The following is a 288358-nucleotide window of genomic DNA, read 5'->3' on the forward strand; positions in this document are numbered from 1 at the left end:
TGATGCCACTTTGCCACTTAACTCTAAATACTTCAGTGTAAATTTCTCAAAAGCAAGGACCTTTTCATATATAATCACTGTATAGTTATCAAAGTAAAAAAAATCACATTGACACAATAGTGTTATTTAATCTATAGACTTTATTCAAATGTCCCAATCAATCCTTTCCTTTATAAAAGCCAAAGAGAATTCTAGATCATATATTCCATTCAGTTGTCATGTCTCTCTAGTTTCTTTAATCTGGATGAATTCCTGGCTTTTTTGTCTTTCATGCCACTGATATATTTAAAGAGTGAAAAATAGGTATTTTATAGAATGTCCCTCAGTTTGGGTTTGTTTCTGTTTCTCTATGGTTAAAGTGTATGCATTTTGGCAGCAATACCACAGGCATCATATCAGCTTGTACATGACATTGATGTGCCTCATCACTAGTGATAACTCTGATCATTTGATTAAAGTGGTGCCCGCCAGTTTTCTCTATTGTAAAGTTACTGTTTTCCCCTTTGTAATTAATACTTATTTTGTGAAGAAATTTTTCAAGATTATATAAATATCTTGTTAGTTATCAACCTTGCATCCACTAGTTTTAATATTCATTGATGACACTGCCTTAATTTTACTCTGTTGGTTGCCAAATGGTGGTTTTATAATTTTGTCATTCATTCTACATTTATTAATTGACCTTCTACCTAATGGAAGAACTGTCCCTTCTCCCTTATTTATTTATGTATTTATATCAGTATAGACTCAAATTATTATTTTATTCAATGAGTTACAGTCTATGACTATCATTATTTATTTTTATTTTTATATTGTCCTGTATTTGACCCTAGGAACCCCTTCAGGTTGACTCCTGTATGTTTGACATGTTCTCATCTTTCTTTAAGCACTTCTTTACTTTCTTGCACAAACGGATGATCTGGGCTCATCTTGTACTTTCCATGGAGTCAGCCACTTCTCTGAGTCCTAGTTCTGTATAGTAGAGAATGGTTTAAAAATTTATTTTTTATTTTGTTTTTAATTTTTAAATTTATTTTTGAGAGAGGGAGAGACTGAGCATGAGTATGGGAGGGGCACAGAGAGAGAGGGAGACACAGAATCCAAAGCAGGCTCCTGGCTCTAAGCTGTCAGCACAGAGCCTGACATGGGGCTCAAACTCACAAACTGTGAGATCATGACCTGAGCTGAAGTTGGACACTTAACTGACTGAGCCACCTGACAAGAAATTCTATGCAGAAATGGCAAGAGAAGCTTTAGAAGGAGAGGTTAGCACAGAAACGTTAGGTAACTTGGATGCAGCAATCACTAAAAGGTCTCTGGTGATTACTTTGTTTTAAAATATACAGTTTATTCACGGCAAAGGAATCAATCAGCAAAACTAAAAGGCAACGGACAGAATGGGAGAAGACATTTGCAAGTGACATATCAGATAAAGGGTTAGTGTCCAAAACCTATTAAGAACTTATCAAACTCAACACTCAAAAAACAAATAATCCAGTGAAGAAATGGGCAAAAGACATGAATAGATACTTCTCCAAGGAAGACATCCAGATGGCCAACTGACACATGAAATGATGCTCAATATCACTCTTCATCAGGGAAATACAAATCAAAACCACAATGAGATACCACCTCACACCTATCAGAATGCCTAACATTAACAACTCAGGCAACAACAGATGTTGGCAAGGATGTGGAGAGAGAGGATCTCTTTTGCATTGTTGGTGGGAATGCAAGCTGGTGCAACCACTCTGGGAAACAGTATGGAGGTTCCTCAAAAAACTAAAAATAGAACTACCGTATGACCCAGCAATTGCACTTCTAGGCATTTATCCACGGGATACAGGTGAGCTGTTTTGAAGGGACACATGCACCCCCATGTTTATAGCAGCACTATCAACAATAGCCAAAGTATGGAAAGAGCCCAAATGTCCCTTGATGGATGAATGGATAAAGAAAATGTGGTATATATATATATACAATGGAGTATTACTCGACAGTCAAAAGAATGAAATCTTGCCAATTTGCAACAATGTGGATGGACTGGAGGGTATTATGCTAAGTAAAATTAGTCAGTCAGAGAAAGACAAAAATCATATGACTTCACTCATATGAGGACTTTAAGAGACAAAACAGATGAACATAAGGGAAGGGAAACAAAACTAATATAAAAACAGGGAGGGGGACAAACAGAAGAGACTCATAAATATGGAGAACAAACTGAGGGTTACTGGAAGGGTTGTGGGGGGGGGATGGGCTAAATGGGTAAGGGGCACTAAGGAATCTACTCCTGAAATCATTGTTGCACTATATGCTAACTAATTTGGATGTAAATTTAAAAAAATAAAAAATAAAATTAAAAAAATATACAGTTTATTCATTAAAAATTTTTTTTAATGTTTTTATTTTATTTTTGAGAGAGATAGACAGAGTGTGAGCAGGGGAGGGGCAGAGAGACTGGGAGACACAGAATCCGAAGCAGGCTCCAGGCTCTGAGCCGTTGGCACAGAGCCTGAGACTGGGCTTGAACCTCTTGGACTGTGAGATCATGACCTGAGTCGAAGTCAACCAACTGAGCTACCCAGGCACCCCTACAGTTCATTCATTTTTAATCACACAATAGTTATAAAAATAAAATCAGGACATAAAGGCTATGGTAAAATTCTCTTTGATCCCAATTTTAGATGTTTAGCTCCCTTTTCAGAAGTATCCTATACTTTATGCTCATTATGTATCCAAGTATCCTCCCAGGCCTATGAAAATACTTCTACATGTTCTGTTACTTAAAAAAAAAATGTGATATTTGTATAAGAGTTTGTATTCACATAAGTGGAATCATGCTGAGAGTGTCATTCATTCTCCTCCCATCTGTGCTGGGTACTGGGTATTCTTCTAAGTCCTGGGGATGCAGCAATGCACAGAATAAAGTCCCTATTCTCCCAGAGCTTGCATCATCCTGCGATTTGCTCTTTAAAGTTAATATCATGTTTTGAGATGTATCCATAATGACACATGCAGATTTGGTTCACTTCTTTTAATTGTTTTATGTTATTATATTATATGAATATACTATACTATGTGATATATCATTCCTTTACCGCTGGACATTCAGAACTATATCAATTAGGATGTTTTTACTGCAAGTAACAAAACATACTGATGTAAAATTAAGGACGCTTAGTATTTCACATTACAGAAAGTCCAGAAGTTGAATGCTTTCCAGGTATATATGATCAGAGCTCTCACCCTGTTATTTTCTAATTTTTCCTCTTCTAAGCTGTGTATTAGTTATCTGTTGTTATATAACAAATTACCCCAAAACTTGGTGGCTCAAATAATTAATATAATTTTTGTGGGTCAGGAATTTGAGTATAGCTTAGCCAGGTGGTGCCTTTGACTTAAGGTCTCTTATGAGGTTGTACTTAAGCTGTCACCTTGTGGGGCTGGGGTATTGATAGTAGTGGAATTCTCTCCCACACATGGGTCTCTCCACATGACTGTCTCATGACATGGCATTTGGAGTCCCCCAAAGTGAGCAAATGCAAAGGGTGAGAATGCCCAGGAAGGAAACCTAGTCTTTCTATAACCTAGTCTTGGAAATGACATCCCATTACTTCTGCCTTATTACATATTTTTTAAAAGTGAGTTAGTAAGTATAGCCCACCCTTAAGAGAGTGAATGCTAGAAAGCAGGATGATTGAGGGCCATTTTGGAGGCTGCCTATCAATGGCTGGTCTGAAGTAAGATGCTCCAAACGGAACTTTCTGGCCCTGCACTGAAATCTTTTCTGATCTCCCCCTTCCCAGTTCCATTCAATCAACATGTATTGAGTGTTTGCTTTTGGCCAGGCTCTTTGCTACTTGCTGGGGTTATACAGATCATGTCTTCAGAAAGCTCACAAGTCTCATAAAAGAGATAAATACGTTCAGCAGATAACTCCAGTATACTATGGGTGATTAAATGTCCCAGCAGCTGAGGAAGCAAGCAGGGGAACTATACTGGGATGGTCTCAGGTCTCCTTAACTGGTGTGTGCACTCTCATTCAAGATATTAGCAAGAAGCAGGGATTGGCCAGGGCTGCCCTTGGGCATCCCATAGCAGGGTGCTCAGGGCATTCCTTTTTCCTTGGGTGTCCCTGCTTCTGGCAGTAACTACCTTGGTTCCATCCCAGGTTGGCAATTCCCTGTCAGTTGTCTGGTCTTCTGGGTCTCCTAAGGTCATCTGGAAGTGGTGGATGAATTAGGGCAGCCAAAAGTTGTGTCTTTTTGGCCAATCTTCTATATCTATTAACTCCTTCTGCCTTGTCCCTGTTATTATAGATCTTGAAGGCCTCTTCCACCAAGGTTGACAGTGGAGTCTGAGGGATGGCCTCTAACTTTTGTAATTTTTCTCCTAATGTCTAGAGTAGATTGGGTAATAAAATGCATGGAAAGCAATGCCCTTCCCTCTGCAGGTCTGTGTTAGTATAGTGTACAGTCTTCACAGAAGACAATGAGATCTAATTGGGTGACAAATTTGACTGGCTCAGTGACAGAGAAGCCCATACACCTCTTCTCCCCACAGACAGGACAGAGAGGGTAGAAGTACCAAGAAGTGGTTTTTTTTTTTTTTTTTTTAAGTTTATTTATTCATGTAGAGAGAGAGAGAGGTAGTGTGGGGCAGAGAAAGAGGGGGAGACAGAGAATTCCTAGCAGGCTCTTTATCATCAGCACAGAGCCTGATGCAGGGCTTGACCCATAAACTGTGAGATCATGACCTGAGCAGAAACCAAGAGTCATAACACAATTTGATTTATGGGGCATCTGGGTGGCTCATTCGGTTAAGCGTCCAACTTTGTCTCAGGTCATGATCTCACAGTTTGTGAGTTCGAGCCCTGTGTGGGGCTCTGCACTGACAGCTCAGAGCCTGGAGCCTGCTTCAGATTCTGTGTCTCCCTCTTTCTGTCTCTCTGCCTCTCATGCTTGCTCTCTCTCTCTCTCCCTATCTCTCTCTCAAAAATAAACAAAATTAAAAAAAAAATTTTTTAAAACAATTTGATTTAATGTTTTATTTATTTTTGAGACAGAGAGAGACAAAGCATGAGCAGGGGAGGGTCAGAGAGAGAGGGAGACACAGAATCCGAAGCAGGCTCCAGGCTCTGAGCTGTCAGCACAGAGCCCAATGCGGGGCTCGAACCCACGAACTGCGAGATCATGACCTGAGCTGAAGTCAGACGCTTAACTGATTGAGCCACGCAGGCACCCCAAAAAACACTTTGATTTAAACACAAACGTAGGCCACATTAGGCCTGTGTGGTTACCAGTTTGCAATCTCTGGATTTAATATCAGACAGAAGAAAGAAGAAAGAAACCCCTCTACTGCATACCTATTGCCTGCCAGGGTGGGCACATGGGATTTTTGCCTCTCCTGCTTTTTTTTTTTTGGTTAAGGGGCTTAACCAGTTGAGCCACCAGGCTACACCTGAGAACTCTCAAGAAATTTTAAAGAGGGTAAAAGACAAGGAGTCTCCAGGTCGAAAATGGGCAGTGGGCAGAGAAGAGGGAGCTAGAAGAAGCAAAAGGGGAAAGCGAGAAGAAAAGAAAGAAGCCAAGCAAGGGCCAGTGGAGGGAGGCACTCTGTCCATTGCCCATTGGGGTGATCAGACCAGGGGAATCAGCTGTTTCACTGCATCCCTTATGGGTGTCTATTCAGACAACTTGAAACCAGGGAATAAAAGGAGAAAGGAGAGAGAAAAAAAGAGAAAGTTTCCTGTGGCTATCAGACTTCCAGCTATTATATGGTGTGAGGCTAATTCCTCCACCACTCTCACTTGTCCCTGCTCAGGGACAGACTGTTTGACCAAGGTCTACTTGGTATAAAGTGAGCCTCTCCCACCTCTGCTGGTTAGGTAACAACCAAACAGAGCATGTTCTCAGCCTGTAGGCTGAGAAAAGTTAAGCTGTAGCTATCTTGTGGCCATGCCCATTAGTTGAGTATAAGGAAGGGGAAGAGTGTGGAAAAGGAGAGGGAGATTAAAGAGGAGGGAAGGAAATTGGAAAGGAAGGGCAAAGGGTAAAGCATTGCCTGAATGAAGTAGTGGGAACCCTGGGATGCTGGAGGCTGACTTACCTAGCACTGTGACAGTGAAGCAAAGGTTCAGGCAGCTTCTAGTCAGCTATGAAGGGGTTTTGTCCAGCCACCCTCCCCGTGGGTCCCAGACACTCTCCTACAGAGGACAGAAGACCTTCTGGGGTCCTGGTGGAGTTGCCAAAAAAGTATGATACCAACATCTAAGGAGGCTTAGCTGGGAAAAGGGTGATGTTTAAGTATGTAGAGGTGGGGATTTCTGATACCTGTGCACTTAAAGGTCATGCTTCTTCATGCCTTGCATGCCTAATTAGCATGTAAAATCTCTACCCTTGGGTGGGATTTTTAGTATTATAATGAGGGGAAAAGTCGGTGAAAGGTCAGTGTTGGTGGCCATCCTGGCACAGACTGGTTTTATCCAGTCTTCACCAGTGTTCATAGTTGAGTTCTTCCTTTCCGTAAACATCTTGTTTCCACATTTCTGCAAGATATACTACTCAGGAGACATGGAGTTTCAGCTTTTCTTTTTATGTAGAAAGCTAAGGAATGCTGGATTTTGCATTTAGGATTGAAGGGAGCTGAGTTTAGTTCTTGCTGTCTCATTTCTCCAGAGATTTTACTCTCCTTATTCCTAAGGAGAAGGGGCTGAAGATCTCATCTTCTGAAACTTCTTCCTGCCGAGTGGGGGCTGTTGTCCTTAATCTGGACGTGTAAAAAACCTCTCCCTATTCTGACTATTTATAGGGACTCAGGTTTTCTATGGTCTTCTACCATTTGGATGGGCTGGATTCCCTGGGCCACCATCAACTTGACCTGAAACTGCTGGAGTCTAGAAGATACAAACTTTACTAACAGGTTAAACAGGTGCCAAAAATAAGTAGCAGCAAGATGGCCATTAATGGTCCTAGAAAAGGTAAGAACCAAGAGAGACCGAAGAAGGCAATTTTGATTGTTGACCATATATAGTTAGGGTCTGTCCCTTGGATGTACTGATGTAGCCAGGATGCCTGCTTATAGATGTTTCTTATATTTGCTTCAATATTCACATAGTTATTTACATAGGTTATGTTAATAATGGCAGACCCCTTCTTGTTTGGCCAGGAGATGATCTAAGGCTAAACTGTTATTCAGAAAAGCATTTGCTAGAGAAACCAAGGATTCTTGAAGGTCCTACGATTTTTCTCCTCTATTTGTAGACAACCCTTCCAAGGTCAAAGTGTGATTTCTTCAAGTCACTTCATGGTAAGTGAAGCCTTCCCAAGGGTATACCAGCTCTATAGTGGCTCCAGTTCCCACGAGGATTAGATCAATAGCATACCTTGGCATTTATGTTGTAGCAGGTATATAGTTATTCCACCTGGAGTTATGCTGTCTATGGCACATTCTCCCTGGTGGTATATGTTAGAAACACATGGGTAGGCTACCACCAGTTGCAGCTTATATGTACCGTCTGAGGGAGTTTTGGAAGTTGGGGGTGGCTGAATTCCACATTTAAAAAAATGGGAACCTGGTAGTATACATGCTTTGTTGGGAATGCTAGAATTAAATTGCTTCTAGAGTTAATTTTTGGGGAGTTTATTTGAATTATTACAGTTGGGGGATAAGAGTTTACCTCTTGGAAGGGTATTATCTTTTAATTTTACTTTATTGAAAGGTCAGAGATCACTGGTTGTTTGGTATAGTGACATTATAGACGATAGTTTGGCATCTCTGGGCCATGCACGATGTAGACTGGACTGGAACTTGACAAGTTAAGTTTACCATAGGAGTTATATAGATACATGGGTAAGTTCCATTTTCTATTATGCAAACTTTGAGGGTTGAATAGCTTACCCTGGTGAAAGAAAAAGGAGAAGTTGAAAGATTGCCCATCAGGAAAAATGAGTGTGAACTGTGGACTGGTCTGTGGGTGCCTATAACAGATCAAGCAGTTATAAAGATTATTTCCTGAAGCTATGAGTCTAGAGGTATTAACAAGGGAATTTTCTTGCCGTTGACCCTTGATCAGATTAGCTGGGAAGATGACTAGAGTCAACAGGAGGAACATTTTTGAAAAAAATTTGAAATTGTATTGAAATCCAAGTTAGTTAACATATAGTGTAATAATGATTTCAGGGGTAGAATTTAGTGATTCATCAATTATACGTAACACCCAGTTGTCATCCCAACAAGTGCTTTCTTAAAATGCCCATCACCTATTTAGCCCATCCCCCCAACCCAACACCCCTCAGCAACCTTCAGTTTGTTCTCTGTATTTAAGAGTCTCTTATGGTTTGCCTCCCTGTTTTTATCTTGTTTTTCCTTCTCTTTCAGGAGGAACATTTTGGTAATGGAGGCTCTCCTTTTAGACTCAAAGGGACAGAGAAAGTGCTTCTCTGGTGGGGTGGGAGTCGGGTTGAGCAAAGCTGTAGAGGGCAAGCAGAATTATGGCCACAAAGATTGTAAATAGGAATCCATGCCACCACATTATTTATGTGCTATAAATTCATTTTCTTGAATAGATATTTAAAGTCTTCTAAAGGCTCAAAGGAGTAGCATGATTCTAGGTCTTCTGGATAGGCCTGTGGATATTCAGGAGAAAGGAATTTCAATCTGGAAAGATGTACCCAATTAGGGACTCCTTGTAAGTTGACTGCAGTTAGAGTGGCCAGGATTGCTCTGTAGGGACCCTTCCATTTAGGCAACAGTTGGTTCTCTGGGCAGTTTCCTTTCCAAGTTCTAAGAAGGACCTGATCTCGTGGGTTAACTTGTAGAGGGGTTGCCCTCTCTGCCTCATTCTTGGTGGGGGCTGGCAGTATTTTGTTTGCAAAGTCTGTGATTGTTTTATGTACTTGACCTAAATTAATAATATATTGTAAGCTCTGGCTCACGTCTCTAACAGCAGTTGTCTAATCTGAGATTCATGAGTCTCCTGAAATGAAACAGAGCAGGGACTAAACTCAGGTCCCTTCAATCCTCACGACAAAATCCAGCATTCCTTGGCTGTCTCCATAAAAAGAAAAGCTGAAATTCTATGCCTACTGAGTAGTATAACTTGCAGAAATGTGGAAAAAAGATGTTTACAGAAAGGAGAGAGGCAACTATGAAGACTGGGAAGACTGGATAAAACCAGTCTGTGCTAAGATGGACACCAACACAGACTTTCATGGGCTTTTCACACTTATAATACTAAAAATCCCACGGAAGGATGCAGATTTTACAAGCTAATTAGATATTCAAGGCTTGAAGGATCATGGCCTTTAAGTACCCACGTGTCAAGAATTCCATCCCCCTCCCCCATGCTTAACCATTACCCTTTACCCGACTAAGCCTCTTGAAAGCTCTCCCTGACCTCTCTTTGGGGAGCTACCTGAAGATTCTTTCCTTTGTGTTGTCTTCCTTGTGCTGTAGCATAAGCCCCAATAAAGCCTTGTCTGTAACTCCTATTTGACCTGTTGTCAATTTCTATTTAGTGAACCCAAGGGCTCTTTTCAGCATCAGGGTTAGAGAAGGCAAAGGAAGAAATTGTTGAGTGAGGTTTTGGAGGATCAGTTGGAGGTGTGACTTGGGAGGATAAGAAAAGGACATTTCAGAATTAGATGTTACAGAAAATGTTAAGAATAATGTAACTAGTTCCATTACCCAACTGTTAACATTTTGTTATATTTATTTTTAGGTTTCTTCTTTTTAAAAAAAAGAAATCATGACAAATCTATCTGAAGTCCTGTTTATCCCCCTCTCCAATCCATCCCGACTTCCACCCCCTCCTCCTGCCCTTATATTATTAGGGTGCTTATCTGCATATCCATCTAGTTCATTTTCTATAACTTACACACATATGTTTCCCATAATCACTATATACTGTGATTCTGTGTACAGTAAAACCTTGGTTTGCAAGCATAAATTGTTAAGGAAACATGCTTATAATCCAAAGCACTTATATATCAAAGTGAATTTTCCCATAAGAAATAATGGAAACTCAAATGGTTTGTTCCACAACTGGAAATATTCACAGAAAAATGATTACACTACTACAATATGGTACAAAATAATAAAGAAAATACAAAAGACAAATAAATCAACCTGCACTTACTTTTTGAAAACCTTGGCTGGTGTGAGGGAGATAAGAGAGAGGAGAGTTATTGTATAGGATGACTTTCACTATCACTAACGGAATCACTTCTATCTATTGGCTCAATTGAATCTTTTTCTTTTCATGCAACTTTAACAAGGAACCTATCCAATGACACTTGCTTTTGCCTCCTTTTGAGTATTTCGTAGAAATGTAAACTTGCACTGTTGTTAAACAGGTTCATTGCTTGCACTGCTACAGCTTTATTCAGGTGGTGATTTTCTACAAAATTTTGCATTGTTTCCCACTCTTTACACATCTCCCTAATCTCATTTAAAGTGAGGGATTCTTCGGCCTTTTCCTCCTCCTCTGGGGGTAAGATGCAGGCGTAGAGTTATAAAATCTTGCAATTTTGGCTATTAGCATACCTTGTTTCTACCTCTCAATGATTTACTTCTTAACTTCCACCACAATCATCTCCTTCTTCCTACCGCCTTTCTTTTCAACCTTGTTCTGCCTGGGGGCCATTGTATATGCTTGCAAGGATGTTGACTACTCTTGTCATATACTGTATTTAATGTAACTGGCAATAAGGCAGCAGAGGAAGGAGTCTATATCTGCAGGCAGCCTGACCTAGAATGAAGCAAAGCATTCCTAAACTTACCCTTGCATGAAAAAGCAAAGGACTGTCTACAGGTGCTTTGAAGTGACAAAAAATACACTAGTGTCAGTTGTGGGCACTTTCCAACATTTTGAAAAATCACTAATTTCTACCAAACACCAAGGCCTTAGACAGAACATCTGAGCATGGGAGATGATCACCCACAATATCAAAGAGAGAAAGAGAGAAAAGAACCATTGGCTCAGCTGTGATCACATGACATTTAGCATCATGTACAACTTGTATTGGAAGACATTGCTAAATTTATTAGAAATGTTTGTTTAGCAGAACACTTGCAGAGCAAGTTACTCCCAGTTTAAGGTTTCACTGTATTTTAAATCCATTTCACAGTGCACATATTTGTTGGTATGTTGCTATTTATAACTCTTATGAGCTATTAAATGTTGATAGTATAGGACTCACTTATTAGTTTTATTTGTTGTCAGTATTTTATTGTAGGAACATATCACGTTTTATTCCTCTGTTTTATTGCACATTTCTGTTTACATTTTTCACAAGGAAGCAGGCTTGAAGATGGATTTGTCTTCTTGTTCACACCTGTAGGAGTTTCTTTCTGTATTTTTCTAGACATGAGGTTGCTGGGTCATAAAACATACATTTTAAATTTCACCAAAGTGGCTGTTCTAATTTTATACCTCCACGTTACCTAAGAGTTTCTGTTTCTCAGTTTCCCTCCTTTTCTCAAAACCATCAGATTGTAACATTTACTATCAGGTGATAGTTTTCAAGTGGTCATATGAACAGAAAATTTCAATATAATTCTACATGAAAAGAAAGGGCCAGAGGAGGCTTGGTGTGGCAGAAAAGACTTTGAAGGGGTTCAGTGCAGTGTTTCGAGCGCCTGTTACCCTTTGGTTTCCCTCAACGTGTAAAAAAAATGACACAACGAAAGAGAACACTGCAAAACGCCGGGAGGGCAATCTGTGTTCCAAGCTCAAATCCGACTCATTCTTGGCGAGCCCCAGCCCTCGTGCAGTGGTACGACCTGGCAGCGGCTTCCCCCCGCGGTGCGGATTGGTTCCGTCCCCAGACGCCGGCGCCTGCGCTCCCACCAGCCCAAGACTCCTCCCCTCCTCCCCGCGGTGCCTCAGCTTTGCGCGCGCGCCGGCCCCGCGCTCCTGAAGCGCTGCGGACGCTCGCGACCCGCAGCGCCCCGGGGGAGGGGCTCGGCTGAGGGCCGACGGCCGGTCGGTGAGTACCTGCCGCCTCCACACACCTCCAGCCCGCCGTCTTCTCTCTTCCTCCTTTCTCTTACGGGGGCCGCGGCCCGCTCTTCACCCGAGGGGGCGCCGCTGACGCTGGGTAGGGCCCTCTTGGTGCAGGGACTGATCTCTCCGGACGCCGAGGTGGCCCCTCAGGCTGTTGGGTGGGCGTCTCTGGACGCCGGGGTGGGAACACAGGATGCGGGCGGGCGCCTCCCGACGCGAGAGTGGGGCCCTTTGGTACACCAGGGTGGGCCGTAGGGACTTCGCTGGGCGCCTCCTGACGCGGTGGTGGCCTTCCTCCCTCAGGTGCCAGGCCTGACCCCCCCCCGCCGCCGCTCCCCCCTGTCCCCCCCGCTCCCCCTCCCCCCCGCGCCGGGGGGTGCGGCCTTTATCTTCCTGGGCGCTCCTTCGTTATTTCTCGTGCGACGATGGGCACTTGACCCCGCCCGTCCCTCGAAAGCGTCTTCCTCACGCTGAACTCCCCGGGAGGCAGCTCAGTGTTCGCCGTGTCCCCCCCACGGGGCCCCACAGCCCGGACCTCTACCGGAGCTAGGGCCACCGGGCCCCTCCGCTGCCCCCCCCCCCCCCCCCCTTCGGGCCAGGCTACAGTTCAGTTGCGGAGTGATTAGTTGTTTGCTCAGAAAAAAATCTGTTCCTTGGAAATCTTTATTGTTTGCCACTTTCCCCTCTAACGGAACTGATGTTTCTTTCTGTATGATGACAGTGTTTCAAGCTTGTTACACGTACACATTTATAGATCATCTTAACGACACTTATATGAAATAGGTACTATTCTAAGTTTACAGATGAGGTAACCTGTCTGATAAGTGGTAGGGCTGTTTTGAATCCAGTCAGCCTAATGTTCTTGTATTTAGTCACTGTATCATACTGAGATATAAGTAATGTCCAGGAAAAAGTGAAAGTTTTATGCTTCTGTATTTTTTTTCTGTCGGGAGCTAGTGCTTTGTAGATGAATCAAAGAATGTGTTTTTGGAATCAGGCATATCGAGCTGCAGTTCACAACATATCCATTTACCAACCTAGGAACTTGCCAATTGTTTGATTTTGAGTAAGTTTACAAACATTAAAATACTGATAAAAATCGTTAAAATAATGATTAGTGATAAATAGTGTAAAATAGTGAATCCTACCACATATAGTTATTGGGAAGATAACCTTTATAATGTGTGTGAGGTACCAAGAATAGTGTCCCAGGACTCCATAAATAACTATAATTATCACTCAAAATGTGTTTGGAGTTTGTTGTTACACACTTATCCTGAGGCCGAGAATAAAGAATAAGTGTGTGTGTGTGTGTGTGTTTGTAAAGGTATTTACCTTTTTTAAAAAAATGTTTTATTTCTTTTTGAGAGAGTGAGACAGTGTATGTCTGTGGGGGAGGGGCAGAGAGCGAGGGAGACAGAAGATCGAAATTGGGCTCTGCCCCACCTCACAAATTGTGATATCATGACCTGAGCCAAAATTGGAGGCTGGGCAGAGACAACCAGTGGCCCCCATTTACCTTTTTTTTTTTTTTAAAACAAGGAAACAATCTGTGAAATCAGGTGATAAAGAGGTTGGTACCACATTTCTTGAATAGTGACTTAATAACTTATAGTCAGTCATTCATAAAGAGTTGTTAAGGTCCCTGTGTCTTTAAGCTTTCAAAGCAGGTTTGGTAGGTAGAATGTCAAGATTTAAAATTATATTTTCAGTGATTGTTCTTCAGATAGATAAAGATGATAGATGTGCTTAAAGAAAATGACAAATAGTATCCCAAATTGGAGATTTTCAAGGATAGTACCAAAAAAAGCTACGTGAGAAATAATAATAATAAAAAAAACCACGTCTCATTATTGCATCACCTTTACTGCTTGTACATTCTTTTAGAGACATTTTGTTCCTGTCATAATTAAGATGAGGCTTTTGGCCTCTAGGCTCTATTTTTCCTTCACAGTTAGTGGTAATTCATTCTATAGCCTCAGTTCAAATAATTGAAGATAAGCCATTATTTTAGTGAGTTCTTTATTTTGAAGGGTAGCAACTTAAATAAATAGTAACTGAGCTATATGTTGGCCTGTGTGTTTATATTGGCCAAACAGTGGGGCACCTGGGTGGCTAAGTTGGTTGGGCATCCAACTTCAGCACAGGTCATGATCTCGAGGTTCACAAGTTAGAACCCGGAGTCCAGCTCTGTGCTGACAGCTCAGAGCCTGGAGCCTGCTTCAGATTCTTTGTCTCCCTCTTTCTCTCTCTCTGCTCCTCCCCTGCTCACGCTCTGTCTCTCTCAGAAATAAACATTAAAAAAATTAAATTGGCCAACCAATGCCTTGTTTTTACTCTTAGAGTTACTGTGGAGCAAAGTGGCTACATCTCATGAAGCACTGAATTTTGGAGTCTGTATCTGTGGGGTGCCTTTACTTAATGCTTCTTACCTATCTCTTATCTGCTTAATTCTTTGAAAACCCACTTTGAGACTACAGGTGGTTCTGTGCTACAGAAAAGGGTTTTTATTTACTCATCTTTAAGAAATACATATATTTGGTGGTATAGCTATTCTTCATGTCAGATTTGAGCAATTTTGTTTAAATAACTCTAGGGTACAGAAAACATTTAATAAGATGAAAGCTATTCCATAGAAGATGTTTTCCTGGGGCACCGTGATTCCTTGAGAATTCTCTCAAACTAATTCTGACATCCAGGTTTTACCTATGCTATTCAACCTGTAATAATTTTATCCTTTTATGCCTTTTTGTAGTATTTAATAATTTAAATATATACATTAAGCTGTTCATTCAGCACATATTTATGTGTGCATACCATATATTAGGTAGCAGTTTTAGTTAGAAGAGGTGTAAAGATTAAGTTATAGAGTATTGGAGTCAGGTGACAGAATTGCAAGTGCCTGCTTTGTAACTTTGGACAAGTTACTTTTCTGTACTTATGCTTCCTAGTAATAATTATATATACTTCTTAGGTTTTTATGAAGATTAGTTAATTAAGAATATTTTTGGACCATCAGGGCACGTAGGTGGCTCAGTTGGTTAAGCATCTGACTCGATTTTAGCTTAGGTCATCATCTCAGGGTTGTGAGATTGAGCCCCACGTTGGGCTCCGTGCTGGGTGTGGAGCTGGCTTCAAATTCTCTCCCTCCCTCCCTCCCTCCCTCTCTCTCTCTGCCCCTCCCCCCTCTAAAAAATAAATAAATTTAAAAAGTTAAAAATATCTATCTTGGGACCCTTGAATTGCCGTGTGAATTTTAGGATCAGCTTGTTGATTTACACACACACACACACACACACACACACAATGAACCAGGATTTTATTAGGTATTGTATTGAATTGATATGTTAGTTTAAAGAGTATTGCCATCTTTGGGGCTCCTGGGTGGCTCAGTCAGTTAAGTGTCCGACTTGGGCTCGGGTCATGATGTCACGGTCTGTAAGTTCGAGCTCTGCATTGGGCTCTGTGCTGTCAGTTCAGAGCTTGAGCTTGTTTCAGATTCTGTGTCTCCCTCTCTCTCTGCCCCTCCCCCACTCTCTCTCAAAATATGAATAAACATTAAAAAAATAAAAAATAAAATATTAAAGAGTGTTACCATATGAAATCTTTTGATCTTTGAGCGTGGGATGTTTTTCATTTTTTAGATCTCTCATTTCTTTAAAAAATGATTTGTAGCTTTCAGAGTGTAAGTTTTGCATGTCTTCTGTTAGGTAAAGTTAGTCCTTATGATGCTATTGTAAATGGAATTGTTTTCTCAACTTTATTTTCACATTGCTCATTTTGAATGTATAGAAATAGTTTTATTTATTGATTTTGTATTCTGCAGCCTTGCCAAACTTGTGTATTCTGATGGTTTTCTTTTTTAAAAAAATTTTTAACGTTTATTTTTGAGAGAAAGAGAGCATGAGTGGGAGAGGGAGACACAGAATCTGAAGCAGACTCCAGGCTCTGAGCTGTTAGCACAGAGCCTGATGTGGGGCTTGAATTCAGGAACAGTGAAACCATGACCTGAGCTGAAGTTGGATGCTTAGCCAACTGAGCCACCCAGTCACCCCTCTAATAGGGTTTGGTTTTGTTTTGTTTTGTTTTGTTTTGTTTTGTTTTTAGTGGATTCCTTAGAATTTTCTATATACAATATCATTGCATCTGAAAATATAGTTTTACTTCTTTCTTTCCAATCTATATGCTTTTTATTTATTTCTTTCTCTCTTTTTGCCTAATTGCTTTGGCTAGGACCTCCAGTATAATGTTGAATAAAAGTGCTGAGAGTGGACATCCTTGTTTTGTACCTGTTCTAAGGGGAAAGCTTTTAGTCTTTCACCATTAAGTATGATATGTATTTTTAATTAAAAATTTTTAATGTTTATTTGTATTTGAGAGAGGGAGAGAGAGAGAGAGAGACAGTGTGTGAGCAGGGGAGGGGCAGAGAGAAGGATGGAGACACAGAATCTGAAGCAGGCTCCAGGCTCTGAGCTGTCAGCACAGATCCCACCTCGGGGCTTGAACCCACGAACCGTGAGATCATGACCTGAGCCAAAGTCAGACACTTAACTGACTGAGCCACCCAGGTGCCCCACTTTTGACACTCTAAATATAATTTGTCTTGATGTGGATTCCTTTGGGTTCATCTTTTTTAGAACTCTCTGGGCTTCCTGGATCTGGATGTCTGTTTTCTTTCTCAGATTAGGGAAATTTTTATCCATTATTTCTTCAAATAATTTTCCTTCTTGTTTCTCTCGCTCTTCTGGGACCCTTGTAATGTGAATGTCAGTCTGCCTGGTTTTGTCCTTTCCATAAGTTCTTTAATGTGTCTTCACTCTATTCATCTTTTTTCTTGTGCTGCTCTAATTGAATGAGTTCCATTGGTCTGTCTTCAAGTGCAGTGATCTTTTCTTTTTCATATAGTCTGATGTTGAACCCCTCTATTGTATTTTTCAGTTATATTATTGCATTCTTCAGTAATGTGATTTCTGTTTGGTACTCTCTTTTATTTTCTTTTAATTAAAATTCTCATTATGTTTATTCATTCTCCTGAGTGTAGTGCGTAATTTTTGTGACTGTTATTTTGAACTCCTTTGTCAGGTAAATGACTTATCTCTCTTTTGTTAAGGCGTTTTTCTGAATTTTATCTAATTCTTTTTGTTTGGAACATCTTCCTCTGGTTTTGTTTTGTATTTTGCTTTTTGTTTGTTTTTGTATTTTCTTTGACTCCATGTTGATTCTGTGCACTAGATAAAATAGCAAGTTTTGAAAGAATGGCCTTATGTAGGAAATGAATCTTATTTTTCAACTTTGCCATAGCTTTTAGTTGTCTTTCAAACCTTTGTGATTATCCAAGCAGCCTAGTATATTTTTAGTGGTTCCTGGCACTTGAAGGTATGCCAAGAACTGCCAATGTCCCAAAGGGGAGGAACTCAGTCATCACCTAGGTTGAGGCTGTTTGGAAGCCAGACTCTCAGGCTGCAGCATTTAAAGTATGCAAATATATAAAGTCCTGCAGGACTGTCAGTGTAAGTAAGTCCTGGTGGCCCCCAGAAGCAGGTGATCTGGAAGTATCCCCTGGGAAGCAGCTGTAAAAATTGGAGTATCAGACAAGGGCACAAACTCCTTTCTGGGAGATACTGGCAAGCTTGAATGAGGCAGAGGGAGATGCAAAGATGGTGCCTACTGGCCTCTGCCTTTGAATATTTCAGTAGTCACCCACGTGTATGTTAAATTAGATGCCTGCGCCTCAGGCTGATGTTTTAAGATAAACAAGTCTCTCTCACAGAAAGTCTTGGTGCTTTTCAGTTGGCTGCCTTTGTGTTGAGCCCTGGGGTGGGTGAGTTGGTATGTGTCAGCTTTTTGAGAACTGCTTTTCAATTCATTTTGGTTTTGGGAGTCTTAATGGATGCAAGCTTGTTGGCTTTCAGAGCTAGATGTTTAGGGGGCTTATCTCTCAGTTGCAGGTCTGAAAAGTTGTGATGCCAGATATGCGATTCAAACTGATCTCTGCTCAGGGAGAAGCTCCTGGGTTGACTCCCCCCGCCCCCACTGTGGGTTGTTGTGCCTAGGGTGGGGATTATGATGAGATTTCTCTTAACTTTGCTTTGATGTGGTTTCCCTCTCATTTGTCTTATGCGAATGGGTTGCTCTGCCAGGTTTTAAGTTTATTTCAAAATAATTTGTTCCATATATATTTGTAGACTTGGTGTGTCTATAGGAGGAGGTTAAATCAAGATTTTTACTATGTCATCTTGAACTGGACCCTCCTTTCAAAATATTTTTAAGTTTTCATTTGTAAGTCTTGCCTTATTTTGTTACATTTATTCTTAAGAATTTCATTATTTTTGATGTTATTAGAAATGGAATTTTTAAAATTCAGTTTTTGGATTTTTATTGCTAGTGGATAACACTACAATTGATTTTTGTATGTTGACTGTATGCTGCAGTCTTTTCTGAACTTCTTTATTGGTTATAATAGTTTTTCAGTGGAGTCCTTAATTTTTTTGTTTTTTTAAATACAAGACCATGTCATCTGCAGATAGTGATAGTTTTACTTCTTCCTTTCCAATTTGGATGTCTTTTTTTTTTTAATGTTTATTTATTTATTTTTGAGAGAGAATGGGCAAGCAAGGGAAGGACAGAGAGCGAGGGAGACAGAATCCCAAGTAGGCTCTGTGCTGTCAGCACAGAGCCTGATATGGGGCTCAAACTCATGAACCATGAGATCATGACCTGAGCTGAAACCAAAAGTTGGACACTTAAGTGACTGAGCCACCCAGGCGCCCCAGTTTGGATATCTTTTATTTCTTCTTGCGTAGATGACCTGCCTTGAACCTCCAGGATAATGTTCATTAGAAATGATGAAAGCAGACATCCTTGTCTTGTTCCTGTCTTAAGGAGAAAGCATTCAGTCTTTTATGTTTAAGTGTCATATTAACTATGGGTTGGTTTTTTGGTTTTTGTTTTTGTTTTTTGGAGATGTTCTTTATCAAGTGGAGGCATTGCTGTTGAAAAATAGTTCCTTTAAATTATAATACATAGTCAAGAGAACCAACTAAGTTCATGTTTAAATAACTGGGATAAATTATTATATTATTTTTATTGAAATGTCCCTACAGAGATGAGATATGTACATATATAGTTTTTTAATAGAAAAATTGGAATTTTAATGAGTAGTGGAAGTATTCAGAAGTTATTTTACTTCTTTTAGATGGGAACCTTTTTCTTTTATATGATTAAATTACAGATAGCATCTGGAAAAATTAAACTTTGAGTAAATTACTTACCCTGTGTTTCAGACAAGGATGCCACGGAGAAAGAAAAGGGTTAAAGAAGCCACTGAAGCACAGAACTTGGAGAAGAAAGATGCAGAAACTGCCAGTTCTGTCAATCTGAAGAGGAAACGTAGGTTTGAAGATGCATTCATTGTGATATCTGATAGTGATGGAGAGGTTAGTATTCTGAATAGTGGGGCTTTAGCTCTCAAACTAGGCCTTCTCCATGGCTTGTTTTGTGACTATACCTTAATGCCAGTTTGCTGGAATGTGCAGTTTTTTACTCAGCTTCATTTTGATTTGTAAATGTAATTAAGAATTATGTAAAAGAAAGTAATACTGTTTGGCTGAGACTGGATCATAGTTACTCATTTTTGTAATATATTGACCCAAGATGGTATTTTTTAAACTATTAGAAGAGACTAAGGCAAATGTAAAAATTTTTATGTGTTTGGAAAGTGGGAGAAAGAGAATGTAAATGCTGTAAAGTCTCTAAGTGTGATAGCAATGAATCACCTGTAGCTATTTAAATTACAGTTAATTAAAATTAAATAAAAAAATCCCTTTCTCTGTTATACTGGCATATTTCAAGTGATCAAAGTCACATGAGTCTAGTGTCTGCTGTATTAGATGACACAGTTATAGTGTCATCTTTGTGGTAAACTTTAAAAATTTGTTTATTTATTTACTTATTTATTTAGAAGGAGAGGGAGAGAGAGCACACATATGCAGGGAAGGGCCAGAGAGAGGGAGAGAGAATCCCAAGCAGTCTATGCACTATAGCATAGAGCCCTACATGGGGCTTGAACTCATGAACTGTGAGATCATGACCTGAGCTGAAATCAAGAGTCAGACACTTAACTGACTGAGTCACCTGGTGCCCCTCATTGTGGAAAACTTTACTGGACAGTGTTGCTTTTGGACAGTGCTGCTTTAGATCTTAACATCTCTTCTTTGTTCCTTCTTTCCATTTGTTTATTAGAGATTTCCGTTGGTCTTTAGGTTACATAGAGGAAGGCAGTGAATTAAGTCATTGTTTTTTCTTCCAAGTTTACTTCTCTTTTTTCTTTATCTTCTAGCTCATTTGATGGTAGAACCCCTCATTTGCCTTGTTATTAAAACTCAGAATTGTATTTAACTCATTCCTCTTTCTCATATTTTATACCTAATCATTCACCACATTCTTTAGTTTTTACCTCTTAAATGACACTCAATCTATTCTTTCTCTTTCATTTCCATTTCTTTCCTTGATCATCTGTTATTTGAGTTCTTGTTATTGAGATCATGTTGTTATTTGAGCTCTTGAGTCTGTTAAGACTCTGAACTTGATTGTCTATCTTTGGTTTTTCTCTACACTTCACTTAGTTTACTTCAACTTTTTTTTTTTAATGGTTATTTATTTTTGAGAGAGAAAGACAGAGCATGAGCAGGGGAGGGGCAGAGAGAAAGGGGGACACAGAAACCAAAGCAGGCTCCAGGCTCTGAGTTGTCAGCAGAGAGCCTGATATGGAGCTCGAACCCACAAACTCTGAGATCATGACCCAAGCTGAAGTCGGGTACTTAACCGACTGAGCCACCCAGGTGCCCCTACTCCAACTTTCTTTTAAGAATTCCGATTTTAGATTGTTGTATTCACTTACTTAAAAAATCTTTGATTCTCTAGTCCCTACAAGATCAGTTTAGAATTTTAATATAGTATACTTCATTACAACCGTCACAGTTTGTTCTCATTTGTATTCTTATCAGTAGTGCATTAGTTGCCTTGTTCCTTTTGAAGGGTGTGACCACATTTTTTATTTTTCCCAATTTCATAATGAAAAAGTTGTGTATTTTTTAATAGTTAGGAAAATTGAACATGTTTTCACATCTCTGTTGGGTATTTGTTTATTTTTTTGAATTTCCTTATAGTCTAGTTTTTAATTAGGATTTTGGCTAAATAGTTTTTAAAAAGGTATGAAAGAAAAAAAATAAAAAAATAAAAAGGTATGAAAGTATAAAGAAGAAAACAAGGGGTGCCTGGGTGGCTCAGTCGGTTAAGCATCTGACTCTTGATTTTGGCTCAGGTTGTGATCTCATGGTTCATGAGTTTGAGCCCTATGTTGGGTTCTGTGCTGACAGTGCAGAACCTGCTTAGGATTCTCTTTCTCTCCCTTTCTCTCTGCCCCTCCCCTGCTCGTGTTCTCTTTCTCTGTCAAAAGAAATAAATACAATTAAAAAAAAAAAAAGGAGAAAATAAAAGAATCCATCAATTCTACCAGTTGAATAACTTGGTAGAATAATAATAATAACCAATTCTACCAGTTGAATAACTTGGTTAATAATAATATTAACAAAAATAACTATACACATACACACACACAGATATGTTAAAACATTTTATACATACATGTTAAAACAGATAAAAACAGTTCAAAACTATTTGAAAACAGAATAGTATGGAAAGCTATATAGTGAAGATGTACACCTCAGTCAGTGTACATTTAAATAAAAGTAATAATTTTTTCTCTATTCTTCCAGAAAAGTTTTTTTTATGAATATGCTATAAATAAAATCTTTTACAGGAAAGGAATCATGCTACATAGGCTGTTTTGTTTTTTAATTTAATATTTATTGCAGATCTTTTTATAACAACAGGTACAGATCTAACTCATTAATTTTTTTTTAAGTTGTCAAATATGCCGCACAGGAGAGTCCATAAAATGCAAATCATAATTTATTTATTTATTTTTTTTCTTAAATCCCCATCACCTATTTCACCCATTCTCCCCCCACCTCCCCTCTGATAACCATCAGTTTGTTCTCTGTAGTTAAGAGTCTGTTCTTGGTTTGTTTCTGTCTCTTTTTCCTTTGCTCATTTGTTTTGTTTCTTAAACCACATGAGTGAAATCATAAGGTATTTGTCTTTCTTGGACTTATTTCACTTAGCTCCATCCAAGTCATTGCAAATGGCAAGGTTTCATTCTTTTTTATGGCTAAATAATATTCCTTGCAAATGGCAAGGTTTCATTCTTTTTTATGCCTAAATAATATTCCATTATCAGTATGTATACATATATATACATACATATATGCCACATCTTCTTTATCCATTTATCTGTTGATGAACACTTGGGCTGATTCCATATCTTGGCTATTGTAAATAATGCTGCTATAAACATAGGGGTGCAGGTATCTCTTTGAATTAGTGTTTTTGTATTTTTTGGGTAGATATCCAGTAGTACAATTACTGGATTATAGGGTAGTTCTATTTTTAAATTTTTGAGGAAATTGCATACTGTTTTCTGCAGCATCTGCACCAGTTTGTATTCCCACCAACAGTGCATAGAGGGTTCCTTTTTTTCCATATCCTTGTCAATGCTTATTTCTTGTGTTTTTGATTTTAGCTATTCTGATAGGTGTGAGGTGATATCTCATTGTAGTTTTGATTTGTATTTCCCTGATGATAAGTGATACTTAGTATCTTTTCATGTGTCTGTTGGCCCTCTGGATGTCTTCTTGGAGAAGTGTCTGTTCATGTGTTCTGTCCATTTTTTTTTTTATTTGATTTTTTTTGGGGGGGGTATTGAGTTGTATCAGTTCTTTATATTTTTAGATACTAATCCTTTATCTGATATGTCATTTGCAAATATCTTCTCCCATTCTGTAGGTTGCCTTTTAGTTTTGTTGTTTCCTCTGCTATGCAGAAACTTTTTATTTTGATGGAGTCCCAATAGTTTATTTTTGCTTTTATTTCCCTTGCCTCAGGAGGCATATCTAGAATACTGGTGCTATGGCCAGTGTGAGAGAAATTACTGCCTGTGGTCTCTTCCATGATTTTTATGGTATCAAGTTTCATCTTTAGGTCTTTAATCCATCTTGAATTTATTTTTGTGTGTGCTGTAAGAAAGTGGTCCACTTTCATTCTTTTGCATGTAGCTGACAAGTTTTTCCAGCACCATTTGTTGAAGAGACTTTTTCCCATTGAATATTCTTTTCTGCTTTGTTGAAGATTAATTGCTCATATATTTATGGGTTTATTTCTGGGTTTTCTGTTCTGTTCCATTGATCTATATGACTATTTTTGTGCCAGTACCATACTGTTTTGATTACTATAGCTATGTAATATAACTTGAAGTCTAGAATTGTGATACTTCTTTTTTTGTTTTCTTTTTAATCCAAGTTAGTTAACATATGGTGTAATAATGATTTCAGGAGTAGAATTTAGTGATTCATCACTTACATACAGTACTCAGTGCTCATCCCAACAAGTGCCCTCCTTGATGCTCATCACCCACATAACCCATCTCCTCACCCACCTCCCCTCCAGCAACCCTCAGTTTGTTCTCTGTATTTAGAGTCTCTTATGGTTTGCCTTCCTCTCTATTTTATCTTATTTTCCTTTCCTTTCCCCTCTGTTCATCTGTTGTGTTTCTTAAATTCCACATGTGAGTGAAATCATATGATATTTATCTTCTTTTGCGTGACTCATTTCACTTAGCATAATACACACTTAATTCCATCCATGTGGTTGCAAATGGCAAGATTTCATTCTTTTTGATCACCGAGTAATATTCCATTGTGTGTGTGTGTGTGTGTGTGTGTGTGTGTGTGTGTGTGTGTATACACCACATACTTTTTTCTTAAATTTTTTTTTTTGCGGTTTATTCATTTTTGAGAGACAGAGCATGAGTCGGGGATGGGGAGAGTGAGAAGGAGACACAGAATCTGAAGCAGGCTCCAGGCTCTGAGCTGTTAGCACAGAGCCCAACATGTGGCTTGAACTCAAAAACTGTGAGACCATGACCTGAGCTGAGTCCCATGCTTAACCTACTGAGCCACCCGGGTGCCCCATACCACATCCTCTTATCCATTCGTCAGTCGATGGACATTTGGGCTCTTTCCATAATTTGGCTATTGTTGATAGTGCTGCTATAAACATTGGTGTGCATGTGCTCTTTTGAGTCAGCATTTTTATATCGTTTGGATAAATACTTAGTAGTGCATTCGCTGGGTTATAGGGTAATTCTATTTTTAACTTTTTGAGGAACCTCCATAGTGTTTTCCAGCGTAGCTGTACCAGTTTGCATTCCCACCAGCAGTGCAAAAGGGTTCCTCTTTCTCCACATCCTCGCCAACATCTGTTGCCTGAGTTGTTGATTTCAGCCATTCTGACAAGTGTGAGGTGGTATCTCATTGTGGTTTTGATTTGTATTTCCCTGATGATGAGTGATGTTGAGCATCTTTTGATGTGTCTTTGAGCCACCTGGATGTCTTCTTTGGAATAGTGTCTGTTTATGTCTTTTGCCTACTTCTTCACTGGATTATTTCTTTTTTGGGTGTTGAGTTTGATAAGTTCTTTATAGATTTTGAATTTTTTTTTTTCAAGATTGCTTTGGCTATTCGGGGTCTTTTGTGGTTGCATACAAATTTTAGGATTGTTCTAGTTCTGTGAAAAATGCTCTTGGTATTTTGATGGGGATTGCATTAAACATGTAGATTGCTTTGGGTAGTAGAGCCATTTTAACAATATTTGTTCTTCTAACCCATGAGCATGGAATGTCTTTGCATTTTTTGTGTTGTCTTTAATTTCTTTCATCAGTGTTTTATGGTTTTCAGAGTATAGCTCTTTCACCTCTTTGATTAAGTTTATTTCTAGATGTTTTATTGTTTTGGTGCACTTGTGAATGAGTTGTTTTCTTAATTTCACTTTCTCCTGCTTCATTATTAGTGTATGGGAATGCAACAGATTTCTATACATTGATTTTGTATCTTGTGACTTTACTGAATTCATTTATCCGTTCTAGTTGTTTTTTGATGGAGTCTTAAGTGTTTTCAATATGTAGTATCGTGTTTTTTGCAAATAGTGAAAATTTTGATTCTTCCTTACTGATTTAGGTACCTTTTATTTCTTTTTGTTCTCTGATTGCTGTGGCTAGCACTTTCAGTATTATGTTGAATAAAAGTTGTGAGAGTGGACATCTTTGTCTTGTTCCTGACTTTAGGGGAAAAGCTCTCAGTGTTTCTGCATTGAGAATAATGTTAGCTGTGGGATTTTCAGATAAGCCCTTTATTATGTTGAGATGTGTTCCCTCTAGACCTACTTTGTTGAGGGTTTTCATCATGAGTGGATGTTGTACTTCGTCAAATGCTTTTTCTGTATCTATAGAAATAATCATACGGTTTTTACATTTACATAAAATACAAAATCATACTTTAAAAAAATAATTCGGATATCTGTATTCACTACCTTAGAAGCCCTCTTGACTTAGTGTGACCCTCATCAGTTGCATCCCTTTCCACCCATCTAGAGGTAAGCACTGTATTTGTTTTACATTTCCATGATTTTCTGTACAGTTCTACCACATATATGTGTATTTCATTTTTTCACCCCCCATTTATGTGTATTTCAAAACAGTACATATATACTAAAAAGCAGTCTTAATGGTTACATGCTTTAACCAACATTTTTCAGTAATCATTTCTCCAAAAATTTGAAGTTTTACCTTAAAAAATTTTTGAGAGAGAGAGAGAGAGAGTGCATGTTGGGGAGGGGTGGAGAGAGACAGAGACACAGAATCCGAAGCAGGCTCCAGGCTCTGAGCTGTCAGCACAGAGCCCCTTGTGGGGCTTGAACTAATGAGCCATGAGATCATGCATGACCCAAGCCGAAGTTGGATGCTTAAGTGATGAGCCCCTGAGCCCCTGTAGTTTTACCTTTATTGTAAACTAAAATCTTGTCAATAAATGGACTTGTTTATGGATTTTCTATTTTGTTCCATTAGTCCATTACAGACTTTTGAAATAGTTGTTGTGTTGATTATCTTGGGTTTTACAGGTAGGCACTTATACCTGCTAATAATGGATCATTTTCTCTTTTCCTTTCTAGTATTTATACCTTTTTTTGTTGTTTGTTTCGTTACATTGATTATAGCTTCTAGAATAATGTTGATTGATTTCAGTGATAGAGTACATCTTTGTCTTGACTTGAATTGTAGAAGTATTCAGATATTTTGTTTCATATTTCTATTTTTTATTATGTTACAGAAATATTAATTGCTTATTTAATATTAGTGTTTTTAGGAATGGGTATTTAATCAAATGCTGCTTCATTTTTTAACAAGATGATGGTATAGTTTTTCTCCTTTAATCAGTTAGTTTTATATAGTACATTAATATTATTTTCTAATTTTGGCACATCTTGCAATCTGGAGTAAATCTTACTTGGTCACTATATATTACGCTAACATAATACTGTATTTGCTTTCTTAATATGTTAGGATTTTTGCATCTGTATTCCTAGTGGCATTGGTTTTTGTATAATTGTCCTTTTTTTGTACCTTCTGAATTAGATTTTAGTATCCAAGTTTAAGCTATCACACTTTTTCACCTTCTGTTGTCCTGCCACAGTTTATATAGTAAAGGAATCATCTTTTTTTTTTTAAAGTTTATTTTTAAGAGAGAGAGAATGTGACGGTATGAGCATGGGAGGGGCAGAGAGAGAGGGAGACAGATCTTTTACCTGTTTTTGAATTGGGTTGGTTGTTTTCTCACTGTTGAGTTTTGAAAGTTCTTTATATACTCTAGCTAAAAGTCCTTTATTAGGTACTTGCTTTTCAAATATTTTCTCAAAGTTCATGGCTTGTCTTTTCATTCTCTTATCAATATTTTGAATGCTAGAAGTTATTTTAATGACATCTGTTTGCCAATTTGTTTTTTATGGATTGTGCTTTTGGTGGCATATCTAAGAAATTGCTTAACCCAACAAACTTCAAGCTGTATTACAAAGCTGTAATCATCAAGACAGTATGGTACTGGCACAAAAACAGACACATAGATCAATGGAACAGAATAGAGAACCCGCGAACGTATGGCCAACTAATCTTTGACAAAGCAGGAAAGAATATCTGATGGAATAAAGACAGTCTCTTCAGGAAATGGTGTTGGGAAAACTGGACAGCGACATGCAGAAGAATGAACCTAGACCACTTTCTTACATCATACATAAAAATAAACTCAAAATGGATGAAAGACCACAATGTAAGACAGGAAGCCATTGAAAAAATCCTAGAGTAGAAAACAGGTAACAACTTCTGTGACCTCAGCTGCAGCAACTTCTTACTTGATGGTCTCCAGAGGCAAGGGGAATGAAAAATGAACTATTGGGACCTTATCAAAATAAAAAGCTTCTGCACAGCAAAGGAAACAATCAACAAAACTAAAAAGCAAATGATGGTTGGGAGAAGATATTTGCCAATGACATATTAGATAAAGAGTTAGTATCCAAAATCTATAAAGAATTTATCAAATGCAACACCCAAAAACAAATAATCCAGTGAAGAAATGGGCAGAAGACATGAGTAGACACTTTTCCAAAGAAGGCATCCAGATGGCCAACTGACACATGCAAAAATGCTTAACATCACTCAACATCAGAGAAATACAAACCAAACCACAATGAGATACCACCTCACACCAGTAAGAATGGCTAACATTAACAACTCAGGCAACAACAGATGTTGGCGAGGATGCAGAGAAAGAGGATCTCTTTTACACTGTTGGTGAGAATGCAAACTGGTGCAGCCACTCTGGAAGACAGTATGGAGGTTCCTCAAAAAGTTAAAAATAGAATTACCCTATGACCCAGCAATTGCACTACTAGTTATTTATCCAAGGGATACAGGTATGTATGCTGTTTCGAAGGGACACATGCATCCCCATGTTTATAGCACCACTACCAACAATAGCCAAAGTATGGAAAGAGCCCAAATGTCCATCAATGGATGAATGGATAAAGAAGATGTGGTATATATAGATAATGGAATATTACCTGGCAATTAAAAAGAATGAAATCTTGCCATTTGGAACTATGTGGATGGAACTAGAGAGTATTATGCTAAGCGAAATTAGAGAAAGACAAAAATCATATGATTTCACTTATATGTGGAATTTAAGATACAAAACAGATGAACATAAGGGAAGAGAAACAAAAATAATATATAAACAGGGAGGGGGACAAAACAGAAAAGACTCATAAATATGGAGAACAAACAGGGTTACTGGAGGGGTTATGGGAAGGGGGATAGGCTAAATGGGTAAGGGACATTAAGGAATCTACTCTTGAAATCATTGTTGCACTATATGCTAACTAACTTGGATGTAAATTTAAAAAATTTAAAAAAAAAACTTACAGTGCCAAGGGGGGGAAAAATAAAAGAAATTGCTTAACCCAAGTTCACAAGGATTGTCTCTTGTGATTTATTTTAGAAATATTATGTTAGGTGCTACATTTAGATCTATGATCTATTTTGAGTTAATTTTTATATAGTGTAGTATAGCTCCATGTTCATTTTTTTGCACATCATACCCAATTTTTTTTTTTAACATTTATTCATTTTTGAGAGCGAGAGAGACAGCATGAGTGGGGGAGGGGCAGAGAGAGAGGGACACACAGAATCAGTGGTAGGCTCCAGGCTCTGAGCTGTTGGCTCAGAGCCTGACACGGGGCTCAAACTCACGGACTGCGAGATGAGACCTGAGCTGAAGTCAGACGCTCAACCGACTGAGCCACCCAGGCGCCCCAACATCATACCCAATTTTTTGAGCACTGTAGGTTGGAAAGGCTTTTCTTTCTTCACTGTACCATTGCACCTGTGTTAAAAATCAGTCATGTTTATTTATGTGAATTTAATTCTAGACTTTATTCCACTGATCTTTTTGTCTGTCTTAACTCAGTTTATAATGCTGCTTTGATTATTATAGTGTTTGTTTATTTATTTATTTATTTATTTTAGAAAGCACACAAACAGGGGAGAGGGACAGAGGGGGAAAGAGAAAGAATCTTAAGTAGACTCCACACTCAACGTGGAGCCTGATGTGGGGCTCGATCCCATGACCCTGGGATCATGAGCTGAGCCCATATCAAGAGTCAGATGCTCAGCCAAGTGACCCAGCCAGGTCCCCTCCCCTTTTTAAGTTTGTTTGTTTTCTTTTGAGACAGAGAGTATGAGTGGGGGAGGGGCAGAGGGAGAGAGAGAATCTTAAGCAGGCTCCATGCCCAGCACAGAGCCTGACATAGGGCTTGATCTCATGACTGTGAGATCATGACTTGAGCCCAAAGGTGAGACGTTTAACCGAGTGAGCTACCCGGTACCCCTGATTACTATAGGTCAGTCTTCTTTGATCTTTGCTAGAGGTTTTTGTCAGTCTTCTTTGATCTTTGTTAGAGGTTTTTGGCTATTCTAGTTCCTTTGTATTTCTACATGAATTTTGATATCAGTTTGCCAGTTCTACAGAAATTTTGTTAGTTATTTAATTGGAATGATGTTGAATTTATAGATCGATTTGAGAGAGAATTAATATCTTAATATGGAGACTTCTGGCCAATGAGTACGGTATATTTTTCTATTTCTTTAAGGTTGTCTCTAACATCTCATGGCAATATTTTGTAGTTTTCAACATACAGATCTTTCACATCTTTTGTCAGATTTAACCCTAGGTATTTGATGTTTTTTGATGCTTTTGTAAATGGAATTCTTTTAACATTTCAGGTTTTTTTTTTTTTTGGTAGAATATGCATAGAAATGATTTTTGTATTTTTTCTTGTATTTTGCAACCTTGGAAACTTATTCTAGTATATTTTTATAGATTCCATCAAATTTTCTACATGGCCATGTTTATTTATTAATGTTTATTAATAAAGACTGTTTTGCTTTTTTCTTTGCAATCTGGATTCCTTATATTTCTTTCTGTTGTTTGATTTCCCAGACTGGAACCTCTCGTATAATGTTGAATAGAAAATGCCAAGAATAGACCTCTTGGTCTTGTTCTTGATCTTAGGAGGAATGCATGTAGTCTTCCATTATTATGATGTTAACTGTAGGTTTTCCATAGACACCTTTTATCGGGTTCTCGGTTTTTTTAAAAAAAAAGTTTATTTTTTTAGTAATCTCTGTATCCAATGTGGGGCTCAAACTCACAACCTTGAGATTAAGAGTCACATGTTCTTCCAACTGAGATGGTCACATGCCCCGAAGAAGTTCTCTTTTGTTTCTAGTTTACTAGTTGAGAGTTTTGATCAGGAATGAATATTAGATTTTGTGAAATGCTTTTTCTGTATGGATTGAGATGAACTTATAATAATCCTTTTTAAATTCGTTTTAATATTGTGAATCACATTGATCTTTGAATGTTAAAGAAATTCAGCATTCTTGGGACAAACTCCAATTGCTCATGATGTATTATCCTTTCATAATGTTGGATTTGATTTGATAAAATTTTAATTGGGATTTTTGCACCTCTGTTTATGAGGGTTATTAGTTTGTAGTTTTCTCGTAATATCTGTGTTTGGTTTTGATGTTGGGTGATTTGGGCTTTATTGAATGAGTTGGAAAATATATCATCTTCAGTTTTCTGCGATAGTTTCAGTAGAATTGGTATTATTTCTAACTTAAGTGTTTGATAGAATTTACCAGTAAAGTCATCGGGGCTTGAAGTTTTGTTTGTGGGAAGTATTTTAAATACAATTTTGATTTCATTATTACATATAAGGCTATTCAGGTTAAGTCTTTATTTTTTTAAGTTAATCTTGTTTTTTTAATTTTATTTTTTATTTTTTTAAATTTGCATCCAAATTGGTTAGTATATAGAGCAACAATGATTTCAGGAGTAGATTCCTTAGTGCCCCTTACCCATTTAGCCCATCCCCCCTCCCACAACCCCTCCAGTAACCCTCAGTTTGTTCTCCATATTTATGAGTCTCTTCTGTTTTGTCCCCCTCCCTGTTTTTATATTATTTTTGTTTCGCTTCCCTTATGTTCATCTGTTTTGTCTCTTAAAGTCCTCATGAGTGAAGTCATACGATTTTTGTCCTTCTCTAATTTCACTAAGCGTAATACCCTCCAGTTCCATCCACGTAGTTGCAGATGGCAAGATTTCATTCTTTTTGATTACCGAGTAATACTCCATTGTATATACCACATCTTCTTTATCCATTCATCCATTGATGGACATTTGGGGTCTTTCCATACTTTGGCTATTGTTGATAGTGCTGCTATAAACATGGGGGTGCATGTGTCCCTTCAAAACAGAACACCTGTATCCCTTGGATAAATGTCTAGTAGTGCAATTGCTGGGTCGTAGGGTAGTTCTATTTTTGGTTTTTTGAGGAACCTCCATACCATTTTCCAGAATGGCTGTACCAGCTTGCATTCCCATTAAGTTAACTCTTTCTTGAGTGAGCTTTGATTGTGTCTTTCAGGGAATTTGTCCATTCCAACTACATTGCTAATGTAAAGTTGTTTTTAATATTAACTTTACCCTTTTTAAAATCTGTAGATGTATAATGATAACACCTCTCTGGTTTCTGATATAATTTCTTTAATCCTAATCAGTCCAGTTTTATTGCTTTCTGTTCATTGATTTTTCTGCATTGTTTGTCTGTTTTCTCTTTCATTGATCTCTTTTTTTCTAATTTTTTTTAACGTTTATTTATTGAGAGACAGACATAGCACGTGAGCAGGGGAGGGGTAGAGAGAGGGGGAGACACAGAATCTGAAGTAGGCTCCAGGCTTTGAGCTGTTAGCACAGAGCCCAACGCGGAGCTCGAACTCACGAACCGTGAGATCATGTCCTGAGCTGAAGTCAGTTGCCTAACCAACTGAACCACCCAGGCGCCCCTCTTTCATTGATTTCTACTTTGGTATTTTTATTTTTTTGAAAAAAAATTTTTAAATGTTTATTTATTTTTGAGAGAGAGAAAAGGAGGGGCAGAGAGAAAGGGAGACACAGAATCTGAAGCAGGATCCAGGCTCTGAACTATCAGCACAGAGCCCGACACAGGGCTGGTACCCATGAACTGTGAGATCATGACCTGAGCCAAAGTCAGATGCTTAACCGACTGAGCTACCCAGATAGCCCTGGTTTTTATTATTTCCTTTCTTCTGCTTACTTCAATTCCTTCTGTTTTGTTTTTTGTTTTTATTTTAGTGCACGAGTAGAGGAGAATAGCAGAGGGAGAGACAGAGAATTTTTTTTTTTTTAAGTTTATTATTTATAGTTTGAAAGAGAGAGTGAATGATCAGGGCTGAGGCAGAGAGGGAGGTAGGGAGAGAGCATTCTGAAGCGGGCTCCCCACTGTCAGCATGGAGATGGACTCAGGGCTTGAACTCATGAATCGTGAGATCATGAACTGAGTCAGAATCAGGAGTCAGATGCTTAACTGATGGAGCTACCCAGGCACTCTTAGAGAATCTTAAGCAGGCTCCATGCTCAGTGTGGAGTCCATTGTGGGGCTTAATCACCCACAACCCTGGGATCATAACCTGAGCTGAAATCAAGAGTTGGTTGCTCAATTGACTGAGCCATCCAGGTGCCCCTAATTTTATTTTCTTAATGTGGAAGGAAGTTAAGGTCATTGATTGGAGACATTTATTTTTTTTGAGAATGAGAGAGCAAGTGGGGGAGGGGGAGAGCAGGAGGGAGAGAGAGAATCTTAAGCATGCTCCATGCCCAGCACCCCAGCACGGAGCCAGACATGGAGCTAGATCTCACTGGGGCTAGATCTTAGTCCTGAGATCATGAGTCTGTGTTGAAATCAAGAGTCAGATGCTTAACTGACTGAGCCACCCTGATGTCCCGACATTTATTCTTTTTGATATTGGTGTTTAATGCTATAATTTCCCATTAAAGCATGCTGCAGATTCTTACATGTTGTGTTTTCATTTTTATTCAATTCAAAATACTTTATAATTTCCCTTTGTGTTTTTGGTTTTTTTGTTGTTGTTGTTGTTTTAGATTTATGGGTTATTTAGAAGTGTGTTATTTATTTTCTAAATACTTGGGAGTGTTTCTAGAGATTTTTTGTTACTGATTTTTTTTTTTAAGTTTTTATTTTGAGAGACATAGAGAACATGAGTGGGGGGAGGGGCAGAGAGAGAGGGAGAAAGAGAATCCCAAACAGGCTCCATGCCGTTAGCGTGGCGTCCCATGTGGGGTTCAGTCTCATGAACTGTGAGATCATGACCTGAGCTGAAATCAAGAGTTGGACACTTAACTGAGCCACCTAGGTGCCCCTTGTTACTGATTTCTAATTTAATTCCTTTGGCTGTATGTACTTTATATGAGTTGAATCTTTTACAAATTGATTGAACTTTGTTTTGTGGCCCAGAAAATCATTTATCTTGGTAAATATTTCATGTGTACTTGAGAAGAATGTGTTTTTTGTGTTTTTTTCCCTATAATTATCAATATAATCAAGTTGGTTGATATTGTTGTCAAATCTATATCCTTATTTATTTTCTGCAAATATTACAACTATTTTGACAGAGATACTAAATAAAGGCTGTGTGTGTAATTGTGGATTTGTCTGTCTCTTCTCAGTATTGTCAGTTTTTGTTTCATATATTTTGAAGTTTTATTATTATGTATGTAAACTTAAGAATTTTATCTCTTCTTGATAATTGATCCCTTTATCATTATGAGATTATCTTTTTTATCGCTGGTGATATCCTTTGTTCTGACATCCACTTATTATGACATATATATAACTATCCAGTCTTCTCTTTTTTTTTTTTATTGATAGGAAAATTCTTTAATCAAAACAAGCTTATATATTAATATTTATGGCTTAATTAGAATAAATCTGTCCAAATTAAAATTGTATTAAGGACCAAATACAGAATGACTCGTTTGTGTTATGTAATAGAATTCCCTCAAAACAATGGGTCCTATTTCCTTTTTAAGATCTATGAAAAGCAAAACATCCAATTTTTGAAATAATTTAATTTTTCATCTACAGATGAATATAATTAACCATGAGGTTAAAACATAATATATGTCACATGCGAATACTATTTTTTGGTGAAACTTACAAATCGTAGACCTAAAATTGTAACTATCTTGTCTTAATTTCCCCCATTTACTTAGTTTTCAAACATGAGAAGTGTCTTTGAGCTATTGAAAATTACTCAATGAACTAATATTCAAAACAATATTTTTGGTATGCTGTCCTTTAGCTATATACCCATAAATGTTGTATGTTAACATTGGGTTTAATATAGAGACTGTCAAAGTGCCAGTACTTTTTACTTTTTCTGCTGCTTTGAAGAAATGAATGTGTATATTCTTTGCAATCCTGTCTCATAAATGATACAGAAATGAGAATAAAGTTTCCTTTTAATATAGCCATGTTTTCCAATAGTGAATTTTTTTCAAAATTTTTTTTTAGTTTTTTTAATGTTTATTTTTGAGAGACAGAGAGAGAACAGGGGAGGGACAGAGAGAAGGGAGATACAGAATAGGAAGCTTGCTCCAGGCTCTGAGCTGTCAGCACAGAGCCCAATGCACAGGGCCCAAACCCATGAATTGTGAGATAATGACCTGAGCCGAAGTTGGACGCTTAACCAACTGAGCCACCCAGGCATCCCTCAACTTTTTAAAATGTTTTTATTTATTTTTGAGAGAGAGAGAGAGAGAGAGAGACAGACAGAGTGTCATTGAGGGAGGGACAGAGAGAGAGGGAGACACAGAATCTGAAGCAGGCTCCAGGCTCTGAGCTGTCAGCACAGAGCCTGATGTGGGGCTTGAACCTGCTAACTGCGAGATCATGACCTTTGCCAAAGACCAAAAGCTTAACCGACTGAGCCACTCAGGTGACCTTCAAATAGGTTACTTTTTTAATGTGGTATTTACTTAAATTTAGTATATAAGCATCAGAGATTGATTTTTTTCTCCCTGAATAAGAAAATACAACTTCTATGACTTCCTTAATGAGTTTGACTTAAAAAGAAAACTTAGGAAGTTGAGATTATTACTTAAAAACAAACCTGTTTTAAATTTTATCTACTAGTGCTTATTAGGGGTATTAGATGGTTCATTTCAAGAGGGTTAATAACCCTAAACCAGACTTATTCCTGTATATAATCCATTTTGTTTTGTTCAGGACAGTCCTGTGATTTTACTGAATTCCCAGGCACAAAACTAAATTATCTTCAAGTTTTGTACTTTGTACAATTGTCACTTCAACTTTAGTTAAGTATCTGGTTCTGTTACAGAAAGGCATAAAGACATTGTTACAGAGAAGCAGAATAATGTAACACCATGTAGACTGGGAGATTAAAATGGACTTTTGATAAAAGAGAATCAGTACTTAGGTAGATGTAGCATTTATTTTTAACTTTATTTATTTTGAGAGCAAGCGAACAGGGGAGAGGCAGAGAGTGGGAGAGAGAGAATCCCAAGCAGGCTCCACACTGTCAGCATGGAGCCAGACGTGGGGCTTGAACTCACGAACTGTGTGATCATGACTTGAGCCGAAATCCAGAGTTGGATGCTTAATCGACTGAGCCACTCAGGCGCCCCTTAGATGTAACATATTTTATCTATCATAAATTTCTTTGCCTTTTACAAAACTCATGAGTGAAAGGACAGTCTGTAAATCCAAGATTTAAAAAAACTGCACAAAACCCACGATATTTGGGGAAAAGGTTTATACAAAGTTTTTCAAGTGGAAGTTTTTTCTGTCAATTATGCAATAACATATACACTAATTGAATATATGTCACAACCATAATTCTAAATTTATCATTTTCTAAATGGAATTTCCTCATATTTGCTGTAGGATAAGCTTTTACTATTACACAAGTACAGTGAACAATGTTTAGTTACTTTTAAGCAAAGTAAAGCAGTTTTCTTTCTCAAAGTGAGTTTTAAACATCAAAATAGGCCTATAAAATTTTAAAACTTTTCAGCAGTCTCAGTATTTCAAATGAAAACCATTATAAACTTCTCAAATGATCTTTATGTTATAAATCTGTCAACCTAGTTACCTAGTGTAAAATTCTTCAGAGATTTTTCTGTGTCTTTGCTGGATGGCTTTTTGTTAGTGTCGGCCTCATGTTTGTGTTTGCTTTCTTTGTTGTTACATTCATTATGTTGGGGCCATTAAGCTTGCTTTTGACTTGTCTTCCATGCTGTTTTTCCCCATCCTATTATTTTAAATCTGTTTGAATCTTTACATGTAAAGTACATTTCTTATAGTTAGCATGTATAGCTGAGTCTTGCTTTATTATCCAGTCTGACCATCACTGCCTTTAATTTTGTTGTATAGACCATTCACATTTTATGTGATTATTGGTAAGGTTAGATTTGGATCTATCATCTTGCTGTTTGTTTTCAGTTTGTTCCATCTGTTCTTTGTGTCCTTTTTTGACTTTCTGGGTTTTCTTCTGTATTAATCAAGTCTTTTTTATGATCTCATCTTCCTTTTTTGACTTACTGGTTATAACTCTTATTATTTTAATGGTTTATTCAGGGATTTTAGTATGTCTATTTTGCCTATCATAATGTAACCTCATGATGTTATACCACCTCATGTATAATGTAAGCATTTTATGATAGTTTACTCTTATTACTTTGCCCTGAACTTTATGTTATTGTTGTCATGTGTTTTTCTTGTACATATATTATAAGCCCCATAGTACATTGTTATTATTTTGCTTAAACAATCAGTTTTTGAAGCTAAGGAGAAACAATCATATTTATCAGTGGTTTCCATTTTTGGTGCTCTTCAGTCCTTTGTATAACTTTATATCTGGTGTCATGGTATCATGGTTTTCAGTGTGATTGGGCTGCCATAGCAAAATATTATAGATTAAGTGGTTTAAAGAACATAAATTTATTTCCTCACAGTTTTGGAGACTGGAAGTCTAAAATCAAGGTGCCAACAGGGTCATTGTCTGGTGAGGACCCTCTCCTTGGGTTGTAGATGGCTACCTTATCACTGTGTACTTATATGGCTTTTCCTCCCTGATGCACTGGTTGAAAGAGAGTAAGTTCTCTGGTGTCTCATTCTATAAGATACTGTCTAAATATCAATACATTGGGGATTAGGACTTCATTGTATGAATTTTGGATGGGTGTAGGGGGAGATGTGATGACACAGTCTAGTCCATTGCAGTGTTCCTGCTGCCTCTAGGGCTTTACTATTTCTTGTGAGTAGGTCAGATGGCTGAAGTTACTGCTTCTCTTTGTACTTTCTCAAGTACTGGCTGTTTCTTCTTTGTTTCACGACAGTACTACTGAGCCGGAGGTGGGGTAAGTACCCTCTTACTTGTTTCCAGACTTACTAGAAAAACCTAGTTTGAAACACAAACCATTGTGGTAGGCCTGCTACCCCACCCGTGAAGTAGTCATCTCCTATCCTCCGGGTCACCTGCCCCTCACCAACCATCCCACTTCATGACCATTCATTGACAATTTTAACAGCTACTTATTAGACTGAAGCATATGAAGTTGCAGTTTTTGTAGGTTCAACCTAAGGTATGATCTGTCCAGTATGCTGGCCTCTCAGTTCCCTGACCTTTTGGCCATCAACTCCCATGGATCATACCATGTCAGCCTTTCTCAGGTGGGGTTCGGAGAGAGAAGTAAGCCTAATGCCCAAGACATCCACTGTATGTAATGAATTAACCTCTGTCTTTTGCATCTAGAATGGTTTCAGTTATGTACCACCCTTGGGAGAAATAAGGAAACAGCCAGTTCATTTTCTGTGTTCTCTGGTTCCTCAACCCTGGTTGAACCTGTCATTAATAATTGTGCCACTTCCAAGATCTTGTTTTCAGATCTCCCATTCTTTGGTGGTCACCACCACCTATCTTTTCCAACTCACTCCCTCTAATACCCTAACTGCAATAATCCTTCAGCCACACTGGGACGTCTAATTCCAGACTGTCACCTTTTCATTGTCCCATTACCCTGTCATGTCCTCACTTCTCATTAATTTAGATTTCATTGTTATCATATTAACAATTCCCTTGAATATTCTCTCAACTCACTTCTAATTTCTGTTGTACTCCCTGGCAAAACCCAATTTTGGTTAAATCCAACCCTCCATCTATTTATTTGTGTCCCTACGTAAGCAGCACAACAATGCTGACTGGGTTCACATTATATTTAAGGCCATAAACCTCAAGTGGCCCCTCAGTACTGCCTAGCAATCCACATGTTTCCACAGCCTGTTTATTCCTCTACTATCCCAGAGACTCTGTTGCTTCTCCTCTGCTGTCCTCAAACCTCCAATATCTATCCTGACTCGACTGTCACCATTCTTCTTTGTTTTGATACAACAACTTTGTCTCATAAATATGATTCACACGTTATATAATTCACTAACTTAAAGTGTAATCCAGTGGTTTTTAATATATTCATAGTTGTGCGCTATAACCACTATCAATTTTGTAGCATTTTCAGTAACTGAAAAAGAAACCTGTTCCCATTAGCAGTCACTCTCCATTTCCCTGCCAACATCCAGCCTTAGGCAACCACTCATCTACTTCTGTCTCTATGGGTTTGCCCATTCTGGGCATGCCATATAAATGGAATCATACCATATTTGGTCTTTTGTGACTGGGTTCTGTCACTTAACATATGTTTTAAAGTTCATCCATGTCATAGCATGTGTCAGTACTTCATTCCTTTTTTTTTTTTTTTTAATAGCAGCTACACCATTTTATACTTATATCAACAATATACTAGGATTCTAATTTCTCCACATCCTTGGCAACACTTGTTATTTTCTGTGTTTTTTAAAAAAATAATTATTATAGGGATGCCTGGCTGGTTCAGTTGGAAAAGTTGTGCAACTCTTGATCTCGGGGCTGTGAGTTCAAGCCCCATGTTGTGTGTAGAGATTACTTAAAAATAAAATCTTTACAGGAAATTATTATAACCACCTTACTGAGTGTATAGTGGTTATCACATTGTGGTTTTGATTTGCATTTCCTAATGTCTAATGATCTAGATCATCTTTTTATATGCTTCTTGGCCATATCTAAGAAATATCTAAGTTCTTTGCCCATTTATTAGTTGCAATTGTTTGTTGTTGAATGGTGTTAATTTTTATATTGTGCCTATTAAATCCTTATATATATGATTTGCAGATATTTTCTTCCATTCTCTGAGTTGTCTTTTTCACTTCGTTGATGGTGTTCTTTGATGCAGAAAAGCTGTAAATTTTGATGAAGTCCAGTTTATTTCTTTTGCTTTGTTGTTTGTACTTTTGATGTTATATCTAAAATTTTTTTGGCAAATAGAGTCATGATAGTCTTTAAATGTTTATAGTTTTTGCTCTTTGATCCATTTTGAGCTAATTTTTGTATATGGTACAAGGTAGACATATGTGTATGTGTGCATGCATGTCTTGTGTAGTTTAAAATACATATAAAACTTAGCATTTTAACCATTTTAGGTGTACAGTTCAGTGGCATTAAATATATTCACATTGTTGGTTAGTTGTAGGAGTTTTTATATACTGTGGATATTAACTCCTTTTCAGATACCTGGTTTGTAAATATTTTCTCAGACTCTGCAAGTTGCTTTTTTACTCTGTTAATAGTACCTTGATGCCCAGTAGTTTTTAAGTTTTGCTATAATTAAGTTTGTCTGTTTTTTCTTTTGTTGCTTGTGCTTTTGGTGTCATATCCAGGTTATCATTACCAAATCAAGTGTTATGAAGCTCTCCCCACTATTCTTCTAAGAGTTTTAATATTGTAGCTTTTACATTTAGGTCTTTTGTCCACTTTGTGTTAGCTTTTGTATATCATGTGAGATAGGGATCCAGCTTTGAATATGTAGATTGCTTTGGGTACTATTGACATTTTAACAGTATTTGTTCTTCCAATCCATGAACATGGAATATTTTTCCATTTTTTGTGAGTCTTCTGCAATGCCTTTCATAAGCTTTCTGTAGTTTTCAGTGTATAGATTTTTCACCTCTTTGGTTAAATTTATTCCTATGTATTTTATGATTTTTGGTGCAATTGTAAATGGCATTGATTCCTTTATTTCTCTTTCTGCTGCTTCATTATTGGTGTATAGAAATGCAACTGATTTCTGTACATTGATTTTATGACTTGCAGCTGAATTCAAAATAACACCAGCATTCTTTACAGAGCTAGAACAAACAATTCTAAAATTTGTATGGAATCAGAAAAGACCCCGAGTAGCCAAAATAATATTGAAAAAGAAAACTAAACCTGGAGGCATCACAATCCTGGACTTAAAGCTGTATTATAAAGCTATAAACATCAAGACAGTATGGTACTGGCACAAAAACAGACATATAGATCAATGGAACAGAATAGAGAACCTGGAAATGGACCCACAAACATATGACCAACTAATCTTTGACAAAGCAGGAAAGAATATCCAATGGAAAAAAGTCTCTTCAGCAAAAGGTGTTAGGAAAACTGGACAGCAACACGTAGAAGAATGAACCTGGACCACTTTCTTACACCATATACAAAAATAAACTCAAAATGGATGAAAGATTTAAATGTAAGACAGGAAGCCATCAAAACCCTTGAGGAGAAAGCAGGCAAAAACTTCTTTGACTTCAGCTGCAGTAACTTACTCAGCACATCTCTGGAGGCAATGGAAACAAAAGCAAAAATGAACTACTGGGACCTCATCAAAATAAAAAGCTTCTGCACAGCGGAGGAAACAATCAACAAAACTAAAAGGCAACCAACCAAATGGGAGAAGGTACTTGCAAATGACATATCTGATAAAGGGTTAGTATCCAAAATCTATAAAGAACTTCTCAAACTTAATGCCCAAAAAACAAATAATCCAGCAAAGAAATGGGCAAAAGACATGAATAGACACTTTCCCGAAGAAGACATCCAGATGGCTAACAGACATGTGAAAAAATGCTCAACATCACTCATCATCAGGGAAATACAAATCAAAACCGCAATGAGATACCACCTCACACCAATCAGAATGGCTAACATTAACAACTCAGGCAACAACAGATGTTGGCAGGGATGCGGAGAAAGAGGATCTCTTTTACGCTGTTGGTGAGATTGCAAACTGGTGCAGCCACTCTGAAAAACAGTTTGGAGGTTCCTCAAAAAGTTAAAAATAGAAATACCCTGTGTACTACTAAATTGTAGTAGTAATTGTAATTGTAGATAAATTGTACTACTAGGTATTTATCTAAAGGGCACAGGAGTGCTGTTTCATAGGGGCACATGCACCCCAATGTTTATAGCAGCACTGTCTGCACTAGCTAAAGTGTAGAAAGTGCCCAAATGTCTATTGACAGATGAATGGATAAAGAAGATATATATAATGGAATGTTACTTGGCAATCAAAAAGAATGAAATCTTGCCATTTGCAGCAATATGAACTAGAGTGTATTATGCTAAGCAAAATAAGTCAGAGAAAGATAAATATATGATTTCACTCACATGTGGAATTTAAGAAACAAAACAGATGAACATAGGTTAAGGGAAGCAAAAATAAGATAAAAACAGGAGACAAACCATAAGAGACTCTTAAATACGGAGAACAAACTGAGGGTTGTTGGCAGGGTGTTGGGTGAGGGGATGGGCTAAATGGGTGATGGGCATTAAGGAGGGCACTTGTTGGGATGAGCACTGGGTGTTATATGTAAGTGATGAATCACTAAATTCTATTCCTGAAACCATTATTACACTATGTTAACTAACTTGGGTTAAAAAAAAAAAAAAAAGCAGGTAATCACACACACATACACTCACCGAAAGAAAGAAAAAAGAAGATAGGGGTCCAGCTTTCTTCATTTGCATATGGGTATCCAGTTTTCCTAACACCATATGTTGGTGTTTTAACTTTTAACCTATGTTTTTATATTTTGATTGCGTTTCTGTTTTTTTTTTAAGCTTTATTTATTTATTTTTGAGAGAGAGAGAGGGAGAGAATCCTTCACACAGGGTTCAAAATCTCACCAACCCTGAGATCATGACCTGAGCCACAATCAAGAGTTGGATGCTTAAACAACTGAGTCACCCATGTCCTTTGATTGGGTTTCTTGTACAGTACAGTTTGGTCTTTGTATTTTTATATAAACTGACATTGTTTTTAAAAGTGTTGTTTTAGAACCATTAATATTTAATAAAGTTATTGAGGTACTTTAAAATTTACCATCTTTCGGGGCACCTGGGTGGCTCAGTTGGATGAGCGTCCGACTTCGGCTCAGGTCATGATCTCGCGGTCTGTGCGTTCGAGCCCCGTGTCGGGCTCTGTGCTGACAGCTCAGAGCCTGGAGCCTGCTTCGGATTCTGTGTCTCCCTCTCTCTCTGCCTCTCCCCCACTCATGCTCTGTCTCTCTGTCAAAAATAAACATTAAAAAAATTTTTAAAAATTTACTGTCTTTCAGATTTTTTTGCATTGATTTTGAGTTTTCTCCCCATCCTTCTTTGTTTAATTTTTGCATATGTAGAATGTTTGCCCTGTTGGACACATCAAATCTGCAGAGAAAGGTATACTTAAATTACACTGCTCTCTATCCTGTACTCACCTATTCCATATCCCTTTCCCTGTTGATAATCAGTTTTATTACTTGGTAATTCTTGTTGATGTTGCTTTAAAGAAAATTAACCCACACGTTTTCTTAATATTAGTTTTTTATATGTGAAATGTAGTATACATATTTGCATTTTGATTTTTTCTCTGAGCAATATATCCTGCAGGTTATTTTTTTCATTCTCTTACTTTGTTACATTTCTTCAATGAGCATCTTTAAATTATACTTGAATCTGTTTACCTTTGGAGACGTAGTAATTCAGTTTTCTTTTTTTGAGATGGTTTTGTCTGTCTTCAGTTTCTTTCCTGAGTTTTACCAACTTTGATTTCATTTGGTTTTTATTTTTGTCTGGTTACGGTTTGTGTTTTTAGATTCTGATTCTGCTTTTCTTTTCTTTTTTTTCCTTTTCTTTTCTTTTTTCTTTTCTTTTCTTTCTTGATACAGAGCACAAGCAGGGGAGAGGGGTAGAGGGAGAAGAGAATCTTAAGCAGGCTCCATGCTTATTGCAGAGCCTAATGCAGGGCTTGATGCCATGACTGTGAAATCATGACCTGAGCCAAAATCAAGAGTCGGATGCTTAACTATGCCACCCAGGTGCCCCAGATTCTGTTTTTCTTAATTTCTGGATGCTTCTTTGTAATCTATTGGGACATCATATTTTCTTTTCTATGGTGGTGTTTAGTAGGGGGGATAATAATGTTCATAAGCTGAAATGGGTTTTTTTGCATTTTCTTTTTGGTTTACATTTGCTTAGTTTGGAATTTCTTTTTTTACTTCTGTCATTTACTGGGCAGATGTCCTACTTTAAAAGTTCCCCTTTATATCTTTAGTGAAGTGTAGTTTCTTTTATGGAATATACTGTTAATATTAGTGAATTGTTAGGGTGGGGAAGATAGATTGACATGTCCTTTTTTTTTCCTTTTTTCTTCAGGAGTCTTCCTTTTTGTTTCTCCTTCCTTTGTTTTCTTTCAATGACTCAGAGGGCAGCAGTTCTTCCCAGTTTATCTCCCTCCCTTCCAGTAACACTGCATCCCTGTAGTTGCCACTTTTGGTTCTTCTCACCTTTAAGCACTTTATTGTAGCTAATTATGTGAAGTACCATATCTTGGACCTTTGCTTAGTGTTTGGCCATAGTGTTAGACTTTCTAATCAGGGTAATGTTTTCTGTGCTTTAAGTTCTTTAGTTTCTTTTTCATGGAGTCTCTTAAGTGTCTCCTTCCTCTATTTTGTGCACCCACAGGATTGCAGCAGCAATGGATGTTCTGTTGGAATTTATTTTTTATTTATTGCTTGCTGCTTATATGATGTTTGTGGTTTGTTCTGAAGACACTGGTCATAGTTGGCGTTTTTTTCTTGCCTTTGTGGTCTTGTGGTTTTTCTGGAGGATTTGTGGAGAAATTCAGATTTAGATGATTTCCATTGTTTTAAAATTTTTTCATTTTCAGCCATTCTGGATCACTTTATTATAGTTCTGTCTTTGTATGTAATCTTGAATTGCGTTTTATTAGATTATCTTATATTCTCTATATCTATTTTATATTCTTTGCTGTTTTGGCTCTTTGTTTTGGCATATTTTTTGGCATTTAGGGAAGTTTTTTTTGTTTGTTTTAGACATTAAGTGTCTTTAAAATTTTTTTTCTTCAAGTTTATTCATTTTTAGAGAGAAAGAGAGCACAAGCAGGGGAGAGGCAGAGAGAGAATCCCAAGCAGGCTCCACGTTGCCAGCACTGAGCCTGATGCGAGACTCGTTCTTCCGAACCGTGAAATCATAACCTGAGCTGAAATGCAGAATCAAATGCTCAACCGACTGAGCCACCTAGATGCCCTTTTCTTCTTTTTTTTCTTAAATGTTTATTTATTTATTTTGAGAGAGAATGTGTGCATGTGCGCATGTAAGCAGGGAAGGGGCAGAGAGAGAGAATTCCAAGCAGGCTCCGCTTTGTCAGCACAGGGCCTGTCATGGGGCTCAGTCTCTTGACCTGTGAGATCATGACCTGAACCAAGTCAGAAGCTTAACTGACTAAGCCACTCAGGCACCTCTGAATTTATAAAAAAAAATTTTGGGGGGCTTGTGCTCACCCAGTGTGGGGTTTGTACTCACCTGAAGCAGGACTTGAGCGCACCTGAAGTGGGCTTGAGCTCACCTGAATTCAGCAGGGCTCGAGCTTATGTGATGTGGGACTCAAATTCATGAACCGTGAGATCATGATCTGAGCCGACGTCAGAAGCTTAATGACTGAGCCACCCAGGTGCCCAAGATGCTCTGATTATCTTACTTCACCATCAGTTGTGGGTACAAAACCAAACTTAGTATGTGAAGGATCATATTGCTGACTAAAACTAGAATGAAAGTTTTGCCCTTTGTCTCCTCACAATCACTTTATTTTACTGCTACCGCTGCATTCAAAAAGATTTGGGTTTTTTGATGACAGAAGTCAGGGAAGCTTGTTTTTAAATCTAATTAAGATTAAAAATAATTAATCAATAAGATTATTGATTGTATGGGAGATGCTCAGTTGGTTGAGCGTCTGACTCTTGATTTTGGCTCAGGTCATGATCCCAGGGTTGTGGGATCGAGCCCTGTGTCAGGCTCTGTGCTGAGCGTGGAGTCTGCTTAAGATTCTGTCTCCCTCTGCCCCTTTTCCCCCTCCTGCATTCATGTTCTCTCTCTTTTTCTAATAAAAAAGAATAATATATTTTGAACATAATGTGAGCTTTATTTCTTTCATTTAATCATATTAAAGTATAATTAAAACAGGCTTGATTAAAACTTAAAGTGATAATGTTATTAATGTTTGCATTTTCTCACATATTTATAATACTTTGGATTTTACTGAATAAATTTAACATACCACATATAACATGGTCCTTCTGCAAATGGAAGTCCACTCATCATGTGCTTGGATATTTTGGCAGTGTCAGATTGCTGTAAGTTTCTAAGTGCATATTTTCATTTTCTATGCTTATTTTGTTAGAGCAGTAACAAGGAGTGTGCTTATCTGTAGATCATGTTTTCAGTAGCATTGATTCAGGTTTTACAGTGACAGAATATTCTACTCTCAGCATTATTGTGCACACATCTTTGTGCTTGTGTGTGAGTGTATCTGTAGTATAAATTCCTAGAAGTATATTGGTGGACAAAGAGTTTGTACATTTATGATTTCAGAGGTTATTGCCAATTTACCTTCTAACCATATTCCACCCATTTTATCCCATCTAGCATAAGAGTACCTGTTTCCCCACATAAAGTGATTTATAACACATTTTCTTTTACTATTAATATAGGTTTAAAAAAGTATGTAATTATTTTGATTTAGATGTTCAAAGTGAGGTCGAGCATCTTTTCATATACTTACGAGCCCCTTGTGTATTTTTCCTTATGAGATATATTATGTGTTTTGCTAAAGGCAGAGGTTATTTTTTATTTATTTTTTATCTTTAAATTTACATCCAAGTTAGTAGGCATATAGTACAACAGTGATTTCAGGAGTAGATTTCTTAATGCTCCTTACCCACTTAGCCTATCACCCCTCCCACAACCCCTCCAGCAACCCTCTGTTTGTTCTCTATGTTTAAAAGTAAGGGAGGAGGGGCTCCTGGGTGGCTCAGTTGGTTAGGAGTCCGATTTCAGCTCAGGTCATGATCTCAGTTTGTGGGTTCAAGTTCTGCATCGGGCTCTGTGCTGACAGCTCAGAGCCTGGAGCCTGCTTCAGATTCTGTGTCTCCCTCTCTCTCCGCCCCTCTTCCACTCAAAAATAAACAAAAAAATTTTTTTAAAAAGTAAGGGAGGAGGTTAAATTTTGGTCTTTTTATTGATTGTAAGAGCTCTTTATATATAAAGATAATTAGTACTTTTCCTAATAATTATGTAACATAGTTTTCCCCAGCTCTATTGCTTTTTTTTTTTTTTTTCTAAGTTTATCTGTTTATTTTGAGAGACAGAGTGTGTGAGTAGACGGGAGGGTCAGAGAGAGGAGGAGAGAGAAAGAGAATCCTAAGCAAGCTTTGCACTGCCAGTCGGGAGCCTGACTGGGGGCTCGAAGCCACAAACTGAAATTATGACATGAGTTCAAACCAAGAGTTTCACTTAACCAACTGAGCCACCCAGGTGCTCTGCTCTGTTGGTTTTTAGGTACTAATTTAAAATAAATGAGTACACACTGACTTTAATCATACTCATTTTTAAATCTGAATCAAGCTTTCCCTGTACTTTAGTGCATGTTTAATGGTGTTATGCAGATATTTACATGAGTGTCCATTTGACACATGATAGTGTCAATATATTATGTCTTTCAGTTTTTATGATTTTTGTTTCAGATTTACATGTTTTCTTTTTTGTACCATAAGGGATCTATTTCTGATGTTTCTGTGAACATTTACAATAGCCACTGATTCTGCAGAGGTTCATTGGCCTCTATTAGTTGTAGAAGATGTGGAAAGAGTACTACTTGTAATCATAGCCATTCTGATGATATTTCTTATTTTGCAACAGGAACCAAAGGAAGAGAATGGATTGCAGAAAATGAAGACAAAACAGTCAAATAGAACAAAGTGTTTGGCTAAAAGAAAAATTGCACGTATGTTTTCATTTTTGTGTTGAGAATACTTTGAAAATTGCAGCATAGAATTGATACTAGTTTCTTCATTAGGAAGAGGTTTGTCAGATTAAGGATGTATGTGCCTATTTATTCTGGATTCTTTTGAAATTTTTAGGATTCACTGTTTCCTATAGCTTACACAGTTGACTTATGCGTAGAGGGTTCAAATTAAAAATGTGAACTTCAGAGTTAGGCATACTTGGATTTGAATCCTTGTTTCAGCCCTTAGTATATAGTCTTTAGGCAAATTAGTACTTTCAGACTACCTCTGTTTTCTTTCTTTTTTTTTTCTACCTGTTTTTTCTTACCAATAAAATACAGATATAACAGTGGCTCAAATAATGGTACCTATTATAATGGTACTGTTTTTATCATGTTAAACAAAATTCAACCAAGTAAATTTGAAGATCTGATTGGCTTATTAAATGATTCATGAATCAGGCAACATTCCATCTGGTAAGTAGAGGGATGCTCTGAGGAGCTGTTTGAAATGGAAGCTTTTTATAGAAAGGAGGGTGGGGCAAGAAAATTAATAGCAAAAAAAAAAAAAAAGGATTGTTTCCGGCAAGATCACTTTCTCTTACTGGGAAGGACAGGGGTCTTATTAGGTAGATTATGTCATTTTCCTTTGGGGGATGGAGAGAGTTTATGTGATAGATTATCTCATTGGTACTTAATCAGAATATTCCTGATTTACAGGTTAAGACTTACATTAATGGGGGAAGTTGAAACTACAGTTAGATTAGATATTAAGCCCCAGTTTGGTGACTTGGCCTGGCACAAGTGATGGCATTTTGGGCCCGTGGGCTTTCTTGTTAACATTCATTAAAATTATAAGGGAGAAATTCTCCTGTGTCTCCTCTACTCTTAACACTTCGCTGTGGTCATCACACGTGTTGGGGGTTTTCTCCCACACCAAACAATTCTCTAGTTCTCAGTCAGACCCTGTCTGGTATCCCAGTTTAACCAATTCTGACACTGCCTGCCTGGAGATAGTGTCAGATCCCACAGGTCTGCCTTCACTTTTGATGGCAACTGCAAGTCCATGTCGTTACCTGTGCATATGCCTGACTGGCTATAAAGTGGTTCATTTGACCCCCTCCTAGGGTTTGATTAATTTGCTAGAATGGCTCACAGTACTCAGCGAAACTGTTTACCTACTAGATGACTGGTTTATTATAAGGGATGTAGTGCAGGAACAGGTAGATGGCAGAGGTGTATAGGGCAAGATATGAGGGAAGGGCTGCAGAGCTTGCACGTCCTTCCCAGGTGTGTCACCTTTCCAGTATCTTCATTAACCTAGAAGCTCTCCAGACCCTGTAGTTTACAGATTTTTATGGAAGCTTCATTATGCAGGCACGAGTGATTAAATAATTGGCCTTTGCTGATTGGTTCAGCCTCCAGCCAGCCCCTCTCCCTTCCCTCAAGGCTAGGGGACAGGGATGAAAGTTTCAGCGCTCTAATCCCCTGGTTGGTTCCTGCATCCTGAGAGGCTTTCCCAAAGTAAATACATTAACATAAACTCAGGTATGGTTGAAAGGGATTGTTATGAATAACAGAAGATGCGTTTATTGTTCTTTTCACTCAGGAAATTCCAAGGGTTTTAGGAGCGCTGTGCCAGGGAACAAAGGTCAAACATATATTTATTAGTGTAGGTCACAGTATCAAAAAAATTTTTTCGTTGTAGATTTTGCTTTGTGAAGTTACTTCATTATTATTTTTGGCATTTTAATGTGATGTGAAGTGTTCATTTCAGTGAATTTTTCAAAAGATATGAAAACTAGTTGAAATTATTACAAAGGTTGATTGAAAATAAACAAGGCTTTATTTTACTGTTAATTTGAATTTCAGTGATTTAAGGTAGAATTCTTAGCCTTGTAAAATTGACCACACACAGTTCATTGTTGTGAAATCATTCCATTATGTCTAGAGGTAGCTTGTCACTAGGTTAGATCTGTTGAATGTACCCAAGTTATTTTCAGTATTGAAAATTGATAATAGTTATTTTTTGGGATGTGATCATCTTTATCAATTGATAGTTAAATTTATGTCATGATTGGTGGACTGTTGATAGTTGCCTGTTTGGTTATTCTGGATCTTTACAATCAAATTGGGTTTTATTTTTTTTATTTGGTTGTGTTATGCTTTTTTATCTGGTCTGACAATCCTTTTTATCTTTTTAATGTATTTTGACAACTTTTGTCTTTTAGTTGTCTTTTTTTTTTTTTTTTAAATGTTTATTTATTTTTGAGAGAGAGAGTGAGACAGAGCATGAGCAGGGGAGGGCCAGAGAGAGAGGGAAACAGAGAATCGGAAGCAGGCTCCAGGCTTGGAGCTGTCAGCACAGAGCTGAACGTGGGACTCGAACCATGAACCATGAGATCATGACCTGAGCCAAAGTTGGACGCTTAACTGACTGAGCCACCCAGGCGCCCCCTGTTTTTTAATTGTCTTTCACATTTACATTTAATGTAATTATTGATGTTACTGAATTAAAGTCTGTCATTTGAGAGCCATTTGTTCCAGCTGTTCTTTGTCTTTTTTCTTTTTCTTTGTTTTTGTGAAAAAAAATTTTTTGATGTCTATTTTTGAGAGAGAGAGTGACAGAGCATGAGCAGGGGAGGGGCAGAGACACACACACACACACACACACACACACACACACACACACACACACAGAATCTGACGCAGGCTCTAGGCTCTGAGTTGTCAGCACAGAGCCCAGTGTAGGGTTTGAATTCAGGAACTGTGAGATTATAACCTGAGCTGAAGTCAGATGCTTAACTGAACTTTTTCTGTCCTTTTTTTTTTTTTTTTTTTTTTGTATTTGGTTCCATTTTATTTCTACTACTGGTTTTTTTTATATCTCTTTTAAAAAAATATTTAGTGGTTGAGGCACTTGGGTGGCTCAGTTGGTTGAGCGTCTCACTCTTGATTTCTGCTTGCGTAGTGATCCTAGGGTTGTGGGAACGAGCTCCACATTGGGCTTTGTGCTGGCATGGAGCTTGCTTGAGACTTTCTCTTTCTCGCTTTCTCTTTCTCTGCCCCTCTGCTCCTCTCCCCTGCTTGCACTCTCTCTCTCAAAAAAAATTTAGTGGTTGAGCTAGAGTCTATAGTACATACATTTAATTACAGTCACCTTCAAATAATGTTATGTTGTTTCATGTGTAGTGTGGACTACAGTACATTCCCAGTTTCTGTCTACCCTACTTTGTGTTATTTTTGCCATACATTTTAGTTTTGCATATAACACACAGTATGTTGATACTTTGTTTTAGATAGTTAATTATCTTGTAGAGTAATGGAAATAAAAAGTAAAGAATTCCATACTTTTGTTTATTTGTGCTATCTCAAGGGCTATTTATTTCTTTGTGTAGATCCCAATTACTGTGTAGTTTCATTTTCTTTCTGCTGGAAAGCTTTTTTTTTTTTTTAATCACTTTTTGTAATGTAGACTGGTTGCCAATCAATTCTCTGCTTTTGTTTGAGAGTATTTCTTCATTTTTATGGTAACTACTTTATTGAGATATAACTCCTGTACCATACAATTCATTCATCATACAGTACCTCCTTGTATTGTATGAGTGTTCTAATTCACATACTTGCCAACACTTCTTTTCCTTTTTATTTATTTTTTAAATTATAGACACCCCAGTGGATATGAAATGATCTCATTGTGGTTTTTGATTTACATTTCTCTAATGACTAATGATGTTGATCATCTCTTCATGTATTTGTTGGCCATTTGTACATTTTCTTTGGAGAAAAGTCTTCATATCCTTTGCTCATTAAATTTTTTAAGTATAAAAGTCACATAAAACATACTATTTAAAAATTTAAAAATTAAAAAAATTAAAAAATGTTTTTATCATGAAAGAGGTGTTGAATTTTGTCAAATGTTTTTTCTGTGTCTGTTAAAATGATTATTTGGGTTTTATCTTTTTTTCTGCCCCCCCCTTTTTTTTAATTTACATCCAAGTTAGCATATAGTGCAACAATGATTTCAGGAGTAGATTCCTTAATGCCCCTTACCCATTTAGCCCATCCTCCCTCCCACAACCCCTCCAGCAACCCTCTGTTGGTTCTCCATATTTAAGAGTCTGTTGTGTTTTGTCCCCCTCCCTGTTTTTATATTAGTTTTGCTTCCCTTCCCTTACGTTCATCTGTTTTGTATCTTAAATTCCTCATATGAATGAAGTTGTATGATATTTGCCTTTCTCTGACTAATTTCACTTAGCATAATACCCTCTAGTTGCATCCATGTGGTTGCAAATGGCAAAATTTCATTCTTTTTGATTGCCGAGTAATACTCCATTTGTGTGTGTGTGTGTGTGTGTATATATATATACAGCACCTTTATCATTCATCCATCGATGGACATTTGGGCTCTTTCCATACTGTGGCTATTGTTGATAGCGCTGCTGTAAACATTGGGGTGCATGTGCCCCTTCGAAACAGCATACCTGTATCCCTTGGATAAATACCTACTAGTGCAATTGCTGGGTCGTAGGGTAGTTCTATTTTTAATTTTTTGAGAAACCTCCATACTGTTTTCCAGAGTGGCTGCACCAGTTTGCATTCCCATGGGTTTTATGTTTTAAAAACTTTGTTGATTTGGTATACTAATTGATTTTCTTATGTTAAACTAACTTTGCATTCCTCGGATAAAGTCTCCTTTGTCATGGTGTAGAATACTTTTTATATGATGCTGGATTTGTTCTGCTGGTATTATGTTGAGAATTATTGCATCTACATTTCGTAAGAGATACCAGTCTATAGTTTTCTGGTCATGTGTTTGTGTGGATTTGGTGTCAGGCTAATATTGGCCTCAGGGAATGAGTTGCATTTTGGTTTCTCCTTTAATTTTTGGAAGAGTTGGTGTTAATTTTTCTTTAACTGGCAGAATTCACCAGTGAAGCCATCTGGACCTGGGCCTTTTTTTGTGGACAGGTTTTGATTACTGGTTCAGTCTCTTACCTATTGTAGTTTTATTCAGGTTTTTTCCGTAACTTCATGAGTCAGTTTTGGTAGTTTGTCTTAGGAATTTGTGTTTCCTCTAAGTTAGCAAATTTATTGATGTACAGTTTTTCTTATAGTATTCCATTATAGTCCTTTTTATTTTTATTTTTTTAAGATTGTTAGGAATGTCTCCACTGTCAGTCCTGCTTTTAGTTGTTTGAGTCTTCTTTTTTCCTCCCCTGCTCAATCTAACTCAAAGTTTGTCAATTTTGTTGTTTTCAAAAATTATTCTTTTTATCAACTTAACCTGTTTTTCTATTTTCTATTGATTTCTTCTGTATTCTTTTAGGTTTAGTTTTCTCTTTTTTTCCCCTGTGTCTTGAGGTAGAAGTTTAGGTTATTGATTCAAGATCTTTCTTTTTTAATATAGGCATTAGACAGCTGTAAATTTCCTAAGTACTCCTTTAGCTGCATTCTATAAGTTTTGAAGACATACTGTATTTTCATTCATATCAAAGTATGTTCTTTTTTTCTTAAGAGATTTTATTTTTAAATAATCTCTATACCCAATGTGGGGTTCGAACCCACAACCCTGAGATCAAGAGTTGCTGGGTGCCTGAGTGGCTCAGTCAGTTCATTCTAACTCTTGATTCATCTCAGGTCATGATCTCATGGTTTGTGAGATCAAACCCCGCATCAGGCTTTGCGCTGACAGTGTAGAGCCTGCTTGGGATCGTCTCTCCCTCTCTCTCTGCCTCTCCCTTGCTCTTGCATGTGTGCACTTGCTCAGTCTCTCAAAATAAATAAATAAAGAGAAAAAAAAAGTCATATGCTCTACTACCTGAGCCAGCTGTGTGCCCCCCAAAATATTTTCTACTACCTTTTTGGTTTCTTCTTTGACCCATTTGTTAGTTTAGGGTGTTTTGTTTCATTCTGTGTATTTGTCAGTTTCCCAGATTTCTTCTTTCTGTTATCACTAATTTCACTCACTGTAGTTGGAAAACATACTTTGTATGTTTTTTATCCTTTTATATTTATTGAGGCCTGTTCTATTGCTATCATATGATGTATGGAAAATATTCTATATACACTTAAGGAAAATGGATACTCTGCCATCAGGGGGAGTAGTGTTCTGTAGATACCTGTTTGGTCTAGTTGGCTGGAGTGTTAAATAGATCTTTGTTTGATCTAGTTGGGTTATAGTTTTGTTTAAATTTTCTATTTCCTTGTTGATGTTCTGCCTAGTTCTCCCTGTTACTGAAAGTGGTATGTTGAATCTTATTCATTTTTGAAGAATGTTTCCCTTGTTTATAGAATTCTGGTTTGACACTTATTTTTTTTTCCAGCATTTTCAGAATGGCACTGTGTTGTCTTCTGGCTGCACGGTTTTGGTGAGAAGGTGATGAGAATTCTTACCTTTGTTCTTTTGTACGTAACCTGTTTTGTTTTGTTTTTGTTTGGTGACTGCCTTCAATGTAGTGTGTGTGTAGGCTTCACGCCCAGCATGCAGCCCAATGTGGGGCTTGAACTCACAACCCTGAGATCAAAACCTGAGCTGAGATCAAGAGTTGGATACTTAACTGACTGAGCCACCCAGGCCCTCCTGGAATATATATTTTTTAAATATTCTTTTTGGATCTGTGATTTGTAGTCTCTTATCAGTTTTTGAAAATTCTCAATTTTGTTTTATTAAGACTATTTTTTTTAGAGCAGTGTTAGGTTCACAGCAAATTGAGGGGCAGGTACAGTGATTTTCCATTTACCCCTTGATCTCATGCATGTATAGCTGCCTCCATCAGAGTGAAGCATTATAATTAATGAACATACTTTGACATATTATTATCACCTGAAGTCCATAGTTTACCTTGGGTTCACTTTTGGTGTTGTACATTCTATGGATTTTGACAAATACGTAATGACATGTATCTGTCATGATATCATACATTTTCACTGCCCTAAGAATCCTTTGTGGCCTCCCTATTCATTCCTCCTGCTGCCAGTCTCTTGGAGTCCCTGGTCATTTTACTGTCTCCATAGTTTTGTCTTTTCCAGCATGTCATATAAGCCTTCATACAGTATGAAGTCTTTTCAGGTTGGCTTCTTTCACTTAGTAATACACATTTAAGGTTCTTCTGTGTCTTTTCATGCTTTGGTAGATCATTTCTTTTTATTTGCTGAATAATATTTCATTGTCTGAATATAGCATTGTTTATTCATTCACCTACTGAAGGTCATTTTGATTGCTTCCAAGTTTTAACAATTAAGAATAAAGCTTCTATAAATATCTGTGTGCATTTATGTGCATCTCTTCTGGGTAAATAACCAAGGAGTCTGATTGTTGGATTGTATAGTAAGAGTATGTTTAGTTTTGTAAGAAATCGCCAAACTGTCTTCCAGAGTGGCTGTACCATTTTGCATTCCCATGATCAGTGGATGAGAGTTCCTATTGCTCCATACCCTCACCAGCATTTGGTGTTTTCAGCATTCCAGAATTTGGTCATTCTAATAGGTGTATAGTAGTATCTCATTGTGTGTGTGTTTTTTAAGTTTATTTATTTATTTTGAGACAGAGAGGGTTGGGTAGAAGCAGGGAGAAAGGGATAGAGAGAGAGAGAATCCCAAGCAAGCTCCACACTGTTAGTGCAGAGCCCAATGCTGGGCTTGAACTCACAAATAGTGAGATGGTGACCTGAGCCGAAGTTTGATGCTTAACCTGTTGAGCCACAGTGCGGAGTCTGCTTGGGATTCTCTCTCTCTTCCTCTCTCTGCCCCTCCTCTGCTCATGTTCCCTCCCTCCCTCTGTCTCTCTCTCTCTCTCTCTCTCTCTCTCTCTCTCTCTCTCACACACACACACACACACACACACACTCAAAAGTGTGTTGTTTAATCTCCATGAGTTTTTAGATTTTCTAGTTATATTTCTGTTAAAGATATGTAGTTTAATTTCATTGTAATCTGAGAGCAGACGTTGCCAGATTTTTATTTTAAATTTGTTAAGGTGTGTTTTATGGCCCAGAAGTATGTGAGCTTGAAAAGGGTGTATATATTCTTATTATTGGTTGAAATAATCTATAGGCTCAATTATGTACAATGGTGTTAAGTTCAATTATATCCTTCCTGCTTTTCTGCCTGCTGAATCAGTCCACTTCTGATAGAGGGATGTTGAAGTTTTAAAATACGATAGTGGATTCCTGTATTTCTCCTTGCAGTTCTATCAGTTTTTGCCTCACATAGTGACATTATTGTTAGGCATTTACATGTTGAGGATTGTTATGTTGTCCTGAAGAATTAACCTCTTTATCACTATGTAATGCCCTTCTTATACCTGATAACTTTTCCTTGCTCTGAAGTCTGCTCTTTCTGAAGTTAATGTAATTACTCCTATTTTCTTTTGATTAGTGTTATTATGGTAAATTTTTCCATTTACTTTTTCACCTATGGTTTTTATTAATTTGTTATTTTTATTATTATGTTGAGATATTTTTTTCTCTAAACTCACTTTGTTCTGAGTTTTTATCATGAATGGGTATTGAATTTTGTCAAGTGCTTTTTCTGCCTCTTTTGAGATGATCATATGATTTTTATGCTTCATTTTGTTGTTTGTTTCGTTTATTGAAGTATAATTAACATACAATGTAATATTTTAAGTGTGTGACATATTGATTCAATAATTCTTTACATCACTCAGTGCTTATCGCAGTAAGTGTAGTCACCATCTGTTACCATACAACATTATTACAATATTATTGACTATATTCCCTATGCTGTACCATCTATTCACTTTTAATCTCTAGCTGTCTTTATATTTAAAGTGGGTTTTTGGGGCACCTGGCTGATTCAGTCAGTGGAGCATGTGACTGTCGATCTTGAGGTTGTGAGTTTGAGCCCCACATTTGGTGTGGAGATTACTTAAAATCTTTAAAAAAAAAAAGCGGGTTACTTGTAGATAACGTAGTTGGCGGTTGCTTTTTGATCCACTCTGACAATCTCTTTTAATTTGTACATTTAGTCCTTGGCATTCAAGGTGATTAATTGATTAATTATTTAAAAAAATTTTTACTTATTTAAGTAATCTCTACACCCAGTGTGAGGCTTGAACTCAACCCCTAGATCAAGAGTCACATGTTCCTCCAGTTGAGCCAGCTAGGCACCCCCATGTGATTATTTTGTAGCTGGATTAAGGTCTGTCTTATTTGTTACTGTTTTCTGTATTTGCTCCTCTTCTTCATTCCCATTTTTGTCTTCTACTTTGTTTCTGCCTTTTGTGGTTTTAACTGAGCATCTTATTCAATTTTCTCTCCTTAACATTTCAGTTATTTTCTTTTTTTATATTTTTATTTATTTATTTGTTTTAGAGAGAGAGAGAGAGAGCGTGAGCAGAGGAGAGGGCAGAGGGAGAAGGAGAGAGAATCTCAAGTAGGCACCAGTGAACTCAGTAAGGTGGGTCTTGATCCCATGACCCTGGGATCATGACCTGAACTGAAATCAAGAGTCAGATAGATGCTCAACCGACTGAGCCACCCAGGTGCTCCCCCCGCCGCCCCCCCTCCGGTTTTTTTTTTTTTTTTTTTACAGTTTTCAGTGATTGCTCTGGAGTTTGCCATATACATTTACAACTAATCCAAGTCCATTTTCAAATAACACTGTAATGTGGGCACCTGGGTGGCTCAGTTGGTTGGACGTCCGGCTCTTGATATTGGTTCAGGTCTTGATATTGCTGTTGTGATCTCAAGGTCCTGAGATTGAGCCCTGACTCTGGCTTTGAGCTGAGCATGGAGCTTGCTTGGGTTTCTCTCTCTCTCTCTCTGTCTCTCTCTGTCTCTCTCTGTCTCTCTCTCCCTCTCTCCCTCCCTCTCTCTCTCTGTCCCTCTGTCCCCCTCTCCCTCTCTCCCTCTCTCCCTCTGTTCCTCCCCTGCTTGTGTGTGCGTGCTCGCTCACTCAAAAAAATAAATATTTAATTTAATTTTTTTTGAGAGACAGAGACAGAGTGTGAGTAGGGGAGGGGCAGGAGAGAGGGAGACACAGAATCTGAAGTGGACTCCAGGCTCTTAGCAGTCAGCACAAAGCCTGACGTGGGGCTTGAACTCAGGAACTGTGAGATCATGACCTGAGCCTAAGTTGGACACTTAAGTGACTGAGCCACCCAAGCGCCCCAATAAATAAACATTTAAAATAAAACAAATGGATCACCTGGGTGGCTCGGTCGATTGAGCTATTGCCTTTTGGTTTCTGCTCAGGTCATGATCCCAGTTTGTGAGTTTGAGCCCCATGTTGGGCTCGGTGCTGGCAGCACAGAGCCTTCTTGGGATTCTCCCTCTCCTTCTCTCTCTGCCCCTTCCCCACTTGCTCTGCCTGTGTGTCTCTCAAAATAAATTAATTAATTAAAACATTTTAAATAAAACCAAGTAACACTGTAATGCTTCATGAGTATTGTGTGTACTTTATAATAACAAAATTATGCTAATTCCTCTTATTCCTTGTATTATTGTTGTTATTTATTTCACAAATATAGAAGCATATATAAAAATATGTAAGCATACATAGTCAAATACATTATTACTGTTAGCGTTTTGAACAAACTGTTTTCTGTTAGATTAAGAATAAGAAAAATAAAAGTTTTTTTTTTAACGTTTATTTATTTTTGAGACAGAGAAAGACAGAGCATGAATGGGGGAGGGTCAGAGGGAGACACAGAATACGAAACAGGCTCCAGGCTCTGAGCTGTCGCGGGGCTTGAACCCACGGACCGCGAGATCATGACCTGAGCCGAAGTCGGCCGCTCATCCGACTGAGCCACCCAGGCACCCCGAAAAATAAAAGATTTTATGTTACCTTCATTTATTCCTTCTTTGATACTCTTACTTTGTGTATATGTATATGAGTTTCTGACCTATGTTTGAGGAACTTCTTTGAACGTTTCTTGCAAGGCAGGTCTACTGTCAACAAATTCCTTCCATTTTTGTTTGTCCGAGAAAGTCTCTATTTCTCCTTCACTTTTGAAGAATAATTTACAGGGTACGGAATTGTGTATAGGTGGCTTTTCCCCTCAACACTTAAGTGTTTTACTCTATTCTCTTTTTGCTTGCATGGTTTCTGAGAAATTAGATGTAATTCTTATCTTTATTTCTGCATAGGTAAGGTTTTTTTTCTCCCTTTGGCTTCCTTCAGGATTTTTTCTTTATCTTAGATTTTCTATAGTTTGAAAATGATATGCCTAGGTGTAGGGTGGGTTGTGTGTGTGTGTGTGTGTGTGTGTGTGTGTGTGTGTGTGTGGTTGGGGGGGTGAGCTTAGGTCTGTGTTTTGGTATCTGACATTACTTTGGGGAAATTGAGTCATTTCTGTTTCACATGTTTCTTTTGCTTCTTTCTTTCTTTCTTTCTTTCTTTCTTTCTTTCTTTCTTTCTTTCTTTCTTTCTTTCTTTCTTCTCCTTATGGTAATTCCATTATGTGTTTATTACTCCTTTTGTTATTGTCCCACAGTTCTTGGATATATTCTATTTTATTCTTTTCAGTCTTTGTTCTCTTTATAGTATTGGAGATTTCTCTGATGTATGCTCAGTTATATTCAGGCTGCTAATAAGCCCATCAAAGGCATTCTTCATTTCTCTTAGTGTTTTGTTGTTGTTTTTGAGAGAGAGAGAGAGCATGCATGCACACAGCGGGGGTTGGGAGGTGGGTAGAAGAAGAAGGAAAGAGAGGGAGAATCTTGAGCAGGCTCCACACCCAGCATGGAGCCTGACACGGGGCTTGATCTCACAACTCTGAGATCATGACCTGAGCTGAAATCAAGAGTTTGATGCTTAACTGACTGAGCCACTCAGGTGCCCCTGTTATAGTGTTTTTGATCTCTAGGATTTTTTTTTGGTTCTTTCTTAGGATTTTCATCTCTTTATTTATGTTGTCCATCTCTCCTTGCATGCTTTCTACTTGCATGCCCTCTAAATATACTAAGGGGTCTGTACTAAGATTGCTTAGTATATTAATCGTAGTTGTTTGAAATTCCCAGTCTGATAATTCTAGTATCTCTGCCATGTCTGGTTCTAATTATTACTCTGTCTCTTCAAGTTGTGTTTTTATGCCTTTTATTTTGCCTTGTATATAAACACTTCTTTAATTAGGGTTTTTTTTTTTTTTAATTTTGGAGAGAGAGCACACATGCGGGAGAGGGGCAAGGGGTGGTGGGGAGAGAGAGAGAATCTTAAGCAGGCTCCATGCTCAGTGCAGAGCCTCACATGGTGCTTGATCTCATGACTCTGGGATCATGACCTGAGCCAAAATCAAGAGTTGGATGCTCAACTGACTGAGCCACCCAGGCGCCCCTGTAATTTCCACTTGATAGCTGGACATGATGTACTGGGTAGAAAGAAATAGTTATGAATGGGTTTTTGATAACATGTTGGTAAGGTGTAGAAGTAGGGAAAGTATTCTATAATCTTTTTTTTTTTTTATTTTAAACGTTATTGATTTATTTTGAGAGAGAGTGAGCAGGGGAAAGGCAGAGAGAGAGGGAGAGAGAATCCCACTACACTGTCAGCACAGATCCTGATGCGGGGCTCAAACTCATGAATTCGCAGTGAGATCATGACCTGAGGCGAAATCAAGAGTCATATGCTTAACTGACTGAGCCATGCAAGTGCCCCGTGGGAAAGTATTCTATAGTTTTGTGGTTAGGTCTCAGTCTGTCAGTGAATCTGTGCCTCTGTAATGTGAACTTCGTAAGTATTTCTCGGTTTTTCTCCCCTCACTTCCTTTATGTGGGACAAGATGGCTAGAGAAGGTTGGAATTTTGTACTTTCCCTTCTTACAGGTCAGACACTGATAATACCCTGTCATTGTAGGCTCTGGTTAACTAGTTTGACCTAGGGCAGACCTTCTTAAAAAGAAGGGAGTACTCTGACATATTTCAAATTATTTCCTTTTTCTCTCCGTCTGTTGGATGCTCAAGATGAAATTTCTGCTATTTTTATTGTGAGAACCTAGTTGAGCCCTTGGAGGTAAAGTTCACAAACTTTGGGGTGGGGTGGTTGCTATGATGGAGTTCCTGTGGAGTTTTTAACACTCAGACTTCTATGCACTGAACCTCCAGTAATTTGTCAGTTATGGTTTATAGTTTTCTACCCTGGCACTGGTTTCTGTGGCGGTTTCTGCTGTTGAATCTCTTGCTCTGATAAACCATGACTCCCTATATTCCCCTCTCCATCTCTTTATCTTGGGGGCAGTTGTTTGCTCTGTGTTCTTCCCTCATGGATCAAAGAAGAGTTGTTGATTTTTTAGTCTCTGAAGAGATTTTCACTTCTTGTTAGGACAGAGTGGCAACTTTTAAGCTCCTTACATGTGGAACCAGAAGTTGGTTGTGTTGTCTCCATTATAGTTTTTCATTTGACTTTTGTACAGTTTATTGTCTTTGCAATTAGCATTTTGATAACAACATCTGAGTCTCTTGAGTTAACATGCCATAGTTTTTATTATTTTCTTTCTTTTCTTTCTTTCTTTCTTTCTTTCTTTCTTTCTCTTTCTTTCTTTCTTTCTTTCTTTCTTTCTTTCTTTCTTTCTTTCTTTCTTTCTTTCTTTCTTTCTTTCTTTTTCTCCTTCCTTCCTTCCTTCCTTCCTTCCTTCCTTCCTTCCTCCCTCCCTCCCTCCCTCCCTCCCTCCCTCCCTCCCTCCCTCCCTTCCTTCCTTCCTTCCTTCCTTCCTTCCTTCCTTTCTGAAATTTATTGTCAAATTGGTTTCCATACACCAGTTGCTCATCCCAACAGGTGCCCTCTTCAGTGCCCATCACCCACTTTCCCCTCCCCCCACCCCTCATCAACCCTCAGTTTGTTCTCAGTATTTAAGAGTCTCTTATGGTTTGCCTCCTTCCCTCTCTGTAACTTTTTTCCCCCCTTCCCCTACCCCTGGTCTTCTGTTGAGTTTCTCAGAATCCACATATGAGTGAAAACATGTAACATGCCATAGTTTACTTAACCATTGTCTGTTTTTAAGTCAGTGCTCTTATAGATGCTAGTGTCATGGACATCTTTTTGTGTATTCTGCTTCTCTTCAGTGACTGCCTAGGGTCATTTCCTAGAAGTCATATCACTTTGTTTGAGAATGCACATCTATAGGGGTTACATGGTGCCTTTCAAAAGTATTTTACACATTTACACTGTAACTGGCAATATATAGGTATATCAGCCTCACTACAGTACAGAGCTATATCTGTTTTGGAAAAGAAAGTTCTTAGGAAAAGATTTGGGTGCGAAAATGATTTATTTTCTTTTATATGAAATGTTCCCTTTCAGCCATTTCAAATACCCCCAAAGTATACAGGTTCTCATGATGTACTATCTAAATTTGTGATCTGGATCGTTAACAGCCTGTTTGTATGTCTCAGTGGGAGGCTAACCTGAATGTTGGGAGATGTTAATCATCATAAATTATGATCAGCATAATCAGCTTTATACAAATTGTGCACTACTGTGTGTTTAGCTTAGCAGAATCATTTGATAATCTGGGCAAGTCCATTCATTTGGAGATTCTAAGGTTGACAGTTGCTGATATTTTCCTTAAAGGTGTATGCTCCCAGGAAAAAGTTTGTTTTTCCCTTTCTTCTAGTGGTTGGATTCTTCTATAGGTGAGAGGTCAGGTAAAATGAATCCTAGTCAACAGTGATGCTTCTTGGATTTTAGTCTCAGATCATGGTTGCTGTGTGAAAATAAGAGATGGTACTAGTGAAAGACAGTAACTAATTCTGATTGTGGTTAAATTAAATATGTAATGGTGGCTTTGTCAAGTTATGTGGTTGTATGCTGTCAGTAAAATATATGTAAAATGACTGATAATCTGAATTGAAGTTTTGGATTTCTTTAAATAATATATAATGACAATGCATTATTTAATTATTAGTTAATAATAATTAGCAGTTATTGGATGCTTGCTATGTGCCAAGTACTATTCTAAGCTTTCTACATGTATTAAATTAATTTTCATAACAGCCTTAAATATTACTACCTCAAGTTTATGTATGTGCGACCTAAAACAAGTATTACGGAATCATGGTATTTATCTGACAATCCCTGAAGTCAGGAGTATATTTACTCTACATGCATGTCCACAGCAGATTAAAAGAAGCAAAGTAAAAGTAGGGAGGGAGATTATCAAAGACCAGCACCAGTGTCCAGGTATACAGGATAAGTAAGGTACTGAAATCTAGACACTAAAGAAGTAAAATCAAGATTTAAACCCAGGCAGTCTGCCTCTAGAGTTCTTGTATATTAGAAAACAGAATCATACTATGTTACTATATTAAAGTTCTTGTTCTAATGGTGTAGCAAGAGGGCAGAATCTGGAGAATACTTCAGTTAATGTAGCAAAGCCTCATGTCTCCAGAACCTTTAGGGAATAGGGTGTTTTGAAAAACAGTATTACAAAGATCTCAGATTTGTTGTGCATTATATGGTTCTTGTTTCTCTTAAATTGAACATAAATGATGTAATCAAAAATTTTTAAACGATTTAGTGATTTTGATAGGAATTTTTTCACTTTAGCTATTCTAGTAGCATGTTAATTTGCATTTTAATTTGCATTTTTTTGATGACGAATGATTTTTTTCGTGTGCTTATTGGTCATTCCAGTATTTTCCTTCCTGAAGTATCTGTTTAGAATCCTTGCTTATTATTTTAAAACTTAGATTGCTTGTTTTATTAAATTGTAGGGATTTTTTGTATATTTTGGATATAAGTTCTTTATCAGATTTTATTTATTTATTTATTTTCTTTTTTTTTATTTTAGAGAGAGGGAAAGTGCATGAGTGGGGGAGAGGGGCAGGGGGAAAGAGAGAGAGAAAGAGAGAGAGAGAGAGAGAGAGAGAGAGAGAGAGAGGATCGCAAACAGGCTCCGTGCTCGGTGCAGAGCTTGACGTGGGGCTGGATCTCATGACTTTGTGAGATGATGACCTGAGCAGAAATCAAGAGTTGGACGCTCAGCCAACTTAGCTACCCAGACACCCCTATCAGATTGTGTGTGTGTGTGTGTGTGTGTGTGTGTGTGTGTTGTGAATATGTGCTCCCATTTTGTGGCTTACCTTTTTATTCTTAAGATTTAAATTATTATTAGGTCCATTTTTTTCTTGTATGCTTTTTTCTTTCTGGGTCTTGTATAAGCAATCTTTGACTACCCCAAGATTACAAAGATTTTCACTTAGGTTTTCTTCTAGAATTTTTATAGTTTTAGCTTTTATATTTAGTTGTGTGATCCATTTTGAGTTAATTTTGTATATAGTATGAGGTCAGAGCTGAGGATAATTTTTTTGATGGATATACAGTTGTTCTAGCACTGTTTGTTGAAAAACCTGTTCTTGGGGGGCCTGGGTGGCTCAGTCAGTTGAGTGTCCGACTTCGGCTCAGGTCATGATCTCACGGTCCGTGAGTTCGAGCCCCGTGTCGGGCTCTGTGCTGACTGCTCAGAGCCTGGAGCCCGTTTCAGATTCTGTGTCTCCCTCTCTCTCTGCCCCTCCCCTGTTCATGCTCTGTCTCTCTCGGTCTCAAAAATAAATAAACGTTAAAAAAAAAAAATTAAAAAAAAAAGAAAAACTTGTTCTTGTCGAAAATCAATGTGTACATCTATTTCTGAATTTTCTATTATGTTCCATTAATCAAGCTTGTTGGGATTTTGATTGGGATTGTGTTAATTCTATAATTCTATAATTTGGTTAGAATTGATGCCTTATTGTCATTATGAACTCATAGATTTAAACACATTTAATATCTTAGTTCATTGTATTCATTATTCTTACTGATTTTCCAGTTCACTTTTTGGCCAATTGTTCAATTTTTGGCCAACTTAAAAGTTGGCTATTAAGTTCTTTTGATATGACCCTAGTAACGTCTGATAGATACCTTGCTCGCAACAGATATTCTAGCTAATTTTTTTTTTTTTTACATTTCTTGCTCCAGACTTGGAATCAGCCACTGTACTTTTATATCAGCCATGGTACCTTTCTCAAAGATACCCTAGTTGCTTTTAATGGGAAATTGTGTTTGGAGATCACATTCTGGTCACTAGGGATGTTCTTTTCTACTGGGTAAATCAGAGGATTTTAAAGAATAAAATTCTTCTGGTTGAGTGTTGAGCACAAAGCAATGTGATATGTAGCAAAAAGTCCTGGAATGGGAGCCAGTTTTTTTAATTTTTTCATTCATTTGCCAAATATTTGTTGAGTTTCTGTCAGGTGCCAGGCACTCTTTTATGCAACAGTGAACAAAGTAGGGAAAAACGCTGCCTTTATGGGAGTTTACAGTCTAGTTAACCCAGGATTTTTACTGAAACAACTGCTATTTTTCTTGGCCAGTACCTTACGTTTAGGTCTTTCCTCATTTATAAGATTTTTTTTTTTTTTTAATTTTTTTAACATTCAATTTTGAGAGACAGGGAGAGACAGAGTGTGAGTGGGGGAGGGGCAGAGAGAGAGGGAGACACTCCGAAGCAGGCTCCAGGCTCTGAGCTGTCAGCACAGAGCTGAACGTGGGGCTCGAACTCATAGACCATGAGATCGTGACCTGAGCTGAAGTCAGACGCTTAACTGACTGAGCCACCCAGGTGTCCCCCCTCATTTATAAGATTATGAAATTGTACTAAATGGTCTGTAGTGTTTTCACTCGAAAAGTTTAATAATTTTGTTTTCTTGCTTCCATGCTTATTCAGTGTTTGTGCTGTTCCTCTCCTCTTTTTGTCTTATCCTCTTACAGAAATGACAGAAGAAGAACAGTTTGCTCTGGCTCTCAAAATGAGTGAGCAGGAAGCTAGGGAGATGAACAGCCAAGAGGAGGAAGAAGAGGAACTCTTGAGGAAAGCCATTGCAGAAAGCCTGAATGTAAATATGCTATGTTCGAAAAGTTTGTGAGGGTTGATCAGAAGTTAATTTTTTGTTGTTTTTGTTTTTTGTTTTTTACTTCTGCAGTTGCATTAGGAACTCGCTGTAGTAGTTCATAAGGTTTTCAACTAACAAATATTTCCCATAGTAATTTTAAAGTGTTTGTTGAATTGTTGGTGAATCCAATTTGAAGTGTTTTGTTAATTTAAATGAAAGAGTTTTCTTCCACCCCACAAGATTTTCAGTATATGGTTTAAGAGGATCATAGTAGTTGGCAGCTTCCGAAAAGAGTTACCAAGTCCCAAGAAACCAAAAGGAAGCAAGATGAGGTGTTTACTTCCCCTGTGTTCTGGGGAGAGCAAAGGCAATGAGAAACTAGAAGGGAGTTATGGAAAGAAAGAATGAGCAATTAAAATTTTTTCAAATAATGTTAAATTGTGATTTGAATATGTATAGTTGAAATTATTTTAAATGTGAAGGTTATTTGCCAGTAGGAGGTCCTGAGCCATCCTTTATGTCATTCATGTCTCTATATTAGAAAAGGATGTAGTATAGTGATCTAGTATAGCATTTTGCACATAGTAGGCATTCAGTACACATTGTAGAAGTCATTTGAATTGAGCGTCTGCATTTTGGAAAGGAGAATCTCTTAGGGACAGTGGCCTCCCCATTTTGTCCTTCCTGTGACCCTTCATGTATAGCTATTTTAATAATAAACCTGGTCTGGTGTGGGATCACTTGTTTCAGAGTTGCCGGCCTTCTGATGCTTCTGCTACCAAATCTCGACCTCTGGCAACTGGACCATCTTCACAGTCCCACCAAGAGAAAACCACAGACTCTGGGACCACTGAAGGCATGTCTCCCTGTTCTGACTCCTCCCACTCATCATGTATAACTATATCACAGGGATCTCATGCTGAGAGTAGATCTACAGAAATGCCCCAAATCCCTTTGGTGTGGTATTAAAGAGGTTAAATCTGAAAGTAGTTGAGATCTCACTAATATCCAGCATACTTTTATCTCCAAGGAAGTCAACATTTGGTTAAACACAAAGAAGAGCCTTTTACCCACATTATGTAATTCTTGGTAAGTGATAACTTACCAAGCCCTCTTAACGAAGAACAGTTTGTCCTTAGCCCTACTTTTTCTCAAATACCTACAGGCATATGGCAGCTGGTACCTCCATCACTGTTTAAAGGCTCACATATCAGTCAGGGAAACGAGGCTGAGGAAAGAGAGGAGCCTTGGGACCACACTGAAAACACTGAAGAGGAGCCGGTCTTTGGCAGCTCAGGAAGCTGGGATCAGTCAAGCCAGCCAGTGTTTGAGAATGAGAACGTTAAATGTTTTGACAGATGTATTGGCCACTTGGCTGAGCACACACAGTGTGGGAAGCCACAGGAAAGTACTGGGAGGGGTTGTGCTTTTCACAAAGCTGCCCAGGGTAGGGGGGACACATCTAGGCACTGTCTGCTTACCCAAGCAGATGCCAAAGGTCTCGATGTTGGGGGCACTGTGCACTACTTCTGGGGTATTCCATTTTGCCCTGCTGGAGTAGACCCTAACCAATATACCAAGGTCATTCTCTGCCAGTTGGAGGTTTATCAGAAGAGCCTAAAAATGGCTCAGAGTCAGCTCTTTAAAAAAAAAGGGTTTGGGGAACCAGTGTTACCTAGACCTCCTTCTCTGATCCAGAATGAATGTGGCCAAGGAGATCAGGCTAGTGAAAAAAATGAAGACATCTCAGAAGATATGGGAGATGAAGACAAAGAGGAGAGGCAGGAGTCTAGGGCATCTGTCTGGCACTCAAAAACCAAGGATTTCCAAGAAAGCCCAATTAAAAGCTTGAAAGAGAAACTTTTGTTGGAGGAAGAACCAACAACCAGTCATGGTCAGGTAAGGGTCAGTGATGCTGTGATTAAGGATGATTTATTCACAAGTTAAACAAGAATTATAGCTATTTGTTCTTTTTGTGGTCTTTTTTCCTGATTTTAAAGTAACACATGCTCACTATGGAGAATTAGGAAAGTACGGGAGAGTGTAAGGAAGAAAAAAATTATCCATAATCTCAGCGCCAAGAGGCAATCATCATTATTTCTGTGCATTTTAACATGTTATTTTTAAATTTTTCAACAAAATGAAGACTCTTGTGTATAAGCTTTATTTCTTTTCCCCACTTAATAGTTTATCTTAAATCTTTTCTGATTCATTAAGTGTATTTGAAAACATTATTATATGGATGTGTCATAATTTATACTTTGTGTTTTAAAATTTTATTATTTCTAAAAAGTTAAGTTTTTGAATAGGTAATAATATTCACATGGCCCAGAATTCAAAAAGATGTCAATGAAAAGTCTGTCACTTATCCTCTTCCCCAGCCAACCAGGTCCCTTCCCTCAAGTCAACCTATATTACTAGCTTCCAGTGTATTCTTCTAAGATATTTTATGTAGTACCAGCAAATGAGTATACATACTCTTTTTCCATACTCTACACATTATTCTGCACCTTGCTTTTTTCATTGAAATATTTCTGAGATTGTTCCATAACTGTACATAAGGAATTTCTTCCTTATTTTGGATGTGTAATACACTGTGTATGGATGAATTTTATCCAGTGCCCCTATTGGTTGACTTTTAGGTGTCTGATATTTTACAAACACTATTGCACTGACTACTCTTGTATGAAGATGTTTCATCCACATGGGAGATATTTGCATAATTTCTTGTAGATATAATTGGTGGATCAAAGGATATATGCATTTACAGTTTTGTTAGCTACTGCCAAATTGCCTTCCATAGATGTTGTATAAATTTATACTCACAGCAGTGTATGAGTACCAGCTTCCCTTAACCATACCAAATCAGTACTATTAGGACTTTTTGATCTTTGCCAATCTGAGGAATGAAAAATACTATCTCAATACAGTCTTAAATTGCTTTTCTTTTATTGTATGTGCAGTTGAAACCCATTTATATTTCCTCTTCTGGCTGTTTAGATTTTATGGGCATTTTTCTTTTTCAACAGTTTTTTTCTTAGTGGTTTGTAGGCACCCTTTACATATTAGAGGAAGTGGTCCTTTTTAATAGGAAGGGTAGTTTTCCAGTTTATTTCCCCCCCACATGATGGTATATTTTTTATTTTGCTTGTGGTGGTTTTCTATAATTTACCAAAAACAATCGCCTATTTGGGAACATTTAGGTTGCCTTTTCAGTTTTTTTTCTGATATATCTAGATTGTATTATATATCAAAGCTTATATTCTATTTTTTCTCTAGATTTCATAAAAGCAATCATATAATTATAATATACATAGTTATATACTATACACAATATATAATTATAATGTATAAACCGAAAGTTTAAATTTGGAATATTCTTTTCTATGCGTATGCTGTTTGTTACTATTTTTATTTTTGGGCTCTCAGTTTTTGGTTTTGTTTTGCTGTTATCCTATTCTGTCTCTTATGATAAGAGTTCAAGAAATGATTTTTTAGCTATGAGAAATTTCACAGCATAGTGTAGAGAACCTGGATTTGCAGTTTGAATTTTGACTTTTGTGTTTTAGTAACTGTATATCTTTGAGCAAGCTATTTAACCTTTGTGAATCTCAGTTTTATATCTGTAAAATGAGAATAGTAATTCATGTCTTACAGTAGTTTTTTTTTTTTTAATTTTTTTTTTAACGTTTATTTATTTTTGAGACAGAGAGACAGAGCATGAACAGGGGAGGGTCAGAGAGAGGGAGACACAGAATCTGAAACAGGTTCCAGGCTCTGAGCTGTTAGCACACAGCCCGACGCGGGGCTTGAACTCACAGACCGCGAGATCATGACCTGAGCCGAAGTCGGCCGCTTAACCGACTGAGCCACCCAGGCGCCCCTGTCTTACAGTAGTTTTAATGATTAAAGTGAATTATGTAAAATGTCTAGTATGATGCTTAGGAGATTATAGGCACTCAGTAAATGGTAGTTCTAAGGGACCAGAACAGCATTCATTGAGGGTACCTATGGGAATCATTCTTCCTCAGCAGCCTTCTTCATCCACATTCTGGCAATTTTGCTGTAAGGGAAGGGAAAGTATTTTTCTTAACAATTCTTCTAGTGACTTACCTCTTTTCCAAAGGAAAGTTAGATTGTGCTTGTGATAACATGTTTGTTTGTTAGTTCTTTGTAATTCAGAGATACTTCCCCTTAAGAGAATAAATTAGCTCTATAAATGAACATTTATTTATTGTATTTGTTGACTGATTGTAATTCAAGTTGTTAGCTTGAAAATCCCAGGGACTAGAGTTGTAGAGCGTAGCCTTTTGTCAAGTTCTAAGGTTTGAAAGCAGCAACTTTGGAACAGCAGTGTATGAGTACCAGCTCAAGGATGATGGGGGCACTATACAGACTGAAATTCTCTAACTTCCCTGAACCTGGCCACCAAATACTATAGATAGTAAGTACTATTTGGCCACAAGCAATCAAATCAAGCTAGTTTAATTAAAAAAGAAGACTTTATCTCGGAGCGCCTGGGTGGCTCAGTTGGTTGAGTGTCCACCTTTGGCTCAGGTCATGATCTTGCAGTTTGTGGGTTTGGCCCCATGTTAGGCTCTGTGCTGACAGCTTGGGGCTGGAGCCTGCTTCAGTTTTTGTGTCTCCCTCTCTCTGCCCCTCCCCCGCTCTCACTCTGTCTCTCTCAAAAATAAATGGGAAATATTTAAAAAAAAAAAAAAAGAGGACTTTATCATGAGGAAACAGGGTGCCTCATAAATTCTAAAACAGGATGGTAACTAAGCCTGGACAAGGTCTGGGTTGTTATCTGTAATTTTTCTATATCTAGTTGCTATATTGTGGTATCTGCTTTGTTTTTCTCCCTACATATTGGCTTTCTTGGCTTCTCTTTCACAATGGTAGGTGGAAGACACTGATCCTACAGCTTCCAAACTTAAATGCAGGTTATAGGAGATTTATTCTCTTTCAGTTCCAATTTCAAATTCTAAGAAAGGACTTATGGCCCATTTGGGGTTAGTAGCCTTCACCAGCCCAGCTTACTGTGGCCTGATGTGTGGTCTGTGTCAAATTGTACAAGTGACTAAGTCCACTGCTATAATATAGTGGGAGGGGTGATGGACTGTCTTTAGCAAAAAAAGAGACCAGGCAGACAAACTAGTAAGTATCCATATAGTCACTGTCATTAACATTAATTTTAGAAATGACTTAGAACTGTTGAAAAATATTGAAAAGTTTAAAGAATAAAGTTGATAACATTCAGGGTCCTACCATCTAGTGATATACTCCTTCATCTTCTATACCTATTTTTGTACAGTGTCTATAATATTATATTTTTGTATTTTTATGTTAACATTATGTACACATTTTCTTATGATATTAAAATCATTTGTAGATTTCACTTTTTTAATGACTGCATAATAGTCTGGCTTATGAATTTATCATATTTTAACCCTTTTCATACTGCTAGATATTTTCGTTGTGGTAAACATCTTTCTTAAGTAAAACTTTGTTCTATTTAAAATTAGTGTCCTTAGGGGTAGGGAGCAAGAAAAATTCTGGGTTAAAGAGCTGCAAACATAAAAAAAGGTCTTACTGTTTATTGCCAAGTTGCGTTTTGGAAAGGTTGCTCAAATGTGTACTCCTTCCTTACAGTAATGTATGAGAATGCCTAGGTCAGTCTTGCCAACACAGAATAGGATCTGTAAAAAACAAAACAAACAAACTTGCAAATTTTATAGGCAAATAATGAAAATCTTACAGTTGTAATTTTACCACTTGGTTTTTTGCTTTTAGGAACTGTGGGTAGAAAGAATTTACATGTTTATTAAACATTTTCTATTGATTATGACTTTGCTGGAGCTGCCCATATATGAGACTCCTTGGTTGATAGAGATAGCAAAAGATTTCTAGAAATAGGGACTTAAAAACATTCACTTTGAGGCAAATTGCTTTAGTATACATGAAGGTTTTAAAAGCTTTCGAATCAGATAGCTAGTTTCTGGCATCACAGCAACAATAGAGAGGTTGTTAGTGAAGATGGAAAGATCATCTTGATGGCCATACAGCCGGGAGGTGGAGGAGTAGTATATTGATGTGGTCGCTACTCTTCAGGGTCTGATCCTTAATTTTTCAGTCCAGATACTGGAATTTATTTTTCAGAAATGGCCAGATTATGTGGGGGTGTGAGAACTGATGTTGACAAGTCAAACTTCAAGCTGACTTGTACACCAGATGACAGTTTGCTGATTTATTATGGAAGATAGATGTTTTTGGTGACCGGAATATTCAGGTTCACCGTCCATTGAGCCTTCTTCTAGGATGAAGGTATCTGGAAGGCTGAAAATAGTAATCAGAAAATAGTAATTTTAATGGATGATGCAGCTAGTTTATGGAAAGACCTGGTAAGCTACTAATACCTGGTAACAGAAGACATTTCTGTAGTGACCAGATGATGTGTCTGTTAATTTTTACTTCCCAGGCCATGGTGTTGATGACACTGCTTGATTCTGAATTTTTGGATTTTTCTTTTTTAGATTCATATCACCCCTTTTTCATTAACATGTTATTTCTTCAGGCAGAATGCAGTGTCTTGATTAGGCCACAGCTTCCTTAAAATTGTATTCATATCATGTGTCCCTGTTCACCTTGATTAGATTTGGGTATTCAAGTTTTGTTTGCTTATTTTGCTATGTTATTTTCATATTCTGGAAGAACTTCACTTTACCCCTATGTTCAGAATGCTGCCGCAGAGGTGTAAGTTTAGAAATTAAAAATGATTTATTGATGGGTGCCTGGGTGGCTCAATCGGTTTAGCCTCCGACTTTGGCTTAGGCCATGATCTCACAGTTTGTGAGTATTGCACTGGGCTCTCTGCTTTCAGCGTGGAGCCTGTTTCAGATCCTCTGTCCCCCTTTGTCTCTGCCCCTCCCCTGCTGGTTCGTCCTCTCTCGCTTGCTCACTCTCTCTCAAAAGAAATAAACTTGAAGAAATGATTTATTGAAATGACATTTTTGAGATTCTGTGTTGAAATGATTGTAGGAGTATTACTTGAGTAAACAATATAACAATAATGGTTAGAACATGGATTTTGGAGTCGGATTTCAGCTCCACTTTTGGCCAACTCTAATTTTGGGTAAATTATTTAACCTGTCAAAGTTTCACTTACCTCATTTCTAAAATAATAGTTTCTGCCTCACAAGGTTCTTATGAGGATTAAAGGAGATAATGCATTTTAAAGTGATTTGCATAGGCTTGGCACATAATAGGCGTATAATAATTAAAACAAAACACTGAGAAAGGTAGATATGCTTTTAGTCTAAGGTAGAGGTGCAGGTATCTTTTAACTTAATTGCCTTGATTGATTCTGAAGCTCAAGTTTATTCAACTAGTCCTTCTAAGAGAGTAAAATCTACTAAATGGACACTAGGCGTCAGTATTTACCTTTTTAAATTTTTAAAAAAATTTTAGTAATCAGTGTTTCGTCACTACTGATTTCAAACAAATACTCAGGTGACTATTTATTGCTGTCGTATTTTAGTCCTTTTGTCAGTTTTGTTTAACCCTCATTTTTCATGATGATTGCATTCCTGATCATTGTACAGCTTTATCTTTCCTTTGAATGAAGTTTCATCTCAGCTATTTCTGTTTTTTAGTATATTTTATCATTTGCCTGACTGGTACAGAGATGTTTAGCTTGTTTAGGTTATTTATATCCTGTTAGGAGACCCTGAAAACTACAGCCAGTAGCTTTATATCTATTGGAAGAAGCCTTACAGCTCAGGCCCTTCTTCAGAAATTTCCCTAAGGCAGCTGTGCTCTTAGGGAAGTTTCTGTGCTCTTATGTGCACCTACATTTAATGAGTTGACATTTGTACCAACTTTACTATTAATCATAGAAAATAATCTTTTTTTAATCTAGTCCCTATTTGTTACATTTTTTAAATTAAAATTTTCCTTAACATTTATTCATTTTTGAGAGAGAAAGACAGAGTGTGAGTAGGGGAGGGGCAGAGAAAGAGGGAGACACAGAATCCCAAGCAGGCTCCAGGTTCTGAGCTGTCAGCATAGAGCCCAACGTGGGGCTTGAACCCACAAACTGTGAGATCCATCACCTGAGCCAAAGTCCACAGCTTAACCGACTGATCCACCTAGGCGCCCCTGTTTTGTTACATTTCTTGAAAGATATCCCTGTAGCCAGATATTAAAACGATAGTGGCAGATTTGTAGCAAAAGGAACCTTTATAACCTTCCTGTTGGGATGGTCTGTTTTATGACCTGGTTGTACTTAGACATCTTTTACAGATTGCATTGTTTTTTGCAACAGAATATGTCCATTGGAAACTGGGCTTTTCTCTGTATTTTCTCTATCCACAACAAAAGCTTTATAATTTTTTTGATGTTATGTATTTAAAAAAATTTTTTTTAATGTTTATTTTTGAGAGAGAGAGCGTGAGCGAGTAAGGGGCAGAGAGAGGGAGACACAGAATCCAAAGCAGGCTCTAGGCTCTGAGCTGTCAGCACAGAGCTCGATGCAGGGCTTGAATGCATGAACCATGAGATCCCGGACCTGACCTGAAGTCAGATGCTTAACTGACTGAGCCACCCAGGCACCCTGTTATGAATTTTTTTTTTAAGTTTACTTATTTATTTTGAGAGAGACAGTGCAGGCCGGGGAGGGACAGAGAGAGACGGAAATGAGACAGAGGATCTGAAGCAGGCTCTGCATGCTAACAGCACAGAGCCCAATGCAGGGCTTGACCTCATGAACTGTGAGATCATGACCTGTGCCAAAGTCAGATGCTTAACTGACTGAGTCACCCAGACGTTCCTGTAATTGCTTTTTTGAAATCATAATTCATTTGACTCACAATTAATATTCATATGTCTTACATTTTACAAAGTACATCATACATATTTTTAAATTCTCACAATAATGCTCTGTGAGGCTGTCATTAATACTCGTTTTAAGATGAGGAAACAGATTGAGATGTGACTTATCCTAGATTACAGAGTTGATGTGTGATCCACTTGGGATCTAAAACCCAGTGTTCTTACTCCATAGGATGTGCTCTTTTTACTGAAACTTACTTATGTAAAATGTTTTATTCTTATTGCTAATTGCTGATTAATAGTGTTGAGCAATTAATTTTATTTTTTTAATAGAGGACAAACCAGTTCATCTGTGCCTGTATATTTAGGATGTTATATATTTCTTTGCAGTCTTCCCAAGGGCTATTTGTTGAAGAAACTTCTGAAGAAGGAAACTCTGTACCTGCCTCACAAAGGTAAGTTTATATGTTGTTATGTGTCTGAATTCTCTGATGGTGCCAGAATAAGAGAGATGAACGACATTAGTGAGACTGTATAGGGACAGCTTGTCAGGGATCTTTTAGCTCCTTTATAAACACAAACCAAGAGAGATTATTATCTTCCAGTTCTCAAATATGTATCTCATAGAAGTCTAGAATATTAGAGTGGAAGAGACTTTTTTTTTGTCCAGCCATCTTGGCTCATATCCCATTTATACCATTCCTGAATAGTGTTTACATCCTGCTACTCTTTTAACTATTCTAGCTTCCTATGCCAATTTGAAAGCTCTAGATTTTTTTAGTCCTTCTAGACCACCTGTCCTCTTTCTTTATTCCCTTATGCTTATTTTATTTGCATATTCAAATTGTATACATCTTTTAAGGCTATTCTTGAGACTTGTTTTTTATTATTCATATTATTCAGGTCACAGAGAATATGTGTCACTCTCACTTCCTGTCCTTTGCCACTTTTAATCTGTCTTTCATTTTTTCCTTAAATTGCTGTGTTTGTATTACCTCCTCAGTTATTCTTGCTGATTGATTGATTGATGGGGTTACCTTCTTAAGTTTTCTCACCTTAATAATATATAGTGGTTGGTTGGTTACAAACTGCATTATCAACTGGATCAGGTTTTCAATTACTTTTCCCTTTTATCTGGTAGTTGGCCTTTGGGGATTACTGTAGAGCTTAATTTTGTGTTGAGTGACCTTCATCTCTCATGTGGAAGTTGAGGCGCTATTACCATTTGGTGGTGGTTCTTGGGCTTTTGGTTAAGTTGATAGTAGGAGATATTTCTTCCTGAGTTGAAGAATAATGGTTTTGGTTTGATTCTCCTGCTGTTAAGACAATTTTGGAAGTGGTTTTAACTGGAGCAGGCCTTCTGCTTCTGGCAGGTCCCTGTGCTTTGTTGTGGTGAGCCTGTGCAGAGCAGATGTAAGTTTTAATAAATGATTATACGCTTTGTCACCAGGAGAGAGTTGGAATTGCAGGCAATGTGGTTTGACTTCAAATTGATTAGCCCATTTTATAAATGTCAGCAAATTGTTTTGTGATGGACCCTTTGAATAGAGCCCTAATGTTACCTGCAGAGTAAACTGTGTCTGGCTGGAGTTTATAACAAATGTAACTAGATGTTTTATTTAGAGAGAGAAATCACTTGTGGTTTCCTATTAGGATTTAGTTATTTATCGTGGACCAGTGATGGTTAGTCTCTCTTCTCTGTGGTTCTTGGTTGATGTGGGGTTGTATGTTTTTAAGGGTCCTCTTGCATACTTGACCAAACAATCATAAAGCTCTGTGAAGCATGAGGAGGGTAGCTCAGATGCTCAGATTTCTCATCCATGTGTTCCTGTGTCAGAAGGAGATTACACTCCATGGACAAGCAGGATAAACTAGAAGTTTGATGGGAGTGATTCATAATTATGTTACTCTCAGAAGAGCTTTTCAACTTGTATGGGCAGGTCTTTACTATAGGGCAGTTTGGAATTACATTTTTTTTGTTGGTTGGAAAAAGCCACATCTTGAGATAAAGAGGAAATTTAACTGCAAGGTGAGGGAAAAGCTAGTGTGTTGTTAGGAGAATCTCCATATTTTCTCATATGAGTTTACAAATCTCTAACCTTCAGAAGGCTGAGGTGGAGGCTATAAAACACCATTGACATTCTTACATTGGAGTGGAGTTTTTGTCTTCCTTGGTATTCACAGATAGTCCTTACCCTTCAACTTTCCTTTGTAAAGATTCCAAAAGGGGGTTCTTTTGGTTCAGTGATTTCACTGCAACCAGAGTTGTAAGCATGTTTGTTTTCCTCATTTCTGACCTGGAGTTTTCACTACCAATTCCTTGCTCCCCTGTTGTGCAAGTGGTATCAGATGGCAGGTATAGATTACCTGTGGCCTTGTAAATGACTCATCATTGCTTTTGGCCTTGTGTTCTAATTTGGTTCACTGGGATTCACTTAAGGTTTGGTTCTTTTTCAGCATTGCTGCTTTGACCAGTAAGAGAAGTTCAGTCCTTATGCCAGAGAGTTCTGCAGAGGAAATCACTGTGTGTCCTGGTAAGCACTTCACTGATTTTACTCAATCTGATCCTTAGCTATCTTACCTTTTTGTGCCAATTAATTTTTCTGACTTTTCCAGCCCATTCTCAGGAGGTTTATGTGTGATTGATGTATGTGTGTATATCTCCTCCATATATATATATACATATACATGTATATGTATACACACACACATATATACACATATATACACACACACATATATGCACACACATATATATACACACACACACACATACACATACGTATACGTACGCACTCACTTTTTTAATGGACATTGGCTCTGATTCTTCATCTTCACTTAGAGCTATTTTAGTTTTGAAATTAATATGGCTCTTTTGTCTACTTGTTTGCTTACCAACCTCATCAGATATGACAGCAAAACATCAGGAATAGCATTTAACTGTACATTGAGAGGCAAGAGGACTTCATATTTTGGTTTATGGGTTCTCCAAATTGGACTTTCCTCAAATATGCCTGTCATTAAACAGATTTTTCTCAGAGCCTTTTACTATTTTTATATACCATTTACTCATTGCAGAGGGAGTCCAGAAATTGAATTTTGTGTACAGTTCTGTCATTGACTTATTTTTAATTTCAGATAAGACATTTAACGTAGTTAAGCACTGTACTTTGCTTTTTGTTAATTGTAGAGATGAAAAGACATGGGGTACCTTACTTTAGGTACAAGAGATGTTCATTCAAGGTTGTACATGAATAGATTTTGACATACAAAATCATTTTTTTTTGCTTTAATTGTAACAAACTTTTGTTAAAATTTTTTTTTGCTAATGTGATTTTATTTATTTTAATTGAAGTATAGCTAACATACAATGTTACACTAGTTTCATGTGTACAACTTGTGATTTGGCAAATTTATACATTATGCTGTGGTCACCACAAGCATAGCTACCATCTGTCACCCTGAAGCACTTTTACGGTACCATAGACTGTATTCCCTGTGCTGTACTGGTTATTCATTCCATAACTGGAAGCCTGTATTTCCCACTCCCCTTCACCCATTTTGCCCATCCCCCCGCCTTGGTACATAAAATAATTTTAAATGAACTAAGATACCCATTATCTAAGGGAACTCTTGAGCTGAATCATTGTATAATATGAAAAATTACTTTGTGATAATGAGCCACTACTTTTTAAGGAATTTGTTTTAGCTTATATTTTCTTGTTTTGCCTTTCTTAAAAGTGGGGCCCATTACATTTATCAGTAACCTCATTCATGTGAGATTGAGGGACTTCCTATCAATGTTTAAACTCTTTGGGCAGTAAGTGTTGCATACATGTTACCATAGATCACACCTAGTTTTCCCTTAGGTCTCATATAACCTATCAGGGTCAGAGAGACACATAGCTTCTTATTTTGGTTTCTTTCAACTTTTTTCTTTAGAGACTTAAACTTAGTTTACACATTATTCTAGGAAGGACCTATAAACATTTATAAACATTTGGCAGCATATCATAAAGGCCTTTCTTATTTTTAAAGTTTATGTTGTTTTTTATTGAAAGTGGTTTCTTAATTCTTATAAAATGTATTTGGATTACTGCCTAATGATACCTGCTGAGAGACCCCACTACCAAGTGCTCTGATTTTGGCAGGAGCACTCAGAGATGCTGTGCTATCTTTGTGAAAAGAAAACTTTACCCTGCTTTGTCTTGGATTGCTGATTCATGCCATCCCGTTGGATGTATGTGTGTATCTCTTCCACATATGTATGTGTACATATACACACACACCCACTCAGTGTGTTTAGGATGATGGCATGTATGTCACCTTAGGATCTTGCAGGAGGAACCTTATAAATACAATAATTTTGAAAGCCCTAGTTAATGAGAGGGAAAAGCATGCCCTTCAGTACTGAGGTTAGATAACTTTTATGATCATGACTTGCTGTCATTAGCTTGCTAATTAAGTCCAGCTGTTTGTTGACATAAACCACTTCTACATGAGATTGTAAAAGGTTTTCATTACATTACTGTTCCTTTTGCTAAGAAAGTATAACTACTTCTCCATGGAGCCAGATTCCTGAATGTCTTTGTAAATGTATAATTTAGAAGCTATGCAACTAAATTTTCTGGAAAATTTGAGTTCTGGATGTTTTCTAAATGAATGAAATACAGATTGAGTGTTATAGTTCATCTTACCTTTTTTGTGTTGTCCTATATTTCTGACAGTTCCAGGGATCTGATATTCAGAATTATCACATCTTTTTAGAGTTACTCATTTTGTTGAAGAAGCAGGATTATAGCCTTATGCCTATATTGTATATGCTCCTAGCATTGTTTATTTCTAAAGAGCTAATGCTGTCTTGTCTTTATAGTTGAATATTTCAGCCATCTACAGAAAGCTTAATTAAAGACTTCTTATCATTACAGTAGTGCAAACAATGAGTAGCTCTGATTTTTTTTTAGCAGACTGAATGTCTTTTTTGGTACTCTCAAGGAAACTTGGCAAAGAAGTTTCTTTCTTTTTTTTTTTTGGTTTTATTAAACAATTCATGAATCAGGCAGCATCTCATCTAGCAAGTAGAGGGGGGTCCTGACAAAGAAGACTTTGAAGTTTATGCACTGTAAGCCTTTTCCCATGAAGGTAATAAAATCTGTGTGTGTGTTCATGCATATTCATTTTTCAGAGAAAAATTATAAGGTATAGAAGTATAGTTAACACTAGAAATGTGTTTAATCCCTCTTTGATGATTGAGAAGATAACCTCAGTATTCTATAGGTACTTTATTTGCCCAATATTGGCCATTATATTTGTGAAGAACATAAGTATCAGTTAGATGTACAGTGCTTTCAGTGTAGATAAGAGAGAACTTACTGGATTTGTATTCTGGGATAAGTTTCTTTTTCAGATTTGTTGTCCTTTTTTGACATAGAGGTACTGTTATTTTGTTATATTAAGTGATAAGTGTCTCCACCAGAGGTTGGCAGACTTTTTCTGCAAAAGACTAGAGAGATATTTTAGGCTTTATGGGATAAACTACTCATCTCTGCCATTGAAACTACTCAGTACTACCATTTTAGCACAAAAGGAACCATAAAATACAAAGAAGAATGTGTGTGGCTGTGTTCCAATAAAACTTTATTTACAAAAACAGGAGGCTGGCTGATTTTGGCCCATGAGCTGTAGTTTGCTGACTCCTGAACTAGACTATGAGGGACACCATCTTATATCTCCATGTTGCTTATAGCCTGTACAGTACCTGGAACTTGTTGTTCATAAATATTTGTTGAGTTAATGTTGAACAAATAGATGCTGCCTAAAAAATATATTAAAGAAAGGCATATTTTTGCCTAGAATGTCTTTTCTGTTTTTGCTCCCAATTTTTGTCTTCTCTAATCATCCCTTTAACCTTAGAACTAACACTGGCAATTTTTTGTTTTCTGTCAAAATAAATATATTTTAAAAACAGAACTATGCTGAAAAGAAGCCAGGTGGATTAACTGGTGAATGGATAAACAAATTGTGATACATCCATACAGTGGAATACTACTACTCAGTAGTAAACCGGAATGAACTACTGATATGTAACAAAATGAATGCTTTTCAAACACATTATACTAAATGAAAGAAGTCAGACACAAAAGATGGCATACTGTAGGATTTCATTTACGTGACATTCTAGAAAAGGGAAAACTATAGGATTGTAAAGTAGATTGGTGATTGCAAGGAGCCAAGCAGTGGGGAATTCACTGCAAAGGGGTACATAAGAACTTTTTGGGTGCTTAGAAATGCTTTATATCTTGATTTTGGTGGTTACATGGTATAAATGATACCATGTATAAATTGTATACATTTGCCAAAACTCATCAAACTGTATACTGAGAATTGGTGAATTGTTTTATGTAAATTGTGCCTCAATAAAGCTTTAAGTAGAGGGGCGCCTGGGTGGCTCAGTCGGTTAAGCGGCCGACTTCGGCTCAGATCATGATCTCGCAGTCCGTGAGTTTGAGCCCCGCGTCGGGCTCTGTGCTGACAGCTCAGAGCCTGGAGCCTGTTTCGGATTCTGTGTCTGCCTCTCTCTGACCCTCCCCCGTTCATGCTCTGTCTCTCTCTGTCTCAAAAATAAATAAACGTTAAAAAAAATAAAAATAAAAATAAAGCTTTAAGAAGAAACAAACTAGATCTGTATTACCACTGCGGTATTATACCCTAAGCTTAAGGGGAAATAGGTGTTTGGTTTTTTTTTGTTTTTTTTTTTTAATTTTTTTTAACGTTTATTTATTTTTGAGACAGGGAGAGACAGCATGAACGGGGGAGGGTCAGAGAGAGAGGGAGACACAGAATCCGAAATAGGCTCCGGGCTCTGAGCTGTCAGCACAGAGCCCGACGCGGGGCTTGAACTCACGGACCGTGAGATCATGACCTGAGCCGAAGTCGGATGCCCAACCGACTGAGCCACCCAGGCGCCCCAGGTGTTTGTTTTTTTAAGTATGAAAATATAAAATGGAAATTAATGACTTTTTAACTTTTTAAATTACAGAGACACAGCTAAGTTCTTCTGAAACTTTTGACCTTGAAAAAGAAGTCTCTTCAGGTAGCAGAGAGATCCTGGATGAAGTAAGAATAATAATGGCAGATAAGGAGGTGAATATTCTGTATAATTTCTCTTAGTGTTTTCTTTCTCCGGCTAGTCCTCTCTCTGATGCAGCATTGACTTGGCTGGAAAGATTTAGGTGACAGAAAGTTGTAGTTTTGGGGATACTTATGTCAGAGGGAGATTCTTACACTTCAGTTCAGCACTGTTTTAAAATAGGAGTAGTCACCATTTCTTGATTTCTTAATATGCTTTATTATTTTCTATTACAGATGGGGGAAACAGAGGCTTAGAATGTTTAAGTCATTTGCTCATATTCAAAATGTTAATAATGGTAAAACTAGAATTTAAACACCGATTTATCTCCAAAGTCTGGGATATTTCTATTAAATTACTGATAAGTAACAGAAATGAACAGTCTTAGAAAAAGTCACTGTATTTATATTATGATGTAACTTTCAGCCCTCATTTCTAGATGTGATCAGAAATGCAAAGTCAGGGGGCACCTGAGTGGCTCAGTCGGTTAAGTGTCTGGCTTTTGATTTTGGCTCAGGTCATGACCTCATGGCTCGTGAGTTTGAGCCCTGCATCAGGGTTCTGCTCGCGCGCGCTCTCTCTCTCTCTCTCTCTCTCTCTCAAAATGAATAAATAAACTTTAAAAAGAAAAAAGAAATGCAAAATCAGGATAGCAGCATGAAAAAATAAGCAAATCTTTATTTGCTGTATTAAATTTCCTAACTTCACATATCTGGTATCAGCCCTAGAGATGAATGATACAAGTTCATCCTTCTTTTATTACTATTATTATTTTTAGAGAGAGAGAGCTAGCACATAAATGGGGCAGGGGGCGGGGCAGAAGGAGAGAGAGAGAGGGGGAGAGAGAGAGAGAGAGAGGGAGAGAGACTCTTAAGCAGGCTCTGCACTCAGTGTTAAGGTTGATGTGGGGGTCAGTCCCACAACCATGGGATCATGACCTGAGCCAAAATCAAGAGTTGGACGCTCAACCAACTGAACCACCCAGATGCCCTACAAGTTCATACTTCTAATTAAGATTTTCAGTATATATTTTTCATATTGAGTCTGATGAAGTAATTTACCAAGAATTTAAAAAATTTTAGAATCTTTAAAATCTGTTGCTCTGAAAAGCACCCTGAGAATTAAACTAATTTTTCTATGGATAAATATTTTGGTTACATTTGTGTATGCTATCTTATCCTGAGCATTAAAAAAAAAAAAAAAAAAAAAAAGTTTTATTCTCTTACTCCTTTTTATAGTCTAGGTCTTTTGAAAACAGTTTTTACAATAGAAAGTAGATCCCTTCCCTGGTCTCTTCATTGCAGGTAACTGGGTAGAAATTCTGCTTTCTTGAATCATGCACACTGTGTGGTTCCCTGCAACCTGATCTGTCACACCTGACAAAGATTCCCTGATGCTAGTGGTGGTAGGGAAGATGGTGACAATCTCTGCAACAGAGTGACCTAAGGACAGATCCTGTTAGAGAATGTCAAAATGGCTTCCCAGGGAGGGACCAGAACCTTGTAAATAGGGATGGAGAACAGAGTGATACTAACAGAGTCATTTTAACTACAGAAGAAGCCCTACAGTCCTTTTGTTTATCAAGGCTGATTTCTTATCCACCTGTGACTGCAAAGGAGACTGTTCTTTCGGGCAAAGAGCGCAACCCCTATTTAGGATTTATAGTCTGCACCGCTACACATCAAATGGATAGAGGTGTGTGTATGGCCTTTCTTACATCGGATGTCCTCTTTTCAGTGTTGCTGTTTGCTGGTATCTATAGACGTCTATATATAGCCTTAGAAATTTCTATTAAAAAATGTTAGAGATACTGTAGTTTTTACCCAATCATTTACTAGTTACAAGTTGCTTATTAGAAAGGTAGAATCTGAACATTTTATGAGCACAAAGATAGTATCAGAATGGGTGTGGTCCCTTACTCTTAGAATCTGTGTAGAGGTTCATTTGTCCTAAAATTTCTTGTTTATTGGAAGGTGGTATGGTGTAGTGCAAGGAGCTTTGAGCATTGGACTTAATTGTTTTATTCATTTCATATATTTGACAGATACTATAGTTTGTGTACTGTGTGCCAGTCATTGTTTTAGACTCTTGAGATACAAAGATAAAACAACAACAACAAAAAAACAGTCGCTTCTCTCAAAGGGTCCTGGTGGTAAGGGAGGAGGTAGACACATAGATAATTTTAATGTGGTCTGACAAATGTAATGATAGAGATGCCCAGGGCATTAGGGGAACATAAAAGAAGAATGCTTTTTTGAATTTCAGTTCTTCATACGTAAAATGGAGACAAAAAAGAACCTATTTTACTGGGTTGCTCTGAAGATTAAATTAGATAAAGAATATAAAACACATAGTAGAGATTTGGCACAAGTAGAAGTATGTATGTGGAACCAGTTATTATTTTACTGCTTTGTAATATATTGTGGCTGTTCAGGGATACTAACTTACTAATGACAGAGAATTGCTCAAAAGTATTTATTTGGAATACCACGGCAGAACTGTAATCCTTGATTTGACTTCTTGCAGTGGTCAGGTTCCTTTGGAAATAGTATTTTCTGAATATCTTGCCTGAGAGAACCCCTTGGTTGGAGTTTCAGATAGTCTTTTCTCAGAAATGTTAATAGAAGTTACTCAGCATCAAACAGTTGGTGTAGTCAGTTGGTTTTTAAGTAAGCTGTGTTGAGTCCTATGGAAAGAGGGGAAAGATCTAACTAAACAGCTTTCTGTTTAGATAAACTGGATGGGGGAGTGGGAGGGGGTTGGTGACTTGTAGGACGTACTTTTATTTTCACTTGGTTCATTTCTTGAAGTGAGATTTCTTTTGAGGCCAGAAGGTAAGGGCTAACCTTTAAGTGATCAAGATTCAGTGTCCAAGTACCTTATTTGAGAAATGACTGGGTAGTATTTTAAAAGGAGTAGAGGCAGCTCTTCAGAGACTGAATCCCTGACTACACAGCCCTAATAAAAACCTGCCTCGCTTATATGTTTTCCTCTTGAGATTCCTCCATTGTAGTTAATATTTAAATAGAACTTTTAAATGGTGCTGAAAAAAATCTTCCTTTATATAAAAATGTTCAGAAACCTTCTGGGTTGCCTATGAATGTGATTGGAAATGGTATTGTATTCACAATAAGACAATAATAGACTACTCCTTCTTGAATATATTAATAGTTGAAGGTACATTCTGTGCATTTTACAGAGCTGGTGATGAATACAAAGGAGTGTTAGTGCTGGGTGTGAGCACCAGTGACATTCATGTCATATAACATTTCTGTGCTTAGTGAACTTTAGAATGCCAAGTAACTACTCAATTGCCATTAACTTTCAGTAACTCAAAACTACTTGCAAGTTTTAGGGTATATTGATTTTTCTCCCTTCTGTTCAAATGGCTTTGCATGCATAAGACAACTTTTCAAGTGTAAGATTTATGAACAGAGGAACCTGGGTTTCTGAGAAGCTAAGTGACTAAGCTTGGAATAAATGACATCCAGAACTTCCAGACACAGTTGGTTCTCCCCACCTTTTAGAGAAGAATAATAGAACCAGATCATCTCCCAATAGTTGGCAGGGTCAGCTTCCAGAAACAAAGTAGAGGGGATGCTTTTTTGCTTTTGCCAAAATATGGTATAATGGAAATACTAAAGTTTTGATGCCACACAAGCCTGGGTTCAAGTCTAGATTGGCCACTTCCTAACTTTGTGATCAGCAAGCAGGTTACTTTATCTTTCAAACAAATCTCAATTTCCTCTTCTGTAATCCTGGAGCTAGTGATACCTCTGCCAGTTGGGTTGTGAGAGACAGGTATGGAAAATCCTTGCCCAGGCCTAGTATAGAATATGAACTCAACCACTGTTAGTTCTTTTTCTTGTTTCTTTTTTCACCCTTTCACAGTATGTCTTTTCAAGTAAAAGGCAGGTGTGTTGAAAACAACATTTTCTGGCAATTGTAGAAACTGTTTGACTTGGTATTTAGATGGCCTGTTTCCCTCTGTTGGATCTCATTCACAGGCAGTAGATTTTAAGGGTGGCCTAAATCAAATCAAAACAAAACAAAACAAAACAAAACAAAACAAAAACCCAGTTGCCTCGGAGCTCAAATTATCTACCTGTTGCAGTTTTGGTCCTTGTACCAGAAGAGGGTTTATTTTTTTTCCCATAGTAAGGCATAATAACATCCCAGGTGTTCCTTGCTCTTAAGTGGAAGCAGTGGCTGGCTATGCAGGACAGTTTCACATTGATTGGTTAGGGCATGCTGTCCTTTGAAGCAAGTGTTAGGCAGTAGTGCTGCAGTGCTCACGCATACTGTTGAATTAATCGCTGCAGAGTTCTTGGATCTGACCTGTAAAGGTAAAATAAAACTGCCTCTCAGAGACACTGGCAACTGTAGGAAAAATGGTGATTATAAAACACTGAGAGGAATAAGAGAGAGAAGGTATAAGAATGGCTTTGGCAGAATTGTCTTAATGACTTTTATTTGACCATTCTTAAATATTTGGGTCTTAGTTCTATTTCCACTTTTGATCCAGAAGTCACAGATAAAACAGAAGAGGTGGTATATCTTATTGGTCTAAGGTGAGGCCTAGCTCTTAAATTTTAGTTATGCTCCTTTTGCTTAGAACTCTCCTTTCCTAACTCCTTATGTCTGAAGTCACTTGCAATGCTCACAGTTCTTTATGACATTGAAAAAGTTTCTTTGAGATGCTGTTGATAAGCATACTGACTTAAGAGCATGAGAGAGAGAATGCCCTCAGATTTTGGAGCCAAATAGTCCTTGATTTGAATTTCAGCTCTGCCTCTTATTTGTTCTCTAACTTTGGGCAAGTTGCTTTACTGTTTTGGACAGTGCTTTCTTCATGTGTAAGAAAGATGATGTTAATAGCTTTGTAAGATTGCTATGAGGCTTAAGTGAGTATTACATGCAGAGTGCTTAGCATATAGTATGCGGGCACTGAATAAGTATTAACTATATTAGTGTATCTCCCAATCTTCAGACCTGAATTTGGCAAACTGATTGGTATTTTCTTAGAAAGTAAATGAAATATGGGATGGACTCTCTTGCAGTTCTTTGATGGAAAAGATGTATTATAAAGTAAAGTTATTATAGTTGCCATTTGTTATTTTCTTCAGGTTGATAACAGGGAAAATGCTGAGAAGGAAATAGCTATTTCTACTGTCTCATCCAGTACCCAGGTGTCCTGCCCACTATGTGACCAAGACTTTCCACCCACAAAGATTGAGCGACATGCCATGTACTGCAATGGAATAGGGCCAAGTACAGGTAAGACTTACCAGGATTTATCAAACTTTTCTTTGCATGATAGTTTTGTAATCCTCTATAATACAGTACAGGAAAAACAGACCACTCTTCCTCAAAGTTAAAGTTGTTGGGTTTGTCTTTTTCTCTTTCCCATATCTGTTCTTTATTTCTTTGGCAGGTATGCTCTTTTGTTACACATACTTAGGAGAAAGGGAGGGAAAAAATCTTTCATCTTGGTATAGGTGGGCCAAAAATCAGTGTGATGCTGTGGACCTTCCATTTCATCTTTTATTTCAAATATTGAGATTCCATGGAGCTTGAGGAATTAAGTTCTAGGGTTGCCTGTTTTTCAAAATTGAAGTGTAATTTACACAATGTTATAAGAGTTGCCTGTTGTTTTTTTTTTTTATTCAAAATAAATCCCTTGTGGGGTTTATTTATGTGTGTAGAAATTCTAACTAAAAACAGAAGCCAAAAAGTATCCCCCATTTCTGTTCATGTGCTATATGTCTCTGCTGTATCACCTTGGAACCGTTGGTTACCTCTTGAAGACTACATCAAAAACCTTAGTTTTGGTGCAGTGTGAGATATTGACCAAGAGAATCTGCTTGTTGATCACAGTCCATTACCATCCCCAATCCTGCCTTTCCTTAAGCGTGTTGCACTTCTTAGTCCCACTTGATTCCCATAACATGGAAGTATTTAGTCTGAAATTGTATAATTGTGAAATATTTTATAAGGTAGGAATTCCAGGAAAGAAAGGTACATGTTATTTAATTTTTCCGATATAACACACTTTTTATTTATTATGTAAGGAAGTACCTAAACTTATAAACTTATAATTAAATAAATTTGTAGATTTTTCTGATTATAAAGTAGTACATGTTCATTGTAATAATAATTGTTTATATTTATTTGTTAAAACTTTTTTTTTAATGTTTGTTCATTTTTGAGAGACAGAGTGTGAACAGGGGAGGGGCAGAGAGAGAGGGAGATACTGAATCCAAAGCAGGCTCCAGGCCCTGAGCTGTCAGTACAGAGCCTGAGGTGGGGCTCGAACTCATGAATCACAAGATCATGACCTGAGCTGAAGTTGGAAGCTTAACCGACTGAGCCACCCAGGTGCCCCATATTTATTAAATACTTAAAATGAGTCACATACTACTTACATAAATGGGACCATGCTATAGTATATATATTATTCTATAACTTGCCTTTTTTTATTTAGCAGTAAATTTAGATCTTTCCATGTACAGATATGCTTTTTATATAGTGGACATCTCACCATCTGTAAAATTTTCTGTTTTGCTTTTTCTACTTACTAGCATAAAATTTCCCCCGTGTCACTAAAGTTACATGTGTATATATATGTATATATGTATATATATATATTTTTTTTTAATTTATTTGTTTACTTATTTACATCCAAGTTAGTTAGCATATAGTGCAATAATGATTTTAGGAGTAGATTCCAGTGATTCATCCCCTATGTATAACACCCAGTGCTCATCCCAACAAGTGTAATCCTTAATGCCCCTTACCCATTTAGCCCATCCCCCCACCCACAACCACTTCAACAACCCTCAGTTTGTTCTCTGTACTTAAGAGTCTCTTATGTTTTGTCCCCCTCCTTGTTTTTATATCATTTTTGCTTCCCTTCCCTTATGTTCATCTCTTTTGTGTCTTAAATTCCACATATGAGCGAAATCATATGCTATTTGTCTTCCTCTAATTTTGCTTAGCATAATATCCTCTAGTTCCATCCACGTAATTGCAAATGGCAAGATTTCACTCTTTTTGATTGCCAAATAATACTCCATTGTATGTGTGTGTGTGTATATATACATATATATATATATATATATACACACACACACCTCATCTTTATCCATTCATGTGTTGATGGACATTTGAACTCTTTCCACACTTTGGCTACTGTCGATAGTGCCGCTATAAACATCGAGGTGCATGTGTCCCTTCAAAACAACACGCCTGTATCCCTTGGATAAATACCTAGTACAGTTGCTGGGTCGTAGAGTAGTTCTATTTTTAACTTTTTGAGGAACCTCCATACTGTTTTCCAGAGTGGCTGCACCAGTTTGCATTCCCACCAGCAGTGCAAAAGGGATCTCCTTTCTCCGCACCGTCACCAACATCTCTTGTTGCTTGAGTTGTTAATTTTAGCCATTCTGACTGGTGTGAGGTGGTATCTCATTGTGGTTTTGATTTGTATTTCCCTGATGATGAGTGACGTTAAGCATCATTTCATGTGTTGGTTGGCCATCTGGATGTCTTCTTTGGAAAAGTGTCTATTCATGTCTTTTGCCCATTTCTTCACTGGATTATTTGTTTTTTGGGTGTTGAGTATGCTAAATTCTTTATAGATTTTGGATACTAACCCTTTATCTGATATGTCATTTGCAAATATCTTCTCCCATTCTGTCGGTTGCCTTTTAGTTTTGCTGATTGTTTCCTTCGCTGTGCAGAAACTTTTTATTTTGACGAGGTCCCAATAGTTCATTTTTGTTTTGGTTTCCCTTGCCTCTGGAGACATGTTGAGTAAGAAGTTGCTGCAGCCAAGGTCAAAGAGGTTTTTGCCTGCTTTTTCCTCAAGGATTATGATGGCTTCCTGTCTTACATTTAGATCTTTCATCCATTTTGAGTTTATTTTTGTATATGGTATAAGACAGTGGTCCAGGTTCATTTATCTACATTTTGCTGTCCAGTTTTCCCAACACCCATTTGCTGAAGAGACTGTCTTTATTCCACTGGATATTCTTTCCTGCTTTGTCAAAGATTAGTTGGCCATACATTTGTGGGTCCATTTTTGGGTTCTGTCTTCTGTTCTATTGATCTATGTGTCTGTTTTTGTGCCAGTATCGTACTGTCTTGATGATTACAGTTTTGTTATACATCTTGAAGTCCAGGATGGTGATACCTCCAGCTCTGGTTTTCTTTTTCAACATTACTTTGGCTATGCAGGGTCTTTTCTGGTTCCATACACATTTTAGGATTGTTTGTTCTAGCTCTGTGAAGAATGCTGGTGCTATTTTGATAGAGATTACATTGAATATGTAGATTGCTTTGGGCAGTATTGACATTTTAACAATATTTGTTCTTCCAATCCATGAGCATGGAATATTTTTCCATTTTTTTGTGTCTTCTTCAATTTCTTTCTTAACCTTTCTATAGTTTTCAGTGTATAGATTTTTCACCTCTTTGGTTAGGTTTATTCCTAGGTATTTTATGGTTTTGGTGCAATTGTAAATGGGATTGGTTCTTTGATTTCTCTTTCTGTTGCTTTATTAGTGGTGTATAGAAATGCAACCAATCTCTGTGCATTGATTTTATATCCTGCGACTTTGCTGAATTCATGGATCAGTTCTAGCAGTTTTTTGGTAGAATCTTTTGGGTTTTCCATATAGAGTATCATGTCATCTGTGAAGAGTGAAAGTTTGGCTTCCTCCTTGCCAATTTGGATGCCTTTTACTCTTTTATTTTGTCTGATTACTGAGGCTAGGACTTCCAACGCTATGTTGAATAACAGTGGTGAGAGTGGACATCCCTGTTGTGTTCCTGACCTTAGGGAGAAAGCTCTCAGTTTTCCCCCATTGAGGATGATATTAGCGGTGGGTCTTTCATATATGGCTTTTATGATTGAGATATGATCTTTCTGTCCCTAGAAGGCTTTTATCAAGAAAGGATGCTGTGTTTTGTCAGATGCTTTCTCTGCATCTATTGATAGGATCATGTGGTTCTTGTCCTTTGTTTTATTGATGTGATGTATCCCATTGATTGTTTTGTGCATATTGAACCAGCCCTATATCCCAGGTATAAATCCCACTTGGTCATGGTGAATAATTCTTTTAGTGTATTGTTGGAACCCATTGGCTAGTGTATCTTGTTGAGGATTTTTGTATCCGTGTTCGTCAGGGAAACTGGTCTGTAGTTCTCTTTTTTAGTGAGGTCTTTGTCTGGGTTTTGGAATCAAGGTAATGCTGGCCTTATAGAATGAGTTTGGAAGTTTTCCTTCCATTTCTATTTTTTGGAACAGCTTCAAAAGAATAGGTGTTAAAAGTTTGGTAGAATATATCTGTTAAGTCCACCCAGTCCGGTGTATCCTGCAAAGCCTTTGTTTCCTTGTTGATTTTCTGTTTAGATGATCTGTCCATTGTTGTAAGTGGGGTCTTGAAGTCCCATATTATTTATGGTATTACTATCAATGAGTTTTTCTGTATGTTTGTGATTAATTTATATATTTGGGTGCTCTCACATTTGGGGCATAAATGTTTAGAATTGTTAGATCTTGTTGGATAAACCCCTTAATTATGATATAATGCCCTTCTTCATCTCTTGTTACTGTCTTTATTTTAAAATCTAGATTGTCTGATATAAGTATGGCTGCTCCAGCTTTCTTTTGCAACCATTAGCATGATAGATGGTTCTCCATCCCCTTACTTTCAATCTGAAGGTGTCTTTAGGTGTAAAATGGGTCTCTTGTAAATAGCATATAGATGGATCTTGTTTTCTTATCCATTCTGTTACCCTATGTCTTTTGATTGGAACATTTAGTCAGTTGACATTTAGAGTGAGTACTTAAAGATACGAATTTATTACCATTGTGTTGCCTGTAGAGTTGGAGTTTCTGGTGGTGTTCTCTGGTCCTTTCTAGTCTTTGTTGCTTTTGGTATTTTTTGTTTTGTTTCATCTTTTCTCCCCTCAGAGAGTCCCCCTTAAAATTTCTGGCAGGGCTGGTTTAGTGGTCATGAACTTCTTAGTTTTTGTTTGTCTGGGAAACTTTTTATCTCTCCCTCTGTTTTGAATGACAGCCTTGCTGGATAAAGAATTCTTGGCTGCATTCCGATTCAGCACATTGAATATATCCTGCCACTCCTTTCTGGGCTGCCAAGTTTCTGTGGATAGGTCTGCTGCAAACCTGATCTGTCTTCCTTTGTAGGTTAAGGACTTCTTTTCCCTTGCTACTCTTATGATTCTTTCCTTGCCTGAGTATTTTGTGAATTTGACTGTGATAGGCCTTGTTGATGGTCGGTTTTTGTTGAATCCAATGGGAGTTCTCTGTGCTTCCTGGATTTTGATGTCTGTGTCTTTCCCCAGGTTAGGAAAGTTTTCTGCTATGATTTGCTCACAAAAACCTTCTACCCCTTTGTCTCTCTCTTCATCTTCTGGGATCCCTATGATTCTGATGTTATTCTTTTTTAATGAGTCACTGAATTCTCTAATTCTTATATTGTACTCTTTTGCCTTACTCTCCCTCTTTTTTTCTGCTTCATTATTCTCCATAAGTTTGTCCTCTGCATTGCTGATTCGCTGCTCTGCTTCATCCATCCTTGCCACCGTGGCAGCCATTTGAGATTGCATCTCAGTTATAGCATTTTTAATTTCATCCTAACTAGATTTTACTTCTTTTATCTCTGCAGAAAGGGATTCTGTGCTTTTTTCAACCCAGCTAGTATTATTATCGTGATTCTAAATTCTGGTTCAGACATCTTGGTTGTATCTGTGTTGATTAAGTTCCTGACTGTCATTTCTTCCTGTTCTTTCTTTTGGGGTGAATTCCTTCGTTTCATCATTTGGAGGAAGAAAATTAATAAAATAAAAAATAATAAAATAAAAATTAAAAATAACACAAAAAATAAAATAAAAGGATGCCAGACTCTAGGTGTGTTTTGGTCTGGTTGTTGAAAGAAAAAATCTATAAATTTTTAATGCTTATTTATCTTTGAGAGACAGCGAGCACATGTGAGTGGGGGAGGGACAGAGAGAAGGGGACAGAGAATCTGAAGTAGGCTCTGGCAGACAGCAGAGATCCCAAAGAGGGGCTCAAACTCGCAGACCATGAAATCATGACCTGAGCTGAAGTCGGATGCTTAACTGACTGAACCACCCAGGTGCCTGTAAAAATATTTTTAATGCTAAATATTCCGTGATCTGAATTGCCTCCATTTACTTAACTGTTATGCATTTAGCATGATTCAGGTCACCATGTTGTTGAGCCTATTATGCATGAAGTTGTTGCTGTATTTTGGGGTTATTTCCCAAGGATGTATATCACTAGCTCGGGTGATAGTAAAAAAAGATGGGCTCTAGAGTCTAGTTATTTTGAGATTGAATCCCATCTTTGTCACTTAGCAGTGTGTGATTCTGTGCTGATTTCCTACCTTCCTTTTATGCAGCTTTCAAATTAACAGTAATGACCTTTTTTATTTTTTAAAGGTTAAATGAGATATCTTAGGGAAAGTGCATAGTACAATTCCTAGCACATTGAGTAAGAACTTAAGAACTTAAAAACAATTTTTTTTTAATGTTTGTTTATTTTTGAGAGAGAGCACAAGTAGAGGAATGGCAGAGAGAGAGAGGGAGACACAGAATCTGAAGCAGGCTCCAGGCTCCAAGGTGCCAGCACAGAGCCCGACACAGGGTCTGAACCCAAAAACTGCGAGATTGTGACCTGAGCCAAAGTCAGATGCTTAACCAATTGAGCCACCCAGGCACCCCAGTACTTAAGAACTTTTAGTTGGCTGTTACTATTCTTGGTAGAATTACTGGGTTTGAGATTTTGTCATCATTTTTAAGCATCATTATAATAGCATGGTCATCTTTTAAATGTAGTGAAAGTTGAAGACCTACATTTGATCATCATCACCTTCTAGTAGAACACTGAAGGACTAGGGCTTTAGATGCAATTTTAATTTGACAGAGCTCTTCAGTCTGATTTTTTTAGCAGAGAGTTCCAGTGACTGAAAGAACTCTGGGGTTGGACATCTGGTGACCGGAGAAGGAAGAAACTATCTTGCACGTCTCACCAAACATGCTTATCCAGCTGGTATTAATTATCTGAGTCAACAACCTACACAGCATTGAGGTCCAGAGATAAATGAGTTTGAGAAGCTGATTGTACCTTGAGCTGTAGAAAAAATAACTTTATGGTCAGAGCTGTTAGGTAAAGGGTAGTATACAGTAGCTCTTGCTGACACCTCCCAGACTGAACTCTGATAGTCTGTGCTTAAACAGCAGGCTTTGGTATTCATTACTGTCCAAAGACATCTTTCAGCTATATGATACTTGCTTTTTAGCTTGTTCTTCCTTACTAGAGTTTAGTGGGGCAATTCACAATTCATCTTACTGTTGAAATGAGTTCAGCATTGTTTTTAAGTTTTCTGAACGACAACTTATACCACCAGAACCAGGTTGTTGTCATTGAACTTGTTGAGAAGCTGACACCATCAGGTGGGCAAAGGAGACTGAAACTTGCATTGTCGTTCATTCAGGGAAATCCTTTCAGGTTCTCTTTATTCCCCTGGGACAAGTGTCAGTGACCCTGTCGAATGCTGCTTAGTGGGATTTACACTCTGGTTTTGAGCACTCTTTCAGATGTAGATATATGTGTGTTTTCTGATAAATTGGAAGTATGTATGTTATTGGCACTGTATGTCTTTTAGCCCTGATCCAACTGTCTCAGATATCCATTTAAAGATGTCTGCCATATCCTGAATAACAGTAGCACTTTCTTTTTCAAGGGAAATTTGTTTTAAAAATTAGCTGAGGAGTATAATAAAGAGAAATGTAGAATACTGTAAATATCAACACCAGCTTGTGTACCTACAGTGAGAAATTTGATTACTTTCTATCCCCTATTTCCTTAACTTCATTTCATTGAAATATTTATGCTTGGTTGTTTTTTTTATTTAAAAAAATTTTTTTTAATGTTTATTTTTGACAGGGAGAGAGAGAGAGACAGGGGGAGGGGCAGAAAGAGGGGGAGACACAGAATCTGAAACAGGCTCCAGGCTCTGAGCTGTCAGCATAGAGCCTGACCCGGGGCTTGAACTCACAGACTGAGAGATCATGACCTGAGCTGAAGTCGGATGCTCAACTGACTGAGCCATCCTGGCACCCCGGAACTTTTTTTTTTTTTTTAATGGTGCTAGAACTTAACATGGGTTACTAAAGAAGTTTGAGACATTTCTGCCATTAAGGAGCTTGCAGTGTCATTGGGGAGATAAATATTAACCTAAGAAATTAATTACAAGATGACATAAAGTGAATGATGATGTACCTGTATGAGTGATTTTTTTTTTAAAGTTTATTTATTTTTGAGAGAGAGAGAGAGAGAGCAAGTAGGAGAGGGGCAGAGAGAGAGGTGGACAGAGGATATGAAGCAGGCTCTGGGCTAACAGCAGTGAGCCCGTTGCAGGGCTTGAACTCATGAACTGTGAGATCATGACTTGAGCTGAAGTTGGACGCTTAATTGAATGAGCCACCCAGGCACCCCTACATGAATGATTCTGACTGTAAGTGCAATAGGAATGTGGAGAGCTGCAGTGAATAGGGATGAAATCTCAGAAAGAGGGTTGGTTTAACCTGGGCTAGGAAGGCTAATAGGTTTGGATAAACCCATGGGAAAGTAGGGGACCCTTTATCTTCCTATAGGTTAGATAAGAGAAGGAAGCAGGTGAAAGAGGGGTGCCTGGGTGGCTCAGTCAGTTAAGCGTCTGACTTCTGCTCAGGTCATGATCTTGTAGTGCATGAGTTTGAGCCCCATATCATGCTCTGCACTGACAGTGCAGAGCCTGCTTCTGAGCCTGCTTCAGATCCTCTGTCTCCCTCTGTCTCTTTCTTAAAAATAAACAAACATTAAAAAAAAAAAAAAAAAGGAAGCAAGGGAAACAGCCACTAGACAACAGCTTCCACTTAGTCTTCCTAGTAGTGTTAACTTGCTAACCTAAATTACTCTCTCTGACCCTATACGAGAATTTGCAGCATGGAGTCCCCACTGGAACTATTCCACTCTTGATTTATTCCTGTGTCTTAAGAACAGAGTTTGGGGATATAGGTGGGATGGAAAAGTAATTAGGGGAATTATGCAAAGCACCTGCTACTGTGCCATGTGCCTGGCATATCATACGTCCTCAATAACTTTGCTGTCTGTTTGCTTTTTTTTTCTTTTTTTTTTTTTCACCATCTTGCCTGCCCCTGTTTTCCTTGCCAGAGATAGTAGTGATTGTTTTGGTTCCTCTCAACATTTGTGACTGGAGACAGAGGCCAGGCCCTCAGCCCAGTTTTTGGTAAAAGGGAGCCCCTCTCCTGCCATGGAAGGGAAAGAGTTACTCTTGAAAACACATAACCCAGGCTGGGAGACCATTCGCCCAATGCCTAAGGGGATGGAATAATAGAGAGGACTTATCTCCGAGAATTAAGTATTCAGCTCTCCCCTCCTTCCTGTTTTCCCCTAAATCTGATCCCAGACATGCTTGGTTTGGCTGTGTAAAAAAAATAGTAATTAGAGTCATTTACATGAAGTGTCTACCATTTATGCCTAGTTACCGTGCAGCACAATAACAATTATGCATATCATTAAATATGTGTCTGATTAACTTTGCTGTAAGTTTTATTTGATTATAATACTACACTCTGAGTAAGTTGGCTCATTCTGCTCAGTTTGTTGCTCAATGACATGGCTACTACAAGTTTGGAAAAACTAGGAGTGTTCTTTAAAGGCATTGTTTGAGGGGAGAAGATTTGTTAAATTAATCTAGACTGACAAAGATAGGTTGCTTTTGTATTTGCTTTCTGGAAAATGTGTTTGAGACCATTTTTATTAAAACATTTAGGAAGAATAAAGCTCTCCATTTACTTAGTAAATATTTACTAAGCAACTGCTATATACCAGATACAGTGAACAGAATATACAAAGTCCCTGTTCTCATGGAGCTTATATGTTAGCAGTGGGATACTGACAGTAAATAAGTAAACATCTAGTATGTTAAGTGGTGATAAGTATTTTGGAGAAAAAGAGGAAGCAGAGGAAGAGAATGGAGAATACTGAGGTCAAGGGGTAGCAATTTAGAATAGGTGGTAGGGAAGGTCCCATCAAGGAGGTGACATCTGAGCAGAGATCTAAAGGAAATGAGGGATTTCGAGGTGGAGAGGAGAGTGTGTTACAGGCAAAAGGAACAGTAAGTACGAAGACTTTTGGTTGTGAACAGGCTTGGTGTGTATGAGAGAATGACAAGCCAGTGTGGCTGGAGTGGAGTTAGTGAGGGAAAGATAAACAGTGAAATTAGAGAGGTAATTGGGGAGGGGACAAGTGGACCGATCACATAGGGTTCTTAGGCCATAGTAAGGACTTTGGCTTTTAATTGGAGCAAAGGAGGAGCCTTTGGAGGGATTTGAGCAAAAAAAATGAATTAATATTTGAGTAAAGGATCACCTGGTTGCTGTATGTATGGATTGTTGAGGTGGGGGACAAGAGTGGAAGCTGGGAGGATAGCCAAAATTTTATTTTTGGCAATATGATAGAGTGGGAGAAACATGGGCTTTGGAACTAGGCAGATCTGAATTTAAATGTCCACTGTTAATACTTGTCAGCTGGATAATATTTGACAAATGACCTTACCCTTTTGAGGCTCAGATGTCTTGTTTATAAAATTAGTCTGACATCATTAGGATTGTCATGAGAATCAGAGACACTTTACAAAGTACCTAGCACTGTGTTTAGCATGTAATAAGTGTTCAGTAAATAGTAGCTGCTGTTATTGAATATTACTCTTGTCTGTGTAGTCTCTCTGAAGTCTGTTTCTGTGTGCCAATACCTAAAGAATAGTCCATAAGCCAGGTAGAGGGGAAGATGAAAGGCAGGGAAAATTGTAAGGTGTTAAGAATAAGCTAGTAAGAAATAGATGGTGGGAGAGTTAGGGAAGCTGAAGGCATTAACTGTGTATTCTTTGGGCCTGGAGACAGAGGTGTGGCTTAGAGTCAGGATACTGTCAGGAGTGGATTTTCTTTTCATGGATGTCTCCTCGAAAAATAATAGTGAGTAAGTGGGTGAGTGTAGGTGAGATTCCTTGCTATAAACTTGCCTCAGAGCTAACAGAGAAGGACTGAGGCCTAAAATTAGGCTTAACTTGGGTGGCTTAGCAAAAATCATAAGACCTGAACATCTCTAATGAAGAACTTTTTTTATTTTCTATTAAAAAATTTAAAAATGTTTATTTATTTTGAGAGAGAAAGAGTGGGCATGAGCAGGGGAGGGTTACAGAGAGAGGGAGAGAGAGAATATCCCAAGCAGGCTCTGTGCTGTCAGTACAGAGCCCGATGTGGGGCTCAAACTCAGGAACTGTGAGATCATGACCTGAGCTGAAATCAAGAGTCAGATGCTCAACTGAGTGAGCCACCCATGTGCCCCGAAAAGCTTTTTTTAATTAGATAAAGTTTGACTTTTTCTTTTTTATATACCTGAATTTGCCTACCTGAATGTAATTTGTACCCCATTTACTCTTCACTCTTGTATCAATATGGTTTTTGTGGTACCTAGGAAAAGTAGATTAACTATGTTACTATTGACACCTAACTACTGAGGTGTTAACAATTGGGAAATAGCACAGTTTTAGTAGAAATAACATGGATTTTGGAGACAGACTGGCTTGTGGGGAGATCTACAAATCCAAACATACTGAGATATTATAATACAGTTGGGCAGATAAAGCATGAACATGAATAACTGTAACACAAGGTCAGAATTACTAATGGACTTAAAGTCTGTGGTGTTTCAGAGGAAATGTGATTAGAGATTGAGATGGAAGGGCATTAATGTAAAAGAACAGTAGGCAAGATCACATAAATAGAAAAGTATGAACAGTATACAGGAAAGAGCAAGTGATTCAATGTGGTTGTAGTATGGGCAATATGAAAGGAAATAGTAGGCAATTGTAGAATGACAAATGTAACTTGAATTATGTGGGTTAAAATGGGGTAGAGTTTTTTCTACTTGTAAAAGAATTTTTTTGTGTGTTTACTTCACACTATAGTATATGGGACTCTTTGGGATGCAAGTGTTGAAAATACAATTCAAGTAACTTAAGCAAAAAACAAGTTAGTTTGCATGGTAATTGGGAAGTCTGGTGTAGGTTTCAGACAGACCTCGATCTAAGAGCTCAGATGAGATCTCCATCTTTTGACTCTACTTGTCTGTTTTCAATAGGCTTTTCAAGGGCAAACAGAATGTCTGCCAGCAGCTGTAGACTTTTCACCTTTATTGGAAAGGAGTTCTTTCTCCTGAAACCATAGATCAGTCTAGAGAAAGACTTTTGATTAGTCTTTATTTGATTTAAGTGACCATTCCTGGACTAGTCACTGTAACCAAGTAAGAGGGTATGCATCGTTCTTAAGTCAGAACAAGTAACAAAACCCTGTTAGTAACTGTCAGAAAAATCTATGTCACAGTAACAGAAAACACCATTAACAATAGGTTTAATATGTAGGGTTTCTTTTTCTCATATAACAAGGATCTAGAGTGAGGCAATGGCTCAGTGATGTAATGAAAATTTAGACTTTTCTCTTTTGCTTCTACAGTCCTTGACTTGTGGCTTCCTTTTTTTTTTTTTTTTTTTATAATTTTTTTAATGTTTATTTATTTTTGAGAGAGAGAGAAAGACAGAGTGCAAGCAGGGGAGGGGCAGAGAGACAGGGAGACACAGAATCCAAAGCAGGCTCCAGGCTCTGAGCTTCAGCACAGAGCCCGATGCGGGGCTTGAACCCACAAACCACAAGATCCTGACCTGAGCTGAAGTCAGACGCTTAACTGACTGAGCCACCCAGGCACACTAATTTGTGACTTCTTGATTCATGGTCTCAAGGTAACTTTTTTATCTTTAGACCTCACATCTGTGTTCCAGGAAGGAGGGGATAAAGGGGCATGGCTATAGATTTTTACTGTTGCAGTCTAACACTCCTATATTATTCTATATAGTCTAATATTCCTATAATCTTGTGGAATTGAGCTTATTCCAAATTGTGGTAGAATTAGGCCAGGTATATATCTGGTGTTCATGTCTTTTATGTATGTGTGTTTGCCTTTATGTATAAAATTATACTGTCTTTGAAGTCGTTGATTAATTTGCTTTGTACAGTGATTCACCTTAACAAAAAAATTTGTTTTCTACTGTTTAATGAAGTGTTGCACTAGGTGCTGGGGGTCCTCAAGAGGTAGTAAAGGGATATGATACAGAGCTGACCGGGACCTCAAATTTATATTCAGGGAATTCATACAGTCTAGTGGGGCAAATAGACTTGGGCATAACTATGACACAAATCATTTGAAGAACTAAAATAAAGGCACTAACCACTCATACAATAGAAGGGGGTTAATTTCTGATTGGTGAGAAAAAGAGCAGATTCTTGTTTAAGGGTTCCCTTAATATTAGGCTTAGGTTTTTTACCATTTTTTTTTTCCTTCTATTAAAGATACACGTCCAAAATAGCACAAGCCTTGGGGCACCTGGCTGGCTCAGTTGACAGAGCATGTGACTCTTGATCTTGGGAATGTGAGTTGAAGCCCTATGTTGGGTGTAGAGAAAAAGAAAATCTTTTTTTTTTTTTAAAGTTTATTTACTTTGAGAGAGAGGAAGAGAGTATGAATTGGGGAGGGGCAGAGAGAGAGAGAGGGAGAGAGAATCCTAAGCAGGCTCTGTGCCATCAACACAGAGCCTGACGCGGGGCTTGAACTCACAAACTGTGAGAGCATCACATTAGCTGAAACCAAGAACCAGACACTTAACCAACTGAGCCACCCAGGTGTCCCCCAAAATAAAATCTTTTAGTCAAACAAGCAAGTGGGGCACCTGGGTAGCTCAGTTAGTTGAGCATCCGACTTCTGCTTAGGTCATGATGTCACGGCATGTGAGTTTGAGCCCCATGTTGGGCTCTGTGCTGACAGCTCAGAGTCTGGAGCCTGCTTTGGATTCTCTGTCTCCCTCTCTCTCTGCTCACCCCCACTCGCATTCTGTGTGTGTGTGTGTGTCTCTCTCTCTCTCTCAAAAATAATAAACATTTAAAAACAAGCAAGTGGCATGAGTCTTACATAAATTGTCTGAATTTCTGTTTAGAGTTATTTCTTTAAACTAGGATTACTAAAAGTGGAATTACTGAATTATATCTACAGAGTTTTAAGATTGCTTTCTAGAAAGGTTTTAGTCATTTAAATTTTCTCAAGTAGAATATGAAACTATTCCTTTTACCACACTATTCCAAATACTGAGGAATATTCGTTTTCTTTTTCTTTTTTTTTTTAATACAGATCATGACATATATGATACGTAAATAATAGCATTTCACTGTACTTTATTTATATTTCTTCAATTAGTAGTAAAGTTAAATTTTTTTTCTTTTTTAAAAATTCTTTAAAATTTAAAATTCTTCTTTGAAGAATTGTTTTCTGAACTTTGCCCAAGTATCTTTTGGGTTCTTAGTATTTTTCTTATCCATTTATAGAAGTTATTTATAAATGATTTGCCTTTTGCTTTGAAGGTGCTTTCCAGGTTTTTTCTACCCATCCATCAGTTTTCACCAGGTTTCCAGATTTATGCAGCCTGAGACACCAACTTTTTGGTGTGAACACTGTCAAAGCTTTTATTTCTTGAAGAAGAGTGCTGATTCTGTAGAAGGATCTAATTCGTGTGAATAGAAGTAGCACTGATAGGGGGAAAAGAATATTGGAATCCATGCAGAATTAAGGGGGGTGGGCATTAAGGAGAAAGGATAAAGACTTTATTGCTATTGATGGTGGCAGGAAGAAGCTAAGTAGAAGGTGGCGGCCTGGAATTGGAGTCACTAGGAGCCAGATACCCAAAATGGCATACTATTTAAAGTAGATTCCTCTTTGAGAACTTGAGTCCAGAACTCTTTGACATTTTCTGAGTGGCCACCATCTTATTTGAATGTCTACTGACATAGCTACTGATGAACTCCTAGACCAATATCTATCTCTACCCCAGACTTAAAGGTTGCACTGTATGTAACCCTTCTCCTCTTGTATTAAGTATTAATAATGTAGCAGCGGTGTGCCTCTCACTTCCCCTCCCCTCACATCTTGGTTGTCTTCTGACAACTTCTCTTCATCCTTTCTGTGGGACATTGCCTCATATCAGCTCCGCTGTGATGCATTAATAAGGTTGCTGTATGGTTTAGCATGTGAAATGGATGTCTGACTGCAGTCTCTGTCTGCTTGAGTCCTTAGTGCCTTCATTCTTCTCATCTTATTCCTCTTAACATTGGCTTTGTCTTTGCTTCAGTTACCCCTACTCTTTGTGCCTCACTGCTAAAGAGCCAGACCTCAGGATTTCTTTCAGCAGTGTTCTGCCAGATGTGCTTATTCTTTCCTGAAAAATAAAATAGCTCTTAACACCTGAGTTAATATCCAAAGCATTATGTGTTGAAGGAATATTATCAGCTAAAACCCACTTCAGAGACGTTCTCTCACTTCATGATCTAGTCACACTTTTTAACTTGGGCATTTAGAACATTTTAAGAAAGAAGGAAGTTCAGGGAATTAATATTAGATCAGTCATCTCCTTTAAAACTATTTTAGAGCCACAGGCAGGACTTTAGTTACCTCAGAGGATAAATGTTATTGTTATCGTCATTTTATTCATGAGGAAACTGGCTTCAGAGAGGGCAGCATCAGATAGTTAATAAGCAGTAGATCCAGGGCCTAAGCCCAGGTTGGCCTGACTCAAGAGCTAGCATTCTTCATTGCTACAGGTTCATTCTGCCTTCCCATGTATACAGGAATACACAAAGTTTGAGGAGAACATGGAAGCCTCAGTCAGTTTTAAGAGGACAGAGTACTAGAATCCTTCATCCCTGAATGCAAACATGAAATCTGATCTCATCAGAATTGACCTTGTCAGCTTTTAAATTACCTGGGAGAAACAGTTTGATGGATTCAGACTATTTCCTAGTGAACTGAGTTGATATGACATAAGTCACCTCTGTAAAAGCGTGTGTGTAAAATGAAAGGATCAGATGAACTATCAGAATTACTTCTGGTGGTGGCTGTAGAAATTGTCCATTCACAGACTGACTTATTACTAAGGAGTCTAAGGGCATAATATAAAGGAAACACTTGATAGCAAGATAATATTTTTCCATTAAGTAAAAGGATTTAATGTGCCAGGTCTTTACAAATCATACCTAATATGAACCAATAAGAGCTACCGTTTATGAGCACCTGTTACATATCTGGAACTGTGCTTTTTGTATAATAAGCTTTTGAAGCAGATATTATTCCACTTTTATAGAAGAAGAAACTGAGGCTTCACAGGAAAATAATTTTCCCAGTATCACATTCCTAGAAAGTGGCAGGAGCTGGCATATATACAAGCAGCTTAAATTAAAAAACTCATACTCCGGGGGCGGGGGGGGCGCTGTGTGGCTCAGTCAATTAAGCTTCCCACTCTTGATTTCAGGTCAGGTCATGAACTCACGGTTTGTGAGTTTGAGCCCCGCATCAGGCTCTGTGCTGGCAGTGTAGAGCCTGCTTGGGATTCTCTGACCCTCCCCCCTCCCTCCCCCTGTTTCTCTCTCTCACAATAAATAAATTTTTTAAAAAAGTCAAAAAACCTCATACTCCAAAGAATCATCCAGGAATGTTCAGATTAAAAAAAAAAAAAAAAAAACAACAAAACAAGAACGGGGCACCTGGGTGGCTCAGTTGGTTAAGCATCCGACTCTTGGTTTCAGCTCAGGTCGTGATGTCACGGTTTCATGAGTTAGAGCCCCACATTGGGCTCCAAGCTGACAGTGCAGAGCCTGCTTGGGATTCTCTGCCTCCCACTCTCTCTGCCCCTCCCCCACTTGCTCTGTGTCTCTCAAAATAAACTTTAAAAAAATTTATTAAAAAAAACAAATTTCAGAATACTAAATTTAACATGATAGTCAATATATTGTTTTAAGAATTTATGGTAAAACTGTGTGTTTGTATAGTAACAAATTATATAATTTTGACAATAAAGGCTTCTTGGTGGAGATGGGTGCAGGCAGACTATGGGATCAGGAAGAAGCACACAGATAATCAATTTTGAGAATAGTGTAGTGTTTTGTTTTTTTAAAAAAATTTTTAACATTTATTTATTATTGAGAGACAGAGAGACACAGAGCGTTAGCAGGGGAGGGATAGAGAGAGGGGAGACACAGAATCTGAAGCAGGCTCCAGGCTCTGAGCTGTCAGCACAGAGCCTGACGTGGGGCTCGAACTCATGAACTGTGAGATCATGACCTGAGCTGAAGTCGGTCGCCCAACCAACTGAGCCACCCAGGCGCCCCGAGAATAGTGTAGTTTTTAAGTTGGATGATTGGTTTGGATATATATATTTTTTGTACATATTATAAACATTTTAAAGAGCTTGTATGTTTCTGTTACGCTTCTTGTTACTCATTTCACTCCTATAGGAACCTTGATAAAGCAGCTACTAGTAAAATTCAGAGAAGTTCAGTTTTTTCTCTATATGAAACTCATTTAGTATTACCTTAATTTAGGCTCTGGTGACAAGATGTAACCACTGGATATACTTGCCATTAATAATTCTTGTGTTTTTTTAAATGTTTATTTTTGAGAGAGAGTGTGCACACAAGTGGGGGAGGGGCAGAGAGAGAGGGAGACAGAGGATCTGAAGCAGTCTCTGTGTTGACAGCAGAGCCCAGTGCAGGGCTTGAACTTGTGAACTGTGAGATCATGACCTGAGCTGAAGTTGGACACTTAACTGACTGAGCCACCCAGGTGCCCCCTCCCATTAATGATTCTTTAGAGAGAAGGCTCTTAGGTTTTTTCCTAGGTTCTTTATATCTATGCTTTCATACCAGTTTTTTCAGAAGACAATGGCCAGTTTAATTTTGATTATTGTCTTGCAAAAGGACTTCTTGTGATTGTTTTAAATACAAACATATAAAATTCAAACATAAAAATTGAGAGAATAGTAGTACTTTGAACCCCAGGGTATGCCACTTGTTCATCAGCTCATGGTCACTGGTGTTCTATCTATATTCCATCCATAACCTCCTCTCCTCAGATTATTTCAAATCAGATCCCAGATATCATTTCATTATAATACTAGTTATTCTTGAAAGAGAAGATCTCTTTAAAAGAAAAACTGGGGCACCTGGGTGGCTCATTCGGTTGAGCGTCCAGGTTTTGATATCCACTCAGGTCATGATATCCACCCAGGTCGGGCTTTGCGCTGGTGGCCTGAGAGCCTGCTTGGAATTCTCTCTCTCTCTCTCTGCCCCTCTCCTGTGCATGCCCCCCTCCCCTTTCTCTAAATAAATAAATAAATAAATAAATAAATATAAAAGAAAAAACCAATCTAAGCATTATATTATACCTAAAAAATTAATATCATCAAATATTTGGTGAATTCAAATGTCCCTTAGTCTCCTGATTGTTTGAAATCAGAGTTTAACAAGGTTTACACATTGTAGGGAGTTTTTTTTTCTTAATTGTTTATTTTGAGAGAGAGAGAGAGCATGCAAACAGGGGAGGGGCAGAGAGAGAGGGAGAGAGAGAAGCCCAAGCAGGCCCCACGCTCAGCTCAGAGCCTGACTTGAAGCTCGATCCCACCACTGTGAGATTGCAACCTGAGCCCATATCAAGAGTAGGTTGCTTAACTGACTGATCCACCCAGGCGCCCTGTAGAAAGTTTTTGATGCTAATATCTTAGGCTTTCTTAATTTATGGGGAGATTCACATCCCCAAAATGTTCCTTTTTAAGACTTAAACACTCAGGATTTATATTCATAAGCTTAGTATTGTTATTCACAGTAACTGTGTCACAGCCATTTTTACTCCTTCCACAGCATCTTAACAGTGTTATGCAGGTAGGCCCTCTGAAAATGTACTTTTTTTTTTTTTTTAAACATTTATTTATTTTTGAGACAGAGAGAGACAAAGCGTGAACGGGGGAGGGTCAGAGAGAGAGGGAGACACAGAATCTGAAACAGGCTCCAGGCTCTGAGCAGTCAGCACAGAGCCCGACGCGGGGCTCAAACCCACATACCGCGAGATCGTGACCTGAGCCGAAGTCGGACGCTTAACCGACTGAGCCACCCAGGTGCCCGAAAATGTACTCTTTTAAAGCCAAAGTTGAGAACCTTCTTAAAGGGACAGATAGTAAATATGGCTGTGCAGGCCATATGGTCTCTGTCACAACTTCCCAGATCTCTGTCACAGCTACACAACTGTACTATCATAGCATGGAAGAAACCATAGACAATACATAAATGAATTAGGTGGCTGTGTTCCAGTAAAAGTTTATTTATAAAAATAGGTGGTCAGCCTATAATTTGCTTATCCTTGTTCTACAGCATTAGTTTTTCAGAATGTGTTCTACAGATCACTAGGTTCTGTGAAGGTGTGTAAAGGGTATGGTGGCCAGGACTAATATTGGTATAACAGTCTACCTTTACCACCACCTCATCTGGAACTCTGCTTGTATGGATTTTTATATATTGGGTTTCAAATGAGATTTTATTTAAAAACAGGATTCTCTTGTTTAGAATAAAAAAATGTTGAAGTTCATGGGTGTATAACATTCCTAGTCTTTATAGCAGTGACTCCTATTATTGCTTTGTGTGAGGCACCATGCGCTTATGTATTTATACTTACCCTTATCCCATCTGATCTTTGCAGCAACCTTAAAATTACATTGTCATCACCAAAGAGAAGTAAGTAACTTTGTCAAAATCTCTAAGCTAGTAAATTGGATTGCTTGACTTTTTATTACGGAAGACAGGAGTTCTCTGTATGTCCTGAATACTAGTCATTTGTCAAATATATGTTGTACAGATAATTTCTTGTAGTCTGTGACTGCCTGTTTTCCTAATGGTGTCTTGATGAGCAGAAGTTTTAAGATGAAGTTTAATTTATTATTTTTTTTCCTTTATAGTTGCTATTTTCTGTTTAGGTTTATAATGCATCTTGAATTGATTTTTTTGGAAGGTGTGAGGTAAGGGTTGAGGTTTATTTCTTCCATATGGATATCTAGTTATTCCAGCACCATTTATAGAAAAAAATTCTCTTTCTCAATGGATTACTTTGGTGCCTTTGCAGAAAAATTAAATGACTATATATAGGTCATGGTTCTCTGTTATAGTTCCTTGATCTGTTTATCTTTATGCCATTGATGCAAATATCTTAATTACAGTAGCTTCATAGTAAGTCTTGAAATCAGGTAGCAAAAATTCCCTTTGTTCTTTTTTAAGATTGCTGGATATTATAGTCTTGCATTTCTGTATAAATTTTGCAGTCAACTTATTAAGTATATTCTATAGTTTCCAACTTTATCTCTGTTAATATTTTTCTTGAAGTATATTTTATCTGATAGAACAATTAAATATAGTTTTAGCCATTTCAGCTCTTTTACATCACTGTTTGCCTAGTATATCTTTTTCCATTCATTTACTTTGAACATACTTGTATTTGTATTTATGTATTTATTTTATTTATTTTTACATTTGTTTTAATGTTTATTTTTGAGAGAGCGTGAGCATGAGCGGGGGAGGAGCAGAGGGAGAGGGGGACAAAGGATCTGAAGTGGGCTCTGCGATGACAGCAGAGAGCCCAATGCGGGGCTTGAACCCACAACAGTGAGATAATGACCTGAGCTGAAGTCAGACCCTTAACCAACTGAGCTGCCCAGGCGCCCCTGTATTTTTATTTTTTAAATGATTCTTCTTGTAGACAGCATACTGTTAGGTCATGCTTTTTATCCATTCTGACAATCTCTGTTATTTTTTTTCATTCCCCCCCATCTCTAATATTTAATTGGAAAATTTAGTTAGTTGACATTTAAAATTTAATCATTGATGTGGTTAGATTTAGGTCTACCATTTTATTGTTTTGCTGTTGTTTTTTGGTTTATCTCTTTTGTTTTTATCCTGTTTTTTTTTCTTTCCTATCTTTTGATTATTTGAATATGTTAATAGAATTTTTTTTTAAAACTATACCTCTTTGTATTTTTAGTGGCTGCTCTGGCTTTTCACAGTCTACTTAGAGTTAATACCATTTAACAAAAAAGTGTAGAAATCTTGTAACTGTATAGGTTCATTTACTATTCTTCCTTTTTTTAAATGCTATAGTTGTCAAATGTCACATGTATATATTTATGTATTATAGACCTCATAAAACAATGCCAAAGGTTTTGCTTTAAACAGCCCTGTATATTTAAAAGCAATTAAGAGAAAATAGACTTTTATATTTATCAGATGTTAATCATTTCCTATATTCTTCTCTTCTTCCTGATTATCTGAGTCTATAGTATATCATCACCTTCAGCTTCAAGAATTGCCTTTAGTATTTCTTATAGTGTAGGTCTAATTGTAACCAACTTACTTTAGCATGTTATTATCTGAATGTTTTGATTTCACCATCATTCTTGAAGGATATTTTTTCTGAATATAGAATTTGGGCTGATAGGTATTTCCGCCCGCCCCCCCCCCCCCGCCAGCATTTGTGTTTAAAATTTTTCTTAATGTTTATTTATTTTTGAGACAGAGCATGGAAGGAGCAGAGAGAGAGGGAGACACAGAATCTGAAGCAGGCTCCAGGCTCTGAGCTGTCAGCACAGAGCCCAATGTGGGGCTCGAACCCACAAACCTTGAGATCATGACCTGAGCCAAAGTCGGATGCTCAACCGACTGAGCCACCCAGGACTTTTAAAAAAACATTTTATTTATTTATTTGAGAGAGAGAGAGTGTGCTCAGGTACGTGAGCAGAGGGGAGAGAGAGAATCTTAAGCAGGCTCCATGCTCAGCACAGAGCCTGATGCGGGGCTTGATCTCACAACCTTGGGATCATGACCTGAGCAGAAATTAAGAGTCAGACACTTAACTGACTGAGCCACCCAGGCACCTCTCCCCCAGCACTTTAAAGATTTTATTCCACTTTCTTCTGGCCTCAGTAATCTGTGATCATTCAAGTTGTATCCTTGTAAATTGAAAACATCACATTTGCCTCATCCTCTTTATATGTTAAGTAATCTTGAATTTTATCTTACATATTGTGAATGTTATATTGTGGATATTCTAGAGTCTATTTTATTTCTCAAAGTATTATTTGTTTCATTAGTTAACTGGGTTGGAATCAAACTGCACATTCTTATTTAGGGAGGCAGTTCAAATCTTAATTTAGTTCTTTTATCCTTAACTGGAGTTTCTATATAGTACATGAGTAGTTCTGGAGTCATAGACCTGGGCAGAGTTTATTCACAGACTGTGGGTCTTCTCTTTTCTGGTTTTTCCTCTCAGAATATTCCTCAGTTTGGATTTGTCTGATGTTTTCTTGTGATTAGATTCAGGTTTAACATTTGTGGCAAGAATATAACAAAGGAAATGTTGTATTCTTCTAAATGCATCATGTCTTAGTCAGTTTGGGCTGCTCTAACAAAGTACCACAGACTGGCTTATAGACAACAGAAATTTATTTGTCACAGTTCTGTAGGCTAGAAGTCTGAGATCAGGGTGCTGGCATGGTTGCATTTTGGTGAGAGCCTTATTCTGAGTTGCAGCCTGCTGACTTTTTGCTATGTCTCACGTGATGGAAGGAGAGAGCTCTGGTTTCGTCAGGCCCTTAGGATGGCACTAATCCCATTCATGAAGCCTCCACTCTCATGAGCTAATTACCACCCAAGGGCTAGGATTTCAACATATGAATTATTGGGGGACACAAACATTCAGTCCATAGGATATCACATGAAGGGGCAAATGATTATCAGTTTGTACTATTGGCATTGTTAAATTTGATTTTCTAAGGTGGTGTCTACCAAATTTCCTTTTGTAAAGGTACCCTTCCCTTCTTTTGTGGTCAGTATGTCATCTATGGGGTAATACTTTGAGGCTATGTGAATATCCTGTTCCCAAGTAGGCATTTACCCATGGTTTTAGCATCAGTTGGTGATTCTTGCTTAAATTAATTATTACTACAGCAGTAAGTGGTGATTTTTTTCTTTTCTTCCATTCTTCTACATTGATTAGCTGACATTCTTCTGTAAAGAGAAATTTTCTCTCCTTATCCCTTGTTAGTATTTTTTTTTAATGTGGAATGAACTCATGGATTCATTGTTTATTTGTTTAAGATTTTTTATTTTTAAGTAATCTCTACGCCTGTTGTGGGGCTTGAACTCACACCCCCAAGATCAAGAGTCACACACTTCTCCGACTGAAGCCAGCCAGGTGCCCCTGATTCATTTTTAAAATTTAATGTATTGTAATTCATTCTTCCCAGTAATTTTGTTGTTCAAATTGTTCCAAATTTGACCAATGGAAATCCCTTCGGGTTTTCTTCTGTAACCTCTGGGAATGTGCCCATCAATTTTTTGAGCACTGTCTTTTTACTATAAGAGAGTATGGGGTTACCATGACTTTTCCTGTTCACCCCTGGAATTTGCCATTTATCTAAGGGCTCTGCTCCTAATCATTAGGCTGTTTGGCCTTCTGACAATTTTTATTTTTAAGCATTATATATTTATTGTAGAAGGTTTTAGGAAAATTTTATTCAGAAAAAATTCATCCATGACCCAGCCCAATCCAAACCACTGCTATAGCTTGATATGTATCATATATCCTTTTTTTTTTTTTTTTAACATAGCTTTTGCCAGCAGGTCTTATGTTAAGCCTATTTTTTATTTTCATTGTTTAACCGTATAATGAATCTCTCTGAACCTGTTTTCTAGCTTCAGCAGTTATCAATATATGACAAATCTTTTTTCACTTATAATACACCTCCTATCCACCCCCACCAGGTTTTGAGGAAGCAGTTTTCAGGTATAACATATTGTCTATACATACTTTAATATGTATCTCTAAAAGATAAAGGCTATTAAAAAAAAATACAGACACTGGGGCACCTGGGTGGTTCAGTTGGTTGAGTGTCCTACTTTGGCTCAGGTCATGATCTCACAGCTCATGAGTTTGAGCCCCACATCGGGCTCTGTGCTGACAGCTCAGAGCCTGGAGCCTACTTTGGATTCTGTGTCTCCGTCTCTCTCTGCCCCTCCCCCACTGGTTCTCTCTCTCTCTCTCTCTCTCTCTCTCTCTCTCTCTCTCTCTCTGTCTCTCTGACTCTGTCTCTCTCTCTCTGACTCTGTCTCTCTCTCTCTGACTCTGTCTCTCTCTCTCTCAAAACTAAACATTAAGGGGTGCCTCATGGTTCAGTTAGTTAAGCATCTGACTTTGGCTTAGGTCATGATCTTACGGTTCATGGGTTCTAGCCCCATGTCGGGCTCTATGCTGACAGCTTGGAGCCTGGAGCCTTATTTGGATTCTGTGTCTCTCCCTCTCTGTGCCTCCCCACTGCTTGTGCTCTGTGTCTCTCTCAAAAATAAATAAATGTTAAGAAAAATAAACATTAAAATAAATAAATAAATAATATAGACACAGTACCATTATTATATCAGTCAGCATCTCTCTTTCCCTAATTACCTCATAATTTTTTAAAATGGCTTGTTCAAATCAGGATCCAAACAAGTTGCACACATTTACATTTGGTTGATGTCATTCAAGTCTCTTTTAATCTCAGTTATCCGCCTATCTCTATTTTCTTGACAGTTTATTTGTTAAAGAGACTGGCTTTTTGTCTTTCAGTATTCCTTTTGTGGATTTTGCTGATTGTGTCCCTGTTCTTTTTTTTTAATGTTTATTTATTTATAATTTTTTAAAATGTTTATTCATTTCCTGAGAGAGAGAGGGAGAGAGTGTGAACGAGTGCAATCGGGAGGGGCAGAGAGACAGAGGGAGACACAGGCTCCAGGCTTTGAGCTGTTGGCACAGAGGGAGACACAGGCTCCAGGCTTTGAGCTGTTGGCACAGAGCCCCACACGGGGCTTAACCGACTGAGCAGCCCAGGTGCCCCTAATGTTTGTTTATTTTTGAGAGAGAGAGAGAGAGAGAGAGAGAGAGAGAGAGAGAGAGAAAGAGAAAGAGCATGAATAGAGGAGGGGCAGAGAGAGGGAGACAGAGGATCCCAAGCAGGCTCTGTGCTGACAGCATTGAGCCTGACGGCAGGACCCGAACCCACAAACCATGAGATCATGACCTGAGCTGAAGTCAAACGCCCAACTGACTGAGCCATACAGGCACCCCTTCCTGTTTTATCTTTAACATGTTATTCTGTTCTACACAATAATTTCTGGAAACTTAATAGTTAGATTTGAGGTTTTATCAGGTTCAGTTTGGGGTTTTTTTGTTGTTTTTTTTAAAGAGTGCTTTATAAGTGGTATTGTATATTTCATATTGCATCAGTTTGGGAGGCACATACTATCTGATTATCTTTTATTATTCAGTTGATCAGTAGGATCAGCCTAATCCATTCATTAGAAAGCCGCTAGCTTTCAACTGATGGTCGTTGATGACCATTGCCTGATCTGTTATTTCATCAGGGGTGTCTCCTAATATTTATTTAAACAGTTTTTTTTAAGTTATAAAGTGGTATATATGCTAACTGAAAAAAAAAATGGCAACATGGAAAAATAATTACTCCCCCTTCCCGCTTTACATTTAATGTTTTGGTATATTTCTTTTCCGTCTTTTTTTTTTTTTTTTTTAATTCCTGCATAGTATTTCATCTTGTGTTTGAACATTAGGTTGTTTAAATTTTTCATTGTTATAAATAATGCTTTGATAAGATATCTTTGTCTTATGATCTTGTTTAAAATCAGATGATTTCTTCAGAATAGATTGCCAAGGTATAATTCATGGGTCAGTAGATATGAATTATTTTACAATCCTAGATATATATTGTCAAATTGCTTAAATAAAAATTCTAGCTGTTAAAGAAAAAATTGAACTATAAATATTATACCCAGGTACTAGTAGGAACTAGACAAGTGACTGTTTTTCTAAGACCTCTAAGTTATTTAGTACCTCGTAGATTGAGAAATTTTGCTCATAAAAATATAGTGGTGGTAGACCCTTTATTTCTGTATCTTAAAAGTAGGATTGTGTGGCTTATGGATTTTCCTCAGTATTTACTCTTGCCTTTAGCTTCAGGGTGGGGGGTCACTGCTGAGAATATTTTTATATGAGTACTTTTGTCTTTATATGGATAGGTATTATGCAAGCCATGCTGACACTTCAGATGCAGGGGATAACTATAGCAGTATTGAAGGTTAGGGTCAATAGCTCAACATTAAGTGTACTTCTTGAAAGCAAGCTTGTCTCTAAACTGGAAAGGAAATTGCTGCAACTTGAATAGGGACAGGGGGCCTCTGTGGCTTCTCTGAAGCAAAGAAGACAGTTTGGTATTGTGGTACTGGCTTTGGAGTCTAACAGACTTGGAATCATATCCAAGACCAGGTATTTACAGAATTGAGGTCTCTGAGTCTTTATTTTGCTCATCTGTAAATAGGACTCAGTGATGCCTGCCTGTTTTAGGTTTTTTTTATACTTAGGAAGTGTCAACATAATCATTAGGGTTTTTGAGTTAGATGCTATCTGTAGTAGAATAAAATTATCAAGTCTAGAACCTGAGAAGACAACAAGAATTTATTTATTGATTGGACTGAGGTAGATAGGGCTTTTCTGCTTCAAGTGTTATTTTGGGTCAGGCCTAAGAGACCTTTTCATCTAAATTATAAAGATATTCTATTGTTCTTAAAGCCAAGAAAATACTCTGGCAAACTTTGAATAAGAAACTATCTTGCCAAATGAATTCATTAAATATATGTTTATATTGAGTGTCAATTTTATGCCAGGAATGTGGAATGCTGAAGTGATTAAGAGACAATCTGTTGGGGGAGACAAGTAGGTAAGGCAGTAATTAGAGTGTTGTGTGAGAAGTGCTGTGATAGATATGCACATAGAGTCCTGTTTGAGTGTAGAGATTGGGGCCTTCTTGGGTCAGGGAAGGCTTCCTGGGTACTGCCACTGGTAATACTGGGCCTGAGTTATTCTTAGAGCAGTATGGAAGATAGATTGGAGAGACTGAGGCTAGAAACAGGGAGACAAGTAGTAAAGGAGAGTCAGTGGAAGTGGAGATTTGAGAATCTTTTCGTGAGGGAATCAATCAAGCTTTTTTGTGACCAGGGATCAGGATGAGAGAAGGCAACTTTGATTTAGGTTTCTGGCTAAGCCCACTGTAGGATGCTCAACTTAGAGAGCCCCCTGAGTAATTCAGAAGTATTGTTTATACTATATTATTTATGTTCCTTTACTGACAACCCCAGTTAATAATTTATATAGCACCTATTATAACCAGGTACTGTTATACAAGCTGAGAATATACCACTGAACAGAAAAGAAGTCTGTGCGCTCATGAAGCTTACATTCTCATGGAAAAAACAGATAATAAGTAAGGCTTAAGAAAAATAAAGCAAAAACCAGGGTATAGAGAATGCCCAGGACAGGGAAGGTGGTAGGAGGCCATGGGGAGCTCTTAAATGAAATGATCAAGGAAGACTTCTTGAGGTGATTTTTGAATAGAGTCATTCTAGGTAAAGGGAATAACTATAAATGCCCTAAAACAAGAGTGTGCTTGGCATGTTTCTACAGCATCAGGGAAGCCACAACGAGTGTAGTGGGATGAACAACAGGGGAAAAGAGAGGAAAGATCAGATCAGTGACCAGATCATCTGGGGTTTTGTACTTCATTCTAAATATGATGAAATGCCATGGAACAGTTGGGAGCAAGGGTGTGATATAATCCAACTCTGGCTACTGTGTGAAATATAGTCTGTAAAGGGCCAGGGGCAAAAGTAGATGTGAACAGACTAAGGAGGAGGCTTTTGCAGTATTCCAGGCAGAGTCTAATGTGATAGTAGATGATAGTGATAGTTGTAAGGTAAAGAAGTTGCCAAATTTGGGATGTATATTGAAGGTTGATCCTACAGTATTTGTTGGAATCTGAGGGAAGGAGAAAATTCAGGTGACACCAAGTTTTGTCCTAAAGCAGCTGGGTTAATGACTCCATTTTTTGAGTTCGGGAAATACAAGGGATCCAGAATAGCCAAAACAGCCCTGAAAAAGAACAAAGTTGAGGGTTCATACTTCCTAATTATATAACTTACCAATTGAGACCGTATGGCACTGGCATAAGGAGATTAGATAGATAGATAGATAGATAGATAGATAGATAGATAGAAAGAATTGAGAGTCCAGAATTAAAACCATACATTTATAGCTAACCAGGTTTTGACAAGGCTGTCAGGATAGTTCAATAGGGGTAAAATAGTCTATTCAACAAATGGTACTAAGACAACTTAATATCCATATGCAGAAGAAAAAGTTTGACCCCTACTTCACACTGTATACAAAAAAAATATATCAAAGATCTAAATGTAAGTACTAAAACTCTTAGGGGTAAATCTTATGACCTTAGATTTGGCAATGGATTCTTAGATCTGACACCAAAAGTATAAGCAATACAAGACAAAAATAGATAAATTAGATTACATCAAAATTTAAAACTGTTGTGTATCAGACTATTTTAAGTGGCCTAATATACTGGTAAATAACAGTTGCTGTAGGGGGCAAACGACAGAAAAAAATTTTGAGGAAATGATGGCTGAGAAAATTTCAAAGTTGATGACAACTATAAATCTGTAGATCCAATAAGTTCTATGAAGCACAGGAAGAAGAAATATCATCATAAACTTTAAAAAGCACATCATGGGGCGCCTGGGTGGCTCAGTCGGTTAAGCAGCTGACTTCGGCTCAGGTCATGATCTTGCGGTACGTGAGTTCGAGCCCCGCGTCGGGCTCTGTGCTGACAGCTCAGAGCCTGGAGCCTGTTTCAGATTCTGTGTCTCCCTCTCTCTGACCCTCCCCCATTCATGCTTTGTCTCTCTCTGTCTCAAAAATAAACGTCAAAAAAAAAAAAAAAGCACATCATAATTGGTGCGCCTGGGTGTCTCAGTCAGTTGAGTGTCCGATTCTTGATTTTGGCTTAGGTCATGAGCCCAGGTTGTGGAATCAAGCCCTGCATCAGGCTCCATGCTAAGTGTGGAGCCTGCTTGGGATATTCTCTCTCAATCAATCAATCTCTGTCTCTCTCTCTCTCTGTCCCTCTCCTCCATTTGTGCACTCTCTCACCCTCAAAAAAAAAAAATAACACATCATAATCAAATTGCTTAAAACTAGAGATAAAGAAGAAGTGGGGCGGGTTGTGGGGGGGTGGTGCCTGGCTGGCTGAGTCAGTAGAACATGCAGCTCTTGATCTCAAGGTCATGAGTTCTAGCCCCACATTGGGCATAGAGTTTACTTAAAACAAACAAACAAACAAACAAAACCCAGAGATAAAGAAAAAAACCTTATAACCTTCCAGAGAAAAAAGATACATTACATGCAGATAGAAAACATAAGAATTAATCAGATTTCTTGTTGGGAACAACACAATCAAGAAGACATTGGGGCAAAATCTTTCAAAATACTGAAAGAAAAAGATTAGTATCTGTATCTAGCAGAATCTAAATTTCTGTACCCAGCAGAGTATTTCAAAAACGAGGGCTACCAAATATAATAAAGTATCTTGGGTTGGATCCTAGAATTTAAAAAAGGGAGGTCATAATGGAAAAACTGGTGAAATTTGAATGAAGTCTAGAGTTCAGTTAATAGCTATGTACCAGTGTAAATGTTTTAGTTCTGACAAACGTACCATGGTTACATAAGGTGTTAACATTAGGAGAAAGTAAGCGAACGTTATAAAGAAATCTCTGCACTATCTTTCCAACACTTTACAAATCTAAATTATTCCAAACTAAAAATGTTATTAAAAATTTAAAAGATGAAATAGAGACTTTTCAGATATACTAACACTGAAAGAATTCATCACCAGAGACCTACCCATAAGATAAAGTCCTTGAGGCAGCAGGAACACTGCAATGGACTAGATTGTGTCATCACCCCTCATGGGACTGAGGAGCTGAATTTTAAATTATGTTTAATTCTAATTAAGATTTAAATTTAAATAGCCACATGTCTCAGAAAATATAGACAATTCTAATGATGCGTTTTTGTTGGGACTAGTCTTTTGGGAGAGTTTGACAACATTGAGACAGGCAACATGCAGGTATAACAAGCCTTCCCTTCTTGTACCTTCCACTGAGGAAGTGCTGGGTTGGAGGATGGCTGGTCTTAGCAGGACCATACACAGTTCTGTGGCCTTCCATTTTTTTCTGCTGAGATGGTTTTGAGTTTGAATGAGACATACTGATTAGACTGTTATTCTGCCAAGTCTCTCTTCTTTGTATGTATAATTTCTACTCTCCTCTAGGGACCATCTTCATTATTTACAGTTTCAGGCCACATGTTTTTATTGTTGATTGCGTGTCTTCTGTGCATTGTGGAAACAAATGTTTATATGATATTGATAATTGTTCTTTAATACTTTAATTATTTACTTTACCATTTTGTTTGTATAAATTAGTATGAGAACTAAAGATTAAGACTTAAATTATAGATAAGCTGGGTTGTGGGGGTGGCTCAGTTGGTTAAGCGTCTGACTTCAGCTCAGGTCATTATCTCACAGTTTGTGGGTTCAAGCCCTGCGTCGGGCTGCGTGCTGACAGTTTGGAGTCTGGAGTCTGCTTCAGGTTCTGTGTCTCCCTCTCTCTCTGCCCCTCCCCTGTTCACATTCTGTCTCTCTCTCAAAAAATAAATAAACATTCAAAGACAATTAGAAAAAATAATAGATAAGCTATTTGGCACTTATTCTAAGGGTAGTCTTAAATCTTTGGATAAAGCTAAGAAATCTGGAAGGATAATGGAATCATATAATAATAGCAACAAATGTTTGCTGAGGGCTTTCTGTGGGCTGGACACTCAACAATTTATTTGGATTAAATTAAATCCAAATTATTTGGATTATCTGATATGATCTTTACCAAAACCTCAGAGGATAGGTGCTATTATCTCTTTTTGTAGGTAATTCTACTGATACTCAGGTTAAGTAACTTGCCATAGACAACACAGCTGGTAGAATCCCAACTTGGACAACTCTAAAGTCAATGCACTTTATTCTGCTGGGTGTTACAGCTTCTTTTGTATATTAACAGTGCCAAGCCAAGTCCCAAGCACAGCTCCTTAGGATGTTTTCCATTCAGTTCTGTAAAGGCCTGAGTTAATGGTCATAGGTTTATAAGTGGCTCTGTCAGGTCTCAGTGATATCCCTTCTTTCTGTTTTGCTTACCTGGCCCTGGTAGTTGCTTTCCTGGTAGTTATCTGTCCTCAGATTCCGTTGTTCCCTTTTGAAATCTTTGACCGTTGTCACCAGTAGTTAGGTTTTTGGACTTAAGTTTAATACTGAAATTTCTTCCTATAGCTATTTGAAATGGCTGTCTTGGCCCTCAGAAACCAAAGTAGGATGCTCTTTTAGAGCAACATATTCCTTCATGCTTCTTTGTAAGGGCTATAGGTTTCTAAGACAAAATATAGCTGCAAAGTCAGTCCAGTTTACTCTGATCATAACATTTGATAATAAAATTAGCATATGGTTTACAGCTGTCTGCCTAGTCTCTCCCCTCAAATTCTTTTCCACTCATTTACCACTTACAACTTTTTATCTTCCCTTCCGTTCCCTCTTATTTCTCAGGAAAGGCAGCCTACTCTTGTAGAACAACATATGCATCTTTATTTATTTAATTTTTTAAGATTTTATTTTTAAGTAATCTCTACACCCAGCATGGGGCTCAAAACTACAACCCTGAGATCAAGAGTCAAACACTCCACTAACTGAGCTAGCCAGAAACCCCAAGATAAGCTTCTTTAAAGTTAGACTTGTATTGCGTTCCTGGTGCCATGTTTCTTTTGTTGTTGTTTTAGCTTTGTGATATTGATCAAGTTATTTAATATTTCATCATCTGTAAAAATACAGGTAATCATATATGCCTTGCAGGATTATTGTAAAGAATTAGAGATGATGTTTATAAAGTCCCTGGCACAGAGAAGGTCCTCATAAAACAAGAACTTTTTTGAATCCATTGCTATGATTTAATTTGGCAAATATTTATTAGCACCTAATCAATGTTGGACTCTACTGAGGATTCTGAAGAAACAACAAAACCTAGAATCTCTAAATTCAGAAAGTTATATAGTGTAGGACACTGACATATAAACAAATAACAACAGAAAGGCACTAAGTACAATAGAGGTATATATAAAGTGCTAGAAGCAATTAATTATTTTTCCAGCTTTGCCTGTGGAGTGCTTTCCAAGTATTTCTTTTGGAAAAATACTTGGTAGTCAAGATGGGGGACAAATAGAAAGAAAGAGAAAAAAAAACAACAACCCTTAAAGGTTTCTGTAATCCGTGAGGTGCCAACCTTTTGAGAATTGATTTCAGCAAGACACTTGATAAAATCTCTCATGAAGTCCTTGTACATAAGATGGAGAAATGTGGGATGGCTGATAGAATAGGATTTGAAGATGGTTATACAACTGTGTCTGGGATGTTTTCTCCTACAGTACTTTCTGTTTACTTATAAAATCTCTGGGTTGGAAGGAACCTTAGAAATAGATATATAGTATACTCTAACTTGTACCTAACACCTCTCTACTGTCTCTTTTCTCTTCCCTTTTAATTTTTAATTCAACAATACAGAAAAGTATATAGTACAAAATATGCCTCTCTCTCCAATTCCATTCCCCAAATGTCCCTGACATCCTCCCCAGAGACCAACGCTATTAATAGTTGCTTGTGTATATGATCTTCTTTTATTACGTGTCTCTTTTTACACCTTGTATCATAATTATTTGAGTGTATATGCTGTCTCCCTTAGTAAGTTGTAAGCTCCTTAAGAGCAAGGACCCTACCGCATGATTTCCTATATCTCTCCAAAAGTACTTGTACATTGAAGGTTCTCAATAAATATTTGCTTGATTAAGTGTTTAAATGAAATTTGGACCAGGGAGAAGACAGGCTTCTTTAGTAAAATGCCACAGTTTTCTGTCCTTGGCCATATCATTTATAACTTGGATGGAGATGTAGAAAGCATGGTTGTCATGCTTGTCATGCAGATGACACAAAGATGGAAAAGAGAGCTGATAACATCAGATGACAGAATTAAGACTGCAGATGATCCCAACAGACTAAAATGTTCAGCTGAAAAAAAAAAAAACAACAACCAGGGATAAATATAAAGTCCTGTGTTTAAGGGGGGGAAATAACCAATAGCTTAGTTGTTTTATACCCAGTACCCAAGTATAGAATTAGGAGACTTGTCTTGATGATAATTTATTTGACGATGATTTGGGAGGGTAGGGGATGGATCTTAGTTGCCTTTAAGCTCACTTTAAGCTTAATTTAAGATTGTCAATAAAGCAAATACAGCTTTGGCTGAATTAGTGGAATATGAGTCTAAGTGGGTTAGTTTGTGGTTCTTGTGTTCTCTCTACTAGTCAGACTGCTTATTGAGTATTAGGTCCATTTTGGGGTGCCACACATTTAAAGAGAGCCTGATAAATTGAGGTGTATATAAAGGAGGTTAACTAGGAATATAAAACTTGGGTATAAGAATCAGACTGGTATAGATCTCTCCTGGGTTCTGTCACTTAGCAATTGTGATAGCTTGGCAAAGTCATTTCCTCTGAGTTTGTTTCCATACCTTTAAAGTAGGGCAGAATAATAATACCAATCTGGAGGATTATTATAAGGATTAGAGCTAACCAATGCAATAAAAATTTTCTGCGGTCATTAGAAATTAAATTAATGACTAAGTATAGTCCCTGCTTTGAAGGAGGTTACATTTCAGTGGAGCAGACAACTGAGTAAATCCAAGATTGTAATGTAGCTTGTTAAGTTTTCAGAGAATTGACTTACATAAAAGGGGGTAGACTTATTGATAGAGCCCCCAGTAAATACAGATTGAGTCAGATTGTTGTGTAGCAGTAGAATGAGTTTCCCTAAGAGAAAGTGAATTCCCCTCAGTGAATGGATATAATCAAGTTGAGACTAGGTGATTATTTGTTGGGGATGCTTGCAAGGCATTTTTTATGAGTAGAAGGTTGGACTAGAAGGGTTGGCAGACTCTGGCCACCAGGGGCCAAATCTAGCCAGACATCTGTTTTTGTAGATACAGTTTTACTGGAGCATACCACACCCAGTTATTTATGGGTTGTTGACGGCTGCCTTCCTGCACCGTGCAGAGTTGAGTAGTGTGACAGAGACCATATGGCCTGCCAAGCCTAAAGTATTTACTGTTTGGCCTTTTAGAGAAGAAGTTAGTTGACTCCTGGACTAGATCAACGCTTCACAACCTAAATTATTTTGTGAACTGCTAACCTTCCTAAATTGTCTGACATGGGGATTTCAAGTCAAGAGGGAGGAAGGCAAAATTTGAAGTTAGATGGTTATAGTTTTTCTTGTTGGCAAGGAATGAAGACTGCAAAATAGTTGATTAACCTCTAAGACCTTTTAAGAGACTGTGATTTTATAAACAGATGCTTTGGGTGTGAGACAAAGTATTATTTATATGCCACCTGGGCTAACGCTATCTGTACCCACTAGAACTGGGAAGTGGTCCTAGTGTAGTGGGAAAAACTGGTTGTGTTCACCATTGTGAGTTTGTTTCCTCACTTGTAATTGGAACACTTTCTATACTAAAGATTGGAACTAATGTGTGTACTCAGATAGATGTAGCTATCGTTACTATATTCCATAGACTACCTGATGGGAGTGTATGTCACACCAGATAGAATTTTGGTTGGTAAAGTATAAATCCCTCCCTTGAGTGCTGCTAGTTGGGGTACTACACAAAACCCTTTCCTTGTGTTGACTAGATTTTTATTTATTATTATTATTATTAATTTATTTATTAATTAATTTATTTATTTTAGAGACAGAGAGAGAGAGTGCCCATGTGCAGGTAGGGGAGGGGCAGAGGGAGAGAGAGAGAGAATCTTAAGCAGGCTCCACACCCAGCATACGGCCCTGCCACAGGACTCTATCTCATGACGCTGAGATCATGACTTGAGCTGAAATCAAGAGTTGGATGCTTAGCCGATTGAGCTCCCCAGGCATCCCTGGACTAGATCTTTAGATCTCATGGCAAATAGGGAATAAATCGATCTTATTAGCAAATATAGGAATATCTTGTGGCTGGCAGCTTCAATTCATACATTACAGGTGTTACTCTCTTTGCTAGAAAAGGCAGAGATTTTGCAGACACAGTGCACTTCTCCCAGTGGAATATGATTTTAAACTTCTTCCCATACATTTTGTCTTTTATATTCAGAATCTACTTCCAACTAACAGTTTTCTTTCTTTCTTTTTCTTTCTTTCTTCCTTTCTTTCTCTGTCTCTCTCTACCCCTCCCTGCCCCTCCCCTCCTTTTTTTTTTTGTTGAAAGTGTTGACTCGGAGACAAAAAGAGGCCAACAGCAAGAGCAAGAGTGACAGTGAGACAACTGCCCAAACTTCCCTAGACATTGACAAGTAAGTGACTATGTCGTGTTTTCAGAGCTCTTGTCTAACATACCATTGCTTGGACTGAATAAAGAGACCTATTCCTCTCTACCCTGGGTTTCTTTGGCTTTCCAGTCACTTCATTGCTTTGATATCTGAATCTATTTTTCTTATTCCCAATTTATGTTAATGCAGGTGGCCTCTATCTGTTTGAATTACCCTTAAAAAATTCTACCACCCATTCCATTTCCACATTCTGTTTTCTTTAAATTTGCATTTTGGCGTTTGGTACTTTTGGGAGCAGTGAGCTATTTTGCGATGTAATGGTACAGAAGTTCAGTTGCAAAAGGTTGGGCAATATAAGTGACTTCCTTGGGTTATAGGTTGCAGCTTGACTAAGAAAGTATATTCTAAAGGGTGGTTGGGTAGAAGTGATGCCCCCTGAAAGGAAAGACATTACCAACAATACATTAAAGCAGTCATTAGGCAGAAATGTTTATCTTTGAAATACAGATCTTAGATCCTAAATTTCAAGGCTGTCTTCCCTAATCCAGTTGAGTGGAGCTGATCACTTGCTCCTTTTGGAATCCTAACATGTGGACATTCCTCTATGACTGTATTGCATCCCATCCCACTATATTGCAGTATTTTTTTTTTCTTTTTTTTCATTTCTGTCTCCTTGGGTAGACTGTGAATTTTGAAGGCAGATACTTGCCTTCATTCATGTTTATATCCTCAGCATCTAATAAAATGTGTCTGAGACAGCAAAAACAATAATAGCTCTTTGTTGAACACCTAATATTATGTACCAGCCACTGTGCTAAGTGTTTGATGTACTTTGTAACTCTCACAATAGCTGATAAGATAGTTATTCTTTCTTTCTTTTTTCTTTTTAAATAGATAAGGAAATTGAAGGGAAATTATAAGTAACTGGTTAAAGATCATGTAGTGAGAACTGGCAAATCCTGACTCCAAAACTTAAGCTCCTTCCACAGTGCTGCTATCTCATGTAGTAGGAGATGACTGTATGATTTTTGCATTAATTCATAAATTTTAAAAGGTACACTGATCTAGATTTTCTCATAAGGCAGAGTTTTATTTATATTCTTCCAGATGATTGAGTATATGAGATAATTTTTTCTCCTATTTTTAAAGACCTCCAGAGAAAGTTTTCTGTAGAGCTAATCCAGATTTCTCTTGCTGTATAGTAACTGAATAGTTATGACCAGAAAGAGAAATCTAAAATAGCAGCCTTTGGAAAGTTTTCTTTAGCTTCTTAAAATGAAGATGATCTTAAGAGTCTAGAAGACCTGGTTTCTGACAATTATTAGCTATAGAACCTTGGGGAGAATAGTACTTTCTTAGTAGGGCCAAAGAATTAATTGAGAAGTTGTGTTTAAAGGGCTTGGTACCAGTTCCTACCACAGAGAAAATAATAAGTGCTTATTTTCTTCCTTTGTCCCCAATGATTCCATTGTCACAGATGCCCAATGAATCTTACTTCAAGGACACAGTTTCCTCTCTTTCTACAGATTCTACTATTATAAAAGATAAAAATAACTATGTAGGTGAAGTTACTCAAAAGTCTCTGGCAGAACCACATGGTTTTGGTAACTTCCTAGTTGATGTTGCAGGTTGTAAAATTAAGGAAGTCAGCATACAGAGTCAGACAAGTTCATCCACCCTGGTAAAAAATGTCATCTTGATTTAATTCTCATGGTTGTCTAAATTTTAACTTCCCTTTGAAAAAACTATTACACTTAATTTCAGAAGAGTTTGACAGAATATTTTATGTCTGAAGAGCAATCAGCATTGTTTGAGATAGTTAGAAGAGCTGATTTCATTACCATCCCACTGCTGCAACAGCAGGGTACAGAGAAACAGCCAGGGAAAACCGCTAATCACTCAGTCCTTTTGATTGGCGTCAGGTTAGTTTTATTGGCCATCCTGCTGAGCGAATCTGCATTGGTTGACATGTCTCCTCCACCGAATAACGTAAAAACACAATTGAGACAGAGTTGCATAAAAACACAATTTGAGACATATCCAGGAGCCCAGAGGCAAAAGCAAATCTTAAAACTGCTCTTTCCCCCTTCCTTCTGATTGGCTAGGAATGAGAAGTGTTATCTCTGTAAATCCCTGGTCCCATTCAGAGAGTATCAGAGTCATGTAGAGTCCTGTCTCCAGCTTGCAAGGGGTGACCAAGGAGATGGGCCTGAAGAGAGTGAGAGGATATGCTCAGCTATGGAGGAGAAGTGGCGGCAGCGGCTGAGGAACCCAAAGGTATGTATGGAATGTTTTAGGAAGCTCTCCAAAGTTCTGTTCTATGCTTTTTTCTTCTTCCTTCCTTTTCTGCTTATCTAGAAACAAGATTGCATTTTAAAATTATATTTTCTTGGGGCGCCTGGGTGGCTCAGTCGGTTAAGCGGCCGACTTCACCTCAGGTCGTGATCTCACGGTCCGTGAGTTCAAGCCCCGCGTCGGGCTCTGTGCTGACAGCTCGGAGCCTGGAGCCTGTTTCAGATTCTGTGTCTCCCTCTCTCTGACCCTCCCCTGTTCATGATCTGTCTCTCTCTGTCCCAAAAATAAATAAATTAAAAAAAAAAATTATATTTTCTTTCAATTAAAAAGTATATATGCTCCTTGTAGGAAATATAGGCAGTTCAAAAAAATATGAAGAATCAGGAGAAATTAAGAAATTATTACCCATAATTTAGCTACTCAGAGATAACAACTTTTAGTATTTTGGCCAATTTTTTCAGTCTTTTTTTTTATGCATATTTCATGTAAGTGAGACCACACTATATATGCACATATATATGTGTATGTGTGTGTGTGTGTCTACATAACATTGTAGCATAAACACCTTCCTGGGTTTATTTTCAAACTTTTTTTTAAATTACTCTTAAAACGTACATCACACAGAAGTCACATAACCATTCACATATTGGGCATTTAGGTTCTTCCCAATTCTTTTGTATTACAAGATTGTATTTAAAACATTAATCTGTGTACCACTTACTGTTTCCTAGAATAGATTTCCTGAAGTGGAACTCCTAGGGGAATGGATATAAACATTTTAAAATCTGTTGAAACATATCACCAAATTCTTCTCTTGAAAGGATATCCAGTCATATCCCCACTGCCAGGAGCATATTTGAGATCAACTCTGTTTAACACCTTGTGAGCCTGATCTTAGGAAGCTGTGAGGTCTGGCCACTAGTTACTGGGAAGATGAATGTGCTTTCTGGGCTTTGCAATTAGATCAGCAAGAGCAAGTCTTGGCTTAGAGATCAAAGATAAAGCAGCAGCTCCATATTCTATGTTTACTAACTTAGCAGTCACTGCACACTAAGGTGAAGAGCCATTATCTATCATGACAAAAGAAAGGGACTCTCCTATATCAATGGGGTGATTTTGAGGTAGTGATTTGGAGTTGGGGATTATAGGTAAATGCTTATATTGTAGAGCCTGTTTATTCTTCTGGCATCACTATCCCTAGAGGCTACCGTGAAACTATTATTTTCTATTTTAAATCTCTCCAAATCTATCATGGTCAAAGGCTACTGTTCTTTAATATGATCTTGGTGGAATAATTTGCTTTGACTCTGGTATCCATTCTTGGATAATATTCTTGGCATAAAGATGTATTCTGTTCATCATCACAGTTTGTGTTTTTACTTGTGTACCCCGTTTATTAGAAAGCAAAAGACTTTCCTAGAGCTGTGTCCCACATTCCTTCTCTCCTGGAGACAGGTGTGATCTGGGCTAAGGAGGTTGTATTTTAGACTCTCTGCCATGAGATAACTCTTTCATCTGTTTTTCTCTGTCACAGGAAAAAAAACGCAGTGAAGGCCGACTCCTCAGTCTCTTGGAACAGTCTGAGCAGAAGACTGCAGGTGAAGACTTCAGGACCAATTTTCTGGGCTTCTGTCAAAGGCCCAGTAAAAATAGCCACTGAGAACTCATTGTTTGTTGGAGTTATGTGGGTATACATTTGACCCAATCAGCCAGCCTTTTAGACTCTAAGTTGTATCTCCCTAAAGAAGATGAGGACACACCCTGTCTTGTTCATCATGTGTTTCATTTCAGGCTTTATAAAGCCTGTTGAGTGGGAAAAAAAAAAAATCCAAATCATAGAGGAATGACACAGCCCTAAATACCTTCTAAAGGAACAATCTTGGAAAACCAGACATGTAGACATTTCTTCCTCCTTCTAATGTTTTGTGCATTATTTATGTGTCACTTTTAGTTTTGTGTCCCAATCTATGCTCCTGAGGGATTATAGGAAGTAACTCTCTCTTTGTACCTAGTATTTATGGAGCAGTAGAGTGGATTGGTTAAGAGCATTGCATAAAGTTAGTAATACCAACTTCATAGATTGTAAGGATTATATCTAGTAAAGCTCCAAACAAATTCTCTGGCATAAGTAGGCTCTTGGTAAATGTTAGCTGCTATTATTATTATTGTTATTTGTTGCTATTGTTAAAATTCACTAGATGTAGATGGAAGAGGAGCTTTTGCTTAAGCCTGGGGAGATTTGCCTACCTTCTAGTTCTGGTAGTTCATTCTCACAAATAAATCTGTTTTGCCTCATGATGACTATAAAAAGGCAGCCTCTCCAAGCCCTACGCCCTGCTGCCTCTAGATCAGCATGTTCTGAATCTCTGCAGGTGGCAGAGTTCCCTTGGCAACTCCTTGTACCTCAAGTCCAGATTTGAAGTAGATTATTCAGAGGTTGTTCATTCAAAAGTGTTCACCTCGATACTTCTGCAGCTGAGTCTATTGGATGCTAATACTAACATTCCATTGGTCTGAGGCTTGGGGATCTGAACTACCTGGATAAGACTGATGAAAAGCAGTGCCCAGAAAATAGGAAGCACATGAGCAGTGAGAAGTAGTATGATTACAACACTTTTAACAGCATTACTACTTTTTCTCTCTTATTACAGATGCAGAAATAAAGACCAAGTCTAAAGAAACAGGAGGCCTCAGGTGAATTGGGGTGTACATTGAAATATGACTGTGAGCAGTTCTAAAAAAGTGTAGGCCTGGTCCTGGGTTCCGTGGATAATGTGATATTCAAACCATTGAAGGTAGAAATCACCATGGAACTGTGTGACCTCTCTCTGTGATCCTTCCCTCAGCCCCCAATATATCTTGGCTAAGAATTGGATGGCTAGTTCAATTTCATGGCATAAAAACAGGCAGAGCAAGAGCTATGACTTATTCTTCCCTCCCAACCGTAGTCTTCTGACTTAGATTTCAAGAAGTTTGGGAATTTGGTAAAAAAAAAAAAAAATTAAAAAAAAAATGGGAATTTGGGTCTGAATTCTCATTCTCTCACTATCTGTGTGGCTTTGGGTTTATAATTTACCCAGTGTCCTCATCTGCAAAAAGGGAATGATAGTAGTTATCTGGTTGGATTATTACAAAGATTATATGAACTGATAATGTATGTAAAAGCCCCTGGTACAATGCATTGATATATACTTAGTGCTTATTAGTAGGTATATATTGAATTCTGAATTTTTTCCCCTTCTCTCTAGGGTGCCCTCGCTAGGGATGGAAGAGGCAGGCTGCAGCAGAGAGATGCAGAGATCCCCTGCACATCTTGACTTAAATGAATCTCCCATCAAGTCTTTTGTTTCCATTTCAGAAGCCACAGATTGCTTAGTGGACTTTAAAAAGCAACTTACTGTCCGGCCAGGTAGCCGGACACGGGCCAAAGCAGGCAAAGGAAGAAGGAGAAAACTCTGAATTTCTAGGGTCCAGAGTTCACAAAACCATTAGCGATAGGGGTGGGCCATGGTCATTAAGCCTTAGTGGCCCCTATTTCATTGTTGAGCAAGTTTTGGCCCTACAGGTTTCACCACCAGCACCCACTCAGCATTCTCGTTTTGATGTTTTCTATAAGCTATACAGACATTGTGTATAGTATTCTGTTTTATAACAATCTGGATTCACTTATAGTTAAAAGAAAATTTAAATATATTTATCTATGTTTGTATGAAATATTATTTCAATAAGATGGAGATTTTACTTTTTTTTCCTCTGTGTTACTGGATTTGGGTTGGGAATATTTAAATGTGGAGCTAGTTCTGAGACTCCTAAATTACATGTTTCCAAATTAATTCCATTACTGGTCTTTGACATACTGCCGATATTCACTGAATGTGTAGTGTGCAATTCTAAGCATTGTGTGGTTACTTCCTTGACCTTTTCTGACATCATTGTGGAAGGTGCCAAGGCATCAGATCCTACCTCTTATTTTGCTGTCCCTACCATTCGGTGACCTACCGCTTCATCTTGCTGCCTCACCTAGTTAAGAATTCTCAGCCAGAGCATAGGACCTTTGAGGAATTGAATGCTCTGTTAGTAGCTCCTATGCAAAATTATTTTTCTTCCTAGATTAACCAGTGGGGATGCCAGGGATATCTGTTAAAACAGATTGGTTCTCTTCCTGTCAAAGGTCATAGCAGCAATAGGAAATAACTTCTATTTCAGTGTATTAGTAGAGGAGTGCGCATTTTTTACCACATTGCCCAGGAGCTTTCGGTGCAGAACAGAGATGCGGTCTGTCTTCAGTGTACTTGCAGACTCCAAAGATAAGAGGATGTCGAATGGCAGAAGCAACTACCTGTGGGAGATGACCAAACAAGGATGTTAAGAAAGCTAGCTTTGGCCCAACCTGATTTGGAGATGTAATAAAAGACTGTGGGAGGTGGCTGCTGTCCAGGAATGGGCCCTGGGACAGGGTAAATAGGGACACCACTCAGACTCTCCTAACTTCTGATTTATCAAGTTCAAAGTTACCTTTTCCTTGGTTTTAAAAAAGATGAAAATGAAGGGTGTGTTAGACTGGAGATTCAGAGATAGCTAGGATGGAAGGCACAGCAAAGGCCTTTAAGGCATTGTTTCCTGCCTGAGCGTTTGCACACAAGCTCTTTGAGTTAAAAGAAGGCAGCATGGTATGCACACTATTTATTCCATGTTTTGGTGTTGGGTGGCACGGACATTGTGGCCAGCATCACGTAAGGTAATAGGTGTTTTTTGAGGAACTATTGTGGCTTAGGCAATGTATGTACTTTCATTTAATCCTCACAGCAACTCTATGAGGTAGGTATTACCCTCCCTAATTTTCAGATAAGGAAACAAAGGCTCAGAGAAATAAATAAAGCCACTTTTTGTCCTTGGCAGTGAGACCACAGTGCCCGTCATCTTCAGTCCTAAAGAAAATGCTGTATTTTTACTCTAGTATTGATTATTTTCTTGTTTTCCTTCTAACAAAAAGTAGTTTATTATGTCCCATCAACTTAATCCTCACTAGTCTCATTTACTGGCAATTTATTGGAGGGTAGAGCATTATAAGTGGGGTAATATGTTTCTCTCTCTTCCTAAAGAGAAGAGAAAAGGCTGATTCTAGAAAGTGAATTTTTTAGCTTAAAATTGAGCAGTTTCCCCAGAACATGGGTCAGTGGCAAATTGTTGGGGCGAATATGGGTCAGTAGGACCAGGACCAATAGGCTTACTTGCTAGTCAGGGGAAAACATCCATCTCCCCAGTGCCCTTCATGACCTTACTCCTTACCCCCTCCCTACACTCTACCATCCCTATCTTTGGTAAAGTCTGCTCATTTATTTTATTCCCCCTGTGCCCATGGTCCCATGAGAGAGGCGTTAGTGAGACAATGAAGAGACAAAAAGTCAGTGGAAAGAGTATCACATCAGTCTGAGTCTGAACCCCTTTCTCTGATATGTTTCCCTCTGAGACCCAGTTTCCTTGTCCATAAAATGGGGAAATCATACTTAACAGTGTTCTAAGGAATAAGATAATGTATATAAAGGCACAGTATGTGTCGCATAGAAGATGAGAAGTAAATGGCAGCAGTTATTAATGTGATGCTGGTTTTGTATGTCATAAGTAGTGTTAGGGTGAGAAGTAAAAGAAGCTAGAGGTGGGGTGCAGATGCGAAAGGAGTCAGTTATTTGAGGAGTGAGCTCTTGACTGTCTTAGCTTCAACAACCACCAGCCTTCCACAACAGGCTTGGGTCCCTGGGCATTTAGAGCTCACCCAGGACCCATGGGTTTTTCTTTTTTCTTTTCTTTTTTTTTCTTCTCCTGAAAGGTGGGAAGCAGATGTTCTGCTGGTGTTGCCAATTCTTGGAGAGCTGGAAAGCTCCATGAACTTCGTAAGCTATTACCATAAATTGGGAAAGAGAACTACTCCATGTTAGGCATTGTGGTTGTGTAATTTCATTTCATCCCTTACAACAGCCTTTCATCCTCTAGCAGAGGCTGTGCCTTGCCCATTTCCCCTGGGCACTCAACATTCTATTACATACCCACAGTAACCTGTTGCAAGAATTTGCAACTCTCTGCATTAGCACTTCTCTAGCTTTGTATTGGCACCGGCTGGGATGCCAGGACTTAGGCCCCTGAGGCAGTCCTCAACCAGTGAAAGGTGGAAGCTGGGGGATAAATACTTGAGCTTCCTTACCTGTTAGGTGGGTGCATTCTCCACCAGAGTTCTCACAGAGTTCCTCTGTGGGACTGAGCCTCACTAGCTGCCAGCAGCAACTTAGTTATGTACATTCAATTGCTTTTCTTTTCCTTCCTACCTCACTTCCAGTTCCCCTGCCAGCACTTCCTGGATCAGGGCTGGGACTAGAGTGAGGGGCCCTTGCTTTGGGTTCATGTAAGGACAGAGTTGGCACTTACATGAAGGTAAGAGGGCCTCTTTACCTTTTGTAGCTAGGCACACCTCACATGGATCACCCTCATCCTAGCCCTGGCCTGGATCACTTCCCAGTTAAGATATTTGCACTCAAATTAGGTCTGCCTCTGGGGAAACCCAACCTGAGGCAAATCCTATGGAAAAATTAGTCTCCATGTTTTATGCATGGAAAATTTAGGCTCAGAGAAGTGAAGAGATTTGCCTAAAATCATACAGCTAAATGGGATGGGATTCTAACCCATGTGCCTGACACTAGAGCTAATGTTCTGTGTACTTCACCACCTCCTACCTCCCACTTGAGTCCCAAAACTCAATGGAAGTTTTAAGTTTGGATGGGCTCATTCTCACCTGTGAGGCAGAGCAGCTTTGGCCCTAAGTTGATTTAGAAATTGGACTGAGGAGAAGGCAGATACTAAGTGGAGGGTATACCAGTGGGAAGATAGAAGAATATATAAGCCCAGAGTGGAAAGGCTGCTGAAGCTATATGCACCAGGAAAGCAGGAAGAGGTTATTTCGAAACTCTCAGTTTCAAAAGCCCTGTACTACTGAAGTTGTAGCTCTTCAATTTAACACAAATTAACTGATACCTATTACATGTCAGGTCTAGAACCTGGGCCGTGGGATTCCGAAGATGAATAAGGAACATTTTCTTGGGAGTCCGTGGGGAAAGACAAACATTATTTTAATAGACTGTTGTCAATGCAATGATATAAGCCAATCCAAGACCCTGAGATCAATAGACCACACTCAGCTGGGGTCAGGGCCAAGAGTTGCTTCTCAGGAAAGGCTCCACAGCATTGGTGATGACTCAAATATAATTTTTTTAAATGTTTATTTACTTAGAGCAGGGGAGCTGCAGAGGGGGAGAGAAAGAGAATTCCAAGCATGATCCATGACTCGGATCATGACCTGAGCCAAAATTAAGAGACGCTTAACTGACTGAGCTACCCAGGCACCCGTGAAGTATAAAGGATAGGAAAAATTTGGTGACAAGGCTAGAGAGGGCAAAGGGGGAGGTTATTCCAGATAGACCAGCATGAACAAAGACTTAACAGCAAGAAGCAGCTTGATGCGTGTAGGAAGTCTGCAAGGCACACCTGGAGTAAAGGGTGTGGAAGGAATGGTGGGGAATTTACTGAGCCTGTGTGCCTGGCTGCTGGGCGCTGTCAGCTGTGAAAAGCAAGACTATGAACAGCTCCGAGTAGGGAGAGCCTAGCTCCTAGCCCAGCCCTGGCTGCAGCCCACCTTTCAATGACCTGACCACCAATTCCCATCCCTCGGTTCCTCCTGGACAGCTGGAGATTGGTACTAAGGGTGCTATGAGAGAGTCTTGTCAGGATTTGTCCTTCTTGTTGGTCAGTGGTCATCTGGCGTCCAAAGAGAACTGCTGGCTACTACTATGCCTCTGCTATAGCCAGGACTGTCACAGCTGCTCACAGACCTCAAGCTCAAGCAACCTCCACCCTCTATAGGCCCTGACACAGAACTTCCCCGACACTCTGCCTAGGGTATTGGGGAAATAGACACAGGACTTCCGGAAACATGGATGAAGAGTTTTGGCATTACTTGTTAGGAACATATCCTCATGCTGGCCCAGAAGACTGGACTCTGGCTGTCAGCATGAATCACATTCAGTTCCATATTCTCTTCCAACTAAACTAAGCTGAGAGAGACTAGAGCCCTAGGCTAGGCAGGATGTTATGCTGTGGGTGATGGCCACTCTGTCCTCCTGACCCCACCCCCAGTTTCCCTGCTTTTCAGAGCCCATGTGTCTGATTGGCACTAATCTAGCCAAAACTAATACAAGAGCCATCATCCCTGGTCTCCACCCTGGTGTCACGTGGAGGCCATGTTCTATCTGTAGATAATGGTAGGGTTACTGCTGTTGAGGTAGACCAGAGTTTTAAAATTTCTGCTTACCAATTTCTCAGAAATGAAAATTGGTGCAGTATGTCTGGTCTCCTGTCTTGGTGGGTGTCTTAGCCTGTTCAGACTTCTATAACAAAATACCACAGATTGGTATATAAACAACAGAAATTTATTAGTCTGTATACTGAAGTCTCAGATCAAGCATGGTTGAGTGAGGGCCCTTTTCCAGGTTGCAGACTGCCAACTTCTCATATCCTCTCATGACAGAAGGGGCAAAGATGCTCTGTAGGGCCTCTTTTATGAGGGCAATGATCCCATTCATTAGGGCTCTGCCCTTATGACTAATCTTCCAAAGGCCCCATCTCATATCTTCACCTTGGGCATTAGGTTTGCAACATAAGAATTTGGAGGGATACAGATATTCAGACCATAGGAGTGGTCATAGTGATACCCCAAGGTTCTATGTATTCAAGAAGACCAATTTGGGCAAAAACAGCTTTGTGGCCAACAGCTGTACTGCAGCCTGAGATTCCCATTTCCTTTCTGGTAGAGAAGACCCAAGGTATGAACCTACTTTCTCCCCCCCACCCCTTGGCCTACCAATTCAAGGATAGACTCTACAGTCTGGCTGCCACCTTTCCCATTATATATCCCCACCTACACATATCTTCTTTAGGTCTTTGGAGCTGCATCCCATTCCATGAAGGTGCCTTGTGCTTCGTGATTTTGTACATGATCTTCTCTTTGTCAAGGATCACCTCTGCCAGCATACTGCTATTCTTCCTTCAAGGCTTAGCTTTCTCAACTTGCCCTGCACACTCTAGAACAGAGTTAGTCTCTTCCTCTTGTGTTCCCACATTGCCTCTTGCACATTAGTACTTCAACATTTTAATGTTGATTTATTTATTTTGAGAGAGAGTGTGTGTGTGAGTTGGGGAGAGGCAGAGAGAGGGAAAGAAAGAATCCTATGCAGACTCCATGCTGCCAGTGCAGAGCCCAATGGAGGGCTCGATCCCACGAGTCTGGAGATCACAACTGAGGCTGAAATCAAGAGTTGACACAACTGACTGAGCTACCCATCTGCCCCAGTACTACATTTTGGAAAATTGTCTATTGTACTGTACATTTCTCATGCTAGGCTCTTCCATCTTTCCAGGGGTAAGCCATCAACTCAAAACTCAGACTCTGAGTGTTTGTAAAGTGGACGGAGCTCCCAGCATTACAGAGGGGATGTCCCAGGGTCCTTGACCTAGTTCAGGGCTCCAGTTTCCTGCTTCATCTTGCTTAAGTTTGCACCATAGCCCTGCCTGTGCTGGGCTTCTCTTAAGGCAGACTCAGAAGGAAGTGCACCTTCCTGAATTAACTGATGTTCAGTTAGTGGTGGCCAAGGAAGAGGGTGGGACATTACAACTCAGGTGACTTGTGAGTTTCATTTCACAGTTCAGTGGGATGCCTCACATTGAGAGAGAAGAGCTGACGCCCGAGGAAAGTGACCAACTGCTTCTCCCAGGTAAGAGCCTCTTCTAATTCCTGCTTGCTTTAGCCCCAGTCCCTTGTCCTCATCTCTCCAGCTTGGCCCATGCTAGGGGAGTGGAGGCTGGAACGACTAAGCCAGATGTCCTCAGTGGTAGCTCCCATCCTTGGCAGGGATCCGTGGATACTTTTCAGAAGGAAGTCTCACCTCATGTAGCTGATTCAGCTGAGTTAAGCTAAGAGGCCAACAGTTACTCAAACATGTGCAGACCCTGGCTGGGTTCTGGGAATCTAGGGATGTGGAAGAAATGTCCCTCCCCACTGGGCTCAGCTGGAAGAGAAACAGGGATACATTTACTGGGAGTGTAAACACTGAGATTTATTGAGGGGAATCTTCACAGTCTTTGGCATGTAGAAATATGGAATAGATATCAAACAGAAGCGTGAATGAGTAAGAGAGTGAATATATGATTGAATTAGCTGGGAGTGAGTGAATGAATGTTTGAGTTAGCTGAGCCTCAAAAGGGGAGTGAAAGCTCACCCCGTGTGTAACCCTTGGCCCTTTACTAAGATTATAATTGCCTTAGTTATCCCATTTTATTCTTGAAACAAACTTGTAACATACGTGGAGTTAACATTCCCATTTGACAGATTTTGGAAATTAGGTATATGTTACTTTGAGGAAATATGTTACTTTGAGGAAATAGGTATATGTTACTTTGAGGAAACTAAAAAACATTTCTTAGTTCTCCAAATAAGGACCCCACCCCCAACCCCCAAATTTTTCAAAGCTGTATTAGCACCTACCTATGCCAAATCTTGTGCTGGGCTGAAGATGTAAATGACTCAGACACAGTACTTCCAGAGTCAAGGAATACTGTGAATGAAGGCTGGACAGCAGGAGATAGGGTGAAGCTTGTAGTAAGTGTGGCTGGACTATGAGTGGGAGTAGCAAGAGAGGAAGCTTGGGGCCTGCAATGCTGTGATAAAGAGTTTTAGACTTTTTTTTTTTTTTTCCTGCAGTGGGAACACCAAAATGTGAAGGTTTACCTCCTAAAGGGAGATAGGGCTGGGAAATGGCATTTTTGCATAGTCTGGTGATATGTTGGTAGTTGGTAGGGCAGGGAGATATACAAATTGGAGCAGAAGTATCAGTTAGAAGGTTGTTGGAATAATCAGATGGGAATAGGGTCTGGGCAATGGCAGTGGGAACCAGGAGGAGGGGATACATGGGAGAACTCTTTCCATTTTTAGCTCTTTCAGCGTAAAACCTGATTGCATAGAGGAAGTGAGGGTCAAGGATGTAGACAGACACCTGAATAGCTGTGAGAGTGAGCAACCTTAATGCCTCCAGCCAATGTGGAGGACAGGAAGAGTTTCATAGGGAAAGGTGAAGGAGAAAATGAATGTGTCTTTGACTATTGAGTTTGAGGAGCCTCTCTATCATCTGGACAGTAATGTCTAACAGACCATTAGAATTTGGGATTTGGTTCAGGACAGGGGTAGATTTAGGAGCCTTTGCACATAGGCCTCAATCAAACCTTGCAGATGATACAAAGGGAGTGTGGGGAAGAGGGCTATGGCCAGAAACTAGGAGAGGGGGGTGTTGTTTAAGGGGAGAGGAGAGAAGAAGTTATGAAGACTATGAGAGACTCAGGAAGGAGGCCCAGGAAAGACTGGCTGTCAAAGCCAAGGGACAAGAGAATTTTACAGTGAAAAGAATGCTCATGGCTTTGCATGACTGAGAGAGGACAGTAAGGGTGGGGACTGAGGAAAAGGTTGGGATTGGGCAGTCAGGAGATCCTAGGTGATCAGTAGGAGGGCAAATTCATGGGCATCATGGGGGTGGAAGATGGGGAGGGGTTGCAGGGATGGAAAAGTATCTTTCCTGAAGTTTTGCTGTTATAGGAAGAGAGGTAGAGTAATTCAGTGGACAGATGCCTTCTGCTCATCTTGGGGCCTCCACTGCATTTTCCCTTTTTCTTAACCCTGAAAGGCACCTGAATCACCAAAAGCTCCCTTGGGAACTTCTTGGAACACCAATACCACCTCTAGCTTGAATTAGCAAAGTACCAAACATCTCTACAGTCCTTTACAGTGTGCAAAGGGCTTTCAGATTCATTAACTCCTTTAATCCTCACAAGAACTGAATTTTTGTCCTGTCATAGAAGAGGAGATTGAGGCTCATAGAGTTTCAATTCAGATTCATCTAAATAAATCTGAAGGCACACCCTGAGCAAGGTTCTTTTGCTCTCATTATTTCATTTGCGCCACATAGCCCTTTGACATATATTGGTCCCCATTTGGCAGATGAAGAAAATTAGGCCTCCAGATTAGAGACCTGGTGCTGCTGCTTTGTGAAGAGCTGGGTCCTCGACTCTGAGCACTGGGCTGTTTCCATTCTGCATCACTATACTTCCAAAACCCACCCATGAGCTGATGTTTGTGTTACACATTAAATTTCCTGAAGGAAAAAAAAATCCCAAAACTAACTTTATTTATTTATTTATTTATTTATTTATTTATTTATTTTAATGTGTACTTATTTTTGAGAGAGATAGAGCGTGACTGGGAGAGGGGCAGAGAGAGGGAGACACAGAATCCAAAGCAGACTCCAGGCTCCAAGCTGTCAGCACAGAGCCCAATGCAGGACTTGAACTCACAAACCGTTAGATCATGACCTGAGCTAAAGTCAGATGCCTAACTGATTGAGCCACCCAGGCGCCCCTCAAAGCATTTTCTGTCTTACTCCATTCAATTCTTACAAGAACCTTGTGAAGGTAGATGGTAGATATTTCCTCCCATTTTACAGATGAAAAAACTGAATTTCAAAGAAGTCAGAAATGACCTGCCCGAAGTTGTGTCACTAGTGGAACCCCTTTCTAAAGCGCGAACCCATCCCTGTTTAGATCTCCCTTCAAGATGAAGTTTGCTGGGCACCTGGGTGGCTTAGTCGGTTAAGTGTCCAACTCTTGATTTGGGCTCAGGTCATGACCTCACGGTTCGTGAGACTGAGCTCCACATTGGGCTCTGTGCTGACAGTGCAGAGCCTGCTTGGGATTCTCTCTCTCTCCCTCTCTCTGCCCCTCCTCCACTCACCCTCTCTTTCTCTTTCTTAAAATAAACTTTAAAAAAAAAAAAGATGAAATCTGCATGCCTTAGCTAGGCATAAAGGCCATTCTTAGTCCAGCCTGCCTGCTTCTCCAGCAAGTCTTTGGCCCCTCCTTACCACACACCCTTTGTTCCAAACCTCTGGAACATCCCTGAAATCCCAAGCACAGTAGCAGGTCCATGTCTGTTACTGCCCATGTCAACTGTATTATGATTGTTGGTAAGGCTCTGAAATCCCTGAGGCCAAAGGCTACATCTCCTTTGTACCCCAACATTTGGCACAGTAGCCATCAGGAATTGTAAATGTACATAAATGACAGAATGAATAAATGGCATTGGGATTAGAAATCAGTCTTCCTAATGCTCTGTTAATATACATGCTTCTGGAAAATGAAGGCCTTCTGGTTGATTACCAAAGGATCCGTTGATGGTCAGAGGTTCTGAGCTCTGCACACAGCTTTCTTCCCAGACCCCTTAAGAAGGAAGAAAGTTAAGGTCCATGGCCTCTGAGGGTTTGCAGAGTGTGTGGTTCATGAGGGCTGTCCTTTTCCTTCTATAGGTGGCCGCCCCCCATTGTGGAAACACATGGAATCCATTGGGGCAGTAGGGTTGCAGCAAAGGGAAGGAGTTCCTAGCTGCTCCCAGAAGGGCTTGCCTTGCCCCTCAGACAGCTCTGAGCTGGTAAGTGCAGCACTGGGTTTCTGTCTCATGCCTATTCAAGGCTGTCAAGGGCAGGATCAGCTGAATATGCAGTGGGGCCATGGGCTCACAGCCATGCAGCCCTTTCTAGTTAACCAAGCCTTTCAGATCTGATCTGGTAACTACCTCTTCTGTGGCTCCACACAACAGCAAGGTGGGGATTATCTTTTCATCTTACAGCTGAGGAAGAGGGGACTTAGAGAGGTGAAGTGATTTGAGTTTTAGTTGAGCTAAACAGGACCTTCAGCTGAGGTGTTTCAGTTCCAAAGGCATTACTTTTGCCACCTTGCTACATAGGCGCTGTCCCTGCCCTGATGGGTTGGCATAGTCTAGAAAGGACCATCTTGGGGTTTTCTGGTAGAAAGTTGCATTCTTAAGGCACTTCCTTCTCCTATTTCTTTAGTTACTCCTGCATGTCTCCCTCCCTCCAACATGGCCACTGCAATCAGGCACACAGAGATGATTGCAGGGCTGAACTCAATGTAGAGGTTATTCTGCAGCATAGTCCATAAGCCTCAGGTTAGCTCAGACTGAGTTTCTCTTTTCTGTCATCTGTCTTTTTTTTTAAGTTTATTTATTTTGAGAGAGACAGAGACAGAGAGAGCAAGTGGGGGAGGGGCAGCGAGAGGGGTGTAGAGAGAATTGCAAGCAGAGCTGGACTCGGAGCTCAAACTCACAAACCATAGATCATTACCCAAGCTGAAACCAAGAGTCAGACACTTAACTAACCAAGCCACTCAGGCACCCTTCTTTTCTGTCATCTTGACCAAGATTTAGAAACCCTTGCATATCACACCGTCAAGCAGGAAACACTTGTGTAAGTCATTTCATATCTGTTAGTCTGTTTCCTCATCAGTAAAATGGAGGAAAATAAAGTCTAATCCTCTCACCCCCTTGGAGGATTAAGTGAACTAATGGAGATAAAGGACCTGCACATAGGAGGCCTCCGTGAAAGGGTTCTTGAGTTGTTCCCTGCAGTTTCTTTAGTTTTCTAGCTTATTCTGACATCTGCTGGACTTGGCTTGTTGCCTAAACTGTGAGGGCATCACCCCTCACTGCATTTCATGCTCCCACTTCACCTTTGTCCAGTCTCTGCTCCAGACCATGCTATCAACGTTTCCCTAGTACACAACTCATGGCTGGGCCACAGAAGTGAGCAATGACATGGCCCCTGGCATGGGGGACTCAGGCCTTCTGAGTATTATTATTCTCTTGGCCATATTCCAGGGCCACACAGCCAGGAAGTGGCAGAACAAGGACTCAGATGTAAGTTTTCTCATCCTTTGGAGTTTCTTCACTGCAACCTTCATCAGCTTTGAGTTCTTTTGAGGTGAAATTGCTAGTTTTTATAAGGTTTCACATTCATATGGAAACCCCTCTTCGGTCAGTTCTGGGCTCAAATCCCACTCTGTCCCTTAATAGCTGCTTGGGTTACGCAGATGACTATCCCTCTCTGAGCTTCAGTTTCATCATTTGTAACACATGAACAACCCCTCCTAGTGTACATGGCTGCTAGAAGCATCCCCTATAATGTAAACACGGAACTGAACATCTGGCACTCCAGGTAGGATCATTTGCCTCCTTAGGAATCTGTTTTCCATTCTCTTCTTAAGCAGAGGTGGGAGCAACTCGCCTGCATCTCCCTCACTGAACATCCTTTCCTCCTTGGCTCTCCCTGCCTCCTTATTCATATGCCTGGTGGTTACTTTACAGATATGGGTCCAGCGTGGGGCACTGGAATGGAATTCTTGTGGGACAGGTGGTGAAGACCTGGAAAAGGCTCAGGCCAGGAGACTAGAAAATAGAGTCACAGGTTGGGACTCTCCAGCAAACCTAGGAGGGCTCCTGGTGTCTCTTTTTTTTTTTTTTTTTAATTTTTTTTAATGTTTATTTATTTTTGAGACAGAGAGACACAGAGCATGAATGGGGGAGGGGCAGAGAGAGAGGGAGACACAGAATCGGAAGCAGGCTCCAGGCTCTGAGCCATCAGCCCAGATACTGACGCGGGGCTGGAACTCACGAACCGTGAGATCGTGACCTGAGCTGAAGTCGGATGCTCAACCGACTGAGCCACCCAGGCGCCCCTGCTGGTGTCTCTTTGAAGGACAGGCCGGAGAGTCATCTGGGGGAGGTTTCCACATACAGATGAGGTACTGGGGTCCTCTTAAACTCCCCCACAGTAGCCTGATGGAGAAGAACCTGGAGTGTCCTATTCTCTGCTTTTTGCCTGCCTACCCCTCCCATCACTTTGATTCATCCTTAGCCCAGCCTTCCCCCCAATTCATCCCCTCACTCTGAAGAAAATCCCTTTATCCTCTTCTCCAGATCTTCAAATGGCTTGTTCTCTTCCTTCATTTAGGTCACCTCCTCAGGGAGAACTTCCCAGACCAATATCCAAAAATACCTCTTCCTCCCTGGTCACTCTCAAACTTCTATTCCTGCCTTAAAAAAAAATCTACCATTTCTACCAGAATATATGTTTATTTGCTTATTTTCTGCATCTGTGCTGAAATCTGAGCTTCACAAGAACAGAACTCAGCTGGTTATGCAACATATAGTGCTTAGAATAGTGTTGGGCATGTAGTAGGGGCTCTATCGATGTCTGTGGGAAGGATGGCTGACTGATGGCTGATGACTGATGGCCAATTGTCCTCCATGGTGTAGCCTCCAAATTTTCCTGGGCCAGGCTTACTTAGGTTCCAGAATCAAATGGATTAAGAACCTGAACTTGAGATTCATTCACACATTTTGTTCATTTGCTCATTCAATGACAATTCACTGAGCAGCTCACCTCTGGATATTGGGGAGCCAGAGTGAGTCAGGGGTACGACAGGAGAGAGGCCTCACTAAACCCTGAATTGAAAGAAGCGGAAGGGGCAGGGGACACAGGGATCTGAGAAGGAGCTACCAGAGAATGGAGCAGGAGGAGGAAGTGTGTGGGTCTCCCCTCTAAGAAGGAACCTTCTAAGAATGCAGGAATGTAGTGTAAGCTGCAGGCTATAAAAGAGAGCCAAGGGATGTGAAGAGGTGAGGAGTGGGGCTGAGCAGGTGTTGGGGAGACAGCAAGGCTCAGAAAGAGCTCAGGAAGGGCTCTAGTCAGCTTCTGGGAAAGTTAAGGGAGGTGCTGGTCTGTACTGGCAAGAAGAGGAGGTGTGAGCCAGGCAGGACAGTCCTGATTGGAGTGAGAGAGCTTGGCTAGGTTAACAGGGCTCTTGCCCAGATGTTAGCCTGTTTCTCCCCAGGTGCTGGAATGCCTACAGCAATTCAAGGTAACACAGACACAGCTGCAGCAGATCCAAACCAGCCTCCTGGGCTCTATGGAGCAGGCACTAGGGGGGCAGGCCAGCCCTGCTTCCACTGTCCGGATGCTGCCCACATATGTGGGGTCCACCCCACATGGCACTGGTGGGTGACATAGACTAAGATGGGTGGGCAGGCCTGGGGAGAGTGTTCTGATCTGGGGAAGGGAGAAGTTCCTTATCCCTCTTTCCATTAAGGTTCCCAACTCTAAGCTCTCTTAATGAGACTTTACAGTCCTTGGGGATGTTTCTGGGAGGCAGAGGGCTTGTCTTGCCAGCTCATGCCTTTCTGTGACCTTTCTGCCCCAGAGCAAGGAGATTTTTTGGTGCTGGAGCTGGGGGCCACAGGGGCCTCACTGCGTGTTCTGTGGGTGACCCTGATGGGCACTGAAGGACACAGGATGGAGCCCCGGAGCCAGGAGTTTGTGATCCCCCCAGAGGTGATGCTGGGTCCTGGTCAGCAGGTGAGAGGTCACTGCCCAGTCTCTGGGGCTTGGCTGGGTGGCCAGGGCTCTGGTGGGCAGATCTGAGCCCCCAACCTGTTCCACAGCTCTTTGACTTTGCTGCCCACTGCCTGTCTGAGTTCCTGGATGCATTCCCTGTGAGCACTCAGGATCTGCAGCTTGGGTTCAGCTTCTCCTTCCCTTGTCACCAGACAGGACTGGACAGGGTGAGGCAGAGTGGGCATGGGAACATTGGGTGGAGGAACCACAACCCTATGAAGGTTGCTGGGGAGTGACCCAGCTTTCCTGCCCCCAGAGCACCCTCATTTCCTGGACCAAAGGTTTTAGGTGCAGTGGTGTGGAAGGCCACGATGTGGTCCAGTTACTACGAGATGCCATCAAGAGGCAGGGGGTGAGTAGAGGCAAGGGCAATGGGAGGGCAGCTTGTGTGGCCTGGGCCTGGGCCCAGCATACATAGGCTGTGCCTGTGCTCCTGGGAAGGCCTGCTTTCCTTTCCTGTTTATATCCTTTATCCAGTTTAACTCTGGGGTGAATGTTGCTACCATTCCCATTTTACAGGTAAGGAGGCTGAGGCTAGGAAAGGTCAAAAAATTTTCAGGACTGTAGGAGAAAACAAGGATGAAAAGACTTGACCCTGTCCTCAAGGACTTCACAGTCTAGTGGGAAAGCATTTTGACAAAAGATTGTCCCTGTCAAGGAGGTGGTTCCAATGACTCCGGTAGCACTGGGAAAGGTACACCAGGACCTGGGCAGGGATTTGAAGGAGGAATTCTCCAGGTGTATAAGCTAGGCCTGGGGTGGAAGGTCTGGTTTCAGAGAAGAGTATGTGCAAAAGCCTGGATGCCTGAGAAAGGTGGATCTGAATTCATGTGACTAAATACAGTGGTGCTAGTGGATGGTAGTCAGGGCTGGGAGGAGCAGGCTTGGGAAGTCAGGCCAAGATAAGGATGAGCAAGCCAGGTGCCAACAGTGCAGTTTTCCAGATGCCATGCTTGCTCACCCTCATCTTGGTCCTGTGGGGAGTGCTGGTGTTCTGGGGGTGATGGCTGAGGTTGAAGCCTTTGAGAGTCCCAGGACCCGAGCTGGGGGTGGAAGAGCCAAGGGGAAGTGTGGAATGGGAGGAAAATCCTCTAGGTGGGATGGCCTAGAATATATGTGTGGGCATGAGCACACATATTTCATGGACTCTGAGAACCTCCATCAAAGCCAGGACCCCTCCGTCAAACCAAGGCCCTAGGCTTGCCCATTCCCCCGGTTCCCGACTCTACCTACATAGGTAGAGCCCTGACCTCTGCCCTCTCCATTGTCCAGGCCTACAACATCGATGTGGTTGCCGTGGTGAATGACACAGTGGGCACCATGATGGGCTGCGAGCCAGGGGTTGGGCCTTGTGAGGTCGGGCTTGTTGTAGGTGAGCCGTGGGCCATTTGTGATGATGGGTAGAGGGCACAGCTACCTGATGGGCAGGTCCTGATGGAGTCATCCCTGCCAGACACTGGCACCAATGCATGTTACATGGAGGAGGCAAGGCATGTGGCGGTGCTGGATGAGGACCGGGGTCGTGTCTGCGTCAGCGTTGAGTGGGGCTCCTTCGGCGATGATGAAGCCCTGGGACCAGTGCTGACCACATTTGACCATGCCTTGGACCGAGAGTCCCTGAATCCTGGTGCCCAAAGGTGGCCTGATCTTCTGCTCTAGAGCTTACCATTCTTCTGCTCCCTTCCTCACTGCTATCCCTGAACTCAGGACCCTCCCTCTTGCTTGCTCATAGGGTTTCCAGGTTGCAACCTGGGGGGCCCTGGCCAGGCTCAAAGAATTAAGGGCTTAAGATTCTAGAACCCAGAGTTTTCAACACTTAGCCCTCCCTTATTCCTGACAGGTGTTCCCTGCCCTCTTTTGGGTCCTGCCACCCTCCAGGAGCCCCTCTGAACCCAACTTAAGCCAGAGGGGGCAGCAAAATCTGGATAAGCACCCACCTATCTCCTGGAAGGCCATTTGCTTCTAGAACCTCCAGTCTAGGGACCCTAAAGAAAATGATCCTTCTTTTGGGGCTCTTAGAGGTGGGGCCAGGTGGGCTGAGGGCTTAAGAAAGGCTCTGTCCAGCCATACTTCCTACCTATAGGTTTGAGAAGATGATTGGGGGCTTGTACCTGGGTGAACTGGTGAGGCTTGTGTTGGCTCACCTGGCCCAGCGAGGAGCCCTCTTTGGCGGCTGCACCTCCCCTGCCCTGCTGAGCCGAGGCAGCATTCTCCTACAGCATGTGACTGAGATGGAGGAGTAAGTAGGGAAAGTGAGTGGGCTTAGACAGGGGCTTCTTGGCTTGGGAGAGGGAAGGATGCTCTGTCCCCCAGGTAGCTCTGGGGCTGGGGGTGGGTAGGGAGCTTCCAGGCTATTGAGTCCCAGTACGCTGTGTCCCTCCAGCCCCTTGGCCGGGGCAGCCCGTGTGCATGCTATCCTGCAGGACTTGGGCCTGAGCGTGGGAGCCTCGGATGCTGAGCTTGTGCGGTACGTGTGCACAGCCGTGTTTACTCGGGCTGCCCGGCTCTGTGCTGCTGCCCTGGCTGCTGTTCTCTCCCGCCTCCAACACAGCCGGGAGCAGCAGATGCTTCAGATCGCTGTGGCCACCGGAGGCCGAGTGTTTGAGCGACATCCCAGGTATGGGAAAAACACACAATCCTGTGTGAGCAGGTAGCAAGAACATGTGTGTGTTTTCCATAGAGACCCAGAGGGTACTCTGTGGTAGCATGGGTGCCAGGCAGTGGGTACAAGTGGCACTCAAGCAGAGTGAGGTCAGATGGGGACTAAGGGAAGCCAGAAGAAGTCATGGGAGAGAAAAGATGCTTCTCTTTGGGTGTGCAAGGGAGGGGTCTCTGGGGGCACTGGGAGCAATGGAGACACTGGGCATACGGTTGGTTCACAGATGGATTTAGAATTGAAGGGATCTGGAGTGATGGGGCTCAGGGCTTCAGCAAGCCCTGGGGTTCAGGTTCAGGTGCCAAGCCAGGTATGCTTGCTATGTGTCTGTGTAGTTTCCTCAGCATCCTGCAGGAGACCGTGATGCTCCTGGTCCCTGAATGTGACGTCTCCTTCATTCCCTCTGTGGACGGGGGCGGCCGGGGCGTGGCAATGGTGACTGCTGTGGCTGCCCGCCTGGCTGCTCACCGACGCCTGCTGGAAGAGACCCTGGCACCATTCCGGTTGAACCGTGAACAGCTGGCAGCAGTGCAGGCACAGATGCAGGAGGCCATGGCCAAGGGGCTCCAAGGGGAGGCCTCATCTCTCCGAATGCTGCCCACTTATGTACGGGCCACGCCTGATGGCAGTGGTGAGGACCTGGCCTAAGTGTGGGGCTGGGTTATGGGTTCCTGGAGGTCATAGCATGTGCTGAAGTCGAACCACCAGCTTTGTCCTGGCACTGAGGGTCTCTGTCCCACAGAGCGTGGGGACTTCCTGGCCCTGGACCTTGGGGGCACCAACTTCCGGGTCCTCCTGGTACGTGTAACTGCAGGAGGTGTGCAGATCACCAGCCAGGTCTACTCCATCCCAGAGTGTGTGGCCCAGGGCTCTGGACAGCAGGTACTCACAGCTTGGACCTGATGTCAAGAATGGGGAAGAGCCAGGATGGGACCACCCTCTGACTTGCCCCGTATCTCAGCTCTTCGACCACATTGTGGACTGCATTGTGGACTTCCAGCAGAAGCAAGGCCTGAGTGGGCAGAGCCTCCCCCTGGGTTTCACCTTCTCCTTCCCATGCAGGCAGCTTGGCCTGGATCAGGTGAGGGAGGGAGGGCCAGGAGAAACCATCCCCAAGGGCTTTCCACCCTCATCCCCTTCATGAAATGGGCAGGAGACCTGGGAGAGGGCTTCAGGTATCCTGGGCTGGAGCTAGGGGTGGGCAGAAGCACTGCTGTGCTGGGCCAGCACTTAGTCCCAGTTTCCCTGGATATGGTGCGTGCAGGTGGAGGAGGTGTGGCCTGGAATCTAGGGCTATAAAGAGGCCTGAGGTGGAAAAGATCATGGATACCCCTGGGGGCTGCCAATGGGCAGGAAAGTGGAGCCAGGTTAGGTCTGGGCACTCGGGAGCAGTGTAGGCCCAGATCAGGGCTGATGAGGGGACACACTGACTGTCTCCCCCACAGCCCTGGTGTACCGATCTAGGGGACCTGCAGGGAAGAGCATTTGTTCCTGTATTTCAAGCGGCTGTGTTGTCCAGTTTCTTTGAATGTCTCCCCTTCCTGGCCTTGCTGTGCCCTGGCTTGGTGTTGGGTGCCTGACTGGAATGGCAGAGCAGCACAGAACTAGACACAGCACCCACTAAGCATCCACCTCTGCATGTCCTTCAACAAGAATGCTGGACTTCTCAGTGCATACATCTGAGGCCTGTCATGGAGACAGCTCCTCCCAGACCTCTGGTCCAAGTTCCCAGGAGTCTCCTCCTCAACAACCCCAACTTCTGCCAGAAAGCCTCCTGTGATCAGGAGCTTGCTGCCCCTAAAGTTGCCCACCACATTCTTCCACACCTGTGCTCACTGAAAAAGCTCTGCTTTCTCTTCTCCACCCAGCCTTTGTGCAGGTTTCACCTCTGCTCCAGCTCTGACCTCTCTCAGACACCTGCCTCTGTATTTTGCTTTCTTTCACACAGTGGCCCTTTGGAATTGAGCATTCAGCACTGTCTGTCTGCTGGTCTCCTCCACTCTAGGCTAAGCACCCTGGCACTGTTTGATTATTCCTTGTAAGGTGTGAGAAGAAGGTGGGACTCAGGATGCAAAATCAGGCATGCAACAACAAACGAGGTCCTATTCATTTTCTAGAACTGAACTTAATTTCTGTGTTGAGCCCACATTCTTTTGAGGAGTGATAACTTAATGATAATCAATTTGGGGACCTCCTTCCCCAGGTAGGGGTCGCTCCCAACTGCACAGCATCCTTTGTTGTGTACGTGCAGATACTCGGGGAAGTCAGGAGATGCCCAGGCCCCAGCTATGTGGACTCTCTGCCACTTCCTGTCTTGGTTCTTGACACCTTCCTTGACAACTCACCTTCCCCTCCAAGGGGAAGGAGGACAGAGACCTCCTCTGCTGTCAGGTCACTCCAATCTCTACTGTCTCCTCCCTTCCCACACAGGGGAATGGCCCAGGAAAAGGCATAGGACACCTTTCTCAGGAAACTCCAAAACTTCAGTCCCTCACACCCAGCACCCCTTCCCCAGACCAGGGGTCTTTCTCTTGTCTGGGAGCAGGGAAGTTTTGCTGCTACTAATGATCTGTCTTCCCCACATTAACCCTCCTCCTCATTTGCCCTCTCACTCTCTGGTTTCTGGTTTCAATACAATGAGCATAGAACAGTCTGGCTGTGGTTATATAGGAAAAAGGATAAAAGGAAATATTGTTGGGGGAAATGTCGGTTAATAGTTCTAAAATCCCCTGCCCCAAAGATTTTCATAGCTGCTCTGCATGCTCATACTTTGGGCAGAGCTGCCATTTTCTAATAGCAGTAGGCTAACTCCTCCTGCCCCCACCCTCAGAGGAAGCACACTTAGAAATGAATAGTTCTACGCTGCCAAGCCCATCACTAAGTTCACAATTTAAGGCCAATTTCTCACAATAAAGGCCTATCTGTCTTGTCTCCTCCCATTCTGCCCAGGTGTCTGGATTCTGGCTTTTCCATTTGTCCTGCACTCATATCTGGAACACACAAGTGTATCTGCTATGGACACGGCTCTATCCCTAATTCCTCAATTTCCTTCATCTCAAGTGACTCTTGCTAGTTCTTTCTGAAAGAGCAGAATTTTCTGTCATTTGGACCCCTGAGCCTTCTGTGTCCTCCCTCTTCTCATACATAGCACTCATTTTATCAGCTCGGTTCATTCCTAACCCAATTATGAAGGGCCGTTCCTTCTGGGCAGCTGTCTTAAAACATCCAGACTCTCAGACCATCTGAGCATTCTGGCACTAATAATAGAAGACATAGGTCAGATGGTTATTAATAGCTTTCTTTACACAGGAAGGCCCCTGGAGAGTTAGGAGGGGCAGAGGGCAAGGCCTTCAACCATATGGCAGAGTGGGTATGGGATCCTGTTTGGGGAGAGGGGAAATCGTATGCTTCTAATGGGATGCAGGCTTTGGGGAGGGTGAGTGAGATTCCAAGGGGCCTTCACCTTCCTGCCCCACCTTGGTCCCACCCTAGGGCATCCTCCTAAACTGGACAAAGGGTTTCAATGCATCAGACTGTGAGGGCCAAGATGTTGTGTGTCTGCTGCGGGAAGCCATTGGGCGAAAACAGGTGAGGAGTCTGCCTCTAGGGATGCTTGGGGCTGTGGCAGGCCTTGAAGGGAGCAAAGGGTCCCTTGCTTCCTGACCCAGGGGGGTGGAGTGGGTGGCTCTCTGCAGTAGAGACCTTTGGGTCCAGCGCTGGTTGCCGTGACGACCACGTTGCCCAGCAACTAGCAGCATCCTTTTGTGTGCAGGCAGTGAAGCTGAATGTGGTTGCCATTGTCAATGACACGGTGGGGACCATGATGTCCTGTGGCTATGAGGATCCCCGTTGTGAGGTCGGCCTCATCGTTGGTGAGGAGGGCCCTGCTTTTTTGTGCTCCTACTGCCTGGTGTTAATTCATTGCTTCCTGTTGATTCCTCAGGTTGGACACTCCCCTGGTCTTGGGGATGTGGCATCTTTCCTGCCTGACCCAACTAGGCCCTGCAACACTCATTTGGACTGGGTGTCTAAATTTTGGTTGTTTAGCCCAGCTCAGCTACTGATTCACAGTCATTTAAGCTCTCTGAGCCTCAGTTTGCCCTTCAGTTAAATGACTCTGAGCTTTAGAGTCATACAGATTTGGGTGGAAATACTAGCTCTGCCACTTCTATCTGTATGACCTTGGCCAAATCACCAGAGACTCAGTTTCCTTCTAAGATGGAGATAATGCCTGTCTCAAGGGTCATGAGGATGAAACAAGAGGCAACAAAGTGTGGGACAATGCTTAGCTCATGGTACATATACAGTGCTTGGAACTGAGTAGAGGCTGTGGGTGGAGGACACAGAATGAGCTGTGGGGGTCCTTCAGGTAGTCCAAGATCCTAAGTCTTTATTAAGCATTTCTCCTCTGGCCAGATAGGGCCTGGATGAAAGGTCAGGAAACCACATAAAGACAGGGGAAATACCTGTCTTCTCAAAACTGACCATGGGGTGCCTGGCTGGCTGTCAGAGGAGCATGTCACTCTTGATCTCAGGATCGTGAGTTAAAGTCCCATGTGGGGTGTAGAGATTACTTAAATGAAAAAAAAAAAAAACAAACTTTAAAACAAACAAACAACTGACCATTTAGTGGGAATTGAGCCCAGAACAGCATGTGGCAGTCAGAGAGAGCTTAATCGGACTCTACACATCAGGGTGACAAGGCCAAGATCAGAAAGGAAGTGATCCCAACATGAATGGGACTTGAAGAGAGAGGGTTGTCTAGGCAGGGGAGGAGGGCTCCCACAGCTCTTTGGGTAGTCTCCCAGAGAAGGAGGTATGTAGTAGCCTCCTTTAAACTAGGAGCTTCTTGAAAATAGAACCTAGCATGGAGAGATGCTCAGGAGAGGTGTGCCCAGATTGCTATGTGAATAAACAACTAGTCAGAGGAATTCCAGGTGGGGCTGACAAGGAGACCACCTGCCTAGAGCTGACCATGTATTGGGGGAGAGGGAGGGGATGTCTTTACCCAGAGTATGCCCTCTGCCTAGAATGCCTTTCCTTTCTGTGCTTCTTGGCTTTAAGGTAAAATCCAAACATCATTTCCTCTCTGTAGCTTTTCCTGACCCTCTAGGCAGGAAGACTCAGTGGTGCTTAAGGCTCCCATGATGCTCTTATTTGCACTTCTACCTGGGTACATACAGGCACTATCAGAGTTAGCTGCTTACTGCCCAACCTTTGGCCACTGTAGGGCTCCTCATGTCTTGATTCCTATGTCCCCGGTTCCCAGCCAGAATCTGCTGGTTTCACTAAAGATGTGGAAAGCCAGTGTAGGGAGATTGGGCCTCTCAGTTGCAGGCAGCAGGGGTTGGGAGGCTCCCTCACATATCTCCCAGGGGTGGTCTAGGGTAGCATGGAAGATACAGTGATGGTGGTGCTTGTACGGAAAGTAGTGGAGGCCCAGAGGCCTTGATGCTCCAGGGTCTTCAGAAGGAATGTCAGGAAGGAAGGCATATCAGGATCTGGCACAGGTTGTGAGTGTGGGGAAATGGAGAGGTAAGACATGAACCCAAATTTTGCCATCTCAGTCTGGGAAGGGTTCAGAGGAGTCTTATCCATGTCAGTAAATGGCTTCCACCCTGTCTGGCCTCTCTGCAGGAACTGGCACTAATGCCTGCTACATGGAGGAACTTCGGAATGTGGCAAGTGTGGCTGGGGATTCAGGCCACATGTGCATCAATATGGAGTGGGGAGCCTTTGGGGATGATGGCTCTCTGGGCTTGCTCAGAACCTGCTTTGATGCAAATGTGGACCAGGCATCCATCAACCCTGGCAAGCAGAGGTATGGGCTGGGTTGGAAAGAGGTGGCTGGTGGTGGCTGGCACTGGTTATGGTAGCAGGTGGGGGTCTCCTGACCTTTGTGCACCTATGCTTTCTTGCAGTTTTGAGAAGATGATCAGTGGCATGTACCTTGGGGAGATCGTCCGCCACATTCTCTTGCATTTGACCAGCCTTGGAGTTCTCTTCCGGGGCCAGCAGACCCAGCGCCTTCAGACCAGGGACATCTTCAAGACCAAGTTTCTCTCTGAGATTGAAAGGTACCTGAGGCCTGCATTGCCTCCTTCCACCTCCCAAAGGAATCTATCCGCTTTGGGTAAAATTTTGGTTGGTGGGAGGTCCATTCCAGAGGATGGAGATGTCATGAGGTGGGAAAGCTAATGCAGGACTCTGGCTCTCTGTGCTTTCTTCCTTTCTTTCCTCAGTGACAGCCTGGCTCTGAGGCAGGTCCGAGCCATCCTGGAGGATCTGGGACTGCCCCTGACCTCAGATGATGCCCTGATTGTTCTGGAGGTGTGCCAGGCTGTGTCTCAGCGGGCTGCCCAGCTCTGTGGGGCGGGTGTGGCTGCTGTGGTGGAGAAGATCCGTGAGAACCGGGGCCTAGAAGAGTTGACTGTATCCGTGGGGGTGGATGGGACCCTCTACAAGCTGCACCCCCAGTGAGTCTGGGTGCTGGGCTGAGCAGGGAGGCATGGTTGGCTGGGGTCTGGCTGGCCTGGTCTTACCTCAGCCCCTCTCCTTCACAGCTTCTCCGGCCTGGTGGCAGCCACAGTCAGGGAGCTAGCCCCTCGCTGTGCGGTCACCTTCCTGCAGTCAGAAGATGGGTCTGGCAAAGGTGCAGCCCTGGTCACTGCGGTTGCCTGTCGCCTTGCCCAGATGGACCATGTTTGAAGAAGTCTCCAGGAACTACCCTTGCTGGACCAGGGCCCAGGTCCTACCTGTCCCCAGCTACCCAGGACTCCCAGAATAGCCCAAATGTGGCCATTCTGTGGCCACTAGCCTTGATCTCTGGCTTTCTCAGAGAGAAGTAGCACTTGGGTTAGCAATATATATATATAATTTATTTACATTCACGTCCGCTAAAATCCCTACGCACCCCGGCGGCCGGGCAAGGCTGTGTACATAAGGCCAAGTGTAAGTGCACGAATGCACTTAAGACAGAGTCAGGGCACGAGCTTCACACAACAGACCCCGCATGGGGGAACCGGCCAGCCCCAGGAGCGGGCACGCCACGGCACGCACACTTGCCATTGTCCAGCCCGGGACTCCCATTGCATATTCACATGCCCTGTTGGGCAGGGCTCCTCCAGGCTGGGGGTAGGGGGAAGATCAGGGAGGAGCCATTGGGTGTCCCTGGGTGGGTGGGAGAAGGGCAGCATGTGAGAGGCAGATGTGGACTGATACTGGGTGTGAGAGACGTGAGTGGCCTCCAGGTGTACAGCATGAGATGAGCGTGTGTGTGTGTGTGTGTGAGAGGGGGAGTATGTGAGATGAGAACACGAGACATGCATGGGCACATGCCCGTGCGGTGGTCGTGTGCCTGAACCCAGGGGCCGCCCCTTGTCCAGCTGTGGCCCTCAATCTAACAGGCTTGAAGCCAGGCCCCTCAGATGTGCCCCTACCTGGCAGGCACAGAAATGTTTGCATAAGGTCCAGCTCAGGCAGGAGCTCTGGGGGCCATGTCCCGAGCCCAGCGTGTGCGCGCATGCCCGTGTGTATGCGGCCTCCTGGCCAGGGGCAGGAGGAGAGGTAGCATCACACGCACATACACACACACAGATGGGCTGGGCCTGGCTTGGGCTCTAGGCACTGTCCACCCTGGGTGGGCCCCAGAGGCCAGGGCATGGTCAGAGCAGGTGGCAGTGCCAGCCTGGCCAGGCAGGCCTTGGAGGGGCAGAAGTGTAGGCAGGGTCTGAAGGGCCAGTGTTAAGGGACAGTGTCTGCCAGGAGGGGGCCTGTCCACACAGCTCCCCCTGAGCATGGGGGAAGGGCCCCGTCTGGCATCTGTCCGTCCCTGGTGGGTGCCAAAGCTGGTGAGAGTGTAGGCGTTGTAGGCCTGGCTGGCCTCAGCACTCCGCCTCTGACACCGTGAAGAGGCCAGCGTCTGGCTGGCCCAGTCCGGCTACTGCTGCAGCCAGCTGGCTGAGGTTGCCGTTGGGGAAGTGCCGCGCCTCCCACAGGTTGAGGATCATGGCTGTGGGGCTGGGCTTGGAGGCAAAGAAGCTGAGATGGCTGTGGAGGGGGTGGGGAGGGGGGACAGGAGCCAGTCAGCGCCCTGCCTTACCCCAGGCTGTACCCTCCTGTCCCTCAGCCCACCCAAGGGCAGGACCTCCCCTCGACCAAGTGCACCGACCACCCTGGGTGCTGGTGGATGGGGTGCAAGGCCCACAGAGCTTCCTGTCCACCCCACCCATCCTATCCCACCAGGATGGACTGCAGGTGGCCTTTGTAGCCCCTCCTTGCCCATCTCCCACCCACCTGTCCAGGTGGAGTTTCTGCGCCAGAGTCCGCCAGTCGGCACCACGGCTACAGGGTGGGTCAAGGCTGGTAATGATCTTCTGCCGAATGAGGAAGGGGATCTTGAAGGCACTGGGGCCCACTAGGGCTGGGACCCCCCCTTCACTCTCCAGAGCCAGCAGCTCAGCAAATCTCGTGTCCTAGGGGAAGGAGGGGTGGAGGTGCCTCTTAGAACTTTCATGGCCCAGGCCCACTGCCACCTCCAGCTGGGGGAGTATCCAGACCACCTCAGAGCATAGGGGCAGCATGGGCAATTTCCTGGGCACCCCTGGTGTGCCAGGGCCCTGCTCACACCAGAGTTTAGAGGGTCCCAAGCCTCAGAGGTATGGTGACCTATCCAAAGTCACACAGCCAGTAAGCAGGAGAGCTGTCTAGCCTCATTCTCCTCCTCTCTCCCCATCACTCTTCCCCAGGTCACCTCTACTGACCACTCAGAACTCACTGAACTCTTCTCACTGCCTTTGTCCTCCACACTCAGTTCCCACTGCCCCTTTTCACTCATTGCTGCCTGTCTCTTACTCATCCTTCAAGGCACTGTACGAAGTTCCTCCTCCTGGAAGCCCCAGGGCCCCCAGGTGGCTCTGTCTATTCCTCCTGCTGCTCCCACATCTTCTTCCATCTCTACCCCATGTCAGATTGTGATTGCATCTGTCTGCATTTGTCCGTCTGCATCTGCACCTCTCTCCCTGGAGACTTGGAGGAAGCTGCTAAGCAGTTTCTAGGAGGAGGTGGGCTTGGTGGTAGGGTAGGCCCAGTGAGAAGGGTGGTGGGGGTGCGGGCACATTTCAGCAGTGCTGACGCCCCCTTCTGCCCACCTTGGTGATGTTGAAGTTGATATTGAAGCTCTGCCCATCGCCTTCCACCTGCCACACCCACACCTTGCAGGCCAGATCACTGGTGCTGGGGCTGACGCGCTCCAAGGTGAAGGTGCAGTGCAGGTACTGCTGCGTGCCATTCCAGATGTGATAGAAGGGGATCTCCTGAGGAGACAGGCTGCGTCAGGCGTGCCCGGCATCGGGTGTGCCCACTCCAGGCACCCTGAGCGCCCTCACCTGGTAGCTGACGAGGAGCTTGCTCTTCCACAGGGAGCTGGGCACATCGTGGATGGACAAGCGTAGGTTGTGGTAACTGTCCTTGAAGTGAAGGACTCGAGGTTCCTGGATCAGCTGTCCTCCCAGCTGCTTCTCCAGCTGTACCACCTCCTGCGGCGTGCCCCAGGTTGTCAGCTGAGCCTGGGGCCTGGAGCACCCTCCCCACTGCCACCCCTCCCAGAGGACCTCCCCGTGGCAGGGTGGGGGCACGCGGTACCTTGAGTGCGTCGTGGGTATCATGTAGGCAGTAGACTCGGATGTTGTATTCAAGGGAGGTGCAGGCCACGGGGGCAAACAGGAGCAGCTTGAGGCGCTTGGTCGCGGCCACGCTGAGGGCCTCTCCCACCAGGGCAAAGCGGCCCAGCTGCTCGGTGAAGACATAGCAGGCGCCGGCCTCCAGCTGGCAGTAGTAGAGGTGGGAGGGTGCCTCCTCACCCAGGTGCAGCACATCCTGCAGGCAGGGCCCGATGGGTCAGCTCATGGCCAACTACAACTCTGAGGAGCAGCCAGACTGGGGAGAGGGTGGCTCGAGGGCCAGATAGGAAGCCCAGGCTCCACGCTGAGCCCCGTGCTCAGGTGGGTGGGCTCAGGGCTGTTCCTGCTCACCTCCCAGCTGCCCTCACAGGACTGCTTTTTGAGGCGCAGGCTCCAGCTCTCCGGGCAGGGCTCCCCACAGTGGTCCATGGCGAGGATGACGGGCCGGGTGAGCAGGACTCCAGGGGGCCCGCAGCTAACGATGGGACTCAGCAGGGTCTGGCAGCCAGCTAGGGGCAACCTCAAGTGGGGAAATATGGGTGCGGAGGGAAAAGCATCAGTGGGCTGTCTTGGGCGTTGGCTGGGGCAGGGTAGCGGCACCCCAGGTTGGTGGCCCCAGAGCTGGGTGGAGCTTATATGGGCAGTTCTTCCTTGCCCTCCCTATGGCTATGCCAGACCAAGTCTGACAGTGGGTGGGCAAGGGGCGTCATGGTAACTGAAGGCAGAGGGCAGAACCCGCCCAGCCCCAGCAGCAGGGCCCGCGCCCACACCTCACGTCCTCCGGCTTGTGCAGCGTGAGGTAGATCTCGTAGATCTTTCCTCGGGGTATGGCATCTGGGGGGATGAGGAGGCTGATCCCTGTGACAAAGTGGGAGGAGGGCTGGGGTTTACCAGGGCTGCAAAGACACCAAACACCCCACTCTGCCAGCCTCTACCAGAGCCTCCCTTTGAGAACTGACCGGTGTCAGCCTGGCCTAGGGGACAGAGGTGCCACAGGCACTGCCAGGCTGTCCATGAGTCCTAGTGGCCCCAAGAGAGGCTGAGAGAACTCAGGTGGGACAAGCATGCTTAGTTAGCCTGGGCACAGAAAACTCTGGAACAAAATGTGTCAGGTATGCTATACCTACCTGACCCATCACCCAAAAGGCACTGGGTGGGACCAGGGCACTCCCTGCTTAAAACCTTCCCTGCCTCCAGTATAAGGTCCAGCTCCCTGACCTGGCATTTAAGACCCTTCACCTATGACCCCAACTGCCTTTCCAGCAGCTTCTTCAGCACAGCCTGTGCCATATACTTGGCCATTCTGGAGCCACTTTCCTGAGCACTCCTCTGCCTAGATGCCCTGCCCTCCTGCTCTGCTCAAGCTTTCCTCCTCTCCATCGGCCCTGGCCATCTTTGGGGATAGCCATTCTCGGCCACCATGACTTTGCTCCTCATTTGGCAGTGGCCCCTACAAATGGGGCTGGGGCCTTTAACAACTTGGGTCCTTAGGTAGCCTTCCCTCGTTTGGGAGCCTTTGCACACACATCCTTCTGTCTGGCTGATTCACTTCCATAGCAGGGTCTTGCTGGGCAGCATCAAAAGTGCCTGCTCAGTGAGGAGTGGTTCCAGGGGAGGCACAATGGAACAGGAGCTGCAGAGTTCCTCTGGGGGATGGCAAAGGGTGGTCCTACTTCACCTTCCTGTTCTTTTAGGGCAGGGAGTCCCTACATCAGAAGGGGCTCCAGAGGCTAGTGACCAGGGAAGAGAAGGAATTCTACGACTTTATCCCACCAAGTCCAAAAGCTTACATTTATGCTCCGAGTGGGTAACTCTGAGATGGGCTACTTGGAATATCACTACTTCCCAGAAACTGAAGCCCAGGAGATGGCATATTTACAGCTACTGCTCCCTTCATCAGCTCTGTGCTGCCTCCTGCTACTGGCTGCCAGTGTTGGTGGCAGTTCCAGAGATCCACATATGAATGCTCTCTGTGGCAGAGGTATACACACTTGCACACTCATTCAATGAATGCTAATGTTGAGTACTTGAGGCAGTGAGGGAAAACCATGGGCCCTGCTCTCATGAGGCGTCAGCCCCGTGGGTAGAAACACAAGTGGATGGTGGTTAAGGGTGCTAGGGGAGAGCAGGGAGGAGCAGCAGCCCCCCTGCCCCAGGGGAAATGAGAGGCTGATGGTCACTGAGTGCCCACTGTGCCTATCCTAAGAGCTTGACATGGACCATCTCACCTCATCATCCTAGCAGCCCCGTGAGGAGGACATGAGGCACAGAGAGGGAGAGCTGCCAGGCCAAGACCTGAATGAGAAGTAGCAGATGAGTCAGTGAATGGGGGCAGAGGGATCTGTGTGTGCAAAGGGCAGCATGGTGTGCTTGGAGTTCTGAGAGCCCACCATGACTGCCACGTGCAGGAAAAGAGTGCATAGGAGGGTAGAGGCCACTGTAGCTGGCTGGCAGGGGACAGGACACTGTGGCTGTGTCATGTGGGCTTTGTGGGGGGCACTGTGAAGCCCCCAAAGCAGTTGGAGAAGGGGAGGGACATGATTAAGTCTGGTGTCATTGGGTGAATGCTTGAGGTAGGTGTGGTGGCCTGAGCCCGAAAAGGCAGTAGGGAGGAGAGCCAGGAGGACGCAGAAACATTTGAGGAGGAAGAATGATGGAATTGGTGTGTGACTGACTAAAGCTGTTGTGGAGGTGAGGGGGGACAAGTGAAAAAGACCAGGAAGTCACGGTGACCTCCAGTTTCTGGCCTGAGCCACTTGACTTTGCTGTCCCTGAGGTGGGGAAAGCCAGGAAGCAGGAAGTTCTGGGGGAGGGTGGGAGACAGTGCTGTTTTAGGCATCAGGAATCTGAGGTGCTGTGAGACATCCAGATGGAGCTGCCCAGGAGGCAGCTGGGTGTATGATTCTGTCGCCCAGGAGAAATGTGGCTGGGGCTGGAGGAGTGGGAGTGATCTGCACAGACATGGCGATTAAAGCCATGGAGTAGGCGCAACTGCTCGGCGAGAGGGTGCCAGGAGGGAGCTCTCAGGAACACCTACATTCAGGGAACAGGCACCAGGAGCAGCTGGAGAGGGGCAAGAAAATCAGGGGCATGTGGGGTCATCTCAGCTGAGGGGATAGAAAATTTCAAGGTGGGAACATCAGAGGCTGCTGTACTTCCTCAAAAGGTCTTCAGTAGAGATTACTGAAAATCTTTAAAAAAGGATGACTATGGAAGGGATCTGTGGATTCTCTATCAAGAGGGGTTTCCGCGAGGTGGTGGGTGGGGGATGCCATGTTCAGGTGTTTGTGGTCTGCCATCTCTCCACTAGTTTGCCAGCTCCTTGGGGCTGGCACCTGTCCTACCTCTGGGCCCAGGGTCCAACGTAGAGTCCAGCACACACAGGCTGGCTGACTGTGGAAATGAATGGACAGAAGTCCTGTCCCTTAGGTAACAGAAGGGAGACACTCAGGCCATGGCCTCAGTGTCGGCCCTACTGCCAGCCGCGACTGGATCCTCTCCAAAACTCTATCCCCTTTCCTTGCTGGCCTGGCTCAGCACTTGGGATGAGGCTGAGCAGCACAGGAAGAACATCAGAGCTGTCCCATCCTCCTCCAGGAGAGACACAAAGGCTAGTCTTGCCTTTTAGAGTTCCCCGGGGCACTCTGGGGTCCTTCCCACCTGTATTAGGGATCATCAGCCGTCCCCCGAGGAAGTTGAAGGTCCCGTAGGTCATGTTGCTGGTGCCGCGGGGCAGGGAGCGGAAGTAGTTCTGGGTAGAGAGGCGGGAGACGAAGTCCTCGGCCTCAGAGGTGGGTGAGCTGTGGTGCAGCGTGTGGCGCCCACCACCCAGCGGGCTGAGCAGGTGCCCATTGGCGAGCTGGAACTTAGGGCTTGGCCCGTCCTGCCGGGGACACAGACTGCCCTGGCAGGTGGTGGTGGTGGTGCTGAGGTCTGGCTGGATGGTGAGCAGGTGGGGATTGTCTGCAAGGGTAAAGACAGACTCAGTGAGTGGCACTGAGGTGATCTCTTGGGCAGCTCTTGGTGTGGGGGCCCGGCAGGAGTAGGGGCGAGGGGCACCCCACCTGCTTTGCTGGGCTTGATGCTGACAGGCTGGAAGCCTGAGGTGAGTATGGACGAGTCAGCCACATCTGAGTCTAGCCCTTCCTTCTTGCGGCAATAAACAAGGATGAGGACGAGCAGCAGCAGGAGGAGGCACACAGCCACAGCAATTAGGCCCACGTAGAGGGCCACGTCCTCGGGCCCGGAAGCAGCTGCGGGAAAGAGCGTGGCCTTGGGAGGGGCAGGGTGCAGCAGGCCGGGAAGGAGAGGTCAGTGGTCTACACCCCAGGAGGATGAGGCGCTCACTCCTTGGGCATCAGCACTAGCGGGGCTGGGGATACGGGTGGCAGGGAACATGGAGTCAGCATGTGTGCATCTCAGTCCTGCATCTGCCTGCCACTACCATGCTCTGTCACTCTGGGCAAATCACATCTCTCACTGCTCCATTCGGTCTGAGGTTGCTGCTACTGAAGGATGGAGGAGGGGAAAAGATACTTCCCTGGACAGCCCCAATGGGCTGCTGGGCTGAACGGAAGCTCCTGGGATCCCCGAAGTAGGGGATCTGCTTCTTGGGGGGGGGGTGGGGGCGGTCTGCCAATCTGGTTCCTAGCCATGTCCCTGGGCCAAAAGCAGTGGTGCTGGGGCTCTTCTTCTTGTCTGCCTCCCCAGGCCTGAGGCAGGGCTGGGGAGGGGGTGATTGACTGCCTGGAGGAAGCTTATATTGATTTTAGAAGGGCTTTGCATAATAGAAGAAATGTCCATCAGAAAGGAATTGACACAGATAATTAGGTTTTTAATTGAAAGAATGGGGGAGGGTGTGTTCTAGAGAAAAAAATCCAACAGAGATCTTTAATTGTTAGTTATGGCCTTGTAATTAACAGGCCTCACAAGCCTGGTGTCCCCAAAGGACTTCTGTGTGCACTTGGGGAACCATGTGGAGGTGAAGCTGCAGGAGAGGAGGGGGATCCAGGGGCATGGTGTACATGGTAAAGGTTCACACGTATGCATGTTTCATGAGAGGTGAGAGAGGTATTAGGGTGTGTTAGGGATGGGGAGTTCCCGAGGGTCCTAAACTTTGGAGAAGGGGATACAGCCTGTGGCAGGGGGGCTGATCAGGGCCAATCCTGGCAAACTCAAGAGGACTCCTGGGGCAGAGAGGACTCACTGTGCACACAGAGGTCGCTGGTACAATTTCGGGTGTCCAGGTCAGCGCCCCGGCACTCCTCACCTCCATTGCGGGGAGCTGGGTCAGAACACTCACGACTCCGCCAGTGGGTGCAGTCGAGCCCACAGGCCGACCACTTGCTCCACGGGCTCCAGCTGCCATCGACTAGATGAGAGACAGACACGAACAGAGGAGATGGTGCAGTTAGCCTGGGCAGCCAGCCTGGGCAGTTTGCCAGTGCGGCCCTGCTGGGCATCCAGACCTAGGTGCGATGCTGTGGTAAGGAGCACACCCTCTGGTGTCCAGCTGGCCTGGATGACGCATGCTAATGACAGGAGGCACGATGATGCCGGGCCTGCTTTGCTCTATCCACACTATGGGGCCGTCCTGGCCCTGGGGCAGCAAGGGTACTTGGTCCCACGATGACCCTCTGATTCCAGGCATAGGTGGTTCTGTAGCCTCAGGCGGTGCCCTGCCCCTGCCCCACACTGTCTGTACCTGTCCTGATCGTACCTCAGCCTCTGTGACTCAGCCCCTCTGCCAAGGCCTAGCCTGGACACAGACCAAGCCCTGCTTCCGATCACACTAAACCCCATCCCAGCCTTGGACTGAGCCTGGCCTTGCGTGTGGGCGGGTGGGATGGAGCCATGGGGGGCAGGCTGGTGGGCACAATGGAGCCAGGGCACGGAGATGGCGTGGTGAGGAGCGATGCGGGAGGTGGCGGCCGCTGGTACCTGGGCACAGGGTGGCGCAGGCTGTTTTCTGGACATTCTGCCCCTCACAGAAGGCACCCCCGTTGAGAGGCGCCGGGTTGGTGCAGCTCCGGCTCCGTTTCTGCCAGCCGCGCCCACAGCTGGCGCTGCAGACGGACCACTCGGTCCACGTCGACCACCCACCGTTCACTGGCCGGACAGAGAAGGACTGGGGTCAGGGAGCGGGGGGGCTTCCTCAGACACGCTGGCCCAGGGGCCAGGGCAGGAGGGCAGAGGGGCTGTGAGCTGGAAATGGGCGGACTGTGGCTGTGCTGGTGAAGAAGCCCTGGAGGGGAGCCCATGCTTGTGCTCACCGGCCCCCAGGGCCTGGCAGTATCCTCTCCACAGCCCCTTCTCCCAGCAGGTTCTGCAAGCACTCAGGGCAGCCAGCCCTGGCCCAGTCTTTCATGCAGGCAACTCCTGCACCCGCCCCTTCTGCCTGCTCCTAGGGTGCCTGGAACATTGTACTTCCCATACCTGGGACACAGGAGCATGGGCTGTAGTCTGTCACTTTTTCTAGACTCCCATCCTGTGCCCTCATCTCCATCTGCACGATGTCCCTGGCCCACAGGTAAGCCAAGGGATGGTCCAGCCACAGAGGACTACCACCTGTCCCACAACTCTGCCCAGGCATGCCCCTCGGCTCCCAGACAGCCACAGCAAGCCCTCTCCCTGTCCTTCCCAGTGAGGCCATGGCCTGGTCCACTGGTCCCTGGCTCCATGGGGAGCCACCAACATGTCGTCACCCCATATCCCTATGCCCGGGAGCCCCTCTGCCCCACCAGCGCTGGGGCCCACCGTAGACGATGACAGCAGCCGAGGCGCTGCGGCGACGCGCTACGATGTTCTTGGCCACGCAGGTGTAGTTGGCCGTGTCGGCCAGGCGGGCCTGTCGCACCACCAGGCTGTGCTCCCTTGTGATGTACACATTGGGGTCCAGGGACGGGTCCACCAGGTCCTCGTTCCGGAGCCACTCCACCTGGGGGAGGGAGCCATGCCACTGCACTGCCCGCCCATGCTGGCCCTACCTGGAGCGAGAGCAACCCCTGGGGGCGTCAGGGCAGGCAGGACCTGAGACCTGGGAGCCCTACCCACCTGCGGAGCGGGCACCAGAGTCCCTCTCACCTCAGCCGGGGGGATGCCCTCTGGTGGGCGGCAGGGTAGCACGATGCCCTGCTCCAGGGACACCTCCTTGGCCAGCGGCTCCTGCTCGAAGTTCTTGCGCAAATCTGGGAGAAGAACAAGAGTGTCCTCCAGCCTGAGTGCCTCATGACAGCTTCACCTGGCTGGCCCTGTACCCTGGTCCCGCAGGGGCTGTGGCATGTGGCAGGAGAAAGTGCCAAGTGACCAGGGGGAACATGGGGGTGGCTGGGCTGTGTGCAGAGGCAATTTCTCCACCCATCAAGGCAGGCCCTGAGGTTTTTCTGACCAGACTCTTCCCCCTAGTGATACCCTCTGGCCACCCCTGACCAAGGGCTAGGCTCTGGACTCACAGGCAATGCGGATGTAGGCCTTCTGACTCTTGGTGGTGCCCGAGGAGCTCCACGCCACACACTGGCACCAGTACTCCTCCAGCCCAAACACCTTTTCCACCTGCTGCCTCGAGACATTGATGCGGACCTCCATGGCGGGCAGCCCTGGGGGGCAGGAGAGGTGGGTAGCCAGGGTCCTAGTCATGCCATGCCTCACACGGTTCTTGCTGTCCAGATGTGTGGGGTCCCTACACCACTATGGCCACTCTGCTCAGAAGGAGCAGCCTGGAGGGAACTCTGGGGTAGCCCCAGGGGGTACTCTATTTATACCTCCTGAAAGCCAGGAGCCAGTCCTTAGCTCCTCCATTCATTATACTTTTTACCCCAGGCCTGTCTCCCTGGAGTCACAGAAATGTCTCTAAATGGGCTTCCTGTTGTTTCAGAGACAACAGCACAGAGGAGCTTTGGGCTACAGGGGCTGGCCTTCAAGGACCCAAGGCAGAAAGGGTGAGGTAGATAGGAGAGCCCTGGGGCTTTTGTGTATTAAGAAAAAAAAAAAAAAAAAGGTGAAGAAGGATCTGGTTCACCTCCCTGGGGTTAGCAGGTAGATCCTGACATGTGATAATATAGTAACAGCTATTAACAATATAATTACAGCGATTATGTAGTATGATAATAGACCCCTGGGGCTTAGCCAGGGTTTCCCACAAGCTAGCTTATTTTCTTCAATCTACTCCCTTGGTCGGCATTGCTCCCACTCCATGGATAAGGAAACAGAGGCTTAGAGAGGCAGTGACTTGCCCATCTCAAGAAAGAATGCTGGTGAGGGTGAGGGGGCAGTCTGCAAAGGTGAAGCTGGCTAGTGATGAGTATCTGGGACCCTCTCTGCCCCAACTGGGCTGGGCTGAAGAGACCCCTCTCAAAGACAGACTCAGCCCCCCTGTCCTCTGCCACACCTGGGAGCCCCAGGGGAGGGGCCCAGATCCTCTGAGGACCCAGAAGGGATGGAATGCCTGCCGTCCTTTGGGCCCCTGGCCCTTGGCCAAAACCAGTGTCCTCAGGAGTGAAAAAAGACTGTTTCCAATTTCTCCTCCTCCTGACCCCAATTTCCCTCGGGTCATTGGCTTATCAGAAAGAGGGAGAGAGGCCGGGCAACCAACGTGTTTCCATTGTTAACAGAGAAATTCAATTAGGGCTGCATTGCAGGGAGACCAGCAGCCCAGCTGAGCAGACAGGCCGGGAGGCTGTTTTCCCCCTTAATTTCTCTAACATGTCTTTCTCTGACCTCTGCCCACACCCCTCCTCATGAGTCTCTCCAGCTCCCACACTGGGCCCCCAGATTTTTCTCACTTGCCCCTGCCCCTAGCAAGTTCTCACAGGAGACCTCTGGCCAAGGTCATCATGGCTGAGCTCCCTCTGTTCTGGGCACTGCCTGGCACCCCTTCTCTCTAAGGCGAAGGATGTGTGCATTCTCTGGGGGTAGGGTGAGGCTGAGAACTGGGGGTCCCTCATAGGGTGTGTGTATAGTAGAAGGACCCTGGGCTCCAGCTACCTGTCAAGCACACTAGAGTCTTGGGGCATCAGAGAAGGAGCTGTGCATACACTTGGGGGTGGAGACAGGGCCCTCCTGCTCTAAGCTTCGGGGGTTAATGGTGAGAGACTTCCAGAACATTCTGAACTGGGTACATTTCCTGAATGGACAGGTCTATGGATGGATGGACTGTTCCATCCCCCACGGTGGTGGTGGGAGCTCAGGAAACTCAGTCTGGGGAGAACGGCACTAAATTTAAGCACTCCTATTTCTTTCTCCCCATCTCCTCCCCTCTCTGTCCTGCCACTGCCACCCCCTCATCTCCTTCCTGCTGCCATGAAGGAGGGCCAAGTTTGTCCACGATGTCCCAGATCCAGGCAGTGGCCTCAAGCACCATATGCTCCAGGAAGCTGGTGGACTTAGGGGGAGATCCAGACCCAGACCCTGTCCTGCTGGTCCTGGATGTGAAGACAGTGCCTTCCTCCCTGCAGATCACCAAGCAGATGCCAGGAGAGAAAGGATGCATGGTCCCTGCTGGCCCCAGAGTGTGTGGGGTGTGAGTGGGTGTGTGAATGCTGTGGGCACATGGGGAGGCCCCAGTGTGGGTGTGCTGAGTATTTTTGGGAGGTGGAGGGTTAGCGGGGTGGGGTTGGGGCTCTGAGGCCAAGTTTGGGCTTAGGTTCTCATGTTCTCGCCAGTCTGCTTCTAATAACCAGCTTGTTTAACGCACAATGCTTGGCTTCACAGATCTGGGGCTTTTATAGCATCAGCAGGTTTGGGTTTGAGGGTTTTCAGGCTTGGTCTCTCCTCCTGGCTTTCTGGATGGGAACTGGGGACAAGTCAGGTGAAGACAGGGGTGCTGTCTCCTGAGATGTCCACCCAGCTACCCACACAGGAATGGGTGGGGCTAAGGATCTGTGCTGACCTATGACTCTACCATATCTGCCTGACCACAGAACATTCCTGGGGCAGGGTCTTTGGTCTCAGTGTCTGCATGACACCACTGCCCACTGCAGTGACATCTGTTTGTGAGCTTATCTCTTCTCAAAGCACTCAATCACTTTGGGTTGAAAAATCAACAAGATCAATACAAATTTGGATATGCTGGCCATGGGAGGCTTGAGTATGGATGCTCAGGGCAGGAGAGGGCCCCAGTGATTATGGGCAAATATGTCCCCATGAGCTCTGCTCTCTGCCTGGTTTGAAGGGAGCAAGACCAGAGCAGACTCTTGGGGACTCTGGGGTGGAGGCTCTTGGCATGTGTGACCCAGTCTATGACTGCTATGCAGGCATTAACCTGGGTCTCAGCCAAGCCATGGATTCCAGAATTCCTGATGGTAGGAGACAAGGAGGGGTGTGTGGGGACACCTGGAAGGAGAGGCTGGGAGCAGCAGGAGGCTGGCCTAGAGCCTTCTAAGGAGTTCTAGACAGGCCCTGAACGATGCAGGAAGGCAGGTCTCCGACTGTAGCTTCCTCCTCCTCCTCACATGTCCTTTCCCTGAGGGATCTGCCACAGCAGTGGGAGGACTCAAAATGGTGCTGGGCCCTGGGTGTGGAGTAGGGAGAGAGGAAAGGCCTGGAGCCGGGCTCATACAGGGTGCATGAGATCTCATGGCTTCCCCCACCAACCTACCAGCCCCCCTACCCCATTTTACAGATGAGGAAACAGGCCCAGTGAGGGGAGGCAGACACTGCCACCAGGTTCTAAAGCTGCAGGGCCAGGGAGGTTTCTGATACCTCTGCTGGGGTCTGAAGGTGGGGGATCATCTTGGGGGCTAACCTAGGCCTGGCACAGTGCAGGTCCTCAGTTAACCTCTGAGGACTGCAAGAAAAACAGCTGCAGGCAGCAGCTGTGTGGAGGCCAGGGCACTGCAGAGCTCAAGGGCCTGGGCAGGAATCATTGACTGGGGAGCTGATGCTTGGTGGGAAGGAGACCAGCCCCTGCTGAGTCTTGTAGGGGAAAGTCGGGTGTGGCTTCTAGGGACCAGAATGCTTGTTTGGAGCCCTTTTGGGGCCCTGGATGAGTCAGAGCCATCTGTAACATGACAGGTTGGTTCTGAGGACTAAATCACCCTCTGCCAAAACTCAGGGCTCATTTGCTCACATCCCCATTATTGTGAGAGCTTCCAAGTTCTCCTAGGCAGGGCCCCTTCCTTTAGTCTCCCTCTTCCCAGCACCAACTTTCCACAGAGTTCTAGTGCAGTCACAACCCTATGTTCTGCTGCCTGCCCCCCAGGCCCACTCTTTCTGCCCATACCGGGGTCTCCGCAGGCCGGCTACCATTCCTGCATTTGCACCTTCTGGTCCTTTGGCCTCGGAAATGCTTGTTCCAGGAGGTTTTAAGATTCATGCTTAGAAAGTATCCTCTGGAATCTTCTCTGGAATACCCAGACCCTCCTGCCTGGTGGCATGGGCCACCCCTCTAGGTCTGGGGTCTCTTGCCTGCCTTGACATCTGTGTGAGTTGTCCTGGGCATGGCCTGCCTGTCTTCATCTGCACTGCTGCTCTGGCCTCACTCTGGTGGCTGTACCCCCCAGGATGCGTGCTATGTCTCGGGATTCAACCTGAGGGGCTCCTCATGTGTGGGGGCTTCACAAAGTGCCAAGGTGAAGGAAGAGGAAATGGACTTATTTGGGGTCCAAACAGTGAGGAGGAGGAGAGGCTATAGTCAGCTCCACTAGGCCTGCTCTTGGAGAGTGCTGGACCCCAAACAAAGGCTCTCTGCCCAATCCCCACTGGCTGCTTGCTGCCTAAGGCAGGAAATGGGGTGTCCCACAGAAAGGGCACTTCTTGAGTCTGCCCTCTGTCTCTGGAACCCCTCCCTCCATGTCTCAGCTCAGTCTCACTGGTTCCCTCTCCTTAGCATCTCTGCGTCTGCCCCTTCCATCAGCACCCCAACCCCCATGGGCCCCAAGTGTCACTCATAGCTCTGGCCACCTCACTTGGCATTCTGAAATCCCACAGGACTGTGACCTCACTCCAGAGCCCGAGATGTGAGTCTCCCAGATGGTACCACTGTTACCTATGCACACCTCATACCCTCCCTCCTGACCCTGACCAGTATGCCCACCTCTCTGACCCAAAGCCTTTGCTCCTGCTGAGCCCCTTTCCTAGAATGCTGTTCCCCTGTTCTTTCCCTGACCAGCTCTCATAACCCTTTTGTTTCCATGTCACCTCCCCTGAGAAGCCTCATTCATGCTTTCCTCTTGCTGCCATAGCCCCCAGAACTCACTGAGAGGTCCCCATGCTGCCCACCTCTCTGCAGGGGCCGGGGCTCTCTGTAGGTGGTGGCTGTGTCCCCAGCATGAAAGTGGGGGCTCAGGGAATGTGTGAAGAATGAATGGGGGCACAGAGATCAGAGTGTCACGTCCTCATTATCTGGGACCTACTCCGTCCAAACTCTCTTTGCTGGCACTTCTCGCCAGGCTGCCCGTGGCCCAGACCAGGCTCAGATGCAGTGGTGGGCATCTGCCTCTCCAACCATAGCCTCCTGGGGCATTTGTAGGGGGCTTCCCTTTTACTCACTAACCCACTTCCCAGGTGGTGAGTTCTGGTGAGGGTGGGGTCTCCTGGAGAAGGCCTCGGTGTATATATAGGGGGTGTGAGGTATGGGAATCCTGCCTCTTCTGGGGGCTTGGGGTGGTGGCCAGAGTTGGTTATATCCTGTCCTCCTGCTCACAGGTGTGCAGCCAGGGGTAACTGCAAGCCCCATTCTGGGCCTCCATTTTTTCCGAGGCTGAGACTCACTTCCCCATTAACTGGCCCTGCCTGGCCCCCCAGCCTGGCCTCACCGCTGCTGTCGTCCGTGCTGCGCTCTATCACATGGTCCACCTGGCGTACCCACTCCCCGTTGCACTTGAAGAAGATCTGCGTGGCAGGCATGGCCTTGCACACCAGCAGCACCGGCTTGTTCTTGACGATGTATACATCCTCGGGCTCCACCAGGAAGTGAGGAAGCAGGTCTGGGTTGGCGCCGGGTACTGGGTTGGCCACCGTGGCACTCTGTTGGGCACCTGCAGCAGGGGCAAAGAGGGAAGGTGAGCCGGGGCCAGCCTTTCAGGGCCCTTGGGGGCTACGTGCCCATATAGGTGCTGAGGTTGGGCCATGGGAAGGCAGCGGGTGTGGCTGATGGGAGGAGAGTGAGGCCAGGCTGCCACTTCCAGCCCAGCAATCTAGGCTACCGAATGCTCCCCTGAGCCTCAGCGTCCCCTCTGTAAAATGGGGGAATCCCACCCACTTCTGAAGACTATAGAGAGATGAAATGAGACAAGGGCAGAAGTCCCAGCCCTTAGGATGCCCTCTACACAGAGCAGCAGTTAGGGCTCATTATTACTCTGGTAGAAGTTCAGGGATCTGGTGAGGCAGCCCACCACCCTTGGAGGTCCAGAGAAAGCCAGAGGGACGGAGAGGACCCTGGCAGAGCAGGTGGGCAGCCCAGGGTGGGGGAGGGCAGGGTCCCTTCCTCTCTTGCCCCGGCTGCCTCCAGGGCCACTTCTGGGCTCATCTCCATTCTGGTAAGTAGGAGGCGCTCAGAAAATAGCATGTGAATGAAGGAGGGGAGGGGGCAGCTATGAGGGGAGACATGGCGGAGGGGGCTGGTGCTGGTGCTGGTGGCAGTGCGACAGGAGAGGCCCCAGGGTGGGGGGAGAGCCTGGACTGCTGGCTGGGCCCAGGCAGGGTGGGAGCCAGGAGAGTGTGTCTGGGAGCCTGAGGGACCTAGGCCATGTCCCACCCCTTCAAGGAGACCTGAATCTGGGCTTCCTTCTAATTTTAACTGAAAACCACAACCATCCCACAAGTCATTTGTTGCTAATTACACAGGTAATTGGCTCTGAGGCTTTGGTGGAGGTAACCTCCCCACCCCTCCCCCCGCCCTCCGCCAGGCAGTCTGATGGTCTGTTGGGCCAGCAGGACCCTGGGAGGGTGGAGAAGGGTGAATTGGGAGGCAGTGGGAGGATGGAGTGGGGGTGCCCTCCGCCTCCAGCTAGGTGCCCGCCAAATAGGCCCTCAACAGCCTGGTTTCCCTCAGGGCTACTATGATTTCCCCCACAAGCCACCCTGACAACAAACAGTGGCCTCTGGCCATAAAGAGGGAAGAACATGGGCTTCAGAGACCAGCTCTGCTCCTTGCTAGAGGTGACCTTGGGTGAGATAGCCGTTTTGTCATCTGTGACACTGAGGTCCTGTCTGCCCCTCGGGAGAGTCTGGAAGGGCCTCATGTGGTCTACCTCTTGGGTTCTCTACTGTCTAGTCTACCCTTTTGGAGAGCACTCCAAAACTCACAAAGGGCTTCTAACACAAGGAGTCCTGGCTCCTTGGGCCTTGATCTTTCTCTGCCCAGAGGGCATCCAGTGCCCTTTCTCTGCTGTTTAGCACAAGGTCCCTCTCTTTCCAAGGTGGGAGTCTGCCCTCCACCCCAAGATTGATTTTGGGGAGGGGATCCGCGCCTGGTCCTGTAGGTGTCCTGGGCCAGCTCAGGTGAGCTGGGAACGGGAATGCCCGTTGAGAGGCTGAAGCCTGGTGTGACTTCTTCAGGCATGCCAGCCCACTCTCAGCCTGTCTCCCTGCCTGCCAGATGGGTCACGCCATTCCTAGGCTGTTGTGAGAATGAAATGAGAAAAGGCACTCATAGCAATGTCTTCGTGGTTGAAGGCTGATGAGGAAACTGAGGCACAGAGCCTCAGATGCCTTGCCCTCAGGATGGGGGCGGGGAGTCATGCCCTTGTGTGGGAGGGACACAGGGAGGTGGAGGGCATTGCTGGCTCAGCAAGACAGCATCTGCCGCAGGGCCATCATCTGCCACCTCCCCCTCAAGACCATGGCCTCTCCTCAGCTTATCTCTTCCTGTTGTGAACTCTTTTTGGAAGCCGCCCTTGCACTTCCCTGTACAAGCTCCAAGATGAAGGCCGACCTGCCTCAGAACCACACTTGCAGCGAGGAAAACAAAGCTCACCTTTCCCCATCCTGCCCCATCCTGCAACACCTCCTTGGGGCTCTGCCAGTGCCCTCTGGGGGTCTATCTGAGGTTGAGGAACGTGGAGGGGTGGAGGGGAGGAGCCATCTAGACATCTTACAGATGGGGAATCTGGGGTCCCAGGGGAAAGTCACTTACTTCAGACCCCCAGGTTTGGGCCCTGGATTCACAAAATGTCCGGTGGCCACCTCATGACTCTTCTGTTGTTACACTTGCTCTTCACTGTTACCCAGCCAAGGGCAGGACTGAGTCAGGCTCAGGCCTCCTAAGATTAGGACTCTGAAGGAGAGCATGGGCTCCTGAGTATGGGCCTGAATGGGGAGCTGGTAGGCCCAGTGACGTCTCTAGACACAGTATCTCCACAGACCCAGGGCTGCACAGAGGATGGCCAAGCTTGACCTCTGAGTGGGGCCCACAGGGGGCTGGTCCAGCAGGGAATGGGAGCCCCCAGTGGCAGGCTCAGGGCTTCCCTGTGCATCACCTCCCAGCAGCTCAAAGCAATGGTCTGCAATGGCCCGTGCCTGCCTACTGGCTCGGGGCTGGGTGGGCAGGGGTCCCGGCCAGGGATATGGGCAGTGAGTGGCCCTCAAGCCTCCCTATTGATCGCGGCGCCAAGCACTGCTCACGTCAGCTGCCCGCTGAACCCAGCACAATCCCTCATGTCTGCATTTAACTGCTAATGAAAAATAAATGTACTGTGACCAATAAGGGACATAGCTCACTTCTCCAGGGCCTCCGTCACGCCACGCTGGTGCGGCCTCCCCTCCTCACCCTGAGGGGAGGCATTTACTAGGTGGACCCAGGGGGCACCCTCCAGGCTGCAGCTATGCCCTCTATCAAGGACACTCTTAAGGCCATAGGTAGGGGTAAATTCAGGCCCCATTGGACGTCCTCTTGGAGCTACTAGATGTTTCCTAGGTGGCCAGAGCTGGCCTCCCCTCCTCTGGCCCTGAAGCTCACCATGTGCCCTCCACCCTGTGGTCAGCACCTGTGATCTACCTGACCCCTCACTGTCCCAGTTAGGCCTCTTGCCTGAACTAAGGCAGCGCATGAGCCTTGGGTCCCTCCCGCTCCATGTCACAGGCCACTAGAGTAAGCAACTTTCTCTTTCACCTGAATCCTGTACTTGTCTAAGAAAAATAACATCAAGCAGTGCATGCTCAGGCCCAAATGATCTATGACCTTTTCCACAGGGCACAAGCTCTCTAGTTTGCCCCAGTCCCCGCCACTCCCTATTGCTCTAGCCCAGGCCTGCCTCTTCTAGTTTCTATTGTGTGCCTGGCTCCCACAGCTGTTTCAGGATAAGCCAAATGCTTTTGGTTGACATCCCTGAGTCTTCTGGCACAGACAACTCACCAGCCTTTCTGTGCAGAGACACCTATTGATCCCTCCTAGGCACCTCCCTCACCACCTCCAGGTCTTGGCCCACAGTCTTCTCTGTCTCAAACACCCCTCCTCCCTCCTTTGCCAGCACTTTCCTACCTTCTCCTCAGGGCCCAGCTCCATTGTCGCTTCCTCTGGAAAGAGGGGTTCCCACCTCACTCTCCCAGGAAACCACAATATGATTTTGCCCTCTCTGCATCTATGGCCTGTCCTCACTGGTGCTGTAACTCTTACCGCAAGAGAAACATGTGGGTGGCTAAGGGCTTTGTCTTCAGCCAGCCTATCCATCCCTGATCCCTGCCGCTCAGCTCAAGGCGCCTAGTGCAGGCATTAGCAACTAGGGACTCACAGTGGGGTGCCTTTGGCTGCTTCCTTTGGGGCTGTTCAAGCAATAAGCATGGATGAATGGCTCTGCCAGGATGGACACACAGGGGCTGCAGGAGGGCTGGCAGGTGCACGTCCCACTGACTATATGGCCCTGGCATACCCTGAACCCAAGCCTTCAATTCTGCAGAGGCTCTGTTTACCGTTTCCCAGCCAAGGACCTCTTACTTGCAGAGGACATGACCCAGCTGCCCTACTGGAATCCAGTTAGAAAACCTCTTTCAGGGGTGCCTGGGTGGCTCAGTTAAGTGGCTGACTCTTGATTTTGGCCCATGTCATGATCTCATGATCTGTGAGACTGAGCCCCTCGTTGGGCTCAGTGTGGAGTGTGGAGCCTGTGTGGGTGTTTCTCTCTCCCTCTCTCTCTGCCCCTCCCCCACTCATTCTCTCTCCCTCCCTCTCCCTCTCTCTCTCAAAATAAATGAATAAACTTTAAAAAAAAACCTTTCACTGGGAATGCAAGCTGGTGCAGCCACTCTGGAAAACAGTATGGAGGTTCCTCAAAAAACTAAAAATAGAACTACCCTACGACCCAGCCATTGCACTACTAGGTATTTATCCACGGGATACAGGTATGCTGTTTTGAAGGGACACACGCACCCCCATGTTTATAGCAGCACTATCAACAACAGCCAAAGTATGGAAAGAGCCCAAATGTCCCTTGATGGATGAATGGATAAAGATGTGGCATATATATAGTGGAGTATTACTCGGCAATCAAAAAGAATGAAATCTTGCCATTTGCAACTACGTGGATGGAACTGGAGGGTATTATGCTAAGGGAAATTAGAGAAAGACAAAAATCATATGACTTCACTCATATGAGGACTTTTAAGAGACAAGACAGATGAACATAAGGGAAGGGAAACAAAAATAATACAAAAACAGGGAGGTGGACAAAACAGAAGAGACTCATCAATATGGAGAACAAACTGAGGGTTACTGGAGGGGTCGTGGGAGGGGGGATGGGCTAAATGGGTAAGGGGCATTAAGGAGTCTACTCCTGAAATCATTGTTTCACTATATGCTAATTAATTTGGATATAAATTTTTAAAAATAAAAAATAAAAATAAAAAAATTACCATAAAAAAAACCTCTTTCACTTACTGGCAGATCCCCAATGGGCTCTGTGTGCAAGGGAATGATGAGATCTTCCTGCATGAACAGGTGGAGGGAGGCAGGAGTGGCAGTGGGGAGATGGATGAGGACACGTCCAATAGAGTGGAGCATGGTAGACCTGCCTCACAAGGTGCATCTGGGAACTCCCACCCAGTCTTCAAGTTTCAGCAAATGTGCCATTTCCGCTGGGACACCTTTCTAGATCCATACTCTTTGTCACTTGCCCCAGTGCCCACCCTGTCCCCTGAACCTCCCTCCAGGGTACATTCAGGATGGTTGGCACGCCATGTGTTTGCTTGGAGCAGGAGCCCAGCATACTGATGGAGTATTTGTTGAGTGACTGCATGACTACCCCTTCTTCCCCCTTGAATTTCAGAAGACCTGCCAAGGGTGGCCACTTCACTCTTGTCCTGCAGGGAGACCCAGATATTGTGCAGAGTGGCACACAGGCAGAGGTGTGGGCAGGGAGAGGGCTTCTGCACGGCCACACGCCAACTCGCTGCTACTCAGAGTCTGAGCCCCCCTTTCTCACTTGCAGTCTGGGATGATAAGACCTGCCCGTGTAACTCTGAGGCCCAGGGTAGGTGTGAAAGTGCTTTCAAATGTTTTATTTTTAAAAGCACCATGAAAATATGAGGTGTGATTAATCAAGCTATTAATGAACTGGATTTTCTGAGCAAAGGCTCAGTCCCTGGGGAGGGAGGAGGAGGGGAGGGGGCAGGGTGTCACCTGGCCTCATTCAGCTGGGAGATGGGAGCAGTACGTCCCAAACGCAGCCTTGCCCCTGCTGCCACTTGCTCCTTTCATCCTCGCACGCTTTCCCTGACAGTCCTGGTGGTCAGACCCACAAGCCCCTGCTTTGTCTACTCTGAGAAATGTTCTGGATTTGATATGGGGTAGAGGAAGGAGCTGGGGCCTGGCAGCTTTCTCTTTCTCCAGGCTGAAAATTTCCTGGCAATTCACCCAGCATTGAGCCCCCTGACGCCTGGGCCCCAGGCGCTTCTGTTCTCAGAATGCCTTGCCTGGAGATTTGCATTTGGTAGGTCCCCCTGGGGCTTGGGTGTTCCCATTCTATAGGCCCAGGTGGAGAGAAGAGAGCGCCACAGGCTAACGCACCACGCCCTTCACCTGGCACTGGAGGCCCTGTTGGCCCAGGGCCTGAGCTGCCCACTTGGCCTTGCCTCTAGGGCCTCCCTCCAAGTGTGCTCCGTGGGATGGCATCTTGACTGTTTGTAGTCCCTCAAGGGCTTGTGCACATTGTGTTCCAGGCTCTGCCTCCCTCCCCTTCTGGCTAAGAGTACCTGGTTTTCCGTAGAGGATGCTCCCCCCACCCGACTCAGGCCATGTGCTCATTCAGTCCAGGTAGGCTGAGCCCTTATCTGGCCCCAGAAATAGGCATACGATGCTGCCTGGTTCGCAGATGGGCAGATCACCCCACCTGAACAGATGGGACTCTGGGATTTGGATTGGACTGCTAGAAAGAGAACCTCTCTTTCTTCTGGGCCAGTCCTGAAGGCTTTGTACGTCTATATGCCCGGGTGACTTCTACTCGTCCTTCAAGGCCTGTTCAAGTAACCTCCTCCCTTGGGAAGCTTTCTCTGACACTCACACAGAGTGGGCCACACTTCCCCTGACCTCCCACAGCTCAGCTGAACTTGCCCACCATCTTAAACCTCATATTGTCACCATTTGTGAGTCTGTCTCTCCAATGTCAGCACCTTCAGGGCGGGGACTGAATGGTGACATCCTTTGCACATCCCCCGAGCCGGCCAGGATCTGACACATAGCAAGTGCCCAGCAGGTGTTTGTTGAATGTGTGGTGAACATCATTCCCTTGAATGGGACCAGAGCCCAAAAAGGAGGGCTGAAAGTGGAGGACACACACTCAAATCTGATGGGAAGCCAGCTCTGCTTGCCCTCCAGTCAATCAATCAATCAATCAATCAATCAACCAAAGAAATGAATGGAAAGGGAACTTGATTTCAGAAGCATGAGTGCTGGACCCCAGGGAGGCAGAGAACATGGGCAGCACCCAGGGAAGGCAGGGAGCCAGGGGCCAGGGCCACAGCGGTGGGGCACTGAGGGGTGCACACGTGCAGGGGAATGGGTGTACCTTCGCAGCCTGAGATTGCTTCGTGAGTTATTATTTTTTAAACATAGGCAATTCTATGATGAGGGAGCTTCACCAGGAGGCTCTGATAAGCAGGGACAAACTGCACTTGCTGTCAGAGATGCAGAGACAGCTGCAGGAGGTAGGGGGAATGGAGGAATGGTGGGCCAGAGGCCCCAAGATGACAGATCTGGGAGCCACACAAAGAGCCCTGTGGTTCCAGGCAGCAACTTGGACACACGGACCTGCCTGGAGGTGACAATGGGGGGCCACAGGGCAAAAGCAAGCTGAGGTATGTGCCCCAGAATTCTTTCAAATCCAACATGTAAAAAACCTCTGTGCTGCCTGTCAGCTGCTTTGGGGGCTCATTTGACTGCTGCAGACCTCCCTGCTGCTGTTTCTTAAGCCTCAGTTTCCTCATTTGGGCCACTTCATGCTGACCCTGCACCAGGTTGAGATGGGTTAGTACCACCCTGCCTGGGGTCTTGAGGTGCCCACCCATGCCCCTCTTTTTTCCCTTCTCTGCCCCTTGGCCCATCCCTCAATCATCTGTCCCCCTGGCTGCTGCTTCTCGCACCCAATAGCAAGGACTTCCTGGAGGGCAGAGACAGGTCTGGGGCCAGGCTCTTTTGCCCCAGTACGTGCGTGGTCAGTGAACGGGGGAGGACACAGCTGCAGTCTCTCCTGTCTAGGAGTGTGCACGAGGTGGAAGTAGCAGGGTGGGGGGCTGTTACCCCAACCCACACTCACACGCTTGCGCGGCACTCCAGTTTCCATGGCAATGAATGCGTGAAGGTGCCACAGAAGCAGCAGCCACCTCCCCAAGATTGGAGGAAAGTCACCCTCTTCCCCAACGGGCTCCAGGGGCCTGGTCACAAGGACGGACACCGGCGCCACAAGGAGGACATGCAGACGGCTGAACTGCAAAGAACAAAGCAGGTAGGAGTGGGGGACGGTGCCACTTCACCAGTTCAGAGGACACTCATGCCTAGTGTGGCCGGGCCACGCTGTCCACGGCTGCCGCACACCGGGCTTGTCATCTGGTGGCTGTACTCAGGTGCTTGCTGCTGGCCCCTCATCTTACAGACAGGGAATGCGAGCTCAGGACTTCCGTAAAGTCATCCAGCGACAAAGGGCTGTGTGGGTTCTCAACAACTCCCAGCCCAGGCCGGGCACAGGGCAGGGGCTCTGGGCATTTACTGGACCAGGGTCTGGCCCTGTCCACCTCACATCCTCTACTCACTCTGTGACCATGACCCTCTCTGTTTCTCAAACCCTCCAAGCTTATCTCACCACAGGGCCTTTGCACTTGCTCTTTCTTCCACCTGCAACACACTGCCCCTTGCTCTTCTACGGCTGCCCCCTTGAATCCCTCAGGTCTCAGCTCCAGTGTTACCTCCTTCAAGTTACTGTTTCTGAAGCAGCCCCTCCGAGCCTCCTATCTCTTTCCCAGTCTACTTCCCTCACAGCGCTCACTGTTATCTGAAGTCATCCTGTTTGTAAACTTGCCTGCTGGTTATTGTTCATGTCCCCTTCCCTGAAATGTTTCATGAGAGCAGGGACCACACTTGTCAGGTTCTCTGCTATAGTACCAGAACCCAGCCCAGGGCCCAATACATAGTAGGTGCTTGATAAACATGTGCTGAATTCAGGAACAAACAAACTCAGGTCTTCCAACTCTATCCAGTGCTCACACTTAGTGTCACACTGCTGCCATCACTAAGGTCCCCCAGACACACCCAGGAAGGGGACTTAGAAACTACTGGGATGCCAAGGGAGAGAGTGCTGTGATGGGGGGGACAGGCTCCCAGGGGCCTCTTCCTAGTGCCCCTTCCTGCCACAGGGCCTTGCTTTGGGCCAGAGAAATAGTTAATAAAGCTGAGGCCTAAATAAGCATTTGATTAACAAACGATAAAATAGCTATTGTGTCCCTGAATTAAGCTGTAATTGTGGCTGATAATTGGCTGGTTAGAATTTAATAAGCTGCAATTAAATAGAATGGAATCCAGGGTAATTATGTGGTCGCACAGCCCAGAGAGAACTAGGGAAGGAAGGCTTTCTCTTACTATGGAATCTTCTGGTGGTGGAGTGTGTGTTGCTGTGGGAGTGCTTCTGGTTGGGGTGGTGGGTGTGTATGTGTGTGGTTTTGTGTGTGTGTGTGTGTGTGTGTGTGTGTGTGTGTGTGTGTCTGTGGCAGGCCTCCTCCACCTTTCACTTGGCAGGGGTGGGTGGTGGGCGCAGGCCCAACCTCCTCACCACTGCTCAGCGGGAGGTCAGCATACAAGCTCTGAGCCCTACCAGGGCCTACGGCGGCCCTAGCTGGAAGAGACATAATGGGATCCCTGGCATAACGGGATCTCTGGGTCTCTGGGAGACCAGGAGGGGTCTGGGCAGGCAGGCAGGATGGGGGTTTACCTGTTTTCCCAATGAGGAAACTGGGGCTCAGAGAGGGGAAGGACTGGCTCAAGGTCACTCAGTTATCAGTGGCCAGGCTGGTGAGATTCTCACATTGCCCATGGATCCTCTGGCCAGGAGGCTGAAGGATGCCCCCTCCCCCTTTCCCCTCCCTCCCTGGCCCCAGCTAGCTCCTGAGTCATCATTCTCCATTTCCATCCATGCCCTTCTCCAGGTAACCATCCAGGCTCAGTTAAGAATTGTGCAATTATTCCACACTGAAAACAAGGAGCCCCACCCACTCCCATTCCCCTCTCCCTTGGTCTTCCTGCCACCAGCCAGCCCACCTGCCAGAGGCTCTGGTGGCTGCAGAGCTCCCCAGTGGCTCAGCCCCGCATGCCCAGTCCCACCCCCAGCCCAGGTGAGGCCCCCAGCAAGTCTGAGGAAATGATGAATGGCATCAGCGATGCGCCGTTTATGACCCCATCAGCATTTTTACAATGTTGCTGGCAATTAATTTAATTAAAGACCCTGTCCCAGATATGGTGGCATTTCATATCTCACTGGTTTAATGCCAGCCTGGCCAGAGTGGGGGCCAGGGGTGGTGCAGGAGCAGCAATTAGCTCCCTAGCCTGGCTCTGCATAGTGTGCACCGGACAGGGCAGGGCAATTTCAGCCCCTGGACAGAGCTCAGAGACCACAGGATGGCCACACAGAGAAGTGCCCTTGGCCAGTGGGAGATACTACCCACAACCACAGCCAACAAATGCCCACCCACACACATGTGCACGTGCGCGTACACACTCACTCACACATGCACATACACAGTCTTAGCACAACATGGATTTTCTTATCTAACCCTCATGATAATTCTAGGAGGCAAAGAACTATTAACTATTTTTATTTATTTATTTACTTATTTTTAAGTAGGCTTCACACCCAGCATGGAGCCCAACACAGGGCTTGAACTCACAACTCTGAGATCAAGACTTGAGCTGAGATCAAGAGTTGGATCCTCAACCAACTGAGCCACCCAGGCGCCCTGGCAAAGAACTATTTTAAATCTCCAACTTCTAGGCAATGAAACCAAGGCAAAGAGAGGTGAAGTCAGTAGTGAGTGATGGGTTCCTACCCAGGCCAGATGGCTGTAGCACCCTAAGCTCTTAATCAGGACATGTGCATTCACCAAATATCTGCCGGGCGCAATGCACCAGGCACCGTGTTAGGCACAGGCCACACAGTAGTGCCCAAGACAGACTCGAGTCCTTGTCCCAAGGAGTGGCCAGTGGCCACAGCCCCACCTAGGAAGTCCTAGGCACACAGTGTTCCAGAATCATATTGGCCGTGCCTCGTGCTCTGGCATTCATGGGTACACACACACTGAGCCTTGTACACACACACGTATAACAGCACTGCCTATCGTCCTTCGGGCTAAATCTGGCTGTGGTGGCCAATGCTGTCACCAGGATGAAAACGCTGTGGCCACAGGTCGTCAGCCATCCTGTGACCCCATTCTTAGCAGCTGAGTCCATCTGGACTTCTCTTCATAAGGGACCCACAGGAAAATCCAGTCCAGATCCAGCTGCTCCCAGAAGCAGTGGTATCTGAGCCCCCAACCCAGCTCCTCCTCTGCTCCCCATCCATGTGGCTTGCCCACCTGTGCTCTGCCCTCTCTTGGGGCTTCTGCTCCCATGGCTTCCCACCAGCCTCCTGACCATGGCTCCCCAACTAGGCTCCCTAGCCCCACTCACTGCTGACAGCTTTCCCTGCGTCTGGATGTCCCCCAGAACCTCACACCATGCATGTCCCAAGTCAGGCTCAGGGGCTCCTCCAAACCTTCTGCCCTTAAGCATTGCTCTTAGTCAGCAGGGCTACACCCCCAAGGAACCTCGGTAGGAGTCTTAGAGCCACCAGGCCCTCTTGCTCCCTGACCTCTTCTAGCCCCCTGAGTGCCACCCCAGGCTTTCTTCCATCCACTTCTTCCTCTCTCCATTTATGGCTACCCAACTCCTCAGGCCCCCACCCCCTGAGGGTGCCCCAAACTTGCCTTCCCATGACCACCTCCTGGCTTCGGTGCCATCCTCAACTACACCACACAGTGCTATTTCTAGAAAGAAAATCTGATCCCACACTTCAACCCCCTGAAATAGTTCCCACTGACCACAGGGTAAAGGTCATAACACCACCCCACCCAATGCAGCAGCCTCATCCTGGGCACCAACCAACACCCTGCAGCCAGCTCAGTGAGTCCACAATCCCCTCTCACTGCACACTTGGACCCTTGCCCTCACTCTGACATCCCCCCGCACCCGCAGGGCACCCCACTCACTCGCAATGCTCACCAGCCCTGTCAATTCATAATTCGAAGGTGTCACCTTCTCTTGACACCCCCCACCCCCCCAGCTCCTCTCTGTGGTGGAGATGCATGGCTTGCTCCTCTGGCTTCCTGGCTGGGAGAGCATTATCGACTGACACAGGCTGCTTGTGCAGCGGCTGCTTCTTCCATCGGACCGTGCACCCTTAAGTGCGTGCACAGATGTGAGCCACCTCTTCTCAGCAGTGTCCACCTCAGGGACTGGCAAGCTGGGGGTCAGTAACTGGGTTGAGGTGAAGCATCCCCCTTACTGACTTCAAGCTCTGGGCTGGGAACCATGTCATTTACATCCCTGCCAGTGACCGGCCCAATGCACATACTTGCTGAGAGCAGGGCACAGAGACCTCAGTTGGGCATCAAAAGACTGGGTCTCCAGTCCTCAACAAAGCTATGAAGTCCTGGGCAGGTCACTGCCCCTCTGAGCCTTGGAAGTGTCACGGGTGGCAAACTCAGGTGTCTTCAGGGGCCGGGTGGGAGCCAGAAGTGAACAGCAAAGACGCCCGTCCAAGGGGTCAGTGCAACCCAGCCAGCTGCTACTACACTTTCTTTGAAGAGAAGCTGGAAATCCATTTTTCTGTGAAATTTCCTGTTTTAAAATGTTGACAACTAATTTAAACATTTAAACACCTTGTGGGCCAAGCAAGTTGGCCGGCCAAAGATAGACTGGATGATGTCCAAGGTCTCCTCCAACTTTACAGATCTAAGAACCGGGGTCACAGCAGGGTGAGCCCCCCCCACCCCCAGTCACTGCTCTGCCCCTCTGGTATCCTGCTCCTCCCTGACTCTTCCCACCTTTGCCGGCACCCCACCATCCTGCCTCCTCCCTAGGATCTCTCCTCATCATGGCCTCCTGAAGGAAGTCCCCCCAATTTCTGGGCAACAAGAGTCATCTGTCTAGCACCCCAGGTGGCTGGGATTTAATTGTGGGCACAAGCATCCTCCCTTGCTTGAGGTCTGCAGGCACTGCCCCTTTCCTAGAGGCTGAGGGTTGCAGAAAGGGCGGAGAGATGCTCTCTACTTGGGAAAGCAGAGGGGGTCAAGAGGGGCCAACAGCAGGTTAGGGGCTGCCCTGCCTTGCTTGCCTTGGGTCTGGTCCTCAGATCCTGACCCCTGGAGAGCCAGAGAAGGCTGCTGAAGACAGAGACACAGGTAGAACTGGGGCAGGCATCCACAGAGGAAACCCCCTGCGACGGCCCCCCCCCAACCCCAATTCTGGGTGGGTAGGAGCCCAGCCTGGCTGTGAACTTCCAGCTGGGAAGAGGGTGTCTGGCTGCGCCCAACATACCCCTGACGAGACAGTAATGAGCCCTCACCCCATTTTAATTACCCGCTGTCCAAATAATTACCAGCTTGTTTATTTTACTTAATGGCAGCCGTACTTTTTTCTCCTAACATTGATTTCATGTTTTCCTGGTTTGTTCATTATCTTTCCTGCCCCTTTAATGGGCTATGAGGTCTTTCGGGGGAGGAGGGGGCGAGGACTAGAGGAAGATAGGGGAGAGGGTATGAGTGAACATGGAGGAAGGAGAGACTGGTGGCCTGGGCCTTGCTGTGCAGCCTGAGGCAAGCCACTGCCCTCTCTGGGCCTCACGTCCCCAAACCCCAGATCCCTGCACACTCTCTCATCCTCGATGCAATCAGGGTGGAGCATTTAAAAATGAAAGATAGGAAGGGAAGGACAGCAGGAGAGAGAGAAGCTGGCCTACTCTTTCCCCTAAAGGGATGGGAAGACTCAGACAAGTGTGAGGGTAGGAGGGATATGGGGGAGGGTTGGGAGTGGGTGGAGCTACACTAATGCCAGAATGAGGTGGGAAGGGCGTGCTCCTGGAAACCAGCCTGGAGGAGGCTGCAGGTCAGTGGGGGTGTGTGGAGGGACTCGTGGGCAGCCTCCTCATCATCGAGTCCTCCAGGTCTCGTTGGGAAGGGAGAGAAAGCCTCCACCCTCATGAAGCCCAGCCCCTCCCTGGGCCTGACCTTGGTCCTTGGCCTCCACCTCACCTGTCTGCCATAGCCATGGAAACATGGGTGATGCTATGATGTCATCATTTCTCTGGTTGTGGGTGGGGAGCAATAAGGAGAGATAGGGGCAAAGGGGGAGGGGAGGGCAGGGGCCTCTGTGGGTGAAGATTTAGAGCCTCTTGGAGGGGTCATTAGCTCTTAATAAATCACTAATAATTGCATGAATATTTAAATCTTAATAAAAAAAATACAGTGGGCCCAGCGAGTCTCCCTGTGTGGGTATTTATTGCTCTCAGGCTGGAATATATAAAAGTTGGTATCGGTCTGATTGAACTGCTGTTATCGCCACAGCTAAATGGGTAATTGGGAGTGAGAGACGCTATCTGCAGATATAAATTACATACAGTAAACCGAGGGCATTAACTGAGGGTTTATTATCAATTATCTCTGCGCTTGTTCCCCTTAAAACGAACTTTAAGTATATTAATGAGAAATTTACAGGTCTTAATGAATTGAGGGAAGCTAAAGGCTGCTGAGGGTCTCCCACCTCAGCTCCTGTTCCCTGGTGGGGGCCCGCACCCAAGGGGGGCCCTGGAAGAAGACTCATGGGTCAGCATGCTGGTCCACACACACCAGCTCTCCTGCTTGGACCGGCTGGGACAGCAAGCAGGTCAGTCCCTGGGGTGCACGGTGCCCCTCTCCCAAACCCCATCCCAGAGAAAGGTGCTGGGTGTGAATGGGGAGGTTTCATCCAGCAAAGACCCAACCAGGGCTTGGTCCTCTGTTGTGTGCACACGCTTAGAGCCCAACTTCAGCTTGATGTACACAAGGCAGACCTTCATCTGCCCCTGAACCTGTATGCGGGTGCTGCCATTTGAGCTGCATGAATGGAGCATGAGGGGATGGGGGGCCGGGAGGGGACACGGGGCTGGGTGTGGGTGGGGTGCAGGTGGGAGTGGGGTGCGCACTTGTGTAGCGTTTGCATCCACCCTGCTTCCCCTCCAGGCCCTGCTGAGATGTGCTCACAGCCCACAGGCCTGCTGGCTTCAAGGTCAGCATGACCTCCTTCTGGGCCAATTCACCAGCCAGCAGTCTTGGCTCCCTCTGGGGCCTCCACACCAGGAATGTGCTGCCCTCCCAGGCATCCTCAGGCCCTGCCTGGTCCTGGGTAATGGCCTGAATTTACCATGGAGGGAAAAACCCAGGCCCCTCTCTCAGGAGCTCACTCACTTATGGGAGACGGGCATTGGCTAGGTGTCAGAGCAGTAAGTCCATGATTATAACCCATAGTCAGAATTCTGTCAGAGAAGCACTGGTGGTCTGAGAACACCTTGATCTGAGGTATCCAGGGCTTGATCTGAGGCATCCAGGAAGGCTTCCTGGAGGCAGGGTTACTGAGCTATGTAAAATGCCTCAAAGGCCCAAGGGTCTCCAAGGATGCTCAACTCTCCTCCCTTAAGGACAAGAAAAATTCTTGTTTAACTCTTTTCCCCTCTCCAGCCTAGGTCTCTTCTCTCTCTTGCCCTCAGGGCCTAGTTCTGTCCTCCATCCTGTTCCTGACTCAGCCACAACAGTCTGGCTTCCTCCTCCACCTCTCCACTGAAACCCTTTCTCCATTTGCCAATGATTCCTCTATCTGATTCAGGAGCTCTTCCTGGCCTCTGCCTTTAGGGCTCTTCTGAAGATCTTCCCTTTCTCCTGGACCTCTGATCAGCTTTCTCCTTGCTCTTGGAGAATGGCAGGCTTCAATAAGGACCTCAGGGCAGAAGACTCCAAAATCCCCACTGCAGGACCTTCGGGCCTGTCTCTGCAGGATGTTTCCTCTTGGCCATCCAGTGTGGCCACTCCAAATGGTCAGCTCCCCATGCAAACAGCACTGTCTGGAAAGCTGCTGGCTCTGCCTTTCCTGTTCCTTTTTCTCCTGTCCCTTCAGATGTCATGGGCCACTGTCCTCCCTAATCACCATCTAACACCCGGCTGCTTACCTGTTCTCCCAGCACTCTGAGATCAGTCCTGCTTTGGGGCCATTGTACCTGCTGTTCCCTCTGCCCGGGATGCTGTTCTTACTTGATGCTGTAGCTCACCCTCATTGTCCAGATCTCGGCTCAGGTCACTTCCTCAGAGAGGCTTTCCCTGAGCACCCCATCTCAGATAGTGTCCCTGGCACTCTTGGATAGGTTCCCTGTTGGACGTGTGTGTTGTCCATCTGCCTGGAACTAGAAGTGCAGCTCAAGAAATGGACAGCTTGGCTGTCTCATTCACCTGGAACAGGGCCTTGAACATTAGAGGCCCTCACTACCTCTTTCTGAGTGAAGGGATGAGTAAGTTTCTACAGGACCTGCTCGGTGCTGGGCACTGAGCCCTCCGCTGCAGAGAGGGCTTCTGGGGTGTTCACCATCAGGCAGGGGAGGAATGCAGTGGGGCAGTGGGTGTGCCCTGCTGTAGGGACGGGGACGGGGCGGAGGGGAGGTGGGTGGGATGCACTTGCCTTGGGGGAAAGGTAGGGGCCTGGAGGGGGCAGCGGAGAGGGGTATTCTAGTCCGAGGGAATAGCAGAAGTAAAGAATCTGAGTCAGGACATATCTGGTGGCAGCGCGGTTGGACACTGAGCATGGGACACTGAGCATTGGAAAGCGGGGCCGGTGGGATCAGAATGCTGTAGAGACAGCTCTGCTGTGTGAGGAGGAAGAGAGTGGAGGCTGTCACCACTGCAGAGGGAGCCTGACCTGGAACAGGCCGGTGGAGACGGGGAATGAGGAATGAGGAACGGATGTGAAAAGCATCTAGGGGGCAGGGTAAGGAGATGACCGTCCTGACCGGGAGGGAGGCAGCAGGGAGCAGAAGATGACTCTGTCATTTCCTGCCTGGTTGAGTGGATAGATGGCCAGGCAGCCAGGCATAAATAACTGGAAAAGCCCACTGCTCGCACTTGGGGGAGGGCAAGATCAGTGCCCTCTGGCAAGCTGAGAGAGCCATCGACCCACCCTGTGGCAGACCTGTGTGTGTGTGTGTGTGTGTGTGTGTGTGTGTGTGTGTGTGTGTAGCAGCTGTCAAGCTCTGGGTAGGGGAGGGTTGTGGAGTACGGCAGGTTGGGCAGATGCGGGGCAGGAAGGCACTGAGCCTCAGTCCTGCCGGGGTTCTCTATCTTTAACTGGAACAATAAGAGGCCAGGCTGGCTTTCAGAAGCTGCAAAATGCTGGTCCACAGGCCTCTAGATGTGTCTCATTGGTTTAAACCAACATTTAAAAACTAGGAGGTTTCATGCAAACACTGTGAAGAAGGGAGCTGGGGCCACACCAGGCCCACACCCCCTGAGCCATGATTGGCTACACTCTTCAGGCATGACACAGTTCACCCATGTCCTCTCTGGCCCCTTCTCTCACTGGCCTGCTAGAACCAGTGGGCACCCACGTTTGGCTGAATCTGGCCTCTGCTCCCACCTCTGTGGGTGGAAATAACCCCCTGCTGGACAGGAACAAGAAAAGCCCATGAGAACAGAGTGAGGCTGGGCAGTGGTGCAGACACGGGCCCACATGCCCCCTGGGATTCCAGGGGAGAGGGACCCCATGTTTGCCCCACCCCCCACCCAGAGAACCCTGGCACCCCATGGGATCCCAGTCCATCTCAAGGACATGACAAAGCCCGGGATGTCTGATATATCTGTTGAGACACTTTCATCAGCGTGGACCTGAGGTTAGTTATGGCTTTTATTTAAAAAGTGCCTTTTACTCCCCCAAATTTGCTTAAGCCCCATTTGCTTAACTCTCTCTATCCCTTGTTTCCACGCCTTGCTTCCAGGCCCCTCTCCCTCCCTGTTGCCTCCTGCCTCTGTAAATAATCCTCTGTGTCTATAATTAGCCCCAAGAAGAATAATTCATAACAAACTTTATTTCTCATGGCATCTTTCTTGCTAACGTGTCGCTGAGCGCCTCACAGGATCAGCAGGAGGGAAACCAGACTCAGGAAACAGCTGAGCGCCTCCCCATGTGCTCCTCTCCCTGTCTGTCTGCAACCACAGAGCGGGTGGGGTGGGCTGAGACTCCCCATTGTGTCCTCCCCAGCCTGCCTGAACAGGAGGGTGGGCCCTGATGCACAGCCAGGGTGGGTCTGGGATGTGAACCACCAACCCAGAGACTCTTCCAAGGCTAATCATGATCTGAATGGTACTACTACTAATAATGGCAGCTAACACTTACATAGTGTTTACTACACCCCAGGTTCTACTTTTTAAAAATTGAGGTTGTCTTTGGGGCGCCTGGGCGGCTCAGTCGGTTAGGCATCTGACTTCAGCTCAGGTCATGATCTCGCAGTCTGTGAGTTCGAGCCCCACGTTGGGCTCTGTGCTGACAACTCGGGAGCCTGGAGCCTGCTTCAGATCCTGTGTCTCCCTCTCTCTCTGCCCCTCCCCTGCTCACACTCTGTGTCTCTCTCTGTCTCTCAATAATAAATGGTAAAAAAATATTTAAAACATCAAGGTTGTCTTTTTTGATGTATAAAATGCACCCCCCACCGCCTTTAAATTTATAGTCTGGTGAGGTTTAACAAATGTATCTATCCACCACCACAATCAAGACAGAGAATAGTTTTGTTTAGCCCCTTTACTATCAATCCCTTCTCCCAACCCCAGCAACCACTGATCTGCTTTCTGTCACTAGAGTTTTGCCTCCTCTAGAATGTCACAGAAATGGAATTGGACAGTATGCAGCCTTTTGTGCCTGGCTTCTTTCACTTAGCACAATGCTTTTGAGGTTCATCGATGTTGCTGCTTGAAACAGTAGTTGGTTCCTTTTTATTGCTGAGCAGTATTCCATTATATGAATGTACCACAGCTTGTTTATCCATTCACCAGTGCTATTTCTAGATTTTGGTGATTACATAGCTGCTGTGAACATTCACATATAGGCCTTTGGTGGACAGGTCTTCATTTCTCTTGGGAGTGGGACTGCAAGGACATATGGTAAGCATGTATTTAACTGGACTAGAAATTCTTTGTTTTATGTACCATATACATTCATATATAACATATCACTGAATTCTCTCAACAACTTCATAAGTTAGGTACCATCATTATTCCCATTTTATAGGTGACAAGCGGAGGCTCAGAATGGTGAAGTAACTTTCCCAAGATCACACTGCTAGAAGTGGCAGAGCCAGCAGTCTGGCTCTGGGGTGTGTGTCCAAAGGCCCCCCGATATACTGCTTCCCACAGCATTCCAGCGTTGATCCCTGGGTGAGGCTTGGGATAGGGGCTAAACTCTGATCTGAGAGCTGAAGGGCTGAGTCTGAGTCCCAGCTTCATCTATGGCTAGCAGTATGACCTACACAAGTCCCTTAGACTCTGGCACATCCCTGTCTGCAAATGGTACCCACAACTGCCTGTATCACTGAGCAGCTCTGTGGCTGGAAGAAAATAAATTGGAGCAGATGTTTGGCACCCCCTCCAACTTTAGCTTTGTGACCACTATCATGCTGTCTGACTTCCTGACCTTACAAGTTTAGTGGAAAAGGAAAGAAGACTCCCACTACCTGCCATGGCGTTCAATGCACAACCAAATCACACTACACGCATTCAATGCCTGGTTATTCACCCGCCTCTGCTATAGAATAAATACGTATGTCCCCCTCTCAAATCCATATGTTGAAATCCTAGCCCCCAATGGTATTAGAAGGTCTCATGAATGGGATTAGTGCCCTCATAAACCAGACCCTACAGGGCTCCCTACCCCTTCTGCTGCCATGTGAGGACACAGGGAGAGGACAGCCATCTCTGAACCAGGAAGCAGGCCCTCACCAAATACTGAATCTGCCAGTGCCTTCATCTTGGATTTCTCAGCCTCCAGAACTGAGAAATAGATTTCTGTTTATAAGCCACCCAGTCTGTGGTATTTTTTGTTATAGCAGCCCGAATGGACTGAGACACCTTCTTTCTGGTGGAGGAGTTTTCCAGTGAGGAAATCCATGCCCAAATACCCAGAAGGAGGGAATCAGAGAGCAGCAACCTTCCCACCTTGGCCACTCAAGGACTGGGGACACCCATGAGGAGGGCGAGAGTGGAGGAAGCAGGAAGCTGTCACCAACCCTGCCCCCACCTGCTTTTTTGCAAGAAGGCTGTCGATGTGGGGTTGTCTGGGTAGGTCTCCTTGTCATCTGGTCCCATTTGTCTCAGTGCAGAATGAGATTTCTCCGAAGCTGGCTGAGACATAATATATCCCCTTGTTTAGTGGTTCAGAAGAGGGTCATCAGGGAGGTCTGGGGCCAGTTGGAGAGAAAACTCCCTTTTGGCCTACCCACCAGCTCCCTCACAGAGAATCCCTACTTGTCCCTCACATGAGCTCCTGGCCACCCTGAGGTCTGCTCCAGATCAGAGGCTCCTGGACGAGGTGAGGTCTTCCATTAAACAGAAAGAGATGAAGAGATGAAGAGATGTGGTCAGCCCCTTGCTGAACCCAACTTGTTATTAAAACAAGAGCTTGAAGGGGAAAGTGCCGATGTGAGTATTGCCTCATTGAGGGAAGCTGTAAGGCTTGGTGGTGGAAATGAATCATGGCTCTGGTCCCTCCCCAGGCTCAATGCCCAATCCCTGTCACTGCACTACCTCATATCTGCCTCCTCCCAGCATGGCTGCATCCCTTCCCCCTCCCTCTGACACACAGTTCCAGTCTTCTCTCCCTTATACCAGCAGGTTCCTCCCAAGTCCTTCCTCTCCACCAACTCCCCCACCCTTGGCCAGTGGCAGACAGGCAGAAAGGTTAACACTTTGAGGAGAAAGAGGAGGTAGTGAAACCAAGGTAGGAAAAAGAACCCAGGGTGCTGCCTGGATCCTAGCATCTGCTCTCCTGGGACGCCTACTGACCCTCCCCCAAGTGCCTCCACTTTTGGGTTAGGCCACCTTCTCCATGCACATGTGTTTTCCTGTCACATTTCGACTGGCACTGCCAGGATAGTTTCAGGGGCAAAGACTCTACCCACAGACTGAGCCAGTCCAAGCTTTCACGAGGGGTGATGGCAAGGGACAGCCCAGGCCATGTGGACATAGCCATCAGGGCCTGCCCAGCCAGCCAGTCCTCCTGGCCTGTCTGTGGCTCAGCGATGCTATTATCCCATCCCACTGAGCCAATGTGACAGTGGCCATCCATCATCCAGTTCCATCCAGCACACGTGCCCTGGGATGCATGTCCACTCTACTCACTGCCTGCGGATCAAGGAATGGTGGGGAGACAGAAGGGAGAAGTAAGCTGGAAGTGCAGTGAGGGATCAGAGGAGGCAGACATGACTCCCTGAAGGGTGTTTTGGGAGTGGTGTTAGGAAGGCAGTAGCATTTGAGAAAAGCCTTGAAGGTGGCACAGGGTATCAGTAGGTGGGACAACAGGGGAGCAGCAGGTGTAAAATCAGAGAAGCAGAAAAGAGCATGCTCAATGACTGGACATCTGCTGACTCCTCCCTAGTCTCCATCCTGCCCTGCCCCCAAACCATTTCTTAGGGAGTCCCCTGCTGTTCTGTATTCAGCGGTGTGGTTTAGGTGGAAATGACTCCCCCATCGGCTCCAGGAGTGGATCCTGAGTGGCTTCAACCAATTGTATTTCTTTGTATTTCCTGTTCTGGCTTTGGCAATTGGTTTGGGAAAGGTATGGGAGCTAATGAATGAATGATGTGGGGGTTGGGCTGCTGCAGTCATTTTATTACCAAGACAAGGATGGTATGGAGTTGTTGGGGGCTGCCCTGAGGAAGCCAAGGATGTAGCCAACATCACAGAAGACAGAGCAGAAAAACGGAGAGAGTAGTGGCAGATTGACATGGTTTGAGCCAGTGGATCAAGCCTTGCCCAAAGTCAGCCATAACTTTGGGCTTTTCAGTTACAAGAGTCAATAACATCCATTTACTGCTTAAGTCTGTTTGAGTTCAGTTTTCTGTCATATGGTAACCAAAAGATGTTTAACTGAGAATCCAGTTTGGCTGGAATGTAGGAAACATGAGAAGAGAGGCATGAAGACTGGCAAGATGGAGCAGCAACACTTTACCAGGGGCTTGAATGACAGGTTGGGGAACCGCTATTTATTTCCACAGACACTGGAGGACCATGGAAGGTTTCTCAGCAGAGGCGTGACTGGATCACACTGGCTTCCAAGAATCCTAAAATACCATCTGAATTGGGCCTCACCAATCCCTACTCCCTACCTCTTCAGCTCCCTCCCACAAGTTAAGCAGCAGAACCAGCTTTGTAAGAAGCCATAATCTGTTCACCTTCCACGAGCATGCAGGACCATCTTGCCTGGAGCAGACTCTAGGAACATCAGTGGAAGCCTATGGGGCAGAAGTCCACACCTGGAAGGATGGAGGTTCCACAGGGCAAGTATCTGCTTCCTTCAGTGATGTGCTCCCAGCATCTAAAACAGAGGCTGGCACGTAGTAGGTAGGTGCTCAGTCAATCTTGGTGAATGGATAAATGAATTCTCTGTAGCTGGTGGGGACCTCCCCACAGGAGCTAGCAGACGTAGGCAGCAGAGCAGCCCGAAGAGGGGGCAAAGGCACCTCATGGAGCTGCCCGTGGTGCTGAAAACGTTTGCCGTGTCTGGGACTGCTATCCGTGGTGCTAAAACAGAGCCTACACAGCCCTTACGTGGTGAACTGGAAAGGGCTCAAAGCACCTAAGAACCACAGTGGGGAAGCAGACTCCATAACCTTGCTTCCCCTTGCTAATCCCAGTCCCTGAAGACTTTCTGCATGAGGCAGATAACCTGGCACAGACCCAAGCAGGCCTGTTTTCTGATGGTAACGTTGTCCCCAGCATAGGTATCAGTCCATCCTCAGGTGCCCAAGCTCTCCATGGTTGTGGGTTCCCAAAGGGCTTCAGCCGGCCTCTGCTGGGGACCCTGGAAGAAGCAGCCAGGCAGAGATAGGCCCTGGGCAGGCAGCCAGAGAGAGACTGCATGCCAACAGCATTAACTGGAGGGCCTGGCAGGAGATTCCAGTCCTCATTGGCTCATGGGCACTGCCAAGCAAGGTACCTGTGCTAGAAGACAGTACATAGAGGGAGGGTGTGGCTGTTCTATGAGGATAGATGAGATGGCAGGGGCAAGATGGTCAAGATTTTGACCTTCACAGATCAACACTGTGAAGGCAGAAATTGGAGAGTGGGGATGGGGAACAGCAATGAAGGTGAAGGACTGGGGAGGAAGTAAAGTTTCAGAACACAGGTGACTAGTGAGTGAGGAGCCATTCTCACCAGTTAGGGACAAAGCAGTCCTAAATACAGACTCTCTCACACACATACAGATACAGGGCTACTGGGTTGTTAGGTCTGGCCCAGGCATTTGGCTCTGAAGGGACTTCCTCTCTGACATCATGTTCACAGGGTTGAGGCCTCCCAACATCCTAATTTTGCCTAAGAACCACTCTGACTCTTCCATCCATGAACTTACCTAAACCTTTCTGGAAGCAATTTATATTTCCAGCCTGTATCACCTCCAGGGAAATGATTTTCAATGTTTATTCCCTGCTGAGTGCAGCAGGATTTCCTGTTATTGGTTTTAAACTTACCTCTCTTGAGCTTTGGTGGGGTCCAGGAGTGGAGATGGGTTTGTTCTGCCAGTCTGGGATTTAGTGAAGGAGCCCATGTCCCTTCTCTATGCCCTTTCTGATGTTACAGATTTTTACCATATTCCTGCTTAGCTCCTCTCTGTATACTGAAGTTGTCCCAGGCGGGCCAGTCTGATTTTATATGACAGTTCCCTTCTCATCACAACTCTCTTGATAACAACCACTCATGGTTGTACTGAACTTTATAGCCACCTATACATTGTCACCTGTGTGCCGTCTCAGTGTCTTTCACACTCCCTGTGAAGCAGACCCCAGAGATCATTACCTCCACTTCACAGATGTAGAAACTGAGGGTAAAGGATAGGAAATGAACTACTCAGATCATGTAAGTCTGGAGTAAAACCCAGGTTCCCCCCACTCTTGGGTGGATGGCTCTCCAAAGAAGGCATGACCACAAGCACACCAGAATGTTGGATGCAGGTAACCCTCACTCATGTGTCAGGAGAAGGGAACATTTATGGCTTCTTTCAAACTCCCTTCCCAACCATGTTCAGCCTTCTATTGCTCTTCTGGGTCCCTCCTTAGGTAAGAAGCTTCAAGTAAATTCCCTCAGACACCATCCGCATTATTTTCCCCAAACTAAAACTTGCTGGCCATTCTCTGCCCAGCCCACTGCCTTTCAAGATAAGATTTTCCTAAAGCTTATCCCTCACCAGCTTGGCATTTTACTACCACCCAGGAGAGTTTAGATTTAACTGCAAACTTGGTGATTTCACTGTACACATTCTCTTCCAGATCTTTTATTTAAATGTTAAAAAAAAAAAAAGATTAGCTCCAATTCTTGGCTGAGCTCTCATCTTATACTTCTCTATCCAGAACACTGTTTATTAATTCAGACCTTTTGTTTCCTTTCTTTGTCAGCTCCTTATCAATGATAAAACAGTTGCCTCAAATTCCAGATGAATCCATTTTTAAGATACATTTACACATGAGACCCACACCCCAGAAAACTTAGGGTACACAGAGTCAGAGGACACACACACACACACACACACACACACACACACACACACACACTTTATCAAAGCATCCATTTATATTGATGCTGGTGCCTCTACACCCATGCTAAGGCACACAAGTGTTTATTCACACACTCACACTTCCTTCCACACTCACTCATACACCTGCATGTTGAGGAGGGACTTGGCATTGCCCTTTGAGGAGCCCAGTGATTTCATATGTTTGACAGGAGGGAAGGAGATAGAGCCAGGCAGGAAAATGCCAGCACATGAGATAAATGGATCAGAGGCTCTGGAGCATCTGGAACTGTTGGGAGGGGATCAGGGAATTTCCTGAAATTTGGACTAGGGTGGTTAGAGAATCCTGGATGAGGACCTCTCTCAGCCATGGGCAGGGGGCCCAGATAGCTGTGTTGCCACACAGTGGACTGGGCAGGCAGCCTCTGTTCATACTTAGAAGAGAGGCAGGTCTGGCAGGTGACCATGGACCCCCAGGGGTGGGCATCCCTGCTTTCCAAGCATGCAGTGAGGTCACCTTCACCGATGGGCACATATTTTTTTCTCAGTCACACCAATACCAATGTCCACCTCCAGGTGTACAAAGCCAGCCCCTGGCCAGAGGTCTCATTTCCAGCCTCATGAGATGTGTGAGAACACTTGTCACCCTACCAAGACACCCTGAAGCCACCTCTCTCCCTGACCACGCTCCTTGCAGAGTGCAGAGGTTGTCCACAGTGCCAGGTAGGGGCCTGGAACTTCCAAACACTTTCATGAGAAGTAGCTGCCACTTAAACCCCAAAGGGGTGATGACTCCCAGCCTAGAGAATCATATGAGCACCAACCATGGCCCAGAGCACACTTATCACCTTCCTGCATCCTATTTTGCCTTGGGGCTACCACACTGGCATGTTTTCTCTGGCCACCTGGAACAGGGTGGGGCCAGCTCACTGGTCACTCTGGTCTACCTACAGGGAACGGAGCACACTGAGGCTGGTCTCCACAGGATCCCTCACAGTGCACGTGTGGCCCCTCAGAGAACTGGGAAGGACAGGGGAGGGACAAACCAAATTATAACCAGGGACACCATCTCCCAGCACCTGGGGACAGCTTTCCCTTAGGAGGATGGGATGTGGGGGTCTCAGACTCCTGCAGGGGTGCAGGCAGAAGGTGAAAGGGACGGGGAAGGTACTTACACCACTGGATAGATAAGTCTCTGAGTCACTGGGCCCTGCTCTCTACTGCATCTGTCCTGCTGCTTGGGAGTTCTGAAATCAGATTCCTCTTGCTCTCTTTTTCGTCCTCTCCTGACATTTTTCTTTCCCTCAGGGTCCTCAGAGGAGAAGGCTCCATAGAAAGATCTTTAAATGAATGGCCCCTCCCGGGCCCTGGGGAATATATTAGAGTTCTGAAGTGATAGCCAAAATGGTGGAAGTAATCCAGGGAAGACAGGGAGACATATCGGGCAGGCTGGACCGCTAATGCCAGCCATGCATCTCGGTGGGCTGGGGAGCCGAGAGCCACTTCTCAGAGGCAGACAGGCCAGGGACCGAGAGGAGGAGAAAGGAGGGGGGAACCCCATCTCAGCTCCTTCTTTGTTCTCCTCTGCACTCTCGACAGCATGCAATTATTTCATTTCTTCATTTGCTCACTGGCTCGTTGCCCATCTCCTCCACTAGAACATCAGCTCCAGGAGTGTGCCATCATACTTCCCGGCACCCGCAGTGTCCAGCTCAGAGCCTGGTACAGAAATGGTGTTCAGCAAACATTTGTGGAGGACATGAGTTAAGGACTGTATGAATGAGTGGGGGGAGTGAATAAATTAATAAGTGAAGCCATCCAGGCAGACTCCCAGCCTGCACCCAAGCCTGTCTGGAGACATGACCAGTCTCATGAGGTTGCTCAGAGAAGCCCCACCTCAGTCCCTGGCAGTGGCCTAAAGATTCTCTTCCTTGGGATGAGCACTGGGTGTTGTATGGAAACCAATTTGACAATAAACTTCATATATTGAGAAAAAAAAAAAAGATTTTCTTCCGTACTTGGACTTGGCCTCAGTCCCAGATATTCCTGCTGTGCCCTTGGGCTTAGCCAATTACCTGCATTCTTGAGGCAAAAGTGGCCACCATGCACGCCAGACCCATGCTTAACATCAAGTCTTCATGACTTTGGTAGTATCCCTGCCATGGCCAGGGTACAGGCCTTGTCAGCCCTCATCTGGGTCATTCTGGTTCTGAGCTTTGATCTGCCGTTGGGCCACTAATGATCCTTCTAAAACCCAGATCCGATCACATGTTTCCTGATTTAAAATCTTCAGCAGCTCCCTATCTCTGGAATGGCTTGAAACTCCTTGGTATGGCATTAAGAGACCACTGCATAATGTGGACTCAACTTATCTTCACAACCTCAACTTCTGCCACTCTTACCACGGCGACAGCAAGGCCAGCAGCTAAAAGGTCCTCAGTTCTCACTACACACCTTGCTCTAAGCCACACATTATGGCATGGGCTTATTTGATGTCCTCATCCTATAGGATAGGTAAGCCATGTCTCCATTTTACAGATGAGGGAAGTGAGGTGTAACTAAAGTAGCTAAGCAATTTGCTCCAGGTTGAACAGCAATAACAACAAAAATTATTATTAGAACTAGAATGTATTGACCGTGAACTATTCCTGGCACTGTTCCAAGCATTTCACAACTGCTACCCATTCAATCTTTAGACCAACCCCGTAAAGTCGGACTGACAGCCAAACATTTGACTTCTCCGTGCCTCAGTTTCATATCTGTAAAATGGGGAGGATAATGACAGCATCTCCTCAAAGTTCTGTCATGAGCAAATGTGTGAAAGTGCTTAAAAAGGGGTGGTTCCCAAGCAGGGGTGTGCCATTTTGGGTTTTGGGGAGATGCAAGTATAGCAGTAAGGCTGGGTTGAACGTTGAGGGCAGGAGGACAGATGAGGACCTCTGTCAGGAGGCAGTGGTCAGCAGTCAGGCTCTAGGAGGTAGAGGGAGGGAGAGAAGGAAGAGACAGGTTCGAGATGACAGGGCTCAGGGCAGGACCAGGTCTGGGAAGTGCTGGAATCCAAGATGGTGCCCAGGGCAATGGCCCCGTGTGGCCAGAGGCTGGGGGTGGCCACAGCAGAGCAGGGTCATGGGCAGAGGGCCTACTTAAGGGAGCCAGCCTAACACTGGCATGTCTTCCATGAAGCAGAAAGAGGGGTCAATCCAAGGTTCACCCTGCAGGGAATGGAGCCTCCAGGATGCTCCTGTGTCTGTGCTGCTATATCACCCTTGGCATTGGAGACCTGGCCTTAGGGACAGGGAGAGGGGGGCCTGGGGCCTCTACACCAGCTGACTGGAATTGCCAGCTGCAGTCCCATAAATCGTGCCCTGGCCCAGGCTGGCAGTCCATTAACATGAAAGATTTTATCGCGTTTTACAACCTCCCTGTCTTGTACGGCGACAGCAGGTAATTAAAACAATAATTGTTTTCTGATGTTGCTTCTGCTGAACGATAAAAGCTTCCAGTTATTTTCTTTTCACTGGGGTAAGGTGGGGGAGGAGGGGTCTGATCTGGGGGTACGGGGGTGGAGTGAGGGGCCACAGAAGTTTTGGAGGTGCAGAAGGGTGAGGAAGGGCCTCCCGAGTGGCTACTGTGGAGTGAGGCCAGCAGGAGCCTGATTCTCACTTGGCAAAGCTCTGAGGACCTCCTATCACACACACACTAGTACATAAGCAGATTCATGCCACACACATGCCCCCTGCAGGCACATCCTTCATGCCCAGACCTTGGCTGCCCTGTGAGCTGCTCTGGGGAGGCCATCCTGCTTGAGAGCCCCTAGGAGGGGAGGAGGGGGCTGGCAGCATCTGGGATCTGAAGGAAATCGTCTGTCCAAAACCCTTGGGAGCCCCTTATGGCAGCTCCCATCCATCCTGCGAGGGAGGCATAGACAGGTTCTAAAGAATGGAAGTGATGAGGAAGAGTTGGGGGGCGGGTTGGAGCCTATGAGTACAGCCCCAGTGCTAATGAACCTGTATTTCCTAGGTGCTCAGAGTCTGGCACACCAGAGGTGGCTTGCTGGGGAAGGGCTGGGATTCCTCAAGTCACAGAGGGCTTGATTCAAGGATGACAGGATACATGGTATGGTGAGGGGTCTTCTATGCCCTTCTGTGCCCATCCCTCCCTCCCTCCCTCCCTCCCTCCCTCCATCCACCCACTTATCCAGCCAACAAATACTGAGCTTCTACTTAGTGCCAGGCCTGTTCTAGGCATAGGTGATATAGCAGGGAGCAGGTCACAGTCCCTCAAGAAGCTTGTGTTCTAATCCTGGGGGTGGGGGGGATAAAAAGTAAAGAAATCAGTAAAGGAGGTCACCTCTGATATTGCAAAGTGCTGTGAAGGAAATAAGACAGAAGTTAAGCCGCTACTTGAGGTTAGAGGGCCAACGGGAGCCTCTCTGAGGAGGTGACTTTCAGTGAGTCTTGAATGACATGGAGAAGAGGGGGGAAGAGAGTAGGGGCTGAGGCTTCAGCGTCCCAGTACCTTCAAGGGGCCCTCAGACCTCCCTGTCTCCACCACCTGGTCCTGCCACATGCCCGCTCCTTGCAGCCCCATGTCCAGGAAGCCTGTGATGGACACAGGTGGGAGTAGGGTGATGACTGGCGTGAGCTCTGCTTGCGCGGGTGCCCGTGAATGACATCACATCTGGGGCTCCCCTGCCCCTGCCCCCCACCGCCCTCCAGGCCTGCAGTAAATCATCCTGATGCTTTAAAACAAATACTTCTTAATCACTAAAAATTGAAATGATTTCATGTGAAAATGTTAATGTATTCGGAATCACAGCCGCGCACTGCGTCTGACAAATTAGCACCCAGCCCGTCGCATTGTTTGTAGCTACATTTATCCTGGTGATGAGACACACACACAAAACGGAGCAGAGGGGTGGCGAGGGCAGCTCCTGGCTGGGGGCATGCACAGAGGAGGAGGGAGGGGGCAGAGGGAAACAGGAGTCTCAGAGGGCAGAGAAAGGCCCAGCCCCATTTCTGACAGCCAGCCTGACCCCATTGCCTGCTGCAGGACTGCGTGTCCCCAGCTGCCCCAGTCCCCTCGACCTGCCCTTGGATGCCAGTTCTGGACCATGAGACCCTCACCAGGCAGGGCTGGCTGGCCTAGTGGCAGGCTCCCCAGGGACTCAGGCATTAGTAAAGCAGGAGCACCAGGAGAAGAGAAAAACAATTTTTGCAAGAATTTAATGTGTCAGAAGTAAACGTGAAGATGTAGAAAAACTGGAACCCTCATGCTCATGCATGCAACATAAAATGGTGCAGTTGCTGAGGAAAACAATTTGGCATTTCCTCAAAATTAAACCCTAGAATTACCATTTGACCCAGCAATTCCACTCCTAGGTTTATACCAAAGATAACTGAAAATGGGGTTTTAAACAAATATTTGCACATGAGTATTCAAAGCAGCACTATTCACAATAGCCAAAAGGTGAAAACAACCCAAATGGATGATAACGGATAAACAAAATGTGGTCGATCCATACAATGGAATATTGTTCGGCTGTAAAAAGGAATGAGGTACTGATACATGCTACAACATGGATGAACCTGGAAAACATTTCGCTCAGTGAAAGAAGCCAGACACAAAAGGCCACATGTTGTATAATTCAATTTTACATGAAACACCCAGAATAGGCAAATCCGTAGGGACAGACAGCAAGCTGGTGTTGCCAGGGGCTGGGGGAAGGGGGAATGGGAAGTGACTGTTAACAGGGTGTCCCTTGGGGTGAAGAAAATATTTTGAAACTAAATAGAGGTGATGGTTGCACAGCATTGTGAGTGTACTAAATGCCACTAAATTGTGTACTTTAAAATGGTTAATTTAAAAACAAAAAAAAAATTTTTTAAAGTAGGCTTCATGCTCAGCGTGGAGCCTAAGGTGGGGCTTGAACTCGCAACCCTGAGATCAAGAGTTGGACACTTAACTGACTGCCCTCTGCCTGCCCCTGCCTCAGGATCACCTCCATGAAAGCCCAGAGCTGGGTCATTCTGGATCATTTGCTTCATTTCACAAATGAGGCAGAGGAGAACATCCGGCCAGGGGCTCGCATTCTGAATACAGAGCAGTCCTGGGACCCAGGCCTCCTGACTGCCAGTCCAGGACAGTGTCTAGCCTCTCCAGACCTGGGCTCTCTCGTGCTGCACCCTCTTCTCCTAGTCACTTTCCTTATCCCTGTTGGACTTCTCAGATCTGCTTTGCAATTTTGTGCCTTTCTGGTAGGCAAGGGGGCATGTAGCATAAATGAACACAGAGGTACGTCATTATGCTCTCTCTTCACCTAACTCCACGTCCCTGCGCCCAGACCACAGTGGACCCTTTAGTAGCCAAGTTCATTCCCACCTCCAGGCTGCTGCACCCAAAGTTGGATCTCCTGTCATTCAGGTCTCAGCTCATACCTCACCTCCTCAGAGAGGTCTGACCATCCAGTCTAACCTGGCACCCAGCACGCCCGCATGAGCCCACTCATGGTCATGTGGTCACGTGGCCCTCTCTGCCTGCCTTCCAACTCCTGGAGAACATTCCTCATTATCTGAATCTACTAGTTTATGGTCATCTCCTCCCACTAGAGTGAGTTCCTTCCCATCTCCTCCCACTAGAGTGAGTTCCTCAAGGTAGGGCCAGCACCTGCCTTGCTCACTGAGTATCTATAGTGCGAAACACCTAGCCTGGCACCCAGGAGGTGCTCCATCAACACTTAATGACAGGTGTGCCCCCACCTTCACCTAGCCCTGTCCCCCAGGCCATCCTCTCCACCTCCCTCAAAAACTCACTAGGGCCCTGGGCCTTCTGCCCCACCCCCTTCTGCAGATGGCACACAGAGGGGCTAGGGCTGCGACCTGGCTCTGTGGTGGCTGCCATGTGACTTTGTGAGGTCACTTCACCTCTGAACCTACCTGCAGAGAGGTTAGGTGCAAGTGCTTTGCAAACACTCAGCAGTCAAGCTTGTCTTGCCCCTGCCCCCTTTGCTCGGGTTCCTCCTCTAAAGCATCCACCAGAACCCAAGCCTTTTCTGGCTCATATCCTTGTAACCCAGCTCTATAATTTCTGAGTGTCCTCTGTGTCCTGGCACCCACTCTTCCCCACTCTCTAATGCTGGCTCTGGGCTTCTGCATAGGTCCCAAGCAGCTCCTCGTGGCCTCCTCCCAGCGCACAGGTCCTCCAGGCCTCATCTGCATGCTCCTTCCTTGCAGCCTTCCTTGTGGCTGCCTCCCAGCCCTGCTCAAAACTTAAAAATTTCCTGGATCCTATTGCTCTCTCTTTGGTCTGCTCCTGGCTTCCTCAGAATCTCCTCCCAAATTTTCCTTTTCCATCTCAATTGCAGCCATTCCCCAATCGCTCTTTAGAATGGGATCTGAGCTCACGGTAGCCATGACCAGCTCCTTAGGAATGGGTCTTTCATCTCCACTTCCCACCCTCATTGCATCTCAAAGTGCCAGTCCTGCTTTCCAGTGATCTTTTAGATGTTTGTACCTGCCCATCTGCCACTGCCTCAAACTGAACAGGTGAAATGTGATGCCCCAAACATTTGTGAGAGCCCCAAACAGGCTCTCCTTGCTGGAAGGGAGGGAAAGGGAAGGAGTGTGCCTGCACACGTTTTTAGGGCTTGCTATGTGCAGAGCACTGTGTGGGGTGGAGAATGCAGCCTTGTGCGCATGGGTAGTGGGGGTGAACACCTGTCAAGGTGACAGCCTGGTCCTAGCTCCTGCCGACCCAGGGAAATGGGCTCATAGTGCCCAGGTCTGATTTTTCTTTTTTCCTTTCTGAAAACGTTTTAACATTTATTTATTTTTGAGAGACAGAAAAAGACAGAGCGTGAGCGGGGGAGGGGCAGAGAGAGAGGGAGACATAGAATCTGAAGCAGGCTCCAGGCTCTGAGCTTTCAGCACAGAGCCTGACGTGGGGCTTGAACCCACCAACCATGAGATCATGACCTGATCCAAAGTCGGACACTAGGTGACTGAGCCACCCAGGTGCCCCCTATATCTGATTTTTCAAGGGAAGCCTGAAATCTGGATTTTTTTGTGTGTGCATTCTCTATTTTTTAGAATGTTGCATCTGCTACCTGGAGGGTGAATGCCCTGCACACTGCCACCTTTGGGTGCCTTGCTCACATCATCATGTGTTCCTCCTGAGATCCTATGCCAGGCCTCTTTCAGGTACAGGGTACCAAAACCCAATCCACACTGGCAGAAGCCTAAAACAGGAAGTTCTTGGCTTAAGGGCCGGAAAGGCTGTTGGGGCAGCTCACAGGACTGATAGAAAAGTTCAGGGAACTGAGTCTCCAGGGCCTTGGGACAATCTTCCCTTCTGTTTGTCTCTGATTTGCCTGTGTATTGGCCTCACTCTTCTCACCAGACAGGCTCTCTCCACACAAGGGGGAAGTAGCTACCACTGGTCCAACATTCCCACCTGCATCTTCACAGGCTAAACCCAGAGGCAGAGATGGCAACTTCTCTACCTGCAAGTGAGAAAAGCCATGAAAAGAATCCTGGTTGGTCATGTGGCCACTTGGGATCAATTCATGTTGCCCAGGATCTCCATCAGGATTTGCCCATGAAGATGCTTTCCCTGGGGGACGGATGGAACCCTATGACTGACAGTCCCAACAGGACCACATGGTATTGGGGAGGAGGTCACCTAAGGGAGGGTAGGGGTGTTATGCCCATGAGACCATGTGTTGAGTACTCAAAACTACAGAGAAACTACAACACCTCACGAGATGGGGTCAATTCTCCGGAAAGCCCAGTTCCCAAAGGGCAAGAAACTCCTCAAGGACAATGAGTGAGGGTGGGCCTGAGAGGAGTCCGAGTCCGTTCTGGAGCCCCATCTTTTCCCCTTCACCACGAAGCCTCACCAAGGCCACCTGCCTCCCACCCATGGTCTCCTTGACAGGTCCCAACAGGGAATGTTCCAACAGCCCCACCGACTGGGAGCTCACTTCCTGCTAAGTCTACCCATGTCACTGCTTGTTAGGAAGGTCTTTCTCAGCCTCCTGCGCCTCTCACCTGCTGGTCCTGACCCTGCTCTCTGGGGCTACACAGAACAAAGCAAATCCACTTTCCTTTCCTGCCTCCAGTGCCTTAAATTAAATAACACAACCCCGTCGCCACCCAGACCTTTGAGGACTTCTCTCTTAGGACATGACTTTAAGTCTACCCCTTGGTTTCCCATGGGCCAGAGCCAGTTTCTGTTGCTTATGGCCAAAGTGCCCAGACTGATGGCCATGCTCTGGAGAGGGCCTGGCAGGGTAGAGCTCCCTGGTTGGGGCCCCCAGTACTGTGGGGCCTTCTTGCTCTCCCGGCTTCTTTCTCATTCATTACACAGCTCCCAAGCCATTTTCTCTTTCTGACATCACTTCCCGTGGCTCAAAAGCTCTGAATCATGTTTGCCTCTTCCTGGTCCCATGCCTTCCACATGTAACATCCAGAGGCTCCTCCTTTCAAATGTCTCCCACAACCATCTCTCACTCTATCCCTGCTGCTTGCTCTCTGGGAAGGGGGGGCCTCATCATTTCTTGCCTGGATGACTACCACAGCCTCCTGGCTGGTCTCCTTGCCTCCAGCCTCACCCTGCTCCCAATCTATCCTCAATGCGCTGCCAGATTAATCTTCCTTAAACACCATTCACCTCCTGTCTCTCCCCAGCTCAACGATGCAGCCAGCCCTATCGCTTGTTGGTCCCCCGCAGGCACTGTCTGCTTCTGCTGGGCTGTGCCTCCTGGCTCCCCTGTACACACACTGTCACTATGGAATGCCTGTGCCCTGCCCCATCCGTTCACTGTCTGGTCCAATCCCACCACATGCCAAGGTCCCAGGTGGAGTCCCTTTCTTCTGGCCTTAGGGACCGCCAGAGCTCAGAAGCAGAGCATGGCGGGGAGTGGCAGGGGGAGGGGGGAGGTGGTGGCCAGGGACGAGCCCCGAAGCCACAGTCCACCCTACAGGCCAGCAGGTAGGTTATCCATGCCCGGCCAATCTAGGCTCTCAAATGTCGCTATGGCCCCTGCCACCTCTCTGCTCATCCTTACACCCCACCCTGCCTCCAGGCTGTTAGGAGTCATACCTGGCCAAGTCACCGGGGGTGAGTCATCCTTCACCACATCAACTTTCCTTCTCAAATCCTTCCATGAAAGCTTGTCACCCCAGAATAAGCACCTTCCCAAGATTCCAGACCTGCAGGGTCTTGCCCTTGAGGCTCTCTGTCAGTGCTGTCAGCCAGGGACCTCATGCTCCACTTCCTTATGCTTTAGGGGTGTGGTCACAGAGGCCTAAAGTGAGCGTACTCGGTGCAGTCCACATAGCATCGCAGCACCTCCCATGCACTGAGCATTTACTGTGGGCCTGAATGGGGCTAAGTTGTTCCACATGGAATACCTCATTTAGTCCTTGCAACCCTGTGAGGTAGGAGCCTCTCATTATCCATATTTTCTGGATGAGGAAACTGAGGTGCAGAGAGCTGACGCTACCTAACGTCACCCAGTTTAAGCTTCTAACCCACACCATCACCGGCAGAACCCTGGCTCTTAGTGGCTCTGGTGCCTAAGTGACTCCCCACCCTCAGCCCACCAAAGAGCCTGGTGTCCAGAAGGAGCAGCCCCTCCAAGCCTGGGGACATCGGTGGGTCTACAGGCAGAGGCCTGAAGACCCTCTGTCACTCTCTCCTTGTGACCACTTCTTCAGGGTGACCAGGGAATAGCAGTGTGCTACAGCCGGCTCACCTTTGCTAAAGACAGACCATAATTAAAATTTGTAGAATTTTTCAAGCCAGCTGATATCACATTGGTAGCTTAAAATAGGCCACAGTGGGAGTATTTACACCATGGAAATTGGCAAACCAGTCCCCCAGCTCTCCCAGAGTGCCAAGTGTTAAACTTTTACCAGCACATCACTGCTGAGGAGGGAATGCTGACCACCCTCAGAAGGGCATCCTGGCCTTTGGGTGGTGGGCTTCAGGAAATTCACACCAAAGACAGCCCCTGCCCCTCTCCCCCAGTAGAGCCAGATTTCTGAAAGTATAGGGGTCTTGAGAAGAATGTATGAGTCTCAAAAATGGACCTCTGGCTGTGTGAACCCAAAGGACATGGAGAAAGAAGGTCTCTAGAATAGTGTCAGGAAAGCTCTGAGCCCTCATGACCTTCCCCTTTTGTATACAACCTTCGTGGGAACTTGGGGGGCCCCTGATCTCAGCAGCAGGGCCCAATGAGACAGGTAAGTAATTTCCCCTTTCCTGGTTCCTTTCTCACTTCAGGGCCTACTTTTTAAGTCTCTTGGCCCTTCTCCAACAACCCAATTTCTCGCCGGTACTTTCCCTTTTTTGCTTAAATTTTGAGAATCAATTTTGTTGCTTGCACTTGAAAACCCCTGATTCATTCACTGAATCAACTTGCCTCCTCTTTGGAAAAGCAGACGGCAGCTCATCATCTCCTGCCCCATGACCACTCCCATTCCCACTTCCTCGGAGCCCAGCAGCGGGCCTCAACGGTTGGGGTGGGATCTGTCTGGCCCCAGAAACTTGAACTCATTCAAAACAACCCCTTGGCCTCTCTGATCACGTCTTCTTGGTTTTCAGTGCCTTCTTACTAGAGTTTGTCCTGCCCTTCCAGTTCAGTGTCCTCAGCTGCAAAATGGTGGGATGGGAAGGCTGGCTTCCCAGAGCTCCCCAGTCAGCAGCCTTGCCCTTTCCTAGTCTTCCTCCTCCAAGCCCCCTCCTGCACCATGTGGCTTTGGCATTTCCCACAAGCCTCAGGAGCTGAGCTCAGGACCTGAGCTCAGCCTGCCCTGCATGCTTCTCTACTCCATGTCTCTTGTCAATGTTTTTGTCCTTGGTTTTGGGCCATCTTTCCATGCTGGTCATGTCCATTCCTGGAATGGAAGCCAGACAAATATAAAACCCAACAAATGTCCTGAAGGGGCCACAGCATGATGACCTGACGCCAATCTCAAGCATGATTCTGGTGGAGCTTCTCTGTCAACTACAGATGACTAAGGAAAGTGGTAACACAGAGAGACATACTGGGACTTCGACAGACCCATCACTCCAGACCAGCTTCCCTTATTATAGTTACTGTTCTGGTAGATCAGGGCCATACTGGAAACAGTGTGTCTGGATTTCAGCCAGGCACCTGATAAAATATCTCAGGATCTGCAAATGGAGATACATGAACCAGATGACAGAACACTTAAGGGAATGTAAAACCTGTTGAATGGCTGGCATTGTTTGTAACACAGCTGATTAAATAGCTAAGGTCAATCCAAATCCAAACTTGGGTCTTTACCTTTGAGCCTCAGGCTGTGTCCTTGGTGCTATTCAGCATTTTGATTAAATATTTGGGCAAACTGTATTGATGACACACTGGTTAAATCTGAGGACAATGTGCCCATCTCTTCCTGGTGAACAAGCTGCAAATGGTCGCAAATAGGACAGTGGCATAGGTGGCTTGGACCCAGGCTAAATGGCAAAACCCTAACTGCTGGCTGTGGGGACTGGCTCACATGGCACAGCACTTGAGTTGGCCCAATGGGGAAGGACCAGGACATGTGTTGGATGGCTGAGGGAAGAGATGCTCTCTCCTTCCCTCTGGGCTGGGCCTGCAAGGATGTAGCCCTGGTAAGTTGTGGCAGCCACCTTGGGACTGTGAAGGGAGAGGTTGTTGGAGAGTGGTGCCAGTCCCCCAAAAGAGCAGAGATGAGGCATGGATCCTGGCCATGCCGTTTTTTTCTGGATCCAACCATGCCTGAAGCTAGACTACCTTTTAGTTGCATGCATCAATAAATCCTTTTTTTTTTTTTTTTTTTTTTTGCTTAAGTAACTTTGGGTTGGGTTTCCTAATATTTGCAACAGCTACACTTAGTATCCTGTGATAGTTCGTGCCAGAGCATTGTATCACAGTGGGATGAACTCCTGGGACTGACATCCAGAGGCAGGCAACAGGAATGTAGGGGACAGGGAAGGGGCTTAGAACCATGCTACATGAGAAACAGCAGAGAGGACTGGTGGTGCCTGGCCTGGAAAGGGCAGATGGGGCCAGGGAGGAACCCTGTCTTAAATAACTGAAAAGGGGGAATCCTCCTTTTGTCAGAAGGAGGAGCCAAGAACCATCTGGGGGAGGTTACTGAGAAGGATTCCTCCTTGTAACAAAGTGGCTTTGAACAGTCTCAGCCACCTGACGATGTGTGGCCTGGGGCAAGTTGGAAAGCCAACCCCCAGGCGGATTTATATTCAAAATTCTGTGGCCTGGACAGCCCTGCCTAGGTTGAGGAAGCACCCAAGGTGGGGTCAGGAGGCAGGATATACAGTGCAAAGAGCTTGGAGAGATGAGGGGATAAGCCCAAGACCAGAGAGTATCAAAGTCTCCTGACTTTCTTCCATAGTCTTTCATGTCCATGGGGCACCCGACAAGGCCTTGAGAGTAAATGACCACCTAGGACAGCATTCTGCTACCCACGGTGTGGGAGGGGGTAAGCAAGGGTGTCAGTATGAGCAGTAACAAGGTTCCAGCCCTACCATTTCTTGAGCCTCAGTGTCCTTTTCTAATAAATGGGACTAACCTTACCTATCTCGTGGGTTGTCCTTAGGTTCTGATCAGATGATGCAGGAGAGCCCAGCATGGGCCATGATTGCTACCATCATGAAGTTAATTAAGGAACAAAAAATGTAGCAAGTCTACAACCACCGAAAGCTCCTCCTCTCTCCGCCCCAAGCTTCTCTTCTAGCTGAAGGAAGATGAGATTTGGAGTCAAAGACCTGGATTGCAACTCCAGCCCTGCCTAGTTTGGCCAGGGACTGCAGGAAGCCGTGCCCTCCCACATCTGTGAAATGGGACCGAGGGCAAGCAGCGCATTCGAAGCCCCTCGCCCGCAGGAGGTGATCATGGAACGCGGCGTTCTCCTTTCCGCAGCGAGGTCAGCCAGGGTGCTCTGGAGGTCTCACGCACACCAGACCTCCAGTGTGACCCACCGGCCAGCCACGTCTACGGGGCCCGGGAAGACGGGGTGGGGGGGGGGGAAGGAGGCGGGGGTGCAGCTGGGTGCGAGAACCGAGGCTCAGCGGAGGCCGCGGAGCTGCGGTGCCGGGAGGCTGGACGCCCGCTCCCCGGGCGGCAGCCGAGCGCTCAGCCAGGAACTTGTTAACAGGCCCCGAACAAAGAGCCACTAATCCGGCGGGCGGCCGCGGGCGGGCTGGCGGGCGGAGGGATCCCGCCCCTTCCCCTGCCCCTGCCCCGAGTTTACAGCGCTCTCAGCACCCGCGCCGAGCGGGGGCGGGGCCGCGGGGCAGGACGCCCCCGGAGGCGCCCCTCCCCAGGGCCCCAGCCGGCTCTGGGGCCGACCGGCGCAGTGGCTAATGGCTAATCCCCTGGGCTCGAGCTCCTAGAGAGTGGCTCGGGCTCCCGCCGCCCCTCGGCCGCTAACGTGCCCTGCAGCTCGCCTGGCCGGAGGCCCGCATCTAGCCCGGGACCCCGGCCTGGCAAGCTACCCAAACAACGAGGCAACGGGGTGGGGATGGTGTTTTGGGAAGCAGGGTAGGCTCCCGCCACGCGGGGATCCTAAGGAAGCATTCCTACCTGCCTGTGCCTGGCACCCTTTTATAGGGGAGGAGTGAGGGGGCTGGAAAGATGCTGACATGGGCAAACCCAGCAGCCCCTCAACTCCATCTGGTCTCCGCCCCAATCAGGAGGGAGTAAGGTCTCGCTCCGGGTGTACTGCCGGCAGGCTCTCTGCTGGATGTGCTGGGGTGGAGCAGTGCGGGGTGGGGCCCACCTGCCGTCCTGGCTGGGGAGGTATAGGGCAGAAAGGATACATCGTCGGAGCTCCCTACCCAAGGGCCCTGCAGTTGTAGCTCTCAGGCCCCATCAATCTAGACTGACTCCCCTCCTCAAATCTCAGCCACATATTTGCCTGGAGCTCAAGGTCACCCTGAGCCTTCCAGATGGACACAGCTCTGACATCTAGGTGTGGGGAGGGTCCGAGTTCTGGGAGACTCACCCATCAGGGCGCTGGCCCTTGGTGCTGTCTTCAGGGGCCTCCTCCTCCATCTAAGTGGAACCTAAAACCTACCCCTTTGGGGCCTACCTTAGGGATGAGCAGCTGCCATTCAGGCCTCCCCAGATTTCTGAGTCTCTCCCTCTCCCCCATCTCAAACAGGGCTGGGCTGGGTTTGTCAACAACCACACCTGGAGAAGGGGAGGGGAGGGGACTTCTATAAGCGCTACTCCTGGGTGTCAAAAGAGACAATCAAAACACAGGCCTCTCCTCATGCCTGTGTCCTCCCACTTGAACCCCTAGCTGCACCCCATCCCGCAAAGATGGCACCAAAGACTCCCCCCAGGTGAGGACAGAACAGTGTCCTCTGCCACATCGTTCCTCGGCAGTCACTAACACTGCATGCCTACTGTGTGTCAGGACTGTGACACACTGATGACATGTATTAGTCCACCTAATCCATACAACAACCCTGTGAGGTGGGTCCTTTTATGACTCTATTTGATAGACAAGAAAACTGAAGTGCAGGGAAAAGCTAGATTGCCAGCTAGGACTAAGGGTGGGGCACAGGGGGTACCAAGGGCACACAATTTAAGGAGGCTGACCCTGCCCTTGCACAACTTAATTTCTGCACCCTGGGCACCTCCCTTGCCTCACCCTAGTCCAAGTCCTCGTCCAAACTCAGACTTCAGAGCTTGCCCACTCAACCCTTCTACCACCTCCTCAACGTGCCTGGGGGTCTGGCTCCCGAGGGCCAGCGGCTGCCTGTAGCACCTGACATTAGTGCCTCGGAAGAGGGTGGCCTTAGACACTGGCACTATGACCTTCTTGGGACCATAAGAAGGCCTGTTTTTGCCAATGCGGGTGTTCACCAGCTAAAGCAGGCCCTTATTTCCTGCCTTGGGTGCTGGGACTCACAGTTCCTACCTCTGCTTCACAGCCACTTTCAGCCCTGCCACAGCGGCCACCTGGCTCCAAGGCAACATGGCAGCTACCGCTGGGGTGGCTGGAGCCTTTGGCAGGTGCTGAGCATGTGTGAGTGTTTCCTGGGGGAACCTGATGCTGAGTGCACAGTCCACCCCAAGCTCTCAAGGCAGCCTCCCTGCACACTGGCCTCTGCTCCAGTAGAGTCATCAAGTCCAATGCTTTAATATACAGAGGCCAACAGCCCAGAGAGGTTAAGTGACTTGTCCAAGGTCACACAGCAATAGAATGGCAGAGCTGGGACTAGAATTTAGTTCCATCCAGGGACCCCACCCAAATTGCTACTATTTTCTGTGTGTCAGAGCTGATCATTAGCACATGGTTCCAGGACAAGCTGCACCCAAATCATCACCTTCATAGAATCCCAAACAGAGCTCTTTGCACACTGGAGGAATCGGTGTCTGAGTCAGGCCCAAGTCCCTGCAGGGGGTGGAGACTGGGGGGGGGGGGGCGGTGCTTCTTCCAATTAAAAGCATGACTCTTTCCTGGGACTCCTGCCTGCGGCTGGAACAGCGACAAATGCTTTCTTCTCTTATCTCTGGGCGTGGGCCCTGATCACCACCTTAGGACTCTAGCTCTGTCCTAACTCATGCCCCTTCAAAGCCAGGGAAAATGGAGGAAGGAGATAAACAAGCCACAGGGGTCTGCTCCATGTCAGGTTCTACCCTGGGGCACTCTCTATGTTGACCACCATCTCATTACTATAGCTTCAGGAAGCAGAAATGACCCTATTCTAAAGATGTGGGAACAGGCTGGGTAGTAAAAGTTACTTGTCCAAGGTCAGGTGGCTTAGAGTGAAACCTAGACCTGTCTGTCTCCAAAGCCCCTGCCCTTTCCACTCTACCTGATGGGAAGAGGGGGCTGAGGCTCCCCAGAAGGCAGGAAGACCTGTCAGTGCCATTCCCATGGGAGCAGACAAGAAGGGTAAAGGAGTGGACCAGGAGAATTGATCACAGGAAGCTGAGCTCCCATCTGGGTGGCGAGGATGGCTGGGGCTCGTGGGCCAGACTCTCCTGGTGCTTGGCCTCAGGAACCAGAAGTCCCAATAGGTGTTGCACACAGCAGCCCAAGTTTTGGTGTCAGTTCCATTCCTGAGGATCAGGGTGGGGCCTGAGGAAGAGGCCATGAGACCAGTTTGTCAGGGTCAGGAAGGACAATGCCATGACTCTATGCCCCTTAGCCCCACCTTCCAGGGCCTTGAGTCTAAAGGTTTGGTGCCCAGAATGACATTATTTGCATGAGAAGACACCCATCCAGGAACATCTATGACTGGAAGGGGGAGGGGTGAGCAGGGAGGTTCCTGCTCAGTAGACCTGGGCCTACAACCTGTGTGAAGGACCCACAAACATGCATGATCACATGAGCTGGTTTGCCATCCGTGTGAGGCTCCAAGACACAGCCACCCCATGGTGAGGCTTTAACCTGCTCATTCCTACCCTGGACAGGAGTCTGTGTCCAGGGACAGGGATGGGGAAGGCTGCCAAGGGGGACAGAGTAAACTTCTCCCCCCTCTCTAGCCATAGCAGCCCTCCTTACCTAGCCAGAGAACCCAAACACACATGGAGGGGAAAAAAAAGAAAAAAAATAAGAACTTGACTGGCCATGACTCAGAGCATGTTGGGGGCTAACAGCAGGGTCATAGTGCGGTGGACAGTGGCAATACCCGTAGAAAACACTGGCATGAATGAATAGCTAACTTGGGCCAGGGGCCTCTGGCAGTTGCCCCAGGCCCCATGTGCCTCTCTAGGCCTGAGGAATCCATCCTGTCGGCCACTCAGAGCTCATCGATGTGCCATGGCCCCTGTGTGGGCCCTGGGAGGAGGTGGGGAGTCCCCTTGGAGGGAGCTGAGATAAACAGAACAGTTGTATTGGCAGCAGCAGGGGGGCTTGGCCTAGGTCTGGACAGAGCAGGAGACGTTGGGCTGTAGGATGGGGAGTGTGGCTGGAGGGGCCAGGGGCACCAGGTCCTGCAAGGCAAGGGAGCTATAGTGCAGAAGCCACAACTTGACTGGGGGTGTGGATGCCTGGCCCACCAGCAGTTAAAGCCAAGTTCCAATGGATCAGCCTAGTCATGCGTGGTGATGCAGGTGTTTCCCTAAGTGCCCCCAGACTCAGGTTTGGACTTCACCTTCAGGCACTGGTGAGCCACAGAAGTCTTTTTAGTGGGGTCCCAGGGGCATTAAGCAAAGTAGAGGAGGTACATAAAGGGGATGAGTGGGGTGGCCACTGCACTGGTCCAGGTGGGAAAGGTGAGGGAGAAAGGGGCTGGGGGGGGGGCAGGTGCGGTGACAAAAGAGGAGAGGGACACGAGCAATGTCACAAGTAGAAGCGAGCTGGAGGACTTAGTGACAGATTAGACATGAAGCGTGAAGGAGAAGGGAGAGCCAAGAGAGACTGCAAGGTTTCCAGCCCCAGGCTGGAGGACTAGGGGGGGTGAGGGGAGGCAGCAGGAGGGGATTGGCCTGGATAGAGTAGGCTCAGGCATGCATGTATATGGACACATGTGTTCCCAGGCAGCAGCCAAGCCCAATACTACCGCCTTTGCAAGAAGAAGGGGTCCCCCTACCCGGGGCTTAGGGCAGCTCCTGCCTTTGAGACTGCAGGTCTGCAGGTCTGGGGCCCAGAGCAGGACCAGGTGGGAGGAAGGTATGTGAGACAGGAGGGGCTCCTAGCCCTGGGCTGAGGCCAAAGTTGGCTGCTCATAGAAACCTGCCAGTGACCCACGGCTGGGGGCTTGGTACCTGGATCAGTACCAATCCCTGGGTTCCTGAGGGAAGCCCCTCCCAACATGGGCAACAGGGAACAGACAGGACCAGCCCTCTCCTGGGGGTACCTGGGAGGCCCTGAAGCCCAGCCCAACCCATCCCCAAGGCAAAGTGAGAGCCTTAAAGAATTAAGACACCCTCCCCCAACCAACTGCTCCAGTTTGGGGTGAGGGGTGGACAGAGGGGTCCAGGACCAGCCCTGAGGATAGGGGTGGGGCTCGGGGAAGAGGCCATCAGGACAGATTGTTGACGTAAGGATGGACAATACCACAGCTCAGTGCCCCTCAGCACCACCTTCCAGGAGAGCCAGCTCCTCATGGGCCCCTCCCCCTAGGAGTGCAGAGATCTGTGTGGCAGGGCATCCAACAGGTGTGAGCGGCCCACAGGGGTGGGGAGGCAGGTGGCAGCTGTGTGACTGGGTATGAATGGGAAAAAGCTGTGAGACAGGGTGTGGGGGAGTGTCCCCGTGTGCAGGGGCACACAGACAGTGAGTGTGCTGAAGGGACAGGCTTTTGTGTGAAGCAGTGACAGAGGGTGGGCCCTTGGCCTGGGGAGCCAGAGGCTGCAGTCCTGCTGGCCCCCGGCGCCCCCTGCCGCCTGACTGGCCGTCTCTTCCTCAGCCACTCACACACATTTTTCACTGGCTGCTGTTGCCGAGGAGATGATGGGTGGTGTGGGAGGAGGTGTGGGAGGAGCTGGGGTCATCTCAGGGCCAGCCTGCCTGGGCACGTGTGCCCAGAGCCTGTGGGGGACAGCAGTAAGGGGCCCCAGATAAGAAGAAGGGCCCCTGCATGCCGTTCAGAGGCTCCTCCCACAGGCCTGAGAGTTTATGCCCAGAGGCAGCCTCTGCTCCAGGGCAGCCCTGCTGCACGAGTGCCCACCTGCCAGCTCCCTGGGCAACCATGGACCAGGCCCCAACAGGTGCCCCACCAACCAGGGATGTGGTTCCCCAACTCTATGACCTTCTGAGAAATCCATGTGGCACCCCCCAGGCTGAGGCACCCTGACTCACCAGCACCCATCACCCCCTTATCGACACATGCTCACCTGTGCAATTGCTCACAACGATCACACACATGTGCAGGAGGCCAGCCGTCACACAAGCTCATCTGGCCACACACATACCAATGCCATACACACTGCCAGCCCTCATCGTCACCGGGGCACACATGCCAACCCACAGCCTTCACACGTGCTCAGGCATGACCACACAGCCCTCTCACACACAGCCGACTTGGTAAACATTTCCCGGGCACCTACTCGGTATTGGGCAACACCTCCCCTGTGTGAGGAGCATGAACACCCCCAGTTTACCATGACCAGCTCACCAACCCTGCACTCCCCTGAGGGTTGCACACACGATCCGAACACGGATATATGTGCAATAGGAACACACACCCAGCAGTAGTGCAGCCTCCTGGCTCGGTCAGGATTAAAAGGGGAGGTCATGGGGCAGAAGGGTTTGTTAAAGTGAGGATTTAGGGGGGACAATGGGGTGTTGGAAAACGGATAGGATAGAGTAGAGGGAAGACTGAGGGGGCAGAGTGGGGAGGGCAGCCAGGCAGAATGGGTGTAGGATGTGCAACACAGAGACCCTTTAAAGAAACAGCCATCAGCCTCAATCATGGGGCTGGTGTAAGCGCTCACTCATTGATCTCTAATCAGTCTGGTTTCATACCTCAGGAACCCCAAAGCTCCCTTCTGACATCTAGGATTAACAATGGCCTGGCCAGGGTAGGAGGCATCCCCCAGGTTCTCAGAGCGGCAGGAATCAAGAATTGCTAGGGTGCACCCCATGTCCCCTTGATCACACAAATGACCCCCCCCCCCCCCATAAGCTCAGCTCTGCTAAGTGCATGGATGGTGGGGAGGAGAGATCAGGAGGCCCTAACAACTCAGCCTAGGTGGAAGCTCAGGGAGAGCAGACAAAGGATGCAGGGGAACTCCCCCCACCCCAAGGGAGGTGGGCTGAGAGCCTAGTTACCAAGCAGGTTAGGGTGGCCAACGGGACATTGAGGGAGGAGGAAGGGCGGTGCAAGGAAAGGGAGAAGGGAAAGCGGCAGCGGCCCCACCATGCATAACTCTGGCCCCCACGCACCGAGGAGGCTGGGAGCCACAGCCCTGGCCAGGGGCCGCGGGCCTTTGACTGTGCAGGCTGTAAGGGCTGGGGGCTGGTGTATGCGCCTCCACGCCTGAGTGTGTGCGTGTGCGAGCGTGTGGCGGGGACAGAGGAGGACACTGTGTTCTGGACGTGGGCAGAGGCCAGTTGCCAAGTGGGAATTGTGAGTAGCTGTTTGGGTCAGATGCTACCGGGAAGAGGTATCTTAAGCCCCCTCCTCAATTTCCTGGGCACTGGGATGTGGTCAAAACCTCTATCTATGACTCTCAGAGTCAGGCTCCCCCGGGCGTTGATTCAAACCCTCGACTCTGCTCTGGGGCCGGGCAACCAGCAAACTTCCCCCGCCCGGAGGCGTGGAGCGTTTACACTCGCCAGCCCCGCGCGCTGACAGCTGCTCCAGCACTTGGCAGAACCCAGGCTTCCGGGGAAGCGCGCGGGGAAGCTGCGCAGCAGCGAGAGGCGGCCCCCGCGTCCCGCCTCGCAAAGTTTGGCCTCCGGGGGCTTCCAGACGGGTCCGGCCGCGCGGGTCAGGGACCCCCCCATAGCAGCGAGCGTTCGCGCGCACAATCCCCCGCAAGCCTCCCCAGAGCGCGCGCGTGACTCACCCGTGCCTTGGAGCCAGGCGGCGAGGACTATGCCCAGGAGCGCTGGCCACAGGCCGGGCCGGACGGCCATGGCCGCGGGCGGGCGAGCTGGCCGGCCGGGCGCGGGGCCCCGCGGGCGGGAGGGCGGCTTTCAGCGCCTCAGCCCAGAGCCCCAGCCCGGGGCGCCCTCGGGGCCCATGCCAGCGGACTGCGCTGCCTTGGGGCGGCCGGCTGCGGGGCGCACGCGGCGCGTGGCTCCCCTGGGCACCGGGAGCACAGCAATGCAGCCGGGGCGGAGCGCAGCGCCAGCCGCGCCGCGCACCGAGCCAGCCGCCGCGCGGAGCCCGCAGCCGGGGAGCGGGCCGGCGGGCGCCGCAAAACCCGGACTGGAGCAGCGGAGCGGGGCGGCGGCAGGGCGGGGCGGGGGAAGGAAGGAGGGGCCCGGCCGCCCCACGCCGCGCGCTTGGGCCACCCCCAGCTCCGGGGATCCCTCCCGGCGTTGCCCGAGGCTCCCCCGGGGAGGGGTTGGGGTGGTGGGCGGGGAGGCCTCCCACCGCCCCGCGCGGTCTCCAGGGACAAGGCCTGGAGTCTGAAACCCGGAGTGGATCAGTTGTCCGGATCCGGGCTCTCCCAGACCCGCCAGCCTGCGCACAGGTGGCCCGGGAGGGGCCCAGGGCTGCGGCGACCCCGGCGCGGCGCCAGCCTGCAGAAAACGGCTTGGGGCAGGGGTGCTCGGGGCAGGTTCCGCTGCAGTCCTCTCCCCCACCCCACCCCACCCCACCCCACTCCCCGCCTCCCAGCCGCGCTCCGAGGCCGTCTGCGTGCCGCGGTACGCCACCAGCCCGCGGCTTGGATAAGGGACTGCGGGAGAGCGCTCTGCCCCGGCCCTCGCGTAGAGGTACTCGGGCAAGCCAGACTCAGGGCCACCTGCAGTCCCAGCCATGTAGCTTGGTGGACTCCAGCGTGACCCAAGATTTCTCTAACCCCGTGGCGCCCTTCGCCTAAGGAAAACAACCTCAGGACACAGCGTATCTGGGCGCGCGGTGTTTGCGCCCTGAGCTAGCACCGCGCCAGAGACGTGGGCGTGAAGGACTGGGCAGGGCTTTGGGAGCCACGGAGACCCCGGTGTAGGATCTAGGCACCTCTCCACCTTCTAGCTCTGTGACCTTGGACAAGTCACGTCGTCTCCAGCAATGACCGCTGCTGGAGTCTCCTGCTCCCCACCCCCATTCCCTAATCTGGTTAAAGTAAACAGAGGGTTGCCTTGAAGGAGAAAGGAAATGACAAACGCGCAACATACACACAGGACGAATGGTCAGAAAAAGAGAGGGTCCGACTCTGGGAGGGATGAGAAGGGTGGCGGCAAGGTCGCAAAGTAAGCCTCCTACAGGGGCCAGTCAATAATTTAAATTGGTGCTGCACGCTGGGTGATGTAAGAATGGTCTTCCCTTCCACAAAGAGATATGAGCTCTCCTCTATTTCTTGAAACCACGAGGCCCTCTCTCGGTCTGTCTTTTGTTTCCCACTTTTGATAGAGAAGGGTTATGAGAAATGTTTTCCTTTTCTCTTAACTAGTGTAAGAAACATCAGCCAATGTCCAGATACTCATGCATGGATACTGGGCTTCAGCGCCAAGGAGGCAATGGCAGTACTGGAGACGAGACATCAGATCCAATGGAAAGGTGCAGCTGGCTCTTCTACTCTAGGTGCCAACTGAGGGTGTTGGAATTGGGGCCCAGTATGGCCCTATCTTTCAAATTATCAAGAGAAGCCATTGGATGCAAAATCTTCTGATTTACAATTTTTAACTAAAAAATATATTTTTTTAACCTCATGTGAGCCCAGGTGAAAATGTCTGCAAATGTCCAACAGCTTCCAGTTTTTGAACTCCGCTTTGGGGATTGCTTGTATGTATGCTGTGTCTACTTGATCTACCCAACTGGAGTGTGTGTGTGTGTGTGTGTGTGTGTGTGTGTGTTGTGGGGAGCAATGTGTGCTCAGGCCCCTCCCTCTGACACTATGCCCCACCCTGCTTCAAGGGAAGAGGTGGATGGAAGAGGTGAAACCTTAGGAGGACTGTCATTTGGGGCACCTGGTGTAAGAGAGGTGATTAGGAACTGGGTTTGGGCACTAAATGGGGAGAATGAAGGACTGAAACTGGGGTCTGGGATATAAGAGGATATCATAATGGTGCGTGCTGCACTCTGCTCTGTCCTTGCCTACGTTAATAATTTGCTCCTCACATTCAATCCTATTAAATAAACATTATCATCTTCATTGTACAGTAACGGTAACTGAGATTTTGGGAAGGGAAGTGCCTTAAGCCCAGGGCCAACGTATTCAGTGTTTGCAGGGCTAGCTGAGATTGGGCCTAAGGGAGGCTGACTTCAATGTCCATGCTCCTTACATTTCCTCTTCCTGCAGTTTCTGCTCTGGGATTAGAATTTGGGAATAAGGTTTGGGGAACAAGAAAAGAAAGGGTCTCCTTCTCTTTTCAGTTTGGTGGCTGTGTTCACTTCTCTGGCCTTCTTTCTTCAGCCAGAATAGAATGGTCTGTAACAGGGTAGACTAGGTTATGTCATGGTAACAAACAGTCCCCAAATATCAGTGGCTTCAGCCAACAAAGGTTGATTTCTCATTTGTTCTTCATGGGTCTACTGCTCCAGATCATCCTCAATTGAGGACCCAGGCTGACAAAACAGCCACTCTCTGGAACATTGTTGGTCAGTGAGGTGGAAAAAGAGAGGTCTGGAGGTAATCAGTGGCTCAGCCCTGAAATGACATGTGTCACTTCCACTGACAATTCATTGGCCAGAGCTGGCCCCATAGCCCCATACAAAAGGGCCAAGAGATATAGTTCTCCTACATGCCAACAGCTGAAATGTGAGGAAAGCAGCATTAATGATGACCACTGCCTCCAAGCTCAGCATGATCTGGCCCCTGCCTACTTCTGCAACTCTGCCGAGGCCTTAGCCATGGTCACCTCCCTTCTGTTTCTCCAGCATCCAAATTCATCCCCACCTCTGGACCTTCCCACTTGCTTTTATTCCTGGAACACTATGTCCCCAGATCTTCACATGGTTGGTTCCTTTTAGTCACTCAGGCCTCAGCTCAGCCATCCCCTTCCAATTGGTACTCAGGGCATATCAGGAAAAGGAGCAGGGATGCCCTTGAGGAGATGGTGAGTTAATTGTCTCACCTGAATTCTGCTTAAGAATCTAGGTGGGAGGACTGCCAGGAAGTGCTTGTCTCAGGCTCAAAGGTAGATGGTCAGATAGGCGGACTCCTAACATCTTTAACCTTCATTGCCTTTGAGCCCCAGACTCAAAGGGAGGGAGCAGCAAAACCCTTCCTAGGATGGACTCTCCAACTAGTGTCTGTAGTCCTATCCAGTGACCATGCATGGGTTTCACCTCCAACTATTCTGCTGGCTAGGAATTTCTTCTCCCTAGGCAGCAGGAATCTGCCCCTCATTGGATTCACCTTTTGGGGCCTCATCAAACCTGTCTGCTCCTTCTTCATTTCTGTTATTCAGAAGACTCTTCTTTTTTACTTCAGATGACAAAGTCTGGGTCTATCCTGAATTTACTCCCTTTAGACCAAATAGTTCTGCTTCTGTTACTGGAATAGCAACAGAGCTCTGGGTCTCTGTCCTTGCCACCTTGGCCCCCTACTGTAAGTGCTTTCCACCAAGGCTGCTCCTCTGAAGGCATCTCTTAAAGGAAATTGACACATCTCCTGCCTGCATGGCCTGATGCATTAGCAGGGTCCCAATCAGTTATTGGTCAGTGACATCACACTGTTAATGCCCACTGGATTGGAGGGGAGGGGCTCTGAACCCATGGTGAGGCCATCAATGACTTGGAGATGTGCCAGAATCTCCTGTGGTGCTGGTTAAAATGCACATCTCCAGGCCCTGCCCTATCCTGATTCTAATTTAGTATGTCTGCGGAAGTGTCTAGGAATCTCTGCTTTTCCCACCCACTCCACCCCCAACCAGCTATTTCTACTGGTGCCAGTGGTCTGAAGATTGCACTTTGAGGAACACTGCCCCATGTCTTTTCATAGGTGCTGCCACCAGCTGGATATTCCCCATCTACCCTTGCATCACTGGCTTTCTGAATTTAAGTGCAGAGACTTCAGTTCATTCCAATTCTATTCCATTGTATTACATCTAATCCCTTTATCCTATATGGAGCCCTCTCAGGTTGAGGAAGCTGTCAGCTTCCTGTCATTCCCAGATAAGATTGGGAAGTCATGTATACTTTCAACCAAGTCCTTGCTAAACAGGATGCTGAGAGCAGGACCAAGGAGAGAGTCTAGTGGCTCCCCACTTCAGACTATCTTGCAGGTTGCACCAGGGCAATAAATCAGTATCTCTTTCATTCACTCAGGAAACCTCTGACCACACCATCTTTCAGCTAACATCTCACTGCTGCACCCACAAAATAAACAGACCCTACAGAACCCCAGATTCATGAGCCTCCAGCTTTATCCTAATCTACCAGGCCAATGACTAAAACAAGAAATTAGTTCAGCAGGCTGGACTTGCTCTTGGTGACCCCACGTTGGCCCTGATAGTCTAGTCCCTGCCTTGATCCAAGCATCCATATTTGCCCACTGCTCAGCATCTAACTTCTGTCTTCTAGAAGCAGCAGCTTCCTGTCTTTCCTTTGAGGAATCACCCTTCCTCACCATTGGTGTATGAGATTCATGTGGGGCCACCCCACCCCAGTTCCAGAGGATGACACATGCTTCAGGTCTACCTACTCAGCAACCGCTATTCCTTGAACCACAGTGATTCATTTAGAGATGGGCATATAGCCTGAACAAAGGGCTCAGGCTCTTTTCTGGGATTTTTGTTAGAACTAAGAAGAGAAAGAGTTTCTTTTCTTGCTGAACTTGGAGCAGAAAAGAAGAGACACTGGAGCTGCCACCATGTGAGGAGAACATACCTGAGACTGAAGCCTGGGTAGGGAAAAGCAGAGCCTGGAAAAGAGAGACACTGAATATTGATTCATCACTTAAGGCCCTTAGATCCAGCAGCTCCTGAAGCTGCCAGATATACCCCTGGTTTTTCAGTTACATGAGCCAAAAGATTCCTCTGTTTGTTGTTTAAGACCATTTGGTTTTTTGTCATTTGCACCTTTAAAAATGATACATAATCATCTTTTATAAAAATATTTTCTTGAACCTTGCCCAAGATGGAATAAGCATTTATTAGTGCCTACTGTTTGCAAGGCTTAATACCACCCAACTGGGGAAATTGCATCCTTTGGGAGAAGACATAGTCTTCCCAGTTGTAAGTTAGGGTGGAATGAGCCAGGTCATAAGACAAGTGATGAATGGGGGGGGCGGTGTTTAAAAGGGAAAGAGAACTAGAAACAAGCCCCTTCAGATGACCCTCAGCAATATCTGGACCAGTCCCTTCCTCACACAGAACCCCAACACCCACACATCCCTGAATCTAACACACACACACACACACACACACACACACACACACACACACACACCATGCCAGCACTGTCTTTCCTAACTCAAATGCACTTCCCAAACCCAAATCGCACACATGTGCATGCCCAGCAACTGAACATAATCAATAAAAACACATTTCCTGTCTATACTTACATACATGTAAAAACACTTCCACATATCCCCACTTCTTTCCTGCACAGACTGTTGTACTCTCCATGCTGCCCTATGCTATTGAGAACTCTCTGCCTGGGCCTCTCCTGTGCCTGACCACAGGAATGGAGATCTTGCCTTGGCTCCTTCAGGACCAAGGACAGTGCCCAATATTTCTTGAGATCGCACCTCGTGTCTAGCACAGGACTCAGATCCTTAGCTGGTTTATCTTTTTCAATTCTCACAAACCTTTATGAAATGGATGCTATTATCATCCCCATTGTATAGATACAAAAACTGAAGCACAGAGAGGGGATGTACCTTGACTAAAACCACTCAGCTTGTAAGAGATGGGGCAGGATTAAACCTAGAAGGTGCTCCCAAAATGTTTGCTGAGTGACTGAAAGAATGTTCAGTTTAACAAATGGTTTTATTAGAGACACATACTCCTATGAGGTATGTTCTATCACGCACATACAACACACATACACACATGTACTCAGAAACACACACAGAGAAACACACACACACCCAGAGACAACATTTCCAGCTCCATGAGCTCCGTGGCATCTCAGATTCTGAGGTTTCCCTGGCTACATAGCCCCCATTTCTGGTTTCCCCACTGGGCATTCTCAGGCAGGTTTGGTAGTGAGATGTTCCCTGCTGAGGGGCCTGTTGAAAAGGAGAGGGCGGGGAATCATCAGGAAGGGGCAGGAGGAGCTGAGGAGGGGGAGGAGGATGGGATTGGACCAAGTGGAAGCCTGGCACTGTGCCCTCTGCAGATGACCTGATGAGCATTTTGCAGAGTTAATTTCATTAGCGTCTCTGGGAGATGAACAATTAGCAAGATGCTCTGATGCCTTTAAAAGCTTAAGAGAGGGAGAAGGATGCCTTCTTGGCTTCCCCACCAAGCCACAGTGCCCCTCCTCCTCACTCTCTCTCCATGCTCCCTCCATCTCCCATCCACCATCATCCCATCTTCCCCTTTCCTCTCATCATACCATCACAGAGTCATTTCTACCCGCCATCCTACCCCAGGAACTCCACCCCACTCGGCCCCACTCCTTGGCCATCACGATGGCCCCTCTCTCCCTTTCCCAGGCTCCCACCTGCCCCTTGAAAAGCCCTATGCTGGACCACTGCCCACAGTGCATCATTTGGTCCCCCGTGTTTTGATCACTTAGACACCCAGGGCTGGGGTTTGGCACTGGTCCAGGCCTCCAAAGTAGCACAGCTATTCTTTGGCACCCACAGAGGTCACGGCCAGGTAGGAGGTCTCTGTTTTTTTAATTGATTTTGCTACCAGGTCCTTGGCAACTCCCAGACAGGGTTCTAACCCTTGATAGCTTGGAGCTCCCATTCCAATTCTAGGGCTTCTCTGGTGGATAGGGCTGAAGTAAGCTTCTGCTTCCTCTCCCAGTGCCTGGCATATTGAATTTCCAGGCCTGGGGAGAGGTTGGGGCTCTCAGAAAGGAGGCCCAGGTTACTGTGGGGATCATCCATAGCTCCATTGAACAGATGGAAAGTGGGACTCCAGACACCTTGGGTCAGTGTTTGTTCTAGATCCCAGCTGCATGATCCGGTCTTGGGGACCCACTCCTTATTTTGCCTTATCAAAGTCCTAGACCTGTGTGAGGAGTTCTGGCCCAGCTGCCAGCCTCCCCCAGCTTCATTTGGGGAGTCCTGGGGAAGTCTTATATAGGAAGGTCCTGCTGGCCAGGACTCCAGCCTTTGTGAGTTGAGATTCCAAGTTCTCTAGGACTAGATGGGGGCTCCAGACAGACCTCCTCTCAGACTAGATGATCCCTGATGATTCTAAACTCCCTTTAATCCCTAGCCCACAGTCAGGGCATCAGAATTCCCTGGGAGCTTACTAAAATCTGGATTCCTGGACTCCTTCTCCGACCTACTACAGGATCTCCAGGTGGGGCCCCAAATCTGCATTTTTAGAGGTTTCTACCTGGACCCTTGAGACTGGGAACCTTGTCCCACAACATCAGGGGTCACAGACCTCTGGAGCCAGAAATTCTTGCTCTATATCATTAATTCTCAATGGGGGCAGTATGACCCCCAAGAGGGTGGAGATTTTTCTATGGGGGTGGTGGTAGGTGAAAAAAATGGACACTTTCTCTATATAAAGCATAAATCTATGTACAGTACATAAAGAGATATATGGTGTATCTGTGGTATACAATTTCAGAGAGGGCGTGATTAGGAAAAAAATATCTACAAAGGCTCCTTATGGGGGTGATAGTGAAAAACAGGTTGAGAAACTGCTCACTACTGTAAGATTCTAAGAAACATAAAAGCATAACACACACCTCACACTCCACATCCTGACACGTACACATACCCAGGGACACACACACATACACACACACACACACCAACACACCCCACACACAAATGCACTGAAAGTCTTCTCTCACACATATGCAAATACACACACTCCTGTCTTCACCCTCCCACACAGACATCAGGAGGCTCCAATAACACTGCATTAGTGAAGAGAAGACTAGGTTAGGATTTTAATAAGCTTTCAAATAAATAAATATATAAAAGCCCCTTTACCAGAGCCTCTATGCTTCTTATTAATGTGACATCTCTGGCCTCACGCTTCTTGAGAACAGAGGAGCCATGTGGTCCTCTTCATGAATGTAGGCGTTTTTCTGAGATGGTGCACGTTCTGTTCATGGCTATGAAGAAGAATGTGTACCTGTGTGTGGTGTGCTAAATGTGGGGGCTTGTGGGTGATGGGTCAGAAAGGAGCCTGTGTGTGTGTGTGTGTGTGTGTGTGTGTGTGTGCATGTGCACATGAGGGTGATTCTGGAGTCACAGTCAATTTCCAGAAAATTCAGTCTCTAAATTCTCTCTGTTCATCATTGTACTACTTACCTTTGCTAATACATAGTGCATAATCCATAAATATGTGCTGAATAAATGAATGTAATTTTACAAGGCATCTTGATCTCTGTTCTCTTAATTAAACCTCATGTCCTAGGGATCACTGTGCTCAATTTATAGATGAGGAAACTGTGGCTCGGGAATTTAAGGCAGCACCACCATCCAGTAAATGCTGGATGAACACAAGACTTCTGGTCCCCAGGCTACCGTGAAGACACTTGGGAGACCCAAGTAGGGTGGCCCAGGCTGACTTCTCTGTCTCATTTCACCCAGGATCACTTGCAGGAGGACTGCTGAAGAGGGGCCATGTTGGAATCCAGCACCCACAACAAGACACCCCCCCCCAAAAGGTTCCTAACAATCCCTGCCTGATTTTCCCTCCCATCCTCCCTGGTTCCACCAGACCCCAGGACCTCAGAGCCCACTGCCTCAGTCCCTTGAGGACCAGCCGAAGCTAACACAGAGCAGATGGGCGATGTTCACCCAGCGTGGCAATTGTGACTCAATCCCTCGGGGGTTGGTACATACTGTGTGCCAAGGTTAATTAAACTGGTAATTAGAAGGAGAGATGCTTAATCTATCTGGTTAATAAAATAACCCCCCTTGCATAAGCATACAGGCGCTGTCACGTGGCCAGTAGAAGTGGAGATGCTGCAGCCCTGATATTATGGGATCAGTCCAGCAGCATGCTCCCCACTCCAACTGGCATTGGCTTCCCACCCTCCCTGCTCCTCAAGTCCTGGAACCGATTCCTGGGTCCATCACAGCCACCTCCAGGGGGAATCTTGAAGGATCAAGTCTAGGAAGGCATCCAGGGGTGCCCAGTCCCAGGGAAGCTCAGAGGTTAACGGCAGCACCTGCAGGGAACACTGCCCAGGCAAGATTCCTGGGGTGGTGGCCCAGCTCACCTCCTCTGCCAGCCAGGATTCTCTTGTGTCCTTTTGTGACCCTTCATGCCACTTTCTTTAAGAGCTATGTCTGACCCTCACACTCCAAATTACATCTTTGGTGAATATCTTTAAAAATTAATTTTTAATTTTACATGTAAAACATGAACACCTTATTATTGTAAAAATTTTTTAAAAGACTGCAAATAACCTCACTGCAGATCTCAGGGATTTGTTTTTAAGGAGGAAGCCACTGGAAACCACTGTGTAGCCTTCTGGGCCTTTCCCTGCATGTATACAGGTATGTCTATTGATGTAACTAGACATAGTTTCACTTGATTTTTGACTTTTTACAACATGGTATCTTACTGTATGCTTCCTTCTGCAGTGTGCTTTTCTCCACCCTGCCCCCCAGCAGTGATGTGGAGACTTGATGTTTTCTTCAGTTAGATTTCACAGAGATGGAATTTTCCAGATAGGGAGAGAAGCCTCCCTTGTCCTCAGGACCTCATGCTAAGAATGGCCTGACACCTACATCAGGGCATCCCTTGAATATGGGCTCTCAGCCCAGTGTGTCCACCTTGCTCCCCACAGGCCCATTGACTACTCCCTGTCTGCCCAATGTTCCCCTGGACCCTTTTCTCCTCAGCAATTAGACTGAGCCAAAGTCACAGCAGTGCCCCTTCCCTCCTTCAGCCTCTGTCTCTGAGACACAAGGGCAGCCCGCAGAAGGCTGTCTGCATGTAAGGCCTCCACAGATTCACATGCCAACCCACAGACTCCCCAGCTTAGGAGCTGGGTCCTCAAAGAGACTGGCCACCTGCCATTTCCCATTCCCCAGAACAGCTCTGGAGGAGCAGGACCTGAATGACACCCCTCCCTGGGGGACTGATGTGAGGACAAAGGTGCTCAGCTCACCTACATGGCTTGCCAGGCAAAAGGGGTGGCCAACCTCTCTCCCAACTCCTGGTAACAGCCATAGGCAGGCCCAGCTGATGGGCACATCAGGTGGCAGACAAGGGCAGAGGTGTGCCCATGCAGAGGAAAGGGTTTTATTAACCTCCTAATGATCGGTTTAATGGGCGTTGAAGTCAGGTGAATTCAGCGACTAGAGCAGGTGGCACTGAAGCCACAGCGCATGATTTGGTGTGAAGTGGGGAGACCAAAGGGTCTTTAGCTACCAGAGCTCCAAGTCAGGTCCTAGTCTAAAAGGGCAACAGGACACACTTTTTTTTAAGGGCAAGAAACAAGTTAGAGAGTGATGGCAGGACCAGACAGGGTATGGGCTCAGTCCACTCTCCATCCATTCATCCACTCATTCATTACCCATTCACCCATCCACTCACCCATCCACTCACTCATCCATTTGCCCATCTACCCATCCACCTACCCACCCATCCGCTCATCTACCCACCAACCCACCCATCCATTCACCCATCCACTGACCCACTTATCCATCTATCTGCCCACACAGTTACCCATCTTCCCACCCACCCACCCATCCACCAACCATCCATCCATCCTTATATTCATTCATTCAACAAGTATTTATTGACCACCTACTCTATGCCAGGCCCTGTGCTGTGTGTAGACAATGTTTTCTTGGATCTGATTATCCCAGTGGGGGTGGTAGGCAAGAGAACAACTGGCAATAAATAAGCAAACAAAGTAACAAGATAATTCCAGATGATGAAGAATATAAAATAGGCGAAGTGAGAGAGAGTGAAGGAGAAAAGGTGTGGTGGATATCAATACAAAAGTGTGGCCAGGGGAAGTCTCTCAGAGCATGATGTTTCAGCCAAGACCTGAGTAGTGGGAAAGTGGCAGGCATTTGGGAATCTGGGGGAAAAGTGTTTGAGGCAGAGGGAACAGCAAGTGCAAAACATCTGGAAAGGAGACAAGCTTGGTGCATTTGCATAAGCAAAGGAAAGGTGGTGTGGCTGGGGCACAAGGGAGTGGGGGGAAAGGATGAAGAGGATGGAATCTGAGAGGTAGGCAGGGACGGGATCATAAGGGCCCTTGAGGCAGAGGAAGGGAATCTAGACTATTCCAAGGAAAGCCAGTGGAGGGTTTAGGCAGGGGAGTGAGATGATGTGATCTGCTTTTAAAGTTCATTCTTCTGGCTGCTTTGTAGTGATGACTATAAGGGGGGGGGGGGGTTGCTAATGATTTCTAGGCCCCTTTCAATTCCAAAATCCTATTGTTCCCTGCTCCTCTTCCATTCTAAACTGTTAAGGATAATCTCTAACATTTGAAGAGTGTTTCACCATTTACAAATCATATTCATGGAACCATTCTGTTTAGCTCTCATGCAGTTTCATTCAGCATTTTCCCAAGGAAGTGGCTCCTCTGAGCCCCTGAAGAGCAGCCCCAGAGTGGAGTCTCCTGGGACCTGGAGCCCTAAAGAATGCTGCTCTGCAATGCCAGCTGCAGGGTAAGAATATCTCTGTTGGTCTTGCTGTGAACTTCTCTTATGTGCCATCCAGGCTCCCAGGGCCTTTTCTGGTAGCAGCACCCCCATTGTCCTTTGGACAGCCTCTACCACCACCACTCACAGTCTTTGTGGTTCAGATGAAGCCAATCCCACCTCTGACTCCAGGGATGGGAGTCAAGAGTTTCCCAGTCTCCTGGCTTCCATCATGGTTGGTTCAGGTGGGACATCTAATTTATAAGAGAATCAATCCTGGGTCTTAAGCTGGGGCTTATATAGGAGAAGTTCCCTTTCAGGTGCGGTTGGTCACCTGTCAGCCTGGGGGCCTGGAATGGCTGATGGCCACACACTGACGAGAGCCTACCTAAGAAGGAAGGCCCTGCAGAAGACAGATAACAAGGAGACAAGCAGAGAGGCTTATCCTACTGGAGCATCTTGATCCAGCCAAGCTTAAAGCCAACATACCCCATCTCAAGGACTTTTTAATTGTAAGTGCTCTTTTGAGTTTGAGTCAGTTTGAGGTGGACTTCTGACCCCAAATGAGTCCTCATCATGCACATTTTAACAACCCTTGAAGGTTTATGAAAACACTCTTACACGCAGGGCTTAGTTCATTCTTAGAGCAACTCTCAGAGGTGAGCATTATTATCTCCATTCCATAGAGGAGGACAAGTAGGCTGAAAGTTGTGTTGTGTTTCTAAATGCAGGGCTAGTACTCAGATCCAAGTCCTTAGTCGTTTGTGTCCTGGAGGGCGAGTGCAAGACTGCCATGCATAGGCCTCCACAATTTCTGTCATGAGCCAGACATGACTCATGTCACCCTTCCTTTGTCTACCAAGGAGCAGGACCCACTTTTCTGGCTTCTCTTTCCTAGCCACTGCCCTCTTTGGACTGGGGTCCTTGGAAGCCTGCTGCCCATGATTCCTGTCTTCTGCCAGTTCAAACAGTCAAGGCCCTTTTGGGAAAGTTACAGTGAGTGACTCAAGGGACACAGACTAGGCCCTAAGACATTCCTCCAACCAGCTGAGAAGCCACGTGCCACAAAGGAGAAATTTTGGACACATGATTAATACTCGAGTCTCAACTATTTCATCTGTAAATGGGGTTAGTAATACACTAGCTTCAGGTGATCAACATTAAGTGAGGCAAACTGAGCAAAGCCCTGGGTAAAATGAGCATTGGCATCGTGGGCTCCTTGCAGGTCTCTGTGGTCCTGGCCCCTCAAAATCGTGCCTGTCCTCTGACCACATAACTCTGTTCTGTTCAGTGTCTTGGACATGTGCTTCTCACCCTGGGGACACTTGGCCTTTTCCTCTGTGATTCACTCATTTCACTAGGGAATATTTATTAAATGCCTACTGTGCTCCAGGTTCTGCTCCAAACAGTGGGAAACAGCAGTGAACAAAACAAGAGCCTGCATTCTTTAGGGCAGACACAGACTAAAAACATACACAGGAAATATTTTCTATATGCTGCACAGTAAGCAAATGAACAAAACCCAGGGAGATGTGATAGTGCCCAGAGGAAGGAGAGGGGCACGAATTGGAATGGTGTAAGGCCATCTGAAACCTAGATGATGAGAAGAATTCAAGAACTGGCAGCTAAGTCAAGAACTGGCAGCTGGAGTGTCCTAGGCAGAGAGTATGGCAAGTGCAAAGGCCCTGAGGTGGAGCCAGGTTAGAGGAACAATAAGGATGCTGTGGATGGAGAGCTTTGAGTGAAGAAGAGGGTAGGTAGAGCAGACCCTGGGGTCCTTGTAAGCCATGGGTAGGATTTGAATTTTATTACATGTGCAATAGGAAGTCATGGAATGGGGGAGGTAAGCAGGGGAGGGACAGATCCCATGCTCATTCTGAAAATAGCAGTCTGACAGCTGTAGGAGGATGTGTGGAAGGGGCAAAGAGGAAGCAGGGCTGCCAGCCCAAGCCCCTGCTTTGTCCACACCCTGCTGGAGCTAATGCCCCCAGCCCAGCCCACTCCCAGCAATCAGATGGTATCAGAAGCCCCTGAGCTCTCTGGTCATCTGGAGGTACTGGTGAACAGTTCAGGGCACCCAGGGAGAAATGTACTTGATGAACTTGAGCAGACACTAGGGTTTCTGCTCCTCAATGCCTCATCCCCAGGGATCAACATCCACCCACCATCCCCCACTCCTACAACTGAAATGGTTTGTAATTTCCTACCACTGTCACTAACAAAGGCATACCTCCTCAGACCCCAAGTAATTTGCATAAGAGAAGACCCTTTCCCCCTACTGCCAGAGATTATTTCCCTCCTCAGTAGCATCTCAGAATTTGGAGGGTCCAACACCCCCTCTCCTCCCACTCTGGTGAGCACTGGGATGTGCGTGTGCAAATGCTGTACCAGGGTGTCTTAGGGCCGTGTGTGTGAGAGCTGATGACCAAGGGCAGGAGGCGGGGAAAGGTTCTGCTGGAGCAGAGAGAGGCCCCAGGCTACGGGAATCCAGCCACCACTGCCTGTCGGTTCCCATCATGAGAGCCATCGGCCTCACCGGCTATTTCATCTGTGTTTATTTGTCTGTCTGCCTGTGTCTTGCTCTATCTTCTCATGTGTCTGTCTCAGCCATCAGATGCCCCCTCAGCTGGAGCCAGTGTTTCTGAAATCAGACAGCTCGAATCTTTCTCCTGGAAGCCGGGCATGCACGCTCTCAGGCCATGGGGCCTCATTGCCTCTCTGGGAGCAGGCCCACATCCCATGTGAAAGAGCAAAACAGCCCCTTGGGCTGCACAGTACTTTACAGTTTGCATTTCTCTGTCCCACGCACGTGTTTAATTATATCTTGTCTTGTTCCCGAAGGAGTTCAAGCCACTAGTCCTATGTTTGTTCTTTGCAGTGACACTAGGTTAGTGGGCAGACACTAACCTAGTCTATTGGCAGCCAAGAAAACTGAGGTTTAGAGGGGTTTTGTCAAGGTCATGGAGCTAGTGAGCTTTAGGGGCAGGGCTGGGACTCCAGCCTCTGGCGTGGGTTGGATTGCTATTGCAGGAAGTTTCCAGAGCTCTCCCACTCCCGGAGGTTTGGAGCTTGCTCTGTCTGGAGGTGTCCCGGGCCACCTGCTCTGTTATGGGCTCAGTGAGGAGTGCTGGACATGTCCTGGCTCTTTCATACCTCTGATCCAAGCCTCAGTTCTCCTGTCTGGAGTTCTGGGGAAGGTTCTGGGGAGCAGCAAGTTGGGGAATCCCATGAGAAGTGGGGGAAGGGGAGGGGATTGAGAGTCTGGGCTGTGGGTACAGGGCAGGCAGGGCTGCTCTGAATGCCCCTGCCTGTGCTCCTCTCTGCAGCCTGGCCATGAGGGACTGAGGGCTGGGGAGGGCTGGAGGGGGCTGGAGGCGGCTGGTGGGGGCATAGTGGGGGAGAGAAGGGGCCGCCCCGCTGACAGCAGGTGACAGGATGACTTGGAGCCCAAGCTGCTGCTGCAACAAAGGAGGGGAGCGAGGGGGACAGCGAGGCTTGGCAACCACTCTCCCAGCTGCTCTGGGTTTGAAGCTGAGCCACTTTGCTGGCTCCAGCACAGCGCGAACAGGTGGCAGCAAGATTGGCACAGCCAGGAAAATCCATCTTGCGGAGGCCAGCGTGCAGCAGAGCGGGAGAGGAGCAGCCAGACGGAGGGGGTGGTTGGAGAAGTAGAGAAGGGGAGGGGCTGCGGAGAAGGGACCCTCCACTCCCCCTCCACTCCCCCTCCGCAGGCTCAGCCACCCCGGGGGGGGGGGGCCCACGAGTGTCTGCATGTGTCCGCATGGCCACCTCTGCACACCCAAGCCGAGGCACTCAAGACCTCTTGAGGACCCTTAGGGGCCAAGGGCTGGCCCGGTCTCCTGCCCCAAAGGGCTCACAGGATACCTGCCTTCCTCTTCTGTCCTGTTACTTACACCTTCCAGCTAGCTCACCTCTTCAGCTAGTGCCAGCTGGCACAGGGGACACCTGAGCACCTGGGGTGGATGGAGGCACCTGGGCATCCCAGATGGGCTCCCAATTCCAGGAGTGGCAAGTCGAGTTTTCTTGCCTGGTTTCTTGCTCTGGCAGAATGGGGAGCCCCCAACACATGCTGTTTGGTGCTGTGGCTGAGAACGGGCTCACTCCACAGTGCCCTGACTCATGACCACGTGGGCTCCGTGAAATCTGCCTGCGTGATGTTTGCCACTCAGCAACTGCAAGGCTGTGTATGGTGCTACTTAAACACCTGGTTGATGCCCAGATAAACCAGGTGGCTCTGGCATTCACTCAGTCTCCATTCAGTAGATGTCTGTGAAGTGTCTACTCTGGGCCATGCACTATTCCAGGTATGGAGGACACAGCAGAAAAGAGGATAGACAGGTCCAGAGCTCATGGCACTTACACAGTAGAGAGACGAGTCAAACAAACAAACAAACAAGGTAATTTTAGATAGTGATAGATTCTGTAGAAATAAATAGAGTGAAGTCAAAAGGAACTGGAGCGGTAGTTTTTTAGATGACGTGGTCAGTGAGGGTTTCTCTGAAGAGGTGGCATTTGGGCTAAGATCTGAATGAAGAACTTGTCATAAAAAGTGTGGGAAGAGTGTTCTCAGCAGAGGGAATTGCATGTGCAAAGGCACTGAGGAAGAATGACACTGGTCTGTTTGAGGGACAGAAGGAAGACTAGTGATGTTGGGAGCAGGTAGGGCCTGGATCACGCAGGACCTGAAGGGAGTGGGGAGGAGTTAACCTTTTTAACATTTTTTTTAATGTTTATTTATTTTGAGTGAGAGAGAGAGAGAGAGAATGTGCGAGCAGGAGAGTGGCAGAGAGAGAGGGAGACACAGAATCCGAAGTAGGCTCCAGGCTCCAAGCTGTCAGCACAGAGCCCAACGAGGGGCTCGAAATCACAAACCATGAGATCATGACCTGAGTCGAATATGCTTAACTGACTGAGCCAGCCAGGCGCCCCTGAGCTTTTTATCCTCTGTGGGATGAAAGGTGTTTGAAGGAGGGATCCATCTGGTGGCTGTGGGGTGGGGAGGGAGGCATCGGGAGACAAGGTTGGGGTGGCTGCTGTTGGCTGAGAGGAGGGGTGCTGGATTGGAGTGGAGGTGGGGAGGGGGTGAGGAGTAGCTGGATTTGGGTGCGTTTTAGAGGCTGAGCCTACACCACTCTGGAGTTGGATACAGAAGAGGAAGAATTAAAGATATGTTTGAGGTTGAGCTGGGTGGAGGGGGCATTCCCTAGGCGGGGGAGGACTGGGGACTCCCGTGCAGTCAGGGAGGAGACACAGAGGACGTTCTTTCTCCTCTTTCAAAAGTACAACCCAAAGGGGATCCCCACACTCTGCATGTCTGGAGCAGTGTGTGCCCCTGCCCCCCATCCCCACCTGAGAGATGAGTGTTCATCTTTATTCCACAGACACATCTCCTCGGACCCCAGCTCTCCCGTGCATTCTGAGCAAGTCGGATCCCTTCTCGAAGATGGACGGCACTTTACAAACTCCATATGCTCAGTTTTCTTTTATTATTTTAATTTCTAAATACTTGGGAAGGGTTCCAGCATTGGCTTCTGCTGTGATTCTGGTGCCAGCAAACACACTTTGCTCTCTCCCCCTCCTCCTCATCCCTTCCTTCATCCAAACCACAGAGCTTTCTTCCAACCTGGAGGAGAACTGGCACGCGGGGAGGGAAGTTCAGCCAGCACGTGGGTGCCCTGTGGGTCTGGTCAAAATTAAATTGACCCCAGAGACCCTGGGGGGGACAGCAGGTAGGGCCTGGCCTCGTGGGTGGGAATCCAGGATATGGGTCAGGTCACGGGTTTCTAAAGATGCTTTCAAAGAGGCCAGGGCACCAGATGGGAACAGCAGGCTTCCCCACACTGCCCAGTCCACACAGCCACCCCTGCAGGTCTCTCCCTTGCCCGAGTCCCACAGGGGCTGGCTGCCCTCCTCCTCCTGTACTAAGCTCTTCAGCACCCACTTCGCCAGCAGCTGGCTTGCTTTCTCTCTCTCAGACAACTGTCAGGGACTTTGCTTTGCTCTTCCCTCTGCCTGGAGTGCTCTCACCCCAAACTTTTACAAAGCGTACCCTTTCTCACCCCAGTGTTCCTCCTCTGTAAAGCCCTCCCTGGATACCCAATCTGAGTTGGCTCCCTTTGAACATTCTTCATGGTCCTCGTCACGCTGAAATCTCATGTATTGCTTCGATGACATGTTCCCATAGGATCAGGACCTTATCTGTCTTTGTTTTGCTTCCTGCTGTACCTCCAGTGACTGGAACAGTGCCTGGTGTGGAGTAATAAATTCTTGTTGAATGAATGAATGGGTTTCCTGCCCATCTCCTCGTGCCAGATCCCATTTGTGGAAGGGAGACGGGGCATTCTGGGGTAATGCAGAGTTAGGTATATGGAGGAACAGGACAATTATTGACTGGCTACACATGCCAAGAGCAAAACAAGTGACCATTCAATGTGTTACCCCCATTTTACTCACAAGAAAACGAAAGCTCAAAGGAATAAAGGAACCTGCCCAGAAGCAGACAGCTTGGAAATTGGGGAGCATGGTTTAAATTCTCGGCTTTCCTACCCACCAGGCTGCAGATGGACCACAGATAAATGACCAATTTTCAACAAAGTGGAATAATAAAGTGCACTTAGCACCCCACACTATTATTGACCATAAATCAATGGCACTTTGATGACTCAGATGGTGATGATTTCAGAGCCCCTCAGGGCCCTGTCATGCTGGGTCCTGATCTCCTGCGTGGAGCCACTCTTGTGCACAGTGTGGGGCCAGGATAAAGCTGCAGTGACCCCATGCAGCACCCTGGGGGCTGCTTTCCAGGCTACACCTCTCATCCCTGCAGACTGGCTTTTGCTTTTTCGTACTGAAGAGAGGTGGACAGGGCATCGATGTGAGGTTTCCTGGGGCACGTCATCGTGACCAGCAGGAGTCTCCAAAACCAGCCTCAACCAGGAGGGGATGGGTTCTGTTTCTTTTACCTGCTGTGCTCCGTCCCTGGGCATCTGCAAAGCCGTGGCTCCACCTCCGCCAAGCCGGCACTCTGCCAGGTTTTCAGTGAAGCTTGACCAGGCTGGTCTGCAGCAGAGCGTCCTGTCCCTGCTCTGCCTTCATGCAAGTCACTGACCACCATCTAAGATGCCTTGCATTTTGTTTATTTTGCTTACGTCTTACCTCCCTACTGCCCCATTAGACTGTAAGCTCTGTGAGGCCAGGGTATTGCCAGCTTGGTTCCCTGCTGTATTCCCAGCACCTGGCACCTGGTAGGCGGTCCGTGTTTGTGCAATGAATACTCCCCAAACTTTGGTCATTCACGTCCCACCTTCACAATCCTGGTGAGAGCTGTGTCCCACTTGTACTATCTAATATTTTTCTTTTAACCATCCCCCTTTAAAAAACTTAAAGAAATGAAATGTAAAAGAAAGCTTTTTATCACTGCCATAAATGGAAAGCCAATATCACTTGCCATAAATAGAAGACAACTGTTAAAATAAATGCCACGAAAACAAAACAGTGTGAGGGAATTTGAGCAGGAGCCTGTTGCCTGCAGAAGGCAATAAGCTTAGGCCTGTTCTCTCTCTCTCTCTCTCTCTCTCTCTGCTAAAAGGAGGGGTCAGTAAGTGCTAGAGAGGCGTCAAAGACGGGCCAGCACGAAACCGAGACCTTGCCTTTGATAAGAGATTTTAGAGAGAATTGCATAGGCAGCCACTTTCTCACCATCCGAGTGAGACAGTTGGCTTAATGCCATGCTCAGCACCTCCTCAAATCCCTACCTGCCATGGTCCTCGTCCCGCACTTTGGGGAACAGAGAATCTGGAGAACTCGATAGGGGTAAGTGTGGAGGGACTGCTCCTTGAATGTACCTGGTGCCTGGGGCCATGATAGCCCCTAAGGTGTCTTTGTGTAAATTTGGAAAAGCTGGTCTCTGGCTGGAGGTGGTACCCTTGTGGGCAGAGAAAGTTACCCTGTCTCCTGGGTCCTGCCTTCCTGCATCGTTTTCTCCAGGCTCCCAGGGCTCACTGGTCTGGATCTCGATCTTGGTACTTATCCCAGCCCTGCTTGTGCCTCAGTGAGCCGTTTGAGCCTAGTCTTCCTCACCTGACTGGGGGCTCCTTGCTGTGAGAACTGTCCTGTTGGTACCTTATCTTCCATCGCTCAGCAGTGTCCCTTATAGGGCTGGCTTTCAAGAAACATTTGTAGACTTGACTAGAATCGGTGATTAATCAAACTCAAAATAGCCAACATTTCCCCCTGTCCAGACAAATAATACCAAAAAATTCATCTAGTCTCTCAGCCCTGGCTTTTTTCTGAAGTTTTCCTAGCACCGGGTGGGTGGGTGGATATTCCAATTTCCCACATCCTTTGGAAGAATTTCGTCTTCCTGACTCCCAAGCTCTCCTTCCTGATCTTTTCTTAGTCTAGTCCAGCTGGCAGAGAGTTTCAGTTAGCATGTTTTGTGTTGCAAGTGACAGGAAAACTCAGGTCTGATTGGTTACATCATAGGGGAGTTTATTGAGCTATACAGTTTTAAAGTCTGGAGGCAGTGTTAGCATCAGGTGTGGCTTGGTCCAGCAGCTTCAGAGGTGTCACCAGAGACCTTGCTTCTCTCCATCTCTCTTGTCTGACTTCCTTGAGTGTGTCGCTCTCGGGCTCGCACAGAGTCTCCCCCCACCTTGTACAGCTCCAGGTTCTCCCTTCCCGGTAGCAAAATAGCTGTAGCCATTCTTGTCTTGTACCACATCCTTCAGGGGAAGAGTGAAGATCTCTTCTAGACCTCTACGGAAGACAGGAAAGACCTTGCTTTCCCAGAAACTCTAGGAATATTCTCACGTCTCATTGACTCTGATTAAGGTAACTGACCATCTCTGAACCAATAGCCACAGCCAGGAGGAAGGGATATGCCGGGTGGCCAATCAGGTGGTCTGCTCCTGAAGTTGTGTGGAATCAGCTCACCAATCATAGGCTGAGATATGGGAGGGGGGTTCCTAAGGGGAGTTTGGAGGCCAACTTCCAGAAGGAAGAAGGGATGGATTCTGGGGGCAAACTACAGATGTCCTCAATATAGGGGATGTAAGCCAAGCAAGCCATCCACTGCGGGGCTTTTGTAACAGCTTCCCTTCTTCCTCAAAATGCAGGTAGGTGAGACTACAGGCTGGGGCTATTCTCTGAATCCAGGTGCTGCCAGGTTCAGAAAGGACAAGAGTAACCACATGAAACCCACCTCCAAGCCCCACACAAAGGCATAGAAGGTTAGGGCTGGAGGAACCATCAGATCAGGGGTTTTAACCTAGGATCCACAGACAGATTTCAGGGGCTACGTACAGGAACCTTTGAAATCTCTTGCCAAATCCGCGGGGTCCCATGTGTGAAATTTTCTGGGCAGAGGGTCCACAACTTAATGAAGTCTCATAGGAGGTTCACTGAGGGGGGGCAGCTAGGCCCTCAAGGTTGAATAAGAGCTGGAGACAGAAGTCAAAAGAGAACCTGGGTTTCCAAGTTCTCCACCCCTCTGGGTGTGGGTGGGGTATCACCACAACATTCTCGTTGTGCAGCAGCCTACTTTAATTTAATCCTCTGCAAGTGCCCTACGAAGTAGCTGCTGTCCCCATTTTGAGGATGAAAGAATGCATGATTTGTTCACGGTCACAAGTGCCTTAGTGGGTTCAAGCCCAGGTCTGAGTCCACAGCACACCAAGCTGCCTCCATTTATTTTATTGCTATTATTCCTTAGAGCCATCCGGTGATGGGAGGTCAGGGACAGAGGCTCAGAACTGCCAGGCTACTGCCTGGAAAAGGGAGTCTCATTTTGCTTTGCATCGGAGGATGCCCACCACCAGACTGATAGTCACCTGGCTGGGCTTCCTATGAATCTGGCAATTCTCAGCATGCTGCTTCAACTCTCAGAACTTCTAGTCCCTCGGCCTGAAGTGGGACCAACACTCCTTACCTTGCAAGGCTGTTTTGTGGGTCCCCATGGGTCCTCACTGCGGCAACATCACGTGCATGGCCAGGCCGGATGCAGGCGAGAGGCTGCTCCTGGTATTGGCAGACGTAGAGTCTTTTAGAGGTTGTCTGGTTGCTCACCAGGACCTCGGCTTCCCCACAGCTCACAAAGCAGGAGGAGAAAATCATTCCAAGTGACGGCACAGCTCAGGAAAGCAAGCCCGGGGGGTGAAGTCACTTGGCCAGGTGATACAGCAGTGGTGGGCTGGGATTTGAACCCAAGCCTGCCTGAGGCCAAAGGTGGTGCATTTCCCCTGCCCTTGCTCTCCATGAGCCTCAGGGCAAAGTCTTGTGCTATTTAATTGAGGTGCTGGGGGCCTCTGCAAGTGTGGCCTGGCCACCATTTAATTTAGACTTGTTACTTGCAAGCCTGTCAAGGAGGTACCAGGGGCCATGGCCTGGTTGGGGACAGCCTGGCCCAATCTCATTGCCCCTCTTGCCCTCCCAGCCTGCCGGCCCCAAGTCACATCCAGCTCAGGGCTCCCTGGCCCCACTGCCCACTACAGGGCCAGGCTGCCCTTGGGCTCTGACACGGGAAGGGGGGGTTGAGGGGCTTTCCGCTCCAGTGTGAGAAGACACTGCCACCACACACTGCTCCGAACGGCTTCAAAAGCCATAAAGCAGCAGAGAAAAAATGACGGCGGGAGAGGAAACGAGCCACGGAGGAAATTAACTCTCACCCAGGGAGCTGCGCGGCTTTCTGCTGACAGAGAGGGCCGGCTAGATCATAAAACTAAACACTTAAACTCTCCTCTTTACAATAATTACAGCGCCTTGAATGCCTCTTCCCCCTGCCCCAGTTGGCCCAGGCCTGCTCTGCAAGGGGTACCAGGAGGACCTGCAGGGGGCTGGGCCTCAAGAGAGAAGGGACAGAGCCAGGCTTGTTATTGCTGGATCAGACTTGGGGACCAGCTGCTCCAACCCCCTCATTTGACCGATAAGGAACCTGGGGGCCCAGAGAGGGTTTGTGACTAAGTGACGTTCACCCAGCCAGAGATAGGTGGGACGGACTAACGCAGCTCCTCTCCCTGTGGGCGGTGAGATCCATTTCCACCAAATCGCTGCCTTAATTCTACAAACCCTTCCTGAATGAAGCCCATCCGTGAGCCAGACCCTGTGCCAGAGCCCAGTGAAAACACCAAGGGCCTGTCCTTGGCCTCAGTTAGAAAATGAGCTCCTGTCCCCCTCACCCTGTGTCCGGCCCCGAGAACAACACCCTTGTGACTCCAGGAAGCCATCTGGAGGGACCTGAGAGCAGCAGGTCTGAACGCCCTCTCTTATGGGTGCCGTCCTCACCCGCTGGCTGTCTGGGGCACCCCCAGGAAGACACTGACTAGTAGCTACCAGCAGCAAAGGGCCACAGGAATGAAGGGCATGGCTGCCAGCAAGGGCAGTGTCAGACTCCAAGCTGGAGAGGACAGGGCTTTTCCTCCCCAGCTGCAAACTGCTCTCTGGACCTTTGACCCCAGCTTCTGTCTAGCTCTACCCTGCTTTCAGGGCTGCCCATCGGCTCTGCTGCGGGGGGACCCCTGCCATCTGTGCCTACACACCTGCTTTCCTGCCAGCTCTACCCCCCTACCTCCATTCCTCACTCCTCACTCGGACTCCTCCCCCTGCAACAGCCTTCCTCTCCCGCTTGGCACGTGGCCGCCTTCTGTACTTCCAACGCTCCCCCTCCATCCCTCTCCCTGAGTGAGGGACAGCTGTTGTTTTTTCCTGCAGGCATCATTCCCCCTCTGTGTGACTGCCCCTCCCCCTGCTCAATCCTTGAGGTTTGGAAGGAGCTGATTGTTGGGAGCTGGAGCGAGTGGTAGGGTGGTGCGTGCCCCAAGGCCTGGCCAATCAGCATACCTCATTGCCTTGGTTACCAGAGTAATTTAGAGATAAACGGGGAGACCAAAGTCTAATCCAGGCTAATCTTGGGATTGTGGGGAGGGGTCTTCTCTTCCTGCTGGGACTGCTGAGCTGAGCATATATATAAGCCTGATGCTGCCTGAGGACTTGAAAATGAAGCCAATGCAGAGGAAAATGACATGAGATGGGGACTTACAGCTTCCTGATGACTTGTTGAGCACCTGGATCCAGCTATGCCTGAAGTTATATGAGTCAGGAAATAACATTATCTATAATGATATTAATAATTAGATTATATAATTATATGATTGTGTTTACAATTATATATTACTTATGTATTGCTATTATTGTTATTGTCATGTTTTATATATTGTGAATAATAATTTTATTATTGCTATTTTGCTTCAGCCAGTCTGAATTTGGTTTCTGTCACTTGTAACTGAAAGATTCTGAGTGATACGGCAAGACCCCCTGTTGAAGGACCCAGCTGACATTGCTATGGCCTCTCCCCAGTTCCTTCCAGAAGAGAAGTCTCAGGACCTGCCTGGGCCTGACCTCTTGGCTCTGTTACTCCCTTCTGCAAGTGAAAAAGGTTGGGTCTTCTGGGTTTGTTCAACAGCTGCTCCCTGTCACTCTGGGGACAACTGCATCAAGCAGAAGGGTCCAGCTGCTCCTACCCAGGCTCCTGAAGGTACGTATCATGACTTTTTCCCAGACCCTGGCTCCCAAAGAGGTGAGCACAAATACAGCCAATTTAGCTTGCCAATTTATGCTTTCAGTGGTGAATCACTCTACACGTAGATTTGTTAGCATATACATTCTTGTATTAGAAGGCCACATTAAAATGAAATTCAAAATGAGAAAGATAACTAGAAATGAACATATGGTAGCCCCTGTTTTACCACCAGCCCAGTATCCACCCTCTTCTTCAATCTCTTTGCCTGGATACTTTTCCTCTTCAAGTTTGTCCTGACCAAGGCTGGCCCACTCACAGCCTGCCATCCCTGACACAGTGATGTCAGGGTAGACATGTGGCCCTGGACAAGACAGGAGGACTCCATTCTGGGTCACTTATCACATCCATGAAAAATGATGTCCTCTCTTTCCTCGGTGGTACTCGGCCTATAGAAAGTAAATCTGGAGCTGCCAGGAAGCACTTCAGAGACGGAAGCTGATGAAAAATAAAGCCAAATGCCAAGGAAATAGACCTGGGTTTGGGGAGAGGAGCAGAATCCTAATGACAGTGTTTTTATGCCTGGATCCAGCCATGCCTGATGCTGAAGCTCATTCCCTTAGACTTCCCAGTTCCCTTGTTTTCTTGAGCTGGTTTGAGTTGGGTTTCTAACTCTCACCAACAAAAAAGTACCGTCGAATGTAGGAAGTATTCCAGAGAAGTCATTTTAAGGAAATAACAAAGACAACATTTTACAAGATGCCGAAGTTATATATAGATAAATAACTAGGATAAATGGACTAGGAGAGGAGACTGACCCTTCTGTGCAAGCCAGGCTCTGAGTAGTTGGGTAAATAGAATGACGCCTTTCTTTTGCCCCTTTGGTGTAGGCTGTGACTCTTGAGTAATGGGACAGCTTCCACTAGCCTCAGTTACCAGGTGGCTCTGTGCAGCTTTGTTGGCTGCTCAGGTTTTTCCTGCCTTTTCTGTCAAAGGGAAAAATGGGAGGTACCATTCGCGAGCGGGGTCCTGAAGGCTGGCTGTGCACCCTACCTTCATGCCTAGAGGGAAGAAGGGTGGAGGCTCTAGGCAGAGCAGAGCCATGAATCAGGTGCTCCCTGGTCTCCTGCTACACAGGCTGTGTCCTGTCGACCCCGATGGGAATGCCCTCTGGCCAGAGCACTCAACGTGGAGGCCCTGCCTGTTCCCAACCCATTTCCAGATACTCAGCTGGCAAAGATTCTAGCTGGAAGACACATTACCCAAGAAAACAATCGCTCTCCGGCCCTAAGTTGTCAATACGTTGCTTCTGGAGCCCTATTTAGCTCTATTCCCCCTTTTGGCACAAAGAAAACAAGATACACAGATGGCTTTGAACAGTTCTCCAAAGAAGTTGCCAAAGGTCCTTACCTTTTCAATCCTCCCTGTCTCTCTGTCTCTGTCTCTCTCTGTTTCTCTCTTTGTCTCTCTCTCTATTTCCTGCATCACTGACAGCATGTGTCATTCCCTGTTCACAGCAGTCCACTGCCAACTGAATTGAATCTAAAGTTTTGGCCCTGATTCTAAATGCCTCCTGGGCCACGGTTCCCATACACCTTTCTGGAGCTGGGTCTTACTATTCTAGGTGCTGTGGCTGCTTGCTGTTCCCCAAGCACATCCCTGCTTGCTAGTGCTGCTCTGTCCCTCGAATGCCCCTGTGGGCCCAATAACCACCATTTATCGTGCTCCCGGCACGTACCAACCACTTCACTCATTCAGCCTTGCGGGTGTACACATCACCATCCTTTCTAGGGACAGGCAAACAAGCTCTCAGAGAGGTCAGGTGAGTGGCCTCCACTCACCCAAGTATGGGGACAGGGTCGGAATCTGGACCTCCGGTGCCTGGCTTAAAATCCTTTCCTGATTCCAGGATCCCTGTTTCCCATTCCTACCCCTGAAGACACTGCAAATGCCCCATCACATACCCTCCTTCCTGAAGCGTTCCCTCAACTTCCCCCTAGAAATCAACCGACATTGGGGTCCCTGGGTGGGTTAGTCCGTTAAGCATCTGACTTCAGCTCAGGTCAGGACCTCACGGCTCGTCAGTTCGTACCTCGTGAGTTCGAGCCCTGCGTCGGGCTCTGTGCTGACAGCTCGGAGCCTGGAGCCTGCTTCCGATTCTGTGTCTCCCTCTCTCTCTGCCCCTCCCCCACTCTCTCTCTCTCTCAAAAATAAACAAATATAAAAAAAATTTAAAAAAAAAAGAAATCAACTGACATCTTTTTTTATGTTCACACCCTATGATATCAGGCAGGTTTCCGACAGGGGGCAGAGGGCACTCAGCTGGGACTTTGAGAAGAATTTAATGAGGGTTTCGTTTGCAGAGGTGCAGGCAGGGTTATAAGGGAAGCCACCGTGGGTGTGGAAGCGCCAGGGACAAGCCACACGGGAAGCCATTGCCACCCCAGCAGAGGGAGAGGAGGAAAGAGCAGTGTGGCCAGAACTGGGGAGAGCTGCTGTAGGGAGGAGGGCTGCCCACAGTTGCTCAGGATAAAGGCACCATCAGAAGCAGGGAGGCAGGAAGGAAGAGACACTACTCTTTCTCCTTCTACCCTCCAGTTTCCTGCCGATGTACCCAACTGTGAGCCCCAGGTCCAGGGAGCCTCCATGTGCAGTCATGAGAGCATCAGCCTCCCACACACAGAGCTGAGAGAGGAGGGGGCAGAGTGGAGCTGGGAGGTGCCGTAATGCTGTCTGATCTCTGCTATAACAAATCACCACCAACTTGGTGACTTAGAATAACACACATTTATTCCCGTAAAGTCCCGGGGGTCAGAAGTCCAAAATGAGCCTCACTGGGCTAACATCAAGGTGTCATTCCTTGCGGGAGGCTCTACGAGACAGTCTGTTGCCTTTCCCAGCTTCTAGCATCTGCCTGCACTCCTTAGCTCACGGTCCCATCCTCCACCAGCAATGGAGCCAGCTTTATGTTGCCATATCTCTTGGTCCTGACTCCTCTGCCGTGCTCTGTCTCCCATGTAAGGACTCTGTGATTACATTGGGCCTACCCAGAAAATCCAGGATAATCTTATTTTAAGGTGAGCTGATTAACAACCTTAATTTCATCTGCAACTTTAATTCTCTTGGTTGTATAACCTAGGATATTCCCAGGTTCTGGGGATCAGACTGCGGACATCTTTGGAGGGGGGCGTTTTTCTGCCTACCATATGCATTAAACAGAAAACAATTGGTTCACCTGCTTGATATGCTGGTTACCTGGGGAGTTGATTTATTTCCTCTACTGGATGAGTCACCTAAAAGCTTGGGTTACCTGTTGCATGTAACAATCTGCTTCAAGACTCAGTGGCTGAGTCTATCATCGCTCATGCATCTGGGGATCAGCTTGGGTTTAGCTGAGCAGTTGGCTGCTGGGCAACTCTGTGTCTCATGGGCATCTGTGTTGGCTGGCATGGCTCTGTTTCATGTGTTTCTCATCCCCTTGGGCCAGCAAGCCAGCGAGGTGGGCCTTTCCCAGGCAACGACAAAGATGCACACCAAAACAGGGAGGAAACACGCGACGCCTTCTGAACTGTCACTTCCACCCATCTGCCATTGGCCAAAGCAAGTCCCATTGGCAAGCCCAAAGCTGAGGGGTGAGGAGATGCCCTCAACTCTCAGAGAGGGTGTTGCCAGATGCGGGGAGGAGGGAGATATGGGATTACAATCCAATACACTCCAGGGCCATGTCTTAATCATATTTGCTTTCCCACTGTCCCAGAACATGTTTTTTTTACTGGGTTGAGTCTGCATGGAAATGTATCAAGTGAATGAATGAATGAATGAATGAACAGTTGAGCTCCCATAAGTAGGATATACTCATCCAGGCCTAGTATCTCTCACTGTGGTGCAGATGGGCTGGAGATCACAGCTGGCAGGGCACAAACTCCTTTGTCTGGTGTGGATTTTGCAGCATAGGAGGGAGAGTCACATCTGAGCCAGGAGCTCAGCTCCCTTGTGTGTGCGTGTGTCTTGGGGGTTTCCTGAGGGGCTGCAGAGTGCCAGGGTGGTGCGGCTCCTGCAGACAAGCCATCTCTGCCACCTCAGTTCCTTCACTCCTTTTCTCCCTTCCCCTGAGCCCCTGCCTGGGGGACTCAGGTATTCAATGGCCCACAGTACTCAAGGTTGCCACTGGGGCAGGCCCTGCCCTCAAGATGCTTATGGTCTCCTGAGGACGCAAAGCACGACAAGTGAGGACAAGAGGGTTGCAGCATCTGCAAGAGGAGTGTGGAAAGAGCGCCCCAGGAGCACCAAGTGCCTCCATGCACCCTCAGAGCTGAGCCTGGAAGACCAGACCCTGCTATGTGGGCAGACAAGTGGAGAGGGGCCTTCAGGGATCGGCAGAGACGGCGTGGGTGAGCACGTTGTCCCTGTGTGCAGGGACTGGTCTGGCAACTAAAGAAGTTCAGTACTGCCGAGAAAGTGTATTAACTGTAGGGAGGCCATGAAAGTGAGTGGCAGACAAGGAAGGAGGTGGTTTAGCCAAAGGGTTTAGATTTATCCTCTAAGCCAGGGGTTGACAGACATCTTCTGTAAAGGGCCAGAGAACAAATATTTCAGGCTTTGTGGACCATGCAGTCTGTATCGCAACTTCTCAACTCTGCCATTGTAGCATGAAAGCGGCCACAGTCAGTATGTAAATAAATGAGCATGTTTGTGTTTCCAGTAAACTTTATTTATAAAAACAGATCTGGGCAGTGGATGTAGTTTGTCAATCCCTGCTCCAAGCCCAAAGTCACAAACTGGCAGCCTTCAGGAATATCTATCCCACAGATTTTTGTTTTGTTTTGTATCATTTAGCCAACATTAAAAGATGGAGTGATTTTACATAAAAATCTAAATCTAGATTTCCAGGCTCCTTTAAAAGTCTGAAGCTCTGGGGATGCCTGGGTGGCTCAATCGGTTAAGTGTCCGACTTCAGCTCAGGTCGTGATCTCATGGTTCATGAGCGGTTCGTGAGTTTGAGTCCCGCATCAGGTTCTCTGTTGTCAGTGCAGAGCCTGCTTCAGATCCTCTGTCTCCCTCTCTCTCTCCTCCTCCCCCATTGACTCTCTCTCTCTCTCTTTCTCTTTCTCTCTCAAAAATCATAAACAAACAAACAAACCTTAAAAAAAAAACAAACTCTGAAGCTCTGGTTACACCAGGCTTTCAATTCTACATGGCGGTAACCGGCTGGAGTCCCCTTTCACCAGGTCATGGTCTCTCCAGTTTGCCAGAGTCTCCACCATTTCCTATTGCCTCCCGCTTATCATTTTCCCTCTGCTGTGCTAATGTTTTCTTTGTTCCCCGCTCCCCCGCCCCTGCAACTGTATTAGTTTCCTAGGGCTGCCTCTGTACAAGAAACTGGGCAGCTTAAATGACAGAGATGTACTGTCTCACAGTTCTGGAGGCCGGAAGTCCAAGGTCAAGGCATTAGCAGGGTTGATTCCTTCTGAGGGCTATGAGACACTATCTGTTCCATGCCTCTCTCCTCACTTCTGGTAGCCTCAGGCATTCTTGCAGATGTCATTCTCCCCGTGTCCTCCCACTGTCTACCCTCATGCGTGTCTGTGTCCAGAATTCCCCTTTTTATAAGGACATCAGTTACATTAGATTAGAGCCCACTCTAATGACCTCATTGTAACCTGATTACCTACATAAAGACCTTATCGCCAAATAAGGTCACATTATGAGGTACTGGGGGTTAGGACTCCAACATATTTTTAAGGGGGGAGACACAATTCACCCACCCATTCCTTCCTAGCCTTAATATTTCCTGCCTGACTGCCCCTGCCATTAGCAGTGAAGACACAGAAAAGTGTTCTCGGAACATCTGGATCTGCATTTACAAAGATTTTACAGGTTGACAGCATGGGCAATGCCTTTGGAGGGGGCAAGTCCCAGACTCAGAGGTTGGGTGACAGCAGTGGGGCGGGGGGGGGGGTTCAATATGTGGGTACTTGGGCCACATAGGACCAGAGGAGGTGGCAGGGTCAGGAGGGAGGTGAGAGGTGAAACTGATGGGGCTTGGTGAGAGCCTGGAGGAAGGGGAGAGGGAGGCTAATATCCAGGTTTTAGACTCAAGAAAACAAGTGGGAAGTCATGTTTTTGCTGAAGGGGGGAGCAGATTTCAGTGAAGGTTTTGTAGGGGTGAAAACTGCAGGCTGAGATGAGGAGAAGACAGAATTGTACGCACAGACTTCACTGGAAAAGAGCTGGGCCAGGCTAACAGAAAGAAATAGGGGAAGTTCAGTAGGCAGGGGGCAGGAGGGGGCACTGAGGAGGGGAGAATGGATTGGACCACCTCCGAGGGTTGTAGCCTGCCAGGTCCTACAAGGTCCTCAGGGACCATGTAGCCCAGGGCAGACTGATTTGTTGGTCCCAATTTTTATGGCTTTCTCATGTGACTTTGCAGTCTCTCCATACAGAAGCTGAGTGTCTCCCTGCTCCTCCAATTTGTGTTCAGCCATGGGACAAGCTTTAGCCAATGGAATGTGGGCAAAGATGTCCATTCCTCGCCTTCAGAGGCCTCTTCATATTTCCACTTTTCTTCTTGGGCCTCTGCCATCACCACCTGAAGACGTGACCTGGTTACCCCACTGGGCCAAGAAGTTGGGAAATAGGTGGAGCAGAGCTAGACCCAGCCGGCCACCTGGTGGAGCCCAGGCTGGGTCAGCCAACACCCACATAACTGCAAATACAGGAACCAAATAAGGCTTATTGCTGTATGTTGCTCAGAATCTATGGCTGTTTGTTGCTTAGCAATAGCTGACTGAGATACAGGCAAATACACCATTTTGGAGATGAGGAAACTGAGACCTCTAGAAGGTGAGAGATTTGCCCAGTGATATATAAATAAACTGCAAAGTTCTCCTGATTCTTGGACTGAGGGTCTTTCTTTCTACTCCATTGCCGTGACTGTCACCTAGCTTCTGATTTGTTCATTCATTCGTTCATTCAACAAGTATGCTACTAGAAATACCTAGATAACTTGGGTTTTTCCTTAGCCCTCGAAGAGCTCCATGTGGTCATGGACAGATCATGACAAATGTGGTAAGTGAGGCCCTAGAGATGTGCTCAGGCACCCAGAATAGGCACCTAACCCAGCTCGGGAAAATCAGGGTAGGCTTCCTGGAAAAGGGGGTATCTGGGCTCAGTAATAAAAAATGAGGCAAGGCAGAGGAAGGAATGGGTTGGCATGAGCCTGGGCAAGAGCTGAGGCACAACCTGGGGCTGTGTGTATGGTCAGACCCTGGCGATGGAAGGCAGTAGCAGGAGAAGTGTAAATTCTTTAGAGCTATTCAAGCCGTTTCAGATGAAGCAGGGGCTGGTGGGAGATGAGGCCGGAGATGAAAGTGAGGCCCACATCCAGCCCTTTATCACATGGGCTCAACCCTTTCACTAGCAGGTGATTGGAGGCCATTGTGAGCATGGCCTTGGACCAGTCAACTCATTCCTTGGGCCTTCGTATGTGCATCCCTAACATGTCCTCATTTAGTCTTTAGGGGCTTCTCCAGCTCTGAAACCATTGTGGGGGACTGCCTGGGGGTGGACACACCACAGAGGAGACTGTCTGTCCTGGCAGCCAGTCCAGGCCAAGAGCTGAGAAGGAAGGGACCCCTCTGCCTGTGGGATGGAGTGTGGGTGGCACCTCCAGAAACCAGTCAATGCTTTCCTCTGCCTTGGTGAGGAGCAGGGAGCTCTCCTCTGAGCCAAAGTCTGGTCCTGGAACATGAAGAACAAGGATAAATTGGACATTCAACATTCAACATAGGAGCATCCAGACGGAGGAAGTGACTTTGTTTCCCTTTCTTTTCTCCTAGCAGAGGAAACGTAGGAGTTGGGATTAGTCACTGGCAAGAGGGGAGAGGGCCTTTCAGGTGGCCATCCAGGCTCAAAGAGCCATGTCCCCCTGCCCTGCCACAGAGCTCTCAGCAGAGGCCACCTGGAGGAAAAACAAACACCTAATACAAGAACCCACTATTTAACAGAAGAGGGCCAACCCAGCCAGGCTGGCAAGGAAATTTCAGGTAATTGATGTTATTTTCCCATTGACTATGTTCTGCTAGAAAGGATTTTGGTTACAGGGTGTAATCAAGTCACACTTAAGAATTCTACTGAAAGATTACTTTTATAATGAGAAAAAGGAATCCGTGGCACACCCTCCTCGGAGGGCAATTTGGCAATACCTATCAAAATGGGAAAGGCACACTCTCTTACATGTAGCAATTCCACTCGTGGGAAAGGGCCTGACAGGTGTTTGCACACACACACACACCTGTGTGGGAAGAGACGCTCTTCTCAGCATTGTTTATGGTGGTCAAAGATTGGGAACAACCTCAATGTCAACAGTGAGGGACGGGGGAGACCACTCAACAGTGCATCCATGCAGTGGACTAATACGCAAACATAGGTAAGACCATGGCAGTTGTTGGTGACAAAGAATCTCAAGCAACATTTATTTATTTTTAAAATTTTTTTAACGTTTATTTATTTTTGAGACAGAGAGAGACAGAGCATGAACAGGGGAGGGGCAGAGAGAGAGGGAGACACAGAATCTGAAACAGGCTCCAGGCTCTGAGCGGTCAGCACAGAGCCCGACACGGGGCTCGAACTCACGGACCGTGAGATCATGACCTGAGCCGAAGTCGGATGCTTAACCGACCGAGCCACCCAGGCGCCCCTCAAGCAACATTTAAATGAAAAAAAGCAAGAGGAATTACACTGAGTGGGATATGCTTCACATATGTAGAAAATGAGGAGGGGAAATAGAGACAAGGGCAGGAACTCTGTGTCAGTTTCCGGTGGCTGCTATGACAAAATACACAAACTTGCTGGCTTAAAACAATAAGAATTTTGGGGCACCTGGTTGCTCAGTGGGTTAAGCATTTGACTCTTGGTTTTGGCTCGGGTCATGTTCTCGAGGTTCGTGAGTTCAAGCCCCGCACTGGGCTCTGCACTATCAGTGAGGAGCCTGCTTGGGATTCTCTCTCTCTCCCTCTCTCTCTGCCCTTACCTTGCTTGTTCTCTCTCTCTCTCAAAATAAATAAAGTAACTTAAAAAATAAAAATAAATTTTAAAAAACCAATAATATTTTTTTCCTCTCACCATCCTGGAAACCAGAAGTCTGAAATTCAGGTGTCAGCAGGCCCGTGCTCCCTTCTGAAGCTTTGGGGGAGAATCTATTCATTGCCTCTTGCAGCTTCTGGTGACTACCCACATTTCTTGGCTTGTAGCCACATCACTCCAGTCTCTGCCTCCAGAGTCACATTGCCTCCTACTCTTCCCTGCATCTGTTTTATAAGGATGCTATCACTGGATTTGGGGCTCACTTGGATAATCCAGGACAATTTCCTCATCTTCAGATCCTTACGTAATTACATCCACAAATACCTTATTTTTTTTCCCAAATAAGTTCACATTCACAGCTACCACAGATTAGGGCATGGGCATATCTTTGGGGGGTGGTCCATCATTCAACTTACTTTGGATTCCAGTTCCATGGAAAGTGGAGGCCTCTTGGAAGGGAGACTGGGGGTCTTGCTTTTCATGGCCACGCTTTCTGTAGCCTGCAGACTTCTTTTCCATGAGCATGGGTTACCTATTTTTACAAACTTTGAACAGTAAGTAAACCAGGGGCACCTGGATGGTTCAGTCATTTGAATGTCTGACTCTTGATTTCAGCTCAGGTCATGATCTCACGGTTTATGAGATCAAGCCCCACATCAGGCTCTGTGCTGACAGTGTGGAGCCTGCGTGCAATTCTCTGTCTCCTTCTCTCTCTGTCCCTCCTCTGTTTGCTAACTCTCTCTCTAAAAATAAATAAATAAACTTAAAAAAAAAAACATAATCCAGCTAGCCAACTTTTTCAGCACCTTAAAAAGCTCTTATGCATACATCATCTCACCAAAATTCCGACTGCCTTTACTCAAGGCCCTGACCAGAGTGCCCGGCTCACCAGGGCGGGGTTGGCCTTAAACATCTTTAGTGGGTTCCACAGCCGAACCCATACCAGATGTTGGAAAGGTCCTGCTTATGGGGGTTGAAATCCATACTCAAATGGTAAAAAATGGTAACCTTCAGTTTCACTGAGGATATGACTCAAGGTGTTCATAAGCAAGATACACACTTAAGCTCCCAATAGTGAAAAATTAGTTTCCAGTGTTACCTGTGCAGTAAGAATAGCCCCCACTGCGGAGATGACAATCCTTCGAGCAGGGGCCAGAGGATCCTTCGATGCCACGAGGGGCCAGGCTGTAATGTTTGACGGGGAGGAGCTGCCCATAGCGTCTTCGTGAATTGCTTGCAGGCAGACACGCTTTGCTTGCATATTAACCGCGTGGGAATTGTCTCCATGTCTCAAGAAATAGTCTCTCTCCCGTCTTTTCTGCCTCTTGATCTGTTTCGTTTGCCTATTTTCAATAAAGAGGAGCTCTGAGAAACATACTCCTTTCTTCTTAAATCTCCAGATAGAAGGTCAACTGGGCAGACTTGATGACAAATGGCAACTGACACTTGACCTCAGCGTGGGGAGAGCTTGCGGGGGGAGGGGTGGAGGCCGCTACAAAGAGGTCAGAGCTCTGGGGGGATGGCCTGTGCTCAACCCCAGCCCAACACTGCTGGCTCAGGGATCCAGAGCTTCAGGCTCCTCAGGAGAAACTGAACATCCAAATTTTTATGTAAACTCTCCCAATAATTTAATGTAGGAAACTGATTTAAATTTTCTGTAACTGCTGTGTGGGCCACATAAAACATACTTATGTCAGATATAGCCTGCAGCCCTCGTTCTAAAACCTCTGCCCTAATGCATTAGCGCTTTAAGTTCTGACCAGCCTCAAGCTATATCTTCACTTCTACTTCTACAGTCAAGCAAATCCTTATACGTTTTTTTTCTCAGTTCTTAGCTTCACGTGGTGGAAACAAAACAGTCCACGGCGTTGTACTGGGATAGGGATGACAACTCAGGGAGATAACAGGCAGAAAAATGGGCTTCCTGCTTGTTTGGGAAAAGGGGCAGCCTGTCCAGCCCAGGCTGGAAGGGGGCAGTGTCTGCTCCCTGGCTAATCGCCTGGTTGTTTTGGACATTTGCTTGCGTAGACTGTTCTGTTCTCAACCTAATGATGCCATTTTTAGTGACTCATTAGGATCCTCATTAAGAGTTGTTAGCACATCAAAACAGTGTTGGTGAGGGCTGGCAGAGGGCGGCTTCCTGGACATTAGCAGTTGTCTGAATATCCCTGGCAGCAGGGAAGGGACAAAATGGCAGTAAATGGATCCCCAAATGCTGTCAGTTCAGAGGGTGCTGTTTTTGCAGTAAGCACTTATTGAGCACCTACTGTATATACGCATGGACATACAGTGGCTTTCCCTGGTCCAAGAATAAGATGCAAAGTGGTAACTCCTACCCTTCTCCCGGCTCAGCCGCTCCAGTTATAACAACACTTCTGTCCCATGGACATGTTGACTTGTGCCTGCCTCAGGGCCTTTTCACTTGCTATGTCCTCTGCTTGGCATGCTCTTCCCAAGTCTCAGCCCCAAATACCCTCTTTCTGGAGAGATTTTCTCTGACTCCCTGTCTGCTGTTGCAAATCCTTGCTAACTGCTCTTCAACACATTCCCCTATTTTATTTATAATATGGTGCTTATCACAGTTGAAGTAGTCATATTTATCTGCTTACTGGCTTACTGTCTGTGTCCCCTCCCCCTAGAGTGTCAGCTCCATGAGAACAGGAACCTATTCTACTGGGTCCCTGGCTCCCACAAGGAGCTTGGCACATAGTAGGAATTTACTTAATATTTGATTAACAAATGGGAAATGATAAAGAGACGCAACCCCTTAGCCAGGGTCACAAATGATCTGGCGTACCCACTAGATTCCCCTATCTTGCCCATTGTACATCTCCAAGGAATATATCTTGTGGCTTTATTAAAGAAATCTGAGATCAGGCTTGAAGGAAAGATAACACATGAGTTTCTTCAGGTCATAACTCTCCTTAGCGAAGGATACCTGTGCAGGAGTACAAGCCTAGGCCCCACCTCTCCCCCGCTCCGGTCAGCACCTGGAGTGAAGCCTCAGGTGCCTGCTGCAGCAGGCAGAGATCAGGCAGGGGCATCCCAGGGCCAGGCTGTGCCAATAGATTATTTCTCTGAGTAATTAAGATGGAATTAAAAATTAATTCTTTCCTTCAGCCTGATTGCATTTCAAGGGATAAACCGAGTGTTATGGCTTTTGTGCACTTTTTTCTCCCTAAATTAAATTGGATCTTGTTTTCCAAGGTGGGGGAAGTGAGAATGTTAGGATTAAACCAGCAGCTCAAAATCCCTGGGGAAGGAACCAGGTGAATCTGCCTTGAGAATGGATGAACTTGAAGGTATGGCTGCTCTGGCCCACATGGTGGACTTGGCTCCCCAGGGAGCAACTTGGGTCCATGTTGGGGACCCAGTAATTCTGATCTGCTCTTGTCACTGTAATGCAGGAAGTCAGGCTACCTTGTCTGCTCCCCACAGGGGACTGAGCTGAATTAGCCAGAGTCAGACCCAGGCTCCAAGCAGGCTCTGCCACTTACTGGTGGCGGCTGTCTTGGGCAAGCTCATCTTCTCTCTCAGCCCCAGCTTTCTCATCTGTGAAATGGGTGTAAACAGCCTACCTCCTGGGGGTGTTGGGAGCAATATATGATAAGCAGGTTTGCCCAGCGGCATGGGCATTCGATGAATGTATACAGGCTACAGGAGAAAGAGTTTCCCTCATTTCTTTTAAGTTGCATTCATTCATTCACCAGGGTAATGCATTCCCAGGATTCAAAAGTCAAAAGGTAGAAAAGGGTATATAGTGAGAATCTCCCTCACGCCACTGTTCCCAGGGTACCAGCTCCTTTCTACAAAGGCAACCAGTGTTATCTGTTAGAGATATTTTATGTACCCATGAGCAAATACATTCACATCACCCATTCCCTTTTTGTTACACAAATGGCAGTATACTAGATGCATTCTTTGACCCCTTGTTTTGTTTATTTTGTGTTTTCTCTCCACCTTAACAATATATTTTGGAGAGTATTCCACATTGGTGCCTAACATAGTTCCTCAGTCATCTCTACATCTGGATAGTTCTCCATTGCATAGATATCCCATGATGTATTTAACCAGTCCCCTGTTAATGGGCATTCACATTGCTTCCAGTCTCTTGCTATTCCAAAAAAAAAATTCTTTAATATATAATTTTGGACAGGAATCATCTTCTTCATATGCATCTATATCTCTCAAATAAACTCCTGGAAGTGAAATTGCTGGTCAGAGGGAACAAACTCTCATTTGTTAAAAATAAGAAAAATCCATGTATGGGAGAGGGAATACATGAAACGAAAACTGCAGAATATTTGTAAAAGTTGAAGCTGAGCCGGACATGGGAATTCACGATCTGATTCTTTTATGCATGCTTAAAAATGTCCATAATAGGGGCTCCTGGGCGACTCAGTAGGTTAAGCGTCTGACTCTTGATTTTGGCTCAGGTCATGATCTTGTGGTTCGTGCTGTGCTGACAGCATAGAGCCTGCTTGGGATTCTCTCTCTCTCTGCCTGCCCCTGCCCCCACTCGCATGCTCCCTCTCTCTCTCTCTCTCTCTCTTTCAAAATCAATAAACTTTCAAAAGAAATGTTGATAATAAAAAATTGTAAAGATAAGGGACTGAAGTTCTGACAAAGAACTTAGAAGTTATCTCTCCCATCCACACACGAGAAAGGCTGAGCAAACTGAAAATCAACAGCTTTTCTTAGACCCAGAAAAGAACTGAGGTCACGGGGCAAATTGCTATTCCCCAAATTGTGATACAGAGAATCACAACTTATCAGAACAGAAACCCACCAACAGAAAACTCTGGGAGAACCAGTCAAGGTAGGGAAACCTAGGCTGTAATTGATGAATTGCTGGATGCCTAGTGTGGACAAGGTTCAGAGTCAAAAACTCAAAGGGGACCCATTCTTGGGGAGGTCCCCACAGTTTTGTGAGTATTTCCTCCAGGAGCGCTACCAAGTTCTCGGAGTGAAGATTAGAACAAAATCCCCTCTATCTTCTGGTCGAGGAAGGGGGAAGTAGCCATTTTGAAATATACCAGAACATTCTGTTCTTTTAAAAAGCCTATGTGCCTTCAAGAGAAACTATTTTGCCTGAGCTTAAATGACCTGGTGGGAGAGAAATACCCAACTTCAGCCCCATCTAGCTTTTGTCAGGGGAGGAAAATACTCAACTGCAGCCCAATGTAGCCTTCTTGTCCCATCTAAGGTGGGCTGGGGAAGGGGTGGTAGTGGTGGAGAACAGAGAAACATTTGCAAAGGTCATAGCCCAGGGGCACAGGCTTGCTAAAAGACAGAGGTAATCTCAGGGCTACAGAATGCTTCCCCTCACCCCACACCTTACCACCACATCGTTAAAGGCGTATTTACCACAGTTCCTTGCATTCAGTATATCATGTCCGGCTTTCAACAAAAAGTTACCGGGTATGCTTAAAAGCATACAGTTTGAAGAGACAGAACAAGTGTCAGACCAGATTCAAATACAGCAGAGATGTTGGAATGATCAGATTGGGAATTTAAAATAACTATGATTAATATGCTAAGGGCGCTGGAGGAGCCTGGCTGGATCAGTTGGTAGAGAGGGTGACTCTTGATCTCAGGATAGTCAGTTTGAGCCCCACATTGGGTGTAGACATTACTGTGAAAAAACTAAAAATAAAAATATTTTAAAAATATTTAAATATGCTAAGGGCTCTAATGGAAAAAGTAGACACTGCTGAAGAACAGAGTATCTTTCTGTATGCTAATTAGGTGACTCTTGGTGGGCCTCTAGATTGTTTCAGGATGGGCACTGGTGGTCAGAGGAATCAAACCATGTGATTAGAGGGTTGGAACTTTCATTCTCATCCCTAGACCTCCAAGGAGAGGTGAGGGACTAGGGATTGGGCTAGTCACCAACTGCCGATGATCTAATCAACCAGGCCTACATGATGGAACCCTCCATAAAAACTCCAAACAACAGGGTCCAGACAGTTTCCAAGTTGGCAAATACATCCATATGCTGGAGGGTGATACATCCCAACTCCATTTGGACAGAAGCTCCTGCATTCAAGACCTTTCTAGACTCACCCTATGTGCCTCTTCATCTGGTTGTTCATTTATATCTTTTATAATACCCTTCATAATAAAGTGGCAAATGTAAGTCAATGATTTCAAGTTTTGTGAGCCATTTCAGCAAATTATTGAACCATCTGTGGTGCTATGGGAACATCCAACTTTGTAGCCAAGTCAGACAGAAGTGTAGATACCCTGAGGACCCATTACTTTTGACTGGCATGTGAAGTGGGCAGTCTTGTGGAACCGAGGCCTTAACCTGTAAAATCTGATGCTAACTCCAGAGATTTAGTGTCAGAATTGAATTAAATTGTAAGACACCTAGTTGGTGTTCAGATAGTTATAAATTAGTTGGTATGAGGGGAAAACTCCCATACATTTGGTGTCAGAAGTATTGTCACTGGAGAAACAGTGTTCCCATAGGCTTGAATAAGTGTTTTGCCAAAGATCCAAAGATATACCAAATAGCCAATAAATACATGAAGAGATGCTCAACTTCATTAATCAATAAGGAAATGCAAATCAAAACCACAACGATATATCACCTTACACCCATCAGGATAGCTACTATAAAAGAAAAAAAAGAGAGAGAGAGAGACCCAAAAACAGAAAATAATAATAGTTGGTAGAAACTGAAACCTTTGTACACTGTTGGTGGGAATAGAAAATGGTGCAACCATTATGAAAAACAGGATGGCGGTTCCTTAAAAAATGTAAAATAGAATTACCATATGATTCAGCAACCCTTGGTAAAGTTAGTCTTAATTTTTTAATAGTTATCTCAATGTGGTTTTGTAATTGTTTATAAAGTTTATTTATTTTTGAGAGAGAGAGAGAGAGAGAGAGAGAGAGTGAGTGCAAGTGGGGGAGGGGCAGAGAGAGAGGAGACACAGAATCCGAAGCAGACTCCAGGCTCTGAGCTGTGAACACAGAGCCCAACGTGGGGCTCGAACTCACAAACCATGAGATTGTGACCTGAGCTGAAGTCGTACGCTTAACTGACTGAGCCATCCCCGTGGCCTTCAAGTGTTTATAGACCAATTCCATAGTCCCTGCTATCGAATGCCTATTCAGGTCTTTTGCCTGTTTTTCTATTGTCTTCTTTCTTTTACGCGATGGGAATTCTTCCTATGTACTAGGTAGAAGTCCTTTGCCAGTAATATGTCAGAACATATGTTCTTCCCCTCTGTGACTGGACTTTCCACTGTCCTGACAGTGTCTTTTGATGAACAGAAGTCCTTGATTTTAATGTAGTCTTATTTATCAGTATTTTCCTTGATGCTAGTGCCCTTATGTCCCATTCAATAAACATTTGCCCTCCCCAAAGTCACAAAGATATTCTCTAATGCTATCTTCAAGAAGCTTTATTTCACTTTTCATATGGTATGAGGTAAGAGATGAGATAGATTTTTTTCCATATGGCTATCCAGTTGACATTTGTTAAGAAGACCATCTTTTCCTCACTGCTCTGTGATATCAACGTTGTAAGAAGCAACACTTCCACATGTTTGTGTATATCTGTTTCTGAATTTTATTCTGTCTAATTGGTCTATTTGTCTACCTGTATGCTAATATTACACTTTCTTAGTGATTGTAGCCTTGTATTAAATTTTAATATCTAATAATGCAAGTCCTCCTACTTTTTTTTTTCTTCTGCAAGATTGTCTTGGCTGTTTTTCACCCTTTGTATTTCTATGTAAAATTTATAACTAACCTGTCATATTGCACACAAATTACACACACAAGTAATGGGTATTTTATCTCTGACTCCCTTTAAGATTTTCTTTTTGTCTATGATTTTCAGTAGTTTTACACTGATATACCTAGGTGTGGTTTCTTTTTTTTTTTTTTTAATTTTTTTTTCAACGTTTATTTATTTTTGGGACAGAGAGAGACAGAGCATGAACGGGGGAGGGGCAGAGAGAGAGAGGGAGACACAGAATCGGAAACAGGCTCCAGGCTCTGAGCCATCAGGCCAGAGCCTGACGCTGGGCTCGAACTCACGGATCGCGAGATTGTGACCTGGCTGAAGTCGGAGGCTTAACCGACTGCGCCACCCAGGTGCCCCTAGGTGTGGTTTCTTAACTGCTTGAATCTCTGGCATGTTCTCTTTGGTATGTTTTCTCAGAAAATTCCTAGTTCCTAGTCATTATCTTTTCAAGTACTGTTACTGCTTACTCTTCTTTTCCATGTTCTCTTTCCTCTTCTTCCTGAATTCTAAATACTTACTACATGACTTATATGTCCTTCATGACTTATATTTTCTTTTCTGTATTTTTTCATTTTTCAGTTGGGGATATCTCATTCTGATCTTAACAGTCCCATAATCTTCCCTTCAGCAGTTTTCTAAATCCAGTTGCTTAGTTCTTGCCTGTATTGTGTTTTAAAATTATTTTTTCTATTTTATGCAGCTTTATTGGATCGTAGTTGACAAATAAACATTTGTAATATTTAAAGTATGCACTTGGATCAGGTTTGGCATATGAATACACCTATGAAACCTCTATCATAATGGATATGATGAAAATATCCATCACCCCAAAAGTTTCCTCATGCCCTTAATCTGTCCCTCCCTATGCCCTTTCCTCAGGCATTAACTGGTCTGCTTTTTATCACTATAGATTAATTTGCATTTTCTAGAATTTTATAAAAATGGAATGACATAGTTTGAATTTATTTTTGGTATGGCTTGTTTTTAACTCAGCATAATTATTTTGAGATTCATCCATGTTGATGCATCAATATGCATCAACTATGTTGTATTAATAGTTCATTTCTTTTTAATGCTGAAAAGTAGTCTACTAAATGGATAGCCTACAATGTGTTTATCTAATGCTTGATGATTTTGGATTTTGGACCTTTGGATTTTTACAATTGTTGGCTATTACATATAAAGTTATTATGAGCATTCATGTACAAGTCTTTATGTCAACACAGGCTTTCATTTTTGTCGACAAAAACCTTGTAGTAGAATGGCTAGATTTTATGGTAGTTGTGTGTTTAAATTTTTAAGAAAGTGACACATTATGATCCAAAATAAATATACCAATTTATACACCCACCAACAGTGGATGAAAGTTCCAGTCGTTCCAGATCCTCATCGACACTTGGTATGATCAGTGTTTTCAATTTTAGTCGTTGTAGTGGCTATTCAGTGGAATTTCATTGTGGTTTTAATTTACATTTCCTTAATGGCTAATGTTGTCAGAGCATCTTTTCGTGTGCTTATTTGACAACCATATATCTTCAATGGCAAAGTGTCTGAATAAATACTTACCCATCTTAAAAATTGAGTTTGTCTTATTATTTTCTTATTATTGAGAGGTAAAAGTTTTTAATATATTCTAGATACAATTCCTTTGTTAGATATATGTTTTGCAAATACTTTTTCTTGGCCTGTGGCTTGCCTTTTAACGTTCTTAACACTATCTTTTTCTCCCACATTTAAGAGCTTTATTAAAGTATAATTTACATATCATACAATTCACCCATTGTAAGTGTACAAGTCAACGACTTTTAGTAAAGAGTACAGTTGTTGAACTATCACCACAATCCAGCTTCAGAAACTTCCATCACCCCCATAAGTTCCCTTGTGCCTATTTATAGTCACTCCTTACTCCCAATATGGGCCCCAATCACTGATATGTTTATCTATAGTTCTGCGTTTTCTGGAAATTTTATGTAAATAAAAATACACAATATATATATTTTTCAGTTTGGCTTCTTTCACTTAGTAAAATATTTTTGAGGTTCATCTATCTTGTTGCATTTATCAGTAACTCATTTTCTTTTTGTTGCTAAGTAGTACTTATTTTATGTTTTACCATTCAATGGACATTTGGATTGTTTCCCATTTTTGATTATTATAAATAACGTTGCTATGATTATTTACATGCAAGTCTTTCTGTGGACCTATCTTTTCTTTTAGGATTAGAATTGCAGGGTCATACAAGTGTATATTTAACTTTTTAAAACACTGCCAAACAGAATAGTGTCTTTTGAAGAGTAAATACTCTTAATTTGGATGAAATTCAATTTATTGATTTTTCTTTTATTGTTCATTTTTTGGTGGCATATTTAAGAAATCTTTACCAAACCCATCACTAATATTTTCTTCTAGAAGCTTTACAGTTTTGGTTTTTATTTTTAGATGTATGACCTACTTCAAGTTAATTTCTGTATATGGTGTGAGGTAATGGTCAAGGTGCTTTTTTTTCCTTTTTGCATACTTTTTGCATATGCTTATCCAAGTGTTCTAGCAACATTTCTTAAAAATAATATCCTTTCCTCATAGCTGCCTTGGAATCTTTGTCAAATATCAATTGGCGTGGTCTACTACTGGACTCGTTTTCTGCTGTATAGACCTGTAGGTCTATTTTTATACCAATACAACACTATCTTGACTATTGTTGTTTTATAATAAAGTCTTGAAATAAAGTAGTGTAAGTTCCCCCAACTTACTCTTCTTTCTCAAAATGTTTGACTGTTCCAGATCATTTGTATTTCCATATAAATTTTAGAATCAACTTGTCAAGTTCTACAAAAAAATCTTGCACTGAATTTATAGATCAATTTGGGGAGAACTGACATCTTAGCCACATTGAGTCTTCTGATCCATGAACACATATATTTCCCTGTTTATTTATATCTCCTTTAATCTCTCAGCGATGTCTTGAGTTTTACATGTGCAGATCTTGCACATCTTTTGTCAAATTTATCATCTCCTTTTATCATTTTTAGAATTTCCATTTGATTATTTTTTGATAGTTTCCAGTTCCCTGCTGAAATTCTTCTTGTCATCTAATATGTTGACTATAGTAACTTCAGTTATTTTAAAGTCTAGTCCTGATGCCTCAAATATCTGGATCCCTGTGATATGTTTCTAATATGTTGTTTTTCTCTTGTATTTTTGTCCTGTTGTTGTATTTCTACATGTGGGTTTTTCGTTGACTATCAGACATAATAGATGAACTTGGAAAAGGCACTTTGAGGCTCTGAATGTTACCTTCCTCCAAGGAGAAATTACTTTTACTTTTGCCTAAGCTAGGAGCACCAATCACCTCAGGTTGCATTCGTTCAATCAGGAATCAAGATGATTTGAAACAGGCCTGCTATCCCCAAGAGAGGGCTGGTTTAGTTCTGGACCACTTCCTCCTAGTGTGTAGTCCTTTAGGTCTCAAATGAAATTCTGGGCTGTTTATCAGGGTCCTTACTTCTTTTGTTTCCTTTTTTTTCTGTGTGTAACATAAAAGTTACCATCTCAAACATTTTTTTATGTACAATTCAGTGGCACTGAGTACACTCACATTGTTGTGTGCAACCATCACCACCATCCATCTCCAGAACGCTTTCCATCTTACAAACCTGAAACTCTGTACCCATTAAACAATGGCTTCCCATTTCCCCTCCCCCCCTGCCCCTGGCAACCACCATACTACTTTCTGTCTTTATGAATTTGTCTACTCTCTATATCTCATACAAGTGAGATCTTTCAGTGTCTGTCTTCTTGTGACTGGCTTATGTCACTTAGCATGATGTCTTCAAGTTTCATCGATATTGTAGCATGTGTCAGAATTATGTATACACCGCATTTCGTTTATCCATTCATCTGTCAATGGACACTTGGGTTGATTCTACCTTTGGGCTATTGTGAATAAGCTGCTGTGAACGTGGGTGTAAAAATAGGGTCCTTACTTCTTAAGAGAACTGCACTCCAATCTTTGTCTCCCCAACCCCAAGAAATTGCCAGAAGCTCTTCTCAGCCTCTCTGTTACTGTGTTAGAACTAGAAAATGCCTCAAGAGGTAGAGCACTGCCAGATATCAGGCTTCCCTCTCTGAGATTCCCTTCTCTCTGCGATCTTGGAGCCTCGGTAGCTCTCCAGTATCTTCAAACAGTGATTTTTGTACAATTTCATCCAGTTCTCCTAATTATTCTCAGTAGGATGATTGGTCTGATACAAGCTAGTCTATCATAGCTAGAAGCAGATGTGTCAGTGTAATCTTCATTTGCACCTCTCTTATTATGCATGAGCTTGAGCATCTTTTCTGATATTTACATGTTGTTTGTATTTTCTTTGAAATCCTTTCCCATTTTTCTACTGAGTCTTTCTTTTTATTGATTTGTGGGCATTTGTTACATGTCTGGAAACTTAGCCTTCGTCTTTCACCTAGAAAGAATTTTCTGAAGCCAGTTCTAACTTCCCGTATAATCAAGTCACTTTCACCTCTGAAACTTGGTTTATTCCTCTGTGAAATGGGTGAGAGGGCCAGACTTCACCATATGGTCTGTTTCCTTTTGATCTGTCATTCATGGCTTGATTATCTCCTTCTGTAAAGATGAGACAAAAAAATCCGGGTGGGAGGTTATTGAGATTAAAAAAAAAAAATCCTTTCCACATCCTACCTCCACATTCCATGGTGGATTTGTATTGTATCCACTGCTCTCTGGCTTTAGAAAATTGATCACTGTTAACAGGAGGTGGAAGAAGGGAGTCCAGTGTCTGTGCATGCTTTTATACCCCTAGGACCTCAGCAATGTGGCACAAAGCCACTCTTCCCACACTTCAGTCAGTCTCATGAGTTTTGCTGTATCTGCATATCACATGTACTATTATTTACTTACATTTCCAGTAAACCGACTCACTTATTTTTAATCCAAATACCTTTAGCTTTTTCTTGAAAATAATATGTGTGAGGGGTGCCTGGATGGCTTAGTTGGTTAAGCATCCGACTTTGGCTCAGGTCATGATCTCACGGTTGGTGAGTTCAAGCTGACAGCTCAGAGCCTGGAGCCTGCTTCAGATTCTGTGTCTCCCTCTCTCTCTGCTCCTCCCCAGCTTGTGCTCTCTCGAAAAAAAAAAAAAATATAAATAAATAAATGAACATTAAAAAAAATAAAAAAAGAAAATAATATGTGTGAAATTATAGGTTTGCTGTGTGAGGATATTTTTCTGGTATAGATTAACACAAACAAATAACACATAATTAAGACCGTTTTCCGGGTACCCCCTCGACCCTTGGGGAGCAGCCTCCGGGGCTGGGATCCCTGGTCTGGTGGCCAGCCAACCATGCCATGTGTGGCCAGAACACCCAGAGCCTCCACCCACTAGCCAGGAAACTTTGCACAAGCATTATTCAATGTTACTCATTATAATCGGGGTATTGCCAACTGATTCCCTCACACAGATGCAGAACCTTTCCTACTTCGTGGCTGTGGGTTGTTTTTGTGCTGAAGTGTTTGCAGCCTTTGATGAAAGGTGGCCTGAGACGGCCTCCCAGACAGAAGGCAGCTTGCTGCGGCTACCACCTGAGGTCTCCAGAAAATTTTCTTCTTTCAGAGCTTGTGCTCTCGCGACGCAGAGCCTTTCTCCTTCTTCTTCTGAGGTCGGTTATTGCTTTTAGCCCAGAGCAATGGCAAGACTCAGAGAGCAAAGATACAGCGGGAGCCCTAAAATAAATTACAAAGTCCAAAATGGAACGCACTTCAAGTGAGCCCTGAGTGAAAAATAGGTAACGTTTTAGTGCCGTTTTCATAAAAGAAACCACCACACCAATATGTCATTGGGTCTTTTTAACTGTGGCATCTGAATAGATTTAAATCTGATTTTTGACATGACTGGTGCCTCTCAGACATTTGAGTGGCTGCAGCATATCCAGGCCGGATGGTAACTGACCGCTTTTTGATCATTCGTCAGCAAATTCATTCATTTCTTCAGCAAGTATCAATAAAGACATAGAGAGTGCAAGCTCTCTGCAAGACACTGGGCTGCTGGTGATGAGCCACACCACCCGCAGGGAGCCTGGGGTCTGGTGGACAAGTTGAAATCATCTCGAGGAAACTTCTGGCACAGATTTGAAGGCACCTGGGGGCAGATTTGAAGGCCTCTGGCCCAGGAGTTTCCAGGAAAGTTTTGCTGGACCACAGGGGCTCAGTGCTCTGCGTCATTCTTTTAGAAGCTTTTCCTCCTGCGGTGAGCACCCTGGCCGCTGGCTCCCCCGCAGTGGAGCTCATGCCCCACCAAATGATTGACAGGCACAACCTCACCACAGGATCAGGAACCTCTAAGCAACGTGAATGCAAATTAGCTAAGTTCCACGGGTGACTGCACCATCCCTCTTTTTCTGGATATAAGTCTGGTACAGATGCCAAAGTTCAGAACTGAGTGTTGCCCCAAAGGGGGCAACCTGTTTTCCTAGATGCACAGGGCAGGCTCTTAGGCCATGAGCAGGGTGCTGCGTCCTACAGCCATCCCTGGCCTCGGGAGCAATTGCAAACTTGTTCACACATGGCCTGGGGGCAGGAAGCGTTTTTCCTCTTTATGCCATTGTCCCCTCTCAGTGTGCTCCGCCTTCCCTTCTGGAGGACGGCCAGAATGGGAAAGTGGACTCTCATTCCTGGGGCTCAGACCAGCATCGCTCCCATCCAGAGCACTGATGGGGAACAAGCTGACCTCTGACCATTCGTGACCACAGGCGCCTACAAAACTACTCAGGGCAATGTAGCTTCCGCGTAGCAACCTGGCGGTCCAGCAAAAAAGGCAGGGTGCGAGTGTGAAAGGGAGGCACGAGACACTGATCTGGCACAGGCTCCCCTCCCACCTCCCTTCTCCCTCAGCCTCAGCCAACGCAAAACCCTGTCAGCGTCTTCCTCCCTTGTGCCTAGGCCAGTGGCTTTTGAGCCTTTGCAGCTTGGATGTCTGGTTCTGCAGCAAGTGACTCATGCTTGGCTGTGGAGGCTGGGAGAGGAAAGACACCCTAAGGGCAAGGAGAAGAAATTCAGTTACTGCAGAGGTGGGTGAGTGGGAGATAAACATACTGATCAAAACTTCAATGTGCATGAGCTCATTCACCGAGCAACTTGCCAGAGACCCACCAATGAGTCAGGGACGAGTCTATTGCTCAGACCAGAAACAAGGACTGCCAGGAAGTTCCAGAGAGGGGAAGCCTCTTAGAAGGGGCTCTTCTGACCTTGGCCGTGAGGGCAACTTCCTCAAGAGCCTGGCTGGGAGCTGGAAGCAAGCAACCAGGCTTAGGGGCTTGTGACATTCTCTCCCCTCTGAGGCTAGAGGTAGTTTCCTCTTGGACCACTTCTGCAGTGGACAGCCTGCAGCCCTGGCTGGACAGAAACTTGAACTTTGGGAGTGTGTCAGGAGGGTGCTGAAGCCAATGTGAGCAGAAGGGAATTATTAGATGGCTTTGGGGGCCCTTGTCAAATCAGGAGGCTGGGGCACCAGGCCTGGAGATGAGCAGGACATAAGACGAGGAGGCAGAAAGCCCAGGAGATGACTTGAAGCCTTGTCAGCTTGGTGCTGGGGCCACTGAAATGCCAGAGCCACAGGGAGACAGGACAGGCCCTCCTGCTGTCTCCAAGGTCCCTGAGACACTTGATCAAAAGTCAGGGTTCCAGAAGCAGGCATCTGATTGAAAAGCTCAGGCCCTAAGCCCGCACCTGGCTGCATCAAAGGTTAGGGAGAGGAAACCTCGTAGTACCTTTGCTTCTGCCCTGGGACACGAGTGCCAGAGTCACTCAAATACAGAGGGGAAGTTTGGGGTAATATATGAGAAGAGGGTGGATCCTGAGCAGCCAGAAAATGACAAGCAGCCACCATCGGCAGCAGGACTGCTTTCCTATCTTTTGCATTTCCTTTGCTCTGTTCTTGTTTTCCCTTTAGCACATGTGGGTTGTAGCATGCAAGCTGGGTTCCCAATCAGAGGCCCCACCAGCCTCAGCAGCTGCACTGGAGATGAGAGAAGAATGTGAAGAGAGAGGCTGCACACCCTGAGCCATGGGACAGTCCGGTGCCCAGAACCGCCTCCTCTGGGGCTGCAGTGGACACCTGAAGTTTGGCTGGGCAGGCATCTTTTCACTCCTCTCTCATATTCTCCTTTGGGCTCTGGGGGTGGGCAGTGACCGAGACCCCAGCCTATCAGTTCATTCCATACCCCAGGCACAGTGGTTGGCCTACAAAGGTCCAATTCAGGCCAACGACACTCAGGGTCAGCCTGATCTTCCTTCTGAAGCTGACCCCAAAAAGAGGAGAACTCGAGGTAAGGCAGGTGCATCTTGCCACCACAGAGGGAGGTCCCAGGGCTTCTGAGGGCCCCCACGCTGAACTCAAGATTGAAGCCAGCCCAGCAGAAGGCAGGCCCCAAAGAGAAAGAAAGTGAGTCCTGAGGACCCCATTGCAATCCTGGATCCACCTGTGTCTGAAGACCACCTTCTGACTTTTCAGTTATGAGAACCAAAACATATCCTTTCCTGCATAAGCTAGTTTGGGTTGGGTTTTCCATCACTTGCGAACAAAAATGACCTGGCCAAAAAATACAGTGGGGTGGAACGTATCAGGGAAAGACACCCTCAGTCCTCCCAAAGGTTCAAGAGGCAGGTGTGTGTGGGGGGGGGGGGGGGGCGGGGGGTTGGGGGCATCTGTGTATGTGTGTATGAGTGTGCAATTTTTTTTTTTTTAATTTCAGCCCTACTCAGCTGTAATGAAGGAAACTAGGGAAGCTTTTTATTCTGCTTGAGCCAGAGTTTTAGAGCAAGAAGCCACATTATAGGAGACTCCCACAGTAGTAGGGACAGAAATGACAATTCTTCTCAAGGGGGATGTGAAATTTGGGAGGGGAAGGTCCCAGCCAGAGACTCTTGTCCCCGCTGTTCATTCCCACCTGGAGACCCTCCTCCTAGAGCTTTTCTATTTTCTTTTAATAAGAGACCTGATTCTTTCCTCCAGTATGTAATCTCATATTTTAAATGCAGCTTGACTCAGCTTTCAAAATCAACAGATAATACTATAAATACCTGGTATTTGTGAAGCTCTGTCACCGCAAATCCTCACCCTTCCTCCGCCCCTCCCCTTCCTGAGTCCCACTGCTTCCTCAGCACCAGAGCAGAGCCATCATCTTCTCTCTGGGTCGGTGCTCACCCTCCCTCTCTGGCCTCTGCCACTGCCCACTCGCCCCAATGGGTCAGAACCAAGGCGACGGCAGCCTCAGACGCTGCTCACAGAATCGCCCTGCGCTGAGCCTTCTCCCCCGGTGTCCATGCTGCTCTCTGCTCCCACCTTCTACCTCGCCCACCTCTGAAGCCAGTGCATATCCCCAAAACCAGCTTCTCCTCCCTCTCTCCCCATTACCGGCGCTCCCATCCTCCCCGAGCACACTGTCACGGCCTGATGGCCCCACCTCCCACCCTTCACCTATGAGGTCCTCAGCCCTGCGATTTCTCTCCTTAGAGCCCACCATGGAGAACATTAGCCCAGCTCCATGAGTTCACTTCCACCCACAGCGCTCGGGCACGCTCAGGCAGGAGGGCTCCTGATCCATGGTGGACACTGGAAAAATTGGTTTTATTGAACATCGTACTCCTTCTAGGTCAGTGCCCCCTCTCCCCCCTGTCCCTATGCACACACATACTCATTCATTCACAAATCCCCACGCCCACACCTACAGGTGTCTCCCTATACACACACCGCCTGCTTTCTCCCTGCCTCAACACACACACACACTCCCACTGTTTCCCTTCCTGCAGACGTGCGCCCACACACCTCTAACATGGGATGGGAGGAAATTTCGTCTTCTGCAAGAAGTTCTTCCCCTCAGGGGGGCGAGGTGGGGGATCAAATATAGGCTTCTTGCAAGTCTGAAGGAAGTTCCTTTGGTGTATCTTACAGACACCATTCAATTTGGAGACAGGCAGGAAGTCAAGAGGGGGCAGAGTAATGAGACAGGGCTCCTTACCAAGGGTTAAATCATGGATCCACCTTGCCATCCACTCCCCACCTGGCATCAGGGCCTGGAGACCCACTGACAGTTGAATGCACTTCCCATGTGCTTCACAAACATGCTTTCAATGTTACAGAACAGTCAGTCAATGCTTATTTCTCTACCTTCATATCTTATTTCCTGAGTTTAATTGAGGAAATTGTTTTTATACATACCGTTATTATACCTAAGAACGTTCACTATTTATTTAGTTGTTAGGGGTACGCCCTTGTCAGATACTGCACCAAAAGCACCACATGCAGCATCAATTTAAATCGGCACAACCTTATGGGTAGATATCACTATGGTCCCCATTTTACAGATGAGAATACCGAGGCTCTGACTTGCCCAAGGTCACACAGTGAACGTGGCAGAGAGCTGCCGCTTGAGCTCAGGCCTGCTGACAATTCAGTCACAATCTCGATCACTGAAGTGTAATGCTTTATGCTTGAGAAATTTCCATTAGATCTGAAAAGCTCCACTTATTTTGCCAGAGCAGGTGGTTACAAAATAACTTAGCTGTTCTTTGAGAGAATAAAATTATCTTGGATGTATGTGTTAATACTTTGTTGTTCTGAGACTTTCTTTCAAAACCCACTAAATGTGAGCTTCCTGTAGCTAGAAATATATTTGATTCATCCCTTCCATCTCAGTATTCTGCATAACATCACTTGGCACATAGGAGGTGCCCAGTCGATGTCCAAAGGAAATGAAATAAAATACAGTAAAATTCAGGCTTTTGCTGTAGATGTTGTCCCAAATAAGCTCTTCAACAAGTGCAGGGGCGGGGGTGGGGACCAGCAATGACAAAAATAACACCAAACAAATAATTCCTTCAGGGGTCAAATGGCCTAGCCCCTCTTCACAGCTCTTTAAGGACTCTTATCACACTTTTCCGTCTCTAACCTGGTTAGAGAGGCCACACTCCTGGCTGCAACCTGGTGAGCCCTTTTCCAGATTCCGAAGAGCCACCTCTCCCTCGTGAGAGAAACTGTGAGAAACACAGACTCCCATCCTACACCAACACACTCGTGCTTCTTAAACACCTCAGTGGATAAATCAAACCTTGCACACTTGCCAATATGATGCAAAGGGGAAGGGCATGCAGTCTGGACAGGAACCTGGGTTTGAATCCTGACACAAGTGCTCTTATCGGTAAGTGATGGCTCCCACTCGCCTGTCAGGGTTGACATGAACGTTGAGGGCGTTATACACCAGGCACTTAGCACAGAGCCTGGCACCTAGCAGACAGCGGGAAACAGCAGTGGCTCTCTTCCTGCGTATTTCTGCCATGGCCGCTGGTTCTCCCTGGCAAAACAGAGGCATGCCCCGAGAGCCCGGCACCTGTCAAGACGTTCTCATCTTCTTAACCTGGTTCTGCTTAAGCCTTGGCTTCTTGGAATTTCCCAGAGATGGTTCCCCACCCAGGAGGACCCAGCCTTCTGATCCTTGAAGTGAATTTCTAAGCCCACCTCTTCTATCCCTGCCATGTCCCCATTTCCAATTTGCGCCTAACCTGGCCCTTGCCCACCCCCCCACCCCCCGGGACCTGTGAGATGGAGCCAGACAATCGAAAATGGAATTCAGTCATACACGTGGGGAAAAAAAGATTATGAAAATGAAAAGTAAATAAATATGGATGTTGAGGACCTAATTCTGATAAGCGGATTTTCAAAATTAGCCATTTGCAAGAGTAGATTAAATGCATTTAATGTGGTGGGTGGAAGGAAGTCGATTAAGATGCACAACAAACCCCAGTTCAGCAGATTCCGGGGAGAAGGCATTGCAGGCCCCCTTTGCGGTGAGCTTGTTTGCTGGGATAAATGCTGAATGCCTTTTAAGAGCACTAATTTGCTGTTGTCGTGCTGGTAAACAGCCCTCCTGGAAAGGGGCCACTCACTGCCTTCTGTGCACGAGGCGGACCAGCAGGACAGGGAGGGGACTGCTGGGGGCCCGGGCTGCGGAAGGCCCAGCTCCGGGGGTGTGGGGGGACCATTCGCCGTCTGCAGGGATGCAGAAAGCGCCAAGGACAAAAGAGGCACTGGCTTTCCCATCACCTTCCCCAACCACCCGCCCCCCCACCCAGTCCTCTGCAGTGAGAATTTTGATCCCAGAATACCTTGCAGCTCCTTCCATGGCAACAGTCGCCCTCCCTCCCCGCACTGCCTCTGCCTCCTTCCTTCCTGCTCCTTCTCCCTGCAGCCCACTCCTGTCCCCAGAGCCAGGCCTCCGGAGAGGGTTAGTGCACCCCTCAGGCAAGTGGCCAATCCAGCCATCCAAGGAGGAGGGGCAAACACAGATACCAAGCCCTACCAGGTCCCAAACCCGAAAATGACCAGCTCTTTCCTTCCCTGGGGCACTGCATTTAAAGACCTCTGAAAAGAGCTCTGAAAGAGAAGCTCTGGCTGGATTTAGGTTTGAGGAAACAAAGGAGAGAAGGGATATTCTTTGCTGTCATCCCATGGCAGAGATGTGATCTAAATGAACACATCCTGATATCCTCACATGGGATCCCAGTGCCCAGACTTGGGAACAATCTTAAGTTCCTTATAGGACCTGAGGCCTCGAGTCACTGAGTAACGAGTCACGGTGTGACTTTATGGCTAGGACCCTGCAAAATCCGCCCGCTGCTGACCTCTGACCTCTGTCTCTCCGCGGCTCCTCCCTCCATGATTCTCTGCTAGCCACACCAGTGCCCTTCTGTTCCCTTGGTATTCTATGCCCGTTCCTTGGCCTCTCTGCCTGGGATGCTCTGACACTATTTACACCAGGTGATAGCTTGCCACTCAGGTCTTGACTCAAATGCCAGCTTCCCAGGGAGGTGGCTCCAGGCTGTTATTGTCCATCAGCGCCCCCTTTTCCTTGCTTTCACAACAGTCGTCACTTTTGTCAGTTACTTTGTTTTACTGATTTGTTTGTGAGTTGATGTCTGCCTCCTCGCCCTGTGAAAACAGGGGCTTTGTCCTGTGGGAGAGCTACGCCCAGCTCCGAGGATTTGCCCAAGGTCACACAGGCAAGAAGCGGTGAAGCCAGGATTGGAAGCCTCATGTGTGTCTGGCGGCAGACGCTTTCCCCACCCGACAAATATCACCACTGGTTCTTGATGAGGAGAGGGACCAGTCCAGGGACTGGCTCCCATCTGTGATATCTCCTACCTGAGACAAGATGCTCTCCACCCCTTAGGAAGTCGGGCTTGGAGGAGGCTGAACAGAGGCGGTGGGTTCTGCTTCTCTCCCATTTCACAGATGAGGCAGCTGAGGCAAGGACGTGAAGTTCCCAGCCAAACTCCTACATCTGGTAGTGGCAAAGATGGGGCTCAAACTCAGGTAGTCTGGGGTAGGAGAGGAGGAGGTTGAGGGGGAGGGGGTTCTGTCCCCAGAAGCATGACATCTAGTCTAGGGGAAAGGGTCATAAACCTCTCGAAGCAAGAGACTCTCTGGAGTTGTTTGAAAGGTCAGTTTCATGGCCCCGGGGCAGTGATACTCACTCAGCAGGACTGAGGTGGGGCCCTGGAATCCGGAATCCGCATGTTTACCAAGCACCTCAGGTGACTCTAATGCAGGAGCTACAGGGACCCTTGTGCTTTGATGGGGTGGTATCCTGGCTGGAAACCAGAGGAGCTATCATGTGATGTTCTCTCTAAAGTCATTATCCCTCTCCACCCCATTATCCCTCATCTCCAGCCCAGTTAGTCTCCAGAGTGAGGCCATGAAGCCTGATGGATGCAGTGGTGGCTTTGTGCTCGCAGTCAGTGGAATCTGAAAGTGTAGCTTTCTGCAAGGAGGGCGGAGTGGGCGGACGGGGGAAGGAAAGGCATCTGGGCAAGTTCTTCGCTGTCATCCCTGCGCCTGGCCTGGACACCATCAGCAGCAACACGTGCAGGGGGAGAATAAGAAGCCTGGTGTCAAGTGACAAACTCAGTTCAGAGGAGAAGGGTCCCTCCTCGTGGCCCCTCAGGAGATGGTGTGTTGACTCCAATGCCTGCTCGGGTGTCGTGGGCCCTGCTCCGTTCCAGCTGAGGGTGGATGTGAGGTCTGGCTAGAGTCCTTCAGGGCCCAGCTGGGGACCTGAAGGTGAATGAGCTGGGCTGTCTCATCTTTGCTGTCATGACCCCAAGAAAGGACACCGTGCTCTGTGTGGTGTTCCATAAGCTGGTTTGCAAACCTGTTCCTGGAGAAGGGGCCTGGAACAGGGAGAGGGCAGTTGTGGCCGCAGCTGCCCCACTCTGTCTGGATATCCAGACGCTGGTCTATATGTTGTGATAACTTATCTCACTGCTCTATGGTCATGTTTCTCAGAAGATGGCAGCTGGACCGAAAAGCAGGCTTCGAAATCAGAAGTACAGCAAGCGTTTGTTGAGTAGTGGCCTCATGCCAGGCTCCAGGACCAGCACTGGACAAGGGTCTCTTCTCCACTCAAGGTTCCAGAACACAAAGTGCGAGACTTGCTCCCAATTCATGGATCAAAAAACTGAGGCCAGAGAGACTGGCCAGATGAATGACCCTAGAGCTCGGCCTCCCACCTTCCTCCAGGCCTCCCAGGCCTGTGTAAATGAGGACAGGAAGCTGCACGGCATGGCAGATTTGGCTTCTGAGGAAGACATGTGCTGACTCTGAGGATCGCCCGGGGACACACGGTGGTGTGAGCCAGTTGCTAAAATATTGAAAGGCTTCCATCTCAGATAGTGAGTAGCGGCTTCCTCTGCTCCCGTGGCCCCCAGCCCCTCTGTCTGGGCCACTCCGGCTTCCCTGGGCCTCCAGGGCCCCCTGGACCTGCCCCATCTCGTGGTTGGCCACAGCTCTCACGGATCAGCCCCCGGGCCTTCAGGTTGTTAATTATTTTGATGGTCACCCAAGGTTTCAAGAGAGGATTTGTCACAGATCTGACCTGAAATCTTCCCTGAGCCACGAAAATCTCGGCCCCTGTGGAGGCTGTCCACTTGGTTCAGCAGAACGACCCAGATGGGAGCCTCAGACTACCACAGATCTAGATCCAGGACTGTCTAGAAACAATCTTCTTTCTATGCCTCAGTTTCCTTCTCTGTCAAAACCAACGACAAAAGATAACACATTCTGCCTACCTCCCAAAGCCTCCCCAGAGTAACTTGGCAGGGGAAGGCAGAGACTGGCCCCCGTGTGCACCGAGAGCCCTCCAGGCCACAGGGCTCTTTGTCTCCTGCAGAAGCCCCCACCCGAACCCTTTCTTTCCTGACAACCAGTATTTCAGAATCAGTCTTCAGTTCTGAACAAGCGTAAAAATCACTAGAATTTTTCATCAGGGACTTGTTTCATCTGTATTTGCCAAGCCCCATCCGAGGGTCTCTGCAGTTCATTATTTGTATTTTTCCTTTGTCACCAACAAGCTGTTTTCCAAATCCAGTTGCCCATGTTGGAGGGAAGCTTGGGCCTCCCACACGGTGCTCAAACTGGCCTTCTCCAGCTCACATGTGGGGGAAGGGGAAATGGAGAGCCAGATTCCAGATGGCTTAGGGAGCCACGGTGGGTTGGAGGAGATGGAGGGAGAGACGAGAGGGAGAGGGAGCGTTGAGCGCTGAGGTAAACAAATTTGAGGCCAATTACCCGTGGCAACCTTGCCCCCCCAAGGAGGGAAGGTGGCTGGAAATATATGAAAATAATATCTAACCAACCACATGATGGTGGAAGTTGGTACCCAGCTGGGAATTTGCTGCTACCCCTCCCCCAACACTGGGAGGTGGAGGAGGAGGAGAAAATTCCAGAATCTAAGAGGACAAGGGAGGTTGGCAGAAGAGTCTGTGAAGCTAACAAGTACAAAACACGGTATGGAGGGAGGGGTGTGCGGTTAGGAAAGAGGAGAGAGAATAAGAGCAGGTGCCTCAAGCTGAGATGCTGTCCATCCCTCGTTGGCCACCCCATGCCCCCACCTGCAGTGCCTGCTGGGTAATGAGGGCCCAGGTCTGTTTCAGACACAGGGCACTCCCTTCCTGCAAGAACATCTTTTGTCCTTGAGCGGGTGGTGATAGATAGAGAAACCAACTCAGAGTAGTGAGGTAAGTAGCCCAGGGTCACCGAGAGAATTAATATCATAATTGAGAATAACAAGTAGGCCTCCTATTTACTAGATAAAATAGCGCCAGGGGATGTGCTGAGAGAGACGGGAAAATAGAATTTGAAATCATTTTTTATTTCTCTGCAAATGTAGTTGGTGTTGCATTTCCCCCCTCCTCTCCCTTGGAGATGCTGGAGCTGCCACTCTTTTTTCTGGCCCATGCATGGATGCTGAGACCCTGTGTTCCCCTGGATTTCATATCCTCCCACCTGTCAGGCAAGTTTCTCAGAGCAGGATCCAGGGACGGGCAGAGAATCATCAGGGGTGGAGCTGGCATGGCCACCAAGTTCACTCCAGGGCCACCTCAGAAGATCAGAAGTACACCTGGGAACCGGGACTGACCACTAGCTCTCCCTGTACCAGGAGCTCAGGACAGTGGAAGGGGGTGGTGGCTCAAATCCCAGCTCTAGGGCCCCAGAGCCTCAATTTTCCCTCTCTGTAAAATGAAGCTACTCTTTTTTTTTTTTTAATTTTTTTTTTAACGTTTATTTATTTTTGAGACAGAGAGAGACAGAGCATGAACGGGGGAGGGACAGAGAGAGAGGGAGACACAGAATCGGAAGCAGGCTCCAGGCTCTGAGCCATCAGCCCAGAGCCCGACACGGGGCTCGAACTCACAGACCGCGAGATGGTGACCTGAGCTGAAGTCGGATGCTTAACCGACTGAGCCACCCAGGCGCCCCAAAATGAAGCTACTCTTGAAAGCCGTTATGAACACCAAATGCAACCAATGTGTCCAAGTGCTTCGGATGCAGTAGGCGTGACTAGATCTCCATGCTTCCGGAGATGTCGTTCTCACATGCAGCGGTTAAACTGGAAGAGTTTATAGGGCAACTTATGTGAGAACTTTCAAGAGCTATGAAATTAATTGGAGGTGTTAACTGTAGAAATAAAGTAACAGAAGAAAATTACCTCTAAAGAATTAGAACAAAGCAATTAGCGAGAAAGAAAATGTTGTAGAGGAGAAGTAAGACGCATGCAAATAGCTGTAGCATTGAGACCCAGGAAAGCATAGCCCCTCCATCAGGGCACCAGAGCCACAGCACTCTTGGGAACTGAGTGAGGCCATGGAGAAGCGAGAAACTGAGGCCAGCAAGCAAATGGACACCAGGTCCATGCAGTTAAGACCAGATTCCCAGGCAGAGGGGCAGATGGGACAATTAGATACAGATTCCAGTTTCTGTTCTGCATTCACTGGCTGTGCGACCTTGAGCATGTGACTGAAGGAAATTGGAAGCCATGATCTCCAAGATCCTTTCCAGGTCCCAAATCTGGGAGTCTAAATGTTCTGGAATATCAAGGGCAGTGGGGTAGGGGGTGGGGGGAGAATGGGCTGAATGAGGAGAGATTGGAAAGGACTTGGAACAAAATAGAATAAGGCTGGAATCCTCTGGGGATGTGGCCTTGGGCAAGTTCCTCTACCTCAGTGTTCTCATCTGTCAAATGGGAAGAAGATCTTGTTAGAGGCTGTTGAGAAGGGAAGTTGGATAAAGCATGTGAACACAGGCTAAGCTGTCATTGTCAGCTAGCGTCCTGCTTTCTTCCTAGCCAGGTCATCTCTGCTCTGGGCCTCCTGCCCTCTGTGAGGCTTGAATAAAATTGATACTCTCCCCATCTCCCTTGGCCCCTTGAAGTGGGCCAGAACAATCAGCATATACTGTCCTTCCGGCTACAGCGACTGGTTGGGGGAATGGGCATGTGACCAGTCAGAATCTCAGGACTTGCAGGGAATGCCTGGCCAGAGACTTGCTCTTCCCCCTCACCTCAAATAGAACATGTGGTCTCGGGAACTACTAAATGTTCTCACAGGAAGTCCTGGAGCCAGCCATTCCTGAAGATGGTTTCCACATGAACCAACACATCCCCTTGTTTGCTTGAAGCCAGCTTGGGTTGCTGGCTCACTCTCAGCCACTACTTAAAAAAGCCTCTTCCATCCCACCAAATCACCAGCTCACTTGCAATTGAGAGTCTCTTCTCACAAGTGCTCCTGCCTGGCTCCAGGGCAGGAATTTTCACCTCCAGCATACTCCATCATCCCAGCAGCAGAAAGCACTGGGTTGCCAAATGTGGCCACTGCTGCCTGGCACAGCTGCTCCTCCTACTCAGCACCTCCATGTGCTCACCTCGCTATTGAGCATTGACAGGAGCCGGCCTCCTCTTAGCTCTGGGCCCCTGTGCAGCCAGGCTCAGAGATGCATTAAATAGAATGCAGCCCTGAAACTGTTCAAATGGATCTACATCAACAGGGACAGCGAGGGGATGCCTTTAAATAGATTATCACCAAGAGCCAACCAGGGCAGGCAAAGTTTGCCTTCAGCATTGTTCTCCCCCTGTTCCTATGCCCCTCCTCTGTCTACTTTTACCAGGCCTCACCCCAAACCCCTGTCATAAATTAATTCACACTGTAGCGGCTTCATGTGTTACTCTGCTAGATTTAAGAGAGGAACAGAGCACGGGAGTGGGCAACGTTCAACCTAAGGGATAGGTACCGCGATGAAGGAATTTTAGACATCTCAAAACCACAAGAGAACCATGAAATACATGCCTGGGGTCAGAGAAACTGCAACGCCTCTCAAGCCACACCACCCAGCGCCCACTATGTCCATAATTTCTTTCACTGATGGCAAGCCCTCCCTGCTTTACTTTCTCCTGAAAGGCTGTACCTTGAAGTATATTCTGCGCAAAGTCCAGTCCAGGTCTGGGTGCACCTTCCTCGGAGTGGATGGGAGTGGAAAGGGGGGTGCTTGAGTTCTTGGGGCAGGGTGCCTTAGTGCCCGGGATCAGATTTCCTGCTTGGCCTGGGATAGGATTCATCATTGGCTGAAAGACCCTGAAGGAGAGCCTGCAGGGAAATTTGTGCCCAGGAAGTCAGAGCTTCCCTGGGGTAAGGTCGCTACAGAGCTCACCGCAGAGCCAGGCGTAACCCCACCTCTGCCCAAGGGGCCAGACTCCCCACCCAGAGAGTGCTCAGAGCTTTGTTTGCTGTCCTTGCCAAATGCCAGGCACTCCCTAATGATCTCGGGTGCATTGGCTCTTTTACTCCTCAAAACTAGCCTATGAAGTAGGTGTCATTTTACAGATGAAGAGAGTGAGAACCAGAGAGGTCAAGTAGCCTCGCCAAGGAGCCATAGAGTCAGGATTCAAGCCCAGGGAGGTTGGCTCCAGAGCCCAGAGTCTTGACCCCTACACTACGCATCCTCCCTGTTGAGCCTTGTATTTATATCCTGCTGCATCTATCAGCTATTGTTTATTGCCTACCATATGCCAAGCACTGAGCTAGGCGGTTCACGGTACATTTCATTTTCTCTTCATTACCACTCTACAAGTTAGGCCGATGAGCCCCATTTCACAGACTGAGGCTGAGAGAGGAGACGTGACATGACTGACCTCAGATCGCTCAGCTCATGAATGGCTGTGCTGGGGTTCAGGCTCGCGTCCCTCTGATTCCAACATCCACGCTCTCTGCCATTTAGGGTCCAAGAACTTCTGGGTTGTGACAGCCTACCAAAAGTTTCCCTTTTCATTTTGGAATTATTATAGATTCACAGTAAGTTGCATAATTAGCACAGAGAGGCCTCATGTACCCTTCACTCGCTTTCCCCCAACGATTACATCCTACATAACTCCAGGATAATACGAAGACCAGGAAACTGGCATTGGTACAATGTGTGCATATCGTTCTGCCATTTTATCACCTGTGGAGATTCGAGAAATCACCACAGCAATCAAGACACAGAGCTGTTCCATCACCACAAAGTGCCCCTTGTGCCACTCCTTTATTGTCACATCCCACCTCCCTCCCTTCCACCATCCCTAACCCCTGGCAACCACTAATCTGTTTGCCATCTCTGTAACTGCCATGTCGAGAATGTTATGTAAATGGAATCATGATATGTTAGCTCTTGAGAAGGGCTTTTTTCACTCACAAAGGCCTTATTTTAAAATAAATGCTTACTGAGTACCTACTGCATATCAGGCAGGTGTTAGTCCCTTTTAGGAATGTATCAAAGACTCTTCTGGTTGCAAGTGTCAGAACCCAACTCAAACTACATTGTAAAAGGGAACGTATTGGCAGGGATAATGGAAAAGTCCAGAGGTGGGCTGGCTTCAGGCCCAGCTGGATCTAGGGGCTTGTTAAAACTGCTCTCATTCTCGGTGTTTTGGCTCTGTTCTCCTCTGTGCTAGTTTCCTTCACAGGCTGGCTTTCACCACTTGGCAGCCAGGGATAGCTCCCATTCCACCACCCACTCACTCCCAGGCCCAGGGGAAAGGAGTACTCCTGTCCTTAGAAAAGTTCAGCAAAGATTCTGGCCCTGATTGGCCTGGCCTGGTGCCCCTGAACCAATCAATCACTTGGTGGTGGTGGTGGTGGTGGTGGTGGTGATGTGTGTGTGTGTGTGCGCGGGCAGTGTTCCGGTTGGCTAATTCTTGGTCATGTGCCCTCCCCTGGATCCAACCTGGTGTCAGCCCCACCCAAATCCCAGGAATTGGGGGAGGGTCTCAAGGAAAATTCAGGGTGCTGTCGCTAGGGGAAGGGGAAAATAAGTTCTTGGCCTATGGGGTATATGATGGTATTATACCTCCCCAAACTCAAAACTTTTTTTTTAATTTGTTAATGTTAATTAGATAGATAGATAGCTTGAGTGGGAGAGGGGCAGACAGAGGATCCAAAGCGGGCTCTGCACTGACAGTAGAGAGCCTGATGAGGGGCCGAAACTCAGAAACAATGAGATCATGACCTGAGCCAAAGTTGGAAGCTTAACTGACTGAGCCACCCAGGTGCCCCTCAAGCCATTTGTTTTTCAAAAAATATAAAGAAAGTCAGACTTGGAAAGACTCGCCAAAATTCAGAGCTCTAGGTCCTGGAAACTGCCCTGCACAGACTTGCATCCTGGCTGGAGATGCCCCCCCTCCTCTCATTTCTGTGCTCAGATGCAAATTAAAAAGTCCTGCCTTATATCCAGCATTTTAGTTTGTGCGGGGCCTAGGCTGTGGCCTTAGGCAGGGCCCAACCACTCCGAGAGTCAGCAAATGAACCACGTGTCCCTCTGGGGTCAGGAGGAGACACAAGTGGAGGTTGGCCCTGACGACACCTCCCCCTGCCCCACGCGCAGGCTGCCACAGAGCTGCTCCCAGTTCCAGCCCCACGCGTGTGCTGGCACCCGATGCGTGCGTGGGCTGCCACGTGGCTCAGGGAGAGCCAGGAAGAGACGGCCGCTGTCCCACAGCGAGGACAGGCAGATGGAGTGAGTGACTCAGCACCGGGGACAGATGTGGCCAGATGAGAAGAATAAACAGGAAGGCCGGAGGCCAAACCTGCCATGGCCCCCCTCCGAGCCTGGCGGAGATGTCGGGGTCCCTTTGTGGTGACAGACAGACGGGGATGGGGATGGGGGAGATGGATGGCCCCATCAGGCTCAGCGGAGTGAGGAAAGCCAGACAGATGGTCTCGTTAAAGAAACCAGCCCTCATGCGGGAACAGGGCTCCGCAACAGAGTGGGGGAACCCAAGGCCAGCTCTTTCCTGACAGGGGCTGCTCCGGGCCTGGGGCATTCTAGCTGGGACCTGGGCTCTGCCCTCATGGTGCCTACAGTGGCCACCAGGTGCAGGCAACCTTTCCCCTGGGTCTGGGTCAGGTGTGTCCACTGCTGGGACCAACTAATGGCTCAGAAGCACTGTCCACAACAGGCGGGCCATGAAGCCCTTGAGCTGGTGTCCAAATCCAAGAAGCCCCCCACCCTCCCCCGCCCAGCTGCTCCTTCCTGTCAACACTGTTGAGGACCTGCCCACGCAGACACTGTACTGGGCATTCTCAGTGCATCACCGCCATGGTGCCTTTGGTGTCCCTCCAACCCGGAACCCTCTTTCCTTAGCGGTCACCTCCTCCCAGAGGCCCTCCCTGTCCACCCTGTGTGAAGTGGCCCCATCACTCTCTCACTGAGGACACCATTTTAGTTTTGTCACAGTCTCCTCGCTATCTGAGCTCATCCCATCCATTTTCTCCCTGGCTGATCCCTCTGTTGAAACAGGAGGCCCTCCAGGACGGGGACCAGGTCTGTCTTGGTCCGTTCTTGGCTGTGTCCCAGGTCCCAGAAGAGTGCCTGGCACATAATAGATGCTTATAAATGTGTGTGGACTGAATCTTCACAGCTGAGAGAGAGGCCTGCCCAATCTTCCTCTCCCTTCCCTGCTTCCTTTTTCTCCTTAGCACTTCCCACTGCCTCCCATTCCATGTATTTGTCTTCTTCATTCTCCATCTCCCCCACTAGAACAGAAGTGCCATGAGAGAAGCAATTTTTGTCTGCATCCCCAGTGCTTTGTTGGTTAGCAAATGGTCCTGCAGGAGCTGAGTGGGAGGAAGGAACTGCTCCCACATTACAGAGGGTGAGGCTAGAGCAGGACCAGAGCCAGGCTGCTTGGCCCCAAGTCTTGCTCTTCTGCTGTGCCAGGACCCCCCCATCCCGGGCACTTTCCCCCCACCCCCCACCAACCCTGCTCCTCCTGGCTTCCAGGGGAGGCACCTACGCCCTGAGCAAACTGCACTGGGTAGTGTGGCAGCTGAATAGTGGCCCCTACAGATCTCCAGGTCCTAATCCCTGAGACCTGTGACAGTGTGACCATATGTGGCAAAAGGGACCATGCAGATGTGATTAAGTTACAGATCTTGAGACGGAGAGGCTTTCCTGGATTATCCAGGTGGACCCTAAAAGCAGTCACAAGCATCTTAAGAAGAAGTAGGCAGAGGCAGATTAGACACAGAAGTACACGTGACAACAGAAGCAGGAGGCTGGAGGGGTGTGAGGAAGGGGTCTCCAGCCACAGAGCGCAGGCGGCCCCCAGAAACCAGAAAAGGCAAGGACGTGGATTCTCCCCAAGAACCTCCAGAAGGAGCCAGCCCTGCCCACACTTTGACGTTAGCCCAGTAAGACGGATTTTGGTCTTCTGGCCTCCAGAACTGTGAGATAATAAATTTGTGTTGTTTTAAAAGTCACCAAGATACAGAGTTTCAGTGTTTCAAGATGGAACAACTTCTGGAGCTGTGTTTCACAACAATGTGAATATACTCTTCATGACTATACACTTAAAAGTGGTTAAGATGATCAGTTTTAGGGTATGCGGTTTTTTGGGTTGTTTTTTTTTTTTTTTTTGCCACAATGAAAAAAAAAATCACCAAATTTATGGTAATTTGTGACAGCAGCCACAGGAAATGAACACAGCCAGCCTGCAACTGACCAGACCCAGGGGCACCAAGGCTGCGTGTCTCAGGAAGGCCAATCCTGGCCCCTTCCCTGGGGAGCCTCCCCAGGGAGCAATGGTAGGGAGGGAGCACCCTGGGAGCCAGCTCTGTGCACTGACTGGCTTGACAGAAAGAGAATAGAAACCGCTCTGGCACTTAACGAGCCCTTCCTGGGAGTCCTCCTCCTGTCAGTACCCTTGAGAAGCGGTTTCTACAATAATCCCAGACTTCCCTGCAAGGCGACAGAAGCTCAGAGAGGTGAGGTGACTTGCCCAAGGTCACACAGCCAGTAGCAGAGCCGAGTGCTTAATCACCATTGCCTACATCACTCAAGGCTGATTCAGCCAGTGTCTCAGAGCTGCTGTCACAGGCCTTCAACGCCCCAGTGCAGCTTTTCAGCAAAGAGCCATAGTATTGCCTTCTTTCTCTCTTGTTTGTAACCAGGCATTCTCTTCCAGTTAATCATAGACCAGAGAGTCTCATTCTGTCCTGATACGCCCACAAGCGTATGAAATTGCCTAGAAAAGTGCAAAGAACTGAGTTAGCTCGTGTTCTATGTACAGTCCTCCAAGGTCCTACAGTGTAGCCTAAGATGCTGGGCGGCAAGCCTATGCCAGCAGGCCATGCCTAGCCTGCAGAGGGGTTCTGCTCGGCCTGCACTACCTTGAGTGTTATCTTTAACTGGTGCCCAACATGTAACATCAGAAGAGTTCTCTCCAGAATCAGAAGTCAGGATAGCATTTAGCTCTGCGGTGTAGTCAGGGCGGGCTGGGCTCTGGTGCAGTAACAAACCCCTCTAAGTCTCAGAGGTTTACCACACAGATGTTTATTTCTTTCTCACACCGTATGTCTGATGCAAGTGGGTCAGGGCTCTGCTCCACACAGTCACTTAAGGACCCAGACTGATGGAGGCACCACCATTGTGTAGTGGCATTTGAGACACACGGCCTGGTCGGTTGCTGCTTCAAAGAAAGAAGAGACATGAGAAGAGCACATGGATATTGCAAAGCCCCAGCATGTTGCACACATCTGATTTCTCTTCACTTGCCATAGACTGGATGTGATCATATGGCTCATCTATATCCCGAGGCAGCTGAGAAGTAGTCTTCTGTGAACTCCAGTTCCACTAGTTCCAATACTGGTGAACACTGGTCTGTCACACCTTCCCATCTGGCTGCAATTCACTGGAGCTGAGTGAGCATGCCTCTGTCAGAGCTGCCACGGACAGGTGTTCAGGATGTGCACTGCACAGCACTTGGATGCTCCAGTCAGGTTGTATGTTCTGGGATTGGCGCCCCCTGCAGGTGTGCAGAGCACAACCTACAGGGCTGTCATTAGCAGCCCTTCCCTCCGTAGATGGACACATGTGCTCCAGTTTGCCCCAGTGCCTGACCAACCTCTTCACTGAAGTCCCTGCAGCATTCTGATTGCTCCCCTGTCCCCACAACTAGGCTCAGTCTTTCTCCTTCCTTGGGGTGAACAGGACATCTAGATTTAGCCACCCACAGCTGTGCTAATCCTCAGAGGCTGTCAGAGGCAGGAGAGTCTCAAACTACTTTTTTTTGAGTCCTCTTATGTTAAAAATGCAAGAAGTACCCCCAAAGTGTTGCAGAAACTGTGGGATAATTTCAATACTTACATTTAACAATACATTCATTCATTCAGCATGCGTTCACAGGGCTCCTACTATGTGTCAGGCACTGTTCTAGGCACTGTGGAGATGCCAGGGAGAAAACAAAGGGTTCTGTTTTCATAGTCACCTACATTTAAGGTGAGACAGAGAAATAATAAATATGTGAAGGGTCAGGTGGTTCTAAGGGCTATGAAGAAAAACAGAGCAGAGCCAAGTCAGGAAGGAAGGCCTCCCTTTACTACTGGGTGGTTAGGGAACTCCCCTTTAATAAGGTGACATTGGAACAGAGATCCAAGGAGAGAGGGAGTGAAGCACATGGAGATCTGAGAAGAACCTCCCAGACAAAGAGAACAGCAAAGGCAGAAGTCCTAAAGTGACAGCATGCCTGCAAGGGGGCGGGCTATTGGAGCAGAGACTGGAGCAGGAGGGAGAAGCTGAGACTTGGTGCCAGCTTGACTGGTGGGGTCACAGCAGATGGGACAGTGGGGTGCTGGAAAGACCCTGAGGACAGAGTTAACAGGGATTGCCGAGAGAACGCTCAGGGAGTACAAGAGAGAGCGGGACTTGACTATGACAACACTTAGGCCCGGTGATGAATGTCATCCTTTTCCATCCTGACAGAGCCTCCCTTGGAGTCTACTATCATCTGGGGTCTGAATCTGAAGCTTGCTAACTGAGGCCCCAGCCAGCGGGCCTGCCCAGACCCCTTCCTTCCCTGTCAGAGAAGGTGCCAGTCCCTGTAGCGCCTTCTCGACTCCCTGGGGCAACCTGCAATGTGTGGATTGTTGGCCCATTTTAAAGCCTAGGAAACTGGGGCTTAGATGAGGGATGGGGCCCATGAGGAGTCGGCAAGGCCCCTGGGCCTTAAGGGTTAGTGTGTCCTGTTTCTGGAATCCTGCTGAGGAGCCTGCCAAGGGGTGGGTGTTCTGTGGAGAGAGAAAAGAGAGCAAAACAGTCTGGTGTCCAGGGCATAGTGGAAGAGACAAAAGACCCATTGGGCCCATAGTGGAAGAGACAAAAGACCCAAGAAGCCCTGCCTTGACCCAAATCTGAAGCCGGTCCACTGCCGAGGGTGGGGTTAAAGTGGGCTGGCCATCTCTGGGGTTCATGGTCTTTCGTTCCATCCTGCCCTCTTGAGTAGAAAAGAGAGCCAGGGAGGCTGAGCAGGGAGAGTGACCACCTTGATGGTTCTAGAACTCCTTGTGGAGAAGAGCCGGGGAGTTTCCAGAGACTCACACACACACACACACACACACACACTGCCTGGGCCTGTGTGCCAGCAGAAACAGAGGACTGAATGCCCAGTGCAGCAAGGCTGAAGGAGGAGCAGAAACCCCATGCAGGGGCCTCCTCCCACTGACCACGCCTCCCAGACCAAGACCACGCCTGCCGCCCGCCCCCACTCTGGGGCCTAGGAAGAAATAAAAGACCGGCAGGCAGTCCCATAGTCAGCCTGGAGACCTGCATTCCCATCTGGGGTCTCCCCACCTCTCTGTGACCCCAGGCAAGTCCCTTCACCTCTCTGGGCATCACTTTAGGGTGGTACAAAAGAGGGCCTGGGCCTTGACACTTTTGACGCGAAGTGTCTGTCTCGAGTAGGAACCTTTATACTCACATCTGCTGTTTAAACAGCCCCACGTGCCAAGTGCCACACAGCCGGACCTGTGGCAAACCGGCCAGGAGGAGATGACAGCCTCTGTATACAGTACTGGGGCACACGATAGACACTCCTGGCTGTTGTCACCTTGGTGCTGTTCCCGCTGTGCAGGTGAGGGAGCTAAGACCAGAGAGGGTGCCAGACTGAGCCAAGGGCTCCTGTGGGGCCACCACGCTACCTGCAGTGAAAGGGCTAGTTGTGCCGCTGGTGGCCCTGGTCACTCCGGGAGCAAGTGGCGTTGCCAGTGCCCCACAGGCTTCCATGTCACACGTCCCAGGGTCAACCCCTGCCCCTCCTCCCCCAGACCCCTCCCTGCCCCCAAAGGAGAATGCAGTTGTGGTTCTCTTAGCCACGTTTGGGTCTGCCCAGTGGTCTTTGGTCCTGTACCTTCTGAGGAGCTGGGCTGGTCACCCTGGCATCGTGTCCACGACAAAGCATTACCACCAGCCAAGACTCCCGTCCCTGACCCCTCACTTCAACAAGGCCCCTGAGGGTTACCACAGGAATGCAGGTGAATGTCAGTGGGGCTGAGTGGGTCATGGGTTCTAAGCCCCAAAGTCCATTTGGAGGAGGCTCGTACCTTTCCTCTGGGGCCACTGCCCTGAGCAGCGTGGTGGAGGAAGTGGCTGAGACCCCCTTTATGCTATGGACCCTGGTGTCCCCTGCAGTGCTCAGGTCTGCACTGCCCCCAAAGCAGATTCTGGCCTGGTGTTAGCTCATCTTGGAGACCTTGAGAAAGAGCAGGGTGCCTCATTTGAGGGTTGTCTTTCTTACCAGCTCTGAATGTCTCCTGTTCATTATGCTTGAGGGCAGTTTTGAGAAAAAGGTTTTACAGCTGCTGAGGAAAGAGTAAGTAATGCAAGATGGGGCGGGGGGAGCAAATTCACCAAGTCCTTTCTGCAAACGTTTGCCGAGCAGACACGCTGACAGAGGCAGATAGATGACCCGCAATTACCCGCCCAGATCCCCCCCCAGCCTTGCCCAGGCTCCCTCCCGCCTGGTCTCCAAGCAATTTCAGACTTTTTGTACAGCTAAAGCAGAGATTGTATACGATTTCTCTCTCCGGCAGAAGCGGCTTTCAGGTGGGGGGGAGGCAGCCCTGGTGTGTTTATTTGAGAACAAAGGTAGTTGGAGACAAAACGGGCACATGGCCCTCCCCCAGCCTCCGCTCTGGCTCTCTCCCCAAAGCCCAAGGCCCTCATTCTGGCTGCAGAGGGGAGATTTTAAGTTGTGTGCCCAGCTCAGCCTCTACAAATGTCGCAATCTGGGGACGAGGGTGTGGGCCGCTCTGCTGGGTTCCCACAGTTGGTGCAGGTCCACTGGGCTGTTGGGAACAGGTGGCCTCTGTCATTATAGGAACCTGACTTTGGCTGTCATCAGGACAGTTCCCTAACCTGGGCCGGCCCCTCTGAAGTCTTCTCTCTTGGGAGGGAAGCAGGATTTAAGGTGTCCAGTTTCCATAAGAGGTCTCCTAATCAATACCCCTAGACACGGTGGACAACTGGATGAGGAACAGGAATGCTGTGGGCAGGTAGGCGAGCAGCAAGCCGTCACATGTGCTCAGCTGGGCAGGGTCTGCGTTTATAGGTGCCACCCCCATTCTCTCCCCAGCTCCCTGTTGGCTCCCGTGGGTGAAGGAATAGTCTGGGAGTGAGAAACAGCCCAAAGCTATAATACAGAGCAGTTCCCCAATTCAGCCATCAACTGTCATCGTCAGGATTTGGGTCACATCTGTGTCTCTGTGTACCACCTATACACTCGGCTATGTTTGTTGTTTTTGCAACACAGGTAATATAGTCAAGTGGGTCCAAAAGCAAAACAAGACTACGAGGTGAGTGGGGAAGTCTCTCTCCCACCTCCACCTCTGTCACTCAGTTCCCCATCCCCTCCACCAACCACAAAAGGCAAGTATGTTTATTATTAGGTTTTTGTCTATCCTTCCAGACTTATCTTTGTGGAAGTATAATAAATATAAAGACATATTCTCATTTTCCCTCTTTCTGGTGCAAAACATAACATAACCTGTAGACTGTGGTGTATCTTATTTTCTTACCTGATAAATTGCATGACGTTCTACTTTATACAAATGAGATGATATGTAGAAGGTATCCACTGCACTAGAGCAGCAAAAGGTCAAAAGCAACTCAGGTGTCCACCAAGAGGGGACTGGCTCAGTGAGCTGTGGCCTGTCTTCACAACAAAATACTACACTGTGGGAAAAAAGAGAGAGAGAGCCTAGTGGGGGCTGATTGGAGACGAAAATGGTTTCTGTGTTCTGATCAGGAAAGATCTCTAAACTCCAGGCTACAATAACTGAGTAGGATAGGAGTAATATAAACTCCCCAAAGTGGGAGTATTGTGTCAAAGGATAGATGCATTCATAATTTTGATTGATATTGTTAAATCGTATTGGGAGTCTGTCTCCCTCTGTTTTTGCCCCTCCCCCACTTGCTCTCTCTCTCTCTCAAAATAAATAAAAATAAACTTAAAAAAAAATAAAGATATGTGCACCGCAAAGACCCTCTGGGAGACCGAGCCTCATGCTTACAGCCTGAACATACAGGAAAAGACCCAAAGCCACCACTGCCCTTCTCTTGGCTTTAACACCCCAACCTGCCCAGCTGGGCCCTGGGTCCTGTCCCCGCTGCCCCTGGAAGCCAGAGGAGAGTGCTTCTGCAGCCAGTGCAGCCACTGCCTATCAACAAACAGATTCTCGGAGTGTGCATGGTCCCCGCTTTCTTTGTGATCCTGGTTGGTTGGGGCAGGTGCGACTGATGGGGGATCCTAGTGGTCAGGAGGGCCTGGAGAGCAAATGTCCAGCAGTCAGCTTCTACAGAGGGAGGCTGGCTCTTACTTGTCAGGAAGCAGGTTCTGGTAGTGGGTGCCAGAAAAAAAGGATGAGAGTCCACTCCCAGAAGGATGGGACCCTGTGCTGCACTGGACAGGGCGGGCAAGAACAGATGTCTCAGAGCTTTGCGAAGGGTGCAAGGCTGTAACCCCAGCGAGGACCCAGTGGGCAGGCAGATTGTGGAAACATGTGGGGCGGCCAACCCAGAGGTCTGGGAGCTCCAGGAAAGGGGAGGGAAGACTAGAACAGGGGTGAGGGAAGAGGGCCTGTGATGGGGGTGTTAGGATGTGGAAGCTGGGAGGAGCTTGAGGAGGGTGAAGTCTCAGAACTGAAGCCTGAAAGTAGGGCAGGGGTGTTTAGGGAAAGGTTCTGAGCCTGGAGGGTGAGCCTGGGGACCTGGGAGGGGTGCTAGGTATTAAGGGAAGGCAAGCTGAGGGGACTGAATGGAGGACGATGGGGGCACAGAGTAGGTCAGGGGATGGGTAGACGCTCAGGAGAAAGGTCACAGAGCATGCACCCCCAAAGTAGGCCGCAGTCTCCTTCCTGAAGCTGGCAGAGAAGCCACACCTGCAGCAGGGTCCAGGAGGAAAGCTCTCGTGTCCTCTGCGTTTCCCCTAAATCCCAAGGGATAAGTGGAGCCCACTTTGGGAACCTAGAATTGTATTTTTCCTATGCCTGAGCTTCCCTCACACTCATGTAGCCACAGCAGGACAAAGAACCCCCTTGGCTGCAGGCTCTCCAGCCCCTTCAGCCCATCCTCTTTCTCTTCACTGCTCTTTCCATTTGCGGTGACCCCCGCCTGGAGGGGTTGTGCCTGGCCCTGCTTCCTCACAGCAAGGCCATATCTTCAGCGAGGTTGGGGGGAACCCCATCTCCTCTCACACATCCAACAGCCACATACCCCGGGCTGTGTGTGTATCCTCCATTATTCATGGCCCTCAGATCTCAGCAAAACACACAGATCTGGGCTGGAACCGGCACAGTTTTCATCTGTAACTCCCAACCCTCTCCTTCTCTCACGATGCCTTTGCATTTGATCTTCTGCAAATTTGTCTCTTTGTTCTTCAGACAGAATCATATTGCCAGGGGCTCCCGACGGCCCTTGGTGGCACAGACTACCATGGAAATTCTCTTTAAATAAAAAAATAAAAACGTCCCCAGAGCAATAAGCAAGACACCTCCAGGTGGAAATGTCACAACCTACCATAAGACAACAGCTCAGAGCAGAGAACAAAGGAGGCCGCGACCCAGTTGTACGTGGATGAGTGCCGAGAACTTGAGGGAAGAGAGGAGAGGCCTGTCTCGTTTTCTCTCTCCCTGGATCCTTTGTTTCCTCCGTGTATTTCAAATTCTAGGCTTGAAAGTTGGTTGATGATAATACCGGCCACTGACGAGCCTGTAGACGCTGGCTACTGATTCACTGCTGGGGGTGGCATATGTTTCTAGCGACTTCCAGTTCCTGATTATTCACTTATCTATTTGCTCACCCAACAACATTGTATCAGGCCTCGGGGAACCAGTGACCGACAGTCTCGCTCAAATTTTGACCAGATGGGGCAACTATTGGCTCCCGTAACGGAAGAGTCAGGGAGTCGTGGCTGTTCCGGTTACCGCTGAAGCCAGGGGTTCAAAAGGTCCTCAAAACCCGCGCATCCCTTCCACTATACATACCAAAACGGTTACGATGGTAAATTTTATGTCATGTGTATTTTACCCCAATTTAAACAATTTTTTAAAAACAAAACAAAAAAACCCGTGCACCATGCCCCATCGCCTCAGGGCAAGGCCTTTAGTTGGCTGCTTCCACGTGGGAGGCAATCCCCTCGCATCACTTAAGCCTCCACGCCAACGCCCACTCCTCACAGAGCAACCCCACCCCAGGACCAATCTGAAGCGGCCACCCTCCTTTGTCCACTCGGTCTCACCCTTCAAAGCCTTAGCCTCTTGCTTATATATAGGCTTACTTGTAGAGGCTGGTTTTCCCGCTAGAGTGTCCATGAGCTCGGTGAGAATGGCGCTTTGTCTTGTCCATGCTGTTTCTCCAGGGCAGAGAACGTGCCTGGCACAGAGGCGGGGGGTGCTTAACAAATAGATGTAGAAGGAGTAAACGAAGGAATGTGCTCTCTGTCTACTCGCCTTGCACTTGACACCATTCTCAGGTGGGGTCTCCCCGTAGGATGGCAAAATGGCTGCGGGCAGCTCCAATGTCCCACCATCGATAGTACCTCACGGTCAATATTCCATCAACAATACCGCGTCATCAACGCACCATCCTCAGAGCGCCGAGTTCAACAGGAGGAAAAGGCTTCTCTCCAAATATCCCAAGGTTGCAACTCATTGGCTCTGACTGGATCATGTGACCTTCCCAGAGCCAATCCCTGCGAGCAGGGTGCAGTGCTCTGACTGGCCAGGCTGAAGCCTCGGTCTACCTATGGGGCCAAGAACAGCAGTAGCACCAAAACCTCTCTGCGCTGGCTGGTTCCCCACTGAGAGGATGTGGAGAAAGCGGCAAGGATGTGAGGCGGCAGACACATCGGGCCAATGGGGTGAGCACCTCAGACATACCAGGTTTGTATCAGGCTCCAGAGAGTTCAAGAATAAACAGCACTTTAATACACATTTGCCGGATAAGAACGACTCAATCCCTGATCTCTCAGCTGAGTGAGAGAGACAGATCCGGGAAGTAGTCATAGGATGTGTTTAGGCCCAAGGGAGACAGGGTTGGGGGGGCCTCTGTGTTCGTCTTGTGAGGTTGAAACAGGCTTAAAGCTCACCAGGTTGCCGGGATGAAATAGGCTCCAGAGCCAGGGACCTGCTCAACCCAGGAATTCCATGAATTTACTCAAAAGGAGAAGTAAACTATATTGCACAAAACCGGTTGTTGCAGTGTTATTTGTGGTAGGGGAAAAAAACTGGAAACAACCCAAATGTCCCCCAGTAGGGGACTGGTTAACTAAATTATGAAACATCCACTTGATGAAATATTCTGGAGCCGTTAAAAATGATCGTTATGAAAACTACAGAGCAACAGGGGGAAAGGCATCTGTTCTAATGTGCAGTGACAGTGCAGAATACAAAACTGTGACCATGAGAAGCAGCAGCACGTGCCCTGCCCTGGGCTTGGGGCACAGAGACTCTTGGGATACAATTCCTGTTCCCAAGAAGTTACTGGTCTCAGTGACCTGGAAACAAGTAATGACCCTTGGGGGGTGAGAAGGTCAACAACAGAGGAGGAAGGAATTACTTGGAGTCTGAGAAAACTGCCCTGGGAAGTGGTCTTTGTGCTGGATCTTAAAGACTGGAGCTTGTAAACAGGTGGGCACTTGTAGAAAGAGGCTTAAAGGCAACACATACACACACACATGCACACACATACGAAAATAGTTGTGCTGGTAGAATTATGAATGATTTCCCCCTCTTTTTTTAAAAAAAATGCCTTTCATGTTATATTGTTTTTACAATAAAAGCTAGTAGAAAACTGAGCTCAGATAAGAAAGAATAATTTTCGCCAGCAACATTTGTGTCTGTAAATCATACATGGGTTCATAAGCACTTTATTTTTTCAACAGAGCAGGGATGTGGGGAGATATTTATTGAACATTTTGCATAATGCCTGGTCCTGTGCTCGGCCATGAAGAGATGAGACGTTCACATTTTTCCAGGGGGGGAAACAAGGCATAAACATACGACTTAGCACATTTTGAAATATGAAATAATTGTTTGAGATGACTTTGGTGGCCAAGGGCTGGGGCACTTCCCTCTGGGTGTCAGAGTGCATGACCTAGGTGAACAGAGGAGGCACAAACATGGGCAGAGCAGATGGTGCTGTGCGATCAGTTTGATTTCAGCTGAGAGACACAGCCACAGTGTGGGGCTTGCCTTTGGATAAAGGACAGGTCAAGGGTCAAGAATTGGGAAGGGCAGGAGAGGGTCAGTCCAGAGACGTGGAGCAGGACAGAGCTCTGAAAAATTTGCAGGTGGGGAAGGCCCCCTCTGGGGAGGCTCCAGATGCAGCCTCACATGGCTGGATGGCACAGGAAGGACATGGTATCACATCAGAGACCTCCCCGTGGTGCCACGCCTACAACCAGTCGGTTGTGTGTATCACTCAGGGTTCTTAGCTCATCGTGGTACAAATCCTGTGAAGAACCCAGCCAGAGGGAACAATGCTGCCAACACCCTGACCATGGCCGCCACAGCCTGCATAAGATACAGCATAGTCCCTGCTGCTACCCCAAACAGAAGATTCTCCCCTGCCCTGCTTCTTTGCTCACTAGCTCCTGAGTCAGATCTGGGGCAAAGAGCATCTTATTGGCTGGGCTTGGGTACAGACTCACAGGCTGACTGCTAGGGACAGCAGAAAGTGTGTGTCTGCATTTTCAGTTTCCACATCAGGAGGTGAGCCTCATAAAGTGAGCATCTCTGTAAACAAAGGATGGGCTTCCAGGACAGTTACTGTTCATCTCCCCAGGACACCCCAAACTCACCCCCAGCTACTCAGTTGTAAGATGAGGAGGCAGGATGGCAGACCGAACACCTATATGTAATTGCACTCCCTTCCACTTCCCACTAAAACTACAGCAAATGATTTTTTTTAAAAAACATCAACTCAATAGGAAGGTGGAGATGGTGGTGATGTGATGTTGGAAGCTGGAAACCAGAAGTGACACCTGACGGAGAGGTCCCAGATAGACAGAACAGTAGGCTGTTTGAGTCCCTAGAAGACACTCAAGTGCTTTCACCCCAAGTCCCAAAGCCTCAGGAACATGCGGCCCCAGGGACACCTGGAAATGGGGATGAATGAGAGTTAAAACAAGAACACAGCAAAGGCTTTTGTAATCTGTGGGAATCTGGATCTCCAACTCACTCCAAGCTGTTGGGTAACTGCTTCTCAACTCCCGAGCATAAGTCCAGAGCTTATTGTCTCAGGAGAAGGCACAGCTAAGAGCTTAGATACTATACTGAAAGTGGGATACAGAATACTTTGACCACCACCCAGCTTCCTTCTCCTACTCGGCTCCAGAAGCCACAAGGACAGACCTCTTCCCAAGGAGGAGACTAAAAGAGTTTCTCTAAGGAATCTGACCCTCCCCAAATGAAAGACCTCAAGGCACTCTCACTGGTGAATTCCCCTACCAGAAGTCCATCAAGACCTCAGTGTTTCTAATCAGCATTTTGGTACTTAAGCATGATCTGGTGACCACAAGTCACCAGACAGCTGAAGGACACCTCTGTCATGGAATAGAGCAAACAAAGCAGACGAATAGAAGATACAGTGTACAGAAACAAAGGCTGTGCAAGGTGCAGAAAGCTTTTAAAGATTATTATTAATAATCCCAGGGAGATAAGAGGAGACATTATATCCATGAAGCTCTAATCAAAGAAACATTCAGAGAATAGAAAATTAAAAGAGATTTCTTGGAAATTAAAAGCAGAAAGAAGTGATTTTTAAAAAGGAATAGGTGGATTTAGAAGGCCGATGTGAGGAAACCTCCCAGAAAATAGAGCAAAAAGACAAAGAAATG

The 288358-nt window shown here is 45.4% G+C and overlaps 3 protein-coding genes across 8 annotated transcripts; 2 read left to right on the top strand and 1 right to left on the bottom strand.

Moving 5' to 3' along the window:
• The first annotated feature begins 11841 nt into the window (after positions 1 to 11841).
• On the top strand, positions 11842 to 127436 carry UIMC1 (ubiquitin interaction motif containing 1). 5 transcript variants are annotated; one of them, XM_053226160.1, is made up of 16 exons: positions 11842 to 11990; positions 19291 to 19443; positions 47082 to 47166; positions 64873 to 64997; positions 65745 to 65850; positions 66160 to 66395; positions 66690 to 66893; positions 74214 to 74278; positions 76281 to 76357; positions 80863 to 80966; positions 86079 to 86229; positions 121333 to 121417; positions 123499 to 123670; positions 125223 to 125286; positions 126340 to 126382; positions 126937 to 127436. In XM_053226160.1, the coding sequence occupies exons 2-16, from the start codon at positions 19297 to 19299 to the stop codon at positions 127145 to 127147; spliced, it is 1875 nt and encodes a 624-aa protein (XP_053082135.1). In that variant the 5' UTR covers positions 11842 to 11990; positions 19291 to 19296; the 3' UTR covers positions 127148 to 127436. The 5 variants fall into 5 exon arrangements, with proteins under 5 accessions (XP_053082135.1, XP_026891137.1, XP_053082132.1 ...); XM_027035336.2 differs by having other exon boundaries at positions 66160 to 66893; XM_053226157.1 differs by having other exon boundaries at positions 65745 to 65844; positions 66154 to 66893.
• Positions 127437 to 128315: 879 nt separating this feature from the next.
• HK3 (hexokinase 3) lies at positions 128316 to 151325 on the top strand. The gene is made up of 19 exons (XM_027035282.2): positions 128316 to 133503; positions 137137 to 137258; positions 140519 to 140681; positions 140885 to 141039; positions 141126 to 141245; positions 141335 to 141430; positions 142351 to 142450; positions 142532 to 142715; positions 143162 to 143317; positions 143462 to 143695; positions 144070 to 144365; positions 144477 to 144616; positions 144696 to 144815; positions 147227 to 147322; positions 147507 to 147606; positions 149372 to 149555; positions 149656 to 149811; positions 149977 to 150210; positions 150298 to 151325. Exons 1-19 carry the CDS (start codon positions 133443 to 133445, stop codon positions 150440 to 150442), a joined length of 2862 nt encoding a protein of 953 aa, XP_026891083.2. The 5' UTR covers positions 128316 to 133442; the 3' UTR covers positions 150443 to 151325.
• Positions 150591 to 212399, bottom strand: UNC5A (unc-5 netrin receptor A). 2 transcript variants are annotated; one of them, XM_027035305.2, is made up of 16 exons: positions 212136 to 212399; positions 166167 to 166388; positions 160866 to 161009; positions 160498 to 160601; positions 160171 to 160351; positions 159355 to 159522; positions 158621 to 158785; positions 157479 to 157667; positions 157075 to 157377; positions 154185 to 154272; positions 153766 to 153934; positions 153377 to 153610; positions 153121 to 153270; positions 152884 to 153048; positions 152030 to 152208; positions 150591 to 151783 (listed from the first exon to the last, which is right to left on the bottom strand). In XM_027035305.2, exons 1-16 carry the CDS (start codon positions 212203 to 212205, stop codon positions 151618 to 151620), a joined length of 2697 nt encoding a protein of 898 aa, XP_026891106.1. In that variant the 5' UTR covers positions 212206 to 212399; the 3' UTR covers positions 150591 to 151617. The 2 variants fall into 2 exon arrangements, with proteins under 2 accessions (XP_026891106.1, XP_026891125.1); XM_027035324.2 differs by lacking the exon at positions 159355 to 159522 and having other exon boundaries at positions 212136 to 212397.
• Positions 212400 to 288358: the final 75959 nt, after the last annotated feature.

The sequence above is a fragment of the Acinonyx jubatus genome, chromosome A1, assembly GCF_027475565.1.
Source record: "Acinonyx jubatus isolate Ajub_Pintada_27869175 chromosome A1, VMU_Ajub_asm_v1.0, whole genome shotgun sequence".
NCBI classification, from domain to species: domain Eukaryota; kingdom Metazoa; phylum Chordata; class Mammalia; order Carnivora; family Felidae; genus Acinonyx; species Acinonyx jubatus.

What these genes read in the sequence shown, in the direction of transcription:
- UNC5A (XM_027035305.2), bottom strand. Translation starts at nt 212,205, where the DNA reads ATGGCCGTCCGGCCCGGCCTGTGGCCAGCGCTCCTGGGCATAGTCCTC. An exon ending in GGCCTACATCCGCATTGCCT is followed by an intron (nt 160,602 to 160,865) that starts GTGAGTCCAGAG and finishes TTCTTCTCCCAG; the next exon opens with ATTTGCGCAAGAACTTCGAG. An exon ending in CCTGTGAGGGCAGCTGGGAG is followed by an intron (nt 153,611 to 153,765) that starts GTGAGCAGGAAC and finishes CCCTGCCTGCAG; the next exon opens with GATGTGCTGCACCTGGGTGA.
- UIMC1 (XM_027035336.2), top strand. Translation starts at nt 19,297, where the DNA reads ATGCCACGGAGAAAGAAAAGGGTTAAAGAAGCCACTGAAGCACAGAAC. An exon ending in TCTGTACCTGCCTCACAAAG is followed by an intron (nt 74,279 to 76,280) that starts GTAAGTTTATAT and finishes GTTCTTTTTCAG; the next exon opens with CATTGCTGCTTTGACCAGTA. An exon ending in AGCGGCTGAGGAACCCAAAG is followed by an intron (nt 123,671 to 125,222) that starts GTATGTATGGAA and finishes TCTCTGTCACAG; the next exon opens with GAAAAAAAACGCAGTGAAGG.
- HK3 (XM_027035282.2), top strand. Translation starts at nt 133,443, where the DNA reads ATGCCTCACATTGAGAGAGAAGAGCTGACGCCCGAGGAAAGTGACCAA. An exon ending in CCTCAGACAGCTCTGAGCTG is followed by an intron (nt 137,259 to 140,518) that starts GTAAGTGCAGCA and finishes GTTTCTCCCCAG; the next exon opens with GTGCTGGAATGCCTACAGCA. An exon ending in ATGCCATCAAGAGGCAGGGG is followed by an intron (nt 141,431 to 142,350) that starts GTGAGTAGAGGC and finishes TCCATTGTCCAG; the next exon opens with GCCTACAACATCGATGTGGT.